We start from the raw sequence: 246,326 nt of genomic DNA on the forward strand, positions 1-246,326 counted from the left end.
GTGGTGTTACTGCTGTTAATTATGGTGGCGTGACAGTCCGGTGTCACTAGAGTTACTGTAAGTAGCCTAAGACATGTTTTTTTCGTCTTCTAATCACCTGTCAGTGTTTACTTTTGAGGGGAAGCCCCTTTAAAAATGACTCCAGCGGAAGACGGTGTCAATACAATTGGACTATCAAATATTTCTATATTACATGATTTCTCTTAATAAATGACATTTGCTGCAAGTTATGGAATACAATTTTATTCAATGAGCTCAAAAATAACAAATTGGTATTAGACGCATCACCAGAACTTATAAAGATGCTCACATTAACAAATCATCGTTCAACATAGTTGGTTTTCCACATTGGTTGGTCTTGAAAATATAGATCTGAGTTTTCCCTGACCGGAAAGAAAACAAATGTATGACAGAAGTTTTAGGAGAGCTAATGCAACCGGAGACCAATCTGTGTTTTCACTGCGGGTCCCTAAAGAGACAACACACACACACGACTCATATCGAGCGATATAAGGTATGGAGACACATACATTACACACATATTCAGCTGATTTGAAATGATGGGACAAATGTGCTATGGAGGACGCCACAACGGGGAGAGAATCATGCTCATTGCTCACCTAATTGTAAAGCGTCGCCTTTTCTGCCCTCTGATATGAAACGATGGTGTCCTCGCTCTAACAAATTGGGACCCATACATGGACTGTCCTTTTTAAATATTTTTGCTAAACCTTTCATACAACACTCTTTACACATAGTTATCAAAATCCCTTTAATTTCTATAAATTTGGCAACAATAATGTAATTAGCCTTGCACAAACGAGACGGAACGGCTCATCTCCTGTTTCTGTAGCGCGAGGCATCTTGACCCTGAAGAGGACGCTAATCTATCGCAGGACCTAACCAGCAATCTTTCTCCTTAATGCCAAGCAGAGAGGCATTGGGTCCCACTTTTACAGTCTTTGGGAGTTCGATCCCTTTGCTAAATCATACCAATCTCAGGGCGGACACTAACCACAAGGCCACTACATACTAATTATTGGAACACATGCACACAATTGTATTTCCTAACGATAAGGACAACCGTAGACGTTACACAATCACTTTATGCTTAAAAAGAGAGAGCTAATTTCTATATGATGTCTTTCTTCAATTGCTCTCTACTAAATATGGTATTTGCATCTACAGTCATGGCCAAAAGTTTTGAGAATGACAAATGTTAATTTTCACAAAGTCTGCTGCCTCAGTTTGTATAATGCAATTTGCATACAGTGCCTTGCGAAAGTATTCGGCCCCCTTGAACTTTGCGACCTTTTGGCACATTTCAGGCTTCAAACATAAATATATAAAACTGTATTTTTTTGCGAAGAATCAACAACAAGTGGGACACAATCATGAAGTGGAACGACATTTATTGGATATTTCAAACTTTTTTAACAAATCAAAAACTGAAAAATTGGGTGTGCAAAATTATTCAGCCCCCTTAAGTTAATACTTTGTAGCGCCACCTTTTGCTGCGATTACAGCTGTAAGTCGCTTGGGGTATGTCTCTATCAGTTTTGCACATCGAGAGACTGAATTTTTTTCCTATTCCTCCTTGCAAAACAGCTCGAGCTCAGTGAGGTTGGATGGATGGAGAGCATTTGTGAACAGCAGTTTTCAGTTCTTTCCACAGATTCTCGATTGGATTCAGGTCTGGACTTTGACTTGGCCATTCTAACACCTGGATATGTTTATTTTTGAACCATTCCATTGTAGATTTTGCTTTATGTTTTGGATCATTGTCTTGTTGGAAGACAAATCTCCGTCCCAGTCTCAGGTCTTTTGCAGACTCCATCAGGTTTTCTTCCAGAATGGTCCTGTATTTGGCTCCATCCATCTTCCCATCAATTTTAACCATCTTCCCTGTCCCTGCTGAAGAAAAGCAGGCCCAAACCATGATGCTGCCACCACCATGTTTGACACTGGGGATGGTGTGTTCAGCTGTGTTGCTTTTACGCCAAACATAACGTCTTGCATTGTTGCCAAAAAGTTCAATTTTGGTTTCATCTGACCAGAGCACCTTCTTCCACATGTTTGGTGTGTCTCCCAGGTGGCTTGTGGCAAACTTTAAACAACACTTTTTATGGATATCTTTAAGAAATGGCTTTCTTCTTGCCACTCTTCCATAAAGGCCAGATTTGTGCAATATACGACTGATTGTTGTCCTATGGACAGAGCCTCCCACCTCAGCTGTAGATCTCTGCAGTTCATCCAGAGTGATCATGGGCCTCTTGGCTGCATCTCTGATCAGTCTTCTCCTTGTATGAGCTGAAAGTTTAGAGGGACGGCCAGGTCTTGGTAGATTTGCAGTGGTCTGATACTCTTTCCATTTCAATATTATCGCTTGCACAGTGCTCCTTGGGATGTTTAAAGCTTGGGAAATCTTTTTGTATCCAAATCCGGCTTTAAACTTCTTCACAACAGTATATCGGACCTGCCTGGTGTGTTCCTTGTTCTTCATGATGCTCTCTGCGCTTTTAACGGACCTCTGAGACTATCACAGTGCAGGTGCATTTATACGGAGACTTGATTACACACAGGTGGATTGTATTTATCATCATTAGTCATTTAGGTCAACATTGGATCATTCAGAGATCCTCACTGAACTTCTGGAGAGAGTTTGCTGCACTGAAAGTAAAGGGTCTGTATAATTTTGCACACCCAATTTTTCAGTTTTTGATTTGTTAAAAAAGTTTGAAATATCCAATAAATGTCGTTCCACTTCATGATTGTGTCCCACTTGTTGTTGATTCTTCACAAAAAAATACAGTTTTATATCTTTATGTTTGAAGCCTGAAATGTGGCAAAAGGTCGCAAAGTTCAAGGGGGCCGAATACTTTCGCAAGGCACTGTATGCTCCAGAATGTTATGAAGAGTGATCAGATGAATTGCAATTAATTGCAAAGTCCCTCTTTGCCATGCAAATGAACTGAATCCCAACAAAACATTTCCACTGCATTTCAGCCCTGCCACAAAAGGACAAGCTGACATCATGTCAGTGATTATCTCGTTAACACAAGTGTGAGTGTTGACGAGGACAAGGCTGAAGATCACTCTGTCATGCTGATTGAGTTAGAATAACAGACTGGAAGCTTCAAAAGGAGGGTGGTGCTTGGAATCATTGTTCTTCCACTGTCAACCATGGTTACCTGCAAGGAAACGTGCCGTCATCATTGCGTTGCACAAAAAGGGCTTCATAGGCAAGGATATTGCACCTAAATCGACTATTTATCAGATCATCAGGAACTTCAAGGAGAGCGGTTCAATTGTTGTGAAGAAGGCTTCAGGGCACCCAAGAAAGTCCAGCAAGCACCAGAACCGTCTCCTAAAGTTGATTCAGCTGCGGGATCGGGGCACCACCAGTACAGAGCTTGCTCAGGAATGGCAGCAGGCAGGTGTGAGTGCATCTGCATGCACAGTGAGGCAAAGACTTTTGGGGGATGGCCTGGTGTCAAGAAGGGCAGCGAAGAAGCCACTTCTCTCCAGGAAAAACATCAGGGACAGACTGATATTCTGCAAAAGGTACAGTGATTGGACTGCTGAGGACTGGGGAACAGTCATTTTCTCTGATGAATCCCCTTTCCGATTGTTTGGGGCATCCGGAAAAAAGCTTGTCCGGAGAAGACCAGGTGAGCTCTACCATCAGTCCTGTGTCATGCCAACAGTAAAGCATCCTGACACCATTCATGTGTGGGGTTGCTTCTCAGCCAAGGGAGTGGACTCACTCACAATTTTGCCTAAGAACACAGCCATGAATAAAGGCTGGTAGCAACACATCCTCCGAGAGCAACTTCTCCCAACCATCCAGGAACAGTTTGGTGACGAACAATGCCTTTTCCAGCATGATGGAGCACCTTGTCATAAGGCAAAAGTGATAAGTGGCTCGGGGAACAAAACATTGATATTTTGGGTCCGTGGCCAGGAAACTCACCAGACCTTAATCCCATTGAGAACTTGTGGTCAATCCTCAAGAGGCGGGTGGACAAACAAAACCCCACAAATTCTGACAAACTCCAAGCATTGATTATCCAAGAATGGAATGCCATCAGTCAGGATGTGGCCCAGAAGTTAATTGACAGCATGCCAGGTCGGATTGCAAAGTCTTGAAAAAGAAGGGTCAACACTGCAAATATTGACTCTTTGCATCAACTTCATGTAATTGTCAATAAAAGCCTTTGACACTTATGAAATGCTTGTAATTATACTTCATTATTCCATAGTAACATCTGACAAAAATATCTAAAGACACTGAAGCAGCAAACTTTGTGGAAATTAATATTTGTGTCATTCTCAAAACTTTTGGCCATGACTGTACAAGTCGATGGCTTCTTATTAACTGTCTTGACTGTCCCTGGTCCCCATTAGTCATGAACTGGGTATTATATGGGGATATTACTTCACACCTTGTGCGTAAATATGTAAGCCACCGTGCGCTAACAGCGAGGTGCTGTTTAAACTGTCATCACTCAAGACACAAAGTTCATCCACCGGGTCAAAATATCTGATTTCATGGGTTTCATTACATAGAAAACAGAGCATGTTACGAATTCTCTGAAGGTTGGTGACTGTTTTCAGCACCTCACAATCCTGAGCTGCCCACTCTACTCCCTATCCCCCACAGCCAGAGCCTTAGAGTTTAGGGGGTACCATAAACCTGCCTTGCAAACGCTCTAGCCCTGTTTGTACCTGGTGCTAACATGGGTCCTTTGTCCTGATCTTGTCTACATTCGGATTGTGCCCACATTTCCACAAATGTGTCTACACATGGTATTAAAATGTGTCTGTTATCCGTCCACTGTTTCTGCATTGTGACCAGATATCCTGGTCCCTTCCTTTATGCAAATTATTTCACAGCTATTCCTTTGAAACAATGTATTTATTGTAAGACATATTGATGTAATCAGTCAATGGTGCCACCTGTCAATTTTGGGGTGGAATAATGAGGATTTAAATTCTTTCTCTGTGTAGACACTTGCAAGATATCCAGACATGCGTCTGGACTACCTTAGAAAGGTGGGCATGATGTTCTCATCACAATGTGTCCTTTATTGTGTCCACATTTCTATACAGGAGTAGACAATCAGAATGTCGACAAGGTCAGGACAAATTATGCAAGTTAGAACCAGGTATAAATGGGGCTACTGACCTGTGTGACTGTGTCCTGGTAGGTTATTAGGGATGTTACTAGGGGGACGGACATCTGCCCATCCTCTTGAGTATACAGGTTACATACATGCAATACATGCAGTCCACCTCAAGCAGTGGCAGAGCAACATCTCTGTCTCTGCCCATCAACAACTGGACTCACTCATATCTCTGAACTTGTGGGATGGTTTGCATGCCCAAAGTGAGTTGTGGCATGTATATATTGTTCTTAATAGTTTGTTGCATTATGCATGTTGCCTCTGTATAGCTTGTAACCTGTAAACGTTCAGAGAAGATATTCATACAATCCTTTATTACTGCTCTTGGGATAGGTACAGTATATCCATTGCCTTTAATTTCCTTCTACAGAACCTACCTTTCCCATTTTTCATCCCCATATACTTTGTCAATGTGTAGTAATTAAGTTCCCTGTGTGTCAACTCTAGGTCAGCAAATACGTAGAGCCGGGTCGCTCTCTTTCACAGCATGCGTGTTATACATGGATTACAGTGTGTTCTTCCTAATGATCACGGGGGTGTATTCTAACCGCTCTGTACACTGGTGCACGAGACCAAAAATGTTTCCTACTCGCTCGGTGTGAATGCCTGTTAGTTGACCCCGAAGGCATCATTAGTTTGACGAGGAAGACACGTTTCTGTTTGAGAATGTGTGGACCTAAGGGCGGTTGATCAATGTGGCCTATGTTTTGTTAGATTTCCCCCCCCCCCCATAATTATTTCCTATTCGTATTTTCTCAGAATGAATACATTGGCATTGAGGCAGGTGGATGATTGTTTTCACAAGTTGTCTGTGTTCAATTTGCAAATCTTGACAATTCCTTGAATGTCCGATTTCAAATTACAGGTAACTCCCAAAATAAAGGAACCATCAAGTGTCTTAATAGTGCGTTTGAGCCAGCACGGGTCGCCAGAACCACTTCAATGCTTAACGTAGCCAGGTGGGGGGGGGGGGGGGGGGAAGCCTGAAACTAAATCCCCTGAAAACCAGAGGCTAGCATAGATTCTACAAGTGTCTGGAACTCTATTGGGGGGATGCGACACTATTCTTCCACGAGAAATTCCATAATTGTGTGTTTTGATGATGGGGAAAACTGTCTCAGGTGCCGCCCCGGAATCTCCCATAAGTGTTGAATTGGGTTGAGATCTGGGGACTGACACACTTTAAACCCCCTATGTTCCTTTGAGACCCCTCTTCCTAAGTCACAAATATTTTATTGTAGTCATGGTAACCAAAATAATGGGCAACTGAATTTTAATCTGAATTTTGTGTTAAAAACAAAATAGTCAGGCACATTTGTTTTTAAAACACACTATTTCAAGTATGTATTTACAAAAGATACATTTGAGTAAAACATCTCTCTGACAGACCTCTTAATACATTAAGTAGAAAGTGACAAACCCCAGCTGCTGTGAGACCATCAATATCTGGGTTGTGGAGACATCTGTAGCATTGGATGCATTCGTTTTAGCTCGCCCAGTGCCCCAGGTGGGTGGACATTTTCACTTTAGGAAGGAATAGTTTAAATTGTGTAAATTCAACTCACCTAGTGTCCTGGACTAGCTTAAATGAATGTACCCATTTGTGACCCGTTGTGCGCACAGGGCAATTCATCTTCAACAGCTTAGTATTTAATGATGCAAAACATTCTGAACATTGCAGATAGAAATGGAGTAAATACAGCTGACATAATTCACTATCTGACAATCATATCTGTTCTACACAATATCGGAATGTTCTGTAAAGCTACATCCTCCTGAACAGTACCCAGGTGTAACACAACTCTAAACAGCCATACAAAAATTCCAGAAACTCTTCATCAAGGTAACCAAAACACTTCTCTGACTGTACAGACAACATTCCAGAACAACATTCTAGAAGAAAGACTGCTGTAACAGATTCAAGACTTCTCCTCCTTAGCGATGTCCAATCCAGTGGTTGGTTCAGTCACGTCAATCATCATAATCAGTCGATCAGGAACGGGTAGTGACACAAAAAGGGCCCAATTCACCCATTGGGCCTTGAAATAAAGTAGTCCCTTGGTAACAATTGTCCATCGATGGCAACCAGGTTATGAGACCATTTCCGTCAAAGGAAACTTTACGATACCAGTTGTATTCATATGCCTGCCCAAAGAAACATTGTTTTCCTTTGAACAGAAAGAGGTTTCTGATTCACAGCTTTGACCTTTAACATGGGGGTAGTCTTGGCCAGTAGTTGACCAGTAGAGAAAAGTCACCAATATAAACTATTATAAATAGAGTAAAGCCATTTCATATCCTCCAATCCAAAGATGTTCACTGTTATACCATATTGTTGCTCTCGCCGACTTTGTCCACAAACTGAAAAAAAGATACAAATGTATTATCAGAAAACCACAATCTTTGTCATTTAAGGGTGGTTCGTCAGACACAGATTAAGCTTAGTCCTGGACTAAAAAGCAAGCTCAATTAATAATCTTAATTGAAAGTGTTTTTTGTTGTTGTTTAGGACTAGGCTTAATTTGTGTGTAGAAAACTTGCCCCTAGAGACAAAGGGCAATGGTGCAAGGCGCAAAGAGCCGGAAACAGCTGACTTTGGTAATTCTATGAACTTTATCACATTACACATGGTATTACACATGAAACTTGATACTTACTCCACTAATCCCTGGGAGGTTCAGTATGGACCCGAGGACAGGCAACCTCCTGATGAAGCCTACTGCCACTGGGAAGAAGCCCCTGGAAAAGAGAAGAGTGACATTTGGGGTGAATCTCAAAAGTATTTCTTGATTTTTCAAATCCTGTTCCCTCACCTACGTCACAAAATGTTAGAGGGAAGCGAGGAGAGCATTGGAGAAGATCTGAGGTTCCTTCTCCTCCAATGTTCTTCTTGCTTCTCTGAGGTTTTGAGAGATGAGAGAGAGAGGAAACAGGGAATCAAGAAAAAAACATGGCCAAAAAATAAGTTGGTTCAAATGTTTGGCTAACTGTCCATCTCAGACCCAACTGACCTGAATAAGAGGAAGAATCCATAGATCTCCAGCACCACTCCAATGATAGGCCAGCCAATCAGAACCACCAGCACCCCTCCCAGGAAGAAACTTGTGGCTTTAAATTTGTGTCTCTGGAAGAAGAATTTGAAGGTACGCTCCAAGCCGATGACAAAGGACAGGCCTGCTACAAACAATATCTGACACACAAACACAGGGGTGAGAAATAAAGGTTAGAGGATTTTTAGAATCCCATGACAGTATGCTGCACTACTAGCCTGGCGGCATCCAAATTGATTTAGCTTCATCTCACTGCCGTTTCACTTCAACGGTGAAACTTAGTAGTGAAAGCATTTTGGATGCAAGGCTAGTGCAGTACAGTATGTCATTTCACTTAATTTAGCTATGTAAACGACTGGAGGACACGTACCACCTAGACAAGTCCTAAAACAGTGGTCTGTTCAGAGACACTGATAGTACTAGTACTGTAGCTTAGTAGGCACTGCAATACAACAGATAATCATCAAAGTCCTCCACAACCAGGGCCTAAAATGAACAGATTTTGTCATTAGCAGGTAGAATATCTAATTCACCAGCCACATTGGCAGGTGGTCACACTAAGGGATCTATAGTGTGAGCATTTCATAAGAATATTCAAAAGTCAAATATGAGCACATGCGAGTTGTGATTTATACTGTAGAAAAATAAATGCTGCAGTAGCTGTTTTCAAAGTATTTTTGCCATTTTGTTTTATTATATGGTATTTGCACAAAGAACTATGAATCGTAACGTTATATCTCACCTCGCACAGCAACACTGCCTGGCTGAGGGGCCGTGCGCACTGTGAGTAAAGTGCTGAAAGATTTGTTTTTAGAAGAAATGCGCACAGGCATAAAATGGGTCTAATTTACTCAAAAGCTTACTAAAGTGATACTTTGTCCTCTTGTTTCTTGGCTATTTACATTTTCTTTACATACTAGTTTTTTAAATGTTTGAGTTTGCTTCTAGTGCTAGCGAAGAAGAAACGTCCTCGGCTACTAGTCAGATTCTCGGGAAACGCTAATTTCACGCCCCTTTTTCATAGCAGATTATGAGAATTTATGTAGCAGATTAGGATAATTAACATAGCAGGTTAGGAGAATTTATGTAGCAGATTAGGATAATTGACATAGCAGGTTAGGAGACTGAGGTTAAGGTTAGGGAAAATGCTCTCCTAACCGGCTATGAAAATCCCTTTGTAATCAAAGTGGCGTGAAAAGAGTGTGGGCTCATTTGAGTGGTAAGGCGAAAGCAACCCACTGTAGACGAAAGTCAAGAAGTGAAATCAGGGGAGGTGCATCTGCCACAGCCGAAAGTCGGACAATGTAGTTAGGCTAAGCTCAGATCAACATGGCAGTGTCAACATAGCTGCTATTGTTTATCAATGTCTGTCTGTATAAATGTCAAAATAAACTTTTCTATACCCTAGAAATATACTGGAATCATAGCGTGTGTATAATTCATTGGTTAGACTAGAAAGGTCTCAAATATCACTTTTCATTTGTATCACCTGTAGCTTTAAGATATGACAAAGTTGGTTCCTGTTTTAGTCATGTATTTTGCCACACTCACGTGAGTCAAACAAACGCACCATAATGCATTTAGGCAAATTGTGCCCCACACAATGCAGGTGATGGCTGCTGCATGGTGCCGTTGGTGAGAAGCAACTTCATGATTTTTGTAAAGTTCATGGAGTCGACATGTAGTCGCAAGCCGGACAATTTTTATAACCATAATGCAACACACTCTGAAAGGTGGTGTCAATTACTTGACCAAAAGTGATCCGCTTTAACTTGTCCCGTCCCTCAGATTCTCACAGGCACTGCACGTGATGACTGGAATGGCCCCGTTACCACAGTAACCTTAAAGGGGCAGCTGAAAATGTCTCATCTATATCGTATTCTTTGTATATAATTTGTACATATTTTTCATTTCCAACTACGGACTGAACATACTCTCCTGCAACCCACCTCACCCAATGTGGTATGGATCTGCTATTTTTCCTACTTTTGAACCAGAACCCACTTCAGAAGCTAGCCAGCTAACTAGCTAGTAGTCAGTTAACCACTGCTAGCGGTCATCACCGTTAACTCGGACATCAGCCAGCCTCAGCCTGGCCAATTCCTACCAGTCTGCACAGCGCGATATCAACCCAGAGCATATCGGACTGCTATCCCTAATGTCAATATGCCTTGTCTATTGCTGTTTTGGTTAGTGATTTTTGTCTTATTTCACTGTAGAGCCTCCAGCCCTGCTCAATATGCCATTTTGTTCCACCCCCCACACATGCGGTTACCTCACCTGGCTTAAATGGTGCCTCGAGAGACAAAACCTCTCTCATCGCCACTCAATGCCTAGGTTTACCTCCACTGTACTCACATCCTACCATACCCTTGTCTGTACATTATGCTTTGAATCTATTATTCCGCGCCAAGAAATCTGCTCCTTTTACTCTCTGTTCCAAACGCACTAGACGACCAGTTCTTTTAGCCTTTAGCTGTACTCTTATCATACTCCTCCTTTGTTCCTCTGGTGATGTAGAGGTTAGCCCAGGCCCTGCAGCCCCCAGCATCACTCCCATTCCCCAGGCGCTCTCATTTGTTGACTTCTGTTACCGTAAAAGCCTTGGTTTCATGCATGTTAACATTAGAAGCCTCCTCCCTAAGTTTGCTTTATTCACTGCTTTAGCACACTCCGCCAACCCGGATGTCCTAGCCATGTCTGAATCCTAGTTTAGGAAGAAATGTCCATCCCTAACTATAACATTTTCCGTCAAGATAGAACAGCCAGAAAGGGCGTAGTTGCAATTTACTGCAGAGGTAGCATGCAGAGTTCTGTCATACTATCCAGGTCTGTGCACAAACAATTTGAGCTTCTACTTTTAAAAATCCACCTTTCCATTAACAAGTCTCTCACCGTTGCCGCTTGTTATAGCGGCAGTTGTCCCCAGTTGTGCCTGGGACACCAAATGTGAATTGACCGCCCCCTATCTATCTTCAGAGTTCGTAGTGTTAGGTGACCTAAACTGGAACATGCTTAACACCCCGGCCATCCTACAATCTAAGCTAGTTGCCCTCAATCTCACACAAATTATCAAGGAACCTACCAGGTACTACCATACATCCGTAACCATGGGCACCCTCTTAGATATCATCCTGACCAACTTGCCCTCTAAATACACCTCTGCTGTCTTCAACCAGGATCTCAGTGATCACTGACTCATTGCCTGCATGCGTAATGGTTCCACGGTCAAACGACCACCCCTCATCACTGTCAAACGCTCCCTGAAACACTTCAGCGAGCAGACCTTTCTAATCGACCTGACCCGGGTATCCTGGAAGGATATTGACCTCATCGCATCAGTTGAGGATGCCTGGTCGTTCTTTAAAAGTAATTTCCTCACCATATTAAATAAGCATGCCCCTTTCAAAAAATTTAGAACTAAGAACAGATATAGCCCTTGGTTCACCCCAGACTTGACTGCCCTTGACCAGCACAAAAACATTCTGTGGCATTCTGCATTAGCATCGAAAAGCCCCCTCGATATGCAACAAAGTCAGGAACCAATATAATTAGTCAGTTAGGAAAGCTAAGCTAAGGCTAGCTTTTTCAAACAGAAAATTGCTTCCTGTAGCACTCATTCCAAAATGTTTTGGGACACTGTAAAGTCCATGGAGAATAAGAGCACCTCCTCCCAGCTGTCCACTGCACTGAGGATAGGAAACACTGTCACCACCGATAAATCTACGATAATCGATAATTTCAATAAGCATTTTTCTACGGCTGGCCATGCTTTCCACCTGGTTACCCCTACTCCAGCCAACATCTCAGCACCCCCTGTAGCAACTTGCAGCACCCCCCACCCCCACTTCTCCTTCACCCAAATCCAGACAGCTGATGTTCTGAGAGAGCTGCAAAATCTGGATCCCTACAAATCAGCTGGGCTAGACAATCTGGACCCTCTCTTTCTAAAATTATCAGCCGAAATTGTTGCTATCCCTTTTACTAGCCTATTCAACCTCTCTTTCATATTGTCTGAGATACCCCTCTTCAAAGGGGGAGACACTCTAGATCCAAACTGTTATAAACCTATATCCATCCTGCCCTGCCTTTCTAAAATCTTCGAAAGCCAAGTTAACAAACAGATCACCGACCATTTCGAATCCCACCATACCTTCTCCGCTATGCAATCTGGTTTCCGAGCTGGTCATGGGTGCACCTCAGCCACGCTCAAGGTCCCTAATGATATCATCGATAAAAGACAGTACTGTGCAGCCATTTTCATCGACCTGGCCAAGGCTTTCGACTCTGTCAATCATTGCATTCAATAGCATTGGCTTCTCAAATTACTGCCTCGCCTGGTTCACCAACTACTTCTCAGATAGAGTTCAGTGTGTCAAATCGGAGGGCCTGTTTTCCGGACCTCTGGCAGTCTCTATGGGGCTGCTACAGGGTTCAATTCTCAGGCCGACTATTTTCTCTGTATATATCAATGATGGCGCTCTTGCTGCAGGTGATTCTCTGATCCACCTCTACGCAGACGACACCCTTCTGCATACATCTGGCCCTTCTTTGGACACTGCTAACAAACCTCCAAACAAGATTCAACGCCATACAACTCTCCTTCCATGGCCTCCAACTGATTTGAATTGCTAGTAAAACTAAGTGCATGCTCTTCAACCGATTGCTGCCTGCACCCTCCAGCCCGACTAGCATCACTACTCTGGACGGTTCTGACCGAGAACATGTGGACAATTACAAATACCTAGGTGTCTGGTTAGACTGTAAACTCTCCTTCCAGACTTACATTAAGCGTCTCCAATCCAAAATGAAATCTAGAATAGGCTTCTTCCTATTTCGCAACAAAGCATCCTTCACTCATGCTGCCAAACATACCCTCGTAAAACTGACTATCCTACCGATCCTTGACTTCGGCGATGTCATTTACAGCAGCTTACTGATCACTGTACCTGTACACAGTCAATCTGTAAATAGCACACCCAACTACCTCATCCCCATATTATTACTTACCCTCTTACTCTTTTGCACCCCAGTATCTCTACTTGCACATCATCATCTGCACATATATCACTCCAGTGTTAATGCTAAATTGTAATTATTTCATCTCTATGGCCTATTTATTGCCTACCTCCCTACTCTTCTACATTTACACACGCTGTACATAGATTTGTATATTTATTTTCTATTGTGTTATTGACTGTACGTTTGTTTATGTGTAACTCTGTGTTGTTTGATTTTGTTGCACTGCTTTGCTTTATCTTGACCAGGTCGCAGTTGTAAATGAGAACTTGTTCTCAACTGGCCTACCTGGTTAAATAAAGGTGAAATAAAATAAAAATCCTCCACGATATCACAACTCAAGTGACCAATCGAAGCTCACCATAGCTTCCAACCCATACTGGGGATCCCGAGTAGGGATTGGAATTGTCAAAGACTCCAGCCACACTAATCATAGACTGTTCTCTCTGCTACCGCATGGCAAGAGGTACCGGAGCACCAAGTCTAGGTCCAAGAGGCTTCTAAAGAGCTTCTACCCCCAAGCCATGACTCCCGAACATCTAATCAAATGGCTACCAAGACTATTTGCATTACACCCCCCTCTCTTCTAAGCTGCTGCAACTTTCTGTTATTAACTATGCATAAGTCACTTTAAAAACTCTACCTACATGTACATATTACCTCGACACCGGTGCCCCCGCACATTGACTCTGTACCGGTACCCCCTGTATATAGCCCCGCTTTTGTTATTTACTGCTGCTCTTTAATGATTTGTTATTCTTATGTCTTACAAAAAAAAGTATTTTCTTAAAACTGCATTGTTGGTTAAGGGCATGTAAAGTAAGCATTTCACTCTATTTGGCACATGTGACAAATAACATTTGATTTGAGTGGCGCAGCACTCTAAGGCACTGCATCTCAGTGCTAGAGGCGTCACTACAGACCCTGGTTCGATTCCAGTCTATCACAACCAGACGTGATTGGTCCCATAGGGCGGCGCACAATTCTCCCAGCGTCGTTAGGGTTTGGCTGCTTTTATAGTGTAAACGCCCGTCCCGTAGGGCATGGCGCTTGCAACGGCAGGGTTGTGGGTTCAATTCCCACGGAGGACCAGTTTGAGGGGGAAAAAAAATATGAAAAAGTATGCAGCCACATAAATCGCTCTGGAGAAGGGCGTCTGCTAAATGAGTAAAACGTAAACAGCCGATAAGGGGTACATTTGGGATCATTCTCGTGAAAAAAGGAGGTGCACATACATGTAGCAGGGCATCTATCGCAAACATTATGATCATGTAGTAGGCTATAACTCACATTTCCAATGGCAAGAAGAGCTTTGTCAAAAAACAGGATCATCCCAAAGAAGAGGAAGAACACGCCAAAGCCTGTCAACCCCATCCCGATTTCTGTGGAGCCAAAATTAGAAGTCAATACATTTTTATTTATTATGGATCCCCATTAGCTGCTGCCAAAGCAGCAGCTACTCTTCCTGCGGTCCAGCTAAATTGAGGCAGTTTATACAATTTTAAAACATTACAATACATTCACAGATTTCACAACACACTGTGTGCCCTCAGGCCCCTACACCACTACCACAAATCTACAGTACTAAATCTATGTGTATGTATAGTGCGCATGTTATCTATCGTATGTGTGTTTATGCATGTGTCTGTGCCAATGTTTGTGTTGCTTCACAGTCCCCGCTTTTCGACAAGGTGTTTTTTAAATCTAATTTTACTGCTTGCGTCAGTTACTTGATGTGGAATAGTGTTCCATGTAGTCATGGCTCTATGTAGTACTGTGTGCCTCCCATAGTCTGTTCTGGACTTGGGGACTGTGAAGAGACCTCTTGTGGCATGTCTTGTGGGGTATGCATGGGTGTTTGTGCTGTGTGCCAGTAGTTTAGACAGACAGCTTGGTGCATTCAACAAGGCAATACCTCTCATAAATAAAAGTAGTGATGATGTCAATCTCTCCTCCACTTTCAGCCAGGAGAGATTGACATGTGTATTATTAATATTAGCTCTCTGTGTACATCCAAGGGCCAGCCGTGCTGCCCTGTTCTGAGCCAATTGCAATATTCCTAAGTCCTTTTTTGTGGCACCTGACCACACGACTGAACAGTAGTCAAGGTGCGACAAAACTAGGCCCTGTAGGACCTGCCTTGTTGATAGTGTTATTAAGAAGGCAGAGCATCGCTTTATTATAGACAGACTTCTCCCCATCTTAGCTACTACTGTATCAATATGTTTTGACCATGACAGATTACAATCTAGTGTTTCTCCAAGCAGTTTAGTCATCTCAACTTGCTCAATTTCCACGTGATGTATTACAAGATTTAGTTGAGGTTTAGGGTTTAGTGAGTGTTTTGTTCCAAATACAATGCTTTTAGTTGTAGAAATATTTAGGGCTAACTTATTCCTTGCCACCCACTCTGAAACTAACTGCAGCTCTTTGTTGAGTGTTGCAGTCAATTCAGTCGCTGTAGTAGCTGACGTGTATAGTGTTGAGTCATCTGCATTCATAGACACTCGGGCTTTACTCAAAGTCAGTGGCATGTCATTAGTAGAAATTGAAAAAATCAAGGGCCCTAAACAGCTACCCTTGGGAATTCCTGATTCTAACTGGATTATATTTGATAGGCTTCCATTAAAGAACACCCTCTGTGTTCTGTTGGACAAGTAACGTTTTATCCACATTATAGCAGGGGGTGTAAAGCCATAACACATACGTTATTCCAGCAGCAGACTATGATCAATAGTGTCAAAAGCTGCACTGAAGTCTAACAAGACGGCCCCCACAATCGATTATCATAGATTTCTCTCAGCCAATCATCAGTAATTTGTGTAAGTGCTGTGCTTGTTGAGTGTCCTTCCCTATAAGCATGCTGAAATTCTGTTGTCAATTTGTTTACTGTAAAATAGCATTGTATCTGGTCAAACTATTTTTCCCAGAAGTTTACTAAATGCTGGCAACAGGCTGATTTGTCGGCTATTTGAGCCAGTAAAGGGGGCTTTACTATTCTTGGGTAGCGGAATGACTTTAGCTTCCCTCCAGGCCTGAGGGAACACGCTCTCTAGTAGGAATACATTTAATATGTGGCAAATAGGAGCGACAATATCATCTGCTATTATCCTCAGTAATTTTCAATCTAGATTGTCAGACCCTGGTGGCTTGTCATTGTTGATAAACAACAATCATTTTTTCACCTCTTCCACACTGACTTCACGGAATTCAAAAGTACAATTCTTGTCTTTCATAATTTGGTCCGATATACTTGGATGTGTAGTGTCAGCGTTTGTTGCTGGCATGTCATCCCTAAATGTTATTATCTTGCCAATGATAAAGTCACTAAAGTAGTTTGCAATATCAGTGGGCTTTGTGATGAATGAACTATCTGATTCAATAAATGAAGGAGCCGAGTTGGCTTTTTTTCCCTCAATTTAATTTAAGGTGCCCCAAAGCTTTTGCTATCATTCTTTATATAATTTATCTTTGTTTCATAGTGTAGTTTATTTTTATTTAGTTTAGTCACATGATTTCTTCATTTGCAGTACGTTTGCCAATCAGTTGGGCTGCCAGACTTAATTGCCATTCCTTTGCCTCATCCATACAATTTTTCAATTACTCATCAATCCAAGGTGATTTAACAGATTTTACAGTCATTTTCTTAATGGGTACGTGCTTATTAGTATTTGGAATAAGTCGTTTCATAAATGCATCAAGTGCAGCGTCTGGTTGCTCCTCATTACACACCACACACCAGCAAACATTCTTTACATCATCAACATATGAATCACTACAAAACTTCTTGTATGCCCTCTTATACACTATATTAGGGCCAGCCTATGAAACTTTGGTTTTCCTATTGCGATTACCACATCCTATGGATTTGGATACTGCTTTAAAGCAAATATTTGCAGTGTTAGTAAAAATGTGATCAATACATGTTGATGATTTAATTCCTGTGCTGTTTGTAACTACCCTGGTAGTTTGACTGACAACCTGATCCTGGTTGCAGGTACTGGTTACAGTTCAAAGTTTTTTCCTGTGTGGGCAGCTTGATGAAAGCCAGTCAATATTTTAATCTGCCAGAAAATATACCTCTCTGTTGATATCACCTACATTATCAAGCAATTCACACATATTATCCAGATACTGACTGTTAGCACTTGGTGGTCTATAGCAGCTTCCCGCCAGAATGGGTTTTAGGTGATGCAGATGAACCTGTAGCCATATTACTTCAACATTATTTAACATTAGATCATCTCTAAGCTTTACAGGAATGTGGTTCTGAATATAGACTGCAACACTGCCTCCGTTGGCATTTCTGTCTTTTCGGTAGATGTTATAACCATGTATTGCTACCACTGTATCAAAGGTATAACCTAAGTGAGTTTCAGAGATAGTCAGAATATGAATGTCATCTGCAAGTTATTGCCTTCATGGACCTTGTTTCTTAGGCTACATATGTTAATACGGGCTATTTTTAGCACTTTTCTAGGTTGCTTGATTGTTTTTTATGCTTAACTGTGAAGCTTATCAGAGGTAGACTTAATCATGTTATTTACATGTTATACATTAAAGTCTAACTACATACATTGTTTCCATTGACATTGATTGTCACCTAAAGCATCCATCCATATACTCTTTCTTGTCTGCCCATCCGTTACTTTATGAGCAGGAGTAGGTAGGTAACTAGCTATCGCCCATGATTTAACTAGCAGTGAAATAAGTTCATAATAGGTCGTTCATAAAACAGGGCGATGGGCCCAACTGATCCCATTCATTCAACCTGGCTAGCTTGAAGGACTGCTCACAAAGAGAAGATACAACAACGCTTTAAACATGTCATTTATAAATTCAAAGGTCTTACTCTGTGAATCTGTTAGAGAAATCATTTTTGTCGGGAAGGGTAGCGATTGGAAAATCACTTGTGCTCATTCAATAATCGTTAGATAGCGGTAGCTTGTTGAAGCAGAGGAAAAGCTGGCGCCACGTCTTCTTCGTGATTCATGCATTCACGCTCAAATGACACGTTCACGGGAAACAGTTCTGCGCGGTGCTGCGTAGAGATTTAGTTGTGATTAAAAAGTCAAGATATGGGGGGATGTGTGTGTGTGTGTGTGTTGCTATTTGTGAACAGAGATCTGTATATAATGACGAGATGCCCATGTCTCCGCCCTAACAATTCGTTAAGTCGTTGTCCCAAAGATGGGAAGGCAGGCGACAAGGTCCCAGATAAGCCCATATAAACACATTTGGTTTATTTTGGACACATTTTGTCGAGAGTGAACCCTCTCGCTTTGCCTCTTCCTCTCTGTTGTGGATATGTATTTTGCTACTATGTATCCTTAACCCCAACACAATTCTGCCTGGACTCAATACAACTGTGATTTATTTTAACGTTACATCGCCATCTTTATGGGAAATGTGGTTCTCTGCTTGAAAAATATAGCTACTACAACATCCATGCGTAGGCAATCCGGAAGAGTGCAGCCGGTGACGTGTTCAAGAAAATACTCGATTAGTTTAAAAAATATACATAATTAGAACATAATTAGAACAGAAAACCTCCGTGTTTACACAATGTCCTCGTTAGGAATACTCGTAGGCTATTTTCTCCCAATAACTGCAAACATGAGTACCATTTTTGCAGTACTTCTTGTTTTTGTTGGGTGCTGCAGCAATGTTGTGTTTCTGGAAACGCTTGTAAGGTCAGTGATCAACTCTGAACTCCTCAACTAACTATTGACAACTAGGCTACTAGCTTGGTTGAATGAGGTTAGCTACATCTTTAGAAATGTTATGCATTCTGTAAAGAACAAGTTTATATAGGCCTAGCTAAGATGCTGCAATGCTTAATATCCAATAATCTAATATTTAGGCTAGCATATTTCCTAATAATTAACGATATTCATGTACACTTTTATATATTTTTCCTACTCCCAGAGAGTTCCCAGGATGTGGCAACATTGTGACCTTTGCTCAATTTGCCTTCATTGCATTGGAGGGGTTCATCTTCGAGACGAACTTTGGAAGAAAGAAACCAGCCATCCCTATGAGGTAGGTAACCTAATGCAGTGGTTCCCAAACTGTGGGGGACACCTAGTTAGTTCTACAACTAAATGCTTTCAACTGAAATGTGTCTTCCGCATTAATCCAACCCCTCTGAATCAGAGAAGTGTGGGGGGCTGCCTTGATCTATGTCTCCGGCGCCCAGTGAACAGTGGCTTGACTGCCTTGCTCAGGGGCAGAATGACAGATTTCTACCTTGTCAGCTCTGGGATTCGATCCAGCAACCTTTCGGTTACTGGCCCCACACTCCTACCCGCCAGGCTACCTGGGGTCGGCGGTCCCCCTCCTTTTTAAAGGAACTCAGTCCGGCATTACATTTATTCTTGAAAGTTGTAATAGTAAAATGGACAAGGTGCAATTTCGAAATACATCATCAGTTCCTCTTGTCATGTTAGTCTTTGCATACCTTGGAGAACTTTTCTCTCGACCTGTGTGCACCTACTTCGTAAACTTTCATTCATAGACTAGTGTAACAGTATAGCTTCCGTCCCTCTCCTTGCCCCTACCTGGGCTCGAGCCAGGGACCCTCTGCACACATAGACAACAGCCACGCTCGAAACATCGTTACCCATCGCTCCACAAAAGCCATGGCCCTTGCAGAGCAAGGGGAACAACTACTTCAAGGTCTCAGAGCGAATGACGTCATCGATTGAAACGCCATTAGTGCGCACCCCGCTAACTAGTTAGCCATTTCACATCGGTTATACTCGTTGTAGCAAACTCATGATGGGAAAATTTTAGTAACATGTAGTAGCCTAAACCTATTGATGTTACGTTGAACTGGGTAAATGGAACATGAATGACAGTCATCCAACATGCTGTAATAGAAATAATGGAATGCTCATGAAAATAAAAATCGGCCTACCTCCTAATAAATGGCACTGACCGCCACTGTTGGAGAGCTATTTATAACTTGTCAGACATGTTCAGATCAACTAGCCCATATCAGCTAATGTTTTTTTAGTTTTTTTAGCCCATAGATATTGTTGTAATTTTTTAGTCACTCAAATATCACATGAATACACATTAGACATGGAAAAATGTGTAGAATTGCAAGAACATTTGCTTTAAAACTGCACAATTTTCTTTGCACCACCTTGACAAAATGTGTAGAATTGCAGGAAATAAGCTTAAACCTGCAAAAGAGGGATGTGAACAGTTTGTGTCATGAACAGTGCTTGTGCCTATAGAAATAGACGAGGCGTGAGCATGGGGGTGGGGGGGGGCACAGGATATTCCCCAATGCTGACCATTTTTGGGAACACCTGGCCTAATGTATGAGAATGTAGCTACAATGATGGAATTATTGAGCTGTCTGTCTGCTTGTCTGTCTGTCTGTCCGTCTTTCTCCCTGTCCTGTCAGGGATGAGAAGCACAGTTTTCATTTCAACCTTTGTGTTTATTTCTTCTTAATAGCAACTATGTAATCATGGTGACCATGTTCTTCACAGTCAGTGTGATCAACAACTATGCTCTCAACTTCAACATCGCTATGCCTCTGCACATGATCTTCAGATCTGTAAGTATACCGTTATAAATGTTCTGATGGCTCTTAACTCAACATCTGATGCTTTTAGTACCACTTATTACCAACATCTAATAATATCCCTTCTTGATTGACAAATGCCTTGTGTTGTGCTTATATCTTCACAGGGATCGTTAATAGCTAATATGATCCTGGGTATAATAATTCTGAAGAAAAGGTATCCCCCGCATAACTTCTCTTTACTAGGCTGTCTTACAAACCCTTACCATGTTAACATGTTACTGTTACTCTAGAGATGTTACTAATTTGTTAGCCAAATGAATAGGCTACCTTTGCCTTTCTGCAGCATGAGCTATAGCATCAGAGGAATGTATTGCTGCCTTTTGTCACTATTTTGCATGATCATGATGGCTGCTGTTGAAATGCCTAAAATGTCTGGCCTGGTCTAGTTATAAGGAGGTTCTGAAACTATGTACAGCATCTTTTCCCTGCAGGTATTCAATGAGTAAATATCTCTCCGTAGCGATGGTGTCTCTGGGCATCTTCATATGCACCATCATGTCCGCCAAACAAGTGGTGAGCTCTTCATAATATTAACATGTTTCTGTTCAACCACACACTTTGTTTCCATTTGCAGCTGCAATGTCTAGTAGCTCAGTTGTTACACATTTGTTACAGCTACTACAATATGTTATACATATACAGTAGTCAGTACATATTTGTTCATATTGTACAGGGAAATATTCAGTAAGTTTTTGTGCGGTTACATTTCCTGCTATTTAGTGACCTCTGTTTTCCACTTTTCAGAATGTAGGTACTAAGGGCTCAGATGATCAAGGTGTATATGCCTTCCTGCACTGGCTGATAGGTAGGTCTTACATTAACTTTTACATGGAGTCTTCTCAGCCAGATTTCTTTGTTCCAGAATGACTTGCATTTTTTGATAACAAGATCTTTACCTTGCCTCGACTAGTTGGGACTACCTTTATCTGAGAACTGGACACAGATTGTTACTGTTGTTGACAAAGGGTGGACAATGGATTGAAATAAGAGCACACAACTCTGACTATCACACAAACCCTGCATACATATTTATAGGAAATTACAGGACTTGCAAGTCCTTAGTGCATAATCTACCCCATTCCCATTTTAACCTGGCAATGATTAATGCAATCATTAATACAAGCTTAAGGCACGGACACACCGGTAGGATTGTAGTGTCTGCCAGCCGAGAGTACTTAGCACCTCTGAACAGAGAGCTGGCAGTCATTTTGCAAACCGATTCTACATGTAGAAAAAACAAACGCCCCCTACTGTACAGACCAACAACCGACAACTGTCTCTCTCTCCCTGTATGGTTAAAGTATCAGTTTCTCAATCATGATATAACTGATTTTCTGGGTTTGTCGTTGTTCTCATAGGTATCGCCATGTTGACCTTTGCACTGCTCATGTCTGCGAGAATGGGCATTTTCCAGGAGACCCTATACAAGCAGTATGGCAAACACTCCAAGGAGGCTCTCTTCTATAATGTACGTGTCAACCCCAAAACTCCTGTATGCATTCCAAACCTGTCAGGTGTTGTATACTTGAAAGGCAAAGTAACTCACAAAAGTAATTGTAATTTATCCCCTGACAATGGGGATATTTAAGCTTTGCTTTTCTCACCAAACGTAATGCGCCACCCTACAATTGTTGATCTATATTTGGTGCAAACCAAGTGTCTGCATTTTCAGTGTTGTGTGCATTGATAATAGGGTGTTTTATATGTATACTTTACTCTATATATGTATCTTCTCTGCAGTTGTAATATGTGTCATTGCTCTCTCAGCACTGCTTGCCTCTGCCTGGGTTCCTGCTTCTGTCCTCAGACATTTACAACCACTGTGTCCTCTTCAGTCAAAGCAGTGAGTTAAATACAGTCTTGTAGGAAAGTTTTGTATGAAAACATGTCAAAGTATCCTCCTCATTGATTAGAGTTGCAAAGTTTCCAGGTTTTTCAGAAATCCCAGTTGAAGGATTAATGGGAAATTGCTTCACTAACCTCAATATAGTTATGTCTGTTGGTGTCTTTGCTTAACCTGGTTCCAGATCTGTTTGGGCTGTCTTGACAATAACCATAGGAGTTAGCAAGACAGCCCAAACAGATCTAGGACCAGGCTAGTCTTTGCTCACTGATGTTATGAATGTTATGTTGAATTCACATTGTCCAGAGTTTGGCTGTAGCCTAATTTACATTTGTCTTCCAGCTCCTGTAGAGGTTCCTGTGATTGGCCAGGCTGTGCCGGTGTTGTGGCTGTACCTACTGCTGAACGTCATTACACAGTATCCTTTACAATACTTTCACAGTGAATACTGTATTTGTGTGTAGTCACTACACACAAATAAAACATTTTAATCATGTTTTATTGTCATGTAACAGTATAATTTTAGACCGTCCCCTCGCGCGAACTAGGGACCTTCTGCACACATCAACAGTCACCCTCGAAGCATCGTTACCCATCGCTCCACAAAAGCCGCGGCCCTTGCAGAGCAAGGGGAACTACTACTTCAAGGTCTCAGAGCAAGTGACGTCACTGATTGAAACGCTATTTAGCGCCCACGCTAACTAAGCTAGCCGTTTCACATCCGTTACAGTCACATACACAGGATAGATGCAGAGAAATGTGTTGTTTTACAGGGTCAGCCATAGTAGTACGGCACCCCTGGAGCAAAGTAGGGTTAATTGCCTTGCTTAAGGGCACATTGACCGATTTTTCACCTTGTCGGCTCGGGTATTCGAACCAGCGACTACCTGCCTGCCGCGACGGTAAGGATTGGAAGTTGTTTTTCTTTCAGCTCCTGTAAAATCTCACTTTCACAGTAAACACTGTATGAGTAGTCACTGAACACAAATTGGCATGCTTGGAGGGGAATTCATCCCATTGGAAACAAATTAGACTAATCCAGATCTTTTTTACAACGCTGCTAACAAACACACTGTTACTGACGTCTCTGTATACTACAAGACAATGCACATTCACCTTACAAATTGCAATGCAAACACACTCTCTCTCTCACTCACATACACACACACATTTTAGACCAGTTTTTATGAAACATATACCATCATCCTCTACCAGTCCTTCACCCTCCTCAGATACGTGTGCATCCGCGGTGTCTTCATCCTGACCACAGAGTGTGCCTCTCTCACCGTAACCCTGGTGGTGACTCTGAGGAAGTTCATCAGCCTCATCATCTCCATCCTCTTCTTCAAGAATCCCTTCACCGCCTGGCACTGGGTGGGCACTGGAGTCGTCTTCCTGGGCACCCTGATCTACACGGAGGTCTGGACTAGCATCTGCACGGCGTTAAGAGGAAGTGAAAAGCTGAAGAAGAAAAAGACGTAGTAATATGCAGTAAAGAAGGCGGAGTGATACGCAGCACTTTCGTCAATTCCTTGCATCCTTTCTCTTTGCCTCAAAAATAATTGGAGAAGAGGATCCACGGAGGGGGGACCTGAGACCTTCTCCTCCAATATGGTTGAGAAGGAGTAGAAGTGAGAGGATGCAGAAAATTACAGAAAGACAAATTGAGATAGAGCCAACGTCACAAGAGAGTGCCTTTGACTGCACTGTTGTGTGTGTATACGGGACTACATTTGTTGTGGGTGTGATTGCACACTCTGGAGCCTGTTTCCCCCCTCGCTCTCTACTGCAGTTGCAGTAGGAGCAGGTTGGTTTTTAATAGAATCATCATAAAAAATGCATTGTTTTCCTATTGTTTTCATTGCTTGAACAATTACCTTAGAAAAAAAGCCTTCCCACTTGGTTTCTCACTTAACCTTGACAAAAACAACCTTGTTGACTGAATAAGTCAAGGCAAGATTTTTGCAAAACTGATTGTATGGAGATGCCCTACTGTTTTGTTAGTTTTGTTTGTTTGGTGAGCTGTATTTATTTAGGTGTTTTGCTAAATATGAGTTTTGCTGAGCTGTGACTCAAAAGTACGTGTCTGTCAACATGTAATTGAACACCAGAAAAATGATTATACCGGTATATGGACAAAACATATTACTGTACTCTGATTAGCATAATTTTGAAATACTAAATGACAAAAAGTGAGTTCACCACCTCAATGTTATAAAAACTGATGTTAGTGAAATACAAAGGTTACAAGTATTATTTTCATGTATTCTGAATATGATACTTGCTCAGATTTTATTGTAGGAATATTTCCTCAGGAGGATATTTGTCCTTTCAAAATAGTACTTGGCAGGTCAAGCAACTTTGTCTTGAAAAACCCCCAAAACCATGCAAATGCATTTTCCTACACTCCAGAATCACTGCACCATTAATTCTCAACCTACTGAAATAAAAAGTTCTACCCTATACCTTTGCATTGTATTGCATAATATTTCTGTATGTATATTTCCATACAATGACCCACTTACAATTAAAAGGAAAATATTGTACTTACGTAATAGTTTCAGTGAAATGCACTTATTGTACCCTGGTCGAAAGGAAAATGTGCATAGTAGACTCAGCCTGGTCTTATAAACTAGACATAGTATAGCAAATGTAAATCCGGGGACACTCAAATTAGCATGATATGTTACGTTTGGTGTGGTTACATAAGACACATGGTTATTTAAGGCAAGTAGTGCAGTTGGTTGGGGTGGATGTGTGGGCGTATAAGGTGTACGTCTAGCAACCCAAAGGTTGCGAGTTTGAATCTCATTAGGGACTTTAGCATTTTAGCTAGTTAGCAGCTTTTCAACTATTTATTTGCTGCTTTCTAACTACTTAGCATGTTAGATAACCCTTTCCCCTAATTCCTCGATCACACCGACAGCGTTCTTGCATTGTGGTACACCAAACTATGTTAATTCCCCAATGGAGCGCTGCGCTTGCCTTGCAGCATTGCATTGCAAAGGCAGTTGCAGTGCGTTCTCTGTGGTGCATACATTAGATTTATTGTACACATCAAATTGTATGCGTGACGGCTTGACAGAAATGGTAGCAGAAGGTGAATGTTGAACTTTTGTTGCACACATATCCAGATGATGCTGCGTCCCATTTTGCTCAATGACGCTGTCGGTGTGATCAAGGCATAACCCTAACCTTAACCCTTTTTATAACGCAAACGTCTAGCAACCTTTGCGAGTTTGAATCTCAACACAGACCTTAGCATTTTAGCTCATGAGCAACTTTTTAACTACTTACTACTTCTTTGCTGCTTTGTAACTACTTAGCATGTTAGCTAACGCTGACCTTTAACCTAACTCCTAAATATAACCCTAACCTCTAACCCCTAGTCTAGCTAACGTTAGCCAGCTAGCTAACATTAGCCACCTAGCTAGATTTAGTAACATACATTTTGTAAATTTGTGAGATATGGTACATTTAGCATTTTTGCAACATATTGCACGTTTGCAAAGTAGTTACTACTCAGTGTCAGAAACCCAAAGGTTGTGAGTTCGAATCTCATCACAAACAACTTTAGCATTTTATGGAATTAGCAACTTTCAACTACTTACAACTTTTTTGTTGCTTTGTAACAAATTACCATATTAGCTAACCCTTCCCCTAACCTTAACCCTTTTAGCTAACCTTCCTCTAACCTAAACCATTTTAGCTAAACCTTCCCCTAACACTAAACCTATACTTAACCCTTTAACCAAAATCCTAAACTTAACCCCAACCCCTAGGTTAGCTAACGTTAGCCACCTAGCTAGATTCGTAACATATCATAGGTTTTGCAAATTTGTAACATATACTTTGTTTTGCAAACTCGTAACATATTGTACGTTTTTTTAATTCGTAACATATAATACGAATTGTAATTCATAACATAACAAATTAAATGGGTGATGGACATCCACAAATTAATGCATAGCCTACCATATGAAATGTAACACACACTACATGACCAGAGGTATGTGGACACCTGCTAGTCGAACATCTCAATCCAAAATCATAGGCATTAATATGGAGTTGGTCCCTCCTTTTCTGCTATATCAGCCTCTTCTAGGAAGGCTTTCCACTAGATGAGCATTAGTGAGGTTGGGCACTGATGTTTGGCGATTAGGCCTGGCTCACAGTCAGTGTTCCAATTCATCCCAATGGTGTTCGATGGGGTTGAGTTCAGGGCTCTGTGCAGGCCAGTCAAGTTCTTAGATACCGATCTCGACAAACCATTTCTGTGTGGAACTTGCTTTGTGCAAGGGGGCATTGTCATACTGAAACAGGAAGGGCATTCCCCAAACTGTTGCCACAAAGTTGGAAGCACAGAATCATCTATAATGTCATATTATGCTGCTAAGGGGCTTAGCCCGAATCATGAAAAACAGCCACAGACCAGTATTCCTCCTCCACCAAACTTTACAGTTAGCACTAGGGCAGGTAACGTTCTCCTGGCATCCGCCAAACCCAGTTTCGTCCACCGGACTGCCAGATGGTAAATACCGGAGGAAAGTGGAGTGCTCGCTTTGTGGGTTGTGTGTTACACCATGCCCAAACCGGACGCGCGTGTGCCATCGTGCGCAAATTGATTTAAACATTTTAGTTAGAAGTTGCTTCTATTTATGACGCCGAACGTGATGCAAGTCCTGCCTCCCATCTCCTCATTGACTTTAAGAAGCATATACCCACTTGCCATCTCCTCATTGGTTATACCCACGTGGGTGATTGAAAGATGAACTGAGGTTGGTCGGTCGGTTGCGGTAATACACCTTATTATGAATCGCCATATAAATTCCAAAGAAGAAAAAGCTTGAAAGGAGGAGAGATGATTAGAAACGATTCGGTTGACCGTTTTATGTGTGGATTAATTGTCGGAGTAGGGGACCTTGTGCATTTCAGGTAAAATAACAACTCAACATTTATATCCCAGGACAAACAGCAAGCTAGCTAAATAGGACAAATTAGCTAGCAGCTGCAAGCTAGCTAGCTAAAATGCCATAAATGTTTAATGCTTTTCAACCTGTCCCCCAAATAATATAATTGGTTCAGAGTTTGTTTTGATATTTCAACCTGCCTATCATGATCATGTTTGCTGTGTGGAGACAAAATCTATTTGCGCACGATGGCGCACGCGGACCGCGCGACCTGCGATTTTAGAGGATCTGATTGGTCAAGACACGCAAAGAGCCTGCAGCAGCACTCTGATGTGAAGGACAGAAATTGTGGGCGAGTTGACAAATCATAAAAAGAATGGTATAAAAAAACAGCACTTTGCCCGTTAAATTAAGTCAGAAGTGCCGCCTCGCAATAACGTTTTCCGACGGCCCTGCTGTAGACTACCTACCTATCTGTTGCATTTCTACTCTGCCACTTGGAAGGTCGCTTTAAGTTTTCAAAAAAGAAGACGCAAGTTTTCACGATGGGCACAATGACAGAAAAAATACGATAAAGCGAAGTGTCTGTCTATGCTCGCGCCTCATCCGCCTGCGGGGAGACCAGACACCTGCACCCAAGCGTCGCACTTTGCTTTCGTTCTCGTTTAAAAGGAACATTATGCAAGTTTGACTTTTCTTATTTGAATCCGATGGCTGAATCTTGGTGATGTAAGTCAAATTATTACAGTTATCCAGTTGGTTTATTATTTGATGCTGAAGTGCGGTGCATGTTTTATTATAAGCACGTTGAAAGTAGGCTAATATGTTGTATTTTATTGTAGCTTCAACATCGGTGTTCCAACGATATGTTTGTTTGTATGTTTTATTAAATGATCTATAAGAAAATTGTTCTAGACTATAGTGTGACTCGTGGAATTGACGCTGCGCCATGTTTTTCTTGCCAAGGGAGGGTGTTTTCATCTCTTGCCACACGGCTCTGACACTTGGGCATTGCCCAACGTCCGCATTCCCCATCATGTTGCGCAGATACAATTCCAGGGCTGAAGTACTCCGAATACCCGCGGTGAACGTTTTTATCTACACTATATGCAAAAGTATGTGGACACCACTTCAAATTAATGGATTCGGTTGTAGACAGGTGTATAAAATCGAGCACACCGCCATGCAATCTCCACAGACAAACAATGACAGTAGAATGGCCTTACTGAAGAGCTCAGTGACTTTCAATGTGGTAATGTCAAAAGATGCAACCTCTCCAACAAGTAAGTTTGTCAAATTTCTGCCCAGCTAGAGCTGCCCAGGTCAACTGTAAGTGCTGTTATTGTGAAGTGGAAACATCTGGGAGCAACCACGCTCAGCTGCGAAGTAGTAGGCCACACAAGCTCACAGAAAGGGACTGCCAAGTGCTGAAGCGCGTAAAACTGTCTGTCTTCGGTTGCAACACTTACTACCATGTTCCAGACGGCCTCCGGAAGCAACATCGGCACAAGAACTGTTCGTCCGGTGCTTCATGAAATGGGTTTCCATGGCCAAGCAGCCGCACACAATCCTAAGATCACCATGCGCAATGCCAAGCGTCGGCTGGAGTGGTGTAAGGCACACCTCCATTGGACTGTGGAGCACTCAAAATGCATTCTCTGGATTGATGAATCGCACTTCACCATCTGGCAGTCCAACAAACAAATCTGGGTTTGGCAGATGCCAGGAGAACACTACTTGCCCCGATGGGATTGAGGTCAGTGCCCTGACCTCAACCCCATCGAACATATTTGGGAAGAATTAGAACGCCGACTGCGAGCCAGGCCTAATCACCCAACATCGGTGCCCGACCTCACTAACGCTCTTGTGGCTGAATGGAAGCACGTCCCCGCAGCAATGTTCCAACATCCAGTGGAAAGCCTTCCCAGAAGAGTGGATGCTGTTATAGCAGCAAAGGGGCGACTCCATATTAAAGCTCATGATTTTGGAATGCGATGTATGACGAGCAGGTGTCCACATACTTTTGGTCATGTTGTGTATAAATAAAAGAAAGCGGTGTGATTTAAAGTGTAAATAACTCAATCGTGGAGCGGTATTTATTTCACGCCATCCAGTCAGTTGCGTCGCATTATTCATAGGCCTACCTGTTTTATGATATAATAATGATGCTGAACCGTTGCAATTGCTCATTGTTGTGTTGTGCCACATATTGTTGTCATATCAGATTTTTGGGATGTCTTTGTTAGCTGCGCACTTTGGAAACTTGTGTGCTGGCTGTTAACTAATTTGATTTGGCAATATGGTAATATAGCAATTGTTGTAGACACGTACAGAGGTTTCAAATTGGTTGTCATGTTATTATTACTGTGTGTGTGAGAGAGGGTGGGAGAGAGTTTGTTTATCTTGTGCCTTCATTGGTTTTATGACTCACTAGGCTTCTGTGTTTATATCACTAGAGAAGGGCAAGGACTGACACACATATAGACATAGACACAAAGAGATAAAGAGAATATAATGTACCCTATCAGTGTGCATGTATACAGAAAGTTAATTCCTTCATAGATATGATCTTTAGAGAAGTGTAAATGTTTTCTCTTGTTTTGCTTACATGAATGAATACTGCATTTATTATTGTATGAATGGTTTTCAAATATGAATAGGAACACCCCGCTTGACTCTCCTTTATGTACAATACCGTTCAAAAGTTTGGGGTCAGTTAGACTTTTCCTTGTTTTTGAAAGAAAAGCTCATTTTTTTGTCCATTAAAATAACATAATATTGACCAGAAATACAGTGTAGACATTGTTAATGTTGTAAATGACTATTGTAGCTGGAAACGGCTGATTTTTAATGAAATATCTACATAGGCGTACAGAGGCCCATTATCAGCAACCATCACTCCTGTGTTAGCTAATCCAAGTTGATAATTTCAAAAGGCTAATTGATAACTTTAAAAAAAACTTTAGCAATTATGTTAGCACAGCTGAAAACTGTTGTTCTGATTAAAGAAGCAATAAAACGGTCCTTCTTTAGACCAGTTGAGTATCTGGAGCATCAGTATCTGGAGCGCTCAGCATTTGTGGGTTCGATAACAGGCTCAAAATGGCCAGAAACAAAGAACTTTGTTCTGAAACTCGTCATTCTATTCTTGTTCTGAGAAATGAAGGCTATTCCATGTGACAAATTGCCAAGAAACTGAAGGTCTCGTACAACGCTGTCTTGTACAGCGCCCTTCACAGAACAGCGCAAGCTGGCTCTAACCAGAATAGAAAGAGGAGTGGGAGGCCCCGGTGCACAACTGAGCAAGAGGACAAGTACATTAGTGTCTAGTTTGAGAAACAGATGCCTCACAAGCTCTCAACTGGCAGCTTCATTATATTGTACCCACAAAACACCGGTCTCAACGTCAACAGTGAAGAGGTGACTCCGGGATGCTGGCCCTCTAGGCAGTGTTGCAAAGAAAAAGCCATATCTCAGACTGGCCAATAAAAAGAAAAGATTAAGATTAGCAAAAGAACACAGACACTGAACAGAGGAACTCTGCCTAGAAGGCCAGCATCCCGGAGTCGCCTCTTCACTGTTGACGTTGAGACTGGTGTTTTGTGTGTACTATTTAATGAAGCTGATAGTTGAGGACTTGTGAGGCGTCTGTTTCTCAAACTAGACACTGTAATGTAATTGTCCTCTTGCTCAGTTGTGCACAGGGGGCCTCCCACTCCTCTTTCTGAGGGACCTTACAATTATCTGTATGTGTGGTGCACAGAGATATGAGGAAGTCATTGAAAAATAACAAACACTATTATTACACACAGAGTGAGTCCATGCAACTTATGTGATTTGTTAAGACTAAGACTATTTTTATTCCTGAATTTATTTAATCTTGCCACAACAAGGGAGGTCAATACTTATGGACTTAAGACATTTCAGCTCTTCATCTTTTATTAATTTGTAAAATGTTTGAAAACCATAAATCCATGTTTGACGTTATGTGGTATTGAGTGTAGGCCAGTGACCAAAAAAATCTAAATTTAATCTATTTTAAATGCAGGGTGTAACACAACAAAATGTGGAAAAACTCAAAGGGTTTGAATGCTTTCTGAGGCACTGTACAACTGAGCATAGTGACTTTGAAGGGATGGTAGATGTGTTCGATGTCGACCTGTATCTACAGAGTTTCTCAAAACGTCTTCTGGTACCTGACTGCACTATGCTCTATGCTCTTTCACCAGTAGAGGGCACTCTTAGACCCTTTTCACAATAGTGAGCCAAACCATGCCAAGCTGCACTGTGCTGGCCTCAGTAGCCTGGTCACATATCCACCACTAAAATACTGAGTCAGGTCGACTCATCTCTCAACCATCACTAGTTCACTTCTCCAATTGCATTAAACTCACTTATATTGGCAATCATTGAATGACGCTTTGCCATGCCTCCTACAGAGAGTGAGATATCAGGGCATGTTTCTGTCTTGTCAGTATGCTTATGGGAGAGTGTCTATCTGTGTATATGTATGCCATCAAGTCTGTGTCATAGGTCTATGTTTTTAAAGGTCTGTGTGTTTGTGAGTGGTGGTATTCAATGCCTCATCAAAGAGGAAGAGAGAGTGTGTGTGTGTGTACATGTGTGAGATGGAAGGAAATAGACATAGAAGGTGGGACAAGTGAGATGTACAGCAGCCTAGTAGAGGTAGTGAGAGCAGCACAGGAGGAAGGGGAAAGTACACTGCAGATTTAGAGCAAAACACTAAACCAGAGTGTGGTCTGTAAATCTAAAACCAAACCAGACTTGACGTCAGTCTACTCCTCCTCTGAGAGGAAGCTGTGGTCACAATTACCAGTGTTTCTCTGTGGCTTTGTTGTGTTTGTACAAAGGGATTCTGACTGGTATGTTTGAAGTAACTGTATTAGTGCACACCCGTGTATTGTGTGTGTGTATAGTGTTTGTGTGCGAGAGAGTGAACAGTACATTATCTTTGAGTGAATTGTTTATAAAGGCCAGTGGAGAACCTGCTGTTACTCAAGTTGTATGGGAGATTGGAAATCCCCTCATACATGCTGACCTGATTGCTCACTCAGATGTAAGGTTTCAGGAATGTAAGATGTATGCAGTAGCTAGATTTCAAACCTACTCCTAGAATTACATCAGTATTTGTAACAACAGAAACTGGGTAATGTTAAATCTTCATATAACATTTTTGGTAAAAACATACAATTCATTATTGTCATTATCTTCTTCTGTCGAATGTGTTCACACATCAGAGCTCATTTTGAATGTATACATGAGTAGTGTCTTGGCCCTTCCCACTGGGCACAAACTGGTTGTGTCAACATTGTTTCGATGTCATCTATCAATGTATTGTGACGTGGAATCTGTACAGAAAATATAAAAAAAAGTAATCAACTTGTTTTTGAGGGTGGAATTTCAAGCACAGGAATATGTCATCATTGTAACCAATTTTCAACATAGACAAACCTTATAAAATATGTTGAATTTGTACCTTTGAAACAACGTCATATCTTCAACATTATATCCACTATCAGAAGAAAAAAAAACAATAGATTAGACAGCACCTCCTACTGGAGAGTTGATCTATCCACAGGGTTTTATCCAAGCCCTGCTTAGCTTTGATATGTCACTGACTACTACTACCATTGTGCTATTGTGAGAATTATTATTGAGAGATCTCTTGATAACTAAATACAGAGTACAAAACATTAGGAATATTGAGTTCCATTCCCTTTTGCCCCCGAAACAGCCTCAATTTGTCATGGCATGGACTCCTACAAGGTGTCGTAAGCGTTCCACAGGGATGCTGGCCCATGTTGACTCCAAGGCTTCCCACAGTTGTCAAGTTGGCTGAATGTTCTTTAGGTGGTGGACCATTCTTGATACATACAGGAAACTGTTGAGTGTGAAAAATCCAGCAGCGTTGCGGTAGTTGTAGTTGGCCGTTGCAGGAAAAAAAAACATATATACTGCTATACAAATTTGACAATCACAAGATGGGACTTAGGACTTTGTCATGTCAAGGGAACTGTAGCCTACTGTTCAGATGAGTTAAATGGAAACTGAAATCTGGACACTGACGTGAGGGTTATAACTTCTCACATAGCCTAATTATTAACTCCTTCAGAATTAAGCATTTATTTTAGTAAAATGATACACCAAATGCAAAAATTGACTCGAGTGGAGAAAAAAATATTTATTTAATTCAGCCTCGAGTGAATGCGAATGCTCAGTTAGATTCCTTCTGTACAGGTGCTGTCTGTATCAGCATCATAAAAGCTGATAGTATTTCAACCACATAAAATATGCATCCATGCCGAACTGAAATCTTATAAGAAACATGTTGGGTCGTTTTCACAGCTTTCTATTTCTTTAAAACCTTTCAGACTGTTGTAATTTAGATATTTTGCATAGAAATTCTTTCCAGTTTTATTTGTTATTGCATTTTCTCCCCGGTCCCTAAACATCTTTGCTCCGCGAAATAATAACTTTACTGTTAACACCTAGATCGAAGCATTCATTCTAAGAATTGTTGACATTATTCTGGTGAGCAAGGGTTTACTTAATCTTCTAGGGCAACATATAATGACAAGAGAATGTGCATGTATCTAATTATAGACAAGTTGGCTGACAAATAGCCTACCAAAATGTCAGACATTTTAAGCAGAAACATATCTAAATCAGGCAACAAAAAAACTCCTGCACCCCCTGTCAAAAAATCATCATCTGAATAGCAATAAGGCACTTCGGAGGTTTGTGATATATGGCCAATATACCACAGCTAAGGGTAGGCTGGATAATAGAATGAGTCAAAATTCACCCAAGGCTGAAAAATGGCAAAATAATGTTGGATGAGCTGGAACACTAGCACGAGGCCATAGCAAATGAATTGAATCAAACATTCGCACTTCTGACTGGAGTGATGCTAAGAATTCCATTTAGCCTAAATGGCACAAAACAAATGTATCCCTTTTTATTTTACCACTACACACTGTTCTTAGGACAAAACTTTAAAAGTAAACTTCCGCACCTCAATGATGCCAAGTGTGCTTATGTCTGCATAACGAGGAAGTAGGAAAAAATATACACATTACAAGATATACCTATATTTCCCCCTATAGGAAACAATGGGACGGGCTCAGCGTTCCATGAGAAAGTTATTGTTGATGTTTTAACTACCAGCAATTGGTTCAACATGGGCAGGTCTCATTGCCAACAATAGCGAAGCAGGCATTGTGACATAGAACAATGGGCTGGGAAAAGAACGTTTGGAAGGCGAGTTGTTGCCACGGTGAACTAATAGGAGCTGGCAGGGTGAAAAATGCCCTAAATGAAGGCCTGTTTTTTTTGTGATTACCTCAAAACTATGGCAACTAGCTGGGACATATGGTAATATTATGAAACTGGGCTGCAATGAACTAGTTTTTATCAGAAAAAAAGCATTGTCAAAAATGTCATGTGTTCAGGCAACTACGGGCTGTCTCCAGGCACTCGGCATTGCATCCTGCATAAGAACAGCCCTTAAGCGGTGGTATATTGGCCATATACCACACCTCTGGCCTTATTTAAGTGATAATGCTTGAGAAGGCAGTGTTAGGAGGATATATTTGCATGGGTGTTTTTAGGCCCGAGATGAAGTAAAGGGTAGGCAAACCGTGCCAATATATCCTCCAAACACCGGCTTCGAGGGCATTATCACTTTAATACAACGGGTTACCAACTTATTCAAATAATGATTGACATATTTTAATTAAAAACGTTTTTTTGTGTGAATTTCTTCATACTATTTTATCCTTCCACAAGATATAGTCCCGAAACAAATCTATGGTTTCTACCCAAGCCGACTGGCCGTTCATTCTATTGGTCATTAAGTATTTTTGTTCTGTATCTATGGACGTGACCCAGTCGTATGTTCTATTGCCATACTGACTGGCAACGTTCTTGTCCCTTGCTAGTGTAACGGATGTGAAACGGCTAGTTTAGTTAGTGGTGGTGCGCGCTAAATAGCGTTTCAATCGGTGACGTCACTCTGAGACCTTGAAGTAGTAGTTCCCCTTGCTCTGCAAGGGCCGCAGCTTTTGTGGAGCGATGGGTAACGTTGCTTCGCGGGTGACTGTTGTTGATGTGTGCAGAGGGTCCCTGGTTCGCGCCCGGGTATGGGCGAGGGGACGGTCTAAAGTTATACTGTTACACTTGCTAGTTTGCCAACTACAGCTAATTTAGTCAAACAGTGCAGACAGAATGACAAAAGTAGCTGTATTTGTTTAAGCTGTTTTCTAGAGACATTTATTTGGATACATCCATAACAATGAGCTAATGAGCCACGATTTCACCTGGCATAGAAAATATGCCAGGTGAAATAACACAATAACACAATAACTTCAAACTGAAGCTGGAAAGACCGCAAACTAGGTGCACTTCGTTTCGTTTGATCTTTTTCCAATAGACGTTTTTTTGTATATATCCATAAAAAAAGTTTTAAACTTGATGAGACAGTGGATTGCGCAGTCAAATGGAACAGAGTAAATTGGCATTTTAACGTCATAGACTTGTGGAATAGACACCGGCTGGAATGTGCTATTGTATGTTCAATGATATTTGAGTGATTTGGACCGATTTAATGAACATGCATTTTGAACAGATCACAAGTAGGTGTCAAGACGGACAGGGAAATGTCAATGCAATCCAAGTAACACTGTGTGTGTGTGTAATAGAGAGAGAATTGAACGTTCCCCTTCCTAGGTGCCAGATAGTGCAGCTGGTTTGTATTTTGGACAGAGGGAGGGATGGTCAGGATGTCGGGTAACGGGTTTGGGTGGGGCATGTTTTGACTGTTTTTGGTACACCAGCCACCCAAAGCGCACACACAGAGGGAGAGGAGGAGGGGGTGTAGGTACACAGACAATGGAACTCTCCCACTGGAGGCTGATGGGTTGTCACTGATGATTGACAGATAGATCGTGGGCTGCTAAACTTAATGAAACAATTTCCCACCTCCAGTGAACATGCTTCCAGGATAAGGCTTGATCTGTGTCCAGGAAACCAGGTCTTAAATCCTGATTCTGACACTTGGTAGTGGTGTGAAGGGGATGAGGTGTGGTGCCATGGATGGTAGTAGTGTGTGGATGAATGAATGATGGTGAGGCCAATCTGGGTGAGGGGTTATTACGGGTAGCTCTGACTCAGCCCACACATCCTTGGCTCCAGCACGGCAGAGATGGAGAGATGAAACGAGGAGAGGAAGGGAGAGGGAAGCGACTCATCGTGTGGTCAGCTGACTCAGACCACAGGAACGGTGGGAAGCATGTACATTTGGAAGTGTGTGTGTGTGCGTGCAGTGTGGGTGTGTGTTACCATGCCTTTGGTCTGACAGCCAGGGCTGCCATTAGTTATATTTCCTGTCACATGATTGGAATGTTGGAGCAGGATTCCGGTCCTGTTAGTCTCTCCCACTCACCTGCTAACTTTCACCACATGGATCCCATTGCTTCCTCTTACGTCTTCCCAGGAATTTCCCCTTCTGTGTGGTTTCAACATGATGAAAGTCACTGGGGCTGTAGTGTAAGTAGTGGTGGGTGTATATAATTCAACAAGTGTCCCTCATTGATAATTCCTATAAATATCTGAACACCTACTCGTCGAAAATCATGGGCATTAATATGGATTTGGTCCCCCATTGCTGCTATAACAGCCTCCACTCTTCTGGGAAGGCTTTCCACTAGATGATGCAACATTGCTGTGGGGACTTGCTTCCATTCAGCCACAAGAGCATTACTTAGGTCGGGCACTGATGTTGGACGATTAGGCCTGGCTCACAGTCGGTGTTCTAATTCATCCCAAAGTTGTTCGATGGGGTTGAGGTCAGGGCTCTGTGCAGGCCAGTGAAGTTCTTCCACACTGATCTCGACTAACCATTTCTGTATGAACCTCGCTTTGTGCAAGGGGGCATTGTCATGCTGAAACAGGAAGGGCCTTCCCCAAACTGTTACCACAATGTTGGAAGCACAGAATCATCTAGAATGTCATTGTATGCTGTAGCGTTAAGATTTCCCTTTACTGGAACTAAGGGACCTAGCCCGAACCATGAAATACAGCCCCAGAACATTATTCCTCTACTACCAAACTTTACCTTCGCCACTATGTATTGGGGAAGGTAGAGTTCTCCTGGCATCCGCCAAACCCAGATTTGTCCGTCGGACTGCCAGATGGTGAAGCTGGATTCATTACTCCAGAGAACACGTTTCCACTGCTCCAGAGTCCAATGGCGGCAAGCTTTACACCACTCCAGCAGACGCTTGGCATTGCGCATGGTAATCTTAGGCTTGTGTGCAGCTGTTCGGCCATGGAAACCCATTTCATGAAGCCCCCGACGAACAGTACATGTGCTGACGTTACTTCCAGAGACAGTTTGGAACTCGGTAATGGAGGACAGATGATTTTTACGCGTTACATGCTATGCGCTTCAGCACTCGGCGGTCCCGTTCTGTGAGCTTGTGTGGTCTACCACTTCGTGGCTGAGCTGTTGTTGCTCCTAGACGTTTCCACTTCACAATAACAGCAATTACAGTTGACTGGGGAAGCTCTAGCAGGGCGGAAATTTGACGAACTGACTTGTTGGAAATGTGGCATCCTATGACATTGCCGTGTTGAAAGTCACTGAGCTCTTCAGTAAGGCCATTTTACTGCTAATGTTTGTCTTTCAAGATTGCATGGCTGTGTACTCGATTTTCTGCACCTGTCAACAACGGGTGTGGCTGAAATAGCAGAATCCACAAATTTAAGGTGTGTCCACAGACTTTTGGCCACGTAGTGAATATAAATCTCTTTCACCTAAACAATGCTCATATTTTGATTGACAACTATTCCACCATGTGATGAATTGCACTGCGTTGTGAGAGTTTCAGACTCCGTTTCAAGTGTACCGGCAGTGATTCTAAAAGTATGTGTGTGACAAAGTGAGTATGTATTTCCTTTGTTTGTTTATGAGATAGAGGATAAGATACGGTGTCACTATGTAAGAGAGTGCGGTTGTGTGTGTGTACGCTTATTTGTGTGTGTGTGTGTATGCGTATTTGTGTATGAGTAAGTAAGAAAGAGAGAGAGTGCGTAAGAGAGAGAGAGAGACTGATAAAAGAGAGCAAGAGAGTGTGCGGCAAAGCCTGTTGACTCGGTGTAAGAATGACTGCGTGAGTACTGGATGAACAGATCACACCCTCACACTGACGAGGAAAAGGCGGAGAGGAAGGCAGACCGAACAAGGAGAAAGAAGTCGGGGAGAAAGGAGACAGGAAGGCAAAGAATAAAGCTAGAGGGGAAGGCAGAGAGAGGAAGAGACAGGCTAGCAGTACAGTCTCTCTGGTAGCAACGGCTCAAGGCATCTATTCCCTACTCTTTCTGTGGGCTTGTATAGAGACAGACATGAGGACTCTGAGAGCTACAGTATAGTATATCTTCATGGATAGGCTGGGTGGCTGGGCTCCTCTCCTTACAACCGGACAGCACAGCAACACAGGCAGCATGGAGATGATGCCTGAGGGACACCATATGTCTCACCGTGGGCGATTTTTAAACAGGTATAGATAGAGTGGTGCTTGTGTAAATGTAACTTTTTTTTATTCAAGACTATAAATGCAACTGAAATGCACCGTCATAACAAGTATGTTAAGTTCAATAAGGTTGTTATATTGTGTCATCTAAAAGTAGCTTGTGTTTTCAGTAAGATTCAGCATTTATAGTTGATCAATTTATAATAACTGTTTGTCTGTTGTTTTTATTTTTTATAGACGTAGTAACTCAAATCAAAATCGAATACAATTTTATTTGTCACATACACATGGTTAGCAGATGTTAATGCGAGTGTAGCGAAATGCTTGTGGTTCTAGTTCCGACAATGCAGTAATAACCAACGAGTAATCTAACCTAACAATTCCACAACAACTACCTTGTACACACAAGTGTAAAGGGATGAAGAATATGTACATAAAAATATATGAATGAGTGATGGTACAGAACGGCATAGGCGAGATGCAGTAGATGGTATAGTGTACAGTATATACATATGAGATGAGTAATGTAGGGTATGTAAACATAAAACTGGCATTGTTTAAAGTGGCTAGTGATACATGTTTACATACATTTTTCCATTATAAAAGTGGCTGTAGTTGAGTCAGTATGTTGGCAGCAGCCACTCAATGTTAGTGGTGGTTGTTTAACAGTCTGATGGCCTTGAGATAGAAGCTGTTTTTCAGTCTCTTGGTCCCTGCTTTGATGCACCTGTACTGACCTCGCCTTCTGGATGATAGCGGGGTGAACAGGCAGTGGCTCGGGTGGTTGTTGTCCTTGATGATCTTTATGGCCTTCCTGTGACATCGGGTGGTGTAGGTGTCCTGGAGGGCAGGTAGTTTTCCCCCGGTGATGTGTTGTGCAGACCTCACTACGCTCTGGAGAGCCTTTTGGTTGTGGGCGGAGCAGTTGCTGTACCAGGCGGTGATATAGCCCGACAGGATGCTCTCGATTGTGCATCTGTAAAAGTTTGAGTGCTTTTGGTGACAAACCAAATTTCTTCAGCCTCCTGCTCATATAATAGTGGTAGAATAAAGTGTGTTTGTGTAGTTAAGTAGATCTTTGAAACACGTAGTGCATGCAGAAGTCAAGCCACAAGACTGTAAATCAATCTCATGTTCTCTGTGCATGCTCTGACTAACTGGGCATCTGTCATGCACTGTACTGTAGACACCGGAGTGTGTGTGTGTGTGTGTGTAAGCAGTGTTTGTGTGTGTCTGTTTCACTTTCAGTATTTTGCTCTCTCGCTCTCTGTGCGTCACTTTCAGACTCTGGTTTCACTGTGCATTGTGTGTGTGTGTGTGTGTGTGTGTGTGTGTGACGTGTGTAAGTTTCACTTTGACTCTCTGTTTCTCTTTCTCTTGTATCCATGTAGCTAATGGAAGTGCTAGGTGACCACACATCTGGATCTTGTACTACATTGGCTGTGCATATTTATAGCTATTTTTCTTACTCAGAGTGGCGAGCCTCATTCTGTCAGTTCTATCCCATATGTGGAGTGGGTCCCTCTGTCTGTATCGTCACTGATCTGTAGTGCGGGTAACTACAAATTGGCTTTTCTCTCAGTGTGTAGCTTAACTCCGAGACAGTATAGTTATAAACGACTCCCATCCATACATTACTGTCCTCACATTTAGTGTCCGTACCTACTGTACAGCTGAGGACACTTGGCTGGCCCATACATCAAATACTTGGAAATGCCCTTGGGCATTTTCCCCATTTATTTGATAGGTATTTTGCATGTTTTCTGCGTCTTGTAATGTCATGAATTCTCTATGTAGATGGTTAATATCATTACATATGGGCTTTACAATCTGCTTTACATGGTCACAGACCGGGTTTGCTCTGAAGTTGTCCGTTGAAGTTAAAAACACAGAGTGAGAAATCCATGTTGTTATATTGACTGATCCAGCCCAATGATGTTCCCGTGATTGCTTTCTCTGTCAGTAGAATGGAGTGAATCATTTCCATTACATGGTGCGGCCGCCGCTTTGACGTCTCAGTTCAAGTGTTGACATTTGATAGGAGAAAGCAACGCGGAGCTGGTAGGTTTGCTCTAAAATGTCTGTAGATATCACAGAATGGGCCTGGATCCACCGAGACAGGCCCATTTGACAGAAAACGCACTCCCTGAAGTCTCTCTCTCCGTGAGTGTGTATTCCTGAGGGAAGCAAGGCTGGGAAATGATGCTGTGTCTGCATATTAAATGAGAGGAGAGGAGGGGGAGAGTTGTTTGACAATTTATATTAAGTAAAGCTTTTTGTGTCCATTTTGGGAAAGAGAGTGGTTTGAGATGGACACCGACCCAATATTTGTAAATAGAACTTCACTGCCATCTAAAATAAAGAGACTCACTGCTAGCAGGCAGCCTCGGCCAATAATGTCTGTCTGCGGACTACGGTTACTACATGCCGCTCCCGCGAGCACTGCTTTCCCGAGTCGCTAGCTAGCAAGTGTAATCAATTCAATTCTCGCATGGCACTACTTGTTGGACGTGGTGTGTAGTCGATCATCACTATACACCATGCCCCACGCCCCAGATATGCGGTCCGCAGATAGATACTACTCACTATGGGGCATGTGGTTACCATGATGATGGGCTCCCGAGTGGTGCAGCAATCTAAGGCTTTAGCAGTGTTATTAAGAAAGTCTTATTGAAACATTCAGTAAAAGTTTTAAGAAGTTATTCAGACCCATTTTAAGGGTTTTAAATTTTATATAAATGCAGTAAATGAGCTCCCTTCCCGGACCTCACTAAAACTCAAACCCTGGTTACGGCCCTGTACCTAGCCGCAAGGCAGTAAATGAGCTCCCTTCCGGACCTCACTAAAACCCTGGTTTACGGCCCTGTACCTAGCTGCAAGGACAGGGCCTCACTAAAACTCAAACCCTAGTTACGGTCCTGTACCTAGGTACACGTTGACATGTTGGTGTCCTTTGTTGGGCAAATTAGATGTCAATGTAGCCTACATAAACCCGACCTCACTCAGAATGTACTTTCACATACAACTTGTTTAAGAAAAGTTAGAGGATTTACTTTCAACTATTCAATGTTATTTAAGTAGTCTACACAAAATGAGTATGGATGCTGATCAATGTCTACATGTGTTGACGTGATAGCTCAGCTGAAATGTACACTTAGCTTGTTTGCTAAGCAGGGTACATAGCAGTAGGCATCTGGACAGTAGACTTGTTCTAACTGAAGTACATTACCCCTCATATACCAGTAGGAGTCACTGTTCAGGCAGGAATAGTTGGACTGGCATTTCAATATATCTCTTTCTTTAAGTTGATGGCATGATGTTGGAACAATTACATCGATCCAAACATACCATTTTACTATCAACATTGAAACCAAGATTAATCAGATATAAAATTTGACATTTCAACTACCTAATATATATATATATAATGAATACTAAAAAAAAGATTTGTAATGTTTCTATGTGGAATTTTCACCACAATTTCAATATATACATACAGTAGTTCTGATGATTATGTTGAAATTCGATTAATGTAACAACCTGTTAGTCAGGTTAAGTCAATGTATTTAAGTTGAAGTTTTACCCTAATTTCAATGTTTACAATGCTGGTTGAAATTAGATGAAAGTACTGGTTTATGACTTTTTTCAAATCCGATGTATTTTCCATGTTGATTCCATGTCATAATACGTTGACAAATTACGTTTAAACAACATTGATTCAACCAGTGTGTACCCAGTGGCAACTTTGTTGGTACTTGTAAAGAGCTCACGATTGACTCAAACAATGGCAATGATAAGATAGACAGGTACCTGAGTGGACAAGGTTGTACGTAGATCTTCAACAACCCCATACTCATCTCACATGGGAGGTAGTTGGGAACACATTATAGGAGTCACAAGGCGAATTACTAACCACCTTCATGGCAGAGATTACTGTCAAAGTCAACTCGAGACCTATAGTTCCCTTTCCACAGACCCTGACTATCCCCTCATTCTGACACCACCAAATATCCTGACTCAAAAAAAACTACACTACCTCCTGCACCCCTTGGTGAACTTCGTGTCAATGTTCCCATGAAACATATCTAGAACATGAATATCTTTAAGTTCTGAGAACATGGTAACCACGTTCTGGGTAGGTTTTATTTGACATTAAGGGAATGGTCTCTTGCACATCACGGGAACATTCCTATGAAAACGTTAGTTAATGACCCAATGAGACTCTAAAGATGTGGGAACATGTTGTTAGTTGGGATGTGAGCGCAACATGACTCAAAGTCATAGAAATATCACTTTCAGAAAGAGAAGACCGTGCCCACGCTCTCAACACAACCCTCATCCGCATGCTTGCATTAAGGCTAATAGACTCTCACTATAACACACAACTCCTCTCTTTCTTACAAACTCACTCTCTTTTCTATTCCCTCTTACTCCTCGCAGGCGAAGACCTCCCAAATACCCCAGAGCTTCCTGCCCTGCTTTGCTGATGCTGCAACGGTACTGTGTTGGACCTCGCTCCTCTTCAGGGAAGCTGTACTCTTGTATGGATGTATAAAATACTGCCAACTGTATTGCTAAAGTGCAAACTTTCAAAATATCCACATACTGCTTCTCCCTCTTGTTGGAAGTCAACTGTAGCCTGTTCTTGTGTGTATATAGGAAATACTACCCACTGTAACTGTATTGCTAGAGTGCAAGCTTGCGGAATTTCTCCAAGACCCCATCCTCCTTGTTTCCCTGTTCATGTTGTTGTTTTTTTATCACTAATGATTTGGTTTCTGAATTCTACATTAGACCAGACCACAACCTCTGCTGTTAATTTTTTTGAATGTGACAGACATGCATGCACAAGTGAAATGAGATAAAGGACAGTTTCTTTCTCTCTCCAACCCGTGACCTAGGTAACCTGTGACTTCCCTACATCCTACTTTCGTAACAAGCTGATCTCACGCCAGGCCATCGCATTGCTCTTCAAACCACAAATAGCCTACAACACCTATGTGCAGACAGTGACCTCTTCTGGTAGAATGAAGACAAGTTGAATGACCTCCTACACACTGAACAAAACACTAAATTGCTCCCCCCAGAAGCTGGTTTCCTATGGTGGTTTAGATGTGTGCTCGCTGTTCTAGCACCATATGAAATCAGTGTTCTGGAAGGTAGAATAGCAGCTCATGGAAACGGACCAAGCCATAGTTAAGAAAGTGAGAAATTGACATAGTGTGTTGTTGCATGTGTTTGTCTGTGTATACGGTAGGTACAATGACAAGTGTTCTTTGAGTGGTTTTCTAATAATGTTCTTACTGTTTGAAGCTACATTCTGTATTGACTTCTAATTTGTTAGTACACCAAATATAATTATGCTTCCATCAGTATGTATGACTCCATTATTTACAGGGACGGATTAATTCAGGGGATTACCGGGGCTGAAGCCCTTGGGCCTAAGAGGCAGGAAAAAAAATCTAATAATGAAATAATAAATATATACAGTACCAGTCAAAAGTTTGGACACACCTACTCATTTCAGGGTTTTTCTTTATTTTTACTATTTTCTACATTGTAGAATAATAGTGAGACATCGAATCTATGAAATACCACATATGGAATCAAGTAGTAACCAAAAAACTGCTACACAAATCAAAATATGTATTATATTTGAGATTCTTCAAAGTAACCACCCTTCGCCTTGATGACAGCTTTGCACAATCTTGGCATTCTCTCAACCAGCTTCATGAGGAATGGATATCAATTAACAGCCATGCCTTGTTAAAAGTTAATTTGTGGAATTTCTTTCCTTTTTAATGTGTTTGAGCCAATCAGATGTGCTGTGACAAGGTAGGGGTGGTATACAGAAAATAGCCCTATTTAGTAAAATACCTAGTCCATATTATGGCAAGAACAGCTCAACTAAGCAAAGAGAAACGTCAGTCCATTACTTTAAGACATGAAGGTCAGTCAATCCGGAAATGTCAAGAACTTTGAAAGTTTCTTCAAGTGCAGTCGCAAAAAACATCAAGCGCTATGATGAAACTGGCTCTCATGTGGACCGCCACAGGAAAGGAAGACCCAGAGTTACTTCTTCTGCAGAGGATAAGTTCATAGTAAAAATACCAAGTAAAAATTAAGAAAAACCCTTGATTGAGTAGGTGTATCCAAATGTTTGACTTACTGCATGTGTTGCCACCCTAGGGACACGATATACTTGTAATTGTTGACAGACAACAGTAAAAAAAATTACCTCTTCCACACTCTCACTTTACGGAATTCAAAATTACAATGTATTCCATAATTTGGTCTGTTATGGATGGATAGGTTCAGCGTTTGTTGGCAAAATCAGTGGGTTTTGTGATGAATGAGCCATCTGATTCAATGAAGGAGTTTGACTTTTTGCCCATAATGTAATTTAAGGTGCTCCAAAGCTTTTTGCTAAGCTTCTTTATATAATTTATCTTTGTTTCATATCACAGTTTCATCTTCTTTTTGTTTAGTTTAGTCCCATGATTTCTCAGTTTAAAGTACATTTGACAATCAGCTGTTTAGCCATTTCATAAATATGTCAAGTGCAGTGTCTCGTTGCTCCTCATTACACACAACATACCAGCCAATATTAATTTATCTTCAACATATGAATCAGTACAAAACCTCTTGTATGATCTCTTATACACTATATTAGGCCCAACCTTTGGAACTTTGGTTTTCCTAGATGGCTACCATATTAGGATCACTACATCAGATAAATGTGGATACTGCTTTAGAGCAGATTTCTGCAGCATTAGTAAAGATGTGATCAATATATTTGGATGATTTCATTCCTGTGCTGTTTGTATCGTGGTATATGATATCCCAAACCTGGTTTCAGGGACTGGTTACAGTTTGAAGCTTGAAAGCCGGTCAATATTTGGGTCACCCTGAACAAATACCTCTCTGTTGATATCACATACATTATCAAACATTTCACACATATTATACAGATACTGACTGTTAGCTCTTGTTGGTCTATAGCAATTTCCCACAATAATAGGCTTTAGGTGAGGCAGGTGAACAGCTGTGAGTCTTTCTGGATACGTCTCTAAGAGCTTTGCACACCTAGATTCTTTTCAAAATTCTTCAAGCTATTTTTTAATTGGTTGTTGATCATTGCAAGACAATCATTTTCAAGTCTTGCCATAGATTTTCAAGCATGTTTAAGTCAAAACTGTAACTCGGCCACTCAGGAACATTCACTGTCTTCTTGGTAAGCAACTCCAGTGTAGACTTGGTCTTGTGTTTTAGGTTATTGTCCTGCTGAACGGTGAATTCATCTCCCAGTGTCTGGTGGAAACCTGACTGAACCAGATTTTCCTCTAGGATTTGGCCTGAGCTTAGCTTCATTCCAATGATTTTTTATACTGAAAAACAGTCCTTAAAGATTACACTATAAGCATACCCATAACATGATGCAGCCACCACTATGCTTGATATGGAGAATGGTACTCCGTAATATATTGTATTGGATTTGCCGCAAACATAAAATGTTGTATTCAGGACAAAAAGTTAATTTCTTTGCAACATTTTTTGCAGCATTACTTTAGTGCCTTATTGCAAACAGGATGCATGTTTTGAATATTTTTATTCTGTACAGGCTTCCTTCTTTTTACTCTGTCAATTAGGTTAGTATTGTAGAGTAACTACAATGTTGTTAAAACAATCAGTTTTCTCCCATCACAGCCATTAAACTCTGTAATTGCTTTAAAGTCACCATTGGCTTCATGGTGAAATCCGTGAGCAGTTTCCTTCTTCTCCGGCAACTGAGTTAGGAAGGACGCCTGTATATTTGTAGTGACTGGATGTATTGATACAGTGCCCAAAGTGTAATTAATTACTTCACCATGCTCAAAGGGCTATTCATTGTCAGATTTTTCCCCCATCTATAAATAGCTGCCCTTCTTTATGAGGCACTGGAAAATCTCCCTGGTCTTTGTGGTTGAATCTGTGTTTGAAATTCACTGCTAAACTGAGGGACCTTACAGATAATTGTATGTGTGGGGTACAGAGATGAGGTAGCCATTCAAAAAACATCATTAAACACTATTTTGCACACAGAGTGAGACCATGCAACTTATTATGTGATTTGTTTAGTAAATGTTTACTCCTGAACTTATTTAGGCTTGCCATAACAAAATGGGTTTACTACTTATTCACTCAAGACATCTCAGCTTTTCATGTTTTATTATTTTGTAAATATTTTGATAAACATAATTCCAATTTGACACTATGGGTTATGGTGTGTAAGCCAGTGACACAAAATATGAATATAATCCATTTTAAATTCAGGCTGTAACACAACAAAATGTGGGGAAAAGCCATAGGTCAGAATACTTTCTGAAGGCACTGTATGCTAATGTAACCTCAGCAAAAAAAGAATGTCCTCTCACTGTCAACTGCGTTTATTATCAGCAAACATAACGTGTAAATATTTTTATAAACATTAGATTCAACAACTGAGACAACCGTGTGACTAACAGACATATATTAATGTTTCCCTGAACAAAGGGGTGGTCAAAATCAAAAGTAACAGTCAGTATCTGGTGTGGCCACCAGCTGCATTAAGTACTGCAGTGCATCTCCTCCTCATGGACTGCACCAGATACGCCAGTTCTTGCTGTGAGATGTTACCCCACCTATAGGGAGGAGGTCTCTGACCTCCTCCCTATAGGCTGTCTCGACGTCTCGACGTTGTCGGTGTTCAGGCACTGTTGTGTTGACACTGTGTCATCTGCAAACTTAATGATGGTGTTGGACACGTGCCTGGCCATGCATTTGTGGGTGAACAGGGAGTACAGGAGGGGACTGAGCACGCACCCCTGGGGAGCTCCAGTGTTGAGAATCAGTGTGGCAGATGTGTTGCTACCTACCCTCAACACCTGGGGGTGACCCGTCAGGTGTTATTTTCTGTTTTTAATTTGTACACTTAGCTTACAAACAATTTGCCAACCATGGATTTACAGTGGTGGGGTGTTGGACTGATCTTGTTGATGGTGTACATACCCGCTACGAACGGACTAAGTTATGAAAACGCTGCTGGCAGCGGAATCCAATAGAGCAGGGAGTTCTTACTACAATGCAACTCAAACACAAACGCGATGGATATCCCAATGGCCTATCTAATACCTGATTGTCTGCGAGTGGATTACAAACCCAAATGCAAACGTGGAAAACGCGGGGGAATCAGACAAAGACTTAAAAAATTAAGAACAAACTTCCCTTGCTGATTAATGGCCAGTCACTGAGGGGGAAAGCAGATGAGTTGTCAGCTTATCTGCGCTTCCAACACGAATATCGGGAGGCCTGTTTGCTGGCATTTACTGAGACTTGGCTGGATGGCAGAGTCCCGGACAGAGAAGTGGAGCCGGCCGGCTTCACTCTGGTCAGAGCGGACCGTGATCTGACAGTCACAGGGAAACTTCACGGAGGGGTCGTCTGCCTGCTTGTCAGGGACCAGTGGTGTAAATGGATCCTGGTAAGAGAGAGACGCTGTACCCCCGACATTGAACTGCTTTCTGTGTCACTGCGAGCCTCACTATCTGCCCCGTGAGTTCCCCAATTGTTTGTTACCGATGTGTAGATTCTACCTAAAGCTAATATAATACACGTAAAGGCATCAGAGATGATTTATAATCTGTCACAGAAACTGGAATCCATTTCCCCCGACGCACCCAAATTTATTTTAGGGGATTTTAACAACTGTACCTTGCACAAAGTCTTGCGCACATACCATCAGTATGTGAAATGTCACACCGGGAAAAATAAGACTCTTGATTTGTGCTATGGGACGATACCAAAGGCTTTCTCTGCCACCACCAGACCTCCCCTGGAGACATCAGACCACGAGGTGGTCTACCTCAGGCCAACCTACTGTCGGCTCCTGGAGAGGGAGAAACCCACAGTTAAAACTACCTCAGGCCAACCTACTGTCGGCTCCTGGAGAGGGAGAAACCCACAGTTAAAACTACCTCAGGCCAACCTACTGTCGCCTCCTGGAGAGGGAGAAACCCACAGTTAAAACTACCTCAGGCCAACCTACTGTCGGCTCCTGGAGAGGGAGAATCTGGATCTGGAATGACAACAGTATCACTTGTCTCCAGGGGTGATTTGACTGTACTATGTGGGAGGTATTTGGTCTCCAGGGGTGTTTTGACTGTACTATGTGGGAGGTATCTGGTCTCCAGGGGTGTTTTGACTGTACTATGTGGGAGGTATTTGGTCTCCAGGGGTGTTTTGACTGTACTATGTGGGAGGTATTTGAGGACAGCAGCTCTGATCTTGATGAACTCACAGATGTGATTTCGGGCTATATAAACTTCTGTGTTGAGTCAGTTGTGTCTACTAAGACCTGTAAAATCTTCCCTAACAACAAGCCTTGGGTATAAAAACATCTAAAATCACTACTTGATAGGAAGAAGACCAGTTTATGCTCGGGGTGATCGACAGGCTTTAAGAGATGTACAACGTGAGATAAAAATACAGATACTGGTGGACAAGGAGGCATACAAGCAAAGGGTGGAGAGGACCCTCTCCTCAGGAAACGCAAGGGTGGCCTGGCAAGGGATTAAATCCATGGCTATAGTGCCCCCACATAGGCAGGGGAAAAACCAGTGCTGACCTTGGGGGATATGAGGGCCAGCACATGGCTAATTAACTGAATGTTTTCTTCTCAAGATTTGAATCAGACAACTTTGTGTTGGAGGTAAAACAAATGGACGCATCATTACAAATGTTTGAGAGAGTTGTTGTTAAACAATCTGATGTTTTAAAGTTGTTCAGGGGATATAACACATACAAAAGCCCAGGCAAAATAAGTGGGCATGTGTTAAAGCACTGTGCTGAAAAACTGGCTGGTGTTTTTACAGACATTTTCCAATCCTCACTCAACCAGCAGCACGTTCCAGTATTGTGGAAAAAAATCTATAATTATACCAATTCCTAAAGCATCCAATCTCTCTGTGCTGAATGACTACCGCCCTGTCTCCTTGACATTCTTAGTAATGAAATGCCTTGAGAAAATTGTGAAAAGTCATATTCTCAGTGTCACCCAGAAGCTCCTCGACCCATTTCAGTTTGCCTATCAGCCTAGCAGAGGAGTTGAAGATGCCATTCTTACCCTCCTTAACATGGTCTATAGACATCTAGAGGGTGCTAAATCCCATGTCAGGGTTCTGTTTGTTTACTTTTCTTCTGCCTTCAACACAATCCAGCCTTACATTCTGGCACAGAGACTCATTTGGGACTTCTCCTTAGATGGGGGCTGGTTTTGTGGCTGTTGGACTTCCTGAGCCAACGCTCACAGCGAGTCAAAATAGGTCCCCACGTGTCGGATATACGCAATACCAACACAGGCTCTCCTCAAGGAGGTGTTTTGTCCCCACTTCTGTACATGTTGTACACTAATAGTTGTACTAGTTCCCATACTGACAGACACCTTTTAATGTAGACTGTACTATATTGACTCTGTTTTACAAATCTTGGAGTGGGTCTAAGGTTTCTGGGATAATGGTGTTGATGTGAGCCATTACCAGCATTTCAAAGCACTTTATGGCTACAGACGTGAGTGCCTCGGGTCTGTAGTCATTTAGGCAGGTTGCCTTTGTGTTCTTGGGCACAGGGACTATGGTGGTATGCTTGAAGCATGTTGGTATTACAGACTCAATCAGGGACATGTTGAAAATGTCAGTGAAGACACCTGCCAGTTGGTCAGCACATGCCCGGAGCACACGTCCTGGTAATCCGTCTGGCCCCGCAGCCTTGTGTATGTTGACCTGTTTAAACGTCTTACTCACGTTGGCTACGGAGAGCGTGATCACACAGTCGTTCGGAAAAAGCGGATGCTCTCATCATGCATGCCTCAGTGAAGCTTGCCTCGAAGCGAGCATATAAATTATTTAGCTCATCTGGTAGGCTCGTGTCACTGGGCAGCTCACGGCTGTGCTTCCCTTTGTAGTCTATAATAGTTTGCAAGCCCTGCCACATACGACGAGTGTCGGAGCCGGTGTAGTATGATTCAATCTTAGCCCTGTATTGACGCTTTGCCTGTTTGATGGTTCGTCGCAGGGTATAGCGGGATTTCTTGTAAGCTTCCGGAGCTTGAAGCTCCCGCACCTTGAAAGCGGCACCTCTACCCTTTAGCTCAGTACGAATGTTGCCTGTAATCCATGGCTTCTGGTTGGTACGTACAGTCACTGTGGGGACGACGTCCTCAATGCACTTATTGATAAAGCCAGTGGCTGATGTGGTGTATTCCTCAATGTCATCAGAAGAATCCCTGAACATGTTCCAGTCTGTGATAGCAAAACAGTCCTGTAGTTTAACATCTGCTTCATCTGACCATTTTTTTATAGACACTGGTGCTTCCTGCTTTAATTTTTGCTTGTAAGCAGGAATCAGGAGGATAGAATTGTGGTCGGATTTACCAAATGGAGGGTGAGGGAGAGCTTTGTACACGTCTCTGTGTGTGGAGTACAGGTGATCTAGAATTTTTTTTCCCCCCACTGGTTGCACATTTAACATGTTGATAGAGATTTGGTAGAACTGATTCAAGTTTCCCTGCATTAAAGTCTCCGGCCACTAGGAGCACCGCCTCTGGGTGAGTGGTTTCCTGTTTGCTTATTTCCTTATTCAGCTGACTGAGTGTGGTCTTAGTGCCCACATCTGATTGTGGTGGTAAGTAAACAGCCACAAAAGTATAGCTGAGAACTCTCTAGGCAAGTAGTGTGGCCTGCAATTTATCACAATATACTCTACTTCAGGCGAGCAAAATCTAGAGACTTCCTTAGATTTTGTGCACCAGCTGTTGTTTACAAATATTCACAGACCTCCCCCCTTGTCTTACCAGAGTGTGCTGTTCTATCTTGCCGGTGCAGCATATATCCCGCTAGCTGAATATCCATGTCGTCATTCAGCCACGATTCCGTGAAACATAGGATATTACAGTTTTTGATGTCCCGTTGGTAGGATATTCGTGATCGACCTCGTCTAGTTCATTGTCCAATGATTGTACATTGGCGAGTAATATTGACGGTAACGGCAGCTTTCCTACTCGACTTCTGCGGATCCGGATGAGGCATCCGACTCTACTTCCTCTGCGTCGCTTCCTTATGCGAATAATTGGGATGTCTGCCCTGCGGGGTGTTTGGAATAACAGAAATCCAAAACAGAATGACTGCAATTATACTGGATAAAATGGGAAATTATAGTAGTCACAAAGCATCTGTGGATCTGTTGGGGCAGTATGCGATTTGGGGTGGGTCTAGGGTTTCCGGCATGATGGTGTTGATGTGAGCCATGACCAGCCTTTCAAAGCATGTAATGGCTTCAGACGTGAGTGCTATGGGTCGGTAATCATTTAGGCAGGTTACTTTTGCTTTCTTGTAAACATGGACTTTGGTGGTCTGTTTGAAACATGTAGGTATTACAGACTCAGTCAGGGAGAGGTTGAAAACGTCAGTGAAGACACTTGCCAGTCAGAGCACATGTTCTGGTAATCCGTCCAGCCCCGCAGCTTTGTGAATGTTGACCTGTTTATTTAAGGTCTTGCTCACATCGGCAACGGAGAACGTGATCACACAGTCGTCTGGAACAGCTGGTGCTCTCATGCGTGCTTCAGTGTTGCTTGCCTCGAAGCGAGCATAAAAAGGCATTTAGCTCGTCTGGTAGGCTTGCGTCACTGGGCGTCAGTCAATGAAGCATTCAATACATTGGTCACTACAGTAGTGGCCAAAATGACACAAATATTAATTTCCACAAAGTTTGCTGCTTCAGTGTCTTTAGATATTTTTGTCAGATATTACTATGGAATACTGAAGTATAGTTACAAGAATTTCATAAGTGTCAAAGGCTTTTATTGACAATTACATGAAGTTGATGCAAAGAGTCAATATTTGCAGTGTTGACCCTTCTTTTTCCGCTCTGGCATGCTGTCAGTTAATTTCTGGGCCACATCTTGACTGATGGCAGCCCATTCTTGCATAATCAATGCTTGAAGTTTGTCAGAATTTGTGGGCTTTGTTTGTCCACCAGCCTCTTGAGGATAGACCACAAGTTCTCAATGGGATTAAGGTCTGGGGGGTTTCCTGGCCATGGACCCCAAATATCGATGTTTTGTTCCCCCAGCCACTTAGTTATCACTTTTGCCTTATGGCAAGGTGCTCCATCATACTGGAAAAGGCATTGTTCATCACCAAACTGTTCCTGGGTGGTTGGGAGAAGTTGCTCTCGGAGGATGTGTTGGTACCATTCTTTATTCATGGCTGTGTTCTTAGGCAAAATTGTGAGTGAGCCCTCTCCCTTGGCTGAGAAGCAACCCCCTCCCCTACATGAATGGTCTCAGGATGCTTTACTGTTGGCATGACACAGGACTGATGGTAGCGCTCACCTTGTCTTCTCCGGACAAGCTTTTTTCCAGATGCCCCAAACAATCAGAAAGGGGATTCATCAGATAAAATGATTTTACCCCAGTCCTCAGCAGTCCAATCCCTGTACATTTTGCAGAATATCAGTCTGTCCCTGATGTTTTTCCTGGAGAGAAGTGGCTTCTTTGCTGCCCTTCTTGACACCAGGCCATCCTCCAAAAGTCTTCGCCTCACTGTGCATGCAGATGCACTCACACCTGCCTGCGTCCATTCCTGAGCAAGCTCTGTACTGGTGGTGCCCCGATCCCGCAGCTGAATCAACTTTAGGAGACGGTCCTAGCGCTTGCTGGACTTTCTTGGGCGCCCTGAAGTTCTTCATGATCCGATAAATGGTTGATTTAGGTGCAATCTTACTGGCAGCAATATCCTTGCCTGTGAAGCCCTTTTTGTGCAAAGTAATGATGACGGCACGTGTTTCCTTGCAGGTAACCATGCTTGACAGAGAAAGAACAATGATTCCAAGCACCACCCTCCTTTTGAAGCTTCCAGTCTGTTATTCGAACTCAATCAGCATGACAGAGTGATTTCCAGCCTTGTCCTCATCAACACTCACACCTGTGTTAATGAGAGAATCACTGACATGATGTCAGCTGGTCCTTTTGTGGAAGGGCTGAAATGCAGTGGAAAGTTTTTGGGGATTCAGTTCATTTGCATGGCAAAGAGGGAATGCAATTAATTGCAATTAATCTGATCACTCTTCATAACATTCTGGAGAATATGCAAATTGCCATCATACAAACTGAGGCAGCAGACTTTGTGAAAATTAATATTTGTGTCATTCTCAAAACTTTTTGGGGCCACGACTATACATGGATAGACAACTACATACAAGACAACAAAGACTCTCCTGTTTCTCCGGCCACAATGTGAGACTCTAAGAGGTCATCTAATTGCATATGCTTTCTCTAAGAAAAAAGCAATGGAAGCACACAGGTTAGATCTTGAGAGGGAGCTGGTATGCTGCGAAAAAGTACATAAACAATCCCCAGACAGCGCCTCCTGGAGTCAACTTAAAGCAGCCAAAGCCAAACTAAACCTGGACTATAGTATAGTTATCTTGAGTATAACAATAGGCCTAGCAGATTGCTTGTATACCAATTAAAAAAAGAGCAGTCAAGAGCGTACAATCATGGCCATCCGAACAGCACATGACGATATGAACCAAATAAGATAAATTTAACATTTCATGATTTTTACTCCAAATTATATACTTATGAGAGAAAACATACAGATGCAGAACTCCATTCCTTACTAGAGGGAATCTTGCTACCAAAATTATCAGAGACTGACCAAGAAGATCTCAACTCCCCCTTCACTCCTGAGGGGGTCCTAGAGGCAATTATCTGTATGCCACTTAAGTGCCATGGCCCAAATGGATTTCCTAGAGAGTTCTACAAAGCTTTTTGGACCCAGTTTAGCCCTATTTTTGCAAAAACTGAGCTCTCCCAGACTATGTACACAGCCCACATTACAGTGTTTCTCAACAAAAAAAGGACCCTCTATCCTGCTTCTCCTCCTGAAGCTTGTTGTATTTCGACTATAAAATAATTACAGAATCACTCGCCAAAAGACGAAACACTCTTCTTCCCAAAATAATAAAAGTGGACAAAACCGGATGTATTAGAGATAGGTACTCTTCTGATAACATTTTCCAACTTTTTTATATTATAGATCAAGTAAACACACAAAAGACCCCTGTCCCGCTGGCTTCACTGGATGTCGAGAAGGCGTTCAACAGGACGGAGAGGTGCTTTCCGTTCTCAGTCTCAGTCAATAACTTTATTAAATGGATGAAGTCCCTATATTCTCATCCAAATTCCATGGTGACTACTAACAGTCTGAATTCTGACAAATTCCCTTTGGGACGTGGCCCAAGACAAGGATGCTCGCTTTCCCCCCCTGCTCTACTTGTTGAGGGCGGAGTCTTTGGCAGAGTTGATAAGGAGCAAGACAAGGATGCTCGCTTTCCCCCCCCTGCTCTACTTGTTGAGGGCGGAGTCTTTGGCAGAGTTGATAAGGAGCAAGACAAGGATGCTCGCTTCCCCCCCTGCTCTACTTGTTGAGGGCGGAGTCTTTGGCAGAGTTGATAAGGAGTAAGACAAGGATGCTCGCTTTCCCCCCCTGCTCTACTTGTTGAGGGTGGAGTCTTTGGCAGAGTTGATAAGGAGCAATCCAAGTTTTATGGGTGTTTCTGCAGGCGACCTTCACCACAGGATTTCCATTTACACGGATGATGTCTTGCTCTACATATCCAACCCTGAGAAATTCCTCCCATTTTAGACACAATTGCTCAATACGGCAAGTTTCCAGGATATAAGATACATTTGAACAAATCCATTGTGAGCCCTCTCAATCTTACACTCACCAGCTCTATGAAGACACTGCCCGTTCCAATGGAAGACACAAGGGTTTCAATACCTTGGGATCTTTGTAACACCAGATCTGAATGGTCCTTTTCAAGGAAAAATCTCTCCCACTCCTTGATCGAATCAAGAAAGATCTCTGAACCTGGATGTCTCTCCCAATTAGCTTAGTCAGAAGAATCAATGTTATCTGTATGAACATCCTCCCTAGATTGAACTATTTATTCCAGATGCTCCCATGCAATCTCCCAGTTATTTTCTTCTAAACAACCAACCAAAGCATCACCAAATTTATAATGGCAATAAAAAACCTACGATCAAGTTCTCCACTCTATTGAAACCTAAATCTAAGGGTGGTCTTGCCCTTCCCTGCCTTCAATTGTACTACTGGTCTGTCCAAATCCACAACATGCTAACATGGATCACAAACAGACAAGACTCAATATGGATTTAGATAGAGGCCCAATCCTGTGGTTAATTGCCCCTAAGCTCAATTATATTCATTAATAACTTTTTTGAAGTGGGCAACATACCCAAAATCTTTGTGATTTACAGCACCCTACTAGCATGGAAGGACTGTAATAAATACCTTGGCATTTCTTCCCAGATATGCTCTCACTCGCCTATGGTATGCAATTGAGACTTGCCAAAAGCCCTGAGTAATACCTGCTTTATTCTTTGGCATACTCTAGGGATCAGGACCTTTTCAGACCTGTTTCATCAGAACACAACTACACTGAAATCCTTTCAAGACCCCTGCAGTGAATTCAATGTGCCAAGATACATTTATTTTTTTATTTATCTTGAAATTAGACACGTAATTTCCTCATTCACTTCCAAGGGGAGGTTTAGAGCACAGCTGAACGAAACAAGAGACCCTTCTTGCTACAGCACAATCCATCACAGGCAAAATCTCCTATATCTACAAAATCATGTATTCCTTTGAAAATAATTTGGGAAAAGGATCTTTGTCTGACTATCAGTGATGAGTTATGGCCGAATGTTTGCGTCAGGGTATACTGCTCCTCTACTAATGTAAACATTTAAGATTTTAATTACAAATGTTTGTACGAATGTTATTATACCCCAGTGAGACTCCATAGAATGAATACATAGAATGAATACATGCATTGTCAACTGTAGGACCTTATATAGACAGGTGTGTTTCTTTCCAAATCATGTCCAATCAATTGAATTTACAACAATCAAGTTGTAGAAACATCTCAAGGATGATCAATGGAAACAGGATGCACCTGAGCTCAAAATTGCTACCAATGATGTCCTCAAACACTACAGCGTGAGAGGGAGGAGGGAGAAGCGGTCCTTCCAAGACCTGGTGAAATGCTGGTTAATAACCAGTAGGTTCAATACAAATCTTCACTGGGTGTAAAAAACATTAAGAACGCCTTCCTACTGTTGAGTTGTACTTAATTGTCTCAAGGTTTAAAAATCCTTCTATAACCTGTCTCCTCACCTTCATCTACACTGATTGAAGTGGATTTAACAAGTGACATCAATACGGGATCATAGATTTCACCTGGATGCACCTGGTCAGCATATGTCATGGAAAGAGCAGGTGTTCTTAATGTTTTGTCCATTCAGTGTATATGTCTGTCCAGGGTTGCAAAATTCCGGTTTTCCTAAAATCCCGGTTGGAGGATTCCCAGAATCAGAAGGGAAAACCAGGGAATTTATTGAACGTTTTTTTGCAAACCTGTGTCTCTTTAGTACCCTTTTATTGTAACTTTGACCACATCACAGCTATGCTGAAATCCACATAACCCACGTTTGGAGTTTTAGTCCCCCTTTAGGTATCAAAAAAAATATATACACATTTGTTTTTGATCAAATATTGATGTCCATAGAAACACATTGAATAACACATTCCTAAATGGCAAGATGGACAGTCAAAATAACTAATAGAAAACAAGGTTTTGACATGTTTGTCCTAAATCTAGGCTACATAAAAAAAAAACTCAGGAAATATATATTTTTAACATATATTTAAGTAGGCAAAAAACATAATTTATTTTTTGTAACAGGTACCGGTTACCTTCAGACGAGTCCCGTGACACTTGTGGGGGTTGTAGAGCAAAACAGAACACTATCGTGTTCGTGATAGTGCAAAAAACAGACATCTCTAGCTTAATTATATTGACCGATTTTTGATGGGGATTTTTTTGTTATGTAACTGGTGCATCAATCGACTCAATCGACTTATCCTGCTGGTCTAGCAAATGGTTTAACTTGTTTAGATATAAATTAAGCTAGGCGTCCCGCCAGCGGGACACCTGTCGACAACTTCCGGTGACATTGAAGGGTGCGCAATTCAAATAAATAATCATAAAACTTATGGATATTAAACATTTCGGTTCATAGAAGTGTCTTATATCGGTTAAAAGCTTAAATTCTTGTTCATCTATGTGCACTGTCCAATTTACAGTAGGCTTTACAGCGAAAGCATGCCATGCGATTGTTTGAGGAAGGCGCCGCACATCAACATATTTTTCCACCGGCACAGGCTGCATAAAATCACAAATAGCTTACTTTTTGAAAATCTTCCTCTGATTTGCAATCGAAAGGGTCCCAGCTACAACATGTGTCATTTTGTTAGATAAAATCCTTCCTCATATCCCAAAAAGTCTGTTTAATTGACGCCATCGATTTGAGCAATCCACTCGTTCAACATGCAGAGAAAGGAATCCAAAAAGCTACGGCTAAACTTTGTTAAAACAAGTCCAAATACATTTCTATGTAATCTTCGGGTACCCTAAAATGTAATTAAACTATAATATTTCATACGGAAAGAAGTATGTTCAATAGGAAAATGATATTAGCAGGTGAATGTCCTCTTCGTTGCGCACGTACAGACTGATTTCCAAGTCCCAGTACTAAAACTCATAATTCTTCCTCGTTTTGGAAGAAACAAGCCTGAAACCTTGAACAAGAACTGTTGACATATAGTGGAAGCCATAGGAATTGCAATCTGGGAGCTGGATTTGAATATGCCTATACTTTCCATTGTAAGAGCATGGGCTCTCAAAAAAAAAATGTCAGTTTGGTTTTTCTTTGGGTTTTCTCCTACCATATCTATTGTGTGATAGTCTCATAAATAAATTTTAACATTTCTACAAACTTCAAAGTGTTTTCTATCCAATGGTACCAATTATATGCTTATCCTGGCTTCTGGGCCTGAGTAACAGGCAGTTTACTTTGGGCAAGTCAGTCAGACAGGAAGAAGAGAAAAATAGACCCGAGCATGAAGGAAAGGACCAGCACTCACTTGATATGATTTGCAGTTTGTGTTTATTTCCTTAAATTCATAGTAACAAGTGTCTTAATACACTGCACGGATATATTTCAGCTTGTGCCTTCCTCAGTGCGTGTCCAGTTCTTACACTTTCTTCCTGGCCCCAACATGACCAGATGTTTCATGGTTAGCAAGGGCTATTGGCTTTTGGTTTGGTTAAGAGGCAGGCAACAAGGTTCCTATGAGCATCCATAATAGTTCCCTCTTTCTATAGAAAGGTGATCGTCTCCTTGTGCATTTCCTTTCTTTCTTACACTGCTCGACTGAGTGACCATCTTCACAGATCAAACTAGATATAATTGTCGGAAGTTTACATACACCTTAGCCAAATACATTTAAGCTCAGTTTTTCACAATTCCTGACATTTAATCCTAGTTAAAAATTCACTGTCTTAGGTCAGTTAGGTCACCACTTTATTGGAAGAATGTGAAATGTCAGAGTAATAGTAGAGAGAATTATTTATTTCAGTTTTATTTCTTCATCACATTCCCAGTGGGTCAGAAGTTACATACACTTAATTAGTATTTGGTAGCATTGCCTTTAATTGTTTAACTTAACAAACATTTCATGTAGCCTTCCACAAGCTTCTCACAATAAGTTGGTTGAATTTGGGCCCATTCCTCCTGACAGAGCTGGTGTAACTGAGTTGGGTTTGTAGGCCTCCTTGCTCACACACGCTTTTTCAGTTCTACCTACAAATGTTCTATAGGATTGAGGTCAGGGCTTTGTGATGGCCACTCCAATACTTTGACTTTGTTGTCCTTTTTGCCACAACTTTGGAAGTATGCTTGGGGTCATTGTCCATTTGGAAGACCCATTTGCAAACAAGCTTTAACTTCTTGACTGATGTCTTGAGATGTTGCTTCAATATTTCCACATAATTTTCCTTCCTCGTGATGCCATCTAGTTTGTGAAGTGCAGCAGTCCCTCCTGTAACAAAGTACCCCCACAACATGATGCTGCCACCCCCGTGCTTCACGGTTGGGATGGTGTTCTTCGTCTTGCAACATAACGATGGTCATTATGGCCAAACAGTTGCATTTTTGTTTCATCAGACCAGTGGACATTTCTCCAAAAATAATGATCTTTGTCCCCATGTGCAGTTGCAAACTGTAGTCTGGCTTTTTTTATGACGGTTTTGGAGCAGTGGCTTCTTCCTTGCTGAGCGGCCTTTCAGGTTCTGTCGATATGGGACTCGTTTTACTGTGGATATAGATACTTTTTTTTACCTGTTTCCTCCAGCATCTTCACAAGGTTCCTTTGCTGTTGTACGTTCATCACTAGGAGACAGAACGCGTCTCCTTCCTGAGCGGTATGACGGCTGCGTGGTCCCATGGCATTTATACTTGCGCACTATTGTTTGTACAGATGAACGTGGTACCTTCAGCCATTTGGAAATTGCTCCCAAGGATGAACCAGACTTGTGGAGGTCTACAATTGTTTTTCTGGGGTCTTGGATGATTTCTTTTGATTTTCCCATGATGTCAAGCAAAGAGGCACTGTGTTTTGAATGTAAGCCTTTAAATACATCCACAGGTACACCTCCAATTGACTCAAATGATGTGAATTAGCCTATCAGAAGCTTCTAAAGCCATGACATAATTTTCTGGATTTTTCCAAGCTGTTTAAAGGCACAGTCAACTTGGTGTATGTAAACTTCTGACCCACTGGAATTGTGATACAGTAAATTATAAGTGAAATAATCTGTCTGTAAACAATTGTTGGAAAAATTACTTGTGTCATGCACAAAGTAGATATCCTAACCGACTTGCCAAAACTATAGTTTGTTAACAAGAAATTTGTGGAGTGGTTGAAAAACTAGTTTTAATTACTCCAACCTAAATGTAATGTAAACTTCCGACTTCAACTGTATGTATTGTCTATTTTTAGTCGAACCCTGGGTTGAATTTAAATGCTCACAAGAGCGGAAATTCATTTTATTTTTAGCTGAAAGATGATGCCCATAGCTTACACATGATGTTGCACAACGCTTTAAGTCAATAAGTCATCGTTTTAGTCAATGTTTGGGCTTAAAGTGGGAAAACCAAAGTTGTAACTTCAGATATTTTCCGTGTCAATGCCATGTGTTTCCCTTATGGGATGACTTGCTAATACTTTTCAGTCTAAGTTTCTTTTCGGGTCTGGGTTTTATGTGAATGTTACCACCCATCAGCATGGCATTGTTTATTAATCAGAAACACCTGCAAAGTTCTTCCTCGTGACTGAACCAAACAACTTTTCGACATAACCTCATTTTCTGGAATTTTCCAAGCTGTTTAAAGGCACAGTCAACTTAGTGTATGTAAACTTCTGACCCACTGGAATTGTGATACAGTGAATTATAAGTGAAATAATCTGTCTGTAAACAATTGTTGGAAAAATGACTTGTGTCATGCACAAAGTAGATGTCCTAACCGACTTGACAAAACTATAGTTTGTTAACAAGAAATTTGTGGAGTTGTTGAAAAGCGAGTTTTAATGACTCCAACATAAGTGTATGTAAACTTCTGACTTCAACTGTATCTGTATGTGAGACGTTTTGTATGGTATGTATTCATTTGTGGATGATACGTAACAAATTACAATTCGTATTATATGATACGAATTTGCAAGATGTACATTATGTTACGAATTTGCAAAATTCTAGTTTGGTGGCTAACGTTAGCTAGCTGGCTAATGTTTGCTAGGCTAGGGATTAACGTTAGGGTTAAGTTTAGGAGTTAGGTTAAAGGATTAAGGGCAGAGTTAGCTAAAAGAGTTAAGATTAGGGGAAGGATTAGCTAAAAGGAATTGGGGGAAGGGTTAGCTAACATGCTAAGTAGTTGCAAAGTAGCTAAAAAAGTAGTAAGTAGATGAAAAGTTGCTAAAATGCTAAAGTTGTCCATGATGAGATTCGAACTCGAAAACCATCGGTTGCTAGAAGTGTACGTTATAGGCCCAATCATACCCCCTCTAGCACCAGGGTCAGCGCACTCTCAAATGTTGTTTTTTGAGAGCGTCTCATTCTTAAATAATTTTCCACACAGTCTGTGCCTGTATTTAATTTTCATGCTAGTCAGGGCCGAGAATCAACTCTCACATAGGTACGTGGTTGCAAAGGACATCAGTGTCTTAACTGCGCGATTTGCCAAGGCAAGAAACTCTGAGCGCAGCCCAATCCAGAAATCTGTCAGTGACTGCTGATTAAATGACATTTTCACAGAACCACTTTTTGAAATTTCGATAACGCTCTCATGTTCAGATATTGGTAAGTGGACATGAATTACGCAGGGCATGAAAGGGATAACGAATCCAGTTGTTTGTCATCCGTTTTGGGAAAGTACCTGCGTAATTGTGCACCCAGCTCACTCAGGTGCTTCGCTATATCACATTTGACATTGTCTGTAAGCTTGACTTCATTTGCACACAAAAAAATCATACAATGATAGAAAGACATGTGTGTTGTCCTTGTTAATGCAGACAGAAAAGAGCTCCAACTTCTTAATCATAGCCTCAATTTTGTCCCGCACATTGAATATAGTTGCGGAGAGTCCCTGTAATCCTAGATTCTGATCATTCAGGTGAGAAAAAACATCACCCAGATAGGCCAATCATGTGAGAAACTCGTCATCATGCAGAAAATACACGGGAGTTCAGGGGTCTTGCTTTAACAAAGTTAACCATTTTCACTGTTGTGTCCAAAACGTCTTTCAAGCTGTCAGGCATTCTTTTGCAGCAAGAGCCTCTCGGTGGATGCTGCAGTGTACTCAAGTGGCATCGGGAGCAACTTCTTGCACGTGTGTTACCACTCCACTATGTCTCCCTGTCATGGTTTTTGCGCCATCAGTACAGATACCAACACATCTTGACCACCTTTTTCACATTTGAAAAATGTCATGCTTTTATTAATTGTATTATTTTGTTTAACTCGACGTACAGTACCAGTCCAAAGTTTGGACATACCTACTTATTCCAGTTTTTTTCATTATTTTTACTATTTTCTACATTGTAGAATAATAATGAAACCATCAAAACTATGAAATAACACATGGAAGTCAGGCCAAGACCCTGGTAAGGACGACGAGCACGCAGATCTTCCTTGAGACGGTTTCTGAGAGTTTGTGCAGAAATTCTTCGGTTGTGCAAACCCACAGGTGAAGAAGCTGGATGTGGAGGTCCTGGGCTGACGTGGTTAAATGTGGTCTGTGGTTTTGAGGCCGGTTGGATGTACTGCCAAATTCTCTAAAACGACATTGCAGGTGGCTTATGGTAGAGAAATTAACACAAAATTATCTGGCAACATCTCTGGTGGACATTCCTTCAGTCAGCATACCAAATGCACACTCCTTCAAAACTTGAGACATCTGTGGCATTGAGTTGTGACAAAACTGCACATTTTAGAGTGGCATTTTATTGTCTCCAGCACAAGGTGCACCTGTGTAATGATCAAAGTGTTTAATCAGCTTCTTAATCCATCCACCTGACAGGTGTGGCATAACATCTTGGAGACATGCTCACTAACAGGGATGTAAACAAATTTGTGCACAAACTTTGAGAGAAATAAGCTTTTTGTGCGTATTAAAAATGTCTGGAATCTTTTATTACAGCTCATGAAACGTGGGACCAACACTTTGCATGTTCCGTTTATATTTTTGTTCCGTATACATGGTCCCTGACAAAAATGAACTATGGAATTATGTAAGTTTAAAATAAATAATTTGAATACACAGAACCTGACTAGCCTTCAGACCTGTCAATCACCTCTCTCAATTCCAACCAATCAGCCTCAGAAATTGCAGCCCAAATAAATGCTTCACAGCGGTCAAGTAACAGACACTGAAATCTGTCCTTTGGTCTGATGAGTCCGAATGTGTGATGTTTGGTTCCAACCGCTGTGTCTTTGTTAGATGCAGAGTAGGTGAACGGATGATCTCCACATGTGTGGTTCCCACCGTGAAGCATGGAGGAGGTGTGATGGTGCTTTGCTGGTGACACTGTCAGTGATTTATTTCAAATTCAAGGCACACTTAACCAGCATGGCTACCACATAATTCTGCAGTGATATGCCATCCCATCTGGTTTGCGTTATTATTGGGACTATTATTTGTTTTTCAACGGGACAATGACCCAACACATCTCCAGGTTGTGTAAGGGCTAGTTGACCAATAAGGAGAGTGATGGAGTGCTGCATCAGATGACCTGGCCTGCACAATCACCCGACCTCAACCCAATTGAGATGGTTTGGGATGAGTTGGACCGCAGAGTGAAGGAAAAGCAGCCAACAAGTGCTCAACATATGTGGGAACTCCTCTAAGACTGTTGGAAAAGCATTCCAGGTGAATCTGGTTGAGAGAATGCGAAGAGTGTGCAAAGCTGTCATCAAAGCAAAGGGTGCCTACTTTGAAGAATCTAAAATGTATTTTGATGTGTTTTTTTGGTTATTACCTGATTACATGTGTGTTATTTCATAGTTTGGATGTCTTTAGTACTATTCTACAATGTTGAAAATAGTAAAAATAAAGAAAAACTATTGAATGAGTAGGTGTGTCCAAACTTTTGACTGCTACTGTACCTAAGAAAATTGTTGTTTTTCAGCTGATATCCTGCAATTCTACATAGTTTAATAAGACTCATTACATATTTTAGGTAGGCTATTTAATGATAATGCTAAAAATAATAATGGATATTAAAGTCTAGACCCGATTTCCCCAATTCCACTACCAAATGTTTTATTATGAAAATGTATATGAACACTCAATTTTATTATACATATTCTCTTTTACAGAAAATTAATAGATCAATTGGTAGCAACAGTCACACATTGTATGAGTTTACTTCCCAAGCAAAGTCCAATTTCTTTGACACCTTAGCTCAGCTTCTGAATATAATAGACACAAACAAAAGATATACCCATGCATCGTTTTAGATCAGTATAAACAATCGCACATTTTCTGTGTTTTTGCATGCGTCACAGCTGTCGCTGGTGGAGAGGGAACAGAAGTCATCTAATGTGAAGAAAGAGGAAGTACTCTGGTCTGTGTGTGTAAGTATGCTCGGACGCTGACAGTGACCTTTTAAACCATGCTTACTTGTGCAACTGTTCTAACCATGGTAAGACCCTACTTCCATGGCCACATCCATACCATCAGACAAGACGTTCCTTCCTCATTCTTCTCAAACAGAGCGTTTCATGTGACAGTTTGTCATAGTTTTGAATTTCTCGTCCTCAAAAAGTACTGAATATGGCACTTTTTCTTTTGCAACATATTATTTAAAATGTAACTTCAGTAAAGCAAAAAAGGGTAAAAAGTATTAACATGATTGAATATGATAACCTGCAGATATTCATTGAAGGGGTGTACTTGACACCTGTAACACCCACATTTTCAACAGTCCAATCATGCAGAGACCATGCAAAAGAAGACAATTTCACACTTATAAACTTAATAGTCTTGCATTTTGCCGCATACATATACAGTATTAATGGAATTCAGCATGAAATATCCTTTTTTTTTTTTTTACACACATTTATTTTACTATGTCAATATATTTGGGACAAAGTGGCAGTCATGGGCCTCCATCAGAGCTCCTACATTTATCATGAGCTGAACACACTCAGAGTTACCTGTAACACACACAAAAACGCCAGTCATAGTTTAAAACACTTAAGGGGAGTAAACTACAAATCATCCCAGTGTGTGTGTCTTTATACTGTGTGTGGTGCCCAACGCAGGCCTCGGGGATGGGTGAGAAGGTAAACAGTGGAGGGTTGACCATAGCCCCATGCTGTATGAGCAGTTTCACACACTCCAGGCTGACCGTGGCACATGCATCGCATACAGGGGCACTACCGTCAATGTTCCTCGCCCCTTGCCCTGCAAATGTATACTCGTCAGACGTCAGGATACGTCGTCAGAAGTGTTCACTTAATTTGTGGGGATAGGGTGTGTCTTTTAAGGGTTTGGAATGCAACCAGCCTTCCAAAGATTGAACGGAAGTTTCCACTTTCAATCGTCCACTCTCCCCCCCTTAGCATTCGTCACGTCCGGTTCTCGTTGCATTAGCAGTTCGAGTCTTCTAATAATCACTCTATTGCGGCATTGCATTTTCAGTTGTTAATTTAATGTTACGTTTTACAATCGAGGTGTAGACACGTATAACGCCACATAGATGAGATATATTCAGTGAAGAAGTGGAACTTTTCTAACTAATTTTCCTATTTGTAAAATGTCGGTATAAAATGTAGGCCTACTGTAAATGACAGTCTGCTCTAAATGCATATGTTTGCCACACCTAAAATCTTTTAATGGACATAATGTATTCCATTCATGGACAGTTTTCAGTTTGTGCTTGATGTTGAAAAGCTCAAGCATCTACTCAACTGCGTCTACTAGCGGAGTGGAGACAAGAAAGCAAATCAGTCTCAAAATGGATGCGGGGTGACATAAGTTTCTGTTTCTTTTTTGGAAGCACTACTTTACGTTGAGTTAATATTACATTACTCGGTGAATATATATATATATATATGCTATTTGTGACATATCTGAGTATAGTGTCAGAAAAATTCACAAAATATCGAAGTGTGTTCTAATCGCGACGTTTTTTCTTTTTCGTACTTCTTCCTGGTTGCAACGTATGTGGAAACTTGCCTTTGGCACAAAGACTTCGCCAAATAATTCATATGGATTGGCTACATTTTTCTCGGAATAGACGAATTAAAAGTATCGGAATGTCAATGGAAGACGGAGGTGGTCTGCGAATGTCAAGAGGAGAAAAAGGCACAAACTGATTTCATACGTTTTTTTCAACCATGGAAATCGAGAATGGTGCCGCAAGAGGTGACGAATAGAGTTTTTGGTCAACCATAATTCGTTATCACTCTTATAACACTTTTATATGATAGCTATTCATAATTTACATTTCACTATTTCGAGAATTGGTTGTAGTCATACATCATTGGTTTTTAGGTCTATTTATGAGTGTTACAGTGTTTACAGTATTTTGTCACGTGTGCATAGGTTACTGGTCCAACTTCACTGTCGTTAGAATTCGTAAGCACTCCAGATAATGCAGTTCCATAGGTAAAACACTAATTTTGGCATAAATACACTACATGAGCAAAGGTATGTGGACACCCTGCACGCCGAACATCTCATTCCAAAATCATGGGCATTAATATGGGGTTAGTACCCCCTTAGCTGCTATAACAACCTCCACTCTTCTGGGAAGGCTTTCCACTAGATGTTGCAACATTGCTGTGGGGACTCACATCCATTCAGCCACAAGAGCATTAGTGAGGTCGGGCACTGATGTTAGGCGATTAGGCCTCGCTCACACTCGGCATTCCAATTCATCCCAAAGTTCGATGGGGTTGAGGTCAGGGCTCTGTGCAGGCCAGTCAAATTCTTCCACACTGATCTCAACAAACCATTTCTGTATAGACCTCGCTTTGTGCACTGGGGCATGGTGATCTTAGGCTTGTGTGCGGCTGCTAGGCCATGGAAACCCATTTCATGAAGCTCCCGACGAACAGTTAATGTGCTGACGTTGCATCCAGAGGCAGTTTGGAACTCTGTATATGCTACGCGCTTCAGCAATTGCCAGACCCATTCTGTGAGCTTGTGTGGTCTACCACTTAGCGGCTGAGCCGTTGTTACTCCTAGACGTTTCCACTTCACAATAACAGCACTTACATTTGACTGGTGCAGCTCTAGCTGGGCAGAAATTTTACAAACTGACTTGTTGGAAAGGTGGCATCCAATGAAGGTGCCACGTTGAAAGTCACTGAGCTCTTCAGTAAGGCCATTCTACTGCCAATGTTTGTATATAGAGGTTGCATGGCAGTGTGCTCGATTTTATACACCTGTCAGCAACGGGTTTGGCTGAAATAGCCAAATCCACTCCTTTGAAGGGATGTCCACATACTTTTATATTGTTCTTTTAACAACAGGCTCACCAGTATTTACGACTAACTCAAAATAGAATATGTAAAATATAATGAAAATGGTTGTGACAAATGCAAGACACCTAGAATAGAATTGAAGACGGAATATAATCAATATGGTTGTTACAAATGCATAACACACCTAGAATATAATTGAAAATGGAATAGAATCAGTATGGTTATTACAGATGCATGACACCTAGAATATAATTGAAAATGGAATAGAATCAATATGGTTATTACAGATGCATAACACCTAGAATAGAATTGAAAATGGAATAGAATCAGTATGGTTGTTACAAATGTGTGACACCTAGAATAGAATGTAATAGTATTTTCAATCATACATGTGGTAGTTACCAATGCAAGGCACATAGTATAGAATAGCCTAGAATATAATCGAAACAATTATATAATATATCAATATGGGTAGTTACAAATGCATGGCAACTGTTGGTACAAAACATAACAATTTACAACCCTGCGGTAAAGTCACTATTTAATCTTCATCCTGTTCCAACCACCAGGTGTTTTGTTACCTGTACTACCAGGTTCTGAGCCCTTCGACAACAGTATTCTGCCTCCACTGCAGAACATGTACATGTATGAGGAGTCCAAGCAGTCTTTCAGATACAACTCTGCTTTCTTGATAAAGAATACCACCCTGCAAGAACGGGTCAGTATATTTGACGACTTGGTAACTTTTTAATCCACCTGCTTACCCCTCAGTGCACCGCCCCCCCTATGACCAGAGAGTTCAGTTATTACATGATAATATCTTTGTAATACTTGATAATACATGATCGTACTTGTACTTTTACATGATAGTAAATGTGTTATATTTGATAGTACATACTATGTGTAATACTTAGTATTTATTGTGCTGTTCAGTCAGTTGTTAAGTACATGTTTACATAAAATCTCTTGACTTTTTCTAGCAAGATGTTGGTCGCATACGACATAAAGAATGACCTCTTTCTTGTTGTTGGACAGTATGAGGCCTTCCGAACTGGAAGGAGAGGCATGGGATACTCAGAGGAAGAACTGGAGGAGTCCTATGGGTTCTTACTGTTTGACGACAAAAATAAGGTGAAAATAATAAATAAGGAAGAATATCAATGAACACCAGAGTAATATCACTCTAAACACAATTATAACCATATCTGCATTAATATTTCTGATAAAAAAGGAAAGAAAGTCACACACGGACTCCCTTTTTGTATGGAGAAACCCATATCTGTAATTTCTTGTCATAGAAAACTACCTCGAAACATCCCAAGCGAAGTTACTAATCACTACTAATCACTATTTTTCTATTTTAAAGGCAAATAAACTGGGAGAAACTGGTGTAATCCCTGGTCACAGTACATGCTCAACGCTTGGAGATCCTTCAAAGGGTAAATGAGCTCCTCTATGTTGTTTTATAACTCCTCCGCCATAGAAAACGAGATATCATCCACTGGGCACACCACATAATTTCAACGTGGAAATTTGGGTAATATTTGGTTGAGACGTTGATCAATGTCATTTAAACCTTTATTCACCCGCTGAATTCGCAATATTTTACCACGATGCTTTCAACCATTTTAAAAGTACAACCAAATTCCAATGGAAAAACAATGTCATCAAAATGTGTTATCACTGTGCTTTCAACCATTTAAAAGCAACAACGTTTAAATAGGAATACAATGTCAGACATTTTGTATTTATACAACAACTTAATGTATTATTACTGTGCTTCATCTAGTAGCACAACCAAATGACCTGGATTGCAGTTGAGACTACATTAAAAGTGCAAGTGATTAATGCTTTTTGAGAGTCTGCGCAGATTATTATAGCAGTTGTGAAGATTTTCACAGACCTGCATCCTTTGCATGCTATGTTGAACATGCACGATTTCTAGGAATACATAAGAAGACATTATAGTAAATGTAACCTCAATATGTGGCCATGGATGTGTTACATTAAGGTTGAATAAATACTTGTAAGACGGTCTTAACTTTTGGCTATTTACTGTATTACAAAAGTAATATTGAATTGTGTTTGGTTAACAACACAACCAAATATCAACATTTAAATGATATTTATCTAATGCTTGGATAGTTTCATCTGAGCCACTGGCTAAATCCTATTCTTTAACTTTTATTTGGGGTTTATTTGTAGAAGTGAATCCAACATATAATTTGATAACTTGAAAGTTATTAGGCTATTTACTGTATTGCAAATGTGATATTGAATTGTGTTTAGTTGTCAACGCAACCAAATATCAACATTTGAAAGAGATTTATCTTTTGTGTCACTGACTTCTGGCTTTATTTCCAGTTTGTCTACAAATAAAAAATGTATACGTTGGATTCATATCTCCATCACAACCAAAAATCTAAGTTAAAGAATAGAACTAAATCCTATTTAAAAAGTGCATTTAAAGTTTGATTTGATTTAGGCATATTCTTTAACTTTGAGTTTTGGTTGAGATGGAGACGTGAATTCAACATGTCACTTATTTAAACTGGAATTAAAGCCAGACGAAGTCAGTGGCACAAATAGAACTATCCAAGCAGAAGATACATCTCCTTTAAATTATATTTGGTTGCATTGACAACCAACCACAATTCAATATCCAGTTTGTCTATAAATTAATAATTGATATGTCGGAATCACATCTTCTTTTTGTTTTGAATTTTTACCCCTTTTTCTCCCCAATTTCGTGGTATCCAATTGTTGTACTATCTTGTCTCATCGCTACAACTCCCTTACGGGCTCGGGAGAGACGAAGGTTGAATGTCATGCGTCTTCCGATACACAACACACTGCTTCTTAACACAGTGCGCATCCAACCCGGAAGCCAGCCGCACCAATGTGTTGGAGGCTACACCGTGCACCCGGCAACCTTGGCTAGCGCGCACTGCGCCCGGCACGCCACAGGAGTCGCTGGTGCGCGATGAGACAAGGACCGACCAAGCCCTCCCTAACCCGGACGACGCTAGGCCAATTGTGCGTCGCCCCACGGACCTCCCGGTCGCGGACGGTTACGACAGAGCCTGGGCACGAACCCAGGGACTCTGATGGCACAGCTGGCGCTGCAGTACAGCGCCCTTAACCACTGCGCCACCCGGGAGGTCGGAATCACCTCTTCATCTCCACCAAAAATCAAAGGTAAGGAATAGGACTAAGTCAAATCAAATTTGATTTAAAATGCTCTTAAAGTTTGATTTGATTTATTCCTATTATTTAACTTACATTTTTGGTTGAGATGGAGACGTGAATCCAACATATTAATTATTAACTTGAAGATTATATTTTAACCAACGTTTACAACCCTAGGCCTATATACAGTTGAATTTGGAAGTCTACATACACCTTAGCCAACATTTAAACTCAGTTTTTCACAATTCCTGACATTTAATCCTAGTAAATTATTATTATTATTATTTATTTCATCTTTTACTTCTTTCATCACTTTCCCAGTGGGTCGGAATTTTACATACGCTCAAATAGTATTTGGTAGCATTGCCTATAAATTGTTTAACTTGGGTCAAATGTTTCGGGTAGCCTTCCACAAGCTTCCCACCATAAGTTGGGTGAATTTCGGCCCATTCCTCTTGACAGAGCTGGTGTAACTGAGTCAGGTTTGTAGGTCTCCTTGCTCACACACACTTTTTCAGTTCTGCCCACACATTTTCTATGGGATTGAGGTCAGGGCTTTGTGATGGCCACTCCAATACTTTGGAAGTATACTTGGGGTCATTGTCCATTTGGAAGACCCATTTGCGACCAAGCTTCAACTTCCTGATTGATGTCTTGAGATGTTGCCTCAATATATCCACGTAATTTTTACCTCATGATGCCATCTATTTTGTGAAGTGCAGCAGTCCCTCCTGCAGCAAAGCACCCCCACAACATGATGCTGCCACCCCCGTGCTTCACGTTTGGGATGGTGTTCTTCGGCTTGCAAGCATCACCCTTTTTCCTCCAAACAGAACAATGGTCATTATGGCCATACAGTTCTATTTTTGTTTCATCAGACCAGAGGACATTTCTCCAAAAAGTACGATCTTTGTCCCCATGTGCAGTTGCAAACCGTAGTCTGGCTTTTTTTATGGCGGTTTTGGAGCAGTGGCTTCTTCCTTGCTGAGCAGCCTTTCAGGTTATGTCGATATAGGACTTGTTTTACTGTGGATATAGATACTTTGTACCTGTTTCCTCCAGCATCTTCACAAGGTTCCTTTGCTGTTGTTCTGGGATTGATTTGCACTTTTTGCACAAAAGTATGTTAATCTCTAGAAGACAGAACGCGTCTCCTTCCTGAGCAGTATGATGGCTGCGTGGTTCCATGGTGTTTATACTTGCGTACTATTGTTTGTACCGATGAACGTGGTACCTTCAGGCATTTGGAAATTGCTCCCAAGAATGAACCAGACTTGTGGAGGTCTACAATTTTTTTTATGAGGTCTTGGATGATTTCTTTTGATTTTCCCATGATGTCAAGCAAAGAGGCACTGAATTTGAAGGTAGGCCTTGAAATACATCCACAGGTACACCTCCAATTGACTCAAATGATGTGAATTAGCCGATCAGAAGCTTCTAAAGCCATGACATCATTTTCAGGATTTTTCCAAGCTGTTTAAAGGCACAGTCAACTTGGTGTATGTAAACTTCTGACCCACTGTAATTGTGATACAGTGAATTATAAGTGAAATAATCTGTCTGTAAACAATTGTTGGAAAAATTACTTGTGTTATGCACAAAGTAGATATCCTAACCGAATTGCCAAAACTATAGTTTGTTAACAAGAAATTTGTGGAGTGGTTGAAAAACTAGTTTTAATTACTCCAACCTAAATGTAATGTAAACTTCCGACTTCAACTGTATGTATTGTCTATTTTTAGTCGAACCCTGGGTTGAATTTAAATGCTCACAAGAGCGGAAATTCATTTTATTTTTAGCTGAAAGATGATGCCCATATCTTACACATGATGTTGCACAACACTTTAAGTCAATAAGTCATCGTTTTAGTCAAGGTATGATATATTTGGGCTTAAAGTGGGAAAACCAAAGTTGTAACTTCAGATATTTTCCGTGTCAATGCCATGTGACTTTCTAATACTTTTCAGTCTAAGTTTCTTTTGGGGTCTGGGTTTTATGTGAATGTTACCACCCATCAGCATGGCATTGTTTATTAATCAGAAACACCTGCAAAGTTCTTCCTCGTGACTGAGCCAAACAACTTTTCGCCATAGCCTACACTTGGCTGCCTGAGCTCCACTTTTTTACCAGCAAATTATCATAATCCTTTAGATAATTTGTCAAGTTTCACTTATTATTTAGCTAGTCTGTATTAAAAAAAAGACAATTTTATAAATGATTAAATATTGTGTGATATGACTGTATTTTGGAATGGTTTTGACCATGCTGCTTTGATTGGTGTCTATCCTATGTTGAAAAGGTACCCGCAAAAGAAAATTACACAAACTTGTTGGTCTATTTTGTTGTTGTTTTCACATTTGTATTGATGTGTTCAATGCGCTCAGGATGTTGTTACATACACACTATATATACAAAAGTTAGTGGATTCGGCTATTTCAGCCATACCCGTTTCTAACAGGCGTGTCAAATCAAGCACACCGCCATGCAATCTCCATAGACAAACATTTGCAGTAGAATGGCCTTACTGAAGAGCTCAGTGACTTTCAACGTGGCACTGTCATAGGATGCCACCTTTCCAACAAGCCCTGGTAGAGCTGCCCCGGTCAACTGTAAGTGCTGTTATTGTGAAGTGGCAATGTCTAGGAGCAACAATGACTCAGCCGCGAAGTGGTAGGCCACACAAGCTCACAGAACGGGACCGCCGAGTGCTGAAGCCCATAGCACGTTAAAATCTTCTGTCCTCGGTTGCAACACTCACTACCGAGTTCCAAACTGCCTCTGGAAGCAACATCAGCACAAGAACTGTTCATCAGGAGCTTCATGAAATGAATCTTCAGCCTCACACAAGCGTCGGCTGCAGTGTTGTAGAGCTTGCTGCCATTGGACTCTCGAGCATTGGAAATGCATTGTCTGGAGTAATGAATCACGCTTCACCATTTGGCAGTCCGACAGACGAATCTGGGTTTGGCAAATGCCAATAGAACACTACCTGCCCCAATGCATAATGCCAACTGTAAAGTTTAGTGGAGGAGGAATAATGGTCTGGGGATGTTTTTTATTGTTCGGGCTAGGCCCCTTAGTTCCAGTGAAGGGAAATCTTAACGCTACAGCATACAATAACATTCTAGACTCTTCTGTTCTTTCAATTTTATGGCAACAGTTTGGAGAAGGCCCTTTCCTGTTTCATCATTACAATACCCCCGTGCACAAGTGAGGTCCATACAGAAATGGTTTGTCGAGATCAGTGTGGAAGAACTTGACTGGCCTGCACAGCCCTGACCTCAATTGCATCGAACACCTTTGGGATGAATTGGAACGCCGACTGCAAGCCAGGCATAATCGCACAACATCAGTGCCTGACCTGAATGATGCTCTTGTGGCTGAATGGAAGCAAGTCTCCTCAGCAAAGCCTTCCCAGAAGAGTGGGGGCTGTTGTGGCAGCAAAAGGGGGACCAACTCCACATTAATGCCCATGATTTTGGAATGATATGTTCGACGAGCAGGCATCCACATACTTTTGGGGATGTAGTGTGTCATTTGTGGTGTGCATCATGAGCAAGGTCATTGTAGTCTATCATTTCACTTCTTCTAGCTTTGTGAACCATAGCATGAGCATGGCCTGACTTGACTTTGCTGTACAGCAGATGAAAAGCCTGCCAGTAGCATACCAAATGTTGCACCGTGTCCATTTCAATGTAGAAAAAACGAAACTGGTCGAAACCGTTAAATTGTTTGGCAATCGATGATACCGGAGATTAATCTTATTCTTTGTATTTCTATGGCGGATTCGTGGGATGCAATTTATAGAAGATGACAAAACTTTGGAAATAACCATACATGGCAAAGTCAGAGATGCTGGCTTCCCCTATCCATCTGTGGCAAAGCTTTCCCTAAATGCTTGTTATGACAAATCCAGAACCAGCCATAGCCTAGCCAGCTGGCTAATCTTTTGAATACGGTATAGTAAAAAACAACAACAGCAACAACCAGATAATATTAGCTAACTAGATAAGGATAGCATTCTAGCTAGCTACGCTGACCGCTGTCTGTGCCTCTACTTGTTGTTATTTTTCCACTCCACGTGGAAATCACCACAACGTTCCCACCCCTAATTCGCGAATATGTATTAGCAGCCTTTGTCGTTCTTCAGAGGTGGAACCTAAACAAGAATTTACGTTCTGGGACAGGAATTACATTGATTACAGGGGAGGCATTGCCCTCTGGCGGGGGCCTTTATTTAAAACAATAGATGTTGATGATTTCGCAAATGCTATATAGGCCTAAATAGTATTGTTGATGATATTTTTTATTTTACTAGGCTAGTCAGTTAAGAACAAATTCTTATTTTCAATGACGGCCTAGGAACAGTTCTGCCCCTGAACTGCCTTGTTTTTACCTTGTCAGCTCGGGGATTCAATCTTGCATCCTTTCAGTTACTAATCCAACACTCTAACCACTAGGCTATATGACTTATAAAGTATGGGTACATTTAATTTGCTCTGTTAAACCTATGTTTTGGAATGACTTTGATAACAACAGTGAATCTATATACAGTGCCTTGCGAAAGTATTCGGCCCCCTTGAACTTTGCGACCTTTTGCCACATTTCAGGCTTCAAACATAAAGATATAAAACTGTATTTTTTTGTAAAGAATCAACAACAAGTGGGACACAATCATGAAGTGGAACGACATTTATTGGATATTTCAAACTTTTTTAACAAATAAAAAACTGAAAAATTGGGCGTGCAAAATTATTCAGCCCCTTTACTTTCAGTGTAGCAAACGCTCTCCAGAAGTTCAGTGAGGATCTCTGAATGATCCAATGTTGACCTAAATGACTAATGATGATAAATACAATCCACCTGTGTGTAATCAAGTCTCCGTATAAATGCACCTGCACTGTGATAGTGTCAGAGGTCCGTTAAAAGCGCAGAGAGCATCATGAAGAACAAGAAACACACCAGGCAGGTCCGTGATACTGTTGTGAAGAAGTTTAAAGCTGGATTTGGATACAAAAAGATTTCCCAAGCTTTAAACATCCCAAGGAGTACTGTGCAAGCGATAATATTGAAATGGAAGGAGTATCAGACCACTGCAAATCTACCAAGACCTGGCCGTCCCTCTAAACTTTCAGCTCATACAAGGAGAAGACTGATCAGAGATGCAGCCAAGAGGCCCATGATCACTCTGGATGAACTGCAGAGATCTACAGCTGAGGTGGGAGACTCTGTCCATAGGACAACAATCAGTTGTATTTTGCACAAATCTGGCCTTTATGGAAGAGTGGCAAGAAGAAAGCCATTTCTTAAAGATATCCATAAAAAGTGTTGTTTAAAGTTTGCCACAAGCCACCTGGGAGACACACCAAACATGTGGAAGAAGGTGCTCTGGTCAGATGAAACCAAAATTGAACTTTTTGGCAACAATGCAAAACGTTATGTTTGGCGTAAAAGCAACACAGCTCATCACCCTGAACACACCATCTCCACTGTCAAACATGGTGGTGGCAGCATTATGGTTTGGGCCTGCTTTTCTTCAGCAGGGACAGGGAAGATGGTTAAAATTGATGGGAAGATGGATGGAGCCAAATACAGGAACCTGATGGAGTCTGCAAAAGACCTGAGACTGGGACGGAGATTTGTCTTCCAACAAGACAATGATCCAAAACATAAAGCAAAATCTACAATGGAATGGTTCAAAAATAAACATGTCCAGGTGTTAGAATGGCCAAGTCAAAGTCCAGACCTGAATCCAATCGAGAATCTGTGGAAAGAACTGAAAACTGCTGTTCACAAATGCTCTCCATCCAACCTCACTGAGCTTGAGCTGTTTTGCAAGGAGGAATGGGAAAAAAATTCAGTCTCTCGATGTGCAAAACTGATAGAGACATACCCCAAGCGACTTACAGCTGTAATCGCAGCAAAAGGTGGCGCTACAAAGTATTAACTTAAGGGGGCTGAATAATTTTGCACGCCCAATTTTTCAGTTTTTGATTTGTTAAAAAAGTTTGAAATATCCAATAAATGTCGTTCCACTTCATGATTGTGTCCCACTTGTTGATTCTTCACAAAAAAATACAGTTTTATATCTTTATGTTTGAAGCCTGAAATGTGGCAAAAGGTCGCAAAGTTCAAGGGGGCCGAATACTTTCGCAAGGCACTGTAGTTATTAAGAGATCTCAATAACAATTCTCATGATAGCATATTGGTAGTAGTCAGTAACAAATATCAAAGCTAAGCAGTGCTGGGCATCATTAAAACCTTGGATGGGAGACTAAATGAATAACTGTAGATTGATTGATTCTCCAGTTGGAGGTGCTGCTCATCCTATTGTTTTTTTTATGATAGTGGATATAACGTTGGATATCTGACGTTTTTTAAAACCATGATCACGTAATCCTGTGTTTGAAATGTCACCCTCAAAACAACAATTTACTTTGTGATTTTTTTCATCCGATGTATTTTCCATGTAGTTTCCACGTCACAATACGTTGACAAATTATGTTGAAAGAACGTTGATTCAACCAGTTTGTGCCCAATGGTCAGACAAGACGCTAAACCCAAACCCATTTCCTGGCTTTTTGTGTTGGCAAAGTACCAAGTGGAAATGACTAAATGGTTCGCAGCACGGAAGTTAAATACACTAGGTCAACAACAACCTGTTTTAAGGGGATAAGAGAAAAATGTGTCGTTTGACTATTAAATGAAAACTGTTCATGCTGTCATCCACAAGGCCTCAACTAAACAAAGGAACCGTTCTAAGCTTGTATAATGGACATGCTCTGTTTGGCTAGCTAGGCCTAAAGAGAGGCAACTTGCTCGCACACTGACATGCAATTGTCTAAGTTGTGACCATAATCTATACTATGCTATCCGTGAGTGTGCAGTATATGGCTAAATACACTTCATAACATAAGTAATGAGATTGAAAGCAGTTTTCTTACCAAGCTGCTGGTGGACTTTTCAGTGCATGTTTGCTCCCTCTGCTTTGGAAAGTGAAACTGTGCTTTACAGACATATGATATGAATGCTTTGATTGGAAAGAGAAAGTGGAAGTAGAGTGGAAAAGAGGGGAGAGACCAGTGAAACTTAACTCTAGTAATGTCTGCTGAGGCAGGGAGTAGCGTTGGCCTATACTTAGGCATACATCATTTTTTTTTTTAATGATGTAGAAATTAGATATGATTTTAACTCATTGGAAGGATTCTACTTTTACCAGCAGAATGTTAGTAATGTTATGAGAGTTTAGCTTCAAACATACAGTACATATCTAACTTTGTTTGGAGTTTCATAAATGCATTCCTGAATAGAATTCAAGGTGCGGAGGCAGTCCCTAGCAGTTCGAAAAGGGGGAGGGTGATGTAAGATTATCTACGGTAGGACAAAGTCTGCTCGTTGTATATCTACCAGGACCAGATTGAGATAACTGCAGTAGTTACGGAGGAAGGAAACCGTGGTCAGAGTCCTTGTGTAGTGTGTTGTTTTGCACTTTCAAAAGTTAACAATTCTAAATGTGTACGACATCGCCATGTTAAAAAACAAAAAACAAAAAAAACACTAGAGACAACTGTTTAGAGGCAGCTTTTTACAAAAAGAGTTGAAGCCTATTTTTTTCAGTACTAGTACAAGAGGTCTTTTGTCAGCCCTTTTCATTCCTGTATGGTTTCGTCACTTGTCACTGCTTGAATGTGCTTAATCTATTTTTTCCTTTTTCTCCCCTGTGAACCTCCTCCCTTCACTATAGAGAAATTGACATGGCACAGCCCTCTCTGCTCACACTAAGGAAAATATCTAACCACATATCCATAGCATGTACCTTGTGTGCTGCAGGACTGTGTTAGCCTACTGAGAAAAAGCCTGAGCATTAGCTTAGGGGGCCAACACAAGTTGATCGTGTGAGTGTGGTGCCAATTCTGCCAAACCACCTCAGTTACATTATGCAGTGTTGATGAGGCAAGTCAGTTAAAAACAAATTCTTATTTACAATGACAGCCTAGGAACAGTGGGTTCACTGCCTTGTTCAGGGGCAGAACAACCAATTTTTACCTTATCAGCTCAGGGATTTGATCTAGCAACCTTTATGGTTACTTGCTCTAACTACTAGGCTACCTGCCATCCCAGTTAACCAGAAAACCAGTGTGAAGTTTCACAGCCTCTTCCAAAGTCCTCACTTCATTGTTTTAGAAAGGGAACACAGGCTGTGTTGGGCTTGGCAGTTGGCACCAAAGTATGGAAAGTTTTCCCACGCATTGACATGTCTTCAGGCAACTCGCTGAAAGGCTTTGGAACTCACTCACTGGAGGATATTGCTAATTGTTTTGGGTAAGGCTTGACTGGGTGTGCCTTGGTACTGTGATACTAGGGGCGTTTTACAACATGGCTCCCATGTCCTTGACTTTAATGTCAGATCAGGTGTATAAAAAAACATATTTTAGGGTGTGGCTTTGGTTCCCTGGGCTGTCATGATTGACCATTGGGAAAATGAGCACAAATAACATATTCACACTTAGAAATAAACCAAAACCCATTGACTGTGTGATGTGTTTATTCAATTATTTTTTTAAATAATATCTATATTTCCACTTCTCAAATTAAATATTTCAATGTAATTAAACCTACATATATTTGTATTCCTTGTATTACAAATATTTAGTTCACCTAACATCTTTCAAGATCCTCACGCCTTATTCTGTACTGAATATAGTTGTTTTGGTTTTATCAGAGAGGAGGATGCTGGCGCACTCACCGCCCCATGTTCTTGCTGTGGGAACAGACTTGTCAATGATGTGAATTGTCTTGTTAACTCAGGTGTGTACGTGTCCAAGTACTCCGACTGCCTGGACCTAAACCGCTGGTACCACGGGAAGTCTGGATACATCGCCATCATCAGACTCACCAAGGTATTTACATAGTTACGAGCCACAGAGGCGTTGCTATGTGTAACTTCACTGTTGAATGTTCCTCTAGGTTTTTTCCTTCTAAGGAGTTTTTTCCTTGCCCCCGTGCTTCTGCTTGCTCTTTGGGCTTTAGGTCGAATTACTGCAAAGCTCTTTGTGACAACTTCAGATGTAAAAGGGGCTTTATAAATACATTTGATTGATTTGTTTGTTGAAAGGGCTTGTCATTCAATTTCTCTCTCTTTTTGTGTTGTTCTACAGGGCAGAGTGAGAGATGTGACAGAGAACTACACAGTAAACTACACCCCTCCCTCTAATGGGTTTGACTGTCATGTATCAGAGCAGCTCAGTGCTGTGTCAGCCAACACCAGCTCCTTCCTGGCCTTTGAGAGAACACAGGTGAGATTCCTCCATCCATCTAACGTTCATCCATCCATCCATGTCACACTGTGTACTTTTCCAGTAGGAAAAAACAGTTGTAATGACGTCATTTCAACCAGCTTTGCCTGCTGGGTTTCGGGTTCTGTTGCCTTCAATTGTCAAATGTGCACTCTGTGTCAAAGCAATAAAACAGAAATGAATTTAGTAAGCCACCTAATGAAAAAAGTTATAATTTATTCCTGTTTTTGCTCCAGGCATCTAGAAAAGTTGATGAAATAGACCTGTAGATACAGTAGTGATAAATACAATACAATAGCAAAGCTGAAGAGATTTGTGTTGGTCTTTGCAGTACTACATGTACGAGCTGCCTGGTGGAGGGGCTGACTCAACAGTCCAGCCTCCAAGCCATGCCTGCCCATTCGCTATAGTGGCTTTTTCCTATTGGGATACCAAGACCCCTGCATCAGAGGACCAAGAGAAGAGGTACATTTCCCTCTCTCTCATGGGTTTTTCATTTTTCCAGATTCATAGAAAATATTTGATGAAAAGGAACATCTTCTAAAACGTACAAAATTATTGATTTGTTTTTTTCTTCTCTTTTGCAGCGAGGAAGAAAAAACAGGTGAGTAATGAATCAAACTGTTACAAAGGTCCTTTTGGATAATGTTATGGTACCGTTCAATGGCATATCATTACTACTACAGTACAGTGCATTCCTGCTTTGACTGAATGCATTAAGTTGCTCTGGATAACATTGTCTGCTAAAATGTAAATATTATTACAGTGTTTCACTACTACCCCTGGAGGGGTCAGCTCCAAATCAGCTCCCAGGTCTACCATGTGGGTCTGAAGTCCAGCACTGGACCCCTGATTCCAGCTAAACTGTAAGTTCAATGCAACCCTAGTGTGAAGGTGCACTCTCTCTCCCTATGCTATGACTTATAAATACAGTATCCTATAAATATCTCTCCAATTTACTTGATGTGGGTCGTGTCTAGTAGGGCACACCATAGCAAGACAGTAGGCAACAAAACAAAAAATAAGTTTAACTTCCTGTTTTATTGTGGTAACATAACTTGAGAAAGTCATTTTGTTTGATTTCAGTCCAACAGTAATGGCAGTTGACGGAGCCATTAAAATGTCAGATCTAAGGCAGAAATTACCAAAGGCTATGTTTGAAACCTGCTTCATCGGTGAAGGTACGTTTACATATGTTACATATGTTCACAAATGTAAATGTAGGCTACTCAAAAGTGGTTTCATTCTGATGGCATTTTGCTTCAGCAGTGTCACCACAAACAAACTTTCCCAGGACTAGGGTTGCAAAGGGAGGGTATATTACTGAAAACGACCAAAATGTTCAATTCTTTCAAAGGTTTTATCTTATTTATCACAAGACATCAAGTGGCTCTTTTGGACACTTCAGATTATCACAGGTGTTTGTAATCTAGCCCTCTGTGTGGCCTTATCACATGTAAAATATATGAAATAATTAAATAAGATGATAAAAAATAAGTAGAATGACAATGCTGTAAATCATTATCCTAAATATACTGAACAAAAATATAAACGCAACATGCAATGATTTCAAAGATGTTACTGAATTGCAGTTCATATAAGGAAATCAGTCAATTTAAATATGTTCATTAGGCCCTAATCTATGGATTTCACATGACTGGGAATACAGATATGCATCTGTTGGTCACAGATATCTTTAAAAAAGGTAGGGGCGTGGTTCAGAACACCAGTCAGTATCTGGTGTGTGACCACCATTTGCCTCATGCAGCGTGACACATCTCCTTCACATAGAGTTGATCAGGCTGTTGATTGTGGCCTGTGGAATGTTGTCCCACATCTCTTTTATGTCTGTGCGAAATTGCTGGATATTGGCGGGAACTGAAACACGCAGAAAAAGAAACGTCCTCTCACTGTCAACTGCGTTTATTTTCAACAAACTTAACAAGTGTAAATATTTGTATGAACATAACAAGATTCAACAACTGAGACATAAACTGAACAAGTTCCACAGACATGTGACTAACATAAATGGAATAATGTGTCCCTGAACAAAGGGGGGGTCAAAATCAAAAGTAACAGTCAGTATCTGGTGTGGCCACCAGCAGCATTAAGTACTGCAGTGCATCTCTGCCTCATGGACTGCACCAGATTTGCCAGTTCTTGCTATGAGATGTTACCCCATTCTTCCACCAAGACACCTGCAAGTTCCCGGACATTTCTGGGGGGAATGGCACTAGCCCTCACTCTCCGATCCAACAGGTCCCAGACGTGCTTAATGGGATTGAGATCCAGGCTCTTCGCTGACCATGGCAAACACTGACATTCCTGTCTTGCAAGAAATCACACACAGAATGAGCAGTATGGCTGGTGGCATTGTCATGCTGGAGGGTCATGTCAGTATGAGCCTGCAGGAAGGGTACCACATGAGGGAGAAGGATGTCTTCCCTGTAACACACAGCGTTGAGATTACCTGCAATGACAGACATGCTCAGTCCGATGATGCTGTGACACACCGCCCCAGACCTCAACCTCCAAATCGATCCCGCTCCAGAGCACAGGCCTCGGTGTAACGCTCATTCCTTCGATGATAAACGCAAATCCGACCATCACCCCTGGTGAGACAAAACCGCAACATTGTTGCCGGTGATGTCTGGTTAGGACCTGCCTTACAACAGGCCTACAAGCCCTCAGTCCAGCCTCTCTCAGACTATTGCGGACAGTCTGAGCACTGATGGAGGGATTCTGCGGTCCTGGTGTAACTCGGGCAGTTGTTGTTGTTGCCATCCTGTTACCTGTCCCGCAGATGTGATGTTCAGATGTACCGATGCTGTGCAGGTGTTGTTACACGTGGTCTCCCACTGTGAGGACGATCAGCAGTCCGTCCTGTCTCCATGTAGCATTGTCTTAGGTGTCTCAAGTACGGACATTGCAATTTATTGCGCTGCCACATCTGCATGCCTCCTTGCAGCATGCTTAAGGCACGTTCACACAGATGTGCAGGGACCCTGGGCATCTTTCTTTTGGTGTTTTTCAGAGTCAGTAGAAAGGCCTCTTTAGTGTCCTAAGTTTTCATAACTGTGACCTTAATTGCCTACCGTCTGTAAGCTGTTAGTGTCTTAATGTCCGTTCCACAGGTGTATGTTCATTAATTGTTTATGGTTCATTGAACAAGCATGGGAAACAGTGTTTAAACCTTTTACAATGAAGATCTGTGAAGTTATTTGGATTTTTACAAATGATCTTTTAAAGACAGGGTCCTGAAAAAGGTCAGTTTCTTTTTTTGCTGAGTTTAGATCGAAAGCATTCCAAACATGTTCAATGGGTGATATGTCTGAGTATACAGGCCATGGAAGAACTGGGACATATTCAGCTTCCAGGAATTGAGTCCAAATCCTTGCGACATGGGGCTGTGCATTATCATGCTGAAACGAGGTGATATCGTCACGGTATCTCTGTGCATTCGAATTACCATCAATAAAATGTAATTGTGTTTGTTTTCCGTAGCTTATGCCTGCCCATACCATAACCCCACTGCCACCATGGGGCATTCTTTTCACAACGTTAACATCAGCAAACCACTCGCCGACATGAGGCCATACACGTGGTGGGGCTGCGGTTGTGAGGCCGGTTGGACGTACTGCCAAATTCTCAAAAACGACATACTAGAGAAATGAACATTCAATTCTCTCGCAACAGCTCTGGTGGACATTCCTGCAGTCAGCATGTCAATTGTACTCTCCCTCAACTTGAGACATCTGTGGCATTGTGTTGTGTGACAAAACTGCACATTTTAAAGTGTCCTTTTATTGTCCCTAGCACAAGGTGCACCTGTGTAATGATCATGCTGTTTAATCAGCTTCTTGATATGCCACACCTGTCAGGTGGATGGATTATCTTGAGAAATGCTTGCTACAGGGATGTAAACAAATTTTTGCACCACATTTGAAATAAATAAGCTTTTTGTGTGCATGGGGAACATTTCTGGGATCTTTTATTTCAGTTCAGGAAACAAACACTTTACTTGTTGCGTTGATATTTTTGTTCAGTGTATAAACCATCAACTTAGTGAATACCATTGATGTTTAATTTGAAGGTTTCAGCATGAAATATCCTTTCTAAATTTTCATACACTTTTATTTATTTAACTATGTCAATATGTATGTTATAAATGTTTTGTCATTAATCTTCAACTTTAAACCAGCAACATATTACCCTGCATCCCACTGCTTGCTTACCTCTGAAGCTAAGCAGGATTGCTCCTGGTTGGTCCCTGGATGGAACCAGATGCTGCTGGAAGTGGTGTCGGAGGGCGAAAAGGAGGCACTCTTTCCTCTGGTCAAAAAAATATATAATATCTCAGTCAGTGCCGTTCATGATGATAATTTTTCTGATAGGTTTAGGCTACTACAAGATACTCTAATTTCCCCTATAACCATCATGAGGTGCTACAGCCTATAAATAAACGTTTATAATATAGGTGTACACAGGTTCTAGAGAAAAATTTGAGATGACAGACAGTGAGTTGCACATGGACAGACATTGACACATTCAATACCACCTTGCACACTCTTGCCTGCATCTAGCTTATCTAGGGTGTAATCATTAGTCAAACAGTTACAAACGAGCATTTCTATTGGACAAATTCTGCTATTTCTATCCCTGTTTTGTTTGCTTTCGTTTAAGAAACGTTTTTCAGCAGAGTCGGCAGAATGAATACACCCCAGATCACGCATAAACACAGTTCACTTTCATACCTAGCAGTCACGTTGTATTCATTCTAGCCTCTATGCACTCTCCTCCTCTCACCTTTTACCTTCTTTTGTGGACTTCAATGAACAACACATCAGCTGTGTGACCAGGCGAAAAAACCTGTCCAAACCAAACCATATCATAACCGCTACACACAGCCTACATCGTTGTCTCCATATTAGATAAAGTAACGTCCTAGTCAACATAGCTAATAGAATTAATGCGTTAGTAAACCCGCTACAATCATACAGTAACGTTACAGTCTTTTTTCCCCCAAGATGGCATAGCAGTCAGACGTCCTTTGTCCTCGTCTTGTCGTGACCCGTGTATATATATATTTACATATTTTCTTCGCATATCTTTTTATAATAAAAAAAACATCTCAACTTCAAAACACTCTCCTTCAACCCGCCTCACCAATTTAAAAAAAGTATTATTCACCTCAATTCTGAAATCCACAATAGAAGTTAGCCAGAAGCTAGCCAGTTTACTGGCTAACGTTAGTATTCAGCTAACCACTGTTGGTGGTCATCAGCTATCCTTTAGCTCGAAAAGCTATCGCCAGTTTTGTACAACGTGACTCAGACCAGAGCATACCACTATTTTCTCTCCATATCCCCAGATTTCTACCGCAAGCTCTGGACATTTACACCTGGATCTTGCAGCTAGCTAGCTGCTATCCGAGTGACTATTGGCTTACGTCGGTCCCGGAGCAAACATCAATTATTCCGGAGCTAGCCAGCTGAAGAGTTCCATTAGCCACTCCTGGGCTACAATCACCTATCCAGACCCGTTTTACTACCGATGCTGGCTGATGACTTCTGTAACCGTAATAGCCTTGGTTTCATGCATGTTAACATTATAAGCCTCCTCCCTAAGTTTGTTTTATTCACTGCTTTAGCACACTCTGTCAACCCGGATGTCCTAGCCGTGTCTGAATCCTGGCTTAGGAAGACCACCAAAAACTCTGAAATCTCCATCCCTAACTACAACATTTTCAGACAAGATAGAACGGCCAAAGGGGGCGGTGTTGCAATCTACTGCAGAGATAGCCTGCAGAGTTCTGTCCTACTTTCCAGGTCTGTACCCAAACAATTTGAATTTCTACTTTTAAAAATCCACCTCTCTAAAAACAAGTCTCTCACCGTTGTCGCCTGCTATAGACCACCCTCTGCCCCCAGCTGTACTCTGGACACCATATTTGAACTGATTGCCCCCCATCTATCTTCAGAGCTCGTGCTGCTAGTTGACCTAAACTGGAACATGCTTAACACCCCAGCCATCCTACAATCTAAGATTGATGCCCTCAATCTCACACAAATTATCAATGAACCTACCAGGTACCACCCCAAAGCCGTAAATACGGGCACCCTCATACGGGCACCCTCATCCTAACCAACTTGCCTTCTAAATACACCTCTGCTGTTTTCAACCAAGATCTCAGAAATCACTGCCTCATTGCCTGCATCCGTAATGCGTCAGCGGTCAGGTGACCTCCACTCATCACTGTCAAACGCTCCCTGAAACACTTCAGCGAGCAGGCCTTTCTAATTGACCTGGCCCGGGTATCCTGGAAGGATATTGACCTCATCGCGTCAGTAGAGGATGCCTGGTTATTTAAAAAAAATCCTTCCTCACCATCTTAAATAAGCATGCCTCATTCAAGAAATTTAGAACCAGGAGGAGATATAGCCCTTGGTTCTCTCCAGACCTGACTGCTCTTAACCAACACAAAAACATCCCATTGTGTTCTGCATTAGCTTCGAACAGCCCCCGTCATATGCAACTTTTCAGGGAAGTTAGAAACCAATATACATAGGCAGTTAGAATGGCCAAGGCTAGCTTTTTCAAGCAGAAATTCGCCACCGATAAATCCACTATAATTGAGAATTTCAATAAGCATTTTTCTACGGCTGGCCATGCTTTCCACCTGGCTACCCCTACCCCGGTCAACAGCACTGTACCCCCCACAGCAACTCGCCCAAGCCTTCCCCATTTGGGGCGGCAGGGTAGCCTAGTGGTTAGAGTGTTGGACTAGTAACCGAAAGGTTGCAAGTTCAAATCCCCGAGCTGACATGGTCTGTCGTTCTGCCCCTGAACAGGCAGTTAACCCACTGTTCCTAGGCTGTCATTGAAAATAAGAATTTGTTCTTAACTGACTTGCCTAGTTAAATAAAGGTAAAATAAATAAATGTATCCTTCTCCCAAATCCAGTCAGCTGATGTTCTGAAAGAGCTGCAAAATTTGGACCCCTACAAATCAGCCAGGCTAGACAATCTGGACCCTTTCTTTCTGAAATTATCTGCCGAAATTGTTGCAAGCCCTATTACTAGCCTGTTCAACCTCTCTTTCGTGTCATCTGAGATTCCCAAAGATTGGAAAGCATCTGCGGTCATCCCCCTCTTCAAAGGGGGGAACACTCTTTACCCAAACTGCTACAGACCTATATCTATCCTACCCTGCCTTTCTAAGGTCTTCAAAGGCCAAGTCAACAAACAGATTACAGACCATTTCGAAATCCCACCATACCTTCTCCGCTATGCAATCTGGTTTCAGAGCTGGTCATGCTACGCTCAAGGTCCTAAACAATATCTTAACCGCCATCGATAAGAAACAATACTGTGCAGCCGTATTCATTGACCTTGCCAAGGCTTTCGACTCTGTCAATCACCACATCCTCATCGGCAGACTCGATAGCCTTGGTTTCTCAAATGATTGCCTCACCTGGTTCACCAACTACTTCTCTGATAGAGTTCAGTGTGTCAAATCAGAGGGCCTGTTGTCCGGTTCAATTCTTGGGCCGACTCTCTTCTCTGTATACATCCATGATGTCGCTCTTGCTGCTGGTGAGTCTCTGATCCACCTCTACGCAGACGACACCATTCTTTACCATACCACCCTGCATACCACTGCTGGCTTGCTTCTGAAGCTAAGCAGGGTTGGTCCTGGTCAGTCCCTGGATGGGAGACCAGATGCTGCTGGAAGTGGTGTTGGAGGGCCAGTAGGAGGCACTCTTTCCTCTGGTCTAAAAATATCCCAATGCCCCAGGGCAGTGATTGGGGACACTGCCCTATGTAAGGTGTCGTCTTTCGGGTGGGACGTTAAACGGGTGTCCTGACTCTCTGAGGTCATTAAAGATCCCATGGCACTTATCGTAAGAGTAGGGGTGTTAACCCCGGTGTCCTGGCTAAATTCCCAATCTGGCCCTCAAACCATCACGGTCACCTAATAATCCCCAGTTTACAATTGGCTCATTCATCCCCCTCCTCTCCCCTGTAACTATTCCCCAGGTCGTTGCTGTAAATGAGAACGTGTTCTCAGTCAACTTACCTGGTAAAATAACGGATAAATACAAAAAATAAACAAATACAATTCTGTATACTTCTGGCCCTTCTTTGGACACTGTGTTATCAACCCTCCAGACGAGCTTCAATGCCATACAACTCTCCTTCCGTGGCCTTCAACTGCTCGTAAATACAAGTAAAACCAAATGCATGCTCTTCAACCGATCGCTGCCTGCACCTGCCCGCCCATCCAGCATCACTACTCTGGACGGTTCTGACTTAGAATATGTGGACAACTACAAAAACCTAGGCATCTGGTTAGACTGTAAACTCTCCTTCCAGACTCACATCAAACATCTCCAATCCAAAGTTAAATCTAGAATTGGCTTCCTATTTCGCAACAAAGCATCCTTCACTCATGCTGCCAAACATACCCTCGTAAAACTGACCCATCTTACCGATCCTGACGATGACGATGTCATTTACAAAATAGCCTCCAATACCTTACTCAACAAATTGGATGCATTCTATCACAGTGCCATCTGTTTTGTCACCAAAGCCCCATATACTACCCACCACTGCGACCTGTACGCTCTCGTTGGCTGGCCCTCGCTTCATACTCGTCGCCAAACCCACTGGCTGCAGGTCATCTACAAGACCCTGCTAGGTAAAGTCCCCCCTTATCTCAGCTTGCTGGTCACGATAGCAGCACCCACCTGTAGCACGCACTCCAGCTGGTATATCTGGTCACCCCCAAAACCAATTCTTCCTTTGGCCGCCTCTCCTTCCAGTTCTCTGCTGCCAATGACTGGAACGAACTACAAAAATCTCTGAAACTGGAAACACATCTCCCTCACTAGCTTTAAGCACCAGCTGTCAGAGCAGCTCACAGATTACTGCACCTGTACATAGCCCATCTATAATTTATCCCAAGCAACTACCTCTTCCCCTACTGTATTTATTTATTTTGCTCCTTTGCACCCCATTATTTTTAATTCTACTTTGCACATTCAAGTCTACTATTCCAGTGTTTTACTTCCTATATTGTATTTACTTTGCCACCATGGCCTTTTTTTGCCTTTACCTCCCTTATCTCACCTAATTTGCTCACATCGTATATAGACTTATTTTTCTACTGTATTATTGACTGTTTGTTTTACTCCATGTGTAACTCTGTGTTGTTGTATGTGTTGAACTGCTTTGCTTTATCTTGGCCAGATTGCAATTGTAAATGAGAACTTGTTCTCAACTTGCCTACCTGGTTAAATAAAGGTGAAATAAATAAATAAAAATAAATAGTCAGTAAGCAGTTAGACCGACGGGCCCGGTAGCAATTAAATAATAAAACCAAAAGCTTACCTTGACTTGGAAGAGTTCCAGTGTTGTGTTTGTTAGTCATAGCCAGCTAGCTAACATAGCATCCCTCTATTTGAGCCGGGTGTTTAATTAACTAAACTAGCCAGCTGCATTTGCTAGCTAAGTAACAGTTAAATTAAACTGGAAAAAAAATTACGATGCTTGCTTCTCCTTCATTTTTTAATAAATGAATTTGTTGAAAACTGTTCAACTATTGTTTTTCTCTCTCTTGGAGTCAACTATTCACCACATTTTATGCACTGCAGTGCTAGCTATCTGTAGTTTATGCTTTCAGTACTAGATTCAATCTCTGATCCTTTTGATTGGGTGGACAACATGAGGCTACTGTAGACCATTGCAAAACAGTATGTTTTAATCAATTATTTGGTGACATATGAATATATTTAGTATAGATTTATCTAAAAAGGATAACTTTTTCAATGTTTTACCATTTTTACTGAGGAGGATCCCTTTCTCCTCTTAGGAGCCTCCACTGATCCCAATGCCTCAGGGCATTGTTTGTGGACATTGTCCTGTGCACGGTGCCGTCTTTTAGATGGAACGTTAAAACGGGTAACCTGGCTCTCGATGGTCACTAAAGATCCCATGGCACTTATTGTAAGAGTAGTTGTGTTAACCCCGATATGCTGGCTAAATTCCAAATCTGTCCCGCTTACTCTTATGGCCACCTAATTATCCCCAGCTTCCAATTGGCTCATTCATCCCCTCCTCTGTATCTGTTCCACAGGTCGTTGCTGTAAATGAGAATGTGTTCTCAGTCAACTTACCTGGTAAAATAAGGGTAAAATAAAAATGTTTAACTGGTGGCAGTTGTGAAAAAAGAATTGAAAATAATGATATTGTTTCACCGCAACGTGGCTAAACGACGACACAGATAATATGGTGCTGGCTTGCTTCTCCGTGCATCAGCAGCACAGAGCAGCAATGTCCGGTAAGACGAGGGGTGGGGGTGTGTGTCTATTTGTCAATAACTTCCAGTGCGCGATGTGTAATATTAAAGAAGTCTCAAGGTAATTGCTCGCCTGAGGTAGAATACCTCATGATAAACTGTAGACCACACTATCCACCAAGAACGTTCACATCTATATTATTCGTAGCTGTCTATTTACCACCCCAAACCATTGCTGGTACTAAGACCACACTCAACAAGCTGTATAAGGCTATAAGCAAACAAGAAAATGCTCATCCAGAAGTAGCACTCCTAGTGGCCAGGAACTTTAATGCAGGCAAACTTAAATCTGTTTTACCTCATTTCTACCAGCATGTCACATGTGCAACTAGAGGAAAAAAACTAGAGAACACCTTTACAGACAGACGCATACAAAGCTCTCCCTCGCCCTCTATTTGGTAAATCTGACCATAATTATATACTCATGATTCCTGCTTACAAGCAAAAACTAAAGCAGGAAGTACCAGTGACTCGCTCAATACGGAATTGGTCAGATGACACGGATGCTACGCTACAGGACTGTTTTGCTAGCACAGACTGGAATATGTTTCGAGATTCATCCAATGACATTGAGGAGTATACCACCTCAGTCATCGTCTTCATCAATAAGTGCATCGACACAGTGACTGTACGTACATATCCTAACCAGAAGCCATGCATGAGAGGCAACATCCGCACCGAGCTAAAGGCTAGAGCTGCCGCTTTCAAGGAGCGGGACACTAATCCAGACGCTTAGAAGAAATACTGCTATGCCCTCAGACAAACCAAAAAACAGGCAAAGCGTCAACACAGGACTAAGATTGAACACCGGCTCTGACGCTACAAAGCGAAACCCAGCAGCGAGCTGCCCAGTGACGCGAGCCTACCAGATGAGCTAAATGCCTTTTATGCTCGCTTCGAGGCAAGCAACACTGAAGCATGCATGTGAGCACCAGCTGTTCCAGACGACTGTGTGATCACGCTCTCCCGTAGCCCATGTGAGCAAGACCATTAAAAAGGTCAAGATTCACAAAGCTGCGGGGCCAGACGGATTACCAGGAAGTGTACTCAAAGCATGCTCGGACCAACTGGCAAGTGTCTTCACTGACATTTTCAATCTTTCCCTGACCAAGTCTGTAATACCTACATGTTTCATACAGACCAAACGAAGGTATACTGCCTAAATGATTATTGCCTGGTAGCACATCGGTAGCCATGAAGTGCTTTGAAAAGCGGGTCATGACTCACATCAACACCATCATGCCGGAAACCCTAGACCCATTCCTATTCGCATACCGCCCCAAGAGATCCACAGATGACGCAATCTCAATCGCACTCCACACTGCCCTTTCCCACCTGGACAAAAAGAACACCTATGTGAGAATGCTGTTCATTGATTTCAGCTCAGCGTTCAACACCATAGTACCCACAAAGCTTAAATTACACCATCTATGAATATATATATTTTTAAGTTATTCAACTATAAATCACCAAAGTTACGATAGATTACCATAGATCTTCAGTTAATTATGAAAATTACAGAAGATTCCTGTAACTTTGATAAATTACCAGTAGCTTTGCAACCCTACCCAAGGATATTTTTATGTGTTGCTTATCTGAATATTTATCCAGCTGTGAGAGCTTTACAGAGCTTTATTATTTTTTTTTTTACCATTTAATGATATTGAATTGTATGGTTTTTCAGTTTCTCTGGAAGGAATGGGTTGGAGTCTGTATGAGCTGGCACCCAGTGAGGCTGAGGACACCTCTCTCTCTCAGCTCACACAGGAGCTCAAGGAGAAAGACCTGGTGAGCGTTCATTGTTCTTAAAGTCGGCTGACATTTTATTGGAAGACCGGAATGGAAAGGGGGATACTTAGTCAGTTGTACAATGCATTCAACTGAAAAGTGTCTTCCGCATACATCAACCCCTCTGAATGCAGTTGTTGCATTGTTGTGTTGTCAGACCTTGATTCTAATAAATATTTTTCTTACCAACAGGCCCTCGTAATACAACTGAATGATAGTGGTTTCCTTATACTGTTACATTCATCTCACTTCCTCACATATGAAGGTAATACAAAACCTGTATATGCAACATATTGCATTTAAATATATTATAGATAGAAGCTAAATATCTAACTTTACATTATAATTGTACATTTCAGATGCTGGGTCCAATAAGCCAGAGGTATTGCAGGGGATGTTTGTGTTTCCGGATTCCAGAGCTATACAGCGAGGTGTGTGTGTGTGTGTGTGTGTGTGTGTGGCCAACACCTTCGCCCTTGTATACAGTGAGGTTTTTTGTCTATTCTTTTATAATTTATCCTTACGTAATGTATTTTTTTTTTTTTTACCACAGACACCAAGATCTGCTCGAAGAATCCCTCCCTCTCACCAGAGGGCCTCCAGGTGGTGCCTGCACTGAACTACGCAGAGACAGAGGTGGAAAAGTGCCTCCCTGAACAGAGTGGGGAGCTACGTGGTTTACTAGAGCAGCATATCCAGAGCTACGCTGCCCTCATCCACCCTGGGCTTACTATCAGTCCATCCAGGGAAGCCAGCATCTTCCCAGATCAGTTTGATGTTCCTGACGCCCTCAAATATCTCTACTCCACCCCAAAGTGGACTGAAATGGGATGGAAATGTCTCAAGTCTTACTTCCACCAGCCGGACTCCTTCGAGCTCTCTGTATCCAGGGCCACGGAGCTCCTGGCGGCTGGACGAGAGGAGCGAGGGGATGAGCCAGATGATGACATCTACTACTGTCTGTCATCTCCAGAAGGCCCCCCCATGACTCCTGCTAGTCTGGGTGGCCCAGAGGAGGAGCAGTCAGGGGGACAGTCACCAGGAGACACAGCTGACACAGCCACATACATAAGTAATGCACCGGCAGTATTTACAGAGGACTTTGAGAAACCTGGTATGACCAAGGCAGACAGTAATGCACCAAATAAAAGAGTAGAGGAAGAGAAGACCTTGTCTTCAAAGGAGGTGCAAGATGTGCAACCCGAGGAGGTGCAGGAGGAAGTGCCCTCTGATCTTACCAAGCCTGCCATCCCAGCAGGGGACTTTGGGAAACCTGTCTTGAAGAAGGCTGACAGTAATGCACCAGGGACAACTTTGATTCCAAAAGAGGTGCAGAAGGAGCTTCCCTATGATATTTCCCAGCCTGTTGTGTTGGCAGATGATTCTGGGAAGCCTGGGAAGAACAAGGCCGTACCAGGGGTAGGAGTAGAGGATGAAGGGACACATTTGAACGCAGAGGAAGTCCAAGTGGATAGGCAAAAGGAGGTGAAAGAGGATATGCTTTCTGATCTTTCACAGCCTGCAGAAAACTTGAGGAAAGCTGGCCCAGCAGCGTTGGGTAAGGCAGACTGTAAAGCACCAGAGGTAGGAGTAGCGAATGAAGGGACAAACTTGCACCTGAAAGAGGTGCAAAAGGATATGCCCTCTGGTCTTTCACAGCCTGCAGTCTCTCAAGAGGAATTGAAGAAACCTGGGCCGGCCCTGGCAACCAAGCCCAACATTAAAGCAGTAGAGACAGGAGTAGAGGATAAAGGGGGGGATTTGCCTAAGAAGGAGGTGCAAGAGGAGGTTCCATGTGATCTTTCCCAGTTTGCAGTGTCGGCAAATGTTTTTGCAATAGCCGGTATGACAGTGATGACCAAGGCCACAGAGGTGACAGAGGTTTCAACCTCACCTGCATCAGGTGACCTCCCAACAGTGCTAGTCATCACTGCCACTGAAGGAACTGCAACCGTTGTACCTCATAATGAGAACTTTGGCTTGATCAATACAGAGTCGATCACAAAGAACTCCTCCAGTTTGCCACCAGCCAAAGTACAGGAGAGGGGTGGAAGTGCTCTCAATGGGCAACGTGGCAAGGCCAATGAGGTCAATAATTTATCTACATCAGATTGGAGGAAACGGCCAAGGAAACGGCGTAGATTTAGCGGGTTGGGTAAACGGGTCTTGAGGTCTTCGGCAGCTGACTTTGAAGAGGAAGAAACTGAGAAGGGATGTTTGGATTCAAGTAAAGTCTATTCATTGAAAAAGAGGAAGGAAATGACAGATTTAGTTCAACTTAACCCATGGAAAAAGAAGGAAAGGATGGATGTAACCCAGGTTCGTCCATTGAAAATGCAGAGGGAACTGATGAATTTGATCCAAGATCTGCCTTTGAAAAAGAAGAAGGAAAGCAAGGATTCAATGAACTTTTACCCATTCAAAAGAAAGGAAAGTGTGGATCTAATTCACGATGGCCACCCATTGAAAAAGAAGACAGATCGGTGGGACTTGAAGGCAATCATCTCCGAATGCGGTAGAATCTTTGTCCCTCATGGTTCTGAAGTTATCGCCAAGGATATAGAATCTTTGAAAGTTATGGGGAAAGTGATAGATCACAAACAATGTGCTGATGAGATGATGGTTGAAGCTTGTATCAAAGTACCCCAACCCATAGAAACAGGAGATGAACCTGGCCTAGAGTTGATAAAGTCAGATGAAAACAAAGATCCGCACATATGGAGTTCAGACAGTAAAGACCATCCACCAGAGGTCAAAATGGCTGATGTAGACAAGATGGCCTCTCAGAAATCCTCAGAACTGGTCCAGAACAAAGACATGGATTTTCCTTCCTTAGAAAAACACAAAAAGAATAGTCAATTTGTTGCAATATCCCTCAGTAAACTAAAGACAGTTTTTTCAAGAAGGGGAAAGAAGAAAACACCTCTCAAACCTGTTTCAGAAGATCAAATGTTAGCATTGGACAAAAAAAGCAAGGCCGATGCTGGCATGGAAAGTGTTCATTTCAGTCATTCCTGCAAAGATACCCCGGACAGAACCACAGGTGCTGCTGAAGTTGCAAAGGAACAGACATTTGGCCTAGACCCAAAGTTTGCACTAGCATTAGGCTTGACTCCTAGGGAGTTGCATAATAATGCACCCAAATCTCCAGAAAAAAGTGATATTCCACTGAAGCAAGACATTCAGAGCAGACTGGACCTGGTTACACCTCAAGCCACATCTGACCAAATGTCTGAGGCTTTGCCTAGCTCCCCTTCAGCAACAATAACCTTAACGGGTCGGGGGAGCCCATTACAAATGAAATGCAAGCCTGCAGACTCCATAAGGAAAAAATGTAAGTTCTCTTGGGAAGTCATGTAGTTGTTGTCAACCTCACACACTGCAAATAACAAAACATGCAGATTTGATTTGGTTCTCCTAAACCACACACTTAATTAGATATTGATATTTGTCATCTTGATAATTGAGTTGTGATTGCAGTTAATATGTGCTGAATGTTGAAATATGCCGAAATGTTAAAATAATCCCTTTGTCTTGAATTCCTGATGATTCTGTTTCTACATATCTCTTTTTCTACCTGAACTGCAAAGCAACACTATGAAGTTAAATGTTAATAGCTTCTTGCTATTCTGGCTCCAGGTCTGTTTGTGCTGTAGTTGACAAGACAGCACAAACTGATCTTGGACCAGGCTAGCCTCTTGCCACCTCCGTTGCCTCTGCTTTGTCTTGCTGTGTGTCGTGCTACTGTCGCCCATTTCAATCTAATACAAATCATAAAACAATTTGGTTCAATTTTGGCGAGGAGATTTGCATGCAGGCGACTGACTGCCTTACGACAATTTAATTTCAAAGTATTCATTATCACTATACGCTACTTTGTGTTTTTTGTTTTCATACTGTTTCTTCTGTCTCTTTTCTCTGTTCTCTTTTGTTTCTACAGGGTGGTTGCACTATCACACACCAACTTCTTTTGAAAAAGAGAAAGTAGCACAACCTATATCCTCCCAACTACTGACACTTAACCCTGATGCCAGGCGTGTTGTCAGTAGGGGTAGGCCTCGCACAGTGAAGAAAGATACCAGTGATGCATCATGCCCACCAGCAGATGCTTTGACCCTATTGGCCGATTTGGCCCTTAGTACCAGTAACGACAAAGTACTGGAACAGCAGCCAGACCACCTGGCACTTCAGCAACAAGAATGCTGTCCAAGTTTGCTTATAAGTGACAACAGTGTCAAAGATGGCGGCTCTCCTCATGAGTCAGATGGTGAACCAGAGTCTGTCCTTCATGCACTGCTGAAGCACCCTTCTGTTGCTAGGCTTAAACTTCCCCCTCAGTCTCCGTCACCCAAGGGGCTGGTGGTGGGGAGTGGGGAGCGGGTTGTGTTAGTCTCACAAGAGCATTCTTACTCACTACCGCCATCCTCCTCTCTACTATTGGGTTTGTCAGGTTCAACCCTCCAAGTCCCCATTTCGGAGGGACTTCAGCCGCATCGCAAGGATATGGTCTATGGTGACGGAACTCAAGCACTACGGGCCTTCCTGTGTCAGGAGCAGGACCAGAACAGGAAGGAACTCGGGAAGGAATCCGGGGTGGCTCCAGAATCCATGAGAAAAGGAATTGGGCGCAGGCAGAAGTTCCGTCGGTTACGGCGGTTCATCGAAAAAGACCGCTCAGTTCAAGTGACAAGGCTGTGGAAGGAAAACTATGACTTTAATTCAGACAGCAAGTTTACCAACGACCCTATGGATAAAACAGTTATTAGAGCCCTGCATGGGTATGTACTTAGAATTTGTAATTTACACTGAACAAAAATATAAACACAACATGCAACAATTTCAAAGAGTTACAATTCATATAATGAAATCAATCAATTTAAATAAATTAATTGGGCCCTAATCTATGGATTTCACATGACTGGGAATACAGATATGAATCTGTTGGTCACAGATACCTTAAAAAATGTAGGGGCATGGATCAGAACACCATTCAGTATCTGGTATGACCACTATTTGCCTTGTGCAGCGCGACATCTCCTTCACATAGAGTTGATCAGGCCTGTGGAATGTTGTCCCACTCCTCTTCAATGGCTGTGCGAAATTCCTGGATATTGGCGGGAACTGAAACATGCTGTCATACACGTCGATCCAGAGCATCCCAAACATGCTCAATGGGTAACATGTCTGGTGAGTATGCAGGCCATGGAAAAACAGGGTCCTTTTCAACTTCCAAGAATTGTGTACAGATCCTTGCGTCATTGGACTGTGCATTATCATGCTGAAACATGAGGTGATGGAGGCAGGTGAATGACACAACAATGGGCTCAGGATCTCGTCACGGTATCTCTATGCATTCAAATTGCCATCGATAAAATTCAATTGTATTCATTGTCCGTAGCTTATGCCTGCCCATACCATAACCCCACCACCACCATGGGGCACTGTGTTCACACATCAGGAAACAGATCACCCACACGACACCGTACATGTGATCTGCCATCTATTCCTCCATGAAGTTCACACTTCTTCAGCGTGCCAGTGGCTATCGGAGGTGAGCATTTGCCCACTGAAGTCGTTTATGATGCCGAACTGCAGTCAGGAAGACCCTGGTGAGGCCGATGAGCACGCAGATGAGCTTCCCTGAGATGGTTTCTGACAGTGGTCCGCGGTTGTGAGGCTGGTTGAACATACTACCAAATTCTCTAAAATGACATTGGAGGCGGTTTATGGTAGAGAAATGAACATGAAATGATCTGGCAACAGTTCTGGTGAACATTCCTCCAGTCAGCATGCCAATCTTTTATTTCAGCTCATGAAACATGGGACCAACACTACATGTTGCATTTATAATTTTGCTCAGTGTAAATAAAAATGTCTAGTTTTTTTGTTATAATTTTCTTTTAACTAATAGATGCATAAGTGAAGAGCTTGCTAGAGACAGAAAGCTTATTCTATATATTACTCCACAGACTAATTGTTTGACTCAATTTTGATTTCTCTGTGTCCCTTTCCTTCACCCCTATGCACCCTCTCTCTGTACAGCCCATGGGATTTCAACATTGAGGACACAAACGAACAGGTTCAGCTCATCATCCACATGTGGATAGGTCTTTTCTACAGCAGGTCCACTGCTAGGTTCTTCCAGGCAGACCCAAGTCTTCTATGTATGGAGGAAAAAGATTCTACAGAAGTGGATCATGGAATGGTACAAGCCCAGGTTACATCTGAGACCAAGACAAGTTCCCCTGCTTATATTGCCCTTTCCAAGATCACAGAACCTGAAGTTTTGGACCGTAGTAATGTGGGTAAAAAAGAATCACAACCATTAAGCTTGGAACCTGAGGCATTGGACCTTTCAGTGAAAACAACATCGACTGTGTTAGATTTCACTGTAGACACAAAGGATTCCCCTGAGTCCAAGCAAAGAATAGATTTAAAAAGTCCTTCAGTATACCAACCAGAAAGTGGACTCCACAAGGAAATCATCTCTTTTCACAAACAAAGTACAGGTCTTGAGTTAAAGGTTAGAAAATAAATGTATTTATATATGTAAAGCACAAATGTTTTCCAATAAATATTTTGTTGACATAATACACATAATTGTTTATTTTGCTTGTCTCTTTTCTCTACAGGTTTACAGAGACCGTGAGGACAGCATGACGTCAGACAAAACGAGTGAACTGGATGATGATGAAACTAACACCCATGACAATGACAGCAATGGTACCCTCCAAAATGATGTGTCCCCTAAAAGAAGAAATTTGGAAAGTGATGGATCGTACATTCTCTTGTGTGAACAGGCAGCAAGTGTGTACATTAATCAAGAAAAGGTCCTGGAGACTCAAATAATTGACCGGGGTTTGGAGGGCAAAGCCAAAAAGGAAATCCAAAAGGAAGAGAGGAGCCATGATGGAGAACAAAACATAGCACGTCAAGATAACGATTCAGTCAAAACAATGTCATGCACAGAGGTGCTGGGGGATGGTGACCTTACCAATATGGCTGACAGAGTTGAGCGTAATGCAAGTGAACCCAGAGATGGGTCTTACGTTGCCGAGTCAAAAATGCACAAAGCATATCCTAGCGTGGAGGATTCTGTTGAAGCAGCAAAACCAGAAGCAGTGCATGTTGGGAAAGACACCACAAACAAGGAAATCAATGCACAACCTGCTGGGAATGATTCCATTGGTAAGGCACTCAAAGCAATGCATGATGAAAAGATTCCCAAAGATGTGTCACGGGTTGATGGGAACTCCAAAAATAAGGTGCAAACGGCATTGCAGGAAGGGAATGATAATGGTGATGAGGCACAAACGGCATTGCAGGAAGGGAATGATAATGGTGATGAGGCACAAACGGCATTGCAGGAAGGGAATGATAATGGTGATGAGGCACAAATGGAATTGCAGGAAGGGAATGATAATGGTGATGAGGCGCAAACGGCATTGCAGGAAGGGAATGATAATGGTGATGAGGCGCAAACGGCATTGCAGGAAGGGAATGATAATGGTGATGAGGCGCAAACGGCATTGCAGGAAGGGAATGATAATGGTGATGAGGCGCAAACGGCATTGCAGGAAGGGAATGATAATGGTGATGAGGCGCAAACGGCATTGCAGGAAGGGAATGATAATAGTGATGAGGCGCAAACTGCATTGCAGGAAGGGAATGATAATGGTGATGAGGCACTACCAGCGGTGAATTATGAAAAAGAGTCAGGAGATGAAGCAGCACCTGCAGTATGTGGTGGGAATAATTCTGTGGCTGAAACACCACCAGAGATATCACATAATGAAAATGATTCCCAAAAAGAGACACCGTCAGTGGTGCATGGTGGAAATGATTCGACACTACCTGTGAAATTGTATAGCAAGCTGTATATAGACGAAGAACCCACCGATGAGGTACAACCAATGGAACAGGTTGGGAATGTTTCTGTTGGCACCACTAGAGTACTGCTAGAGATGCAGGTTGAGATTAAATCTAACGATGAGGTACTGACCACGAGAGTATTTCCACTGTGTGATGGGAACACGCCTTTTGTAGGTGAGTTCGACACACCCATTCAGTCCAAGGATGTTTCAGCAGAAGCTAAAACAACAGCAGTTGAGACCGATTTCAATGGGATTAGGGATTCTAAAGATCAGAAACGGATATCAATGCCGGGTCAGAGTAAATCTGATATTGACACACAAGGGCCCCGACATTCTCAAGACGAGACATCAGAGGTACTGCCAGGCCTGGTAGAAATACCACTGATTGGAGCAGGAATTCCCAGGGAAGATATCTCACACACAGATGTTCTACATTCACACAGTCAGACATCAGAGACAGTGCGTGCTCAGATAGAAATACAATTTATTGGAGTAGAATTACCATTCATTGGAGTAGAGACGGATAGCAAGGATATCATGCACACAGAGGTGCACGACACACCAATATCTTCAGTGTGTCATAGTGATAATTTGTTTTCAGGTGAAATGTTTAGAATAGTTGCAAAGGCAACTGAATCTGTCAGTAGATGCCCAACCCCTATCGTGGACGATGGTTACATCCCGATTCCTGACATCGACAGTGGCTGCTTGGTTAACTGCAATGCCAGTGGGGTAGGCAAACCCCTCAGCAGATGCCCAACACCTACACAAGATGAGCCACCTTTCGTTACAGAATTGTCTTATGACCATCACACAACGAAGACTGTTTTTTTGCCCGATTCGAAAGACACCAACAGTCCCAACCTCAATAGTGGTTTTGCTCTTATTGAAAATGAAAAGGCTTATTGTGAACCAAGTCTTGGTAGCAGCCCTAGCTCTGTAGAGAATATGTTGCATAAATTGCGTAAATCCAGCAACAACAATAGCAAACCAAATAATCTGGAAGCCATTGGTAATCAGTTCTCTCAATTATGGACTGAACCCCACAAGAAGCCAATCGCCACTAGCACACCTCTCAACACCCCCTATACTTCTTCAAAGGAAAAAAACGATTACAGTCCTTATTCAAATATGCGACTTACCCCTGCTGAACAAGACCTGTATGCTCTTTCAAGTCACGATTCACTGCATAGGTTCCCTGACTCCTATCCCAAAACCCATAGCACCTTAACACAGAAAGCAGCATTCTCTGTGCCATCAACCCACCTTGAAGTCCTGTCCAATGACACAACAGAAAGAATATTAACTCGGGATTTGAGTGAAATCGCTTTGGAGGGAGACACTAACTTGTGTCCTGCGTCAACAGAGATTATCATACAGTCCATCCGTCAGAATATCCCAGGAGTAAGTGGACCTACAGCAGCTTCTCAGAACCTTTCAGGGCCCAACTTTACTGAGCCCCATCCATACAGCCAACAACTTGCCATGGCTGTGAATCTCTCCAAGAGTGAAGGCAGCAGAGGAGAGTACAGCTGGAAAGAAGGACAAACTAATATTGACCCTATGTCTTCAGATGTTGTCAAAAGCAAACAAACCGCTGCCCCTGTCCACTCAAACACTAATCCTCACCTGTATAACACACCATATGTCACTGAAATGAGGAGACAGATTGCAAGTTTGCAAGATTATGTTATGGATGAAAGTGAGGAGCCTGCCGTAGAGCAAGACAACATTGAATCTAGTCTAGAGACAAATTGGATATCAGATGACCAACACGCAAGTAATACATCCCAGTTGAATAAAACAAAACTTGACTTCATCAACTCTTTACGCGAGTATCAGCAATGGGATAAAAGGGAATTTGATGATGTTTTGGACTTCAGCAAGCAAGGCACTTCCTCTTCAGTCACCTTCCAGTCTGAAGAATCAGACAAAATATTTACCCGTATGGAAGAGAACAAACAGGACTGGTTAAAGTATTGTAGGTCAGAGAGGAGTGGGAACACCTCCAAAAGCCAAATCGATTTGGACGATGAGCACGAGGAAGTTTCCTCATTTGCAAAGCCATGCCTAGTTACAGTTTTGGATCACAAAGGAAACAGAATCACCTATGAAAACTATCCCGTTCTGAAACCTTCAACAAGCACGCACACATGGACAGCTCCGAACTCAAACAGACAGGGCTCGAGCAGTTTTCTGGAGTTCTCCAAGAGGTGGGATGATACACATAACACTGATGAATCTGACCTCACTCAGTCTTCTGTGGATCTGGAGACCCTCATCTTCTCAGAGAGAATGAACCAGATGCTAAAACGTAAAAGGAAGAGTAGCAGCAGCAGGTACAACCGATCAAAATACCACAGGTCAACTGTAGAAGAAAGAGCTTCCTCCTGTAGCCCGGCTGTGACAGTGCACTTTTCCAGCCTGCAGGAACAGGAAAGCTCGGAAGAACACTGGGAGGGACTACCTTCACTCGCAGGGCAGAAGTTAAAAATAGATATGCCTGAAAGGAAGGGTATGCCTGAAGAAACAGACAGAGATATGCCACAGCATCTTCAAAAACTCTCCTATACAAAGGGCAGTGAGATGACGCATGTCAACGTTTCAGATCTGGTTGCGGAAAGTTTCAAGGCGTACCATGCCATGATGACTGAGGTCTGTGCAGGCAGAAAGTACCCACACAGAACTGAGAGACTCAAGAGAGAAGCAGCAAAGAGAAACAGTTTGCCAAAGTCTCGAGCCCCAAGCAAAGACAAAGACTTCTGTGGTCAGATGAAGAAGGACATGTATGACAGCCTGCATGATAATCTGAACTCTGTTGTGAAACAGTCATGTAAGAACAAGTTCAGGTTCTACATACTGGTGACATCAGATGACCCATTCTTCAACGAGACAAAGGTAAGATGAACATAAGTGTTAGACAGGTCCTAGATCAGTTTGTGCTGTCTTGCCAACTTCTATGGTCAGTGTCAAATGACCATAGCCTATGCAGCGCAAACAGATCTGGGACCAGGGTACGAAACCGTACCATAAGCTGTACAACAATGAAAGCCAAAGTTCATTCTTGCACCATGTTCAAAAACAAGCTTGTTATTTTTGTAGGAGCTGTTAGAAGCAGAGGGACACATAACAGTAGAACAGTCTCAATTCTGCCTTGGAAAGGATAGTCCCTCATCCCCTCTATACATTATCTTGAGGAACGAAGATATTGCTGAACACATTTGTGAGGTAAGACTGTTGTAGACTTATAAAAGTATCTCAAACTCCTGGAAAAGAATAAGCAATCCAGGTTCGAAATCCAGCCTTTTGAATCGGTTTCCGTTGTATTACATTGTCGTCATTTTGAGATTTCTGTTTCCCCCTCAGGTCCCGCACTTGCTTGAATTGAAGAAGTCTCAGAATGTGTTGTTTGCTGGTATTGACCGTCCTGATGACATTGTGAACCTGACCCACCAAGAACTCTTCAGCAAAGGCGGTTTTGTGGTGTTTGAGGGAGCAGCACTGGACACACTCAGTCTCAGTATGGACACTTCACTAATTTGCAAGAGACCAAAGTGCATTTGTTACGTTTCATTATGTTTCCTATCTCTATAAGCAACTATGATGTCCCTAGCCTGGTCCCAGATCAGTTTGTGTCATCTTGCCAACTGCTATGGCCGATGTTTGGCATGAAACAAATCTGGGGCCAGGCTATGATGTCCCCTCCCACATTGCATTGTATGTGAGTTACTCAATGTCTCTTTATTTCTCTCAGGCAACATTAAGAAAATGTCTGGTTTCCTTGAGGGGCTAAGTAAAAAGGGGAAGTGGAAATGGCTCTTGCATTACAAAGACAGCCGGAAGTTGAAAGAGAGCGCACGGTAAGCTTATTCTTGCGCTTGTAAATGTTCATCTCAATGCAGATGATCAAACACACTGTGTTTGTTTGAATCCAGGCTAGAGCCATTTTTGTAATTCAAGGAAACTAAGATTCAAACTTAACTGCCAGAACTGATCATTCCTCCCTCTACAGGTCTAGTGCTGAGGCACAGGGTAAAAAAAGCTTCATGGACAACTGCCAGGAGGCTGGAATGGTGGAGGTCTTACCCTACCATGAATGTGACGTCATTTCAAGGACACGACCCAACTACCTCCACTGTCTAGTCCGCCTGCAGGTCCAGAACGTATCAGCTCGTCTACCTGTATTTATAACTGGTGAGAGATCAGACTTTTCCCCTATACTGCATTCGTTAAGATCAGCTAAATGTATAGTATTTTGGGGTTGATTGGGGGTAATTAGTAGGACCTTTAACATTGAAATCATTTCAATTTTTGTAATATATAGGGATTCTTAGTCGCAAGAATGCTAGTTTGACAATTATTTCTTTATTTTGCAGACACAACGGCAGACAAAGCGTTTGCAAAACATGGGATATTCACAATGAATATTAACTCCTTCTTGCTGATTTCTCAGAGTGACACTTGCACTATTTCTTAAACTGACAGGGAAGCCTGACAGAAGTCTTCAGTACAATCAATCAAATTTGATTTATAAAGCCCTTTTTATACTGAACAAAAATATAAAATGTAACATGCAACAATTTCAAAGATTTTACTCGGTTAGAGTTCATGTAATGAAATAAATTAGGCCCTAATCTATGGATTTCACATGACTGGGCAGGGGTGCAGCCATGGGTGGGCCTGAGAGGGCATAGGCCCACCCGCTTGGAAGCCAGGCCCAGCCAATGAGAATTTGTTTTTCCCCACAAAAAGGATTTATTACAGACAGAAATTCAGTGTACATTATCAACAGCTGTCACAAAGTGATTTAAATTAACCTGACCCAGACTCCAACAAGCAAGCAGAAGAACCGTGGCGAGGGAAACGTTGTAACCTCGCGAAGAACCAGACTCAGAAGGGGATGCCCCTTCACTCCAAAATCTGCTTTTTAGGGGGTCATTGGGAGTTAGACACACTGATCTAAATCATTGTGGTGTAAGAATACAAATAATTCTCAGTAAGTTATGTTTATAGCAAGGCTTTGTGTATTGCTGTTTTAGTCTTTTTTTTTTTTGGTTCCTTAGTGTAAATCAAATTGTGTAGATTTATTTATTCTTAATAATTTTCTATGACAGGTAGGTTCTGTATAGATTAACGATGACATCTGCTTCAATGCAGAGCTATGTGTTAGTGTATTTATTTGTATGTTTGTAAATACATTTATTGCACCTTTGCGATAAAGAAATTGACTAAATGTTCCCCATCCTTTTTTACATACACACACAGAAAAAGAGTGACCATGGTTTGTTTCTCTATTACAGATCAAATATTTATTTATTTCACTTTAACACAGAATATTACCTTATGTAAAAATACAATTTATATCACAATTATAGACTACGTATAAACCCCTGAATAAAACTCTTTGGCGACATTCACATGTCAGAATTTGAAGAAACGTTCATGATGGTACACAATGTGATCATTGCATGTTCTTAACCAACTGTCAAATTCATTATAAAACGCAGCCACCCAAAATTGTCCGCATGCCAGTAAACACTTTTCTTTATTTTTTTTTCTACAAACATAATTCCATTGTTTTAAAGGGTCATAGATACAGATTCCAACAATGCATTTGGATTATAAACCAGTTTGTTAAGATTTGGAGCTGTCTGGACACTAACATGATGCTGACACTATCACTGATCACCTGCGTCTCCAAAGATGTCATTCTTCGTGCGCTCCATCTCGGCAAAGTCAAACTCCGTGCCCATCACGCGCTTGTAAATGTCCTTGATGTCGTCACAGGTGGTCTCGAAGTGGGTTGTTGCATCATACGTACGGGAGATAAATATCTGCAGATATCCCAGATGCATAGAAGGGAAAGAGGGGGAAAAAAAGAAAAACAAGTCTAAACCAATGTATACAAATCATGTCTACAGGCCTATGACTGAATAGGCTATAGCTAGGTTTCCATCCAATTGGCGACAGATTTTCATACGAATATTCTAAAATATACAAAGAAAATATCTGAATTTTCCCACCAGTGCTATGTTTTCACCAAATGGACGTGTAGCCGATAAAAATCAGTGCACACAATGTATTTTTTCACTTAAAATGTTCATGTAGCAAATACAAATCTAAAGTTCAATGCGTTTCCATCACATTTTCAACTCTACCTAAAGGAAATGTGCGTTATAAAGCAAAATGTGCCTACTCCTGGTCTTGGCACCTGCGCTCGAGCCAATACCTTGCAGATACTGTAGTGCGGGTAGGCTGTGTGGGTTTGCTAGTCTACATTATTTGATTATTATGGATAAGAGTGAGAAGATTTTTATTTGTCAAACGGCAGTCAAGCATCAATCATAACGTCACCAGAATAAGACCCTCGATTTTTATTGGAAAGCAGCATCAAACTTATCACCCTGCACTTTCACCACCCTGGGAAATTCATTATAATTTATAACTGCATGGTTTCCAAAGTCGTAGTGGGAGGACCACACACCATATCAAGGTCAAGTGATATGCTGGTTTTTATATCAATATTTTCACATAAAGTCGATACCACCGCCATTTCAGGCACAAAACGATCCCACCATGTCGAATGAACAAATTATCTGTCGGCATTTATAAAATTACACCAAAAATTCCTGTTTCCATTACAGCTATCATTATTTTTATTTTTTTTAAATATGACTTTACTTGTATAAAAACTGGATGGAAACATGGTTAGTGTTCAGAAAATGTTTGCGCCTCCTGTTGATTTCAAAGTGCAGCACAACAAGAGGATTAGGAAATATGCACTTACCTGGCTGTCTTTTCCCATGTCAGTTGGTGCATACTGATCACTGATGCTCACAAACCTGAGGAGAGAAGTTTTCAACAGGGTAAGGAAACATGAATTTGGAATCAACCAAGTGCATTACACCTCAGTCATGTGAAAATAATATTACAGCATTGAATTCCAGTGATGTGAGCCCTAACATACCACAGTGCATTTGTAAAGTATTCGGACCCCCTTGACTTATTCCACATTTTGTTATGTTACAGCCTTATTCTAAAATTCATGAAAACAGTTTTTTTCCCCCTTAATCTACACACAATACCCCATAATGACATGGGCATTTTTGCTAATGTATAAAAAAAATGGACTTACATTTTTTTTTAAATCATAACAATTCAGACCCTTTACGCAGTACTTTGGCAGTGATTACAGCCTCGAGTCTTCTTGGGTATGACGCTACAAGCATGGCACACTTGTATTTGGGGAGTTTCTACCATTCTTCTTTGCAGATCCTCTCAAGCTCTGTCAGGTTGGATGGGGAGCATCGCTGCACAGCCATTTTAGGGTCTCTCAAGAGATGTTCGCGGGTTCAAGTCCGGGCTCTGGCTGGGCCGCTCAAGGACATTCAGAGACTTGTCCCGAAGCCACTCCTGCGCCGTCTTGGCTGTGTGCTTAGGGTTGTTGTCCTGTTGGAAAGTGGGGTTGTTGTCCTTAAGGTTGTTGTCCTGTTGGAAACATTAGCCCCAATCTGAGGTTCTGAGTGCCCTGGAACAGGTTTTCATCAAGGATCTCTCTGTACTTTGCTCCATTCATCTTTCCCTCGACCCCGACTATTCTCCCAGTCCCTGCTACTGAAGAACATCCCCACAGCATGATACTGCCACCACCATGCTTCACCGTAGGGATGATGCCAGCTTTCCTCCAGACCAAAAAGTTCTATCTAGGTTTCATCAGACCAGAGAATCTTGTTTCTCATGGTCTGGAAGTCCTTTAGGTGCCTGCTCCAAGCAGGCTGTCATGTACCTTTTACTGAGGAGTGGCTTCCCTTTGGCCATTCTACCATAAAGGCCTGATTGGTGGAGTGCTGCAGAGATGGTTGTTCGTCTGGAAGGTTCTCCCATCTCCACAGAGGAACTCTGGGGCTCTGTCAAAGTGACCATCAGGTTCTTGGTCACCTCCCTGACCAAGGCCCTTCTCCCCCGATTGCTCAGTTTGGCCGTGCGGCCACTTTAGGAAGAGTCTTGGTGGTTCCAAACTTCTTCCATTTAAGAATGGAGCCCACGGTGTTCCTGGGGACCTTCAATGCTGTACCTTTTTTGGTACCCTTCCCCAGATCTGTCTCGGAGCTCTACGACAATTCCCTCAACCTCATGGTTTGATTTTTGCTCTGACATGCACTGTCAACTGTGGGACCTTAAATAGAAAGGTGTGTGCCTTTCCAAATCATGTCCAATCAATTGAATTTACCACAGGCGGACTCCAATCAAGTTGTAGAAACATCTCAAGGATGAGCTCAATTTCAAGTCTCATAGCAAAGGGTCTGAATACTTAAGTAAATAAGGTACTTCTGTTTTTTATTTTGAATAAACGTCTGAACCTGTTTTCGCTTTGTCATTATGGGGTATTGTGTAGATTAACGAGGAAATGTTGTTATTTATTCAATTTTAGAATAAGGCTGTAACGTAACAAAATGTGGAAAAGGGGAAGGGGTCTGAAAACTTTCTGAATGCTCTGTATAGTATCACAGAATCAAAGGCCTACTTCTGTTCAATGGGCTCCAATAGATCCAGGGCCGGTTTGAGCTCCTTCTCTGGGTCATTGGTCTCCACTACGCTGCTGGCGATGGCAATGTACTTGCCCTGCGCTGCCACGTTGTGGGCCGAGGAGATCATACACACGTAGATGTCTAAAATGAAAACACAACATATCAGTGACATATCATTCACTAAGCTCTACTAGGTGGTGTTCAGTAGGATAAAAACTAGTAAAATGTTTTGAAACTGAAAATGTGCATATTTTTCCAGGTCCCTCCCCATTTTTTAAATTATATTTGGTGCCTAATGAACACAGTCAATACCATTCAAAAAGTCACAACATATTTCAGTGACAACTTTATTTCAACACAAGGATTTATGAAACGCTTATCTACTGCTTATGAATGTGGTATGTATGGTTACGAATGTATTATTAAGTATTTATGTAGGCTAGGTATCCAGGAATCTCACCATGTTTCCTGTTGACCTGGATCTGAGGAATGATGATCTGACAGGAGTTGACATCGCCGGTGTTCTTGATGGGGTGGCTCATGACACAGATGATACGGACCACTTGGCCGACCTTGCTGACTCTGTCCATGATGTAGCTGGGGTCACAGATCAGCTGCTTACAGCGGGCTATCTAGAGAGGGAAGGAGAGATGGTAGTGGTTAGGGTTATAGTTAAGGTTAGGATAGGATGGGTTAGAGTACGGGTTTACGTTTTGGGTAAGGCATAGGGTTAGCCAACTTCCACCTGGAAACATTCAAAATCCGTTGGTTGTAGACACCACCCTAATTGAATCGCCATTAAGAACTAATATCAAACAATATTTTATATACACTGCTCAAAAAAATAAAGGGAACACTAAAATAACACATCCTAGATCTGAATGTATGAAATATTCTTATTGAAAACATTCCTCTTGCAGGAACTGCTGACACACTCCAGCCACATGAGGTCTAGCATTGTCTTGCATTAGGAGGAACCCAGGGCCGACCGCACCAGCATATGGTCTCACAAGGGGTCTGAGAATCTCATCTCGGTACCTAAAATGGCAGTCAGGCTACCTCTGGCGAGCACATGGAGGGCTGTGCGGCCCCCCCAAAGAAATGCCACCCCACACCATGACTGACCCACCGCCAAACCGGTCATGCTGGAGGATGTTGCAGGCAGCAGAACGTTCTCCATGGCGTCTCCAGACTCTGTCATGTGCTCAGTGTGAACCTGCTTTCATCTGTGAAGAGCACATTGCGCCAGTGGCGAATTTGCCAATCTTGGTGTTTTCTGGCAAATGCCAAACGTCCTGCACGGTGTTGGGCTGTAAGCACAACCCCCACCTGTGGACGTCGGGCCCTCATACCACCCTCATGGAGTCTGTTTCTGACCGTTTGAGCAGACACATGCACATTTGTGGCCTGCTGGAGGTCATTTTGCAGGGCTCTGGCAGTGCTGCTCCTTGCACAGAGGCGGAGGTAGCGGTCCTGCGGTTGGGTTGTTGCCCTTCTACGGCCTCCTCCACGTTGCCTGATGTACTGGCCTGTCTCCTGGTAGCACCTCCATGCTCTGGACACTACGCTGACAGACACAGCAAACCTTCTTGCCACATCTCGCATTGATGTGCCATCCTGCATGAGCTGCACTACCTGAGCCACTTGTGTGGGTTGTAGACTCCGTCTCATGCTACCACTAGAGTGAAAGCACCGCCAGCATTCAAAAGTGACCAAAACATCAGCCAGGAAGCATAGGAACTGAGAAGTGGTCTGTGGTCCCCACCTGCAGAACCACTCCTTTATTGGGGGTGTCTTGCTAATTGCCTATAATTTCCACCTGTTGTCTATTTCATTTGCACAACAGCATGTGACATTTATTGTCAATCAGTGTTGCTTCCTAAGTGGACAGTTTGATTTCACAGAAGTGTGATTGACTTGGAGTTACATTGTGTTGTTTAAGTGTTCCCTTTATTTTTTTGAGCAGTGTATATATACACATTTGACAAAATCTCACCTCTCCCTCTGACTTGACCCCCACTACCTTTCCATTCTCCATAACAATCTCCTCTATGGGCTTGTTCAGCATGTAGGTCCCACCATAGATAGCACTCAACCTAGAGGAAGAGAGATCAATTCAAAGACACTGGTGAATAGCGGAGCATGGGCTGTGTTCATATGATTACTGCTGAGCAGACGCTTTTAGAGTCATGGTGCAGTGAGTGTAGAACATTTTCGGTGCGAGTATGTGATCCCTGCAGGAATTAAACCTTGGGTTCATCAACCAAAAGGCTTAAGATGGACAAATGATAATGGCAGGGAGGAGGTAAAGTGAATCTTACCTAGCAAAGCCTTGTGGCAGCTCCCCCAGGCCGTAGAGAGGGTAGAGGTAAGGACTCTTGCCGTATCTGGCCAGAGACTCACTGTAGAGCTTAATCCTGTTGATGGTGTCGATGCAGGGCTGGTCCAGGTAGCTGAGATCAAACAAAGAGATAACACTTCGTTATAACGTTCATGAATAAGCCATCCTAAATGCTTCTAAATATTTAAAATTTTACACTTTAAAATGTAAAGTCCCCATATTTGGGGACCCTATTAGATTTGTTTTATTCAATTCATCCCTATCTGCAAAAGCTGTGTGTCTGCGGAAAGCTGACTATCTTGGCTATTGATTGGTGCCTACAAATCTTTCATGTGACTTACTACCATATATGGGCATTCACAATAAATAAAATGATAAATAGAACAGCAAGAAACATACAAATATATATTAAAGTTGATAGTCTGTGTCTGAAAAGGCCACCCTATTCAGTGCACTACTTTTTACTAGACCCCTATGGGCCCTGGTAAAACATTTGTGCCCTATATATTGTGAATAGGGTGCCATTTCGGATACAGCCACTTACTCGTCTGTCCTGTAGAGCGCAAGGGCGTGGCCAGTGAAGTCCATCACATCCTGGCCCAGGCTGAACTTCTTGTACAGGTCACGCATTGTCGCCTTGTTGGGGTCGACACCCTCCATGGTTTTGGGATCGTTCACATCATAGTTGGCAACGAAGATCAAGAAGTTCCTGAAACGTCTCTTCTCGAAAATCCCCATCAAACCTGAGCGGGTGCAAAAAAGTCAATGAGACAGAAAAAGAATAACCTTTTGAAATAAGACTGAGAATGTGGTCCTGTGTGGCTCAGTTGAAAGGTTGTGGGTTCATTTGTGGCTTAAATTCCTGCACTCACTCACCTTAAGTCACTTTGGATAAAAGCTTCTGCTAAGTGGTATACACAGTGTAAAAAACAATAAGGACACCTTCCTAATATTGAATTGCACCCCCCACTTTTGCCCTCAGAACAGTCTCAATTTGTCGGGGAATGGACTCTACAAGGTGTCGAAAGCGTTCCACAGGGATGCTGGCCCATTTTGACTCCAATGTTTCCCACAGTTGTGTCAAGTTGGCTGGATGTCCTTTGGGTGGTGGAGCACTCTTGATACACACAGGAAAATGTTGAGCGTGAAAAACCCAGCAGCATTGCAGTTCGACATACTCAAACCGGTGTGCCTGGCACTTAATATCATACCCCGTTCAAAAGGCACTTAAATATTTGTATGTTTTGTACACTGTATAGCATAAGTTAATAGAATACTTGATTTACCTGCCGGTCTCACAGTAATTGACCGTTAATTAACATAAACACATCTAGCATGTCCTGTCTTCCACGCAAAGCCTACAAACCACTGATGCAGACCTTTGGAACATCTACATTTTAAAAAGTCTGATAAATCCATGTAATATAGCCTACACCATCACAATAAATACATTATTTAATTTTAGACAGGTCTAAAGAAAATGTAGTGTATTTCAGAAGAACAGAATAGCATACTGAGTTGTCCTCATGTTAGGCCCTGATCTGGCTATGCCATATGGCCGTGGGCTACTAGTTCATTTACCAAGCAAGATTTTCTTAGAATTCCGTATAATTACTTTATAGTATGAAGAATACAATTGAACATTTCTGAATAAAATAGAAAGGATATTTTCTCCAAACAATGAGGGAGTGCGCACATGTGGCTATTCTGTGTTTAACGGTTAACAAAGAAACAGTTCATTTCATATGCTTAATTTAGAGTTATTTATGTAACTTAAGTTGCGATAGAAATGTTGGGCTATAAGTTTTAATACATTCTAAAGCTGCATAATGCGACTCTAATGATGATTTGGAAAAAGTTGCATGAAAGGCATGAGCTCTGCTTTGTTTTATGCAGCCAGTGGCCATTACGCCCTTGGGCTGAATATAATAATTATAATTCCCTTCTCCCCACAACGTGCCGAAGCACCTCTCACTCACATGGCTCTCAGTCACGTGATCGGGTCTTTCTCACAGGCTACAAGTGAAGACAGACACATTGAGGACTAAACTGCGTGCGTACTTATCCAATTCCGTGGCACATATTGAAGAGATTGGATGAATTGTCCAGATTTATTTTTCATCAGCCAACAAGATGAGTTGGCCTAACGAACAGCAAAAGCACTAGCCTACGTCAATATACTATCCACCATAGTACAAAAAAGTTAACCTATTCTATTGTGCGAGAAATAAATATTCCAAACATAGTCTGGGATAGTTGTGGGATGCGATAGATCCAAAATGAATACAACCACTAACATAAAAAAATAAATACATTGTTTTAAGCAATGAGCTTGAAGCAAAAGATACCATTTAGCTTAATGTTGATAAACTATTATCATGATGTGCCCTCAGGGGAGAATCACCCCCCCTCTACATTTTTATGACTTTACGACAGGTCATAAATACCTGGTAGAAACTGCCATGCAGAATTAAGGGGGAGAGTCTACCAGAACAAAGAGATTCTCTTAGTTCAAAACCCCTAATCCACAAAATGGGAGAACTAAACAATATTTCTACTTTTGAGAATGTGGGAATGATCCGTGGACACTTAAGGGACAGTCATGTCGAGTGTGTTTCATTTGGTGATCTCATGAAGGACAGGAAACACACAACTGTATCTCTTAAAGCAGTGATTCGCAACTTGGGGGGAGATATTGGTTATCTGAATTCGCCCACTGTGACAAAGCAAGGGATGAGGCACAATCGATTTGAACAGAGGGACAAAGTGGATGCCTTCAAGATGAAGCTTACCTTTTGGGCAAATATTTCTAAACGGGAGGATTGACATGTTTCCCAATGATGATTTCAAGATTCAGAATCTGATCAACAAAGCACACAGCAACAGACTGAAAAAAACTGTTAAACAGCATCTTGTCAAGCTGAAGGGAAAGTTTTGTGACTACTTCCTGGATGAGAACAGGAGACAAGACACCTTTTGAGTGGAGATGGGAAGTGTCATGTTGCTAAGCAAAGAAGAGGATCAGCTGGTGGAGCGGTCATTTGATCGTGGACTGAGCATGCACATTCCGGAAATGACACTGCCACAGTTCTGGTGCAGCGTAGTGGGAGAGTATGCTGCTCTCGTCTGTCACGCAATCAGAATCATGTTACCGTTTAGCACTACCTATCTCTGAAAGTGGCTTCTCTGCTATGGCAGTTGAAAACTAAAAGCAGAAACAAACTGGACAGCCAGCATGACCTCCGAGATGCCCTGTCAAACATCAGCCCAGACATGAATAAACTTATCAAACTGAAGAATCACCCCCAGTTTTCCCACTGATGGGCCACACACACACACACACACACACTAAATAAACAGGTCAATTAGTTATTGTTCAGTATGTTCATTATTACTGTTAATTCATTCTGACATTCATATATACATTTCATTGAACTGGTTAAAAATGTACACCTTTTCAAGGTTGTGAAGCTATTCATATGGTAATTGCTGATTACGAAATCCTAATGATTGTCGTTTTTCTATTTTAAAACACTGGTATGCGTTACTGTTCATTAACATTATTGGACTGGTTTCGATGGCATGTTCTGAATCTAATAATTTATTACACCCACTCTTGAACTGGTTGCCTTAAATGGCTTATTCTCTTGAATTGACAATAAATGTTTTCTCAGTTAATATGGCTGTGTAATGACTTTCTTTAATACCATAATAGTAGCCCATTGAGACAGTCTATTTTGCAAGTGAAGCCTGCCCAAGATGGCAGCTGCAATACAACGTTAAAATATAGCTGCAATACAACAGTCCATAATATTGCATCACGACTAAATTGTCATTGTCAATTTTGGGTCCCCAGGCAAAACCAGTTGAGAACCACTGTGTTAAAGTGTACATTTCCCAGCTGTCAGGTTTACATCTAAATATTGTGAAAAGTATGTGATTAAACATGAAACTATTTGTGAAAAGATGTAATGCGATGTTAACCTTCTAAACGAGAGTAAGGATTTTCATATAAAGATTAACTAGTCAGCGGCCACGCCCATGTGAGCATAGAAATTATGTTGGTGTCAACCACCCTTTTCTACTCCAGAATATAAAACCACCCATGACGAAATTTACATTTTAATGCCAAAGAGACCCACGGTAAGCCGGATGTCTCGGATGGTTAAGAAGTCAGAAAACGCCAGGACATCGTCCCCAAGTTGGAATGGCTACAATTCTATAGGCCACGGAGACCATACAGCTGTAGTTTTGTTACACGGCTGGAAATGGTTAAACTGAGACTATTGATCACTACAGAATAAAAGCAAAATCTTAGACACATAATTACTATTCTGCAGCTAGAAATGACATAAATCCAGATTGAGAATACCGACAACCGACGAAGCATCTATTCTATGAGAACATTACCGAATGGTACTCTGAAGTATCCATTCTAAACACCTACAACCATGAAAGACATTGGTATTTCTGGGAAAGTTAAGCAGAGACTCTGATGAACTCTACAGGACGATTGAGTGTTTTCAACGGAGAGACAACAACGACATATGGGAGTAAATATATACATTGCAATTATTCTCGAATGAGCGGCCGTTCATGTGCAAAGGATTAGCATTTCAATGATTAGAATTATTCACTGTGTGTGCCCTGGCCACATCTGCAGTCCTCATGCCTCCTTGCAGCATGCCTAAGGCACGTTCACGCAGATGAGCAGGGACCCTGGGCATCTTTCTTATGGTGTTTTTCAGAGTCAGTAGAAAGGCCTCTTTGGTGTCCTAAGTTGTCATAACTGTGACCTTAATTGCCTACCGTCTGTTAGTGTCTTAACGACCATTCCACAGGTGCATGTTCATTAATTGTTTATGGTTCATTGAACAAGCCTTGTGTTTAAGCCCTTTAAAATGAAGATCTGTGAAGTTATTTGGATTTTTACAAATTATCTTTTAAAGACATGGTCCTGAAAAAGGGACGTTTCTTTTTGTGCGGAGTTTATTTGGAAAGTTGATAAATAAATATAGAAAGCTGATGGGGCCACAGTGTCTCCTGACCCCTCCTGTCTCAGCCTCCAGTATTTATGCTGCAGTAGTTTATGTGTCGGGGGGCTAGGGTCAGTTTGTTATATCTGGAGTACTTCTCCTGTCCTAATCGGTGTCCTGTGTGAATCTAAGTGTGCGTTCTCTAATTCTCTCCTTCTCTCTTTCTTTCTCTCTCTCTCGGAGGACCTGAGCCCTATGACCATGCCCCAGGACTACCTGACATGATGACTCCTTGCTGTCCCCAGTCCACCTGGCCGTGCTGCTGCTCCAGTTTCAACTGTTCTGCCTTATTATTATTATTCGACCATGCTGGTCATTTATGAACATTTGAACATCTTGGCCATGTTCTGTTATAATCTCCACCCGGCACAGCCAGAAGAGGACTGGCCACCCCACATAGCCTGATTCCTCTCTAGGTTTCTTCCTAGGTTTTGGCCTTTCTAGGGAGTTTTTCCTAGCCACCGTGCTTCTACACCTGCATTGCTTGCTGTTTGGGGTTTTAGGCTGGGTTTCTGTACAGCACTTTGAGATATCAGCTGATGTACGAAGGGCTATATAAATACATTTGATTTGATCCTCTTTTTAATAGAGGCTATTGCATATCCTGTATCGCATAGCCTGTCAAAAGTATTGTGCAACATGAGCTCATGGGCTGTCATTAAGTGTTTGATTAGATTTGCATTGATGTCAGAGTGATTAGAGGGACAATAGAGTGCTGAGTAGCCTAATTGGAGAAGCCAAATTACCATGACTAAACAGTCACATGCAATTTGACTGACTTCGTGATCTTCGACTGCTGGTTTGGCGATAATACTGCACCTCAACGGCCCTAGGAGTGACACAAATCTTTTTTTCTTAACTTGACAAAAAAATGTATGCACTCACTGTACTGTAAGTCACTTTGGATAAAAGCATCTGGCATAGCCTATATTATAGAAATAGGCAAATGAAAATCCCATTGATATACTCACTGGAGGCCAGTGCCTCGGTCTCAGTAACCGGCACTTTGTAGATCGCTCCCTTCTTGTAGACATAGCTGCCCTCGATTACCTTGAAGTCCAGGTAACGGGTCACCTGAGTGATCAGCAACATTCGCACAAGCTGACCTGGGTATAGAAGGGAAAAAAATAGGTAACGTTTGTTAAGGGATGCAATGGAAAACATGTCAAAACAATCCTGATGTATACCAAGACGAAAGAAGCTGCTGAGGGAGAGGCCTTTGATAACATTCATAAAAAGTAGTTTACGTGGGTTGTATTCATTAGGGCATGCGGCAGAAATCATTTTATAACATTTTGCAAAAGAAAATGAAAACGTCTTCTTGGACAAGTCCAAGTAGTCCCTTTCTGTACAGTCCCCTTTCTTCTGTGTCGTGGCTAATAAACACAAACCATCAATGAGGATTATATCTGGAATACCATGGGTGTATTCATTAGACGATGACCGTAGCAAACAGTTACAAAACATTTTGCAACAGAAGCCCTTTACTCCAAATGTAAAATGTTTTGCAACGAAAACAAACGTTTCTATTGGACAAATGCACGTTGGTTCCTCACAGTTTCATTCCGTTTGGGATCCTAGTGAATTGAATAGACCCCACATTGCTTTCCTACCATTGGCCATCAGAAACTTTGGGATGAGGTCCACGCTCCAGTCCCGACCTCTTCCCATGGACTCTGGAGGTTTGCCTGGAAGACTGAAGCGCTTGTACAACTGGAGGGGGACAAGAAGAAGACAAACAGAAATGATTAAACTTTGTATTATTACTTCATCAATTTCATTAATGACTTAGTTTATTTAACAATAAAACATAAAGCTGTCAGATTTTGAGTATCTGAAACTCAGGACGTGCCACGAAGTATTGATATAACACCGAGATGTGAGTGATAGCATACATAATATAACATATATCTGTGTGATAGCACCACACAGTGGGGGCTGTGGAACCTAAGGTTAATAATCTAAAACCCTTTTGACACTACTGAGCCAAGTTAAACCAATTACTGGGCTGGCCTAGTTAAGGATCCACCATAGTTGCTGGAAGGGAATATGTGTAAAGAAAATATCCCAGTGAGCTAAGTATGGTTCGGCATTATAGTATGAAAAGGGTCATATTCATCTTGTGTGTCTTTGCTTACATCTTCCAGTGGCGTGATGGACGCACTCTCTGCTCCATAGTAAGAGTTCCTGTCCATATGAAGCACCTTCTTCCCCTTCACTGACATAATGCCAGACAGAATGCATTCCTATGGAAGAAAAATATAAGTCAGATAGCTCGGTAGCTACACAAAAAGATATGTAAAAATTGTAATTTATGTTTTAAATGTGTAAACAATTTAAACAACACAGTAAAGACAAATTTAAGCCCAGCGAGCTAACAACACAACTAGCTGACTGATACAGTAACTACTTAGCATAGCTAATTAGCTCCATTTTACTAAAGGGAAAATAACTGGAAATACTGTTGTATGGGAGTTGTCCCTTGTTCCTGAGCGGGGAAAGTATCACCACTCGGATAACACTAATGAGAATCACAGTAGACACCGATTTCCTGAGAAACAAAATCTGAAATTTGAGATCTAACAAACGAGCAAGCAAGCTAATTTAGCACTAACGTGAGTTAGCAGCTTGTTGGCCATGACATTAGCCTACAGATTAGCCTACACATCTAGGTTAGTAGCTGTGACCATTGTTGGACGGTTGTACTATATTGCTTTTGTCAGTTCTCACCGTTAGGCCGGTCCCGAGAACAATAACATCGTATTCTTCATCCATACTGAGTGTCCTTCTGTACTTTATCCCTAAATATATAATTTTTGTTAGTGGAAATGGAACGGCTGTTTGATAGTTTAAGAAGTTGTTCGGCTGCACAGCGCAGGTAATGATACCCGTGAACGTACCCTTCTCTGTGGGTTGGCGGATGTTTTTGCGCATGTCTAATCGACGTTTTCTGGGATGGGTTTTTTATCGGTGGAAACAAGATGGCGGCTCTGGCAAGAGCGCCAACATATATACTCGAATAGATGTCAGAAGTATCCCTCATCGAGCGTTTTGTTCACAACCTGCACGTCTTTCATGCATCATGAAGACCGGGAGCATGTTTTATAGCCGGGATTGAATAAACTAGGACCGTTATTAAAGTCAGCAAGATGTGCGAGAGCTATGCTCGCTCGCTGCTGCGTGTGTCGGTGGCGCAGATCTGCCAAGCGCTGGGCTGGGATGCAGTGCAGCTCACAGCCTGCGACCTGCTCTCCGATGTTCTTCACAGATATATCCAGCAGTTAGCCAGGGGTTGTCATCGATACTCGGAGCTATGTAAGTACTGTGTTTCAGACATGTCCACTGTAAATTAAATTCATCTGTCTAGGTATTGGGTCGCGTTGTTTATTCCACGCTCTGTGACTAGCGCCTCCTCCAATCAAGGCCTAGTGCTAATGTCAGAGACATGTACAGTAAAGTTAGCCTAACTCTTAGTCATGTAAACAATGACTAGGTTGGTTTGCAAAAGTAATTTCCCAAGCATTACATGTATTTAATGTTTAGCTAACTACAGTCATGATATACATTTAGTCGCTTATGACCATGTTTGTTTCTCAATTTGAAACGGGTCATACTGTGGTGTGTGCTAACTAGCTAGCTCAGATGTCAACATGGGGGAGTGTTCTAACATACTGTAGTTCCAATGAAAACAGTGTGGTATCTTGTTTAGAAATGGGTTTAAAAAAAGACTAGGTAACGTTAGCTGTAAATGCCGCTGTATTTCCCGGGTTGAATTTAATCAATGATTTGCTGAAGGCATAATTGATGGTCTAAAAAACAACTTCTGTCTGATTTTTGAAAATCTCTTACGTCATGCAATGGTGTAAAAGACTTCACTCAGTTAGTTTGTTGTAGTGTGTATACTGAAGACGGGTTGGTTGTTTAGCAACAACCGACCCATGCACAACTATGGGGCAAAACAGACCGTGTTGGCTTAGATTGTTGACAACATGTCAACTTAATTTCGTCTCCAATGTTTATGTAAATTTGCATAATGTCATGAGCACTTGTCTCTCAAATATGTACTTACAGCTGTTGGTTTTCTAGCTTGCTAATTTGACACCTCAAAACAAAACATGGTATCAAGAACAAGATAAAACTAACTGAAACAAGCCACCTACGATCCCCCACATAGAAGCTTCTAGTCATTGTTGCCAACTATTTGGCCATCCAGAACCACAATAACACAGACTTCTGCCCCATTGAAGCGTGCATATCTTTTTTTACGCTATCAGCTAACCCATCTATAGTACTGCATTCATAGAAGGGGAAGGAAACATAAAGAGTTGATCACGTCTCATGCATGCACTTTTCCTCTCGTCCTAGATGGGCGAACAGACCCAGTACTGGAGGATGTGGGCCAGGCCTTCAGACTGCTGGGTGTGAGCCTGTCTGAGCTGGAGGACTATGTCCATAACCTGGAGCCTGTGGGGTTCTCCCAGCAGACACCTCTCTTCCCCCTCAGCAAAAATAACATGCTGCAGTTCCCTCAGCCTGGAGTGGGGGTACGGGGGGATACCGAGGAGAGGAGGGAATACATTCCAGATTATATGCCACCCTTGGTCTCTTTGCAAGAAGGTGAGGACTTTAACTATATTAATTGTGTCTGAAGGAACTGTGTGTGTGAGACTAGGGCTGTGATGGTCATGAAACTTCCTCAGCCGGTTATTGCCATGTAAATGACTGTCGGCCTCGCGGTAATTGACCGTCAATTAACATAAGGCCATTAACATCTACAGGCCTCCACACATACAAGCTGCTGATGCTCGCCTTTGGAACATCTACATTTAAAGTCTAATACATTAGTTTAATATGCATCATCACAATAAATAAATAAATACATTATTTCATTTAGGCAGGTCTAAAGAATCATGATATGAAGAAAATGTATTTCAGAAGAACAGAATGTATGTTATATGCTTAGCCTATTTCACTACATGTATCAACCACTGTTTGAGGAGCATGCAGCCTCTTGCTGTGCGACAGGTTATATTCCGCCAAAACTCTGTGTGCCATAGACTCGCCAACAGTGTTCCTGCAGCTACCCAGTGCTTAATTTGGGAAACCAAGTGAAATCTGTTCTGGAACGTTGATAGCAGTGTTTTCACAATGAAACATATTGCTTTAAACTGTTGACAGCCTCTCTCTCTGCGCACACTCGAGAAAGAAATGAAGGAGAGAGAGGCGGAGATGGAAACGTACAGTGGTGAGGTATTCTATTGCCAAAGGTAATGTCAGCCCATTAATTATGAAAATATAAAAAATGCCTTTATTACTAGGCTATTCAAAATCAAATACAAATGCACTATAATTGTAGGCTAACTCGAAGCCGCCCTGCACAATCAATGAGCCAACAGCATCACCTAGACCTTATATGTTCTCTCCCAGTCTCATGGATAGAAAGTTTGGAGCGTAGCATAAGGTAACCAGCCCATCCAGTATGCATAATACAGTCCAGTACTAGAATTAGTTTAATTTTGGAGTATAGGCTAGACCAATTATGTATCAAAGACCTCTTAAATCGTTTAAAAATATATATATATATTTTTTTTTATTCTGCCATGCGTATTAGGCTATAAAGGCATAATCATTATTTTAATTATAGGTTTTTTTCTGGCTTGGGCTCATATAGGCCTATGCATAAGCTCTAATACAGTGCCTTCAGAAAGTATTCACACACTTTTTCCACATTTTGTTTGTAAAAATAATTTTTAAATAATAATAAATTGATTAAATTGACTTTTGTTTCCCACAGGCCTACACACAATACCCCATAATGTCAAAGTGGAATTATGTTTTTCTGAATGTTTATAAATGTTTAAAAGCCACCCTGACAAATGCATCTACATTAATCTACATCTACTTTTGGGGCAGCAGTTAGCCTAGTGGTTAGAGCGTTGGACTAGTAACCGAAAGGTTGCAAGATCGAATCCCCGAACTGACAAGGTAAAAATATGTCAATCTGCCCCTGAACAAGAAAGTTAAAAAGTCACATAAGTTGCATGGACTCAATCGGTGTGCAATAATAGTGTTTAACATGATTTTTGAATGACTACCGCATCTCTGTACCCCACACATACATCTGTAAGGTCCGTCAGTCTAGCAGTGAATTTCAAACACAGATTCAACCACAAAGACCAGGGGAAAAGAAGGGCACCTATTGGTAGATCGGTTTAAAAATATATATTTAAAAAAAAACTGAATATCCCTTTGAACATGGTGGAGTTATTAATTACACTTTGGATGGTTTATCAAAACACCCAGTCACTACAAAGATACAGGCGTCCTTCCTAACTCAGTTACCACTCAGGGATTTCACCATGGGGCCAATGGTGACTTTAAACAGTTTCAGAGTTTATTGAATGTGATAGGAGAAAACTGAGGATGGATCAACAACATTGTCGTAACACCTTAATACTAACATAATTGACAGAGTGAAAAGAAGGAAGTACAGAATAGTAATATTCTATTTGACAGAGCTTGAAGAATTTTGAAAAGAATAATGGGCACATATTGTTCAATCCAATTGTGCAAAGCCCATAGAGACTTGCCCAGAAAGACTCGCAACTGTAATCACTGCCAAAGGTGATTCCTTAACGTATTGACTCAGGGGTATTTCAGTATTCATTTTGAATACATTTACAAAAGTTTCTAAAAACAGGTTTTCACTTTGTCATTATGGGGTATAGTGTGTAAATTCAGGCTGTAACACAACACAATTTGGAATGTCAAGGGGTATGAATACTTTCTGAAGGCACTGTATGCTTATAGTGTTTTGATTTAATCTTAGAAAGCATTGCCCATTTAGTTGTGTTAGGCTTTAAAACAACATCCATGACGACCATGTTTTCCACTCAGTTTCAACCTGTTGTTTAACTTCTTTCTTCAAATTGATCATCACAGTGAGGTCAATTTTAAAAGCATGATACTGTTATGATGAGTGTTTGATGGGATTTTCAATTGCATTTGCTTTGATGTCGGAGTGGTTTAGAGGGACAATAGACCGCTGAGTACCAGGCCATTAGCACCTGTCAGTTGTTAACGAGTTGGGTACTGAATGCATGTCCAGAGTGCCTAAGAGGAGATTACCGTGACCGTTTGACTGCGGTTATGACTCATGACTGCTGGAGTAGCGGTAATATGTTCACCGCAACAGCCCTACGTGAGACACGTGTGCGTGCATTTGTGTGTTAATGGGGTTACGATGGAGAGATAATCCATGCTTTTTTTCTTTTCTTTGTCCTTTAATACAATACTAATCAGAGGGTGAGATTGATTGAATGACAGTGATGAACCTTTGACTTTCTCTCTCACTCTCCCTCTGCTTCTCATTGCTGTGTCTCATCCTCTCTCCCTCTCTCTCTTCTCCCATCTATAGAAGAGGAGGAGGAAGAAGCCCTAGCTGACATGGGTACCTCTGCTGAGGCCATGCAGGTCCCGCTGGACGATACAGACGAGGACATGGATGACGACGAGGTGGTGAACGATGAGAACCACCCTGTGAAGAGACACTTGGACAGCCCCGACGCCGCCATGGGTATGATGCCCACCTCCAAGAGGCCTCGCATGCACCCCGGCTTCAGCCCCGACTGGAGCATGGAGCCCAGGGAGCCCCTCACCTCCCTCAACCCTCAGCGTGTCCCTCCAGGCATGATGGCCTCCCATTCCCACGACAGCATGGGTTCAATGTCTCTGTCCCCAGAGACACCTGGGCCTCCGACATTGTTCAGACCCCAGCCGGTGACCCCAGGGAGACACTCTGATCATAAGTCTCATGGCGGTCAAGGCCGCAAAGGGCCAAAAGGCTCATCCCCTGGTAGGCCACGGACTAAGTCCCCAAAAGGGGTCAATGCTGGTGGGGCTATGTCAGGCAGCCCCATCCGCTCTCCCAAATCTTCCAAGGAGCGGAAAAAGTCCCCGGGTCGGACCAAGAGCCCTAAAAGTCCCAAAAGCCCCAAGATGGGTTCTGGAGTCAAGTCTGGTTCTCACTCCCAGGGAAAAGCAGAGGCTCAGGCCCTGGCCCTACAGAGACTTCCCTTGTCGGCCCTCAGCGAGAGGATGGGGAAGGAAAACATCCACGTGCGGCAAAGCCTGGAGGAATGCGAGCTGGCGGGTTTCGTCTCTGATAAACTCTGCGAACCTGGCGGCGACAACGCTGATATTGATGATTCTATCGACGCTGTGATTGCCAGGGCATGCGCTGAGCGAGAGCCTGATCCGTTTGCCTTCTCATCAGGCTCCGAGTCGGAGAATGATGGCTTCTCCTCTCCACGGAGGCTTACTATCATGGAGCCAGGCGGAACGCCTAAGCTCTCACTAGGTGCCAACAGCCTGGGTAAAGACACTTCTACGCCGCTTCAACTCAATGCAGACGGTGGCCCCGGGAACTGGACCATGGACGACTCCATCAATGAGGTCCTACGTAAAGTAAACCAGGGAGGTCCCAATGCGGGACACCCCCAAGGCGAATCATACCTGTCCTCAGCATCCGCCTCGCCCCCGACCCCTGAGCCCCTCCTCAAGATGTACGAGGAGAAGAACAAGCTTGTCTCCTCGGCTGACATCAAGAAGAAACTCAAGAAGGAGCTGAAGACAAAGATGAAGAAGAAGGAGAAAGGAGAGAAGCCAAAAGATAAAGAGAGGGATAAGGACAAGGGGAAGATGAAAGAGAAGAACAAGGATAAGAACAGGGATAAGAGCAAAGATTCTTTCTCCAAGGAGGCCAAGATGCCGTGGAAGGACTTCGGTAACAAGGACGATGACCTCAGGGAACACTTCCTGGGTCAGAGGCCAGGGTTCGGCGGACCAGAGGGCTCCATGATCAAGATCAAGTCGCGAGATGGAGGGGATGGCAGTGGTAAGAAGGAGAAGGACAAACACAAAGACAAAAAAAAGGACAAGGAGAAGAGCAAGAAGGGCAAAGACAAGCGGGACAAGGGTAAGGACCGGCAGAAGATATCCTCCCTCACCCCGTTCGGTTTGGGTGACATGCCTGCCCTGTTCAGCCCATCGACGTGTCTCCGCATCCCCTCCATGCTGCCGCCTCTTCCGCCTATCCTCCAGGAAAAGGATGTGAAGAGCAAGGAGAAGGACAAGAAGAAAGACAAGAAGGAGAAGAAGAAGAAGAAAGATAAAGACAAGGAGAAGGAAAAGGAGAGGGAAAAGTCCAAGGAGAAGGAGAGGGAGAAAGAGGAGAAGAGGAAAGAGAAGGAGAAAGACAAGGAAAAACGGGAGAAGGAGAAAGAAAAGGAAAAAGAGAGGATTAGGCTGGAAAAGGTAAGCTGTGTTTTTCCAGTATTGATTTATAGTGTAGCGTTTGTAACAGTGACTAACTGGTTGCTCTCCTTTCTTCTGTCACAGGTGAGGGTGGAGACTCCAGTTGCTGTCCCATCACCAGTCATCCCCAGGCTTACCCTAAGGGTTGGGGCTGGCCAGGACAAAATGTATGTTTCTCAATTCAATTAAACTTTCTGTCCATATATATGTCCCTTCATTTAACTTACAGAGCATTCGGAAAGTTTTCAGACCCCTTCACTTTTTCCACATTTTGTTACATTACATCCTTATTCTAAAATGGATTAAATAAGAGATACCTTATTTACGTAAGTATTCAGACCCTTTTGCTATGAGACCTGAAATTGAGTTCAGGTGTATCCTGTTTCCATTGATCATCCTTGAGATGTTTCTACAAGTTGGAGTCGAGCTGTGGTAAATTCAATTGATTGGACATGATTTGGAAAGGCTCACTCACACCTGTCTATATAAGGTCCCAATGTTGACCGTGCATGTCGGAGCAAAAACCAAGCCATGAGATCGATGAAATTGTCTGTAGAGCTCCGAGACACGATTGTGTCGAGGCACAGATCTGGGGATGGGGACCAAAAAATGTCGGCAGCATTGAAGCTCCCCAAGAACACAGTGGCCTCCATCAGCCTTAATTGGAAGAAGTTTGGAACCACCAAGACTCTTCCTAGAGCCAGCCAAACTGAGCAATCGGGGGAGAAGGGCCTTGGTCAGGGAGGTGACCAAAAACCCGATGGTCACTTTGACAGAGCTCCAGAGTTCCTCTGTGGTGATGGGAGAATCTTGCAGAAGGACAACCATCTCTGCAGCACTCTACCAATCAGGCCTTTATGGTAGAGTGACCAGACTGAAGCCACTCCAAGATAAAAGGCACATGACAACCCGCCTGGAGTTTGCCAAAAGGCATCTAAAGGACTCTGACCATGAGAAGCAATATTATCTGGTCTGAGGAAACCAAGATTGAAGTTGTTAGCCTGAATGCCAAGTGTCACGTCTAGAGGGAACCAATACCATCCCTACGGTGAAGCATGGTGGTGGCAGCATCATGCTGTTGGGATGTTTTTCAGCAGCAGGGACACAGGGTGATTAGTCAGGTTCGAGGGAAAGATAAACAGAGCAAAGTACAGAGAGATCCTTGATGAAAACCTGCTCCAGAGCACTCAGGACCTCTGACTGGGGCGAAGGTTCACCTTCCAACAGGACACCGACCCTAAGCACACAGCCAAGACAATGCAGGAGTGACTTCAGGAAAAGTCTCTGAATGTCCTTGAGTGGTCCAGACAGAGCCAGAACTTGAACCCAATGGAAACTATGGAGAGATTTGAAAATAGCTGTGCAGCGATGCTCTCCATCCAACTTGACAGAACTTGAGAGAATCTGCAGAGAAGACTGGGAGAAACTCCCCAAATACAGGTGTGCCAAGTTTGTAGCTTAATACCCAAGAAGACTCGAGACTCTAATTGCTGCCAAAGGTGCTTCAACAAAGTACTGAGTAAAGGGTCTGAACACTTATGTAAATGTGATATTTGTTGTTGTTTTTTTAAAATACATTTGCGAACATTTCTTTAAAAAAAACTTTTTTTGCTTTGTCTTTATGGGGTATTGTGTGCTGATTGATGAGGGGGGAAAACAATTTAATCAATTTTAGAATAAGGCTGGAATGTACTTTCCTATTGCACTCTAATTTGTCCACATCATACAGTTACATCAAGCACATACAAAACACAGACACATATGAAACCATACATAGAAACACTGTACCTGACAAATGTTGTTGGCTCTGTGCTGCAAGGCAGCTGTATTGTTGATCTGAATGCAGTAATGTGTCATAGGCTCTGGTTTGATTCCCCCCCCCCCCTCTGTTTCTCTTTATATCCATCTCCAGAGTTATCAGTAAGGTAGTTCCCAATTCCGAGCCACCGCTGCCGCCACCCAAGATGCCAGCACCCAAGATCACCGCCACTAAATCAGGACCTGGCAGTCGCCTTCAGCCCCCACCTCCTCCACCACTATTGTCCCCAGTTGTACCCTCGTTGCTCTCCCCCGCCTCCATTCTGTCCTCCAGCAAACTGCCTGTACGCAGTGTGATCACTGAAACTGTCAGAACATACGTGGTGAGTCCCGGTCAGACCCTCTACCTCAACCATATACAAAATGATGTATCTGTCATGCCTATCCTCTATCTCAGGTTCTCAAACTTTTTGGGGCCGGGGACCCCTTTTGTGATAGCAAATTCATCAGGGAATAGCCTACAAGGAGTTTTACTATGATGTCTGCAGTGCATGGCTGGACTAGTGTTGTTACGACACCAGAATTTTGACTTCGATACCAGGTTTAGTATCACAATACTCGATACCAAGGCAAAAAAAAGCAGGCATATTAGCCAAAGTCACAGAATGGCCCTTGATCCAGACAGAGAAACTCAGCTATTGCTCTGTTCAGTTGCTGGGCATCTTTTAAGTTCAACATCATTACATTTAACATTTTTTAAGTCAAATTGTTCAGAGACGGACATGTATGCTTTAATGAATGAATTATACAATCAATGTGACTTTGGTAAAAACAATCTAACTACATAACAAAATAATGACAATTTATTTGAATGGTAAATCTCTATTGATGAACTGGGTAAATCAAGATGTAGCTTCGGCTGAGTCACAACACCGGTGAATACATATTCAATAGGAGTGTGTGTTGCATTGAGTTAGTGAGCATGTTTTGGATGATATCATCGGGCTAAAGATTACAAACACGCTGTTTTACTTCCATTCGGGACTTAAATTATTGTACTGATCATCAACATTTGCATATTTGGACATTTACTTTAACCAGTAATGACTCATTCACAAGGCAAGAGGGGGGCGGTGGTCGGAGCCCTACTCACACACAGTCAGTTCGCTGAGGCAATAGGTCATCTTTGGGAGAGACACGTGAGAGAGAACGATTTTAAGTGAATTAATAAAGTAGTTGCAATCAGCTTTAAAATCAGTATATTTTTCGCAATATAGTTTGCATATTATCACAAACAAAGTACTAGAGTAGTGAATTGATGTTAGCTTCAGCTGTAAGCTAGCAAGGAAAGTTAGCCTACAAATCTGGAAGCTACCAGTATTTTCTTGCATTGTAAAGTGTTCAGGGGACATTGGCTGCACTGATACAGACACATTTGACAGAATTCCCAAAATATCTCTTCTTTTTTTTTTTTTTACCAAACCGTTTTTCATGTTCTAACATCGAAAAAGTACCGAAGTTTCGGTATACCGTGCAACACTAGGCTGGATGTGTGATGTACAGTTGAAGTCGGAAGTTTACATTACACTTAGGTTGGAGTCATTAAAACTTGTTTTTCAACCACTCCACAAATTTCTTGTTAATAACAAACTATAGTTTTGGCAAGACGGTTAGGACATCCACTTTGTGCATGACACAAGGGATTTTTCCAACAATTGTTTACAGACAGATTATTTCACTTATAATTTACTGTATCACAATTCCAGTGGGTCAGAGGTTTACATACAAGTTGACTGTGCCTTTAAACAGCTTGGAAAATTCCAGAAAAGGATGTCATGGCTTTAGAAGCTTCTGATAGGCTAATTTACATAATTTGAGTGAATTGGAGATGTACCTGTGGATGTATTTCAAGGCCTACCTTCAAACTCAGTGCCTCGTTGCTTGACATCATGGGAAAATCAAAAGAAATCAGCCAAGACTTCAGGAAAAAAAATTGTAGACCTTCGCAAGTCTAGTTCATCCTTGGGATACATTTCCAAATGCCTGAAGGTACCACGTTCATCTGTACAAACAATAGTATGCCAGTATAAACACCATGGGACCACGCAGCCGTCATACCGCTCAGGAAGGAGACGGGTTCTGTCTCCTAGTGATGAACGTACTTTGGTGCGAAAAGTGCAAATCAATACCAGAACAACAGCAAAGGACCTTGTGAAGATGCTGGAGGAACAGGTACAAAAGTATATATATCCACAGTAAAACGAGTCCGATATCGACATAACCTGAAAGGCCGCTCAGCAAGGAAGAAGCCACTGCTCCGAAACCGCCATAAAAAAGCCAGACTACGGTTTGCATCTGCACATGGGGACAAAGATCGTACTTTTTGGAGAAATGTCCTCTGGTCTGATGGAACAAAAATATAACTTTTTGGCCATAATGACCATCATTATGTTTGGAAGAAAAGGGAGAAGGCTTGCAAGCCGAAGAACACCATCTCAACCGTGTAGCACGGGGGTGGCAGCATCATGTTGTGGGGGTGCTTTGCTGCAGGAGGGACTGGTGCGTTTCACAAAATAGATGGCATCATGAGGAGGGGAAATGATGTGGATATATTAAAGCAACATCTCAAGATATCAGTCAGGAAGTTAAAGCTTGGTCGCAAATGGGTCTTCCATATGGACAATGACCCCAGGCATACATCCAAAGTTGTGGCAAATGGCTTAAGGACAACAAAGTCAAAGTATTGGAGTGGCCATCACAAAGCCCTGACCTCAATCCCATAGAAAATTTGTGGGCAGAACTGAAAGCGTGTTTGAGCAAGGAGGCCTACAAACCAGGAGGAATGGGCCAAGATTCACCCAACTTATTGTGGGAAGCTTGTGGAAGGCTACCCGAAACGTTTGACCCAAGTTAAACAATTTATAGGCAATGCTACCAAATACTATTTGAGCGTATGTAAACTTCTGACCTACTGGGAATGTGAAATAAATCTGAAATAAATAATTCTCTCCACTATTATTTTGACATTTCATATTCTTAAAATAAAGTGGCGATCCTAAGACAGGCAATATTTACTAGGATTAAATATCTGGAATTGTGAAAAACCGAATTTAAATGTATTTGGCTAAGGTGTATGTAAACTTCCGACTTCAACTGTATATTCTTATTTTAGTCCTGAGTCCCTTGTTGCTTACAATTTCTTTCCGTAGATTCGTGATGAGTTGGGGAACCAGATCTGGATCTGTCCTGGTTGCAACAAGCCTGATGACGGCAGTCCCATGATCGGCTGTGATGACTGCGATGACTGGTACCATTGGTAAGAAAGGCTTTGCTTCATTCATTCATTTATCTACTGTGGTTCAGTCCAGCTGATATGACTAGTTATTGCTGCAGAAGTGAGGAACATTAACTAGGATACTAGTTGTCGAACCTAAAAAATATACTTATGCGGAAAGCTGATATCGACTTTTACTATGTATTTATCCCTTTTATATCCCTCCAACTTCCCTCCTTTCTTCACTCACTCACCGATTTTGTCCTTCTCTCCTCAGGCCATGTGTTGGGATGGTCTCGGCCCCTCCCGAGGACCAGCAGTGGTTCTGTGTGAAGTGTGCTGGCAAGAAGAAGGACAAAAAACACAAGAAGCGGAAACACAAAGTGCATTGAGACTACGCAAAACAAAGCACACTTTGGACTTTTCATTAGCTGGACTGACTGCTTCTTCAAGCCATACTGGAACACTTTTGGCACTGCTGTAAAAAAAAGAAAAGAAAGAAATTAAAAACATGACAGATAAGACATTCACACATCCTGATGATTTTTAGTGAATGACATGAGCCTAACAGACTCTTTAACCAGCACATATCCAACCTCAGCTTTTAAGGCTATGTCCTAGTTCTGTACCCTTCTCCCAACGTGTGCATGTGGCTTGCACACTAAAAGCATTGGATTGATGTAAGCATTGGCTGGAGAGAGTTTCCACCATTGTTTAAATCGGGAGAATTAGGACGCAGTCTTTGTTGTGCGAGCCCTTGGCCCAGCGTTCTGTAGGTGTGATGTTGTCACAGAGATCATGCCTTTCCATCATCGTGGTTCCAAACCGATCACTGTTGAGTTCAATGTTGTCAAAGATAGCATTGGCATGGTATAGAGAGAAATCTACATTCATCCATCTTCATATTATTCTTGTTGTTTTGTTAGTATTTCCATAACCTGGTCCGTTATCTGTTTGTGCTGTCTTGCCAAGTCCTATGGCCTTTGGCTTGAGTTGGAGATGGCAAGACAACACAAACATATCTGGGAACAAGGCTAGTATTTCCACAAAAAGGTCAACAACATCAAACTGAATGACAGATTCAGATCCCCCCCGGTTTTCTGCAGTATCATTTAAATATGTAATGTATATAAAGGTAACTGCATTTGTGTGTATTATAAAATGCGTAAATACCAACTTCCAACCAAGCCAAGTGCGTTCTGTTCTTAGGAGTCTTCTGACTTGTTAAATCCATTTCCAAATTATTATTTTTTTAAAAATGATTTTCTGTATATTTTTTTTAATTACATTTTTTTTCTCCCCCTTATGAATTATCCCCCAATCAGTTATACTGTAGCTGTGCTCGTTGTACACGTATCTCATTTTGCTGATATTTACAATATTAAAGCCTAACAGTCTCATTGCCATAATTTTTTTTCTCAAAATAAGTCACTCATTTGTACCTAACTTTTTTGTACGCAACTTTACTTTGATATCATTTGAGGGCATACGCACTTCTATCTTCCTTCATGCATTTACATTGATTGTTCTGTGCAATTTTGAACCTTTCCCTATACATTTTATTCCCTTTGTTTTGATGCATTTATTAATTCATGAAAATACAGTGGAAATATTTGAACAAAACAGTGAATTTGAATTTGTTAAATTAATCAGAAGATGTTTTGATGACGAAGTAGTAGTATGTCATTTTTGCCTTCTTTGGATTTCTGTCTGAGGAGCAGGGAGTCATACTGCTCAAAACATATCCGTGTCACCAGCTGGAGGTGAACCGCTAGCCGTCTCAGCTGTAGCAACCAAGAAGAGCCTAGTGCAGAGTGTTCGAGTAAATGTTTCTGCTCCCTTGCCAACTCCTTATGCATGTCCAAATACCATAAGGAGTTGGCAAGAGAGCAGAAATGGACTGGCAGCCAAAAGTCTAGTGTATAGTCTAATAGAATGTTCTAGTACTAAAACCTAGTGCAGAATGTTCGAGTAGGCCTAAAGCCTAGTGTAAAATGTTTGAGTAGGCCTAAAGCCTAGTGTAGAATGTTCGAGTAGGCCTAAAGCCTAGTGCAGAATGTTTGAGTAGGCCTAAAGCCTAGTGTAAAATGTTCGAGTAGGCCTAAAGCCTAGTGTAGAATGTTCGAGTAGGCCTAAAGCCTAGTGCAGAATGTTCGAGTAGGCCTAAAGCCTAGTGTAGAATGTTCGAGTAGGCCTAAAGCCTAGTGCAGAATGTTCGAGTAGGCCTAAAGCCTAGTGTAGAATGTTCGAGTAGGCCTAAAGCCTAGTGCAGAATGTTCGAGTAGGCCTAAAGCCTAGTGTAGAATGTTCGAGTAGGCCTAAAGCCTAGTGTAGAATGTTCGAGTAGGCCTAAAGCCTAGTGCAGAATGTTCGAGTAGGCCTAAAGCCTAGTGCAGAATGTTCGAGTAGGCCTAAAGCCTAGTGTAGAATGTTCGAGTAGGCCTAAAGCCTAGTGCAGAATGTTCGAGTAGGCCTAAAGCCTAGTGTAGAATGTTCGAGTAGGCCTAAAGCCTAGTGTAGAATGTTCGAGTAGGCCTAAAGCCTAGTGTAGAATGTTCGAGTAGGCCTAAAGCCTAGTGTAGAATGTTCGAGTAGGCCTAAAGCCTAGTGTAGAATGTTCGAGTAGGCCTAAAGCCTAGTGTAGAATGTTCGAGTAGGCCTAAAGCCTAGTGTAGAATGTTCGAGTAGGCCTAAAGCCTAGTGTAGAATGTTCGAGTATACTCTCCGGTAACATTTTACTTTACTTAAAGCCAACTGGTGTAATGCTTTATCTCTTGTTATAAACCTGTATGAACCTTTATAATTTCTTATTATAATGCTTAAAAAGCCTAAGGTAGGTAGGATGTTATAGTAAAGCTTAGTTCAGAATGTTTAAGTAGTAATGTCTTCCTGGTGTGGTAATACACAAAATGAAATCGAATTGAATTCATCACATGTGCCGAATACAACAGGGAAATGCTTAATGCTTACTTAGAAGCTCTTTCCCAATGATGCAGAGTTAAATAAGAATAAAAAAATAAGAAGGAAGCTATATACAGCAGTACCATACAGTATCAAGTTGCAGGGATACGTGGTAATTGAGGTAGATATGTACATGTAGGCAGGGGAGAAGTGACTAGGCATCAGGATAGATAAGAGTAAAAAGTATAAGAGCAGGGTATATGGTGGGTGTATGTGAACATTTTGCCCATTTCATGGTTTCCTGTCAGGCAATATGCAGCACAGTTATGTACCGTTACACAGCAATTCTTCAGATTTTGCATTTCTCCATATGACCACATGGTGTCATTCTTAATGCAGGAACTAGCAGGTATCTATCTTCACATGCCAAGAAGACATGAGAGAAAAGCTCTTATACAATGTTTTGGATTCTGGTGCATGACGAAGTGGAATTCATTTTGCTCACAGCATGCTCATCAAAAAGCATATACTCCCAAATACTGAATGTAGAAACTGGAAGGAACTCCATTTACTGCCTTTGAACTGTAATCATGACAGTCCACTTGCTTTTGAAGTGTCTGTCTTGTTCCCCCATGACGCAACAAACCACAGGTGCTATGGGATTGATAATAGACTAGTAAATTGATTTCTGATTGGTTTATAATGAGGCCTACATCATGCAGAGGAATATTTTGTTGCTTTTCTGCCTGTAGGTAAAATGCTGAGCGCAAAGTTTGATTGAACAGCAAAAAAACTAACAAAAAAAAACACTTCCAGAGATCACAAAATAATTTGCTCACACCCAGGGATTGGTGTTATTAAAAATAGAATTTAGGTTTCTGTTTTGCAGTCTGTATAGGAAGAAAGCATGTTGCTGTTTGTTTTTGAGCTCCAGACCACTTATCACTCACTCACTTATGTACAGTGTATAAGAGTATCTGTGCAAATAATAAGAATAGTAACAGCATGGGAACTAATCTCCATAGTAACAGGCAATATTTTAATTTTCTGTCACTCCATGAGTTGGGAGGCACTTAGTTTGTAACTTGCATCGTGATGGTATTTAAAGCTACAATCTGTACTCCAGTGGGTATATAATATATCATTAATTTAAATAACCATTGAACAGCGGGAACTATCACAGATTGCACCTTCAAGAAGCTACAATATTAGTTTCTGCTGTCTGTTACATCTTGAAGGTATTTGAAGCCACAATCTGTATTCCAAATGGGCATACATTTAATTCATTATTAAAGGTGTAATCTGCAATAGTTACAGCTGTTCAATGAAATAACCAACTATTGCAGATTAATTTACACCTTTAAGGAGAAAACTCGCTACAGTATATGTTTCTGCTGCCTGTCACAGCTTGGTACATCGCACGCTGGGCGTTTCATCTTGGTCTATTTTAGACCAGTTGAGTCAGATGATGTGGGCTCTTCATCTTGATGAAATTTTCACAGTAAACTGACTATTTTGGCCAGGCCCGGAAGCAGAACTGATGCATTATACTGTCATGCTTGGGCTGTGTTGTGTTGTGTGGGTGGCTGGGTGGGTAGTGAAGGTGAGAGCTAATAATGTAATGCTGCACATAGGCCTTTAGAGAACATTATGAGATAGAGAAAGTGTGTGTGTGACACAGCTGGCCCTCAATGGAGAAGAGACACACGAGGTTGTCTGATGTGAAGAAATCAAGGAGGAAGTGAAAGGGGACTGGCCTTGGAAAAAGAGAAGTAAAAAGTGTCCTATTGCACATGCAAAATAAGCTCATTAATGACCTAAGGTGGTTTGTACAGAAAAATAAAAATGTGCTTTCATGGCTCTCTGCTAGCTTTATCAGGTTATGCAACACAATGCATTCATTCAACATTACACAAATATTTCAATATGTAACAAAGTTTATACAACAGCCTTTGTAAGAAAGTGTGGTAGGCTCATACATACTCATAAAAAGCCATGAAGCATTATATGTACAGAGTTAAGTGCAAGCAAACATTTTGTGCACAAGTTTGGCATTTGAAATTAAACTGGACTTATACAAGCTCTTCCCTGCTAATGTAGTAATAATGTAAATGTCGTGCAAATCCTTTTTTACAAGCAAACTGTATCCTCTCTGGTGTGATATACGAGACAGTAGACAGGTACATGATCTCCTCTCGTGATGAACATGACTGCCTAGTCCTGTTGATAATCTTAGCCAGATTTCTCTTATGGTGCTGGGTGGTTAAGACTTCTTCCACCCCCTCTCTCTCTCTCTCTCCTCTTCAATCTCAGGAGGCTGAAGAAATTTGGCTTGGCTCTTAAAACCCTCACAAATTTCTACAGATGCACAATTGACAGCATCCTACCGCCTGGTACGGCAACTGCACCGCCCGCAACCGCAGGGCTCTCCAGAGGGTGGTGCGGTCTGCCTAATGCATCACCGGGGGCAAACTATCTGCCCTCCAGGACACCTACAGCAGGACACCTATGTCTCAGGAAGGATCATCAAGGACATCAACCACCCGAGCCACAGCCTGTTCACCATGCTATCAACCAGATGGCGAGGTCAGTACAGGTGTATCAAAGCTGGGACCGAGAGACTGAAAAACAGCTTCTATCTTAAGGCCATCAGACTGGTAAATAGCCATCACTAGCCGGCTTCCACCCAGTTACCCAACCCTGCACCTTAGTCTGCTGCCCTCTATAGATAGACTTGGAATCACTGGCCACTTTAATAATGGAACACTAGTCACTTTAATGATGTTTACAAACTACTTTACTCAACTCATATGTATATACTGTATTCTATTCTACTGTATTTTAGTCAATGCCACTCCGACATTGCTTGATTCAATATGCAAATATTTCATATTTCCAAATCAAATTTATATAGCCCTTCTCACATCAGCTGATATATCAAAGTGCTGTACAGAAACCCAGCCTAAAACCCCAAACAGCAAGCAATGCAGGTGTAGAAGCACGGTGGCTAGGAAAAACTCCCTAGAAAGGCCAAAACCTAGGAAGAAACCTAGAGAGGAACCAGGCTCTGAGGGGTGGCCAGTCCTCTTCTGGCTGTGCCGGGTGGAGATTATAACAGAACATGGCCAAGATGTTCAAATGTTCATAAATGACCAGCATGGTCAAATAATAATAATCACAGTAGTTGTCGAGGGTGCAACAAGTCAGCACCTCAGGAGTAAATGTCAGTTGGCTTTTCATAGCCGATCATTGAGAGTATCTCTACCACTCCTGCTGTCTCTAGAGAGTTGAAAACAGCAGGTCTGAGACAGGTAGCACGTCCGGTGAACAGGTCAGGGTTCCATAGCCGCAGGCAGAACAGTTGAAACTGGAGCAGCAGCACAGCCAGGTGGACTGGGGACAGCAAGGAGCCATCAGGCCAGGTAGTCCTGAGGCATGGTCCTAGGACTCAGGGCCTCCGAGAAAGAGAAAGAAAGCGATAGAGATAATTAGAGAGAGCATACTTAAATTCACACAGGATACCGGATAAGACAGGAGAAATGCTCCAGATATAACAGACTAACCCTAGCCCCCCAACACAAACTACTGCAGCATAAATACTGGAGGCTGAGACAGGAAGGGTCAGGAGACACAGTGGCCCCATCCGATGATAGCCCCGGACAGGGCCAAACAGGCAGGATATAATCCCATCCACTTTGCCAAAGCACAGCCCCCACACCACTAGAGGGATATCTTCAACCACCAATTTACCATCCTGAGACAAGGCAGAGTATAGCCCACAAAGATCTCTGCCACGGCACAACCCAAGGGGGGGGCACCAACCCATTTCCATTCTTTTAGATGTGTGTATTGTGAATAATTTTTAGATTCTACTGCACTATTAGATACTACTGCACTGTTAGAGCTAGGAACACAAGCATTTCGCTACACCCGCAATAACATCTGCTAAGTATGTATATGTGACCAATGCAATTTGATTTGAGATTACCCAATGAAAGCTATCAGACACCTCCAACACCCAGAACCAAAGCCTATGGATGGAGGTTTCATTTTCACAAAAGAATGGATGGAGGTTTCAACAAAACAAGACAGACAGACAGCAGTTTCACAATCTGACCGTAGAAAGTTCCTGGTAGTTGTTTTCCGGTTTCATAAAAAAGTATTTCTGCAGTGCTAGTGAACATTGAGTCACCAGACAAACCGACCCTGTCACTTTGGGTCATGGGGAGCACGTGAGTGAGAACGAAAGAGTGAGAGAGAGACTGACAGACAAGAGGTCTCAAACCCTTTCACGTGTCTTTCAGTAGCCTAGCACATGTGGTTGGTTTACAGATGTGCAGTCTTCCCTTTCAGATTCTATTCACCTTCTGGAAAGTGTTACCTTGAAATGGATGTTAGTTCCTGAATAATTTAACTTCAATGTTTCTGTAATAGATACAGCTTCACTTTCAAAATCAATTTTCGTCCATTAGAATCAAGCCTACTGTTGAATGTATCACTTGGATCAGAGGTATTTCAGGAGATACTGTAAGTTCACTTAGTGCAAGAACACAATAACTTTAGTTGCTCTCTGCTTTATATGGTGCAGCTACACATCACAAAGACTAGCTAGGGTTTCAACATCAGCGTTAAAATATTTATGTCAGCGGAAACTAAGTGTGCAAGAAAGAGCAAGGCTGAAACCAGAGGGATTTACGCTCAGATCAGAGGATCCCCTTCACCATGTCAGTCTTATCCCCTATGATACCCGCTCGGCACACATGCAGCACACACACCCACATGTACTGCACAGCATACATGACCCTGTTTCAAATGACTTTCCTACTTAAAGTCAGAGAGAGAGAATGAGAAAGAGAGCAAGAGAGAACGCCTATGGGGGTCGGAGGCCTAGATTTATTTTCTCCTGGGCTCTCAGAGTCCGAGAAGGATATTACAGAGCAAATCTCATCTTAAAGTTGTAAGACTGAAACACTAGGTTGTTTCTTTATGTACCTGGAATAAAAGGAGGAACTATACGCATCAACAGGAAGTCATCTGGCTGCAAGCCATAGTGAAATATTTTCTAGTTTATTTCCTCTGCCTACTGTACTCCTGCCATACTCTTCACTTTGATAGCACTGTGGTGTAGTCCGGATGGACTATGATGAGTTGCCATGCAAATTATGGTACTAAAGCAGTAGTTTTAAACTACATAAAGTTATAAACAGGAAATTATCTGACTGCATGCCATACTTTTAATTTTGGTAACTCTATTGTAGGTGTATAAGCTATGCAAATTAGGGCAGTAATTTGAAACGACATAAGGGTATGCCTCTTCATGTTTTGGTTCCTGTTGTCAGTTGATGGTGGCCAATGGCTCCAGGGTCTGTGACAACACTTTATGTAAAACTGCCCTTCAAGTGTGTGTGTGTGTGTGTGTGTGTGTGTGTGTGTGTCTTATGTGAAGTAGTTGAGAATGCATTTGACTGGCCTAGTTACCAGATCTGTTTGTGCTATAGCCAACGTCTCTACCGTGTGTTGTCATGCCAAACAAGACAATAGACGCACGTTAGAAGAACCGTTGGCTATACTACAAACAGATATAACAACTGACCACACTAGTATTTGACATGGTCAAACAACTAATATGCTACACTGCCATGGGATATGATAATGAGTGTATCCCAAATGGCACCCTATTCCATTTGTAGTGCACTACTTTTGACCAGGGCCTATAGGGCTCTGATCAAAAGTAGTGCACTATATGGGAATAGGGTGCCATTTGGAACGTAACCTGGGGCTATATTTCATATAGCAAAGTATTGCAGAGAGATTTCTGTTCATGTTAGGCTTAACATGCAAACAAAATGCCATCTGAGAGAGGAGACTAGCGTAATCCTTCCTTTATTAAAAGATAGCCATGCTTACCAGAATTTTTTCTTACTGACTAAACATACAGCAAGCTATGCTATCCATCTCTGCACCAGTGTAATAATGAGAACATACTGTACTGTAGTTGGAGAGAGGGTATAGAGGTAGACAGGGTTGGCTCGGTCTCCCCCTCTCACAAAGGTCTCCATCACCCCCTCTCTGTGTCGCTCCCTGTACCTCTCTCCCCTCCCTCTTCTCATCCTCTGGTTTATCATCAGTCAGTCCAGGGAATGTGAAGAATGTGACATATGCGCATCCTCCTGTCCAAAAGAAGATTATTCAGAAAGTGATGGTATGACTGGACTGGATAATTTGGCGTTTTCACGGATTAAATCTCGACCAAAAGATCTGCATGTAACTGCAGAGTTAGTAGATGGAGTTGTTAGAACATTTAAATAATTTCAACATTTGAAGTTTGACACTTCAGAATCCAGTTTTTTACATACAAATTCATGCATCTATTCTAAAAAGGGTGTGGTGCTTTGCTTGTTGGATTGATTCCCCTGCTTGACACAGACTTTGGTTGGACCACACCATGATTCCTGCCACAAGTGCAGTACCTGAGGTTTAGTCTGTATGTACAGTATTTCCTTTGTAACAACAACACCTGGTATCGACCTACATTTGGCCTGTATTTCTCCTGTATCCAAGCATTCAAATACATGCAAAACATTGAAACAGGGATCATTCCACAACCCACTCAATCCCAGGACCTGAGAAAGAAACAGATCCAGAGATCCATTGGCAAACTTTGCAGACGTTTCCCCTTATTTTCCCCATGTATCCCAGTCTGCCCAGTCTGACAGTAGGAATAAATCACCCGTGTCCAATTTCCTGGACTCTTCCTAATATGGGTGTCAATTAGAGGAAGAGTACTACTGTGGCCGCAGCTTTGCAGCCTGCGAACCGGTCTGCCGCGGGCTGCACAATGCATTAGCCCACGATGAGCTGTCAAAAAGGATTATTTCAGCTACGCCAGTCAGCAAAAGGGGTGTGTGCCGCTCGACTGCACTAAATCTGAGGAGAGAAAGAGGGGCGGGAGTGAAAAACAGAGAGAGCGAGAGAGAAATAGAGAGAGAGAGAAAAGCTACCCAGATAGAGGCGAGAGGGAGAAATAGTGAGAAGAAGAGAAGTGTCCATTTAACACACATAAGGTGGATTTTTCTGGAAGAGTCCCGTGCGATGTTGGAACACTCGTCGGAGCTAGCCCTGGTGCAGAGCATATACGTCAACGGCATGCGCTGTCCCCCCTCTGCCTCCGCCGCCGGTGTCCCCGTCAGGAATGAGGACCTAGGATCTCTGAGGTACGTTGTCCTTGGATGTTGGGTTGGCCCCTCATTCAGAATGAATGAGTCAGATCTAGCCTGGCTGGCTTTTGTTGTGGTTGGGGTTGGGGCTTTAGCCAGTGTTTATAATGATTATTTGTCCCTGTGGTGGTGAATAACGGATATTGTTATAGGACCAATTCATTGTTTTCAGTTGAACTATTCATTCTCATGCCATGGTGGGTTAGAGTAGATTTGTGATGTGTATGTTTTTCACTGAAAGGAAAAGAGATACAAGCTATCTTGTGATCTGGGGGAAAATCTCCCCCCTTCCCAAAATCCACCCCCTTCAGTCATCTTCACAAACTCGCATATTGATCCTGTTGATTGAAGTTATCATCAAATCAAATGTGAATAAATACATTTACCTTCTTATATTACATGACTCAAAACCAATGTATTGTGAATACACAATACTGATGTATTGGTCCACAGGGATCGGGAAAGTTGCGTCTCCCTGAAATGAAAAGAAGTTGAAGAAATAAATTAAAATAGGCGTGACCTTCCCTCACAATTAAAATATGAAGAAATGGGTCTCTGTCAGTCAGTGATGCAGGGACAGGGATCTACCACTGTATGAAAGAGAGGCCACTGAAGAGGACAGTGGTGCGAACAAGTCCATCCATCCAGGCCTTGCCCTAACACCTTCAGACAAAACCAATATAAACTGCAAATCTACTGCAGGGCACAGAAACATTTACATCATCCAATAAGACATTTGCATAAACCAGTATTACCAGCACCGAAAACCTAACTCAAACTAATCTGATAAGGTTAGTGTTAACCAACATAGCAGCCAGTCGAGCTATAACAAAAAATCTGCATTTATTTTCAGATTAGAACATTGAGTCATACACAGATCTTCTCCCACTCCTTCTCCATTTTGAGAGCACCAGCTCCATTCAGTTGGTCGCCATTCTGCAAGTGCTTTCAGAGCTGGGAGAAATGATGTCAGCCAGGCAGATAGGCAGGCAGCAAGTTCATGACGATACATATACAAACATAGATGATGTAACCCATTTGGGTTGCTCTGTACAGTTGGCCTATTTTTACTTGACCCGCTTCACCATTGGTTAAGAAGGGGTGCAAGTCAAATGCTAGATGAATTGATTTGTAGGGGGCAGGGATCGTCCAGATAGTCCCACGTTGCAAAAGAATACCACAGAACAGGAAGATGTAAACAAAGAAGGCATGGTACGTGTAGAGATTACCATAGGATTACGATAGTAATAATCTGAGAGGTTAAACATGTGAGGCTAACGTCAAGAGGCGGCAACCAATAACTAACTATACAATCCATTCCAAGAAACATGGTTCCATTGCAACAATAAAATAGTATTTATTTTTTAATATTCCAGCACAATATGTTTTATACTTTCTTCCATAAATAGATGGGTCATTTAGTGTACAATTGGGAACTGTGATGTACTGTAGGCTACCCAACTAATCTCATATGCCAGACTAGATGTAATATTCAGAGACTTACTTGTCTGGTTCCATAAGACGAATAACCACCACAAGAGAAGGGGGCTGTCATTTAAAATGGCCAGACAAGGGGGCTGTCATGTCCCTCTTGCAATGTATCTTCTTAGAGAGATTTTCGGAGATCTAAAATGATTAAACACAATTATAGCCTAGTCTAAAGCTCACACATACTTTGATGTTGTGTGAGATAGTAATATCAGATTAGAGTCCAAATGCGTAACATTCCAACATAATATCTGAACCAAAAGATGCTTTGATAAGATGCTTTTTATAGCAGCCCAGCCCCTAAATCCTAATGGGCGTTCATAATAGACTATGTGCCTGTCTGAATGTAGCCTATATGGTAAAATAGGTCACAGTCATATTGTATGTATGTAACACTTTGAAACGCTAAAATCAACACAATCTGCACTGTAGTCTGCCTTGAAAATTGCTTTGGATACAAGGATTAACCGGGATTTCACAAATAGGATATTTATTATCAGTGAGTCTGCAGAAGGAACCTGCAAGTAGGAATTTTGTTGGACGACGTATACCATGTGTATCCCGTATGACTAATAAAACTTGAAATTTGAAACTTGGTGAGAGACTCCCAATAATATTTTAGGGGGTTATGAATGTGCAGCTGCTGTGAGTGCTAGAATGAACCATTCCAGTCCAGCCATCAGCCCCTCTCTGCTACGGGTTGTATTCATTAGGGCACAACGTAGCGAAATGTTTTGCAACGGAAAGCAAAAAACAAGCATTTCTTATTAAACAATTCAGCTAGTCCTTCCCTCTCTGTTTCAGTCTGTTTTCATCCATTTGGTGCCTGTTCTGCTCTGCTGTGGTACAAACAGTACTTGACAATTGTGATCTGTCCCCCCCTCGATGGGGGTTTGTATAGGGAAACCTCACCCATCAAGTCGAGTTCAACAAAGAAAGACAGCCCCCTCCCCAAGAAAACAACAGCAATACCACAAAAGGGGAACATGACCTGTGACCCGTATAGAAGCATGGGTTATGTCCCAAATGGCAAGCTGGACTCTGGCCAAAAGAAGTGCACTACATAGGGAATAGGGTGCCATTTGGGACACATACAAAACTCAGGATGACTGGGGGGAAAAAAACAGTATTTTAATGATCTTTTCTTCTTGGCCAATATTCACAAAGAGTCTCGGTGTAGTAGCGCTGATATAGGATCCTTTTGTCTTTTAGATACAAATTAATATAATTTGTACAGGGGCGACCTGATCCTAGACCAGCACTCCAACTCTGACAAGCTTTTTGAATACTGGCCCAGACACTAATAGGGTGGGACTCGGATTAACAAAACATTTGGAGTATTTCATTTGAATTATTGGAGAGGAGTATTATAGAAAGGGGATTTCCTATTACTACTTGACTGGTTCAATAATAGCCAAGTGCTTGAGCTAAGGACTCGTGGAATGGGGTTGCCATAGCCTATCATTTTCCTTTCTCTGATAATCTCTTACCTCTCTAGCAAATGGTATTGGCCTATTGGGTCTGTAGTCAAGGTTCAAGAAATGGGGTTGGGTAAGGCTCGCTATATAATTTTCCTTTCTCTGATAATCTCTTACCCCTCACAAAATGTCCATCTCTTTCCCCCCCCTTTTTTTGTTAACCCATTCACCCTCTTCAGGGTACAAAAATAGCTGTTTTTGTTTTGACAGCTTTTTTGTTACATATAAACATCCATCTCGTTCTGTTTTTGTCTGTCTTGGTTCTGTTGTAGTCTGTAGTTGGGATCTCCTTTTCCTTCCATCAACACCTGCCATATTTCACAAGCATATCGTTTAGGTCAGATTGAGCCATGGGTGGTTAAAGTACCAATAGACTTGTGTAAACTGCTGCCTACTTCAAATAGACTGACAATAAATAGTCAAATAAAGTATGGATTATATGGACGTGCAAACAAAAATAACTGGAACCCCAGCCTAGTCAAAAATGTTTTTACATACTTGACAGGGAACAGAGGTAGTCACGCCTCTCTCTCTTGCAGTTGACAGCTCGCATGTAGTTTCTTTTTCAATTTGGCGATTGGAGGAGAAATGAGCTGGGGGATGCAGAAGACGAATGTCAATCGCTTCTGAAGACTTAGTACTCGCATTCTGCTGCTTAGAGTAGAAGGCCCCCCCCTCTCCCTGGCTCCGTTTTGTGGTCGCGCAGCAGTTGAATCTCGAAGCCGTTACTTTCATTGTTGAAAGACGACGGCGTGGTGGCTTATACCGTAGCTCGTTAACATGACTTCGGCATACAGTGGTCTGGATTTTCTTCCGGATAGGACGGTCGAAAGCCGGTTGATGATGAGCTCGGAAGACACAAAGTAAGTAGCAAATTCATGGTTTTTAAGACTCTAATCATAACCGTCATGTATTTGTCAACAATTTTTTTATGAATTTGCAGATAAAATGTAGAACGCCCCGCACATGAAGTCGCGTCCAACGCGCCACACATATCGACACGGTTTTGAGTTAGAAGGCTAAAGGTACTATAAGCTCGACAACGTTATACGGTAGTTCACTGAGATGTTTTTACGGTTTAGCTAAGGAAATGCTAGTCAAGTGACATTTGCTTCCGGAGTTAAAACGTTGCAGACATTATCGGGCTCGTCATTGTAAAGTTTATACAAGCTGGGGTTGCTTGTGTGTTTACTGTGCGAGCGGGAGAAACGTGCACACGAGGCAGCCGCCCTTTGTTTTTTTTTATGCTGCTTGCTTGAGCAGAACAGCAACGGAGTCGTCGGTTCGGGTAGGTCATGACAGAAAATTACTTCCAACTAACAATGTTACTACCCGTTGCCACGCTTTTGATGGCAAGCGTTGCACATCAGTCGCTATGTAATGTAACAGTTGACGTAAAACGTTTTTTTTTTTGCGGGGGGGGGGGGGGGGGGGGGAGTATTTCTTGCGTTTGTACTCTGCGTGTTTTACGACGAGGCAGTTTGCTACGTCTTTGTAGCTAGTTTCCCCGTTAACAAATCGATTTCCCGTAATGGAGGTTCGTGTAGGGTAGCTTGCAGGAACACGTGGTACATTTTTTTTGTTGTTGAGCAATTTTAATGAAAATCGTGTGACCGCCACATAGATTTGTTAGCAAAGGAAGCCAGTCAACACAGACGTTGTTTTCAGAAATGCCCCCTAGGCTAATTCGGCTTACCGTGAGTGGATTTCAACTCACACCCATAGATAGGGTATGAAGCTCAAGGCTCTACGTTGCTAGTCAGTTAATTAACTCCGAAATCCCCCTAGCTATATCTACATATGGGCTTGGCTCTGTAGTTAAGTTCACGAAACATACATAGGCTACAAACGTAAACCTTTTACAACAAATCCTTTGCCCAGATAGTGATTATAAAATGGGCTGATCAATGGATTTGCATTAAAACACGGTGACTGACAAATAATATGCTTTCCTACTAGATAAGGACAGACGGGAAGCATTCTCACCAGTTTCCTTTTTCCATGCAAGACGGAATACATTTTTTTTGTAGTGGCAACGAATACGTTTGTCATAATGCTCATGGGAAATCTTTCGACCCCTGACCTGTCCAACTCGCAGCTGTTGTTGGATGATGGATTTATGCATGTTCATGTGAGAGGAAGAGGTGAAGCGAGAGGTTTTACTCCGCCCCAGGTCTGTCCACGAAAATGTATGTATGAAGGTCAACGAGCTTGTCGAATACGGCCAACAAAAAATGTAATTGCTAACTTGCAACATGAAGCTTCTTTGATCGAATATTAGTTTCTTAATGGTTAAGTTGTTACGAATGGATTTATATACGTGGACGCACGTGGCATTAAAGTCGTTTTAGGGTAAATTGCTTTATTTCATAGTTGTGTCTGTTGTCATAGAGATAGCTAGAGGACTCATCATTGATATACCTGTTTTAGCATAAACATTGCCATTGAGGGATCCACCATTTTAAACTTGTCAACTGTGTGGGGATTCCTGAGTTGGCGCAATCAGTGAATGAAGAAGTTAAGAAAAACCCTTAACTGAAAACAATGTTTTTTTTGTGTCTCCACAAATTTAAAATCACAGTGCAGTTATCACAAAACATATTATTTTCCTTGTTATAGGCTAACTAGCCGTTATGCTATAAAGGCCTGGGGAAAGTTGTGTAATTGTAAATAAAACCAGAGAGGAAGAGGCAAACTTTAGGCTACTTTAGTGAATTTGCGAGGCATGCAAGAACAAGCAAGTGTTTAAACCCTTTACAATGAAGATCTGTGAAGTTATTTGGATTTTTCAAATTATCTTTGAAAGACAGGGTCCTGAAAAGGGGATGTTTCTTTTTTTGCTGAGTTTACATACAAATGTATAGATGAGCAATGACAGAGTGGCATAGGCAAGATGCAATAGATGGTATAAAATCCAGTATATACATATGAGATGAGTATGATATGTAAGTTATTAAAGTAAACATTCTTCAAGTGGCATTATTGAAGTCACTCGTGATCCATTTATTAAAGTGACTAGTGATTTGTGTCTGTATGTTGGCAGCAGCCTCTCTATGTTAGTGGTGGCTGTTTAACAGTCTGATGGCCTTGAGATAGAAGCTGTTTTTCCAGTCTCTCGGTTCCAGATTTGATGCACCTGTTCTGACTTCGCCTTCTGGATGGTAGAGGGGTGAACAGGCAGTGTTTTGGGTGGTTGTTGTCCTTGATGATCTTTTTGGCCTTCCTGTGACATCGGGTGCTGTACGTGTCCTGGAGGGCAGGTAGTTTGCCCCCGGTGACGCGTTGTGCATGCCGCACTGCACCACCCTCTGGAGAGCCTTGCGGTTGTGGGCGGTGCAGTTGCTGTACCAGGCCGTGATACAGCCTGACAGGGTGCTATTAATTGTGCATCTGTGAAAGTTTTAGGTGACAAGCCAAAAAAAAATCAGTCTCTTGAGGTTGAAGAGCCGCTTTTGCGTTTTCTTCACCACACTGTCTGTGTGGGTGGACCATTTCAGACCATTTCAGTCTGTGAAGTGGAGATGTTGTTTCCTACCGTCACCACCTGGGGATGACCCATCCAGGAAGTCCAGGACCTAATTTCACAGGGTGGGGTTGAGACCCAAGGCCTCAAGATTAATGATGAGCTTGGAGGGTACTATGGTGGTGAATTTTGAGCTGTAGTCAATGAACAGCATTCTTCCATACCCCTCTTGTCCAGATGGGATAGGGCACTGTGCAATGCGATGGTGATTACATCGTCTGTGGATCTATTGGGGCGGTAAGCAAATTGAAATGGGTCTAGGGTGTAAGGTCATATGATCCTTGACTAGTCTCTCAAAGCACTTCATGATGACAGAAGTGAGTGCTGCGGGGTGGGGCGATGGTAATTTAGGTCAGTTACCTTTGCCTTCTTGGGTACAGGAATAATGGAACAATACATAAACTAAATACTGCATAGTTTCTTAAGGACTAAAAGAGAGTCAGCCCTCTCTGTTGGTGTCATTTTGCCAGATGCGAGTGTTTTGTGTTCTCGGAAGTACGGAGTTAGGAGTTGATTCCTAGCAGAATCAAATCTTGAAAATCAGAAATGGAAGTTGACACCAGGGGAATCGAGGAATAAATGATTGGAGTCGAGCATTTATATTTTGAGTAGACACCACCACTATGTCATTGTCTTAAACAGTTGGAAAAATGGCATAGAAAGGCAAGCGACAGCAGCAAAGTCCTTTATGGCAATACTTTGAGAAGTTAAATAAGAAGGAAATGCAAACTTTCTAAGGTGGAATTGTTGTACAGTACCATCTGAAAGGGATGGTGATGCTGCAGGCAGCTGCATTGTGAATTCGCATGGAATTTTATATCATTTTCTAATTTTAATGGAAAACATATATATATGTATATATATATATATGTATGTATGTATGTATGTATGTATATATATATATATATATATGTATGTGTGTGTATATATATATGTGTATATATATGTGTGTATAAATAAGTATAAATAAATTGCAGTTTAAATGGGCAATTTGTCACATCTGTACTTTAAAATGGAGATGGCCTAAATGTTGCTGCTCATGCTGTCACAGACGCTATAATGGCACATATACAAAGATGAGTCCTCTACCTATCTCTATGGCCTGTTGTTCACAAGCGTATCTGCCCTCTCATTGGCTAGAATGGCCCCACCAATGGTCCCTCCTCCATCCTGCCTTCCAGGCATTTATATTTCCATTGTTAGAGCGGTCACTTGAATATCTTGTAAATATAATAAACAATATTTTTGTTAATGTGATTCCAGCATTTCAATTCAATTTACTTTATTGACATATCACTCACCACTCATCTTAGTTGAGTTCAACAGCAAGTATCCTGTAGCAGCTTCATCCATTTGATATGCATTTCCCACCATCACATACACATATTGAAAAGCCAACAGTGAACTTATTGGTAATATCAACAAGGGCTAATATCAACAAGGGATGATTGACCGAGGGAAAATGTGATCATGGCTGTCTGGAAATTTAATTGTGATTAGTCTAAAGCAAGGGTGTCAAGCTCATCTTGACCTAGTGGCAGCATTTGGTCTTCAACGAGGTCTGTAGGGCCGCACTGAAAACTGGTTATATTTTCTTGCCGTCGAAATTTGCGAAAGATCATTACAAAAATGATGGATGGGGAACTTTGATACTCCCTGACTGTCTAGCTTTAATTTAGGTGATTTTTTGGCAAGACGGGCACAATCAAGAAACTGTTTCAATGCATGTCCATTATTTTCCATGGACCATATTTGACACTCCTGGTCTAAAGGCTTGGGGTGGTTTGGGACTGGAAGGATTCCTTGCATTCATCATATCTTTTGGCTTTGGACGCGCATGCACACAAAGGTGACAATTTCTACCTAACTAGTGTGTGTGTGTGTTCTGTGATTGATTGAGCCTCTGATAGAAGATAGTGAATATCTGGGCTTAAGTTTGATCCTTTGGCAACGAACACTGAGATGAGGAGTCTCCCAAATGTAACCCTAGTGCACTACTTTTGCCCGGGTACTACTTTTGCTCAGCACTTCTTCTTTTACCCTATGGGCCCTGGCCAAAAGTAGTGCACTATATAGGGAATAGGGTGCTATTTGAAACGCACACATGGTGTTATCTGGGCTACACTGTGATGATGATGTGATCCTTTTGTTGTGGACACTGACAGGGGTCGGGTGGCTGTCTGATCTGGGCAAAGTGTGGCCTCTTTGCACTGACTCTTGGGGCTGAGAGAGGGCCAGCTGTTCGCATAGTGTGTGGGGATCAAATCCATTTTTTTTTTCGTCACATGTGCCGCATACAACAGGTGGTGCTTACTTACGAGACCCTAACCAACAATGCAGTAAAAAAATGTATGAACAAGTAATTAAAGAGCAGCAGTAAAATATCAATAGCGAGACCCGAGACTATATACAGGGGGGTACCGGTACAAAGTGCGGGGGCACCGCTTAGTCAAGGTAATTGAGGTAATATGTAGGTGGAGTTATTAAAGTGACTATGCATAGATGACAACAACAGAGTGTAGCAGCGGTGTAGAAGCCTATTGATCCTAGACTTGGCTCTCTGGTACCCCTTGCCGTGCGGTAGTAGAGAGAACAGTCTATGACTAGGGTGGCTGGAGTCTTTAACCATTTTTAGGACCTTCCTCTGACACCACCTGGTATAGAGGTCCTGGATGACAGGAAGCCTTGCCCCAGTGATATACTGGGCCGTACGTACTACCCTCTGTAGTGCCTTGCGGTCGGAGGCTGAGCAGTTGCCATACCAGGCAGTGAGGCAACCAGTCAGGAGGATGCTCTCGATGGTGCAGCTGTACAACCTTTTGAGGATCTTAGAGCCCATGCCAAATCCTTTCAGTCTCCCGAGGGGGAATAGTTTTTATAATGCTCTCTTCGCGACAGTCTTGTTGTGCTTGGAACTTTAAGCTCTCAAACTTGCTCCACTACAGCCCCGTCGATGAGAAGGGGAATGTGTTCGGTCCTCTTTTTTCTGTAGTCCACAATCATCTCCTGCGTGAGCCATGTAGACCGATGTTGAAGACTGGGAGGGGTTTGTCACCTGTTCTACCACTTCCTGCTGCTGGTGTGTCAATGCGCCATGGAACTATGTTTAATTAAATAAGAATCTGTTCCCCTCCCTTCAGACACTGTCTAGTATGGTGGCCTGGCATTCACAGGGCATACAGCACCGTGGCTCTCTCATCTTTGGCCTTTTTGACTTGTAAGATAGCTGACAATTTCTCCAACACATGCAAAGGATTTAAAATAAGAAGCTTGGGTCTGAACTACATACATGGGCCTAGGTCTACATCTTCACTCTTCTCCTTTCCTCCTACTCTACCAAGTTTGTCCAAGTGTGGTTTGAGGTTGCTACAAAATACTAGGCCCATGTCTACGTCTTTCTTCACACTGTCTCCTTTCTTCCTAGTTCCCCAAGTTTGGTTTGAGTAGAGGTCGCAACAAACTACATAGGCCTAATGTACATATCCACCGCTCTCTCATTTGTCCTCCCCAAGTTGTGTGGTGTGGTTTGAGGCAAACTACATGGGCATTCATCTTCTTCGACCCTATTTCTCGCTGTTTTTTTCCTCTTCCAACGCCGCCTCCAAGTTTTGTTTGTGTGGTTAGAGGTCGCAACAAAGTATTCAGTAATTGTAGTCGACTTTCACGCTCAGCTGGCCTCATGGCGTGTTTATTTAGCAAAGATCAGATGCATTCGCCGGGGTGTTTCTGTAATTGACACAGTGGGATAGCTAGTTATTTACCCATATACAGCACGCCTGGTTGGCTGGTATACTACAGAGCACATGAACAGGATATACAGTGTAATATCAATGTGCATGACTAGGCTATATTTTGAGGGCTGAAAGTTTGAAAAATGTAAACCACCACGACTGAAACTTCGAGTCCACTTCAGCCAACCAAGGTAAATCCCCAAATCACGTTAGGTTGTATGAAGCGTCCCTGTGGCAGTGGCACATGCTATAGGCCTTGCTAATAAAATGTTGAAGATTGCATGCATATGCTCTACAAGTTAAGAAGGGTATACTGTCCAAGTTGAGTGGAATCAGCTTGGTATTGTCGCAATACAATCTTCTTTTTTTTTTTTTTTTTTTTTTTTTTTTTTTTTTTACTTCGTCACGATACTCGATACCAAAGTGAAAAAGAAGGCGTATTAGCCAAAGTCACAGAATGGCACTTGATCCAGACAGATCTTTTGAGTTCAATATCATTACATTAGATTTTTTTGATAAATCAATTATCCAATCAATTTGACTTTGGTAAAAAACAATATATCTAACGACCTTAATACAATGTCATCATTTATTTTGTATGTTAAATCTCTAGTCTATTGATTAACTGTTTATATCCAGATGTAGCCCGGGCCTATTTACAATACAGGTGAATAAATATTCAATTGGATTGTATGCATGCATTAAGTTTGGTTTTCACCTATAGCCCCATGAATTCAGCCAGAAAATGCTAATCTGTTCCCCTTTCATTTGGGATTTATTGTACTGATCAACAATATTTGCATTGAAGAAAAAATCTCTTTTATAAAAGTGTGCGTGGTCTCTCTCTTTAAGACCCATGATGTCATTCACACACTCAGTTCGAGGCTCGAGCAAAGATTATCTAGAATAGGAGTGAACAATCAGTTTCAACATTTCCACATGCCGTGTTGAATTATTCAATTGTGTTAACTTCTGTGCAGCATAAGTGGTGATGCGGCCCAGACTGAGTGCAGTTGTTCCTCAGGACATGCTAGAGCTTGCAAGGAGTAAGTGCAGCAGGCACGGTGCTCTCGCACTATAAGGGGACATCGGCTGCGCTGATACAGATCCTCAATCAGTAGACAACGTGACACACATTTGACAGAAGTACTGAAAGTAATACATTCTAGTACCGAACTGTTTTTCATGTTCTAGTATCCAAAAAGTACCAACGTTTTGGTATACCGTGCAACACTAAATCAGCGGCCAGTCCAGGGTTGTGTTAAGGATTGGGGCACGCAACGGAAAATTAAATCCTGCTACTAGTGAGTTCCGGCCGCCCAACTACCTGCATGCTCAATCCCATCCCCTCCTCTCTTCTCCATACAATCTCTGGAAACATTCTCACTTCCCTCATCAACTCATCCTTGATCACTGGCTGCGTCCCCTCTGACTCCAGAGTCGCTCCCCTCCTCAAGAAACCAACACTCCACCCCTCTGATGTCAAACTACATAACCTTCTTTCTTTTCTTTCAAAAGCACTTGAGTTTGCTGTCTGACCAACTCTCTCGCTATCTCTCTCAGAACGATCTTCTTGACCGTACCTAGTCAGGCTTCAAGACTTGTCACTCAACTGAGACTGATTTCCTCTGTGGCACTGCACTGCCAAAGCGGACTCTGTCCTTTGCTCTCATCCATCAGATCGTCCTCTCAGGGCTGGGTGTCTCAGGCTCTGAACAATCTTGGATTGCATCCTACCTGGCAGGTGACGTGGAGCGGATCTGTGTCTGCACTACGTACTCACTACTGTTGTCCCTCGGGGCTCGGTTCTAGGCCCTCTTCTCTCTATACACCGTCACTCGACTCATCATATCCTCACATGGTCTCTCCTATCATTGATATGCGGATGACACTCAACTACTTTTCTCCTTCTCACCTTCTAAGACCCAGATGGCGACATGCATCTCTGCGTGCCTGACAGATATGTTGACCCACCACCTCAAGCTCCACATCAACAAGACGGAGCTTATCTTCCTTTCTGGGAAGGCATGATTGCTCCAAGACCTCTCCATCCATCACAGTTGACAACTCCACGGTGTCCCCCTCCCAGAGAGCAAAGATACTTGGCATAACTCCGGACAACAGCCTGTCATTCTCTGCAAACATCAAAGTAGTGACTCGCTTGTGTAGGTTCATGCTCTACAACATCTGTAGAGTACGACCCTACCTCACTCAGGAAGCGGCGTAGTTCCTAATCCGGGCACTTGTCATCTCCCACCTGGACTACTGCAACACGCTGTTGGCTGGGCTCCCCGCTTGTGCCATCAAACCCCTTTAACTTATCCAGAACACTGCAGCCCACCTGGTGTTCAACCTTCCCAAGTTCTCCCATGTCACCCTGCGACTCCACTGGCTTCCAGTTGAAGCTCGCATTCACTACAAGACTCGCCTATGGAGAAGCAAGAGGAACTGCCCCTCCCTACGTTCAGGCTGCGATCAAACCGTACATCCCAACGTGAGAACATAGTTCTGCCACCTCTGGTCACCCCTACAGGAGGGCAGCTCCTGCTCAGTCCAGTTAAAGCCCTTCTCTGTCCTGGCACCCCAATGGCTGAATCAGCTTCCCGCTGAAGTTGGACAGCAGAGTGAGTCCCTGCCCATCTTCTGAAAACATCTGAAACTCTACCTCTTCAAAGAGTACCCCCCCCTGTAAAAAAAGAAAATGTTTTTAAAAGTAATTTGTGTGCTCGCACTTGACACTATCCCCCTTTTACTAGCACTGACTTTCCCGATAGCTACTTTATTGAGGTAAAATGTACTTACTATGACTGAGATGTGGTTGTCCTACCTAGCTATTTTAAGATTAATGCACTACGTCGTTCTGGAGTGACTAAATTACTAAAATGTAAAACATTTTGCAATGGAAAGTTACAATAAGCATTTATTATTAGACAAGTCGAGGTAGTCCCAGTCCATCCCTGTTTCAGTTTGTTTTTTTCCGTTGGTGCCTTATGAGCAGGACACTACACGTGCACACTACAGGGAAAATGACACATTATTGGGACTCAGAACCAGTATTCAAGCAGTAACATTCAGGTGGCCATGTATGTATTAGATGTAAGTAGAAGCACATGTATTGTTGTCCATTTTATTTTAATCCATTTATGGTAGGATTAGGGTAAAAAAATATAGACATTTTTGTGTGTGTGTATATGGGGGGAGATTGGAAATTGATAGACAATTACAGTTGAAGTTTAAAACTATTTTTTTCAACCACTCCACAAATTTCTTGTTAACAAACTATAGTTTTGGCAAGATGGTTAGGACGTCTACTTTGTGCATGACACAAGTGATTTTTCCAACAATTGTTTACAGACAGATTATTTAACTTACAGTGAATTATATCACAATTCCAGTAGATCAGAAGTTTACATACACGAAGTTGACTGTGCCTTTAAACAGCTTGGAAAATTCCAGAAAATGGGGTCATGGCGTTAGAAGCTTCTGATAGGCTAATTGACATAATTTGAGTCAATTGGGGTGTACCTGTGGATGTATTTCAAGGCCCACCTTCAAAACACATTGTCTCTTTGCTTGTCATCATGGGGAAATGAAATTAAATCAGCCAAGACCCCAGAAAAAAACACTGTAGACTTTCAAGTCTGGTTCATCCTTAGGAGCAATTTCTAAATGCCTAAAGGTACCACGTTCATCTGTGCAAACAATAGTATGCAAGTATAAACACAATGGGACCACGCAGCCATCATACCGCTCAGGAAAGAGACGCGTTCTGTCTCTTAGAGATGAATGTACTTTGGTGCGAAAAGTGCAAATCAATCCCAGAACAACAGCAAAGGACCATGTGAAGATGCTGGAAGAACAGGTACAGAAGTATATATATCCACAGTAAAACAAGTCCTATAATCGACATAACCTGAAAGGCCGCTCAGCAAGGAAGAAGCCAATGCTCCAAAACTGCCATTTAAAAAAAATCCAGATAGTGGTTTGCAACTGCACATGGGGACAAAGATCGTACTTTTTGGAGAAATGTCCTCTGGTCTGATGAAACAAAAATAGAACTGTTTGGCCATAATGACCATCATCGTTATGTTTGGAGGAAAAAGGGGGAGGCTTGCAAGCTGAAGAACACCATCCCAACCGTGAAGCACGGGGGTGGCAGCATCATGTTGTGGAGGTGCTTTGCTGCAGGAGGGACTGGTGCACTTCACAAAATAGATGGCATCACGAGGAGGGAAATTATGTGGATATATTGAAGCAACTACAGACATCCGTCAGGAAGCTAAAGCTTGGTCGCAAATGGGTCTTCCAAATGGACAATGACCCCAAGCATACTTCTGAAGTTGTGGCAAAATGGCTTAAGGACAACAAAGTCAAGGTATTGGAGTGGCCATCACAAAGCCCTGATCTCAATCCCATAGAAAATTTGTGGGCAGAACTGAAAGTGTGTGTGAGCAAGGAGGCCTACAAACCTGACTCAGTTACACCAGCTCTGTCAGGAGGAATGGGCCAAAATTCACCCAACGTATTGTGGGAAGCTTGTGGAAGACCACTTGAAATGTTTGACCCAAGTTAAACAATTTAAAGGCAATGCTACCAAATACTAATTGAGTGTATGTAAACTTCTGACCCACTAGGAATGTGATGAAAGAAATAAAAGCTGAAATAAATCATTCTCTCTATTATTCTGACATTTCACATTCTTGAAAATAAAGTGGTGATCCTAACTGGCCTAAAACAGGGCATTTTTACTAGGATTAAATGTCTGGAATTGTGAAATACATTTTAAATCAATTTGGCTAAGGTGTATGTAAACTTCTGACTTCAATTGTACACTGATACAACCCACACTCTATCTGCAATATTAAAACTGATTGAACCCTAAAATAAATACAATATAGAAAATAACATCAGAAAAAACATCCAGGCCAATCAGAGAATGTGGGCAGCAGCTTTGGATGGGCATCAGGAGCCAGGAGGGCATGTGGGCTGGGTAACCTTTCCCTCTTGGACAGAGGCCTAAGTCGAGCAGCAATTCGCTCGCCAGTTGTTGACTGACCGTTTTAAGAAGCATTGGAGGGACGCCATCTAAGCAGAAGACTGTAAACAAAAATAACTGGACTCGAGTGAGGTTCTGTGACGTTGCTTATTTTTAATTTTAGAAGACTTATTTGTTAAGGGCCCTCTTCAAACAGCAGTTTACTCTGGTTTTAACAACTACCGTAGTAGCTTATTTTCTTTATTTGGGGGGCTTTTCTAAGCCATAAATACACCAGACTAGGAACCTTTTTGTTTTATCTGGGTCTGCCTTCAGTGTATCTTGGTCTGTAGTAGCTGGTTGTAGTCTAGTCTTTCTATACCCCTGCAACAGTCTTCTTCACCCGATGCTAGATTTGCATTCTACCTCCAGCCAGACCAGAGTTGACTTGCTTCAGCCTAAACCAGGTTCCTATTTGCTGATCTTTATTAATCCATTCACTAGAGTGTCCAATCAAAGACTCATCTTGTGACCTATACGTAAGATAAATGGTCTATTATCCTCTAAGAAACCCATCGGTTCAAACCTTGCGTCTCCTATCATAATCCGTTCTTAAGTTACTTTAGTTTTTTTTGTTGCTTTTTTGTAGGATGGCCAAAATTTAGTTGACTAAGTCAATGGAGGCCAGAGGAAAGAAAATGGAAAAGCTGTGCAAGAATTAAGGCTAACTGACAGGCTCACCGTTGAACTTGTTATCTCTATCTATATTTGTTATCTATATTATGTGATATTTTCATATTAATGAAGAATTCCTGTTCTTTTAAAAATGTTTCTCACAAAAACAAGTATAACTCTGTGAAATGTCAACAGAGCACTGAGCGTATGGAAAGCTTTTTTGATTTTCACAGCTTTTAACATTTAATTTAGTTTGTCATTCTTTTTGCGATTTGAAGAAAACGACTTTGCAGACCACCACAACATGCAAAATCCTTAAGATGCTTACTCGATGCGGCACGGCTCTGTCAACAGAGCTCGGTGCTTATCGGATGTGTTGGGTTACGAAATCACTTTTTTTAAGATGCTGAATGTTAATGATATGTTTAGAGAAAGACCCCACTGAACGATTCAAAACATGAAGAAATTATATTTGTCTTGGTAAAATGTGTTTTATAACATAAGGAAGTGAAATTTCATTACCAAAAACGTGTTTTCATCTACTCTGGGCCGAGTCGGTGGGCACGCTACGTTCACACCCTGACTCAGCCTAATTTGAATCCCTCCTCATCCATAACCACCGTCACCAGGGACACTCCATATGATTATGGAGCTAATGGGGCGGGTCTTGTCATCAGGCCCTGGCTGCCTCTTGTCCACATGGAGCCCTATTCACAGCATGATTGGACACGTCTGTCTTCATCAGGGGAAATGCAACAATGAAAATTAGGCCATATTGAGGCAGAATTGGAGTTCATGCTGGGATGGAAACATCTTAATGGGGCCTTCATCAGAGCACTGATGTACTGATTATAGACAACTGTGATGGTCCTCCAGCAGGCAGCAGCACCTTGTATGGAAATTAGATGAGATATCACAGAGCTGTGTGTGTGCTCATAGCCGGAGTGACTCGAGGTGCAGCCTGCCCTGCCTATGGAAATTGGTCAGATATCACAGAACATAGGCCAGACAGACTTGCAGACAGACTTGCAGACATCACACCAGAAACAGACATGGCTATTTCCTTGGTGCCTGTTGTCAGGTCCTTTTCTGGAGTGAGAGTGATGTAGAGACTGCTATGCCTGTGTGATCTGACTGCCTCTGCTCCGAGGCTAGAATACACAGCCCTGTGGCTTCTGCATCTCTGGTTGAGTGGTATTTCTATTCTGAGATAGTAATTATTCATCCACTCTGACAACCAATACCTGGCTGGGTCCTTCCCGTCTGACTTGTCAGGTTGGAAAGAGAATCAGAAGCGAGATGGAGACCCTTTATACACTTGACAGCGATCTGATGTTAGGGGGGATAAAGAAGAGTTTTTCTCTGTGTTTGAGAGTGACAAGGCTACATTGCAGTTGGACTGGGCAGAATCACTGATCTACAAATCATCTTGCATCCCAAATCTAACTACTCATGGATCAAGATAAGTGATTTCTGTGCCTTGCCCTGCTCAAACTGATCCCTTCCAACTTGTTTTTTTCTCTTGGTCATGTCGAAGCAGCACTCAGTGGAATTTTAAATTACTATGGCTTTCTTGAAGAACAAGTAACACTATTCAGGATAGTCTGGGTATTCTCAGAAAATGTCTGTTTCGCTTGTCTGCGCTTCCTCAGAAATGTTAAGCGCTCGTCCACGAATCCACAATGTAAACTGCGACTTTTCATCCCCAAATAAAACGAGAGTGCAAGAGCCCTCCTGGGGAAAGGAGCATGAACTATAACTAAGTTTGGCCAGTATCCAGATAGTCATACCTGCTAGGTAAAGCCCCGCCTTATCTCAGCTCGCTGGTCACCATCGCAGCACACGCTACCGCAGGTATATCTCACTGGTCACACCCAAACCCAATTCTTCCTTTGGCCGCCTTTCCTTCCAGTTCTCCGCTGCCAATGACTGGAACAAACTGCAAAAATCACTGAAGCTGGAGACTCATATCTCCCTTACTAGATTTAAGCACCAGCTGTCAGAGCAGCTCACAGATCACTGGACCTGTACATAGCCCATCTGTAAATAGCCCAACCAACTACCTCATCCCCATACTTTTATTTATTTTGCTCCTTTGCACCCCAGTATCTCTACTTGCACATTCATCTTCTGCACATCTACCATTCCAGTGTTTAATTGCTATATTGTAATTATTTTGCCACTATGGCCTATTTATTGCCTTACCTCCCTTATCCTACTTCATTTGCACACACTGTATATATACTTTTTCTATTGTTTTATTGACTGTATGTTTGTTTATTCCATGTGTAACTCTGCATTGTTGTTTGTCGCACTGATTTGCTTTATCTTGGCCAGGTCGCAGTTGTAAGTAAGAACTTGTTCTCCACTAGCCTTTACCTTAAATAAAGGTAAAATTTAAAAAATACCGTTCCTATACCATAGGGGATTGATTGTCTCTGCTGTAACAAAGCTTTCTCTTGCAACCTAGCCATTTAGCTAGCAGGTTAGCAAACAAAATGCATAGCTGGCAACTTGAGCTGGAGATAATTTATTTGGCACGTCTTACATAGTTCAATTAGTTCTAAGCAGTGGCATAGACTATTATTTTCAATACCAAAAATGTATATTTCATACTCCCCGGTATATGGGATGTACGGGATACCTCCCAAGCCTAATTATTACCCAAAGTGGGAGAGCCTTTCCTGACTAACATTGGTAATCTTTCTTTACCACAACCTATGAACTGAACCAACACATAAAGCAGCACTGGATTATATCACAGGGTGTGGGCCTATGAATGTTGAAACATTTTTTTATAGGTAGAGCGTCAAGTGATTCCTGAAATGATCCCAACCAAGCTAAGTAAAAGCCATATATTCCAAGTCGAAGGTGTTCACTGGCTGTTAATTTAGGATGCATACAGAACCCAACAAACGTGTGACGCTTTAAGAAGGGTGGCTGACGACATGTATACTCGTATACGATATCGGTGGCTCAGTGCTGCCTCAGTGACAGTCTCTATAATGGGAGCAACTAGGAAAAGTGTAGCAGTGCAGCTGACATGCTTCTGCGCTCAGACGACAGCAAATCTCCAGGCATATGGTCCCGGTAAATCATGTTATTTTGTGGGAAGAGCAACAGCAGTTATGCTAATGTCAACTTGAACCTGTCAGCTGCTCCAGGACCTGTCAGCTGCTCCGAGGTGTCTTGGAGCCAGGTCACTTGCCACATCACAACGACAGGCCCTCCTGGCCTAACTGACTTTCTCTGGTCTGGGTCATAATTATTGGGGCACACTAGCAAAAACAATTGCAACTTGAAAACGAGTGTTTCTTATTGGACAAACTGGAGCCAGTTTAATTTGAAATAATCCCCACTGGAGTGAGCTCCCCAGTGACGGTTTATGGCTTTTACATGTGGGACCCCTTTCCAACCAAGGGGAGTAAAGAAAGGAAGAAGTTTGTGTCATTTGGATTGGAACTTGCATTTGGTGTGGTGGCTGGGCAAATGACCACTGGCACTGACTGTTTGATTCCTGGGACCACCCATACGTCTAGCTTGGGTAGTGTTGAAGTGTTTATCCAGCATTGGGATCACTGTTTCAGCAATTCACACCACATGCATCTAGTTATCAAGAGAATTGTATTATGTTTTGGGCTGACGCCAATTATTTGACTGGGCGACTTTTTTGTTCTTGTCGAGCAGTAGCAGATATCTGTATTTTGTTATGGCACACGAGACGCCTGTCTTATTTGCGCCCATCCCAGTGAACTAATCCATTGCGGAGGCCACGGGGATGGCACAGTCCAAGAAGGAGAGTGCGGCTGCACAATGCACGTCTCTCTCCAGAATGCGTGCTCTCCCGCAAATCTGTGCACATTAATTGTTAAATAACTTCATTGTGTGAATTGTTTGTGTTTTGATTAGAGGTTGACCGATTTAATCAGCATGGCCAATTAATTGGGGCTGATTTCAAGTTTTTATAACAATCGGTAATTGCCATTTTTGGACGCCGATTATGGCCGATTACATTGCACTCCACGAGGAGACTGCGTGGCTGGCTGGCTGACTACCTGCTCCGCGAGTGCAGCAAGGAGTCAAGGTAAGTTGCTAGCTAGCATTAAACTTATCTTTTAAAAAAACAATCTTAACATAATCACTAGTTAACTACACATGGTGGTTGATATTGCTAGTTTATATAGCTTGTCCTGCGTTGCATATAATCAATGCGGGGCTTGTTAATTTATCATCGAATCACAGCTTACTTCGCCAAACGGGTGATGATTTAACAAGCACATTCGTGAAAAAAGCACTGTCGTTGCACCAATGTGTACCTAACCATGAACATCAATGCCTTTCTTAAAATCAATACACACGTATATTTTTTTTAAACCTGCATATTTAGTTAATATGGCCTGCTAACATGAATTTCTTTTAACTAGGGAAATTGTGTCACTTCTCTTGCGTTCTGTGCTAGCAGAGTTGGGGTATATGCAGCAGTTTGGTCCGCCTGGCTCATTGCGAACTGTGTGAAGACCATTTCTTCCTAGCAAAAACCGTAATTAATTTGCCAGAATTGTGCATAATTATGGCATAACATTTTAAGGTTGTGCAATGTAACAGCAATATTGGACTTAGAGATTAGAGGTCGACCGATTTTATGATTTTTTCAACGCCGATACTGATTATTGGAGGACCAAAAAAAGCCTATGCAGATTTTTAAAATATTTTTATTTATTTGTAATAATGACAATTGCAACAATACTGAATGTACACTTATTTTAACTTAATACAACAATAAAATCAATTTAGCCACAAATAAATAATGAAACATGTTCAATTTGGTTTAAATAATGCAAAAGCAAAGTGTTGGAGAAGAAAGTAAAAGTGCAATATGTGCCATGTAAAAAAGCGTAAAAAACGTTTAAGTTCCTTTCTCAGAACATGAGAACATGAAAGATGGTGGTTCCCTTTTAACCCGAGTCTTCAATATTCCCAGGTAAGAAGTTTTAGGTTGTAGTTATTATAGGAATTATAGGACTATTTCTCTCTATACCATTTGTATTTCATATACCTTTTAACTATTGGATGTTCTTATAGGCACTTTAGTATTGCCAGTGTAACAGTATAGCTTCCATCCCTCTCCTCGCCCCTACCTGGGCTCGAACCAGGAACACCTCGACAACAGCCACCCTCGAAGCATCGTTACCCATTGCTCCACAAAAGCCGCGGGGAACAAGGGGAACAACTACTCCAAGTCTCAAGAGAGAATGACGTCACCCCGCTAACTAGCTAGCCATTTCACATCGGTTACACCATTCTAATCTCGGGAGTTGATAGGCTTGAAGTCATAAACAGCTCAATGCTTGAAGCATTGCGAAGAGCTGCTGGCAAAACGCACGAAAGTGCTGTTTGAATTAATGCGTACGAGCCTGGCATGCGAGCCTGGCACATCAAGGCATGTTGTGTAAATCAATTCACCCCCCCAATTCCAGGTTGAAAGGCAACAAAATAGGAAAAATGCCAAGGGGGATGAATACTTTCACAAGCCACGGTACATGTCCCATTCATTTCTAATCTTCAATGTTTGTTTGGTTACTGTAATGTCTGTTAATGCATTCAATATATCATTATTCCAGTCTTTTTACCATTCTCAATGTTGGAGTGAGTGGACACATTGTGCAGCTTAGTTTGAGCGCACAAACTAAGCTACACTTGTGGGAATTTTTGTTTTTATTTATTTAATTCCATGTACGAGATTTGTCTATTTTTTTCATTGTCATTTGTTTGGAGCACTCCTGTCGATGTTGAGTAAGAACGTGCACCTGATTACGCATAGAAGTAGGCCTATAGGCTACCTGGCCTGCTTGCAAGTTAAGGTATATAAACCTGCCCATTTGGGGATCTAATAGTATTTCTGATTGGCTTAATGTACCACCACTAATGAGCTGTGGAGCTTCTCAGAGTAAAGTTTTCTTCAAAATAAACAGCAAGCAGCATGTTTTTACATCTATTGAGATCGACAATTCCAATTTATTTGAGAAATCTTTCCAGCTCTCTCCCTTTCATAACCACTCAGCGTGAAAGGGAAAAATATCATGCTCTGATCCAGTGGAAATCATCATAAAATAGGCCTACCTGATTACTTCATATCCCCTGTGCAAATAGCCTACAGCTGTAGCGGGAAACGGAGGGCCCAGAATATTTTATATCCCCAAATGGGCAATGTTGCAAGGAGCTTCAGGCAGGACCCAAGTTAATTGTTGATAAAATGTTTCAAGTTGGTTGCAGACAGGCCATGCGTAGCCAATGTGATTTATAGGATATTTATTTTCATCTGGATATTTTGTTACCTGCAGGCTGTAATGTTTTTATTTGTTTGCTATTTTTACATAGATGGCAATAGAAGTTACTTTTTAGGTTTTTCATTTTAGATTTGGATAGCATTTTGATTAACTACATGACAATGATTTTGAGATATGGAGAAGTTATTCTAAATGAAATGAAACTGTTCCACAAAAATAAATTGGCATTCCACATGAAAGTTGGCTGACTCCTTGTGTAGCCTATTACAAGGCAACTTCAGGAGCGTAACGGCAGAAACTACGAAAGCCAGTAGGAGCTCTCTCACTCACTCACACACATGTATAAATAATATGGAAAAATACTAGTTTTAAAATTTCAACCAATCGGTTGGTCAAAAGAACAGACTACTTTCAGTCAACCACGTTTTGTTTTGTTTTGTTTTAGTCGGGGACAGACCTAATTATGTGACAGGCAGCTGTGTCTGAGATTTTAGATGTATGAGAAGGCAGGCAAAGCACTCAGCAAAATGGCGTCAGAGAAAGGCTGCCTGCATCTGGCAACTAGATAAATGGTGTCACACACCACAGTGGTTTAGTGAGACGTAGCATTGGATGGGAGGATTACAAAGCGTCCCTCTGACTCACCACAGGCCCATTGTTACTGTATAGGGGATCTATCGGTGAATAGTGTTCTCTCCAGCATCCGAACAATATGCAATTGTTTCCGCTGTTGCTGCGCTCAGGATAGCATAGAGAGAATTCATAGATTGGGCACCATCACAGTAGGATTACTGTAAAAAGGGGTTAGCCTATTCTAGTGATTGTATTTCTAAGTGCTGATGGTGGAAGCTGGTAGGTTACTCCCTGTTCCATCGCCAAGCTAGACCAGCGCTTGAGGAGGGTGATGGGCTACAATCCTCTCTCTGCCAACTCCCAGCGTTTTAGAGAGGTGTTAAGAGGGTAAAACATTTTGCAACAACAATAGAAAGGGAGCTTTTCTTATTGGACAATTTCAGATAGTACAGTACCTCCCTGCTTCACTGTGTTTAGGATTGCTATCTTCTGGTTAGTGCTGACTGACCACTACACTGCTGTGCCGAGGCCTTGCTGCTGAGGGGATCCTGTATAGATATCTGTCGGGGTTGTTGGTGAGGGGCAGTGAAGTCGCCCCTTGGCTTTGTGAGCTTTAAATTGTCGTTTTGGATGTATTGGCTCCAGTAGGAAATTTCTTTTTTTTCTTCCATTTTCCCCTGAAGAGTTATTTGTGAAGTGTGTAGGATCTGGGTCTTTTTAAGAGTTGGCTTTCCAGAGGACCGACAGTGAGGAGTCAGAATGTCGTTTAGGTCGTCACTTGGTGTCTCGGCCGAGCGTTTGGGCTCTATGTGTAAGAGATGGATGGCTCGTGTCCAAAGGTCTGTATACTTGTAACTCTCTCTCCCTTTATTTAACCTAGTCACTCTTTCCCTGTTTTTGTCTCCCTTAGTCCCTCTGCTTACTATCCCATTAACTAATCACCAGGTCTGTGTGCCAGTTGCCAGCTTTCTCACACCAGGAGTCCCTTGGGTCCTCAATTGGATGTACACACACACACACACACACTAGAGCTGGCCGGTAAAACCTTATTTTACTATATACCGGTATTGATGCACGGACTGGTTTGGGTTTTTATTTTACCTTCTATAATGTTATTTTTATGTTTGGTTTGTTAAATGTGATATGCCGTGTGTAAAGTATTAGAGGTCGACCGTTTTTATGATTTTTCAACGCCGATACCGACTATTGGAGGACCAAAAAAAGCCGATTAATCAGACGATAAAAAAAAATATATATATACATACATACATACATACATACATATACATATACAGTGCCTTGCGAAAGTATTCGGCCCCCTTGAACTTTGCGACCTTTTGCCACATTTCAGGCTTCAAACACTCACTGAACTTCTGGAGAGAGTTTGCTGCACTGAAAGTAAAGGGGCTGAATAATTTTGCACGCCCAATTTTTCAGTTTTTGCTTTGTTAAAAAAGTTTGAAATATCCAATAAATGTCGTTCCACTTCATGATTGTGTCCCACTTGTTGTTGATTCTTCACAAAAAAATACAGTTTTATATCTTTATGTTTGAAGCCTGAAATGTGGCAAAAGGTCGCAAAGTTCAAGGGGGCCGAATACTTTCGCAAGGCACTGTATATATATATTTGTAATAATGACAATTACAACATTACTGAATGAACACTTTTTTTATTTTAACTTAATATAGTTCATCAATAAAATCTAACTCATCAATAAAGTCTCAAATAAATAATGAAACATGTTCAACTTGGTTTAAATAATACAAAAGCAAAGGGTTGGAGAAGAAAGTAAAAGTGCTATATGTGCCATGTAAAAAAGGTAACGTTTAAGTTCCTTGCTCAGAACATGAGAACGTATGACAGCTGGTGGTTCCTTTTTAACATGAGTTTTCAATATTCCCAAGTAAGGAGTTTTAGGTTGTAGGAATTATAGGACTATTTCTCTCTATACCATTTGTATTTCATATACCTTTGCCTATTGGATGTTCTTATAGGCACTATAGTACTGCCAGCCTAATCTCGGGAGTTGATAGGCTTGAAGTCATAAACAGCGCAATGCTTGAAGCACAGCGAAGAGCTGCTGGCAAATGCAGGAAAGTGATGTTTGAATGAATGCTTACGAGCCTGCTGCTGCCTACCACCGCCCAGTCAGACTGCTCTATCAAATATCAAATCATAGACTTAATTATAATATAATAACACACAGAAATACGATGATGGGGCAAATCTGGAAACTATCATTTTGAAAACAAAACGTTTATTCTTTCAGTGAAATACGGAACTGTTCCGTATTTTACCTAATGGGTGGCATCCCTAAGTCTAAATATTGCTTTTACATTGCACAACAGCTTTTACATTGCAAAACACTTCAATGTTTTGTCATATTTATGTACAATTCTGGCAAATTAATTACTCTCTTTGTTAGGAAGAAATGGTCTTCACACAGTTCGCAACGAGCCAGGCGGATCAAACTGCTGCATATACCCTGACTCTGCTTGCAGAGAACGCAAGAGAAGTGACACAATTTCCCTAGTTAAAATAAATTCATGTTAGCAGGCAATATTAACTAAATATGCAGGTTTATAAATATATACTTGTGTATTTATTTTAAGAAAGGCGTTGATGTTCATGGTTAGGTACACATTGGTGCAATGACAGTTTTTTTTTTTTTTGCGAATACGCTTGTTAAATCACCCGTTTGGCGAAGTAGGCTGTGATTCGATGCTAAATTAACAGGCATCGCATCGATTATATGCAACGCAGGACAAGCTAGATAAACTAGTAATATCATCAACCATGTGTAGTTAACTAGTGATTATGTTAAGATTGTTTTTTCTAAGATAAATTTAATGCTAGCTAGCAACTTACTCCTTGCTGCACTCACGTAACAGGTAGTCAAGCCTGCCACGCAGTCTCCTCGTGGAATGCAATGTAGTTGGCCATAATCGGTATCCAAAAATGCTGATTACCAATTGTTATGAGATCTTGAAATTGGCCCCAATTAATCGGTCGACCTCTAACGTACATTTTCATAGTTTTCTCCACTACTTCAGTCATCTCTTTCCATGCCACTTTCCAGACAGACCTAGCCACGCCCCCTGTCACTCAAGGATCGTGTTTGTTGTTGCTCGACCACGATACACTTGCTTTCAGTCTACATGATCATGCAACAATGTTGACGACGACAATGCTTTTTCCGCTTTGCTTCTTAATATAAATCCACAAGTGTTCTATTATTACACTATTTGTTTTTCTTATCTGCAACCCGCTAGTTTGTCTTTTCTTAGCAAGTTGTGGCTAAATCGTGTTAGCTGCTAATGCTAATCGCTAGTTAGCTAATAAATGTACCGAGTCGGAGCAAACGTAGCTAGCTATACAGCCTCATACCAATTATGGTGTAGACCTAAAACCAGTATGTTGTTTGTGCAACAGTATATTCTAAATCAAAGAGGAATAGATGAAGCATGAGTATGTTGGCTACATGAAGTACCTAAAGAGAAAACATTTAATGTAGCCAAGGATTATAGGGTACCCTGGAAACACTGACCAACACGTTGTGGTGGCAGGTAGCTTAGTGGGTAGAGTGTTGGGCCAGCAAAAGTTGCTGGATCGAATCCCTGAGCTGACAAGGTAAAAAATATGTTGTTCTGCCCCTGAGCAAGGCAGTTAACCCACTGTTCCCCGGGCACCGATGACGTGGATGTCGAATTTAAGGCAGCCCTCCGCACGCACCTCTCTGATTCAGTTGAATGCATTCAGTTGTACAACTGACTAGGTATTCCCCTTTTTCCTACCCTGTCAAAATAACTCCTCCGTGGCATTTACATTCATTGTCAAACAACACTGTATTCAAAGTGCCCACTCTTATGTAGAATTTGAATAATCATTCTATTTCCATGATTCCAACAGTTTATCCAAATGTTTTGCTCTAAATCACAATTGCAACATTTGGTTAAAAAAAATGGCCTAGATTTGTTTTTTCCCATATCGTGCAGCAGTACTTGACAGTGTATAAAGGATCTCAAATGAGTGCAGGAAATGCAGAGATTTATGAAAGTGTAGACATTTTATGGGGGGGTTGAAGTTTGAACAGTATAGAACAATTAATCAGAATGGAGAAAGACCCATTGAAATCACTTATGTATGTTTTTTCCACCTTTTGGGTCACATGCTACTCCTAAAGCAAATTTAGACATTTTTATTATTCAAAAAAATGTAATACGGTGATATATTTTGGCTATATCGCCCAGCCCTAACACACACACGCGTGCGCACACACATAAAAGTGATCCTTTGGCACAGTCTTTTGTGTGCGTGTGCAATGTGAGTGAATAATACCTTCCCTGTACCTAGTTGATTACTAGGACCAGTCTCCCAGCTAAATGTGGGGCCAGAGTTGTGGCGTACTGGCCCCTCCCAGCCTGTCTCAGTCGGGTGGGAGGGGGGGGGGGGGGGGGGGGGGGGGTGTATGGTCAGCACTTGTAAGAGGCTGCCCCTTCAGCCTCAGTGTGGGCATGTGCTGACAGAGGCTTCTAGTGTGTAGTGGTCTAGGCAGTGGGCACAGTGTGATACTTACGCTATGCTGCCTGCCTGGTCTGGCCTGCTGAATATTTGCTTTTCTGGCTCAGTGGGCATCTGAGAGAGGCTTCTGATGGTCTGTGTGGTAGACTTTGTGGTACGTTGCCTGGCCTCAGTGGTCTGGCCTGCGGACACTCCATCAGTGCCTTTAAGGCTGGCCCTAACTTAATCACCCTGAGAATGCTGATCCCCTCTCAGGGCCTGGCCATGCAGCATGGCGCTGACCCACTTAGGGGGAGAGAGAGAGCTGTGTGTGTGGCTCTTGTGTTACTGTCGCTCTAAATTGTTTGTTTTAAAACAGCGGCAGTCAAAGTACTATTGCATTGTTTGTTGGCTGGTGAATGAAATACAAAAAAAAGACTCATCAGGCACAAAAAAATCCCCTGAAAGGCTAAAACATGGATTAAACGTACACAACCAGGGCTTATTCTGGATCAAAAATGGGCTTGAGTGGTGGGCGTGGCAATGAGCACTGTCGGCTTGTTTGAGAATTTTATTGGACCCCATCTTGGCGGTGACTTTAAAATATATATATATATATATTTCATCCTGAAAATTTTAGTTTTTTACGCTCTTTGTACTTTAGGGGATCCGGAAAAAAACCCATTTCGGCAGCCTGCCCAAGGATCACAATTGCAAAGAATCCCTGACTACTGTTGAAACGATACAAACGCATCTCATCCTTGTCTAACTAGCCACTGCCTCTCTCCCACTCACATTAATACACCTGGTACTAATCAACTCCAATTTTTGGGAGGAGCCAATGACCTAACTCAATTCACACTGACTGAAAACGGGACACTTTTACAAACACTAGCACATTTAGCCTTGATTCAATGATACAAATGGGGGTTGGGCAGTATCCAGAGTTTCATATCGTCTACCATCCTTCTCGCATGCTGGGATTTATGGTAATACTAGTTTAGTACACGAGGGCTCAAAAAAAAAAAAAAGAAGCCCATTGGTCATCTATTACCAGACCAGACTGCTAACAAAATTAGCACAAGTAATAGTGAATTTCCATGGAGGCTGCTAGCTAAATATGCTAACAAGTGCAAACAAAATATACAAATTGCAAAGACAGGTGTACTTTTCAGTGTAGCCAGCCTACATTTCTCGGGTAAAATGTAAGATGTTCTTCTAAGCAAAACATAAGGAATGTAGCTGGCTATATTCTTTCTATGATAAACATTAGAAATATGATGGCCATGCATCGTTTTTGCCAAGAAGGCTTTGCTCTTTCATTGTACGCTCGTTTACTTGTGTTGCTGCCAGCCAAATAGCTTTGCTCATCTGTTGTCATCTGATGAAAATGAAACTATTTTCTGCCGAATGTGTTGCATTAATGTATTTTCTGCAAAGGAAAACTAGTTGCATGTCCCTGATCACTCTATTGAAGCAAAAAAAAACACTTGACTTTTAAATCTAAAATGTGACCCTGGCAATACACTGCTGGACCTGCTCCTACTTTCTCCCCTTTGTGCTATTTACAAACAAACACGTGACTGGCTACACTGTTCCTGGGTACTATCGTAAGCTTCATAATGTGAAAAACGCCATCTGCTTTATCTCCTAACGTATTGTACATGTTGACTGCAGATATTTATTTAAAAAGTAACTACAAATATAAAAAAGGTATTTAAAAATGTTAAATAATTTCAATGGTATTGAAAAACCATCCCGCGGCTATTTCCAAATACCCCGGTATACGGTATATACCAGTGGCAGTTGGTGCCATTTTAAGATTAGGGAGGACCATTTTTCTTTCTTTATTTATTTTAAAGCATATTGGATAAGGTATTCAAATTCAATTCACCCAGCTGTTCTAAATTCATTCTCAGATTTTTTTTGATTGGGTGGACAGCACGTTAGTTCATGCTGCAAGAGCTCTGATAAGTTCGAGGACATCCTCTGGAAGTTGTCATAATTACTGTAAGTCTAAGGAAGGGTTTGAGAACCATGAGCCTCCTAGGTTTTGTATTGAAGTCAATGTACCCAGAGGAGAATGAAAATTATAGCTGTCCTTGGGCTACACCATGGTATTACCCTAGAGAGAGCTGTTGGGGCTTCATTGCAGAACAGTGTGTCATCCGTCAGCCAAGATTGGTTACAGTTGTGTTCTATGGTAGTTCTACGGTACAGGTTTTTGTGAAAAACTAGCCCATCGCTAGGAGATGTTAGTGCCATGTTGCAAATGCTTTGCAGAACATTTTCTACCAATACCACAGTGCAACCAGAGATTTGTTTTTTGTACGTGTAACTGCCAACACGCTGCTGCTCAACAGTATAGCTTCCTTGCTCACCTGCTCGCACTGAAACTGTTTCTTGCGCCCTCTGTCTTGCAAACACACGTGACCGCCCTCTTGAAACACCTTAGCCAGCTGCGCCACCAAAAAGCTAGCAATATGATGGTAGGCCCTGGTACTAAATTATCCTAAACAAAATATTGTACTAAATCCTTCTTCCCTCTCCACCTCTCCCCCACAGCAACGGCAGCAACAGCAGCAAGATGAATGGTTCTATGGAGAACCTGGATACCCCTGACCATGACTCCATCAAGATGTTCGTTGGCCAGATCCCCCGCTCCTGGACGGAAACCGAGCTCAAGGAGCTGTTCGAGCCCTACGGGGCCGTGCACCAGATCAACATCCTCCGAGACCGCACTGCCACACCCCCCCAAAGCAAAGGTAAATCAATTTTAAATGTCTTTAATAAAGCCCTTTCAATAGCAGCAGAAATAACTTTACAATAGCCTAGGCCCTAGAAGCCAAAGAGAAGACGGAAACAGAGGTGTAGGGGCTGTCACAACTCACACGCTCATGCAAACTCACTTTGCTTTATGACAGCAATAAAGAATAGCCAAGAGGTCACTTCAATACAACACACAGCCTGTGGCTCACCACACACACACACACACACACACACACACACACACACACAGAGAGTGCTGTCACTCAATGTCGGTGTTAACAGGCGTAGTAGGCTGTTTGTGTGTGCGCGCTATATTCCTGAGTCTATTACTTTGAACATAATAGACATTTCTGTTATACCAAATAGCAACCCTTCTTACTCCTGTGCATTATGGAAAACATATTTTATTTCCTCGGGTGGTTAAGAGATGTGTAAAGAAGTGAGTGAGCAAGGGAAAGACGGGAGGAAGGAGTTTTATCGGCCTGCATTTTTCCATTAAGACGTCCATCGACACACTCACCTTCGAGTGCTCGAGTCGAGCGGTTCTGTTTAGGCTCGCAATTAGCCGAGACGGCCAAGTAGAAGCCTGCAGTTCTGAAAGCTTCTGCGACTATGTCGGGTGCGTGTGCATGCCACTGAAAGTGCCCAGCCCTCTGGAATTAACCACATGTAAATATGGTCTTTGATGTGAAGTGAAAATATGTTTTATGGCGGCCAGGCGTATTCCCATTATTTAATTCACTGTCTCAAACCTGATGTGAGGGATTCAATAAGGATTGAAAGCCTTAATCCTCCAACTGGTGGTTTTGATGTGGATTGTGGAACCCTCTCTTTGATGTTGGTACTTTGTGTCTGGTCTATCTGTTACTGCCAGTGCTCAGAGCTGGGAGGAAGGGATGAATGGAGGGGGGAGCTAGGCCTAATCTCACAGTTGCAGGCTGGAGAGTTGTCATTGGAATTTGCTCAGGTACGTTCCCAACTTTGTACCTCTGAGCTGTGGTGATATTACACTGCACTGTTCTAAGCAAGAGACTGCATTGAAATTGAACCACCCCCTACCCCCCATTGAAATGAGAATTCATCTGCTTATTAGACCTCTGTATAAACTTGTAAGTACATGTATACCCAGGCGTCTGTCAAAAACACCAAATGAGTCGTCTGTGTACTTAGACCAGTGTCTCCTGGGTGCTGTTTAATATAGAGTAGGGTTGAGGCGGTATCCACATTTTCATATCACCGTACTGTCCTTCTCTCATACGGGATATACTGTACTACCGTCTTAGTACACAAGGCGATGCCAAAAACCTCAAAAACAAGCCAATTGTGTAGTGTCTATCTGAATGATAACAAAATTAGCAAAATTAAAGTGATAGCTCATTTCAATGTAGGCTGCTAGCTAAGTATGCTAACAAGCGCCAATGAAAATAAATTAATTTTAAAGACAGGCAATCCAGCACATAAAGGTGTGTGTAGGTGCTACCGAATGTCATTTTTGGTGAGTTTGGACATTTACAAGCGAATTTGAATGAGAGACATTGTGTAAATGAACAAAGTTTTGACGCATGCTTCTCTGAAGGAAGAACAGTACTGGCTCTGGAGCAGCATGTGTAGGCTACACTGTGTGGAGTGTCTGTGTGGAGTCTGGAGTCGCTAGAGCAACGGACCTGCCTGCTCTGCTCAAGGAAGAGTGTAGAGGAGAAGACCGACTGACAATGGAGAGGAGGAAAAACACAAGGAAATCAAGGTGGTGGCAGCTCTAGAAATAACTCATCCAAAGGGCTGTGACTTCTCAAACAAAGCAGAAAACTAACACTATATGATGCCCCGTCTCCTTATTGATTTAGCCACTTACTTAGATAACTAGCAAGTTAAACTTAGGGGTTAAGTTAATTCAGATGTAAAATGTTTCTTATTGTAATTTCTGCTCCGCATCAGACTAATGGGCAATCGTATCAGCAGGCAAAATAAATCCATTTTCATTTGTCACATTCGCCGAATACAACAGCCCTTACAGTGAAATGCTTACTCAAACAACAATGCAGTTTTAAGTAAAATACCTTAAAAAATAAATAAAAGTAACTAAGAGCAGCAGTAAAATAACAATAGTGAGGCTATATACAGGGGGTACCGGTACAGAGTCAATGTGCGGGGGCACCGGTTAGTCAAGGTAAAAAATCAAGCTATGCTTCCTCCATAGAAACAGGACATGTTTGTCCTCTACAAATAGAAGACAAATTATGCAAGCTACTTTTATGTCTGTTATAGATTATGTGGATATTATCTACCCGCATGCTACGGCATCCACACTTAAATCGCTGGATGCTACTTATCATTGCGCACTTAGGTTTATTACGGGTGCGCTACAGAACTCACCACTGTTTTTATATCAACATGTGGGTTGGACTTTGTTGTCCATGAGACAAGAACAACATGCTCTCGTGTTTGTCTACAAAGCACGTCTGAATAATCTACCTTATTTATCATCACTCATCAACATTAGAATTATAATTCCTAAAACCAGGTCTCAAGCATGGATTAAACCTGAGGCCCATGCGTTCTCCAGAGAGTTGGGTATGGCTGCCTTTTCCTGTTACGCTCTTTGCTTATGGAATGTCGTCTGGAACAGCTGGTTCTTTCATGCACGTTTCAGTGTTACTTGCCTCAAAGCAAGCATAGAAATAATAATTTAGCTCGTCGTGTCACTGGGCAGCTCTCGGCTGTGCTACCCTTTGTAGTCTGTAATAGTTTGCAAGTCTTGACACATCATACGAACGTCGGAGCTGGTGTAGTACGTTTCGATCTTAGTCCTGTAGTGGCGGTTTGCCTGTTTGATGGTTTGTCGGAGGGCATAGCAGGATTTCTTATAAGCTTCCGGGTTCGTGTCCTGCTCCTTAATTAAAAGTGGCGGCTCTACCCTTTATCCCAGTGCGGATGTTGCCTGTAAACCATGGCTTCTGATTGGGGTATGTACTAGAGGTCGACCGATTTATGATTTTTCAACACCGATACCGATTATTGGAGGACCCAAAAAGCCGATGCCGATTTAACAAAAAAAAAAAGTGTTTATTTATTATTATTTTATTTTTTGTACATTTATTTGTAATAATGACAATTACAACAATACTGAATGAACACTTATTTTAACTTAATATAATACATCAATAAAATAAATGTAACCTCAAGTAAATAATGAAACATGTTCAATTTGGTTTAAATAATGCAAAAACAAATTATTGGAGAAGAAAGTAAAAGTGCAATATGTGCTATGTAAGAAAGGTAACGTTTCAGTTCCTTGCTCAGAACATGAGAACATATGAAAGCTTGAGTCTTCAATATTCCCAGGTAAAAAGTTTTAGGTTGTAGTTATTATAGGAATTATAGGACTATTTCCCTCTATGCCATTTGTATTTCATTAACCTTTGACTATTGGATGTTCTTATAGGCACTTTAGTATTGCCAGTGTAACAGTATAGCTTCCGTCCCTCTCCTTGCTCCTCCCTGGGCTCGAACCAGCAACACAACGACAACAGCCACCATCGAAGCAGCGTTACCCATACAGAGCAAGGGGAACAACTACTAGAAGGCTCAGAGCAAGTGCCGTTTGAAAAGCTATTAGCGCTCGCTAACTAGCTAGCCATTTCACTCCGGTTACACCAGCCTAATCTCGGGAGTTGATAGGCTTGAAGTCATAAACATCGCAATGCTTGACGCACAACGAAAAGCGGCTGGCAAAACGCACGAAAGTGCCTACCACCGCTCAGTCAGATACTTAGATGCTTGTATGCTCATTCAGATTATATGCAACGCAGGACACGCTAGATAATATCTAGTAATATCATCAACCATGTGTAGTTAACTAGTGATTATGATTGATTGTTTTTTATAAGATAAGTTTAATGCAAGCTAACAACTTACCTTGGCTTACTGCTTTCGCGTAGCAGGCAGTCTCCTGGAGTGCAACGAGAAAGAGGCAGGTCGTTATTGCGTTGGACTAGTTAACTGTAAGGTTGCAAGATTGGATCCCCCGAGCTGACAAGGTGAAAATCTGTCGTTCTGCCCCTGAACGAGGCAGTTAACCCACTGTTCCTAGGCCGTCATTGAAAATAAGAATGTGTTCTTAACTGACTTGCCTAGTTAAATAAAGGTATACAACAACAACAAATTAATCGGTGCCCAAAAATACCGATTTCCGATTGTTATGAAAACTGGAAAATCGGACCGAATTAATCGGCCATTCCGATTTAATCGGTCGACCTCTAGTATGTACGTACGGTCACTGTGGGGATGACGTCATCGATGCACTTATTGATGAAGCCAGTGACTGGTGTGGTGTACTCCTCAATGGCATTGGAAGAATCCCAGAACATATTCCAGTCTGTGCTAGCAAAACAGTCCTGTAGTTTAGCATCTGCTTCATCTGACCACTTTTTTTATTGATCTAGTCACTGGTGCTTCATGCTTTCATTTTTGCTTGTAACCAGGAATCAGGAGGATAGAATTATGGCCATATTTGCCAAATGGAGGGCGAGGTAGAGAGTTTTGTATGTGTCTATGTGTGTGAAGTAAAGGTAGTCTACAGTTGTTGTTTTTTCCCCCCTCTGGTTGCACATTTAACACGCTGGAAGAAATTTGGTAAAACTGATTTTAATTTCCCTTCATTAAAGTCCCCGGCCACTAGGAGCGCCGCCTCTGGATGAGCGTTTGAGTGTAGTCTTAGTGCCAGCATCGATATGTATGTAGATATGGTATGTAGACAGCTACGAAAAATACAGAAATTCTCTAGGTAGATAGTGTGGTCTACAGCTTGTCATGAGATTCTCTACCTCAGGCAAGCAAAACCTTCGAGACTTCCTTAGATATCGTGCACCAGCTGTTTACAAATACACATAGACATCCCCTTGTCTTACCAGAAGCTGCTGTTCTATCCTGCCGATACAGTGTATAACCCGCCAGCTGTATGTTTATTCATGTCGTCGTTCAGCCACGACTCAGTGAAACAAGATATTTCAGTTTTTAGTGTCCCGTTGGTAAGATATACGTGCTTTTAGTTTGTCCAATTTATTATCCGAATGTACGTTGGCCAATAGTACTGATGGCAACGGCAGATTAGCCACTCGTCGGCGGATCCTCACAAGGCACCCCCATTTCCGATATCCCTGTCATTCGCAGGAGAAAGAGAATGAAAAGATGAGGGCCTGTTCGGCTGTCAGGAGTAAATCCCTCTAGTCCCACTCATTAAAGAGAAATTCTTCGTCCAGTTCAAGGTGAGTAATCGCTGTTCTGATTTCCAGAAGCTAATTTCGGTCATAAGAGATGGTAGCAGCAACATTATGTGCAAAATAAGTAACAAAACAAAGTGAAAAAACAAACTAAATAGAAAGGTTGGTTAAGAGCACATAAAATGGCAGCCATCTTCTCCGGCTCTCTGACTGATGTGTAACTACTTTTCTCGCTGTAGCCAGGCAACTCTTCTCTGGTAAAATGCCAGGTGAACTTTTAAGCAAAACGTAAGGAAATGTAGCCAGCTACATTTTGTTCTATGATAAACATTAGAAATATGATGGCCATGCATCGTTTTTGCCAAGAAGGCTTTGCTCTTTCATTGTACGCTCATTAACTTGTGTTGCTGCCAGCCAAATAGCTTTGCTCTTTCATTGTACGCTCGTTTACTTGTGTTGCTGCCAGCCAAATAGCTTTGCTCTTCTGTTGTCATCTAATGAAAATGAAGCTATTTTCTGCCGAATGTGTTGCATTAATGTATTTTCTGTGAAGGAAAACTAGTTGCATGTCCCTGATCACTCTATTGAAGCAAAAAAACACTTGAATCTAAAACGTGACCCTGACAATACACTGCTGGACCTGCTCCCACTTTCTCCCGTTGTGCTATTTACAAACAAACACGTTACTGGCTACACTGTTCTGGGGAACTACGGTAAGCTTCATAATGTAAAATAATGTGACAGGCGAAAATGAAGAACGCAATCTTTATCCCCTTACGTATTGCACAAGTTGACTGCAGGTATTTACTTAAAAAGTAACTAACTACCAATATGAAAATGTATTGAAAAACCACCCTGTGGCTATTTCCAAATATCCCGGTATATACGATACACTGCCGAAGCCTAATATAAAGCACATTGTGTGAGTCGATAATACACCCCTCAATGCCGTTTTCCCCCTTCTCTTTGTGTCATCCATCTTGCTTTTGTATGAGTCCTCCTGATTCTGTTGGAATCAATCCATTTTAAATCCCCACTTCAATTTGGGTCTGTTTGTTCTCGCCCCTATCTATTTTGAGAATGGTCAAATTTGTAGCGTTGTTTTTTTAGGTCATGATGATGCCAGGGTATCTGACTGCAGGGTATAAATACACGATAACCATCATGCTTAGCTCTTAGCCCTATGGATTATTTAGCCTCTATGCAGCAGGGAGGGGAAGCACAGTGAGAGAGCGGAGGGAAGACAGTGAAAGAGCGAGAAAGATTCATGGTTTATTTAGCATCAGCAGAGTGCTAGGGGGTCGCACTGAACAGCGGAGAGGGAGAGAGAGCGACACAGAGAGGAAAGGTGGTGCAACTCTGCAGTGGTGGCAAAGTTAGCGTGGGGGGGGGGCCCATGACACAATTTAGCTGTTATAAAGATAAGGGCCTGCATTTCTACACATTTTGCCATCTCAGTGACTCAACCATTTTAACGAAATCAATGGGAGCCCCATGCCATTTAATTTATGGAATTTTGGATTCTCCCTGTCTAGTTTTTAATTTGGGCAATTGTTAGTTCTCAAAGTAGCTAACAACGTGCCATTAGAACACAGGAGTGATGTTTGCTGATAATGGGCCTCTGTACGCCTATGTAGATATTCTGTTAAAAATCAGCCGTTTCCAGCTACAATAGTCATTCACAACATTAACAATGTCTACACTGTATTTCTGATCAATTTGATGTTAATGAACAAAAATGTTCCTTTTTCTTTCAAAAACAAGGAAATGTCTAACTGACCCTAAACTTTTGAACGGTAGTGTATATACAGACACACACTCACTCACCGGTCAAAAGTTTTAGAGCACCTACTCTTTTCAGGGTTTTTCTTTATTTTTACTATTTTCTACATTGTAGAATAATAGTGGACATCAACTATGAAATAACACATATGGAATCATGCAGTAACCAAAAGGTGTTAAACAAATCAAAAATATTTTATATTTGAGATTCTTCAAATAATCATCCTTTGCCTTGACCGCTTTGCACACTCCACCGGTCTAATGTCAATTGCGCATGTTTCTTGGCCCTTCTTATTGGTGTCCTTTAGTAGTGGTTTCTTTGCAGCAATTCGACCATGAAGGCCTGATTCACACAGTCTCCTCTGAACAGTTGATGTTGAAGTGTCTGTTACTTGAACTCTGTGAAGCATTTATTTGGGCTGCAATTTCTGTGGCTGGTAACTTTAATGAACTTCCAGTGCAGCAGAGGTAACTCCGGGTCTTCCTTTCCTGTGGCGGCCCTCATTAGAGCCAGTTTCATCATAGCGCTTTATGGTTTTTGCAACTGCACTTGGAAGAAACTTTCAAAGTTCTTGAAATTTTCCATGTTGACTGACCTTCATATCTGAAAGTAATGATGGACTGTCCTTTCTCTTTGCTTATTTGAGCTGTTCTTGCCATAATATGGACTTGGTAAAAGACCATCTTCTGTATACCAACCCTAACATGTCACAACACAACTTACACAAACCCATTAAGAAGGAAATACATTCCACAAATTAACTTTTAACAAGGAACACCTGTTAATTGAAATGCATTCCAGGTGACTACCTCATGAAGCCGGTTGAGAGAATTACAAGAGTGTGCAAAGCTGTCATCAAGGCAAAGGGTGGTTACTTTGAAGAATCTCAAATATAATACATATTTTGATTTGTGTAGCAGTTTGTTGGTTACTACAAGATTCCATATATGTGGTATTTCATAGATTCGATGTCTCACTATTATTCTACAATGTAGAAAATAGTAAAAATCAAGAAAAATCCTGGAATGAGTAGGTGTCCAGACTTTTGACTGGTACTGTATATAAAACATCTTCATATGCCACCCACCGCTGCTAAATAAATATAGGGGAAACACTGAAGCAGCCTCTTAGAGATGAGAACGGAGCAGCTCGATGCATATTACCATATCGCAGCTCCCAGTCGAGGCTTGAGAGAGAGGGGGAGCTCCACTCCACTCCACAGTAGCATTATAACTCACGCACACGGCACGGCACGGCACGGCACAGCCTGAGAGGGAGTTCTACAGTAAGCAGCAGCAATACAACACTATGTAGGTCAGAGACGCTGCAGTACTCTACTTCCCTGTGTGTGTGTGTGTGTGTGTGTGTGTGTGTGTGTGTGTGTGCGCACTCTCCACTTCTGTGTGTGTTTTGTGTTCTCTGCCAGCCCAGAGAAACTGACAGGCTGGAACGCCACTGGCGGTCTGCTGGGACTGAAGGATGAGAGTATTTTTTTGTGGGTTTTTTTCTCCTCTCTTACCCCTCCCCATCGCCCTCTCTTGTTCTATTGCTTGCTTGCTCTCTCCTTCCCTCTCCCATTCTTATCGTGTCTGTGGATGTATTGTCTATGTGTGTATGCACACCTATGTAACGGAGAGCCATTCAATAGTTTTGTCAGTACAGTGGCTGCCTGCCTCTGAGTAGCCTCACTGTAGCCTTTCTCTGCCACACCTCAGTGACCCTGACAGACAGATAGCCTCTTGGTCTCCTGCTCTGTTCTCTGTGGCAGTACTGTACAGTCATGAGTGTCAACTATGACCCTGATCCATCAGCCCATCTCTTTATCTTGCCCATAGCCTACTCTCACTGCAAATGCTGTGCATGTGCTGTATAGGCACCTAGCATGCTGTGCAGTATGTGTACTGTATGTACAACAGTTAATAGTGATTCCATTCCTTGTGTTTAATGTTGCGTTATTCTGATTGTTCTGTTATTAAATACAACATTCCCCCCCCCCCTTCTCTCTCTGCAGGATGCTGTTTTGTAACGTTTTATACCAGAAAAGCCGCCCTGGAGGCCCAGAATGCATTGCACAACATAAAGACCTTAACAGGGGTGAGTAAGCAGGAAGTGTGTGTGTTTGTGTGCGTGCCGCCTTTAGCCCCTCATTGCTCCCCTGTGTTGCTGCTGTGGACTGCACTTGGATGGATGTAACCTAATGAGCTCACTATAGCTACAGCCCACACACACCGTATAGGCACTGCCATGCCATTCCCATCCACAAGAACTGACCTGAACCTTGCTCCCTCTTCTGATGAAGTAATAACCACACAGTTGTGTGCACACCAAGACCCAAACACATAGAGTCAGGTAAAGGGTGCTTTGCACGAGGGGAGCCCAGCTAGCCAACTCACTGAATCACACACATAGCTACCCAGTCATAAAGTGGAACAAATTATTCATTGTGCTTGTCCTCATGAATCATAGATGCAAAACCACATTTAATATTTAAAAAGGAATACAAAAGGAAAGTGTTTGAAGAATATTGCTCCTAACAATGGAATCTGCTGAGAGCGATGGAGGGAGTGTGAGAAGGAAAGAGAAAACAGGGCGACAGCTGTATAGAGAAACAGAGGGAGTCTTAATTCTAACCTGATTTATCTGATAGAGATTAAAGCTCAGTCAACTGGAACAAGTGCAATTGCTTGTTAAAGCTTCGTAAATCTGCCTCCCCTGTCCCCTATGTTACTCTATCTGCTTCCAATCAATTAAATCAATACTAAACTACCTCAGTCTTCAATTAAATCAATACTAAACTACCTCAGTCTTCAATTAAATCAATAACTCCACTCTGCTGACTTTTTTCAGTTTCCAATAATGAGGAGAATGACTAAGTGTTGAAGAATTTGTACCTGTGTGATAAGCAAAGGGAGACCTGTACTAATTATACCATTCAGGGTTGGGGTGAATTCCATTTGAGTCCTGAATTGAAAAATAATTGACCCCAACCCTGAAATTGTCAGTAGCGTGATGATCGAAGTGCGACTAGAGAACACATACTGTACAAACCTAGAGTATAAATAGCACTGTATTTGGTGTCATTAATCAGTTAACGCATTTTTAAATCAAGTGCATGTATTTTGACAGCTGCTCCCGAACCCTACTACAGCCAGTCATGCTGCTCCTGGCATTGACTGAAGTCCGACGGCTCGTTGGTGGAAAAGCTTGCGTCCCTTTCGGTCGCCAAACATGGGTTCAAATACTATTTGAAATCATTTCAAATACTTGATCTCTGCATGGTTGAGTTTGCCTATTGCAATGGAACCAATAGAAAAGTCACAAGTGCACATCCCGGATCCCCGCCTATCTGGCCCTCCAGGCAGGCTAAATCCTATACAATAAGTATTTGAATTATTTTTTTAAATAGTATTTGAACCCAAGTAGGTCTGTCGCACGGACTCCCTCCTCCTGTGCCTTCCTCTCCTTGGCAAGTGATGCCAGTCCCCATACCGAGAGGGCCATCTGTCTATTTCTTTTAGTTCCCTTCTCTCTGAAAAACAACACATTTCATAACTGCCTCTCCTGTTTTTGTTTTTATCGTGAGCACTCAAATGAGGGAGTAAGATTTCCCATGTTATCACGTCATCATAACACCTGGTAAATAAACTTGAAGCCAAGCAACTTCCATGATCTCTTTATTTCACCTGTCTATTTCTCTTGGTCCCCTTCTCTTGAATAATAACACCATTACATACAGCCAGCCTCCCCAGTTTTTGTTTTTATAGAAATGGCAAGAAGTGAGTAAAATATCTAGTCTTTACACATGACAAATAAATTTAACTTGAAACCTTGCCCTCTGCTCATATCCTAATTCCCCTTGCTTAAAATCTAGCCACTTCACTCCATATTTTTCTTATTCCCTTTCTGGCTTCTTTGTGTCAATATGGCAGGTGTAGATATCTAATCCAAAAGATTAGCTCTTCAGATCCACTTCTTCCTCAGCGTATTAAGGGATCTAGTGGAAGAGCCAGGGGAAATAAATCGCAGGTGGAAATATGTCATTTGCAGATGGACTGGATTCTCTGCCAACTTCTTGTTGAAGCTCAAGCTGTTGCTCAGATATGGCCCCTCATTTCTGGAACATGTTAGCAATGCTGGACGGTATGGCTAGCATTCCATTCCTAAGTGAAAAATGACAACTTTTAAAGACCAGTGGACATTGTTTGCACCCCAAATGGCACCCTATTCCCTATATAGTGCACTACTTTTGACCAAAGGTAGTGTATAGGGTAGTGTTGCATGGAAATCCAGTACCACGTTAATATCGTGCTACCAAAACGTCATGGCACCAACATTTTTAGAATACCATAGTACCGTTCCGTATGATACTACCAACTTTTTTGGCCCTACCGATCTAAAGCACCCGCAGGTGACTTCATAAACAGTAAATGTTTAGAAAGTCAGTTGCTTATGCAACTGCAATTAGTCTCTTGCATGCTATGCGCCGGTCCAATGTCCACTTCACTTTCATGCGCATATCACGTGTGTCCTCACTCACCTGCTTCTCTCCGTCCGCTCTTCCTGCACGATACCGATTATTGGAGGACCAAAAAAAGCCGATGCCGATTAATCGCCCAATTTTTTTTTTTTATTTTTTTTTTTTTATTATTATTATTTTTTTTATTAAAATTGTTTTAATGTATTTGTAATAATGACAATTACAACAATACTGAATGAACACTTATTTTAACTTAATATAATACATCAATAAAATAAATGTAGCCTCAAGTAAATAATGAAACATGTTCAATTTGGTTTAAATAATGCAAAAACAAAGTATTGGAGAAGAAAGTAAAAGTGCAATATGTGCTATGTAAGAAAGCTAACGTTTCAGTTCCTTGCTCAGAACATGAGAACATATGAAAGCTGGTGGTTCCTTTTAACATGAGTATTCAATATTCCCAGGTAAGAAGTTTTAGGTTGTAGTTATTATAGGACTATTTCCCTCTATACCATTTGTATTTCATTAACCTTTGACTATTGGATGTTCTTATAGGCACTTTTTAGTATTGCCAGTGTAACAGTATAGCTTCCGTCCCTCTCCTCGCTCCTCCCTGGGTTCGAACCAGCAACACAACGACAACAGCCACCACATCGAAGCAGCGTTACCCATGCAGAGCAAGGGGAACAACCACCCCAAGGCTCAGAGCGAGTGACATTTGAAACGCTATTAGCGCGCGCTAACTAGCCAGCCATTTCACTTCGGTTACACCAGCCTAATCTCGGGAGTTGATAGGCTTGAGGTCATAAACAGCTCAATGCTTGACGCACAACGAAGAGCTGCTGGCAAAATGCACTATAGTGCTGTTTGAATGAATGTTTACGAGCCTGCTTCTGCCCTCCACCGCTCAGTCAGATACTTAGATGCTTGTATGCTCAGTCAGATTATATATCTAGTAATATCATCAACCATGTGTAGTTAACTAGTGATTATGATTGATTGTTTTTTATAAGATAAGTTTAATGCTAGCTAGCAACTTACCTTGGCTTACTGCATTCGCGTAACAGGCAGTCTCCTTGTGGAGTGCAACGAGAGAGAGGCAGGTCGTTATTGCGTTGGACAAGTTAAATGTAAGGTTGCAAGATTGGATCCCCCAAGCTGACAAGGTGAAAATCTGTCGTTCAGTTAACCCACCGGTATTAAAATAATAAATAAAATAAAAATCGGCAAATCGGCGCCCAAAAAATACCAATTTCCGATTGTTATGAAAACTTGAAATCGTCCCTAATCAATCGGTCGACCTCTAAACTGAACAACGTTGTTTGTCATGTTACCTAGCTAGCTAACAACATGGTAACTTGACAGTAGGTTTAGGTAAATTTGAGTGGCACTGGAAGAAAGGAAAATATCATGATATGTGCTTCAAATGTAGGATTTTTATTTTACCTTTTTATTTAAACTAAGCAAGTCAGTTAAGTACAAATTCTTATTTACAATGACAGCCTACTGGGGAACAGTGGGTTAACTTCCTTGTTCAGGGGAAGAATGCTCGGGAATTCGATCCAGCAACCTTCAGGTTACTGGCCCAACGCTCTAACCACTAGGCTTCCTGCCGCTCTAACCACTAGGCCTAACTAGATCAAACATCTACCTCTTTCTGATCCACACATTCTGTTCGGTGTCTAATGTTTTTAAAGTTGGGGGGGGAGGTATGGGGGAGTGGGAGTATTGGGGGGGGGGGGGGGGAGTATGTGAGGTAGTGAGAGAGAGCAAGTGTGTGTGTGGGAGAGTGAGTGTGAAATGTAATGTGTGTGCAATTCAGTTCAATAAGTGTGAATATGAGTGGCTGTTTTTTGTGTGTAGCATAGGCGCATAGGCACATTCTAAACGGGAACAAGTGTCCTGGAGATGGGTGAACAGTACGCTATGCCACTGAATTTTTCCTTTCTTGTTATCTCGATACTAGGCCTGGTTATTGTATCATTAGTAAAACGTTGGTAATGTGAAAAGACTAATATAGGTGCCACTTGGGATGCAGCCATTAAGAAGCAGGCCAGAAGAGAGCAGCACTGTTAGATTTGATTAGGATCCCCATTAGCCGACGCCAATGGCGACAGCTAGTCTTACTGGGGTCCGACACATAACGAAAAAGACATTATATACAAAATACTTTACAATTCACATACAATAACATGTAGGGGGTGTGGGTGGTGGCTGTGTGTGTGCATCTATCAGCTAGACATAAATGTCAATACATGCACACAAAAAGTAGGTCACACGGAGGGAGAGGTGTTGTGCCGAGAGGTGTTGCTTTATTTTTATTTTTTTCAACCGGGTTTGCTGTTCATTTGCACTATATGAGATGGAAGGGAGTTCCATGCAACCATGGCTCTGTATAGTACTGTGTGTTTTAGGGCTCTCCCTGACCCCCCCAAAATCGAGTCCTATGTGTTTTTAATCAAATCAACTATATGCACTGAGCTTGTCTGATGCTTTAAGCTAACTGTTTGATTAAATAATTAAGACATACAAATGACTAGAGGGAGTCCGACCGCAATTGATTTGATTGTGGCCCCTGGCTCAGACTTGCTGCATTGTAAAAAAAATATATATATATATATATTATACAAAAGTCACTTAGTGACTTTGACTAGCACCCATTGTGTGTCTCTCCTCCCTGCTGCAGGGACCATCACACATCAACAATGTGTATAGCGCTGTCAGTGTTGCTGAAGCTGCAACATAATTACAGCCATTTCTGACTGAAAAGTTATGTTGGTGAAATCCCTCATTTGTTTAGGAAAATCGTTCCCTATCCCATCAACGCTTGCTCTCTATGCGTGACACATGTATGCTTCGCATGCAAGTGACCAATAGGGCCTGACCTACAGCACATCAATAAATTGGTTATAACAAACTCTGAACACCGTAACACATGACAACAAAATGGATGCAGAGAGGACGTGACAAATCAATTCAAACCGGGGGAATGTTTACTGGGTGCGCGGGTTGGTAAAGGGGAAGTCGGATGTGTGGAATAATTTTGACTAGTTGTAGAAAATACTGTAAATAAAAGTATGGAGTAAGCGATGCGTGCATGTTCTAGGTGCCAAACAGGTGCCTAGAACGTTACATTGTTCCAGACGGTCAGAAATACATTGTAAACAACACTAAATCAATTACAGGCGTACCAGAGTGTACCGTTGTTTTTTTGTAAAGCTTTTATTACAGCAAAGACTAAAAACGGTCTCATGGAGTCGTGAATGCAATTTCCGAAATGGAACGGTTTATGCTAATTATTCAATGGTCGCTTTATTTTATTTTAAAACTAAAATGCTTGATTGCATTTCACATCATGAATGATTTTGTATTCTGTGTAATGACATGAACAAATAAATGATTGATACCGTAGCCTATTTCAATGCAATACAAGCTACTGTAAGTAAGTTACAGTATTTAGGATGTGCTCTTAGGCCTACAGCTCGATGGTGGTTATACAAGGCTGGTATACTAACCCTATTAATGATTATAATAATGGCAATATTAACAATGAGATCAAGGAAAAAGCTGCGGAATTTGTGATATTGTTGCGTGAGGCTTGGCGCTCACGGAATCAGTAGGCTGTTAAACACTCAAACAGGCAACAGAAGCAGGATCTGTCTTATTTCTGTAGATATAAATGGATGATTTATAAAGCCAGGCACATTTAACAGTTAGGCTATTGATTAGACGTAATTAAGTTGGTTTCCAACCTCACTTTTCTTAGACAATTAAGCCAAGGGCTGTTTTCTCGTCTCCTAAATCTGCTGTTGCCTTCACCTCATTGTTCTCAACACCAATATGCGGGTTAACTTTGCTCTATTATGCACATAGCAGCATGGTCTAGAAAAAGGCACCAATTCAACAGCGCACTGATGCGTTTCAGAACCGTGGACAGCGACCAATATCCAGCGCGGGAGAAAGCTCATTTGTTAATAAAAAATATATAATTTTGGATTTGTTGCAACATTGTTCTTACATAATATAACCATATACAATTTCAGTAGCACATGTCTTAGACTGATGGACTGTGCCATCCCCACAGCCTCCACAATGGATCAGTCCACTGGGGGGGGGGACTTAAATAGATCCTGAAAGGATGATGATGGGGAGAATCAATAACTGCGATCATATGACTACTGCTCTGGCCCAACCCAAAGAAAGGGGAGAGAATTTGAGCCCAAATACTAGTGGACATATCCTTTTCTATAGCTCACTATAGTGTGAGGGATAATCGAATCTGAGAGGGGGCGAGCGAATGAGAAATGCTGACAGAGGGGGATGAGGTGGAGGAAGAAGTTTAATAACGAGCAAGAGAGCAATTCTAGTCTCAAAATCCATCCTCACCTCCTTTCCTTCATCTGCACTGATTGGAAAAGGTAACTTGACAGGTGAGACTTGACAGGTGAAAACAATATGGAGTCGAGCTCATTATTAGGGTGGCTTTCACCTTGTCAGTTCTTTCAGATCAGTCAAGGAGAGGAGGCTAGGAGTGAACGAACTGTTTAAACCATTGCTAAAGGGCAAGGGAGCAAGAGAACCAAAAAACATAGCCAAGCACCTGGCCTGTTCATCGTCGCGGTAACTAACGTGACAATGAACAGGCCAGGTGATGACAGGCCTGATGATAGGTTGATGTTTAACATGTTTCTTCCGTGTTCTCCTCCTTCCAGATGCATCATCCCATCCAGATGAAACCCGCTGACAGTGAGAAAACAAACGGTGAGTGACATCATTGCAGATACGATGTGACACAGGCTAAAATGTATATAAACAAAGCATAGCGGCTGGCCGGTTACAGGGAAGGGTTGCGTCCCAAATGGCACCTTATATCGTGCACTAATTCTGACCAGGGCTGTAGTCAAAAGTAGTGGGCTATATAGGGTGCCATTTGGGTCACAACCTGAGAACAGAACACAGCTACCATGAAGTCCCTGAGGACGTGAGGAAATTGCACCACAAAGAATCAAGATTGGGAAAGGAAATAAAAAGGAGACTGTCTCTATATTTTAGTTCCCACACGGTGGCCCAAATGGTACTCGTCTGTATGTGCTGCCAAGGCATGACAACGACCATAGAAGTTGGCTGTTATGGAACAAACAGACCTGGGACGAGACTGCCGAAACGGTGCTCTGTGCTGTAAATTCAGTATTTCTTGGGAGTATTTCAGGGGTGTCAGGGGTTACTAGGATTTAAAGGAGCTTTATGAAGGGGGGGGGGGGGGTGAGAGGAAGGCGGGTACAGAGGGATCTGGTGGGAGGATAAGGGGAAGATAAAGCAGTCATCCGTCTGAAGAAAAAGAGATTGGGGAGGAGGGGGAGATGAAGCAGTAAGATAGAGATTTAGAGAACGAAAAGGGGTGAGCTGACACATTGAGTGAGAGGGTTGCAAGGAGGGGAGAGGAGGGACTGAACTAGCAAAAAGAGAGGTGGAAGGTTGCATAGCCCATTTTGCTTTCGCTGTTTTGCTGTCACTCATTCTTTCCTCTCTTTCTCCATTTCAGCGGTGGAAGACCGAAAGCTCTTCATTGGAATGGTAACAAAGAAATACGGCGAGAACGAGGTCCGAATGATGTTCTCTGCTTTTGGACAGATAGAGGAATGCCGAATTCTCAGAGGACCTGACGGTCTGAGCAGAGGTGGGTTGTGGGTAACGCCGTGTCACTCCGCTCCACGCTCCCGTTATACTAAGTGGTCCTGTGTTAGTGGATCGGTTTGTAAGGGCGTGGCACTAGGAACCAAAGCAAAGGTCTTGGGTTCAATTCCTACAGGGATCATAATGCACATACCAGAAATGTATGTCAAATGTACTGAAAGTCATTTTTAGATAAAACGCACCCTAGGCCATCCTGTATATATGATGAGATTTGTTAGATAGATATTTTTAGTATTTTAACCTCTTCACCTCCCCAATTTCGATCTTGTGTCATTGCTGCAACTACCCAACGGGCTCGGGAGGCGACGGTCGAGTCACGACCGGGCAAACAACATGACTGGGCAAACCGCGCTCCTTAACACCCACCCGCTTAACCCGGAAGCCAGCCGCACCAATGTGTCGGAGGAAACACTGAGCCTGCAGACACCCAGCCCGTCACAAGAAGTCGCTAGAGCACGATGAGCCAAGTAAAGCCCCCATGGCCAAAACCCTCCCCTAACCCGGATGACGCTGGGCCAATTGTGCGCCGCGCCATAGACGGCTGCGCCACTCGGGAGGCCCAGATATATGGTATTTATGGTAGTGGCTTCCTCTTTAAATGTTGCTATATTGCTTCCACCTATCCAATCTTCTCAGATCACAGTAGTGGGTAGGGAATAGGAGCTCACGTTTGATTTGAAATTCACCACTAGAGTAGTCCTCGACTACACCCGCCGATAAAAGAACACAGACTTGCCTAGTGCCTGCCTTACTACACTGCTCCCAAACCTTTTATTTCCACCCTTCCCCGATAGTCATATCCTATTCACCCAAAGTTCGCCCCCTCTTCGCTCTTTCTTGCCCCCCCCCCCCCCCAATCCACCCTGATATGACTCTCCCCGTGACACACTCACCACCTCCTACATCTCTGCAGCAGAGGGAGGGGGTGCATCAACACTCGCAGCTCTCAACGCCGCCTGTAACAATAGTCCCAGCCATCGCCATGGCAACCCCATGGCTGCTGGTGTTCTAGGCCGGCCTCAGCTGGCAGGCAACACAGGACATGCACAATCAGTACTGCACCGCCCCCACCGTGCTCCACAAAGGATGGAATTATTCCACTGCTCCACCTCTGCCTGCCTCAACTTCTATCTGTGCCGCATAAGACGCCATAAAAGCAAGTGAGACCGACAAATGCAATAATAGTATGGGCGGGCATGAGTTATCGAGTACGGAGCTCGATCTTTAACCAGAGGGGGAAAAAAATACTGTAAAACTATTTGGTGGATGTGCTTTGTAGCAGCTCGTACAAGTGAAATTTTGTCCCAAATTTTAAATGTTTTATGTTGTCTTAAAGACGACGTTAATTTGCTTTGACTCGAAGTGTTCCATTTTGAACATGTGCATTTGCGGGGCACAACAAAAAAGAAACCAAGCCTTAAGGATCACACAGTTCTTCTCCCTAAATGTCCTTTCCCCCTGTGTCTCATTCACTCAATTGCGTTCCGACCGCTCCCTACACATACGCATGCTGAGCGCGCTCACAAGCTCCTGTTAAGCTCCTGTTAGGCCTACAGAAGTAAATGCCTATAAAACGGATCTAACTGATGGGATACAAAAGCTACATTTCTTACCAAATGACGACAGTTTTATCACAAATTCAAATGGACTGGTAGATTGAAGTAGGAAAATGTGTTCCAACAACCGTTGCTGCAGTTTAGGAAAAATTGTGTCCTGTCTATTTTCCGCTTAGGCTACTTTGCGAACTGCTTGTGCCATTTAGAATAGGTTAGCCTCTCAAACTCCACACTGGATCTCAATGCCAGTTCCACTGTGTTTTTTTTCCATTGTTCCCCTCTAATCAGGGACGGATTTTTAGACCTGTAACACCAGGTGGGTGCAATTTAATTCAGGTAGAACAGAAAACCAGCAGGCTCCAGACCTCGTAGGGTAAGCGTTGAATAACCCTGGCCCAGGCTATAACCCCTCTAAACATAGACAGGTTCCACACTGTGAATACACAAAAGGCATTAGTTTGATAAAGACAGAGAGCCATATTTTCATCAGAATCATTAAGGCTCGGCCTTCTCACCAAACCGATGTCATGGCCGTAATTCATCACCATGCAGTGTTCAACGTGGAATTGTTAATCCATTTAGACATTTCCAAAGAACAGGCAGAATAAACTAAATTGAACATCTGTATATCGAAAAGAAAACTATTTTTGTTTTGTAACCCTGAAAAAAATGGTCTTTCAACTCACCAAATTGAGCCCCATTTCAAATAGTCACTATTACAACTTTTTCAAAAATGTTTTTAGTCTGTTATTACATTTTTTTACTATAAAATAGGTGACTTGACTGTGGTAAGGGCTCTGGAAATAAGAGTGTCTTGTCTGCTAAATGAACAAAGCAAGGCTATGCCATTACACAGCCATAAGCTTCTACAAGCTCGCACCACTGCTAAGGTTACTGCCTTTTTGGAGATTGTGTAATATATAACCAGTTGATATTATGATTTCAATAAATTCGCCTGAAATGTCACTTGCTTTTTTATTGACTGAATATACACTACATGATCAAAGGTATGTGGACACCTGCTCGTCAAACATCTCATTCTAAATTATGGGCATTAATATGGAGTGGGTACCCCCTATGCTGCTATAACATCCTCCACTCTTCTGGGAAGGCTTTCCACTAGATGTTGGAACATTTGCTGCGGGGACTTGCTTCCATTCAGCCACAAGAGCATATGTGAGGTCAGGCAATGATGTTGGGTGAATAGGCCTAGTTTGCAATCTGCGTTCCAATTCATCCCAAAGGTGTCGAATGGGGTTGAGGTCAGGGCTCTGTGCAGGCCAGTCAAGTTCTTCCATACTGATCTCGACAAACCATTTCTGTTGGGAAAGGGCCTTCCCCAAACTGTTGCCTCAAAGTTGGAAGCACAGAATTGTCTAGAATGTCATTGTATGCTGTAGCGTTAAGATTTCCCTTCACTGGTACTAAAGGGGCATAGCTCAAACCATGAAAATCAGCCCCAGACCATTATTCCTCCTCCACCAAACTTTACAGTTGGCACTATGCATTGGGGCAGGTAGCGTTCTCCTGGCACCTGCCAAACCCAGATTCGTCTGTCGGACTGCCAGATGGTGAAGCGTGATTCATCACTCCAGTGAACGCATTCCCCTGCTCCGGAGTCCAATGGCGGCAAGCTTTAAACCTCTCCAACCAACGCTTGGCATTGCACATGGGGATTTTAGGCTTGTGTGCGGCTGGTTGGCCATGGAAACCCATTTCATGAAGCTCCCAACGAACAGCTGAAGTTGCTTTCAGAAGCCGTTTGGAACTCGTGGTGGGTGTTGCAACCGAGGTCAGATTTTTACACGCTACGCATTTCAGCACTCGGAATTCCCGTTCTGTGAGCTTGTGTGGCCTACCACTTCGCGGCTGAACCGCTGTTGCTCCTAGACATTTCCACTTCACAATAACAGCACTTACAGTTGACCGGGCCAGCTCTAGCAGGGTAAAACGTTTAACAAACTGACTTGTTGGAAAGGTGGCATTCTATGACCGTGCCATGTTGAAAGTCACTGAGCTATTCAGTAAGGCCATTCTACGGCCAATGTTTGTCTATGGAGATTGCATGGCTGTGTGCTCGATTTTATACAACTTTCAGCAACGGGTGGCTGAAATAGCCGAATCAACTAATTTGAAGGGGTGTCCACATACTTTCCATATATAGTGTATTTATAAGGGACAATTATGGTTTGTTCTCTGTAATGGTTATAAATTAGGCATTGTCACGCACTTTTTACATAAGCTTATAGATAAATGCGCTCATTTCTTTCCAGTGTTAAAATATATATATATTAGTGTACTCAAGTACAGAAAGAAATCATGCGTGTACTCGAACAGTCAAAATGCCCATCCCTAAGTAATAGAAGAATATGCAGAGCTCAACTGACAGTGCAGCGGTTCACCCTGTAGTCTCTGTCATCATAGTTGTAGCATGTGTTGCTATGTCATTTTAAAATGAATATTTCTCTTTTTACTAGAAAATTGCCATAATAGCCATTTAGTGTGTGTGTTGTGTGAGAGGAGTGTGTGTTTTCTGTAGTTATCTCAATTACTGTCTCATCCACCCAGTAATCACATCCCCAACTAGCCCAATCCATCCACAGCTTCTCTTGAATGTGGTACAATACGTCAATCAATGTTGTGTTACTGTGCTCATGTGGTTGTTGTTGTGACTGTATTGTTATGTTACTTCCATGTGCTAACCAGTGAGAGCGGTTGTTCTTCTGTGTGCTTGGAGTGCCGTTCATTCTATGTTACTGTAATGTGTTATTTGGGATTTCATAACGACGTGTCCCAAAACCTTTTGTCTTGTTTTGTTTCTTCTTTGTCCTTCCCTCCTACCCTCCCTCCTCTTGTCTGTCCCTCCCTTCCTCCTCCTCTTGTTCCCTCTCCCCTCCCTTACAGGCTGTGCGTTTATCACATTTTCTACCAGGGCTCAGGCCGCGAATGCAATCAAAACCATGCATCACTCTCAGACTATGGAGGTACTGTACCCCTTAGCACCTATTTCTCATCTCTCCCCTCTCCCTCTATGCAGTCTGCTGCCTCCTTGTGGTTTAAGTGCGGATTGAGAATTGTATCTCACAAGGAAACACATGTTGGTTGATTTTTATAGGTTGTCCCAAATCACACTTTATTCCCTTTATAGTGCACTACTTTGGACTTTGGACTATAAAAAGAATAAGGTGCCATTTGGGAAGCAGACGTCATATCACAGAACATTAGTCATACACCAACGCAAAGCATACTTGGCCAATATTACTAGGGTGTTGGAAGACAAAATGAAACTGTAGTTCTGGTGTTATACTTTGTATTCCATGTTATAGAGAAGCATCTCATTTTATAAGGATAGGACTGCGATGCAAATTAGGCACTACGGAAAACATAATTACAGTAATTTCAGGCCAATAATTTAAAGTAGGCTGGTCCTATTATTAACACATTTTTATGCTTAATGCCTAACTGGGAGTTTGTAACAATTTATGAAATTAGAATAAACTTGTTATACTACTTTATGCAAATTATATACTTCATATGCTAATTAGTCTGTACGGAAGGGAAAATAATACAGCAAGTTAAGCCCATTCATTTACATATCTGTATAAAAAAAAAACTATAAAGCCATGCGTTAATTAATTAATCTATTTTCACGCTGTTGGTGGTAGGTGCACTTGATTCGGCTGCCCTAGCACCGGGAAGGCAAAGTGTTTCCATTTTTAACCATTTCATATGTCTGAAAGTAGAACAGAGCAAATCAAGTGCATTTATAGGCCTACCGCTGGCCAATCAGATAGATCAGCTCACCGTGTCTACACAGTTTGCGCCAGTTTCCTCGAGCCATTGCCGTAAAATGAAGCCTCAAGCCCTTTTTCCCCCCAATTGGTAGTTAGTCTTGTCCCATTGATGCAACTCCTGTACGGACTCGGGAGAGGCGAAGGTCGAGAGCCATGCGTCCTCCGAAACACAACCCTGCCAAGCCGCACTTCTTCTTGACACATTGCTTGCTTAACCCGGAAGCCAGCTGCACCAATGTGTCGGAGGAAACGCCTTAAAAGTGGCAAAAGCTATCAGCTTGCAGGCGCCCAGCCCGCCACAAGGAGTCGCTAGAGCGCGATGGGACAAGGACATCCCGGCAGGCCAAACCCTCCCCTAACCCAGATAGCGCTGGGCCAATTGTGCGCTGCCTCATGGGTCTTCCGGTCACGGCCAGCTGTGACACATCCTGGGAATTGAACCCGGGCTGTAGTGACGCCTCAAGCTCTGCGATGCAGTGACTAGAGACTCAACAAGTACTCAAAAACAGCAGTTATTTTCTGTAAGTTCATGTTTAAGTTGTTATTCAGCACTGTCAACACTTTGTTCAACAGTTTTATAAGCTATAAAATGTGCGTTCTCCCTACTTTCACTCACGCTACAACCTGTACTGCAACTGCAATGAAGGAGTATAGCAAAGTGTTCCGATAAGCTTGCAATGTTATTATTAGCAGCTTGTCTTTTTTTAAATAGAGGAATATGACACTTTCTCTGGTCACAGGAGTAACAACATTAATTGGTGCTTAAGGCAGAAATAATACAGTGCGACTTAAAAAACGTATCTCCCCTTTTCTCAGCGGAGGGAAGAAGAGAGGAAGGGACTGTGAGTCTGAGAGGCAGCCTCACTGCTGTTACCTCCCTCCCCGCAGACTGACCGCCAGATGCAGGCCATCAGTCCAGTAAAAAATATAAGCAAATTGTTACGCTCACTTGGCTGTGCCTCACAAGTCATATAACAAATCATCTATTTCCAGTATGGTCATATACCTAACATTGTGAAATGTAAATTCTAAATGGTCTGAGAAGAACAACATTGGCAGGGCAATTCAAGCATAGCCAATATGCATGGATAAGGTATTGCGCCTATAGCCTACTGCACAAACCTGTTTTTAATAGGTTAATGTTGCATAAACGTATGTTGTTTTTTTAAAGCCGTGTTTTAAAAAATATATATTCAGCAAAAAAACAAAACGTCTCTCACTGTCAAATGTGTTTATTTTCAGCAAACTTAACATGTGTAAATATTTGTATAAACCTAAGATTCAACAACTGAGACATAAACTGAACAAGTTCCACAGACATGTGACTAACAGACCTGGAATAATGTGTCCCTGAAAAAAATCTAAAGTAACAGTCAGTATCTGGTGTGGCCACCAGCTGCATTAAGTACTGCAGTGCATCTCCTCTTCATGGACTGCACCAGATTTACCAGTTCTTGCTGTGAGATGTTAAGCCACTCTTCCACCAAGGCACCTGCAAGTTCCCGGACATTTCTGGGGGGTGGCCCTAGCCCTCACCCTCCGATCCAACAGGTCCCAGACGTGCTCAATGGGATTGAGATCCGGGCTCTTCACTGGCCATGGCAGAACACTGACATTCCTGTCTTGCAGGAAGTCACGCACAGAACGAGAACGATTTTCCCACCTGAGATGTGTTTTCATCTCATTTTGTTGTTGAGATAAAAGGCAGTGCATGATGACTTAGTGCACATAAAAATAGATTTTGCAGTTAAATTCCCATGAACCGAATAAAAAAATTAACTTAATAAATTGGTTTCCAGCACATTTTTAACTCTACCGATGGTTTTCTCACAAAATAATTATCGTTATATAGCAGTATGCCCATTTTGTTATTGGCAAGTGTGCTCAAGCCAGCTCGCGGGTATAGCCTACATGATGAGATTATTATGGCCAAAAGAGCAAGATTTTTTACAAATTTGTTAAACAGCAGCCAAGCATCGATCATCATGTCGCCAGTGTAAGACCCTCAATATTTATTGGAGAGGAGCATCAAGCTAATCACATTGCACTTTCGCCAGCCTGTGAAGTTCATCATAACTTATTTAATCTGTAGCCTAATAAACTGCATGCTTTCCCGACGAGTCGTAGAGGAAGGACCACACAACTTGTCATCGCGTGACTCTAAGTTTACTTTTGTATGGTGGTTGTTATATAAATATTTGTAATGGGAAGCATAGAATTAGCTCACATACAACAGATATACCGCTTCTAAGACTTGCTTTCAATGATTGACAGATCTAGAACTCACATTTCTATGTGAATTTAGTCGGGTCGCCCAAGAAGTTACATATTGGAGCTTTAAGAGGGCACACATGGAGAGAAACATATTTTTGAATCTATATTTTAGCAGAAGCCGAATGAATCAATAATATCCCACTAATTTATTTACACCATTTTATTTATTTGTGACGTGCCAGTTGCAAAGCGGCAACGCGCCCGGCAATGTGTTAAACCTTGCATTACAAAGTATTTACCCATATTGTTTAGCCTACATAGTAAAGCATAGAGACTACTATATTCAATAAACATTAACTGAGATATAGTCCTATATTAGAGCAACTGTATAACCTCTTGCATTACAAAGTGTTTATTTACCCATGCTTAACCTGCATAGTAAATCATTACGCCGCTCATTATACTGAATGAACTTTAACTAAACAGAGATAAAGGCTACAGTATTAGAGCAACTGTCTTAGTGGGTCCTTTCAAAACGTTGTAGGTCAGGGAACCTAGGTTCTCCACTATCGTTTAGGCATCAACTGAGATGCACTGTAGGCATGCGTGTACCGTATAAGAGTAACTGTCCCACTAAGCCCCTTCAAAACTGGGCTGGTATTCCCGTTGAATCAGTTCAGTGTTCAGGAACTGGAGCAAGAGTGATATGACTGCTAACAGGTCAGAGGCTCCCTAGGGAAGCAGCCAACCGATCCCTAAATTAGGAACCACAGAATAAAACTAGCTCAGCTCTGGGCCTCGGAATTTAGAACTAGGTCCCAGTAGTGATGGCACCATTTTAGGGTTGGAGACATTTCCAGAAATCCATGTTGGAGTATTCCTTTTCTGCTCCTCCTGAATCCGGGAATCCTCCGATGGCGATTTCTGGAGATTTGGGGAAAGTTTCTGGGAATTTTGCAACCCTACTACACCCTTTACAGTCAGTAATGTATCCCCCTGATGCTATGGGAGGTGCTACTATTGTATTAGTCTTTACTGTATCCCCCTGATGCTATGGGAGGTGCTACTAGTGTATTAGTCTTTACTGTATCCCCCTGATGCTATGGGAGGTGCTACTAGTGTATTAGTCTTTACTGTATCCCCCTGATGCTATGGGAGGTGCTACTAGTGTATTAGTCTTTACTGTATCCCCCTGATGCTATGGGAGGTGCTACTATTGTATTAGTCTTTACTATATCCCCCTGATGCTATGGGAGGTGCTACTAGTGTATTAGTCTTTACTGTATCCCCCTGATGCTATGGGAGGTGCTACTAGTGTATTAGTCTTTACTGTATCCCCCTGATGCTATGGGAGGTGCTACTATTGTATTAGTCTTTACTATATCCCCCTGATGCTATGGGAGGTGCTACTAGTGTATTAGTCTTTACTGTATCCCCCTGATGCTATGGGAGGTGCTACTAGTGTATTAGTCTTTACTGTATCCCCCTGATGCTATGGGAGGTGCTACTATTGTATTAGTCTTTACTATATCCCCCTGATGCTATGGGAGGTGCTACTAGTGTATTAGTCTTTACTGTATCCCCCTGATGCTATGGGAGGTGCTACTAGTGTATTAGTCTTTACTGTATCCCCCTGATGCTATGGGAGGTGCTACTAGTGTATTAGTCTTTACTGTATCCCCCTGATGCTATGGGAGGTGCTACTATTGTATTAGTCTTTGCTGTATCCCCCTGATGCTATGGGAGGTGCTACTAGTGTATTAGTCTTTACTGTATCCCCCTGATGCTATGGGAGGTGCTACTAGTGTATTAGTCTTTACTGTATCCCCCTGATGCTATGGGAGGTGCTACTAGTGTAGAAAGTAATTCCCTGTCAAGCCTGGTCCCTTTGTCTGGCTCTCTCTAATTCACAACATTGATACCACATGTCTACGTCTGGTCTGTCCAGTGATATGTCAATATCTGGCTTGTCTGTTTGTTACAGCGCTATCCTATGTATGTGTTTTGTAGCTAAATGTCTTTTCTCGTTATGTCTTGACTTGGCATACACGTCCTTCCTTGTTTGACTGTCTCTGTTTATATGTTTCTGTTATGTCCCTCCCGTGTGTGTGTGTGTGTGTGTGTATTTTGCGTTGACTCTCCTCAGCCTCAGTGCCTCCCAACCGACCCCGCCCCAATCCTCCTTTTGAGCCATACCCTCCAGTGTTATAAAGTGTAACTGGCTGTCTTGTTTCTGTCTAAACATGATCCCTTCCTGGTTCTGTCTGTGGAATGTAGCCTGGCTTAGTCGTGCATGACAATGTTCTAATTGTTTATTTCCTATTTTGAATGCAACACTTAAAGAAATACATTCCCCAGATTACCACAGGGCATAGTATATCCTCCACGATAGTTCTTCCTGAAAAATGGCCCTGCAGATTTGACTGTTGTGATAGTGTCTGTGTTTCTGATGGTGTGTGTGTGTGTGTGAACTTGACTGGGTGAAATCTAACTCTCGCTCCTCCCCCACTACAGGGCTGCTCCTCTCCCATGGTGTGTAAGTTTGCGGACACTCAGAGGGACAAAGAGCAGCGGCGCCTGCAGCAGCAGATGGCCCAACAGATGCAGCAGCTCAACAGCGCCTCCACCTGGGGAAACCTGGCAGGGCTGGGAGGCCTCACCCCACAGTACTTGGCAGTAAGTACACCTTAATACACCATAGTACGCCACAGTAATCTGGCAGGGCTTGGAGGCCTCACAGTACAGTACCTGGCAGTAAATTGAAACCATTGACATACATATTCATAAATATAGGCTACATGCATGTTTATCATTGTTGGGAAAGCATGACATTCTGAGAAGTCGTACTCTTTCTCAATTAGTTTTCCTCAGGTCCTTGTCACCTCCTCTCTGTCTCTACATTGGAGGAGAAGTTCCTCGCCTTTTTCTCAAACCGCATTTGAGAAGTGCCCTACCCGCAGACCTTCAATGAGTTTTGAAAAAGACGAGGAGAGAGGACGTGGGGAATCAAGGAAAGACTAAAATTATTGGGAAAGAGCACAAGTCTACTTTACTCTGTTCTAGAACGCTCTCTTTCTTTTACAGTTGCTCCAACAGGCGACATCTACTGGTAACCAGAGTAATTTTGGTGGCATGCAGAGGCTAGGAGGTGAGTCACTCATTTTTTTTCCTGTCCCTGTTCCCGTCCTCCACAACCCATACCCACTCTGATAAACATACAACTGTTCATGTAAATAACCTTCTGTCACGATGCTTTACTCCCACATAGTTTCACAACCACTAAAATCGCATTACCGTTGAATAAGATTGGAACATTAATCAGAGTATCTATTCTAGGAGATACAAGTCTGCTGGGGACAAATTTATAGGGGTGAAAATCAAGAACCGGTGCAGTGCCTCAAGGCAGGGTGCCAGGGCCACTTATTTTCCTGTTATATGGCAATGCTATGAAGTCTTCTTGTTTTTCCCATTTCTTTCTGTATGCGGTGATTCCGCTCTTCTGGTCTCCCATAAGAACAGCTAATGCAGCTCCATTTCCCCCTCTTGGTTGTCATTGCAAATAAGCATCTGCTCTTAATTGACATACTTGAATAAATAAAGTTGAAATAAAACAACCTCTCTCTCACTCACCTCTTCCAGGTGTGAACCAGCTGCAGCTGCAGAACCTGGCCACGTTAGCTGCTGCTGCCTCTGCAGCCCAGAACTCAGGCGGCGGCTCCAACGCCCTGTCAGCCAACGGAGCTCTAGGTAATCTCTATAACTCAGGTAACTATAGCCCAGTCTCTCTATAGTCCAGGTAATCTAGCAGTCTGAGGCCAATGTTAGTTTCTCCCTTCATTTTTCGCTCTATAAAAAATGTACTGCTCACAAAAAAATCTACGGCGCTTAATCTTACGACACAGATTTAACATAGTCCTGAACTAAAAACTTTTTAATGGAGATTCCCCCTTGAACTTGCTTTTTAGTCCAGGATTAAGATTCTGTGTCCCCAGAAAAGACACCTACGAGTGCACCTGCTTCGTATTCAATTGCTTGGCCTGCTCTATCTACTCCACTATACCACATCTTTGCTAGGCTTAAACGACACCTAATAGTAACCTCTGACCCCTCTCCTCCCCAGCAGCAGGCCAGACGGCAGGCTCCAGCGCTGGTGCAGCCATGAACACCCTGGCCTCTCTGGGCCTGACCCAGGGCCTCGGCGGGGGCCTGACGGGGACCTCCATGGGTCTCAACAACCTCAACGCCCTCACTGGGGGTGTCAGCGGTGAGTACTCCAACCGTGAGTACTGCACTAAAAACAATGACTTCACTACCTTTTCTTCAACCTTTTTTGTTTTCGGCCACACAAATCATACCTTAATTGTGTTGATGAAGCCGCTGTGTTCTGGTGATGTTCAGGCTTCTTTACCTGTATGGTAGTCCATGATTGTCAAATGTTGGAGTAACGGCTGGTTTTACGGACACATTGCCTGGTTTGGACTGAAAAGAATGCTTGGGAGAATATCCATTGAAATAGCTATTTAGTTTAGGATTAGACTAGTGTCATTTTAATCCCAAGTGTATGCCAGTCTAGAAGCACAAGCATTTCGCTACACTCGCATTAACATCTGCTAACCATGTGTATGTGACAAATAACATTTGACAAATAAAATTTGATTTGATTTGAGTCTGTATGGTAGAGAGAACTTTAGGTGTCGAGGCCTTTCTTCTGGCTGTTGTATCCAGTTGCATGGATGTAATCTGTATTTTTGAATTGTCAAAATAAATGATATCTTTACGTCTACTGTGTTAGGAATGGCGGCTATGAACGGAGGGCTGGGGGCCTCGATGGCGAATGGCTCGGGGGCGAGTTCCATGGACGCACTGACTCAGGCCTACTCAGGGATGCAGCAGTACACGGCCTCCGCCCTGCCTTCCCTCTACAGCCAGTCCCTACTGCAGGGAGCAGCCGGCGGGAGCCAGAAGGAGGGTGAGTCTCAGTCCACACACCAGTTAGGCTGCAAATGTTGTCTTGTTAACTTACATTGATTGTGATATATAGTTGCCTTACCTAGCTACCTTAAGTGGAATGCATTGACTGTAAGTCTGCTAAATTACCAAAAATGTCATGCAAATATCAATGTTTTGGCCATGTGTGTCTCAACTAGTTTCTTGTAAGCCCAAATGGGCTTTGCAAGTAAACGATGTATGACATTGAAAGAAAATAATCGACTAACCATAGGGCGCAGTGTCATATGTTTACTTAGTACCAGTATCTCTCTTTCTCAAAAAACAAATCTAAAACTCCATCCTCTCCTCTCCTTCATTGCTCCTTCAGCTGGGAGCCAGAGGGAGGGTGAGTCTCAGTCCACACACTAACCACAATGTGTGGTCAGGTAGTATTGGTTTTCTTTCAAATACTTTGAGCATTTGCTTGAGCTTGCCACTAGTGGGAATAAGATGAGTTGCCCCGGCCTGGAAGCTGATCTTGGGTCAGTTTCGTAGTGGTTAGGATTGTGGGAGGGGAGAAGCTGATCCTAGATCTGCACCTAAGGGGAACTTCAGGGCCCTCAAGTGCCAGATTGGCAGGCTTTGGTGCTCTTGGGACTATTCCATTGGTTCCAGGCGAGCTCAATCAAGCACAGATTGAGTATTGGAAAGATTTCAAATACAATTTTGAACCCAGGTCAGTCTGCTGGCCACAGCTGTGCGTCATGCCACATGATTATGTTTTTTGATCTGTTGATCTGTCTATCTGTCTTCTCTCTACCTCTCCTTTTCTCCTCTCCACCCCTCTCTCTCCTCCCCTGCGATCCTCTCCCCTCCTGCTCTTTCTGCTTTCTCTCCCTCAGGTCCTGAGGGAGCCAACCTGTTCATTTACCACCTGCCCCAGGAGTTTGGAGACCAGGATGTCCTGCAGATGTTCATGCCTTTTGGAAGTGTCGTCTCTGCCAAAGTCTTCATCGACAAACAGACCAATCTGAGCAAGTGCTTCGGTATGTAGTCTGCTGCCTCCAAACATGAGAAATAACTGGCTCAATGGCCGCTGGGGTAGAAAGCAGGATCATTAACCAGCTACAGTGCATTCGGAAAGTATTCAGACCCCTTGACTTTTTCCACATTTTGTTACATTACAGCCTTATTCTAAAATGTATTAAATCGTTTTTTTCCCCTCATCAATCTACACACAATATCTCATAATGACAAAGCAAAACAGGGTTTTAGACATTTTTGCTCATTTGTAATAAAATAAAAAAACATAAAAAATGTAATTACATTTACGTAAGTATTCAGAACTTTTACTCAGTACTCTTTTGAAGGATGTTTGGCAGTGGCATTTTTTTTTACATCCTCGAGTCTTCTTGGGTATGACGCTACAAGCTTGGCACACCTGTATTTGGGGGGTTTCTCCCATTCTTCTCTGCAGATCCTCTCAAGCTCTGTCAGGTTGGATCGGGAGTGTCCCTGCACAGCTATTTTCAGGTCTCTCCAGAGATGTTAGATCGGGCTCTGTCTGGGCCACTCAAGGACATTCAGAGTCCCGGAGCCACTCCTGTGTTGACTTGGCTGTGTGCTTAGGGTCTTTGTCCTGTTGGAAGGTGAACCTTCGCCACAGTCTGAGGTCCTGAGCACTCTGGAGCAGGAGAGTTCCATCTTGGTTTCATCAGACCAGAGAATCTTGTTTCTCATGTTCAGAGTCTTTAGGTGCCGTTTGGCAAACTCCAAGCGGACTGTCATGTGCCTTTTACTGAGTTGTAGCTTCAGTCTGGCCACTCTACCATATACGCCTGATTGGTGGAGTGCTGCAGAGATGGTTGTCCTTCTGGAAGGTTCTCCCATCCCCACAGAGGACCTCTGGAGCTCTGTCAGAGTGACCATCGGGTTCTTGGTCACCTCCCTGACCAAGGCCCTTCTCCCCTGATTGCTCAGTTTGGCCGGGTGGCCAACTCTAGGAAGAGTCTTGGTGGTTCCAATCTTGTTCCATTTAAGAATGATAGAGGCCACTGTGTTCTTGGAGACATTCAATGCTGCAGATTTTTTTGGGGTACCCTTCCCCAAATCTGTGCCTCGATACAATCCTGTCTCGGAGCTCTACGGACAATTATTTCGACCTCATGGCTTGGTAGAAACATCTCAAAGAAGATCAATGGAAACAGGATGCATCGGAGCTCCATTTCGAGTCTCATAGCAAAGGGTCTGAATACTTATGTAAATAAGTTTTTTTTTTTATACATTTGCAAACATTTCTAAACCTGTTTTTCGCTTTGTTATTATGGGGTATTGATGAGGAAAAAAATACTATTTAATCGATTTTAGAATAAGGCTTAGCTTAACAAAATGTGGAAAAGGCAAGGGGTCTGAATACTTTCTGGATGCACTGTACATTTTGATAAACAGTCATCGCTTGATTTTCTTTATTGAATATGCGTTATTGGTTGTCAAACCAATTATACCATTCCGATTTGGAGTCTGTATTTCTGGAAAAGATTAGGGTTATTTAGGACTGTTATCTGTTATCAACTCATTGATCACAGCCCCCTGGTATGTCATGGAAATCTCTGAAGACTTGTTTTTTTTGCCTCATTGGTTTGAGTTTGGTATATCACTAGCCCTAATTTCCTTCCTCCATTCCTCAGGGTTTGTCAGCTACGACAATCCGGTGTCGGCACAGGCCGCCATCCAGGCCATGAACGGCTTCCAGATCGGCATGAAGAGGCTCAAGGTGCAGCTGAAGCGCTCTAAGAACGACAGCAAACCCTACTGATCTTACCCAGGGCAGGGGCCATTTTCCCCAGGCTCAATGTTAGCATTACACGGGTAAGTCTAAGTCTACCCAACCCACGACTAAAGCCAAGGCCATCTGATCACCACAGCAGAGACTTAATTAATAGGGTGGCAGGTAGCCTAGAGGTTAGAGCGTTGGGCCAGTAACCGAAAGGTCGCTGGTTCGAATACCCAAGCCGACAATGTCACAAATCTGCCGATGTGCCCTTGAGCAAGGCGCTTAACCCTAATTGGCCCCAGGGGCGCCGTACTACTATCGTGGGTGTCATTCAGACTCACTCCACTGGGGTCTTGTTATCTTAAACCGGTTATGTTCTTTACATGTCTATTATTACTGCATCCATTCCTTTTACAGTTTCATCATGTAATTTTTAAGAGTGGTATAAAGTGTGTTAATTTATATGATTATTTATAGCTATCACTAGAGCCAGTGTTCAAAAGGGTATTTTGTGTTGTGATATATAAGAGGGAACACCAGGTTTGATTATTTCTGTACCATTTCATTATATCTACTTACTAGGTTTAAAATAGACGGGTTGACTAAGGATCAGACACACGCCTCATCCTGTCAGACTATCAGAGCTCTTGGGCTTCTTCAGTCTGTTGCATTGATCTGTTACCTCTTAATATGTGAAGCTCTTTCACTTTTTCTCTCTGCTTCCATCTCTCATTATTTTTCTTTCTTAAAACCAAGCAATGTCAAGCTGCTGGGGCTACCTCTGCTCACTTCTTTTCATAATTAACTTCTTCCAATCATTCCATCCATCCATGTCTCTCCTGAAGGGACTGACTGGTTAGAGATGGATCACTTTGAGTGCCAAGTGTATGTGCATGTCTGACTGTCTAACATACGTCTAGTGATGTCATTTCCTAATCTGATGATGTCATTTCCTGTATCAAACTGTATTGTTTTGTGTGTGTGTGGGGAAACATCCCCAATTGTCATTATGTTATATGTGGTGGTTGGCATTGTTTGTCATTGTTGTTGGTGCCTCATGTTTGAAAGGTTATTGTGCTGTGGCTAACTTCTTTCTCCCTCTCTGTCTCTCTCTCTCGCTCTCTCTACCTCTCTCCTTTCGTGTTTTTTCTTCCCTTTTTTAGAAAAAATCTCCATGCCTGTTTGCTCATCGTTAGCCTAGCATGTCCTCATGGTGTTGAAAGCCAACCCAAAACTCCTCCTCTTCCTCCCGGCTACTCCTCATCATCCTCCCACCATTGTTGTCTCTGATGTCTCGCTAAAGCTCGCCTGACCAATAGGCTACCTGACCACACACCCCCCCCCCCACTGACCTTTGACATATGAAATTTGACCATAGCTCAACCTGATTGGTTGTATCCAAAATGGCACCCTGTATAGTGCACTACTTCTGACCAAAGCCTTTTTGATCAGTGCTAGGTGCTGCACTATATAGGGAATATGCTGCCATTTTGGATAAGTCCAATTTCTTTTGCATGTAACTTCATTTTTCTCTAGTTTTTCTGTATAAATGTAATGGGAGGGAAGGGAGGGAGGACAAGCAAAATCAATGTGAAATCTTACCTGCGCTTATTTCATTTAAGAGACTATTTAGCAAATGCAGAAAAAAACATTGTTTTAAAAGCCTGTGGGATAGTTTATTCTTTCTTTTTTAAATTTTGTAATTTGCTTGTTTTTATGTTGTTTCTTTTAACCTCTTCTCTCGGTCTAAAGTTCACTTGAAAGTTTTAATACAGGGACTAGCACGGCACAGTGCTACTTTGTGCCATTTAGCAATATGCTGGCTTCTGAAACAACATACTATAAGGTTGTGTCTGAAATGACACCCTATTCCCCATTTAGTGCACAGATTTGTATTTGCCGCCAGGGCTCTAGTCAAAAGTGTAGTGCACTATGTAGGGAATAGGGTGCCATTTCGGCTGCACACTAAGACCACTCGACTAGCAAAACAATTTTCAAAACAAGTCTGATTATCAACCAGAATTCCCCTCAGTGCGTTGTTATGGCTTTTCACATTTAATATTCAAGAAGGCATTGTAAAGATTTTCAATTTTCTCGCTAAGGCTGTTGGTGACTTGGTTTTCATTAATGAAAATATAACAGTTTATTTACCTATTTAGCTTTATTCTTTATTCCAAAAAATATTTACGGCACAATTAAAAGGTAGATTTGCTATGACTACCTACATGAACTTTTTAGAACCGATTCACAAATAGACAATCTGTGGTTTAAATGCACACTTAGATTACCTATATTTTATACCATTGAATCTATAGATGTTTAGGTTAACTTTGGGGTTATTTTGTAGATTATGTTGTAATGTCATCTGCTAGGGTCTAAGTGTTTCAAGTTTTTAAAGAGGATTAAAAAAACAACTGTTTGCTCGATCAACACAACCATTCGAAAAAATAAATGTCATTACGAGTGGTGATGTAATTCCTACTTATTTACATGTACAGTGCCAACGGAAAGTTCTCATACCCCTTGACTTATTCCACAGTCTGAATTCACAATGGATGACTAGATTTTTTTCCTCCCTCATCTACACACAATGTCCCATAAGATGACTGTGAAAAACATGGTTTCAGAAATGTTGGCACAAATTAAATACAAAAATATATAATTTAAGTAAGTATTCACACCCGATTCAATACTTTGTAGAAGCACCTTTGGCCTTGTGTGTGAGGTTGAAAGGTGAATTAATCGGCCAGTGTCTGGTGGAAAGCAGACTGAACCAGGTTATCCTCTAGGATTTAGCCTGTGTTTAGCACCATTCTGTCTGTTTTTTTTAATCCTGAAAAACTCCTCAGTCCTTAACGATTTGCTTTGCCAATTTTTTTCAGTATTCATTTAGTGCCTTGTTGCAAACATTATGCATGTTTTGGAATATTATTTTTCTGTACAGGCTTCCTTTTCACTCTTTCAATTAGTAGGTTAGTATTGTTGCGTAACTACAGTTTTCTCCTATCACAACCATTAAAATGTAACTGTTTTAAAGTCACCATTGGCCTCATGGGGAAATCCCTGAGCGGTTTCCTTCCTCTCCGGCAACTGAGTTGTGGTGTCTGGGTGTATTGATTTACCATACAATGTGTAATTAATAACTTCACCATGCTCAAAGGGATATTCAATGTCTGTTGTTTTTGCCCCATCTACCAATAGGTGCCCTTCTTTGCAAGGCATTGGAAAATCTCCCTGGTCTTTGTGCTGAATCTGTGTTTGTACTTCACTGCTCAATTGAGGGACCTTACAGATAATTGTATGTGTGGGGTACAGAGAGAGTCATTCAAAATTCATGTTAAACACTTTGCACACTGAGTGAGTCCATGCAACTTATTTTATGAACGTATTTATGCTTGCCATAACAAAAGGGTTGAATACTCAGATTTATATATTTTTTAATTAATTTGTCAATTTCTAATAACATTATGGGGTATTGTGGGTAGGCCATGGACCAAGATAATCTATATTTAATCCATTTTGAAATTCAAGCTGTAACAAAACAAAATTTGGGAAAAGTCAAGGGGTGTGAATACTTTCTGAAGTCACTGTATTGTCAGAATTCCTTTATGGATTATTAGCTTTTTTTGGATACATCAGATAATAGATTGTCATTGTGTCATCTTGGGGAGTATATAGACTGAATTTGTTTTTTCCTACTTTAAAAAAAGAGAACGATTAAAACTTAGTATTAAATTCTTACTTAAGGTACTTCTTCTTCTTGATGAGAATTTATTTGATAAATGGATGTTTGAGTTTTTGTTTAGTGTAGATGCCTTGTATTGAAAGATAATGTCTCTTAACACAGAAGACAGATGATGCTTTTTTGTTTTTAAAGTGCCCATGTGTCAAACTCACACACACACAGTATTTTAACCTCTTACAATATGTGACGGTGCCCATTTTCTCACACACACACACACTTTGTTTTGTGACAGTAAAAACACTCGGAGCCCCTGAATGTGAGCGAGAATTTTTATTTGGTCACTCACACACACACACTGAATTTCTTTGTTGGTGATAAGATATTAGTTTATCACACATTAAAAAAAACTTTTCTATTCAAAACTTACGCACAGTATCTATGTGTTAACACTGCTCAACTCACCCCCACCAAAACAGTGTTGGTTTACAAAAGCATTCCATGTTTCAGCATAAAAGTTTACTACTCCAAACAGAAGTGTGTCTTTTATAGGGGTGATAATGGACTAGCCTACTTTCTGTCAGTTGAACTGCGAAGCTGATGGGTCAGCTCAAATCATTTCCATCCAGCCCCCCAAAGAAAGGTTCCCCAAAAAGAAAAAAAGTGTACCGGGGTTGTATTCACTAGGCACAAAACAGAATCAAGCATGGGAGACTATCTGAACTTGCCCAATAAAATCTGCTTGTTTTCATTTTCCGGTTTGCTACGGTGTGCCCTATTGACTACGACCCAAATGGTTCTAAACAAGGGTTGTCAACTCAGGGTCCTTTGTGTTTGAGATTCAGCTCTGTGTGGAAGATGCAAGCACTGCGTAAGGTGTCTTTCGCAACAGATTTGGGATTAACAAGACACAAAATGCACAATTGTTGCCATTTTAAACACTTTCATTTATTTTTTTAAATCACCACAGATGGCACCAGTTTTAGCTTGGGAGTTCTAGCAGCACTTGTTGAGAGGAGTTTGGAGTTTTGTTTGTTGAATGGGAGTGGTTTATGTCAGTTATTAGCAGAAATATTAGGGGAAATGTTCACTTTTTTGCTAATCTTTTTGTCTTTGAAGCATGGGTTGGTGGCACTTCCCAGAACTACCAAGGTACTACTAATAAAAAAATATTTTGCGTTCAATATGATGGAGCATGTGCTTTTTGCAGTGTGTTTTTATATCCAAATGCAATACAATAATCAAAGTGCCATATTATATGTCTAGAAACTGCCTACACAGATACTATTAGGCCTTGGTTGTTATTATTAGAGATTGCTGAAGTTAGGTAACGCTCTTTTATTTTTTATTTTGGCATGCTTGTTATTATATTGATACCAGTGTGTCATTAAGGCTAAATCACCCTCTGTTTTTTTCCCCCACTTTGTGTCGAGTTATTGGTTCTAATGTGATGTGTGAATTTGAACACATTGGCAAGTAATTTTTAAAAATGATTATACAAGAAACAACCCTTAACTTTTGAAGACAAATCCCCTTGTTGGTGAGTGACAGAGTTGAGTACTTTACGGTACGGTTACAGACGATGTATATTATGAATGCTTGTTATTTGGCAAAATGGTAGTGGTTGTATATTGATTTATTGATTATAATAGAAATATCATTTTTTGCATCAACCAAAACCTGGGAAGTGTGCCATATTATAAACATTGATTTGTCTTTATGACAGTTTTCTAAAAAATAATTTTGTATGTAGGCTACAAGAAACTGATAACCAATGTTAGTTAATATTGAATTGATTATAACAGGTAGTTAGTTCTAAAACTATTGTTAAAAGAAGTGTTACTGAAAATGTTGAAATATAAGCACAATATAAAATCACACATGGGTCAGGGTATAGGAACTTGAGACTCACTTCGGGGGCTTCCGTCACAACCACCATTTTTGGAGTGCGTTCCAAATTGCACCCTACTCCCTGCATAGTGCACTAATTTTGACCAGGGCAGATAGGGAATAGGGTGCCATATTGGATGTAGTCTCAGTATTTCTGTCACTGCTCACTGCTCTCTCATACTCTGAAGTGCTATTTGACAAAGGTATGTGGTAGCTTTGCGTCTCTTAGATATTGTCTTGGTCAACAATCTATCTGTCCTCGTCATGTACCATTTTTATTGTCTGATTAATAATTGATATGAATTCTTTGTTCATGTTCTTCTCCACATAAATGATTTGATAGATGTTTGTGTTGTCTTGAGAAAAACCAAAGTCGCGGTGCATCTTGATGTTATCTGATCTGTAAAGCATTATTACAGTAGTGATTTTCTGTTTTAATTAACAAACTTTTTTAAAACTTGGGTGGGATTTGAAAATAACAAAATTACAAAAACAGGCTCTTTCCAATTTCTACAATACTGGTTGTTCATATGTATTTTGTACCAGTGAAGCTTTTTTATATTGGAAATAATTAAAGAAAAAAAATCTATATTGGAAAAAAATGTCTGGCCTCTCTATAAGGCCTCGCCTTGAATGTGGGTCCTGAGTTAGGCTTCTTGGTGGTCGTCAATGAGAACAGTGTTGGTAGTATGTTTTATTTCTTAAAACAACCTTAATTTTGATTTCATCAACTTGCTCTCTACGTGTTCCTCACTTTGTTATTCACTTTTTTGGGGGGGGGGGGGGGGGGGGTAGTATTGTGTTAGTAGTATTGTGCTCTGTCCACATGGTTATTATAAATTACCATCCGGATTGATTATAGGCAACTTGTGTGGATGGATAAATAAATGTATTAGTTTAATAGAAAGTTAATTATTTGTTGTTTTAGTTCTGGGCTTTTTGCTTTTTACCTGTGTCGTTAGATTTTTCTGTTTTTGCCATAGAATGAGTGGTGTGTAGTTGGAAAGCCAAGTCGATGTTTTATTTGGTAAATGTTTGTTCATGTGTGGTGTTTCTTTGCCTCTGTCTCCAAAATTAAACCATTTTCCCCTAATATTGAATGTGTCTTTGTCTGTTGTGTAGTCCCAGTACCTGTCCAGTGTTGTGAAGACATTTACAAACTCCCCAGTGTCTGTCTCCCTAACTTGTTTCTCTCCATTGTCGTTCTCTTCGCTTATTTATTTTCTTTCAAGCAATCAATAGCTGATATAATTTGAGGTTATTGGTATATTGATTTTCTAATATACAATAGCCTAATTGCACACCATGGATTTGGGGGTTGTAATGAAAGAAGCTGCTGTAGTTTATGGATGAAAGGTTTACTAGTATATTAATTGTCTAATATACAGAAGCCTGTATACACATTAGTTTTTTGCAGGTTATGAGTGTGTGATTATTTTTGTGTTTTGATTTTGATCAAAAGAAGCACCACCGGTAGTGTAAGTACTCTGTCTGAAAAGGAACATTGCAGGTTCAGATTTGGGACCGGTTCTGAGGATGCTACCAAATTTCTTGGTGTCAAGATGTTTACTAACAACTGAACTGCAAGAACATCAGTGTAAGTACTACTGATGGCCAGGAACAGCTGAAGTCCCCTTTGCCACACTATTGAAAAAGGTTATTGTGTTTATACATCACTTAGAAAGACTGAGGCAAAATAAGCTGCAGTGGCACCATCTAGTGCTCACTAGTGTAACTACATTTCATATACAGTTATTCATTGATGCAAGAATCATAACGACATGCTACTGAATAAGAGGGACAGTTGATCTGTTATCACGTAGAAAACCCAGACACTCATTGTTTTTCATAATTATAAAAAGTAGCGTTTCTAATTACTTGACGTATCAATGCGTTTTTAGTGCATTTTTGAGGGGTTAGGCCTATAATTATCGTCAGGCTTTTAGAACAGCATCACATGCAAAACATACATTTCAATCATAAAAAGGGAATTACTGGCCAAATATCTGTGTTTCTACTGTGGTCCTATTACTGCAATATGTGCTTGCTTCTAAGCGCATGTCAGTGACTGCTTGTGAAAGTGGCCTTTGGGCAAAATGGGAGGGTTTAGAAGACGTGCATGACGGAGAAGACAAGTGTTGCGCATAATCTAGGAGGTAAATCATAAGTGATCAGCACGAACGTGAAAGTTATACACTACACTCTACAGAATACAAATGCCCCATGATATATTCAACATAACGCTATCGAGCCACATGTGGGATTCGATTAATGCCATGGGCCTATACCCCGGGTGAACCTGGTTAGAGTTGATTGCATTCGTTTTGAAACGGCAGCCCCCGGGTAGGGTAACCACATTTAAAATACCCAAATGCAGGACAACTGCAGTAGTGTAAAAAGCCCTCAATTGTCATACTTGATCCCATTAACGGGATGATATGACAACAGCCAGTGAAAGTGCAGGGCGCCAAATTCAAAACAACAGAAATCTCATAATTAAAATTCCTCAAACATACATGTATTTTATACCGTTTTAAAGGTAATCTTGTTGTTAATCCCACCACAGTGTCCAATTTCAAATAGGCTTTACAGCGAAAGCACCACAAACGATTATGATAGGTGACCACCAACTCACAGAAAAACCCAGCCATTTTTCCAGCCAAAGAGAAGAGTCACAAAAAGCACAAATAGAGATCAAATTAATCACTAACCTTTGATGATCTTCATCAGATGACACTCATAGGACTTCATGTTACACAATACATGTATGTTTTGTTTGATAAAGTTCATATTTATATAAAAAAAATCTGAGTTTATATTGGTGCGTACGTTCACGAGTTCCAAAAACATCCAGTGATTTTGCATAGCCACATCAATTCAACAGAAATTCTCATCATAAATGTAGATGAAAATACAAGTTATACACATGGAATTATAGATATACCTGTCCTTAATGCAACCGCTGTGTCAGATTTCCCAAAAACTTTACGGGAAAAGCAAACCATGCAATAATCTGAGAGGGCGCTCAGAAAATAAATACAATTATCCGCCATGTTGGAGTCAACACAAATCAGAAATCACATTATAAATTATACCTTTGATGATCTTCATTGGAATTCACTCCCAGGAATACTAGTTCCACAATAAATGCTTGATTTGTTCGATAATGTCCATTATTTATGTCCAAGTAGCTACTTTTGTTAGCGCGTTTAGTACACAGCTCCAAATGCTCGTGCAGGTCCATCCGAACGTCGGACGAAAACTTCAAAAAGTTATATTACAGGTCGAAGAAACTTGTCAAACTAAGTATAGAATCAATCTTTAGGGTGTTGTTATCATAAATCTTCAATAAAGTTCCAACTGGAGAATTCCTTTGTGTGTAGAGAAGCCATGGAACGCAGATCGCTATCATGTGAATTGCGTGTGACCAGCCCTTGGCTCTCTGCCACCCCACTCATTCAAGTTTCTAAAGATGGTTGACATCTAGTGGAAGCCCTAGGAAGTGCAACTTCATCCATATCCCACTGTGAATTCAATAGGGGCTGGGTTGAAAATCGACCAACCTCAGATTTCTCACTTCCTGTTTGGATTTCTTCTCAGGTTTTTGCCTGCCATATGAGTTCTGTTATACTCAGACATCATTCAAATAGTTTTAGAAACTTCAGAGTGTTTTCTATCCAATACTAATAATAATATGCATATATTAGCAACTGGGACTGAGGAGCAGGCCGTTGACTCTGGGCACCTCTGGGTACCTTTCATCCAAGCTACTCAATACTGCCCCTGCAGCAATAAGAAGTTTTAAACTGAAAATGACTCAAGTGAAAGTCACCAAGTAAAATACTACTTGAGTAAAACTCTAAAAGTATTTGGTTTTTAGTATACTTAAGTATCAAAAGTAAACGTAAAAGTATAAATAATTTAAAATTCCTTATATTAACTTCTTTGGGATAGGGGGCAGTATTTTCCCGTCCGGATGAAAAGCGTGCCCAAAGTAAACTACCTGTCACTCAGGCCCAGAAGCTAGGATATGCATATAATTGGTAGATTTAGATAATTCCTTATATTAAGCAAACCAGACGGCAACATTTTCTTGTTTGTTTTTATTGACGGATAGCCAGGGGCGCGCTCCAACACTGACATAATTTACAAACAAAGTGTTTGTGTTTAATGAGTGCCAGATCAGAGGCCGTAGGGAATTGGACAATTTTCCAGGCAAAATGTAATGAGTGCTTTTGGGTGTCAGCGAAAATTTATGGATTAAGATGTACATTATTTTCTTGAGGAATGTAGTAAAGTAAAAGTTAACAAAAATATATATAGTGAAGTACAGATACCCCCAAAAACTACTTAAATAATATACTTTAAAGTACTACTTAAGTACTTTACACCACTGGACAATGGAAAGATTTTGAGGGACATTCGAAGTATAGTGTAGCCAACACATGAATATTGAAGCACACGTAACCTACTCTTTTTATGCCTCCCGCAAAATTTGGGCTAGAAACGAGAGACCACTTGTGTGACTGTTTTATGAAAATCTGGGAATATGTGGCCCATGAAACATTTCTGGTTGGTCTAGAGAATGTTATGGAGAGCTCTTCATTAGACGTACACATTTTGAAATTACTGGTAGTTAACTGTCCTCTCCAAGTTTAGCTGGAATTGAGCCTAAAAGGATTTGACAAATGTGATTGGTATGACATTGGCCTACGTTTCTTGAGCTGCGCCGAATATGAGATCTCAACAATGATTGGAGAAATGATTAACATCACCAGCGTCACATCCTTATATAATATATTGTCATAAATGTAACGTGACTGCAAAATATAGGTTGGAATGTCAATTGTCATCAAATGAATAGGAAGTCTGACTAAAGTACTGAACAAATCAACCTTTTTTCCAAATGAGTTGTGTTTTAATTTATTAATAAAATGTGGGACATAATTGTTAGGTTGAGGGACAAAGCGCCAAAATGCTTTTCTGTCCCGCACAATCCGGGCCATGTGGTCACCCTAAATCTGGGGAAATTAGCTGGGTATACAGGATTGCCAGGTCAAGAAAAATTATAGCCCAATGACCACTCAAAACCCACAGAAAAGGCCTGAAAACAAACCCAATTTTTATTTCACAGCAAGAGAGTTGTCATATTCAGTGGTGACCCGTCATTCAGGGGGGTGACGGGTCGCCACTGTTTTGAGACTCACATGTTTTGCATGCTATTCTGGCATTAATACATGTTTGCAAACAATGTAAAATATATATATATCATTCAGTTAATAAAGTTGCATACAAACATGGTCTCTTTTTTGTTTTCTTGAGTAAGGCAGCTCCAAAATGCAGGTGTTTCAGCCTAGCTCAGTGCTTTCTGTAGTGGTGGTGCAAGCAAGCAGAAAATGCAGAGTGTTGTGCTGTGATTGGCTCAGTGTTCTGTCACTCATGGGGACCCTACATCACCACCAAGTCTAAGGGTAGAGCTAGAAAATTATATCCTCTTGGGTGCTGCCATAGAGTTACATTAGAAGTACCCATCCAGGAAGGCTCAAGGTCATTGGCCACAAATAAAATTACATCAAATCACGTTATATGTACAGTAGCTTTGATTGGACTGATCATGTCAACATCATACTTTCAAAATCTTAGCTAGAAGTAATCATCATGAACCAAGTCGACAATCTACTGGCAAATCCTTTCTTATCCTTGTCATATGAAGATAAATAATGAAGAGAAATTATAGATGAAACGTATCAGTGCTCATCAGCCATTGGACATAAACATTACACAACAAGTTGGAAATCACAAATTCAACAATGAGTGGTTTGGAAGGAATCAGCGACAGCGGCTAACTGCAAGCATTGCAAAGCAATCACTAGCCTGCTATTCAGTGGAGTAGCTGTGTGGTCCCAAATCTTGGATTAAGTGGCTCTTTTTCAAATGTTAAATTCTAAACATTCAACATTGACCATGCTGCCAATGAAGCATGATTTGTGCTGTGCTCAAAACAACTGTTAACTCGAAACCGGTGAAAACTTGACTTCAGTGAGTTCAAGACAACTGGGAAGTTGGGAATAAATGAGCTCTGACTGTGAAAATACTCCAACTCAGAATTGTAAATCCGGCCTCTTTCTAGAGTTACGACCTGAAGATCAATGACATCATCATGATTCAATCTTGTTTTTTCAGAGTTCCCATTTGTTTTGAAGCACCATAAATCCATTGAATGCCAGACTTTGATGACAAAATTTGCCCATGAAGGACTGCAGCGCCACCTTCCTGTTCAAGTGAGCAGAGCACAACAAGGTGAGTCCAAAAATGTATTGTATACTGCTGCATAAATTATGTAATATGCCAGGGAGATACAGTGGGGCAAAAAAAGTATTTAGTCAGCCACCAATTGTGAAAGTTCTCCCACTTAAAAAGATGAGAAAAAGATGAAAAAAAATCCAGAAAATCACATTGTAGGATTTTTAACGAATTTATTTGCAAATTATGGTGGAAAATAAGTATTTGGTCACCTACAAACAAGCAAGATTTCTGGCTCTCACAGACCTGTAACTTCTTCTTTAAGAGGTTCCTCTGTCCTCCACTCGTTACCTGTATTAATGTCACCTGTTTGAACCTGTTATCAGTATAAAAGACACCTGTCCACAACCTCAAACAGTCACACTCCAAACTCCACTATGGCCAAGACCAAAGAGCTGTCAAAGGACACCAGAAACAAAATTGTAGACCTGTACCAGGCTGGGAAGACTGAATCTGCAATAGGTAAGCAGCTTGGTTTGAAGAAATCAACTGTGGGAGCAATTATTAGGAAATGGAAGACATACAAGACCACTGATAATCTCCATCGATCTGGTGCTCCACGCAAGATCTCACCCCGCGGGGTCAAAATGATCACAAGAACGGTGAGCAAAAATCCCAGAACCACACGGGGGGACCTAGTGAATGACCTGCAGAGAGCTGGGACCAAAGTAACAAAGCCTACCATCAGTAACACACTACGCCGCCAGGGACTCAAATCCTGCAGTGCCAGACGTGTCCCCCTGCTTAAGCCAGTACATGTCCAGGCCCGTCTGAAGTTTGTTAGAGAGCATTTGGATGATCCAGAAGAAGATTGGGAGAATGTCATATGGTCAGATGAAACCAAAATATAACTTTTTGGTAAAAACTCAACTTGTCGTGTTTGGAGGACAAAGAATGCTGAGTTGCATCCAAAGAACACCATACCTACTGGGAAGCATGGGGGTGGAAAAATCGTGAGATTTTGAGTGAAAACCGCCTTCCATCAGCAAGGGCATTGAAGATGAAACGTGGCTGGGTCTTTCAGCATGACAATGATCCCAAACACACCGCCCGGGCAACGAAGGAGTGGCTTTGTAAGAAGCATTTCAAGGTCCAGGAGTGGCCTAGCCAGTCTCCAGATCTCAACCCCATAGAAAATCTTTGGAGGGAGTTGAAAGTCCATGTTGCCCAGCAACAGCCCCAAAACATCACTGCTCTAGAGGAGATCTGCATGGAGGAATGGGCCAAAATACCAGCAACAGTGTGTGAAAACATTGTGAAGACTTACAGAAAACGTTTGACCTCTGTCATTGCCAACAAAGGGTATATAACAAAGTATTGAGAAAAACTTTTGTTATTGACCAAATACCTATTATTCACCATAATTTGCAAATAAATTCATTAAAAATCCTACAATGTGATTTTCTGGATTTTTTTTTCATCTTGTCTGTCATAGTTGAAGTGTACCTATGATGAAATTTACAGGCCTCTCTCATCTTTTTAAGTGGGAGAACTTGCACAATTGGTGGCTGACTAAATACTTTTTTGCCCCACTGTATGTACAGTATACTGTAGCTAAGAAAGTAATACTAAGTGTATGTTGTGTAGTAAGATGTTAGTAGCCTATGTGCCTCACCCTAATAATTTGGTCTAATTACCCCTCTTAACTTTGCCTACAAGTCTGACTTGGTGGTGCACATGTAGCCTACAACCTCTTTTAGAGAAATGTAATCATCTAATATTGTAAGAGCTTTTATTGTCTGCTTATATGCCCCCTTTATTTATCCTACGGTTCTGACTTGGTATACAGGGAGAACACTGTCAGAGCGGCCCATGTTCTGAATTCTGTCGATGTACATTTCAAAAGTGCTAAACAAATAGTTATATTGACTACGTCCGTCCTAGCTCGCTCATTAATGTCTTAATCAAAATTACGGATTGCCTCTTATCCACTTGTCGTCCCCTTATGCCATAGTTTTTACATCTCAATTGTCATTAGAAATCACATTTGTTTAAGCAAGTTAGCCATATTAGCTATGTTTTTTAAAGCTGAATGAACTGTTTCGCTGCCAGACAAGGCTCCGCTGATAGCCAGGTGTAGCAGTGGCAAGATGTTGGGACTGCTGTTGGGACAGCTTTAAGTAGGCCCTAACAGCTTGTGGGCACCGTTTGTCACAGTTATAGTGCAATTCATGTATTGTTTAGTGTTGCGTTGTGGCTTTGCTGGCATGCATCCCACTTTTTAATTTCCCCCCCACCACCAAGATTTACATGCTAAAATTTCCACTGGTCATATCTATACAATAAACCCCTTTCCATAACCTTAGCAAGCCAAGTAATAAGGGATATCATAGTAACTTGTAATGAAGTTAGAAGCTAAATTTGGGTTTCCTCAAAATAATAATTATTGCAAGCTATAACATGGTGTAATAAAATAATTTGAATATGTGCCAAGAGAAAAGATTATTCGCCCTTATTAAACTCACCAGATCATTTTCCATCAATGGATGTCAATTTAACTATGATTAAGCAATAAGGCACTAAGGGGGTATGGCAATAAGGGGGTATGGTATATGGCCAATATACCACGGAAAAAGGCTGTTCTTAAGCTCGACGCAACGTGGAGTGCCTGGATACAGCCGTTAGTCACGGTATGTTGGCCATATACCACAAACCCCCTGGGTGCCTTATTGCTATTATAAACAGGTTACCAATGTAATTAGAACAGCAAGAAGTCATGTTTTGTTATACCTGTAGTATATAAGGTTTGATTTACCACGGATTTCAGCCAATCAGCATTCAGGGCTCGAACCAGGTTTGATTGTAAATAAATCCCCTGTGCGCATATTCATAACTATAGATAAATCTGACAGGAGAGTTTGAGTGATGGATCTCGAAATCTCTGAGCAAGAAACACTTGGATGAACATAAAAAAACGTATGTTTTCTGGCAATTGTGCTGTTATTATGTGCCAGATGTTAAGACTACAAACCGTTATAAATGGCCCGTTTGCGAGATTGATTTATCATTTCAATAAGCATAGGCTACAAGCTCAAATCTGGGTTTATGATTAAAATTTAATTTTGGCATAGCATGCTTATATAAAGACAGGTAGCCTATAGCCCTGAATAGGCTTTCATCTCATTTCAGATAGTCTACAGTAGCCTAGAAAATATGTTGGCAAGATGTAAACTGAACGTTTTAGCAGCTTGCTTAGTTCAAATTAACAGACTAATTTAAGAAGTGCTTCTGTTTCCCAATAGCCTGCTGGAATAGGCTACTGAGGATGGGGTTATAATTTCAATCACTGAATTAAATAATAATATATATATATATATATACAGTGGTGTAAAGTATTTAAGTAAAAATACTTTAATGTACTACTTAAGTAGTTTTTTGGGGTATCTGTACCTTACTTTACTATTTATTTTTTCGACAACCTTTACTACATTTCTATAGAAAAGAATGCACTTTTTACTCCATTCATTTTCCCTGGCACCCAAAAGTACTTAAGTTAGTTAAGTATCTTTAAAACCAAATACATTTACTTAAGTAGTATTTTACTGGGTGTCTTTCACTTTTAATTTAAACATTTTCTATTAAGGTGTCTTTACTTTTACTTAAGTATGACAATTGGGTACGCTCTAGTGCGCACATAGTTGTTTTCCATTGTTTTGTTTTTTTATGTGCACCAGTTCCAGTGTATTAATATGTTTTATGAAAAAGGTTTGGAAATAGGCGTCTCCTTAATGTCAATCTAAATAACCTTCCTACAACTGGTAAAAAGTTATATTTTTCTTCTCACTCGCTTACTCCTCAACATCTTTCCTCACTGGCTGACAGTTAGCAGCAGGTCACAGTGAAATATATATATTTTAATATAAATGCCATGGCGAACGCAGGGCAACTTAGAAATAGCCTAAAAACCCGCAACCAATGCATTTTTTCTCTCGAGGCAAGCAGAAGAAGCCGAAGTCTACGCCCTTTCTTCGGTGATTGGTCAACAGTAGGGATTCTTAAATAAAGTATTTGTTGTCATTAAACGAGAGGACTCGTTTTCATGCACATTTTTTTATTGAGAAAGCTACTGCACAAAACATCTTAGATTTAAAATTGCGTCACTAATATCTCCTCCGCAAAAACGTTAAAAATCATTGACCGATTTCTTGAGTTATCTTAGTGTAGCTTGTCAAATTACCGCTTTTTTTTCGTTTTTCAAGCGAAGGTCTTTTAAGTGACTCGTTTGGGTAGCAACCCCAGTCAAAGCCTCCCCGTTTCGCTCCTTAATTAAGCTTCAGAATAGGCACAAAGCATCACTCTGTTTAAGCAAGGTAATTTAGAAAAAATGGTTTTAGTTTGGGTTACTTTCCTAAGCTATTCTTGAAAATGAGTTCTCTCATCAATTATTCCATGCTTATTTCTAGAAAATATTAACTTATTTTAGAATATTTGTCTGTCTTTGACCATTCTGCGCTTTGGCCAAATCACAGAACATATTGAATTGTCTTCGGCGAAGTACTCTGATGGCTCAACCAATCAGCTTGCAGTGGGGTGTCACCTCCCATCTTTGTCAAACAGTATGGCTGACGTTCTGTAGTGTGTGTAAGCTTCTAACTCGTGTTGACCTATTTTATTCATTTTAAATCATGTCAGTGCTATTATTCTTGAAAAACTTGCACTGCGTTAACAAAGTTCCTCTGAGTGTCGCGCGCCCGGTCGTCGGTTGTCTATATCACACCGAAAAAGGAGTCTACGGTTACCGACCCCAAAAAATCGAGGGGGACCCGAAGTTGCAGAGCGACCATATCGCTACACTCAATCAAGGTCAGTTAGAGCTCTGTTCAAATACTCCTACTAACCGTACTATTTGTGACGTGAATTGAGTATATAGCATGCTAATTGGTCATAGTATGGTATAGTTAGTATGCCAAAAGTTCCCTGATATCGTACTAAATTCGCCAAAATACGAAGTATTCATGCAGTGGACTGATGTAAAACTATATCTTGGCAACAAAATTACATACAACTATTGAAATATCCAAGTGTTACATGTTATTTTACTACACTGATTCTACAATTGACTGTCAATTTGTCATAAATCTCTTTATTAGGAAAATTTTTCATACCCAAATCAATTTATGAAGAAAAAGACCCCTTTGTAAAAATGTTTGTCTGATTTGGGAAAACTATTTAGAATCATTAAAACGTTTACAAAGCAAAATGTCAAACATTTATTCGCTACATGTCTGTATTTGATTTGATATTATGTATAATTTGTTTTTGATCTCTTTCTTTAATTCCTCTGGATGTAATGTTTTTTTTTGTGTTTTGCATGTTATTGTTTAAGAAAAAATACATGCACTGGATGCTGTTTCCGTGCGTTTAGGACCCATAACAGGCTGACTTCGTGACGCGAGCGTTACAAATAAATGTAGAAATTATTGCACCCACACTGCTCGTGTGCCAACGAGAGTCTGCGTTGCCAAGGTCTAAAATACTCAGTTCTATTTGTGACGCAGATCACGCTGCAAGTCCTGCCTCTCCCATCTCCTCATTGGTTTATAGAAGCATATCTCCTCATTGGTTATACCAACGTGGGTGACTGAAAGACGAACTAGGTCAGTGGCGGTAATGCACCTAATTTATGAAAGTTGCCAATCGAAATATTAAGTCGAGAAAAGGCCTAAAAGGAGGAGAGATGACTAGAAACAATTCGATTGACCGTGTGTGTGGATTGATTGTCGGAGTAGAGGACCTTGTGCATTTCAGGTAAAATAACAACTTAATGTTTATATCCCAGGACAAATTAGCTAGCAAGTGAAAGCTAGCTAGCTAAATTGCCATAAATGTTGAATGCTTTTCGACCTGTTCCCAAATTAATGTAATTGGTTTAGAGTTTTTAAAATATTTTAACCTGTGTGTCGTGATCGCGTTTGGTGTGGGGGGACAAAATACATTTATGCACGATGGCGCATGTGCGCAGCTGGTTTGGGTTCCGTATAATTCGTTCTTCGGAAAATGGGCGTGGCTTCATAGCTTTTCACATTGGAAGAAAATTGTGGCCGAAGTTCGACGAGCGAATACAAATTCATTCGTTTTACTAGTTATGACATGTTCTCTCATTTGTTTCTGGAAGTAGCTAGCGAAACATTAGCGAGTTAGTTTGGGTGCTTGACTGCCGTTGAATGCTCGGATCAACTCTACTCACGCTCTGAATTTACGAGCAGACAATCTGACCATGCTCTGGATATGCGAACGCCCAGAGCGCACTCTGGCACTCCAGATTGAATTGATGAACACACACGAAATCGTAAAATTTTTACCTAGTCATTTGTTATGCAATCAAGTTAGCAAGAGGTTGCATAACAACAACATCAACTTCCAGTAGACAGGCGAAGCTCTAGTACACTCAACTGAAACAGTACTGTTTGTTTACAGTATACTAAAATGAAGAAACAGTATATTAGTATGGGTATTCGAACACAGCTCATGTTTTGTAGATAATGAACATTAAACTCAAATCATTGTCTTTTTCAATGGGAAAACAACTAAGCATCCTTTGCACAAAGTGAATTCTACATTTATAACTGATCAATTCACCTATTGTAATTGCAGAAGAGATTAAGTGTTGAGTTGTTCTTATATTCCTTATTGTCACTGCATATCATACACTTTGACTTCTTGCTTTAATTTGCATTTAACTGTAGACTAACGTTTGTCATAGCCTAGAGGTATATCCTCCTACCCCATGTCTTTTTTTATGTTTTTTTTTTCATCTTTATTGACTTTTTCCACACATTTTACAATAATAATAGATAAATTCATTTAAATACATCAGTTTTCACATCAATTTAAAAAGGTTGTTCTGTTTACACAGATCATGGTCTCATGCGCCTGGTGGAGGCATACCGAGCACATGGACACAAGGCTGCTAAAATTAACCCTCTACTGCCAGAGGACCCTGTGGAGGACACTGTGCCAGAGATCAACATGTTGACTGGGGCTGTACAAGGACCTCTCAACACATCTGGTAGGCTATGCGGTCTATTGGGAGATTCATATGAGGATGGTATTCCTCTCAATAATGTTCTTTAGAACGTGTTCCAAAAATGTTGCATATAACAAATTTGTCAATAAAGAAGCGCACAGCTGAACAATTAAAAAAAAAAAAAATTTTTTACAGGGAGCGCGGAACCTCCTGTGCACAATCTTTTTTTTAATGGGCATAATACTAAAGACACGTTACGTTAGTTGGCAAAGTTAATGGCAAGAAAATTACAGACAATAGCTTATGGTTGTGAGTGTGATTAAATAAAAGCGGGGCATTCTACCTGAGAATTTTAGGACTTGGACACTCGTTGTCCTAGCGTTTCTATCCTAATTTGATTTTGGTGCACATTACCATCTCTGGTAAACGAACACTATATCAAATCTTCCTCTGATCAAAATCACAAGAGTATCAGGAACACAATGAATGGTCAATTTGTTCGATAAATTCCTTCTTTATATCCCAAATAGTCAGTTTAGTAGGCGTCATTGAGTTCAGTAATCCACCCGTTCAGAATGCAGACATAGGAGTTCCAAAAGTTACCAGTAAATTTTGTCCAAACAATTCAAACAACGTTTCTAATTCATTATTTGGTACTCTAATATCTAAATAAACGATAATATTTCATACAGAGTGAACTATTTTCAATAGGAAAGGAAAAGAACGCAGCGCGCTCCCTCGGTCACGTGCGCAATGAGACTAGCTTTGCCAAAGAGCTCCCTGAGGACAAACAACTATTCCTCGTTGGTTTTTCTAAAAACAAGCCTGAAATAATGTATAAAGACTGACATCTAGTGGAAGCCATAGGAACTGCAATTTGGGAGGCGGAAGTCTTTGTTTTCAATAGCTTAACCTTTGAATTGGCTGGCAGGTCAACAGAAAAAAAGTGTCCTCTGGTTTTCACCTGCCAAATCAGTTCTGTTATACTCAGACATAAATGTAACAGTTTTAGAAACTTTAGAGTGTTTTCTACCCAATACTACCCTGCATATGCATATCCTAGCTTCTGGGCCTGAGTAGCGGGTAGTTTACTTTGGGAACCTCAGTCATCCAAACTGCACCCTATCCCTAACTTCTGAAAACTGCACCCAATCCCTAACAAGTTTTAAGGTAATGATGGACTGTCGTTTCTCTTTGCTTATTTGAGCTGTTCTTGCCATAATATGTACTTGGTCTTTTACCAAATAGGGCTATCTTATGTATACTACCTGTACTGTACCTTGTCACAACATAACTGATTGGCTCAAATGCATTAAGAAGGAAAGAAATTCCACAAATTAACTTTTAAGGCAGACCTGTTCATTTAAATGCGTTCCAGGTGACTACCTCATGAAGCTGGTTGAGAGAATGCCAAGAGCGTGCAAAGCTGTCATCAAGGCAAAGGGTGTCTACTTTGAAGAATCTCAAATATAATATATATTTTGATTTCTTTAACATTTAAAAAGTTTGGTTACTTCATGATTCCATATCAGTTATTTCATAATTTTGATGTCTTCATAATTTTTTTTACAATGTAAATAGTAAAAATAAAGAGAAACCCTTGAATGAGTAGGTGTCCAAACTTTTGACTGGTACTGTACATCTAGCTGGGTAAGGTTAAGGGGGTAGTTGTTTGTCTCTTTGGTAACAACAGCTGGAGTGCATTCTCTGTTAGACTACTTTATGATAAGCTGTGGACTATACTGAACAAAAATTTGAACGCAACATGTCAAGTGTTGGTCCCAAATTTTCCATTCGCACAAAAAGCTTAGTTAACATAATTGCATTTTATCGATGGCAATTTGAATTCACAGAGATACTGTGACGAGATCCTCATGTTTCAGCATGAGAATGCACAGCCCCATGTTGTAAGGATGTGTACACAATTCCAGGAAGCTGAAAATGTCCCATTTTTGCATACTCACCAGGTATGTCAGCCATTGAGCATGTTTGGGATGCTCTGGATTGACGGGTACGACAGCGTGTTCCAATTCCCGCCAATGTCCAGCAACTTTGCACGGACATTGAAGAGGAGTGGGACAGTATTTCACAGGCCACAATCAACAGCCTGATCAACTCTATGCGAGGGAAATGTGTTGTGCTGCATGGGGCAAATGGCGGTCACACCAGATACTGACTAGTTCTCTGATCCACGCCCCTACTTTTTTTTGAAGATATCTTTGACCAACAGATGCATATCTGTATTCCCAGTCATGTGAAATCCATAGATTAGGGCCTAATTAATTAATTAATTTAAATTGACTGAATTCCTTATATGAACTGTAACTCAGTAAAATCTTTGAAATTGTTGCATTTTTATATTTTTGTTCAGTTTAGTTTATCTATATTTTTCATAGCTGTATATTTACCACCACAAACCAATGCTTGCACGGAGACCACACTCAACGATCCTTGCAAGGAAATGCACATCCGGACGCGGCCGGTGATTTTAATGCAGGGAAACTGAAATCCATCTTACCTCATTTTTACCACCATGTCACCTGTGCAACTAGAGGTGACAACTTTAGATCACCTTTACTCCACACACAGAGACACATACAAAGCTCTCACTTGCCCTCCATTTGGCAAATCTGATCATAACCCTGTCCTCCTGATTCCTGCTTACAAGCAAAAACTCAAACACAAAGTACCTGTGGAAGTGGTCCGGTGAAGCGGATGCTAAGGTACAGGACTGTTTCGCTAGCACAGACTGGAATATGTTCTGGGATTAATCCGATTGAGGAGTTTACCACATCAATCACCGGCTTCATTAATACAGTAAGTGCATTGACTATGTCATCTCCACGGTGACCTGTACTGTACATATCCAAACCAGATGCCATGGATTACAGGCAACATCCGCACTGACCTAAAGGCTAGAGCTGCCAGTTTGAAGGAGCAGGACACTAACCCGGACGCTTATAAGAAACCCTGCTACGACCTCAGACGAGCCATCAAACAGTAAAGTTTGTTTTATTCACTGCATTAGCACACTCCGCCAACCCGGATGTCCTAGCCGTGTCTGAATCCTGGTTTAGGAAGGCCACCAAAAATCTTGACATTTCCATCCCTAACTTAAAAATGTTATGATAAGATAGAACGGCCAAAGGGGGCGGTGTTGCAATCTACTGCAGAGAGAGCCTGCAGAGTTCTCTTACTATCCAGGTCTGTACCCAAACAATCCGAGCTTCTACTTTTAAAAATCTACCTTTCCAGAAACAAGTCTCTCACTGTTGCTACTTGCTATAGACCACCCTCTGCCCCCAGATGTGCCCTGGACACCATATGTGAATTGATTGCCCATCTATCGTCAGAGCTCGTGCTGCTAGGTGACTTAAACTGGGACATGCAAACTTCTTGACGCTACCCATCCCTTCTTGACGCTACCCATCCCTTAAGCGGGATAATTGTCATCATCAACTGAATAGCATAGCGCCACAGTCAAATAATATTACTAAAAAATATTCATATTCATGAAATCACAAGTGCAATATTGCAAAACACAGTTTAGCTTTTTGTTAATCCACCTGTCGTCTCAGATTTTGAAATTATGCTTTACAGCGAAAGCAATCCAAGCGTTTGTGAAAGTTTATCGATAGCATAACAAAACATTATGTACACTAAGCATTAAGTAGCTAGGTCACGAAAACCATAAAGATTATTTTTATGTCCAAATACCTCCGTTTGTTTGTCGCGCTATGTTCAGAAATCCACAGGAAAGAGCGGTCACAACAACGCAGACGGAAATTCCAAATAATATCCATAATGTCCACAGAAACATGTCAAATGTTTTTTATAATCAATCCTCAGGTTGTTTTTAAAATATATAATTGATAATATATCAACCGCAAATGTCTTTCACAGTAGGAGAGGGAAAAACAATAGCTGTCCAAATTCTGTTGCGTGAGCAAAACTCATGTGACCACTTGACGCGATGTTATCGTTCTGGCTCATTTTTCAAAATAAAAGCCTGAAACTATGTCCGAAGACTGACACCTTGAGGAAGCAATAGGAAAAGGAGTCTGGTTGATATCCCTTTAAATGGAGCAATGGGAGGCTATGGAACATGGAGTTTTCAAAATAGAAGCCACTTCCTGGTTTGGTTTTTCTCAGGGTTTCACCTGCAATATCAGTTCTGTTATACTCACAGACAATATTTTGACAGTTTTGGAAACTTTAGAGTGTTTTCTATCCTAGTCTGACAATTATATGCATATTCTAGCATCTGGTCCTGAAAAATAGGCTGTTTACTTTGGGAAAGTTATTTTTCCAAACATAAAAATAGTGCCCCCTAGCTTCAAGAGGTTAACACCCCGGCCATCCTACAATCTAAATTTGATGCCCTCAATCTCACACAAATTATCAATGAACCCACCAGGTACAACCCCAAATCTGTAAACACGGGCACCCTCATAGATATCGTCTTAACCAACTTGCCCTCCAAATAAACCTCTGCTGTTTTCAACCAAGATCTTAGCAATCACTGCCTCTTTGCCTGCATCCGTAATGGGTCTGCGGTCAAACGACCACACCTCATCACTGTCAAACTCTCCCTAAAACACTTCAGCCATCAGGCCTTTCTAATCGACCTGGCCCGGGTATCACGGAAAGATATTGACCTCATCCTGTCAGAAAAGGATGCCTGGTTATTCTTTAAAAGTGCTTTCCTCACTATCTTAAATAAGCATGCCCCATTCAAAAAATGTAGAACCAGGAACACAAGTAGCTTTTGGTTCTCTCCAGACCTGACTGCCCTTGACAAGCACAAAAACATCCTGTAGCGTTCTGCATTGAATAGTCCCCGTGATATGCAACTTTTCAGGGAAGTTAGGAACAAATATACACAGGCAGTTTGAAAAAGCTAGCCTTAGCTTTCCTAACAGAAATTTACATCCTGTAGCGTAGTCAAAGTTCTGGGACACTAAAGTCCATGGAGAATAAGTGCACCACCTCCCAGCTGCCCACTGCACTGAGGCTAGGAAACACCGATAAATCCACTATAATTGAGAATTCCAATAAGCATTTTTCTACGGCTGGCCATGCTTTCCACCTGGCTACCCCTACCCCGGTCAACAGCCCTTCACCCCCCACAGCAACTTGCCTAAGCCTCCCCATTACTCCTTCACCCAAATCCAGACAGCTGACGTTCTGAAAGAGCTGCAAAATCTGTACCCCTACAAATCAGCTGGGCTCTTTCTAAAATGATCTGCCCGAAATCGTTGCAACCCCTATTACTAGACTGTTCAACCTCTTTCATATCGTCTGAGATTCCCAAAGATTGGAAAGCTGCCATGGTCATCCCCCTCTTCAAAGAGGGAGACACTCTAGACCCAAACTGCTAGAGGCCTATATCTATCCTACTGTGCCTTTCTAAGGTCTTCGAAAGCCAAGTTAACAGATTACCGACCATTTCGAATACCACCGTATCTTCTCCGCTATGCAATCTGGTCTCAGAGCTGGTCATGGGTGCACCTCATCCACGCTCAAGGTCCTAAACGGTATCATAACCGCCATCGATAACAGACATTACTGTGCAGCCGTCTTCATCGACCTGGCCAAGGGTTTTGACTCAACATCCTTGGTTTCTCACATGACTGCCGTGCCTGGTTCACCAACTACTTCTCAGATAGAGTTCAGTGTGTCAAATCGTAGGGCGTGTTGTCCGGACCTCTTGCAGTCTCTATGGGGGTGACGCAGAGTTCAATTCTCGGGCCGACTCTTCTCTGTATACATCAATGATGTTGCTCTTGCTGCTGGTGATTCTCTGATCCACCTCTACGCAGATGACATCATTCTGTATACCTCTGGCCCTTCTTTTGACACTGTGTTAACAAACCTCCAGACGAGCTTCAATGCCATGCAACTCTTCTTCCATGGCCTCCAACTGCTCTTAAACGCTAGTAAAACTAAATGCATGCTCTTCAACCAATCGCTGCTCGCACCTGCTCGCCCGTCCAGCATCACTACTCTGGACGGTTCTGACTTAGAATATGGGACAACTACAAATACCTTGGTGTCTGGTTAGACTGTAAACTCTCCTTCCAGACTCATATTAAGCACCTCCAATCCAAAATGAAATCTAGAATTGGCTTCCTATTTCGTAACAAAGCATCCTTCACTCATGCTGCCAACATACCCTCGTAAAACTGACCATCCTACCGATCCTCAACTTTGGCAACGTAATTTACAAAATAGCCTCCAACACTCTACTCAATAATTGAATGCAGTCTATCACGGTGCCACGCGTTTTGTCACCAAAGCCCCATATACTACCCACCACTGCGACCTGTATGCTCTCGTTGGCTGGCCCTCGCTTCATATTTGGGGGGTGACCACTGACTCCAGTTCATCTACAAGTCTCTGCTAGGTAAAGCTCTGCCTCATCTCAGCTTACTGGTCACCATAGCAGCACGCTCTCCAGCTGGTATATCTCACTGGTCACCCCCAAACCCAATTCTTCCTTTGGCCGCCTTTCCTTCCAGTTCTCTGCTGCCAATGACTGGAACAAACTGCAAAAATCACTGAAGCTGGAAACACTTATCTTCCTCACTAGCTTTAAGCACCAGCTGTCAGAGCATCTCACAGATCACTGCACCTGTACATAGCCCATCTGTAAATAGCCCATCCAACTACCTCATCCCCATACTGTATTTATTTATCTTGCTCCTTTGCACTCCAGTATCTCTACTTGCACATTCATCTTCTGCACATCTACCGTTCCAGTCTTTAATTGCTATACTGTAATTACTTTGCCACCATGGCCTATTTATTGCCTTACCTCCCGTATCCTACCTAATTTGCACACACTGTATATATACTTTTTCTACTGTATTATTGACTTTATGTTTGTTTATTCCATGTGTAACTCTGTGTTGTTGTATGTGTCAAACTCTTTAATTTATCTTGGCCAGGTCGCAGTTGTAAATTAGGACTTGTTCTCAACTAGCCTATCTGGTTAAATAAAGGTGAAATAAGTTATTTCTGTTTCATTTTCAATAATTTAGCAAAAATATCTTAAGTTTTCACTTTGTCATTATGGGGTGTTGTGTTTAGATGGGTGAGGAAAATAATGAGTTCAGGCTGTAACACAACAAAATTAGCAATAAGTCAAAGGGTATGAATACTTTCTGAAGGCCCTGTATATGCATGCAATGCCCAGATGCATTTAGTGCTCAATACTCTGACAACTGAACCGTGTGGTGGACAATTGTTTTAGCTCACCACTGCCAGCACTCTGTTTGCATGGCTAGTGGCTAACGTTAGCCAGCTCAAGATAGCTAACGCAGAGTAGATTCTCTATATGACGTTAAGAAATAGTGCATTATGGGTAGAAGATATCCAGAAATAAGTTAATAAATATGTATAAACCCCAAAACATAACTATTTTTTTTAGTTATAGGTAACCAGAATGTGACTACAAATTACTAAGTCTTTGACCACAGTGTTGTTACTTTGGTGAGTAAAAACTCATGTTTCCTACCCTTTTAAGTCAATGTAAAACCCATCACCCAACATTTGAATTGCTAAACCACCCATTGCAATGGTATGGCACCAATAACAATTTGAAGGAAATCATTGCCTTTAAATGCCCCAAACTGCTAATTTGTGTGGTGACTCACTCACAGCACATGTGTTTAACACAGGCACTCGGTTTGAGTGGATGGTGTCTCCAGGGATGAGGCATTTTCAATGACAGTAATTACTGCGGTATGAGATACTGTCATCACTCACAAATTAGTAGATCAATCAAATGAAAGTGCATGTGACTTGGTGGATATGATTTAGATGGTAAAAGCGCTTTGTGACTGCTGATGTGAAAAATACACTTGATTGATTGAGGGTTCCTATGATACCCATTCATGGAGATAAGGAATTATGTCCCACACACACACACAAGCCTCATCCTGCCAGACTATCAGAGCTCTTGGTCTTTAGTCTGTGTTCATGGAGATAAAGAATTATGCACATGTGTTTCTTTGTCAAGCAGGCAGACTAGCATGTCCCATACTGCAACGCATTTGCAACCAACCAGGTCCTCCTAAAAAAAAAAAGTGCTATTTTCCAACTGACCTGAAATTCACTATCTCCTACATAAATTCCTTTCTTCTCCAGGACTGCGTCACTTTGGTAAGGCTGAGGCCTCAGTGGAGGAGGTGCTTGCCTACCTGGAGGGGGCCTACTGTGGCCGCATTTCCGTAGAGACTAGTCAGTTGACCAGTCTGGAGGAAAGGGAGTGGCTCGCCGACCGCTTCGAGGAGTTGAAGAAGGAGACATTTGCGGCGGAGGAAAGGAAAAAGTTGGCCAAACTCATGCTGGAGTCGCAGGTAGATGGGTGGATGGATGGGGATGAAGAGAGCGAGGGGGGAAGTAAAAGTGGGTAGAGAAAGAGACCTCCACAGAGGAGAGGAGACAGTTGGCTAAGCTCCTGCCGAAGTCACAGGTAGATGGGTCAAAGGTCGACGTCGGCACACAGTATTACAGCCAAATGACCTTTTCATAGCCTAATTAATGAAAATGCGTATCTTATCTAACAGACTAATTGGCATCTTGTTTAACATTTTTCGGTGGGAATAAAGTCATGATCTTATCAGCGAGAATGTGATGGTACTGGTTTTATCAATGTTAATTTTAAAAAAATCCTATTTCCAAGAACGACTGATCTTGCTGACTTATTTATGTATTTTGCTTTTATTTAACCAGAAGTCATTGAGAACACATTCTCTTTTTACAATAACCTGAAATTACCGGTTTCATCTTGTTACCTCAGGAGTTTGATAATTTCCTGGCAAACAAGTTTTCCACGGTGAAGCGTTACGGTGGTGAGGGAGCAGAGAGCATGATGGGAGTGTTCTATGAGATGTTCCGCCTGTTGTCCCACAGTGGGGTGACGGACATCGTCATGGGGATGCCTCATCGCGGGCGACTCAACCTCCTCACGGGGCTGCTGCAGTTCCCACCAGAGGTCAGGGTTCAGACACTGTTGATCACTTTCAGGTCAAATTCATGACTGTAATGTAATTACCTGAATTAACCACACTTACTGGGGATTACCAATAAACTCCATGTAATTGTCAGCTGAAATGCCGTATGCAGTGTGAAGATGAGAGAATACAGTTAGTTACCTTTTCAGAAAGTGACCGTAAAAAGTTTCTGTGGATGATGATCTTGAATTTTGTTGTTTTTCTTACTGAGGTGAACAGGTTTTGAGAGAGGTGAAATATGGAACCCCAGTATAACATTTATTTATTTAATGTGCCTCTCTCCCTCCACCCCCAGCTGATGTTCCGTAAGATGTGTGGCCTCAGTGAGTTCCCAGCGGACTCTCCCTCCATCGGTGACGTCCTCTCCCACCTTACCTCCTCTGTAGAGCTGGATTTCGGTGCTGCCCACCTCCTCAAAGTGACCATGCTGCCCAACCCCTCCCACCTGGAGGCCATCAACCCAGTCACCCAGGGGAAGACCAGGGCCCGGCAGCAGCTCAAAAAGGAGGGAGACTACTCACCAGACGAGAACGCACAGCCTGGGAATAAAGTCGTATGTCTCCAGGTATTGTGTGTGTGTGTATATATACTATACTATGTGTACTATATATTTATTTATTTTTATTAAAAAAAAAAAACATTTATATGCCAATTTGTTTGACACCCCTGAACTAGAAATGCATTCACTGAGTAACACTGCTATAGAATAGTATACTTAATTGCCTTCTCGTGAATTTCTCTTGCACGTGTAGTACAATATGTAAAAGAGAGGGATAGTAGGAAGGGATTATTACGCTGAAGTACAGTTTATAGGGACATATCCATTGTTAAGATATTTTCAGAATTTCAAGCCTGGTGATCATTGTGGAAACTGCTTACTTTTCTCAGGTCCATGGGGATGCCTCATTCTCGGGTCAAGGGATTGTTCCAGAGACATTCACCATTTCACTACTCCCCCACTTCAGAGTCGGTGGGAGCATCCACCTCATTGTAAACAACCAAGTGGGTTATACAACTCCATCTGCGAGAGGGAGATCGTCTTTATACTGCAGTGATGTTGGTATGTGAAATCTATCGCTTTATCTATAATAGCTCTTTATGGGAATTATAATCACAAATCCATTTTTTTTTATGGGAATTTCAATACTCTATCTCACTATGTGTGTGTTCTCCCTTCTCCAGGTAAGATGGTGGGCTGTGCTGTGGTCCATGTGAATGGTGATGATACGGAGGAGGTGGTGCGTGCCACACGTTTGGCGGTAGAGTATCAGAGACGCTTCAGGAAGGATGTCATCCTGGACCTGCTCTGCTACAGACGGTGGGGACACAACGAGCTAGACGAACCTGGTTTCACTAACCCTGCCATGTACAAGATTATCCGGTGAGTTCAGTTTATTTGCTATACTTTTCCCTCTCTGGCTGATCTTGAGCCAAAAGGGGTCCACTAAATGGACAGAAATATTGTCTAGAAACTACCTCATTGTATTGAACGGGGAACGAACACCCCACAACCATAAACAAAAGCATATATTGTTTACCTACAATTGCATATTTGCTTTACATTATTTGCCGTTGATATTCCCTTAATTACAGAACAATGCCGAAATAACAACCAATAACTAAACATGACATCCTACCCTCTTCTCACCACCCCCCCCAGCTCCAGGAAGAGCATCCCAGATTCCTACGCTGACCAGCTGATCTCAGAGGGCCTGATGACAGGGGAGGAGTATAGTGCCATCAGGACAGCCCACTACGGCATGCTGAACGACAAGCTGGCCAACATGACCTTATACAGCCCACCACCCACCAACCTGCAGGTCTGTGATGTGCACTCATTTCACATACTTTAGCTGTATAAGCTGTATATTGATTGAGTTTACCTGGCACAATGGAATCATTGTGTTGCAAAAGTGCAAACCCCACCCATCTGGCACTACAAGCGAACGCTCAAAATGTTTGTTCCCAGGTCTGGTGAGGAGTGCTTTTTGGAGTGTTGAGAAACTAACAGGAGACCGAATTCCATTCTTTGCTGTAACTTATAAAGTTTTTGTTGTTGTTACAGGGTCGCTGGGGAGGTCTGGAGGAGCCCCAGGCCAGAGTCACCCACTGGGACACAGGGGTGCCTGTCCCCCTGCTGCAGTATGTAGGGGCTAAGTCTGTGGAGATACCCGAAGAGGTCCAGCTACACAGCCACCTTGGGAAGATGCATGTGGCGGTAATAACAATTACAGGATATATATATTGTAGCTAATTCGGGTTGGGGGGGTCCTGCCCGGGACTCGAACCCAGGTCCACCGACTATCAACTCAACACCTTAGCCATTACGCCAACAGATCTCAACCTCTTTACAAGTTTGCTAGGTGTTGAGTTAAAGGGATAGTTTGGGATTTCAGAGACAGTGGTATCCACAAGTTCATCTGACTCTGGGGGGGAAAAGGGATAAAGGGCTCCGTTGTTTTCCCCCTTGTTTTAAAGACTCTCTGAAGCTCAAATAAACAGATCTGTTATGTTCTCTCAGGGTCGCCGCGCGAAGGTGGAGAATGGAACTAATCTGGATTGGTCCACTGCTGAGGCCATGGCGTTTGGCTCTCTGCTCTGCCAAGGTCAGTCAACAGCTTTTTACACTACTGAGCCAAACCAAGCTGTACTGAGCTGGCCTGGTTCCGCATCCACTTTAGTTGTTGGAGTATCCTAGGCAGCACAATTTGGTAAGGGTTTGCATGGGAATGTGTAAAAGGATTGATCTTCATAGATAACCATTTTTACAGAAATTGCTTGTTAGATAGATTTGTGTTTTCCAGGCCTGTTATTACCATACTATGTCAATACTTATAAATGACAAAAAATGACTATACATTTGTATATGTTATTCTCATGTCTCTGGCTGTAAGAATGTGTTTTGTTTTCAATTTGTTTTGCAGGGTTCAACATTCGTATCAGTGGACAGGATGTTGGTAGGGGCACCTTCAGTCAGAGACATGCCATGATAGTTTGTCAAGACACAGATGACATGTACATCCCCCTCAATCACATAGACCCTGAACAGAAAGGATTCATGGAGGTAAATAATGAGTTATTGCAACGAGAGACAAAAAACAATGAGACTTGATACAAAATAACTTGGGACTCAACTTGCACTTACAATGCACGACTTGGGACTTGAGATTCAACCCTTTTTACTCACTTGAGACTTGGACCTCATAACTTGTTTACTTGCTTTACTTCTAAGTTGTATAAGAGTGTCATGGACACCCACCTGTAATACGGCGTGCACTCTTCTGCGTGCGTGCGTGTGTGCGTGTGTGCGTGTGTGCGTGTGTGTGTGTGTGTGTGTGTGTGCTAGGTGTGCAACAGTGCCCTGTCTGAGGAGGCCGTGCTGGGCTTTGAGTATGGCATGGCCATCGCCCAGCCTAAACTTCTGCCTATCTGGGAGGCTCAGTTTGGAGACTTCTTCAACGGAGCTCAAATCATATTCGACACCTTTCTCTCTGGAGGTAATGAATGCTAATGCTTTGGTCAATAACTTTCTGAAGTCAGCCAAGGGCTATTTTTAGGTCACCTCCTTTGAGGTTGCAGATAATTGAATATCATAAACCAGTTTCCTTCTAGCCCCTGGCGAACACCTATCAAGTCCTTTCAGTTCTGTGAACACAGATTAACAAGGGCTAGGGGAAAGGGGCTACATGGAATGGAGCCAACACTTTGTTTAGTATACATTTAAGATTCAACTGGGTATTTGGTCAACATGATCAGTGAATCATGTTCTACACTTCAATATAAAAGCTTTATAGAGCATTCATAAAGCCTTCATAAACGTTAGACTCTACATTCTGGCTCCACTCGGTGTTGATTTGAAATGTCTCTCTTCCAGGCGAGGCGAAGTGGCTGCTGCAGTGTGGGATGGTGATCCTGCTTCCCCATGGTTACGACGGAGCAGGACCTGAACACTCCTCCTGCCGCATGGAGAGGTTCCTACAGGTGAAGAGGGGAACACAAATCGCATGGAAATAATTTTAAGGGAGCGGGGGAACCTCTGATCTTCTTCTGCATTTTGTGGCAATGGGAAATGAGGAGAACAGACTTAAGAGCCCAGGGCTACTCTTTGGAAACAAATACCAGATACAATTACCTCTGTTATAGCTACTGTATACCGCTGTCTACTCTCTCGCTGTCTCTTGTAATATTTATTGTATCTGTGTCTAAATCTTCTCGTCTTTCTCTTTCTCCCAGCTGTGTGACAGTAAGGAGGAGGGGGTGGATGGTGACAATGTCAACATGGGCGTGGTCAACCCTACGACTCCAGCACAGTACTTCCACCTGCTGAGACGACAGATGATACGCAACTTCCGCAAGCCGCTCATCGTTGCTGGGCCCAAGACTCTGCTCCGATTCTCTGTAAGCTACTCAATAACACATCTAATTCAAGCCATTAGAGTTAAATGGGCCTGTTTTGAATACCTTTAAAATGCATCCTTCCTCTCCCCCTTCGGGTAATCACTGATCGGTAGGTGAGTGAGTGGTTAGGTGAAGGCATGGTTTCCACTGTATTGCTGCCCCCAATCTTACCATGTCATAGCAATGATTTCCTCAAGGAAAGAAAAAAGGAAGGGTTCATTTGAAGGTATTCAAACAGGGCTACTGTGAACATGTTTATGGTGATATTTGGTGACTGAGTTGATGAGTTCCTGTAGGGAGCAACATCCAGTCTGGCTGACATGGCTCCTGGAACCTCTTTCAAACCTGTGATTGGTGACACCTCAGTCACACCAGCCAGGTAAAGAAGTATCCACGACATTACACCCTCTCTTCTGCTTCCTGTTAAGTGTATCTCCATTTAAAAATGTTGTCATTTGTGTTATGGTGTCACTTTATTTACGAGATCAAATAGTAAAGTGTAGCTACATCTGTACATGCTGCACCTTCCAGGGTTGGCTGAACTCAAAAGCAATCGACCCAACCCATTACTGTATGTACCCAACTGCTTTAAAAACTGTCCTTTCCTGCTATACCTGTAGTGTCCAGCGGGTGGTGCTGTGTTCAGGGAAGCACTACTATGCCCTTTTGAAGCAGAGGGATGCATCCGCAGCCACTCAGACCACAGCACTGATCAGACTGGAGGAGCTGTGTCCCTTCCCTCTGGAAGCCCTGCAGCAGGAGCTCACCAAGTACACCAATGCCAATGGTAGGCTATACCTGACCTGGTCACTATTTTCCTCAAAACATCTAATATCTAAAATGCCACTTTGCAGTCGCTTTTATCCAAGTATACCAACAATAAATGTATTTAAGTGACCCCTGGCCTGCACTGGTCTTCACTTCTTACCACAGACGCTATAGGCCTGTTTCCCAGACACACATTAACCCTGGTTTAAAAATTGAGATTTAGGCTTTTACTGTTCAACACTGCTTACCAGAGATTGTGCAGCAGCATCGGATCAATTCGTGATCTGTATTTGGTAGGGGTGGGAATTTGAAATGATTTCACAATTCGAAAAATGTCATGATATTATTTAAGATATTTGATTTAACTGTCCCCATCACTAGTATTTTGCCATCTTCAAGATCATGTTTTAATGTAATCTTCTTCATGTGTTTGTGTCCCATACAGAGTTCGTCTGGAGCCAGGAGGAGCCCCAGAACATGGGCCCCTGGTCCTTCGTGGCCCCTAGGTTTGAGAAGCAGCTGGCCTGCAAGGTGAGTCCTGCCCCTGACTGAATGATCAGAGAAAAACTGTTTGTGTTTGAGGGGATCAGTTTGAGCAAGGAAGGGGAAGCTCAGAATTGTTCAATTTGATCAGATAATGAGTTGTTATTTGGGATGCAAGGTGATTTGTAGATCAGTGATTCTGTACATTCCGACTGCAATGTAGTGGATATCAAACATGCACAATAAACTAAGTGTGCAAAACATGCTCTTTCCATGACAGACTGACTAGGTGAATCCAGGTGAAAGCTATGAGTGCTTATTGATGTCAACTTAAATCCACTTCAATCCGTGTAGATGAAGGGGAAGAGACCGGTTAAAGAAGGATTTTTAACAATTGACACATGATTTGTGTATGTGTGCCATTGAGGGTGAATGGGCAAGTGCCTTTGAATGGGGAATAGTAGTAGGTGCCAGGCGCACCTGTTTGAGTGTGTTAACAACTGCAACGCAGCTGGGTTTTCCAAGAATGATCCACCACCCAAAGGACATCCAGCCAACTTGACCCAACTGTGGGAAGCATGGGAGTCAAAATGGGCCAGCATCCCTGTGGATAGCTTTCGACACCATGTAGAGTCCATTCTCTGACGAATTGAGGCTGTTCTGAGGCCAAAGGGGGTGCAACTCAATATTTGGAAGGTGTTCCCAATGTTTTGTACACTGCGTATATTTGACTGGGTTTGATTTAAAAAATAAAATATTAACCGACCATTTTCATTTGCCCACCTTCTTTCTCCCTCTACTCTTCCTCCAGCTCCGGTCGGTGAGTCGGCCTACTCTGCCCGCCCCGGCTGTGGGCATCGGAACGCTCCACCACCAGCAGAACGAGGCCATCCTAACTGCCACCTTCTCCTCTTGAGCCACCGGGCCCCAAGATGGCTGCTCCCGTGGGCCCCAGAATGGATGCACCCTCCCTCCTCCAGTAAAACCACATTTACATCTCTTCTCTAGCCTGGACCTCCAGGCTGAATTTATCTCTGTTTCACATTTGTTTCACTCAACATTCTATGAATTGGTGAGATGAAACAATAGTGAGTCCAGGATCTCTTTTCTTCCTGTATGTTTAAATGTTCTCAAAAACACAAGTGCTAAAGGTTGCTTCTTCAATGTGGAGGGGGCTTCAGGTACTGAGTGGAACAAGACTGTTTGATGGTTTGGAAGGGCTGTTTTATCGCGCATTATGAAATGGAGCTGTAGCTGTCTAAAAACAATGTGATGTAAATGGTCTGAGATTGCATCGGAAAGCAACTCAATATTGCCCTGAGTGTTCATTTTTATTGTTTTTAACTTTATGCAAGAGTTAGTTTCACATGCAATATGATTGCATTCAATTTACTATACTGAAACAAAAATAGAAACGCAACATGCAAGAATTTCAAAGATTTTACAGAGTTACAGTTCATATAAAGAAATCAGTCAATTGAAATAAATTCATTAGGCCCTAATCTATGGATCTCACATGACTGGGAATATGATATACAGCCGTTGCTCACAAATACCTTTTTTTTTTTTAAATGTAGGGGCATGAAACAGAACTAGTCATTATCTGTTGTGACCATGTGCCTCATGCAGCGCAACATCTCCTTCACATAGAGTTAATCAGGCTGTTGATTGTGGCCTGTTGAATGTTGTCTCACTCATCTTCAATGGCTGTGTGAAGTTGCTAGATATTGGCGGGAACTGGAACACACCGGTGTACATGTCCATCTAGAGCATCCCAAACATGCTCAATGGCTGACATGCCTGGTGAGTATGCAGGTCATAGAAGAACTGGGACATTTTCAGGAATTCCAGGAATTGACGCAAGCACGGATCTGTACACATGGGGCTGTGCATTATCATGCTGAAACATGAGGTGATGGCGGCAGATGAATGGCACAACAATGGGCCTCAGGAACTCTTCACCATCTCTGCATTCGAACTGCCATCGATAAAATGCAATTGTGTTTGTCCGTAGCTTATGCCTGCCCATACCAAAACACCACAGCCACCATGGGGCACTTTGTTCACATCAGCAAACCGCTCTCCCACACAACACCATACAAGTGGTTGTGAGGCAGGTTGGATGTAATGCCAAATTCTCCAAAACGACGTAGGGTTATGGTAGAGAAATTAACACTCAATTCTGTCAACAGCGCTGATGGACATTCCTGCAGATTGCATACCAATTGCACGCTCCCTCAACTTGATACGTCTGTGGCCTTGTGTGACAAAACTGCACATTTTAGAGTGGCCTTTTTATTGTCCCCAGCACAAGGTGCATCTGTGTAATAAACATGCTGTTTAATCAGCTTCTTGCTAATCAAGCCCTCTGACAGGTGTGGAATATATTGTCAAAGGAGAAACACTCACTAACAGGGATGTAAACATATATTTGTGCACAAAATTTGAGAGAAATACGTTTTTTGTGCGTATGGACATTTTTGGGGGTCTTTTATTTCAGCTCATGAAAAATGGGACCAATACTTTACATGTTGCGTTTCTATTTTTGTTCAGTGTAGATATGGGGCCGTACTGAGAGAGAGCGCAACCATAATATGGTTCTAAGTTTAAATCAAGGCCAGGGGTGTCAAACATACAGCCCGTGGGTGGTTTGAGTTAAACAATTACTAAATCATATAACATTTTTGGGGGACGACGAAGACAAACTCAATATTCTTTCAAATGACTAAAACCAAATCAAAACTCTGTAGAAATGATTATCTGCATACCCACCTTTTTGAGGAAAAATGCATTGAAAGTGTTGGGAGCCTTACTTTCTTCACCGTGACTGGCGAACAGAGTTTACCCACCAACTTTTTTTGTTTTTTTGTTACCACTACATCGCTGAATATAATACATTTTCAGTGCGGCACTCCAGACCTCGTTGAGGACCAAATGCGGACCATGACACAAAATGAGTTTGACACCCCTGCCTTAGACACTTAAGTTTACAACATTTATCGTATTATGAAGGCACTTTTAGTTGCTCATATGTAGCCATACAGTATTATGATTTAATTTCTGTGACCTATCATCTAGTTTATCTTCAAAGTAGAAGATTGGCTCAGGTTGGGGGCTGAGGAATTCTTTAGTGTTCTCTTCATGAGGTGTTATAGTTTTTACTGTTTAAATCAACATCAGTCCAAATATTGTTAAAATGTTGGAAATATTATTTTGGTTATTTTTGTTTGTGTAGAAATTCAAAGCTTCTAATTTTGTTTTAGATTTTGAAAGAAAAACAACACTAATATTTCAGAACAACAACTGCACAAATTAGCACCACAACTAGTTCATATTTCTGCAGAAAAGTAAGGGTTACCATTTCTCTACAAGGTAACTTGGTAGTTATATTGGTTCGGTCTTAACATTTCTGTTTTCATTTCAAAAGGTTGAGTTTGTTGTGAATTCTGTCTTTACTGCTGCATGTACGATTTCAAAAATATGTGAAAGTTGACTACCACTGGATTTGAGTTCTAACTTACTATTTAAAGTGGTAAGAAACCAATGCCATTGCTCTGTATGCTCATATTGTGGTTCAAGAAAAGGGCTACCATACAGTGCATTCAGAAAATATTTAGACCCCTTTGACATTTTCCACATTTTGTTAAGTTACAGCCTTATTCTAATTTTTTTTATTTTTTTTAAATGCCTCATTAATCTGCATAAGTATTTACATAAGTATTCAGACCCTTTGCTATGAGACTTGAAATTGAGCTCAGGTGCATCCTGTTTCCATGATCATCCTTGATGTTTCTACAACTTGATTGGAGTCCACCTGTGGTAAATTCAATTGATTGGACATGATTTGAAAAGGCACACAGCTGTCTATATAAGGTCCCACAGTTGATCGTGCATGCCAGAGCAAAAACCAAGCAATGAGGTCGAAGGAATTGTCCGTAGCGCTCCGAGACAGGATTGTTTCGTGGCACAGGTCTGGGAATGGGTACCAAAAAATATCTGCAGTATTGAAGGTCCCAAGAGCACAGTGGCCTCCATCATTCTTAAGTGGAAGAAGTTTGGAATCACCAAGACTCTTCCTAGAGCTGTCTGCCTGGCCAAACTGAGCAATCGGGGAGAAGGGAGGTAACAAAGAACCCGATGGTCACTCTGACAGAGCTCAGAGTTCCTCTGGTGATGGGAGAACCTTCAAGAAGGACAACCATCTCTGCACCAATCAGGCCTTTATGGTAGCGTGGCCATACGGAAGCCACTGATCAGTAAAAGGCACATGACAGCCCGCTTGGAGTTTGCCAAAAGGCACCGAAAGGACACTCAGACCATAGGAAACAAGATTATCTGGTCTAATGAAACCAAGATTGAAATCTTTGGCCTGAATGCCAAGTGTCACTTCTCGAGGAAACCTGGCACTATCCCTATGGTGAAGAGTAGTGGTGGCAGCATCATGCTGCAGGGATATTTTTCAGCTGCAGGGATATTTTTCAGCAGCAGGGACTCAGACTAGTCAGGATCCTGGAAAGCTGAACGGAGCAAAGTACAGAGATCCTTGATAAGAACCTGCTCCAGAGCACTCAGGACCTCAGACTGCGGCGAAGGTTCACCATATCTTGCATTACTCATCTCATATGTATATTCTGTATTTTATACCATCTATTGCATCTTGCATATGCCACTCTGTCATTGCTCATCCATATATTTATGTATATATTCTTATCCCATTACTTTACTTAGATTTGTATGTATTAGGTAGTTTTTTGGAATTGTTTCGATTACATGTTAGATATTCCTGCACTGTCGGAACTAGAAGCACAAGCATTTCGCTACACTCGCAATAACATCTGCTAACCATGTCTATGTGACCAATACAATTTGATTTCCAACAGGACAAGCACACAGCCAAGACAATGCAGGAGTGGCTTCGGGAAAAGACTCTGGAGAGACCTGAAAATAGTTCCCATCCAACCTGACAAAGCTTGAGAGGATCTGCATAGAAGAATGGGAGAATCTCCCCAAATTCAGGTTTGCCGTGCTTGTAGCATCATACCCAAGAAAGCTCGAGGCTGTAATCGCTGCCAAAGTACTGAGTAAAGGGTATGAATACTTATATATGTCATCAGTTGTTTTTTTAGTTTTTTTATACATTTGCAAAAATGTCAACTTGTTTTTGTTTTGTTATTATGGCATTGTCTAGATTGATGAGGGTAATATTTTTTCATCCATCATTAGAATTAGGCTATAACATAGCAAAATGTGGAAAGTCAAGGGGTTTGAATACTTTCTGAATGCACTGTACAACAGTATAAGGAAATGGCAACACTCAATCTTCTCAAATAAATGAACTATATTTTCACCTTTTTGTTTGACTTTAAAGCCATTCACACCTGCATAGCGCCTCTCCTTTTCATATAAACTGAACAAAAATATAAACGCAACAATTTCAAAGATTTTACTGAGTTACAGTTCTTATAAGGAAATCAGTCAATTTAAATAAATAAATTGGGCCCAAAGCTATGGATTTCACATGACTGGGTCACAGGTACCTGTAAAAAAAAAAATAGTAGGGTGTGGATCAGTCAGTCAGTCAGTGTTTGGTGTGACCAATATTTATTTGCCTCATGCATTATTTGCCTCATGCATCTCCTTTGCATAAAGTTGATCAGGCTGTTGATTGTGACATGTGGAATGTTGTCCCACTCCTCTTCAATGGCTTTTGGAAGTTTCTGGATATTGGCGGGAACTGGAACATGCTGTCAACAGAGCATCCCGAACATGCTCAATTGATGACATGTCTGGTGAGTATTGATGGGTTTGGATTTCTAAACTTTAAATATTGTTCATCTTTATACTAGAGACATGAGGAGTGCCATAGTCTGGTTTATACACCAGAAGTTAATGGGTATCTAGGAGGATTGTAAATGGTAGAAGCAATTAAGCTTGGAATGTACTAAGTTCAGGGAAGACGATCACGTTGGCAGGCACACACGATAAGGGTGGAGAGCTGTGGATTAGTGAGGAAACGGGGGTCGAGGTCAGGTCACATTAAGGAAGAAGGAACAGTTTATTGCCCGTATCACTTAACTTCCTGCCTAGCAATAAAGATGTCATGTTTAGAGAGGAGGAGATGCATAAACTCAGCAACAAGTTAACTCACTGTCAAATGTGTTTATTTTCAGCAAACTTAATGTGTAAGTATTTGTATGAACATAAGATTCAAGAACTGAAACACAAACTGAACAAGTTCCACAGACATGTGACTAACAGAAATGGAATAATGTGTCCCTGAACAAAGGGGGGGGTTCAAAATCAAAAGTAACAGTCAGTATCTGTTGTGGCCCCCAGCTTTAAGTACTGCAGTGCATTTCCTCCTCATGGACTGCACCATATTTGCCAGTTCTTGCTGTGAGATGTTACCCCACTCTTCCACCAAGGCACGTCCCAGACGTGCTCAATGGGATTGAGATCCAAGCTCTTCGCTGGCCATTGCAGAACACTGACAGGAAATCACACACAGAATGAGCAGTATGGCTGGTGGCATTGTCATGGTGAAGGGTCATGTCAGTATGAGCCTGCAGGAAGGGTACCACATAAGGGAGGAGGATGTCTTCCCTGTAACTCAGTGTTGCTATTGCCTGCAATGACAACAAGCTCAGTCCGATGATGCTGTGACACACCGCCCTAGACCATGACGGACCCTCCACCTCCAAATCGATCCTGCTCCAGAGTACAGGCTTCGGTGTACCGCTCATTCCTTTGACGATAAACGCAAATCCGACCATCACCCCTGCTGAGACAAAACCGTGACTCGTCAGTGAAGAGCACTTTTTGCCAGTCTTGTCTGGTCCAGCGACAGTGGGTTTGTGCCCATAGGTGACGTTGTTGCTGGTGATGTCTGGTGAGGACCTGCCTTACAGCAGGCCTACAAGCCCTCAGTCCAGCCTCTCTCAACCTATTGCGGACAGTATGAGCACTGGTGGAGGGATTGTGCGTTCCTGGTGTAACTCGGGCAGTTGTTGCCATCCTGTACCTGTCCCGCAGATGTGATGTTCGGATGTATCGATCCTGTGCAGGTGTTACATGTGGTCTGCCAATGTGAGGACGATCAGCTGTCCGTCCTGTCTCCCTGTAGCGCTGTTTTAGTCGTCTCACAGTACGGACATTGCAATTTATTGCCTTGGCCACATCTGCAGTCCTCATGCCTCCTTGTTGCATGCCTAAGGCACATTCACGCAGATGAGCAGGGACCCTGGGCATCATTTTTTGGGGTGTTTTTCAGAGTCAGTAGAAAGGCCTCTAGTGTCCTAAGTTTTCATAACTGATCTTAATTGCCTACTGTCTAAGCTTAATTGTTTGTGGTTCTTGAAAAAGCATGGGAAACAGTGTGTAAACCCTTTACAATGAAGATCTGTGAAGTTATTTGTATTTTTACTAATTCTCTTTGAAAGACAGGGTCCTGAAAAAGGGACGTTTCTTTTTTTGATGAGTTTATTACCACTGGTGGAAATTGTTTTTGTCTTATGCAGCTGTATTGACCCAATGGGTGAATAAACTTGGTTGGAGCTTATATAGTGTCTGTCAATTTCTTACTCTGATATTTAGAACCAAACAGTATGCAAGTGAAATCTGTCTGTAAACAATTGTTGGAAAAATGACTTGTCATGCACAAAGTAGATGTCCTATCCGACTTGCCAAAACTATGGTTTGTTAACAAGAAATTTGTGGAGTGGTTGAAAAACGAGTTTTAATGACTCCAACCTAAGTGTATGTAAACTTCTGACTTCAACTGTACATGCACTGACCAAAAAGTTATTTTGTTGGCATTTATGTATGTCCCCATTACCAGTAAAACATAATCAACCTATTTATTTCACTTACTTGCTGTGCTGTTTCATTGTTCTTTCTCAACCAGGATTTCCTCATACATGTCAAGCAGTGAAGATTCAGCTCTCTGTCCTTGGCCTTTCTTCCTCATTGCGCACTGTCAGTGTGTCCGTTTTCCATCTTGTCCAGCTGTCTAACATTTCATGTAAACCCCGTTTCTTGTCTGCATCGAAGTAGTGGTCCTTGTACCTAGCATCGAGCATGGTGGCGACCCTGTCAAGAGGCTCAGAGAGACTGCCAACGAATCGCTTGTTCACATCCTCTAGTGGACTTCTTTTGCAAGTTTTAACCCCACGGTCTGTGTCAGCAGTTTTGTTGAGCAGGCGTTTCAATGTCTTGACAGAGGGTTTCACATCTGTGGCAGACGCAGTTGATGAGGTTATTTCTCGAGTCAGTTGGAGCTAGGGGTGTGTGTTTGTTTTCAATGAGAGTCCACTGGTTTGTACTGATTGTTGCCTGTAACTCCTAGGCGGCTGAGTACACGCCAAGCACTCGTTTTTGTTCCAGCAGGCTCTTCATCATGTAAAAAGTACTGTTCCACCTGGTGGAAACGTCTTGCTTAAGTCTTTTCGTTTTCACTCCAAGCTGCTCCTGTAAGCTAGCGGTGAGTGTTTAAAATGACCCCCTATCTTCCTTCCTGTTGCCGCTGCGTCAGATATGCTGTGTTGCACCATTTGCAGCGTGTGCCATGCATGGCAAATTGGCGACTCCACATTCTTCCAAAGCCTTTGTCATGTTACGTGCATTATCACGTAGCCCGTGTGTACTTTGTTCTTGGAGATTTTCCTAGTTTCAAACATGTTTTCAAATGCCATTGAAATGGCAGCATCGGTATGAGAACCAGCACATTCTTGAGCATGCAATACAGCGTTCCTCAGTACGAAATGTGCTGTCAGACTCTGCATGCTCATGGGGCTGACATCGCTGGTCCAAATGTCAGTCGTGAAGCTTATAGCAGTGACTCCCATAGCAAGTAGCTCAAGGATGTGCGTTTCAACTATACTGTGTAACTCCTGTAGGGTAACATCTGAAAAATAGAGCCTACTTGGTAGTGTGTTCCCGGGGCTTGAGATACTCGACCAGTCAGTGAAAGCAAACATCATCCACGACAGAGAACAGTTGATTGTCAAAGGCAATGATTTCCATTATCTTGACGTTAATGGATTTCGCCTTTGAGGTGTCTCGCTGAATTTGTATTTTTCTTTCAAGTGACTGCTCGACTTTAACTTGTTTAGTTGTTGGACGTGAGCGCTTAGTTTTCTTCTGCTTTTGTTCTAAGTAGTTGCTGAACGTCTGGGGGTGATGCACTTTCAAATGAGTAATTAGATTCGTGGTATTGAAAGATTTCACTTTCTCCCCTCTGGAAATAATAGCAGAATAACTTTGCATATGGCCTTTTTGTTATCTTCCTTTTGAAACTTAAATATATCCACACAGCAGACATTGTGGGCAAGGTTAGGA

The 246,326-nt window shown here is 41.9% G+C and overlaps 7 protein-coding genes and 3 long non-coding RNA genes across 67 annotated transcripts; 6 read left to right on the top strand and 4 right to left on the bottom strand.

Moving 5' to 3' along the window:
- Nucleotides 1-6,442: 6,442 nt before the first annotated feature.
- On the bottom strand, nt 6,443-18,426 carry LOC110524896 (vesicle transport protein GOT1B). 3 transcript variants are annotated; one of them, XR_016495925.1, is made up of 5 exons: nt 18,108-18,329; nt 14,546-14,637; nt 8,198-8,376; nt 7,844-8,084; nt 6,443-7,547 (listed from the first exon to the last, which is right to left on the bottom strand). XR_016495925.1 is itself a non-coding variant. In XM_021604861.3 (5 exons), exons 1-5 carry the CDS (start codon nt 18,130-18,132, stop codon nt 7,509-7,511), a joined length of 417 nt encoding a protein of 138 aa, XP_021460536.3. In that variant the 5' UTR covers nt 18,133-18,426; the 3' UTR covers nt 6,443-7,508. The 3 variants fall into 3 exon arrangements, 2 of the variants coding, with proteins under 2 accessions (XP_021460536.3, XP_090090278.1); XM_021604861.3 differs by having other exon boundaries at nt 7,844-7,925; nt 18,108-18,426; XM_090234152.1 differs by lacking the exons at nt 14,546-14,637; nt 18,108-18,329 and adding an exon at nt 9,807-10,030 and having other exon boundaries at nt 7,844-7,925.
- Nucleotides 18,414-25,164, top strand: LOC110524905 (UDP-xylose and UDP-N-acetylglucosamine transporter). 3 transcript variants are annotated; one of them, XM_021604872.3, is made up of 10 exons: nt 18,414-18,948; nt 19,184-19,297; nt 20,726-20,828; nt 20,963-21,012; nt 21,290-21,371; nt 21,603-21,663; nt 22,217-22,326; nt 22,626-22,701; nt 23,044-23,119; nt 23,934-25,164. In XM_021604872.3, exons 1-10 carry the CDS (start codon nt 18,821-18,823, stop codon nt 24,181-24,183), a joined length of 1,050 nt encoding a protein of 349 aa, XP_021460547.3. In that variant the 5' UTR covers nt 18,414-18,820; the 3' UTR covers nt 24,184-25,164. The 3 variants fall into 3 exon arrangements, with proteins under 3 accessions (XP_021460547.3, XP_090090263.1, XP_090090267.1); XM_090234137.1 differs by having other exon boundaries at nt 18,497-18,948; nt 20,761-20,828; XM_090234141.1 differs by having other exon boundaries at nt 18,695-18,948; nt 21,319-21,371.
- Nucleotides 25,165-28,203: 3,039 nt separating this feature from the next.
- LOC118964862 (uncharacterized) lies at nt 28,204-44,252 on the top strand. Of its 3 annotated transcripts, none has more exons than XR_016495978.1 (3): nt 28,204-28,340; nt 43,604-43,704; nt 44,065-44,252. It is a non-coding gene; the product is annotated as an uncharacterized LOC118964862 (long non-coding RNA). The 3 variants fall into 3 exon arrangements; XR_016495980.1 differs by having other exon boundaries at nt 43,604-43,660; XR_005052073.2 differs by lacking the exons at nt 28,204-28,340; nt 44,065-44,252 and adding an exon at nt 39,051-39,190 and having other exon boundaries at nt 43,604-43,763.
- A 21,513-nt stretch (nt 44,253-65,765) lies between these two features.
- Nucleotides 65,766-78,375, bottom strand: LOC118964864 (uncharacterized). Its single transcript, XR_016495981.1, has 2 exons — nt 78,295-78,375; nt 65,766-69,271 (listed from the first exon to the last, which is right to left on the bottom strand). It is a non-coding gene; the product is annotated as an uncharacterized LOC118964864 (long non-coding RNA).
- Nucleotides 66,291-105,900, top strand: tasor2 (transcription activation suppressor family member 2). Of its 2 annotated transcripts, none has more exons than XM_036979954.2 (22): nt 66,291-67,097; nt 68,731-68,879; nt 69,197-69,292; nt 69,528-69,600; nt 80,159-80,250; nt 80,509-80,646; nt 80,978-81,111; nt 81,234-81,250; nt 81,413-81,512; nt 81,733-81,827; nt 92,690-92,793; nt 92,986-93,058; nt 93,153-93,224; nt 93,347-96,127; nt 96,734-97,571; nt 98,836-99,316; nt 99,426-103,565; nt 103,770-103,895; nt 104,034-104,187; nt 104,422-104,527; nt 104,680-104,861; nt 105,044-105,900. In XM_036979954.2, the coding sequence occupies exons 1-22, from the start codon at nt 67,070-67,072 to the stop codon at nt 105,142-105,144; spliced, it is 10,080 nt and encodes a 3,359-aa protein (XP_036835849.2). In that variant the 5' UTR covers nt 66,291-67,069; the 3' UTR covers nt 105,145-105,900. The 2 variants fall into 2 exon arrangements, with proteins under 2 accessions (XP_036835849.2, XP_036835860.2); XM_036979965.2 differs by having other exon boundaries at nt 97,244-97,571.
- Nucleotides 105,901-105,949: 49 nt separating this feature from the next.
- LOC110524937 (rab GDP dissociation inhibitor beta) lies at nt 105,950-119,506 on the bottom strand. The gene is made up of 11 exons (XM_021604901.3): nt 119,303-119,506; nt 118,711-118,818; nt 118,186-118,285; nt 117,544-117,678; nt 112,081-112,279; nt 111,517-111,648; nt 111,192-111,291; nt 109,656-109,827; nt 109,192-109,336; nt 107,455-107,509; nt 105,950-106,501 (listed from the first exon to the last, which is right to left on the bottom strand). The coding sequence occupies exons 1-11, from the start codon at nt 119,504-119,506 to the stop codon at nt 106,346-106,348; spliced, it is 1,506 nt and encodes a 501-aa protein (XP_021460576.2). The 3' UTR covers nt 105,950-106,345.
- Nucleotides 119,480-132,542, top strand: LOC110524927 (transcription initiation factor TFIID subunit 3). The gene is made up of 7 exons (XM_021604891.3): nt 119,480-119,887; nt 120,938-121,189; nt 123,990-125,887; nt 125,972-126,054; nt 127,800-128,028; nt 130,855-130,961; nt 131,197-132,542. The coding sequence occupies exons 1-7, from the start codon at nt 119,722-119,724 to the stop codon at nt 131,309-131,311; spliced, it is 2,850 nt and encodes a 949-aa protein (XP_021460566.3). The 5' UTR covers nt 119,480-119,721; the 3' UTR covers nt 131,312-132,542.
- Nucleotides 132,543-135,671: 3,129 nt separating this feature from the next.
- Nucleotides 135,672-144,765, bottom strand: LOC110524998 (uncharacterized). Its single transcript, XR_016495976.1, has 4 exons — nt 144,502-144,765; nt 141,424-141,512; nt 139,806-139,990; nt 135,672-137,275 (listed from the first exon to the last, which is right to left on the bottom strand). It is a non-coding gene; the product is annotated as an uncharacterized LOC110524998 (long non-coding RNA).
- On the top strand, nt 140,596-210,144 carry LOC110524948 (CUGBP Elav-like family member 2). 50 transcript variants are annotated; one of them, XM_090234192.1, is made up of 15 exons: nt 140,596-141,034; nt 170,834-171,033; nt 180,051-180,133; nt 187,232-187,280; nt 188,062-188,196; nt 192,674-192,753; nt 198,292-198,453; nt 198,862-198,925; nt 199,417-199,542; nt 199,901-200,041; nt 200,570-200,746; nt 201,095-201,112; nt 201,609-201,752; nt 203,394-203,574; nt 204,643-210,144. In XM_090234192.1, the coding sequence occupies exons 1-14, from the start codon at nt 140,913-140,915 to the stop codon at nt 203,519-203,521; spliced, it is 1,629 nt and encodes a 542-aa protein (XP_090090318.1). In that variant the 5' UTR covers nt 140,596-140,912; the 3' UTR covers nt 203,522-203,574; nt 204,643-210,144. The 50 variants fall into 50 exon arrangements, with proteins under 50 accessions (XP_090090318.1, XP_090090307.1, XP_090090302.1 ...); XM_090234181.1 differs by having other exon boundaries at nt 140,611-141,034; nt 199,898-200,041; XM_090234176.1 differs by having other exon boundaries at nt 140,611-141,034; nt 199,901-200,056.
- A 9,470-nt stretch (nt 210,145-219,614) lies between these two features.
- On the top strand, nt 219,615-244,546 carry LOC110524999 (2-oxoadipate dehydrogenase complex component E1). Of its 2 annotated transcripts, XR_016495982.1 has the most exons (19): nt 219,820-220,157; nt 222,211-222,363; nt 230,473-230,684; nt 231,128-231,322; nt 231,637-231,906; nt 232,230-232,401; nt 232,524-232,722; nt 233,002-233,161; nt 233,407-233,559; nt 233,863-233,947; nt 234,266-234,405; nt 234,688-234,838; nt 235,216-235,322; nt 235,575-235,739; nt 236,036-236,118; nt 236,360-236,526; nt 236,953-237,038; nt 237,802-237,969; nt 241,871-244,546. XR_016495982.1 is itself a non-coding variant. In XM_021604968.3 (18 exons), exons 1-18 carry the CDS (start codon nt 219,980-219,982, stop codon nt 237,904-237,906), a joined length of 2,781 nt encoding a protein of 926 aa, XP_021460643.1. In that variant the 5' UTR covers nt 219,615-219,979; the 3' UTR covers nt 237,907-239,353. The 2 variants fall into 2 exon arrangements, 1 of the variants encoding a protein (XP_021460643.1); XM_021604968.3 differs by lacking the exon at nt 241,871-244,546 and having other exon boundaries at nt 219,615-220,157; nt 237,802-239,353.
- The last annotated feature ends 1,780 nt before the right edge of the window (nt 244,547-246,326 follow it).

Source organism: Oncorhynchus mykiss, chromosome 1 (assembly GCF_057628025.1).
Source record: "Oncorhynchus mykiss isolate SJ-2025 chromosome 1, ASM5762802v1, whole genome shotgun sequence".
NCBI classification, from domain to species: domain Eukaryota; kingdom Metazoa; phylum Chordata; class Actinopteri; order Salmoniformes; family Salmonidae; genus Oncorhynchus; species Oncorhynchus mykiss.

Coding starts and splice junctions, on each gene's coding strand:
- LOC110524896 (XM_021604861.3), bottom strand. CDS start 18,132: ATGATTTCTCTAACAGATTCACAGA. Junction 8,377..14,545: donor CTCTTCTTGCCATTGGAAAT/GTGAGTTATAGC, acceptor TTTGTGTGTCAG/ATATTGTTTGTAGCAGGCCT. Junction 7,926..8,197: donor GGATTCTTCCTCTTATTCAG/GTCAGTTGGGTC, acceptor TCTCTTTTCCAG/GGGCTTCTTCCCAGTGGCAG.
- LOC110524905 (XM_021604872.3), top strand. CDS start 18,821: ATGTCCTCGTTAGGAATACTCGTAGGCTATTTTCTCCCAATAACTGCA. Junction 18,949..19,183: donor TTTCTGGAAACGCTTGTAAG/GTCAGTGATCAA, acceptor TCCTACTCCCAG/AGAGTTCCCAGGATGTGGCA. Junction 21,664..22,216: donor CTTCCTGCACTGGCTGATAG/GTAGGTCTTACA, acceptor TTGTTCTCATAG/GTATCGCCATGTTGACCTTT.
- tasor2 (XM_036979954.2), top strand. CDS start 67,070: ATGGAAATCGAGAATGGTGCCGCAAGAG. Junction 80,647..80,977: donor TGGCCTTTGAGAGAACACAG/GTGAGATTCCTC, acceptor TGGTCTTTGCAG/TACTACATGTACGAGCTGCC. Junction 96,128..96,733: donor AGACTCCATAAGGAAAAAAT/GTAAGTTCTCTT, acceptor TTGTTTCTACAG/GGTGGTTGCACTATCACACA.
- LOC110524937 (XM_021604901.3), bottom strand. CDS start 119,506: ATGCGCAAAAACATCCGCCAACCCACAGAGAAGGGTACGTTCACGGGT. Junction 118,819..119,302: donor TTCTCGGGACCGGCCTAACG/GTGAGAACTGAC, acceptor TTTCTTCCATAG/GAATGCATTCTGTCTGGCAT. Junction 109,337..109,655: donor CCAGGTCAACAGGAAACATG/GTGAGATTCCTG, acceptor TTTTCATTTTAG/ACATCTACGTGTGTATGATC.
- LOC110524927 (XM_021604891.3), top strand. CDS start 119,722: ATGTGCGAGAGCTATGCTCGCTCGCTGCTGCGTGTGTCGGTGGCGCAG. Junction 119,888..120,937: donor TCATCGATACTCGGAGCTAT/GTAAGTACTGTG, acceptor CTCTCGTCCTAG/ATGGGCGAACAGACCCAGTA. Junction 126,055..127,799: donor GGGGCTGGCCAGGACAAAAT/GTATGTTTCTCA, acceptor ATCCATCTCCAG/AGTTATCAGTAAGGTAGTTC.
- LOC110524948 (XM_090234176.1), top strand. CDS start 140,913: ATGTTGGAACACTCGTCGGAGCTAGCCCTGGTGCAGAGCATATACGTC. Junction 180,134..187,231: donor ACATAAAGACCTTAACAGGG/GTGAGTAAGCAG, acceptor TCCTCCTTCCAG/ATGCATCATCCCATCCAGAT. Junction 198,454..198,861: donor TCACCCCACAGTACTTGGCA/GTAAGTACACCT, acceptor TTTCTTTTACAG/TTGCTCCAACAGGCGACATC.
- LOC110524999 (XM_021604968.3), top strand. CDS start 219,980: ATGTCAGTGCTATTATTCTTGAAAAACTTGCACTGCGTTAACAAAGTT. Junction 232,723..233,001: donor GCCATGTACAAGATTATCCG/GTGAGTTCAGTT, acceptor CACCCCCCCCAG/CTCCAGGAAGAGCATCCCAG. Junction 236,527..236,952: donor CAAGTACACCAATGCCAATG/GTAGGCTATACC, acceptor TGTCCCATACAG/AGTTCGTCTGGAGCCAGGAG.